Below are 262,448 nucleotides of genomic sequence, written 5' to 3'. Positions count from 1 at the left end.
AGTAAAGTCAGATATAGTTCTTAAAATGGTAAATTCGAAAGTCCGACAGATTTATACGTTCAATTGGGAGAGACTTCTCTGGAGAAGGATTTCTTCATAGACGCAACTTTCCTGCTGGTTCTATCCAAAGGATTCACGATGCAGGAAATAAACAGTTTAAAACAACTGACCTTAAAATCCAGAGAGCAAACCTTGCATGAACTCTTTGCTCTTTTGGCAAGAGTTATCTTCGATGCAGGTCACTACTCCTTCAACGAAGACTCAGTTAGGTTGATCCTTTGTTAAACTGCCAAACGAAACCGACTCCTCTCAATCCTTCGGGTCCTATACTTCGATAAAGTCTTCAATCTCCCGTACTACTGCTGGAATAAGGTACATCAACACATCTAGCAAAAATTGCCAATTCAGCATGATTGTACCTTGCAACAGAATGCAACACCTTGTTTTTAAGAAAATGAAACTGCGTCATAAAATAAATATGCAACAGAAATGGAGACACAGATGCACGTTCTAGCTGGAAAACTAAAAACTAACTGCGTCATCTGGGGTCTGCCCTTATATACCCGTGGTGCACATGTCATCACGTGACCTCACATCGGTGGGAAAATTACATCGGGTGACTTCCAAAAGACCATTACATCATTCTCACAAAAAAATCACAGATCTCCTTGAGGTATGTAACAGTAATATTTTATGAAATGAAGTGTTTGTCTAGATTTAGCTTGGCGATAGCACTCTGCTCTTCATTAAGTTAGGATTTCATAGTCAAAAGCAAAGACAAGGCTAAAGTTTCAGTACAGGATTGAAGGAGGACTTTTCAATCAGGAATACTATTTTTAATTAAAGGTATTAATAGGAAATCATGTCAATAACCCAAGTGCAGGTTAAAGATGGCCTAGCACTATTGAGCAAGAAAATCTCCCAGGTATTTTGGCCAATATTTTTCTCTGAATCATCTTCACCAAAAGAAAATGCAAAGAACATCTTTGTCTTTGGTCACCAGAGGCTCTGAGAGGATTGATTGCAGGATGTACCAGTCTCCTGTAATTCTATTGATAATCTAATTATTTTGTTCATTGATACTAGTTCTTTGATACCTTTGCAACACATTTTCTTCATTCATTCATGTGATGATGGAGTTGTCCTTGGCAAATTATTGCCCATCTGATTGCCTATGCCATCTGCTTGTCATCTTTGCCATGGAAAAGTGCTGATGAGCCATCTTCACAGGTACCTGTGTGGTAAAGCTTATTATGTTACCTAACCATGGTTCCAGGTTTGGGAGATGCTGTCAAAAAAGCATTGGAGAGTTGCTGCTTTTCATCTTGTAGATGATTTTTATATACTAGACTGTGTTTCAAACAGTGGGCTGTGCTCAACTGAATGATTTCTTCTTAAGTGTTATGGAGTTGCAGTCATCCAGGAAAAGGTAAATACTCTAGAAGATTTTTGATTAGTGCATTGTTGATGGTGAAATTACTTTTGGGAATTCGTGTATCTTACTCACTATATAATACTTCAGTTCAAACTCTTTCTTGCATTTAGTTGCTGACCCCCGCTCCCCCCACACATAGTGGCTGACCCACAAATTTCTTATGAGCTGTCACTTGCAGATGGCTGAAGATGGGGAACTCAATAACAGTGTGAAGATGAAATGATAAGGTTGTATGTACTCGGAAACACTGATTGCCTGACACAAATTTTAATTGTTAGTTATCAGCCAAAGTTTGAGTGTTGCCAAGTTTTACTGCATCAGTAGATGTGACTGAAACTAAAACTTATGCAATCATCAGTGATTGTTCCCAACTTGTGTCTTATAAGGGATGAAGGTCAAAGGTGGAGCAACTAAACATGGTTGGGCATGGAGTATTATCATAACAGATTCTGGCATGTGACGTTCTGGAAATGAAATTATTTACCCAGAAACCTCATCCTTAATAATAGATCCCAACACTTTCCCAACCACTGAGGTTGGCCTATAATTTCCTCTCTTTTGTTTTCCTCCCTTCTTAGAGAGTGGAGTGATAATTGCAATTTTTCAGTCCTTCAGGGCCATGCCAGAATCAAGTGATTTCTGAAAGATCATGACCAATGCATCCATTATCTCTTCAGCAACCTCTTTCAGGACTCTGGGATGTAGTCCATCTGGCCCTGGTGACGTATCTACCTTAATACCTTTGGGTTTGTCTAGCACTTTTTTTCCTTTGTAATAACAATGGCACTCACTCCTGCTCCCTGACACTCATAGACCTCTGATACACTGCTAGTGTCTTCCATAGTAAAGACTGAAACAAAGTGCTTACTATGCTAATCTGTTGTTTCTTTATCCCCCATTACTACCTCAGCAGCATCATTTTCCAGTGGTCCAATTGTAACTCTCACCTCCCTTTCACTCCTTATATAACTTAAAAAACTTTTAGTATCCTGCTTCATACTATTGGCTAGTTTGTCCTCATATTTCATCTTTTCCCTTCTTATAGCTTTTTTAGTTGTCTTTTGTTGGATTTTAACAACTTCCCAGTAATCCAACTTCCCACTCACTTTTGCTACGTTACATGCCCTTTCCTTGGCTTTTATGCAGTCCTTAACTTCCCTTGTCAGCCATGGTTGCCTAGCTCTGCCATTTGAGAACTTCTTCCTCTGTGGGACAGATCTATCCTGCATCTTGTGAACTATTCTCAGAAACTTCAGCCACCTCTGTTCTGCCATCATCCCCACCAGTATCCTACTCCAATCCACCTGGGAAAACTCCTCACTCAAGCCTCTGTAATTCCCTTTATTCCATTGCAATACTGATACATGTGACTTATTCTTCTCCCTCTCAGATTGCAGTATGAATTTAATGATATTATGATCGCTGCTTCCTAAGGGTTCCTTTACGTTAAGCTGACTAATAAAATCTGGGTTATTACATAACACCCAATCTAAGATAGCCTTTCCCTCAGTAGGCTCAAGCACAGCTGCTCTAAAAAGCCATGTCATAGGCATTCAACAACTTCCCTCTCTTGAAATTCAACACCAACCTGATTTTCCCAAGCCCCTTGTATATTGAAGACCCCCATTACAATTGTGACATTACCCTTATTACATGCCCTTTCCAGCTCCCTTTGTAATCTCAACCCCATATCTTAACTACTATTTGGAGGCCTATATATGATTCCCATAATGTTTTTTTACCCTTGCACTTTCTTAACTCCACCCACAAATATTGAATGTTTTCTAACACTATGTCACCTCTTTCTAAAGATGTAATTCCATCTCTTACCAATAGAGCCACACCACAGCCTATGCCATCCTGCCTGAACTTTCAATATAAAGTATATCCTTTAATGTTAAACTCCCAACTTGTCACAATGGGTGCTGGGAATGGACCCAAATGCAAGACGCTGACACTGAAATACAAGGAACAGGACTTGACTAGAGTAAAGACATGACAGGATTCAGGCAAGGGGCAGGGACAAGAACGCAGACTTGGGCTAGGGAAAGCGGGACCAGGACTAGGAATCATGGACTAGGAGACAAGTCTTGGACTCCGAGCCCAAGACTGCACAAGGACCCAGAACCTGGGTCTTGCCTCGGGCTCGGACCCCAGAACCAGGCAAGGACATGACATGGCTTGAGGCTGGGGTCTTGGGTCTTGAGGCTGGGGTCTCGGGTCTTGAGGCTTGGCTTGAGGCTGGGGTCTCGAGTCTTGAGGCTTGGCTTGAGGCTGGGGTCTCGGGTCTTGAGGCTTGGCTTGAGGCTGGGGTCTCGGGTCTTGAGGCTTGGCTTGAGGCTGGGGTCTCGGGTCTTGAGGCTTGGCTTGAGGCTGGGGTCTCGGGTCTTGAGGCTTGGCTTGAGGCAGGGGTCTCGGGTCTTGAGGCTTGGCTTGAGGCTGGGGTCTCGGGTCTTGAGGCTTGGCTTGGCCGCGGGGTCCTCGAGGCTTGGGTTCTAGGAGCTTGGCCGCAGGGTCCTCGAGGCTTGGGTCCTTGGAGCTCAGAGACAGACTGGGAAGTAAACATCAACATAGAGCCGGGACTTATTCATCGACAAGGCAGGACTCATCTTTAACACGACACTAACATGAGACGGGACAGAAATGTAGACATAGAGTGGGGACTTATCCTTCGACAAGCTGGGACTCATCTTCATCTCCACAGCATGGTGGGACAGGTCCACCTGTTGGGTAATGGCAGGACGGCCAGACTTACCCAACAGAGGTAAAGACAAGACATGTCCCCCCGCAGGGCAACGGCAAGACAGCCTGACTTACCCTACAGAGGCGAGGACAAGACAAGACAAGACATGACCCCCCCCCCCATGAGGCAATGACAAAATGGCATGACTTACCCCACAGAGGCGAGGACAAGGCAAGACAAGACATGACCCCCCATGGGGCAACAGCAGAACAGCCTGACTTACCCCCACAGAGGCGAGGACAAGAAGAGACAAACACCAAAGAACAACAGACAGTTCCATCTCTGCTCCAGGGAAGCTCCAAGTCTCAGTTCAGCCAGCACCCTCAGCTGGCTACAGAAACAGCCAGATCCCTACCTAGCTTGGAGTGGCTGGCAGCCACTCAGCTGGCCCTGGAAATAGCCAAATCCATACCGCAAAGACCACTCCAACAAGTGGCAACAAGGGTCCATGAAGCAGTGGTCCTCCAACCAGGCCTAGAGATCACAAATGGTTTCACTAGCCTTCCATCAGCAGGTTACTCCAAGGGGGACTGACAAGCCAAACCAGCAGCCCACACTGTCTGTCTGTATCTTGTTTTACGGCGGTTGGCATCCAGCTTAATGGTGCATTACCGCCACCCTCTGCTCCAGAATGTGCACTAGACATACATTCTAAATCCCTTCACCCAATCACACACACACACACACACACACACACAAACCTACACTTCACCCTCCGATCTCTGACCATCCTAGTATCCTATTCCTGTTTATTCGTCATATTCTATAAAAAAAACCCTGTACCCCTTAAAAACGCTAAAAATACCCAGACGTGCTCTCTCACCCATGCCCAGCAACCCTTTTAATGTGAATTCCTGCATCCCCAACTCCCTTAGTTTAATTCTCATCATCTCTCTCTGTATCCCATACTTCCTGCAACACAAAACTACATGTTCTACTGACTCCTCTTCCTGACATTCCTCACACAATCCTGTCTGGTGTTTCCCTATCATTTTCAATGTTTTGTTTAATGCACAGTGTCCCAGCCTTAACCTAGTCCACACAGTCTCCTCTCTTCTGTTTCCATTACTTACCCTAGTAACTGCAACACTCTTTTGTATTTGATATAGATGCCTCCCTTTCCCCTCCCTGTCCCATCTTTCTTGCCACATTCGGTTGACTTTTTCCCAAATTACACACTTAACCTCTGCTTTACTGATACTAATGTGCATTTCCACATTTTCTTTCTTTAACGCCCTCTTTGCCAACTCATCCACCCTCTCATTCCCCTTCACCCCTACATGTGCTGGAACCCATAGAAATTTTACCTGACCTCCCTGATTTGCAATTCTTGTAACTAACTGAAGGACTTCATAAAGTACATCTTGCCGACTGTTTGTGTGAAAAGACCTTAAACTTGCTAGAACTGAGGATGAATCTGAACATATCAATGCTTTGGATGGTCTGGCTTTCTGCACCCATTGCAACGCAACCAACACTGCCGGCATCTCCACTGTAAACACCCCTAACTTATTAGATGTTCTTCTGCTGATTCCAATTTCTTTTGCTGGTATTACCACCCCAAACCCTGTCACTCCTGTTTCAGGTTCCTTCGCACCGTCTGTATAAATGTGAGTATAATCACTATACTTTTCCATCACATGACAGTTAAATGCATTTACCAAATCTGTTTTACATCTTTCTTTCCTTTTTACCTCTAACAAATGCCAGTCTATGTCAGGCCATACAAGCTTCCATGGAGCTACAACCGGATAAACTACTGAAGGACTTATCCTCAGATCAAACACTCCACATTCTTTCGTGATATCATTCCCTACCCGACTAAAGGTATCCCTCTGAAACCTCCCATTTTCCCAGCACTCCTGCAACACTCCTTTAGTAGGGTGAGAATCATTGTGCCCCTGCAAGTTAGCCCAGTAGTTTGCCATCAGTTGCATCCTTCTTAGTTCCAAAGGCATTATTCCCATTTCTACCTGTAGGGCTGACACTGGTGACGTTTTAAAAGCCCCACTGCACACTCTCAAGGCCTGAGCCTGAATCACATCCAGTTTCCTTATAAGAGACCTAGCTGCTGATCCATATACTATATTTCCATAATCCAATACAGATCTTACTAAAGCCACATACATTCTCTTCAAAGCTGAACAACTTGCTCCCCATTCCCTACCAGTCAAACATCTCATCACATTTATTATTTTTTTACATTTCTCCTCAACTTTCCTGATATGGTCTGCCCATGTTAATCGTGAATCAAATATAACTCCCAGAAATTTAAATGATGCAACCCTTTCTAATTCAACCCCATACATCCTTAACTTCTTCCCTACCTCAACCCTTTTCCTGGTAAAAAATACAGTTTGAGTTTTATCTACTGAAAATCTATATCCCCAATCATAACCCCACTCCACCACTTCATCAATTGCTTCTTGTAGTTTCCTGATTATGTAGTCCATGTTCCTGCCTCTTTTCCACAAGGCCCCATCATCCGCAAACAGTGACCTACCTATATCCACTGGTACCTTTGCGAAGACATCATTGATCATAATCATGAAAAGTAATGGGCTAATCACACTACCTTGAGGTGTGCCATTTTCCACTATGTACTGTTTTGATAATTCTGATCCAATCCGAACTTGAATTTTTCTACCAAACAAAAAATCTTTAATCCAATTAAAAACTCTCCCACCAACCCCCATCTTGGGCAGTTTAATTAATAATCCTTCCTTCCACATCATATCATAGGCTTTTTCAATGTCAAAGAACACTGCCACTACTGACTCTCTATTTGCCTGGGCCTTTCTTATTTCAGTCTCTAACATAATCACTGAGTCCATGGAATTCCTTCCCTTTCTAAAACCACTCTGATAACTTGCCACCATTCCTCTTTTCTCAAGCTCATATGATAACCAGCAGCCCACACTCAAACCCAAGGCTACTTATATTGCAAGCCCAAAGATGGGAATCAGGTGCCTATGATTAATTCAAACAAGGGACAGCTGGAAGACCCGGAGTCCTGAGTCCATGTACCGGACCATGAACCTGAATGCAGACTTCACGGACTGGACCATGACACAACTATGACCTTCTTTCAGCCATGACTCAGTGATACCCATAACATCATACTGACCAATCTCTAATTGTGCCATGAGTTTGTCCACCTTATTCAGAATGCTAGGTGCATTTAAATACAGCACCTTTAGTCCTGAATTCTTTGCCCTTGTGAATTTTGCCTTTATGGTACAACTTAACTCTTTGCCCTGTCCGCAGTTGTACCCCATCATTGTTGGTCCTTCCTTATATTCATATTAATAACAGGCATCCGTTAGTCTCGTGAGACCATGGATTTGCACCTTGGAAGGTTTATGTATGGAAGACCGACAGTTGCCCATGCTGCAAGCCTCCCCCTCTATGCCACCGATGTTGTCCAAGGGAAGGGCACTAGGCCCCATACAGCTTGGCACCAGTGTCGTCGCAGAGCAATGTGTGGTTAAGTGCCTTGCTCAAGGTCACACATGCTGCTTCAGCTGAGGCTCGAACTAGTGACCTTCAGATCACTAGACCGACGCCTTAACCACTTGGCCACGCGTCAACATTCATATTACATATTACATATTCATCTACTTGTATAGCTGCCTCCTCATCCTCATCTCCATCATACTGGTTCCCATCCTCCTGCCATATTAGTTGTTGTTCCATACTCTGAGCACATGATATTCTAACCTTCTTTGCACTGTCTTGAAGTTTTGGGAGTGATGTCATCCAGGTAACACTAAGTGCCTGGGCAGCATTGCAGTACTTGGTCCACAGCTTTCTCCCAGAGTGCAGATGCTACTCTAAAAATAAGCCTATTATGGCGATAAAGCCCTTTGTGAGGGTTTATGGTGAGAAACACTTTGAACTCGTCTTCCATATCAATCTATAGGTAGCCCTCAGCTAAACCCACTTTTCTGAAGTGTTTCCCTCCAGAAAGGTTTGCAAAGGTATCCTCTATTCCGGGCAAAGGCTATTGATCTACTTTTGTACTGGGTTGATGGTGACTTTAAAGTCACCGCCATTCCTGCTAGGCCCATACTTCCTGGCATTTCCCACAGACTCCACTCAACTTTGGAAATAATCCCTTCTGCCTCCACACATTCTAGTTCACTGGCTACTTTATCACAGATGGTATAAGGAACCAGACAGGTCTTGTAAAACTTCGGTGTGGCATTTTCATTTGACACTATTTTACTCTTGATATTTTGAATATTTAATTCCATCCTTGAATACTGCTGTAATCCAGTACCTTTCTTAATTCACTGTCAGTTGACTTTATTCCAGGAGATGTGGTGTGCAAATAGTGGATGGATATTCAATCAAGTTGGAGTTGTTTCAGCAATCTCATCCCGACTAGCACTCCATTTCAGCTGCCCCTCCTGTCTTTACCTCATATCAGCCTAATTTAACTTGTTGATTGCTGTATCTCACTGTTATGAATGTCATTCCCACAGGAGTAACCTGTTCTCCAGTATGAGTTCTTAGTTGATTATCCACAGGCTTCAATCTACTACCTTTGAAATGTCATTCAAACTCATTTTGTGGGATGACTGAAACAGCCAAACCAATTACATTTTAATTAATTTGCCATTTACTTCTGAAGTAAGCTTGTCTATTGTTAGTTTTCACATTGTAAATCCCAAGGTTAACCAGTCCCGCACCATTCTCATTGTTATCAGACCTTTGTCTCTTCCCTGTGCAGCCCATTCTTTTCTGTCTGCCTGGCATGCTCTTTGTATGTGTTCTACTTTGTTGCATTTTCTGCAGGTTTTGCCTTTAAATCTACATTGGTCTGGTTTATGTGAGCCCCTGCCACAATGGTAACACAATTTGTTCAGCCAGACCAGTTTTTGTTTAGATGTCTGCAATTTTGTTCACGCTCTCCTTCATTCCTGACTTCAACTCAATTTAGATTATGAGGATACTCAGTCCTCATTTATTGTCATTTAGAAATGCATGCATGCATTAAGAAATGATACAATGTTCCTCTGGAGTGATATTACAAAAAGAACAGGACAAACTAAAGACTAACACTGACAAGACCACATAATTATATCATATAGTTACAGCAGTCCAAAACAATACCGTAATTTGATAAAGAGCAGACCATGGGAACGGTAAAAAGAAGTCTCAAAGTCCCCGATAGCAGGCGGCAGAAGGGAGAAACTCTCTCTGCCATAAACGTCCAGGCACCGACAACTGTCGATGCATTGGAAGCACCCGACCCCAGCCGACTCAGAGTCCATCCAAAAACTTCGAGCCTCTGACCAGCCCTTTGACACCGAACACCGAGCACCATCTCTGCCGAGCGCCTCGACCCCGTCCTGGTCGCTCAGCAACAAGCAAAGCCAAGGATTCGGGGCCTTCCCCACCGGAGATTCAGGATCACACAATAACAGCAGCAGCGAAAAAGGCATCTCAGAAGTTTTTCCAGATGTTCCTCCGTTCTCTCATGTCTGTCTCCATCCAATCAGAATTGTGCACTGCACCCTACTTGACAGATTACAGATATCATTTTGCACAAGCTGCGTTGCATCGCCATCTTCTCCTCCTCCAATTGCATCTTTGCCTGCTGTTTCCTTTGATACAATGATTTCAACTGCTTTAAATGTGAACTGTACTTCAGTTATGAGTTGTTTTGAAGGCTTTCTTGCAAGATTTCACAATCTAAACAATCTCCCTGTGCCTCATTAAGCCCATTACTGAACTGGCCATCCGCGGACTATCTCTTCAATTCAGTTATATAAACTGAAATGGACTCCCCTTCCTTTTGATTCCACTTATGAAACTTAAAGCATTTTGCAATCAACAATGGTTCCTAAATGTTCCTACATTACTTTCACAATACCGTATCAGCAATGATCAATTTGGCTGGTTTGGTTGGAGCAGTCAAACTTCTAAGCAAACTGTATGCTCTTCCACCTATTACACTCGGCTAAACTGGCAGTCGTTTCTCCTTGGCTATTCCATTTGCTTTAAAAAACTGCTCAATTTGCTCAGTATAAGATATCCAGTTATCACTTCTAAAACTAGGTTGCCCTGTTTATGAACCCATGAATTCACTGTTTTCTGTCCCTTTTTAACTTGACCATCTCTGTCCCTTCTTGAGCTGCACTATTGTTTATACTGGATTGTTTCTTGCTGCACTTTTTTAAACCTGAACATCCTGCTGTGCTTCAACATATAGGTAGTCATCTCGAGTTTGTTTAAAACTTTCTCATCACCGCTGTCATGTTTTGTAACCCTGAAACATAAAAGTAATTGAAAGAAAAAAATTGACGGAGCTGAGTGATGCGTGTGCTTGGTTGCATAGTAACTTTATGAAGTGCACACATATGACGTGGTAGCATGATGACATCTGCCGTTCACGTACTTTTACATAGAACCCATAATTAACTATTAAAACAACCAAATAAATGTTTAATCAAATAATATATTTCCAATATTACTCAGATATTACAGAAATATTAAATACACAGTAATATTCTCTCAGCTTTTAATTTCCTTCATTGTCTGATTTATTCTTCAGAGCCCAACTTTCAGTACATTCAGCTGAAATTTCAAAATACAAAGACTGCTGGAAATGGACCCTGGAGCCTTATTTAGGGCTTATGCTCTTTATGTTCTTGTGGCTCCGCAAGTAGCTCAGTCTGGGATGTCTGCCATGCCAGCAGTTACACTCAAGTTAATTCTGGAAGCTGTATGGTGCATTCAGTTAGCTGCTAGTTGTTTTGGGGTTAACCTTGAGAATCCTAAACTTGGTCAGCAACCCATCTCCTGTTGCTTGCACAATTATTTATCTTACTTGAATGAGGTGGAGGTGGTCCCAAGATACTTCCTCAAAAAATATATTTGCAGGTCAACATATTGCTAAATAGTTCTGCTTTGCATCTGTTGTCAACTAGTTAATGAAGCAAGCCCAAAGTTTTATATGGACAATGCTTGATACAATACATACTGCCAAATTACTCACACAGGAATAACCACCCTGTTACATCTTAAATTGCAATGGAAATCTGCTTCCAAATATTAGATCCCCTGGGGCTGCAAAGCAAACAAGGAACTATTTCATTTACAAACTAAGCTTTCAATATAGAATTCCAATATCCAGAACTAAAATTGCTTTAAACGTTTACAGAAACTACTGACAAGTTAGGATCGTGAGAGAAACCTGAGTCTTCATTCTACACTTATCTCATTAAATAATGTTGAATGGGGGCATTTTACTGGGAACTGAAAGTAGGCAGGTTGCTCTGAAAGAAGACAGACCAGCCAACTCTAAATTTGGCTTCATGGCTGCAGCTTTTGAACATAATATAAATTGAACCCATCATTTTCACTTGATCAAATCTCCTACTTTAATAAGTTTGTTTTGCTGATACATATGGATTATAATCAGTCTGATCTAGGGTAAGATAATGCTGATAGGTTCCTCTTTCTTAATGTTGTACTGAAATGATGATAGCAAAATATATGTTCCTGTACTATGCCTCCTTCTGTGAGAGATTGCCTGTTTCCACAAACACTGAAGATATGATCAGTCAGAATGCCACATCGATTATTCACTAGGATCCATTGTAATTTGTCTTCCATTTAATTTTACACAAAATAAAAGCAGATTTCTAATCTACACACATATGTTATAGCTTTCATTTCTGATGATGTGATGTTTTCAGTATCAGAATACATCCAGCTGTAAAATGTGATTGAAAACAGCAACATGAGTTGCAAACACAGAACAGGAAACTGAGCTTGACTAGTTGATTTCAGACTAAAAGAGATAGATCTGTGAAATTTGTGAAACATCTGTTAAAAGTAATAAATATTTGATGGAAATGTGCTTTGTTTAAGTCACAGCTACAATTATAGAGAAAGTCAATTGCCTAAAGTGTATGGGAAAGGACAGAGCACATCACCCATCAATCATACAAACCGTCCAAGTTTTGCACCACTGAAATCATTTGTTAAGGTAACAGGAAGAGAGAGCATTTTCTGCAGAAGGTTTCTGCCTAGGCAGTGAGTCTGTAAAATGTTCTACTCTTTACCTTTATTTTTAAGGTAAATGATTGCTCTATTCTATTTAGTAGGTCATGGTGGCAAAATTATTTTATGCTATTATCATTTCTCTATTATCAGAAATGACATGGTTTTCCAAGTCTAATGTGATCATTAGAAAATCAGTTTGAATCCCTAGCAAGTTTCGGATGAGGAGAAGGTTAGGGAAGCACAGTTTTCAACTCTTTACTTCAGTCCAAAAGTAGTTCAGTTCTTTAACTTCACACGCAATATCTGTTATCTACCTGAAATGTGTGTAAAGTGGTAGGCAGAATATCCGATCTTTGAGGGTGATCCCATGCTCCTCTTCTACAATTATGGTGTAAACATTTACACCTTCTGGACCAGACTTTTCTTTATACACCTCTACTAGATATTAGTTCTGCACTGTAACCTAATCATCACTGTGCACCGTGGTATGCCTTCCCCTTTTGTAGAATACCAATGTCACTTTGTATCTGCCCATTTGTTCAACAACCAGTCCCTACACTCCCACCTGCAACTCTCTGGGCTCTCTGCAAGCTTGATGCTCTACTTCTATTAAAATCTTCCAGTTCCCTTGAAGTTCAAGTCACATTAACACAAAATACTATCTCTGTTCTTCTCTCCATTGATGCTGACTGACCTACCGAGTATTTGCAGGGTGTTCTGTTTTTATTTTGTCATCTGCAGTAATTTGTTCTTGAGCTAATGCTGCTCTCTTGTGCAAAGGACACTGAAGCCATTTGTCATTTCTGTACTATTTGTTCAGTAGGGATCACTTAATTGAAAATAGGACAGTTAGCGTGCCTTCCCAACATTTGTATCTGTACAGTTTCACCTTTAATCTCATATATATTATATAAAAACAACAAAGTATTTTTATTCACCCACATCTTTGTAAAAGTGTTAAGTTTTTGACTGTTAATAATTGCAATAGTAATTTCCAGTCATAATTCAATATACAGCAACCTTATTTAAAACGTTCTTTGGCATTGTCTCTAACCTAAAATGTATTTTAATTCCCTGAGTTTTAATTTTACAAGATGAAATTAACTTTTCTCCACTAAAAGATCAGGAAATGATGGTATTCTTATACCAGTACCCTATAGGGCCATTTCCCATGAGGGGTACGTTGACTCAGACCATGAGAGGCCTGCGTCGAGCATTTTCATGCCTTACAAGGCGCAGATTGGAAGTCTGTGTGGGGCGCCACTCCTCGCACAGACTAGAGCAATGTGTGATTAAGTGCCTTGCTCAAGGACACAAACACGCTGCCACAGCTGAGGCTCGAACCAGCGACCTTGGGATCACTAGACGAACGCCTTAACCACTTGGCCACATGCCCAACATTTCCCATGAAGAACACCTTATTGCCAAAAGTTGTCTATGATAGACCAGACAAATAATCATGAATGTTCTGCTCCTTGACGGTTGGTGAGAACCTACGGGCATTAACTGTCAAGTAGGACTTGTGGTTCCATAAGAGACAATCTCACCTAGTCTCTCAACACCACCTCTTTGGTCAAGAAAGCACAATAGCGTATCCACTTGCTGAGGAGATTGAGGTGAGTGAGGCTCCCCCTCCCCACTATTTTAACCAATTGCTTACAGGAGCACCATCGACTCTGACCTGACCAGCTGCATCACAGAGTTGCTAGGCATCTGACAGTCAGTCCCCACAAAGGATTGCAAGGACTGTTGAGAGGATCATCAGAATCCTCTTCCGCTCGCTAGAGGTATTTATCAGGAGTGCGGCACACACAAGACCCTTAGCATTGTCAATGATTCCTCCCATCCGTCCAACAATCTCTTTGACCCCTACCATTAGGACAAGAACTGATAAGATGGGAAACATCTTATTTCCCTAGGCCTTAAGACTCCTGAACTCCTTGCGACCACCAAGGTCTCATCGCATCTGAATTGCCAGTAGTGTTATATTATTTACTTTTTAACATGTACATATTAACCCTATGAGTTGTTAATTTAATAATTACATTAGCTGTTATGTGTGTGAGTTAAGTGTACTGTGTTGTTGCCTTGGTCCAGAGGAACTTTGCTTCATATAGGTGTTTAGTTGAGTGACAATAAACTGAAATTCAAGTTGAACTTGAACTTCACAGCTATGTTGCAGAATCCTGTGATAGGTCAAAGGTGTTCCTGGTAAAAAGTTATCTCATAATGCAGGGCAACAGACACAAAATGCTGTAGGAACTCAGCAAGTCAGGCAGCATCTATAGAGGGGAATAACCCATTGTGTTTTGAATCAAGATCCTTCATTGGGGGGGGCCAGCTGGTGGCGCAATGACATCAGCGCCGGACTCCGAAACAGAGGATCCTGGGTTCGAATCCAGTCGGGGCTGCCCCAAGTACGCTTTCCATCCATGCTGGGTTGAGTGTTGAGATCGCAACTCGACCTCGTAAAAGAAAAGAGAAAAATGTGCGAAAATGTCTGTGTGAGGAGTGGTGTGTCACACAGTCTCTCTCTCTCTCTTGCTCCAGGCCTTGTAAAGGCATGAAAAAGACATGGTTCTGCCAACATCGCGAACACGCACGCACGCATGCACACGCCAGAAAAAAGACCCTTCATTGGGATGGGAAAGGAATGGGGCAGGTCAGAATAAGAAGGTGGGTTGAGGGGAAGGAGTACAAGCTAGCAGTAAGTAGGTGGGAGGGGGTGAAGGGGAAGGTGGGTAGGTGGGCAAGGTGGAATGAAGTAAGAAGCTGGGAGGGGGTAAATTGAATAGGTAAGGGGCAGAAGAAGAAGCAATCTAATAGGCGTGGACAATGGACCATGAAACAAGGGCAAGGAGAAGGGGAACCAGAGGGAGGTGTTGGACAAAGAAGTTGAGAAAAGAAGAGGTGAGAGGGTAACCAGAATGGGGAATGAGAAAAAGAAGGAAGGAGTGAGGAGGGAATAATTCTTGGAAGTTAGAGAAATCAATGTTCATGCCATCAGATTGGGGGGTATACAGGTGGAATATGAGGTGTTGCTCCTCCAACCTGAGAGTGGCCTCATCATGGCAGCAGAGGAGGTCATGGACTGACCTGTCAGAATGGGACTGGGAATGGGAAGTTGAATTGAAACAAGTAGCCACGGGGTGATCCTGCCTTTTGCAGTGGCTATCCATTTATCCATTTCCCTAAAGTATATTGAGTCTCACCAATGTAGAGATAGCTGCACTGAGAGAACCAGATACAATAATGACCCCCAAACTGCAATGTAAGCATCCCTGAAAAGATCAGCTGTATCTATCCAAATTTTCCCTTTCCCAGTGAAGGGATTAGTAATATAAATAATGAATCAAAATAGTTAATTTCAAGAAAAAAATTCAGAATTTTGCTTCAATTTGTTTGTAACACAGCGTTGAAACTACAATGTCGAAATCTGCTGGCGATTTTCACTACAATGCTTTACTGCCACCTCAAAAATTGTAGCTCATACAAAAAGCATGATGTTTTCTAGAGAATCTCTAGTAAATTCTTGGTCCCTTTTCCCTTCTCCTCTCTCACACAGAATAAATCACAGCTTTCATGTTGTGAAATCAATTGAGCAATTTTGCCATTGTTTTTACACTTTAAATCAGGGAAAGACATAATTTATCTGTAGTCAGTTCAAAACATTTTTCTTTGATATCTTATTTAATTCCAGCTGTGTAGCTTATATACTTGCTGTTTTATTTTGTCTTTTAAATACTATTACTGATGCATTATTTTTAGAACTTTCAGGGTTTTTTTTTTAAGCATTTGCATAGAGTCATAAAGTCATGCAGCAACACAGCATGGATGCAGGCCCCTGGGTACCCACCCAGTTTTTCAAATTTCCTGCATTCGACCCATGTCCTTCCAAGCCCCACTCCTCTAAGTGTTTCTGCTTCAACCCTTTCCCTTGTTTGCTCCACATACTCTCCATCTTCTATATGAAAAGAAGCTCATCAGATCCCTTTTGAATCTTTCTCCCTCACCTTAAATCTGTGCTTCCTAGTTTTGGACTCCCCTACATGGGGCGGGGGGTGGGAAACGACCACCATCCACCCTATCAATGCCTCTCAGAATTTTCTATATTTCTAACAGGTCTCCCGCTCATCTTCCTACATTCCAAGGAAAGAGGACATAGCCTGGCCAACCTCTCCCAATAACTTAGACCCCCTAGTCCTGGCAACAACCTTGCAAATCTTTTCTGTACTCTTTCCGGTTTAACCAGTATGACAGGATGGCAAAAACTGTCTGCAGTACTCCAGGTGCGACGTATACAACTGCTACATACCGTCCCAGCTCCTTGCCCTGACTGGTGACGGCCTGTGTGTGGGGCACCTTCTTCTCCACCATGTCTACCTGTGATGCTACTTTCACTGAACTAAGCACTTGTACTCCTAGGTCCCTCTGGTCCATTACACTCTCTTTTGCCCTAGCATTCGTAATACAATTCCTCCACCGGTGTGACTTTCCAAAAATGCATCAGCTCACACTGGTCTACACTGAAATCCATTTAGCACTTCTCGGCCCACTTCCCTAACTGCTCAAGACCTACGGTAAGTTTTGCCATCTAAAAACATCCAAATACAAAGCTTTTTAAAAAAATCTCCTTTTAACAATGATTTCTATAAAATTGTCATTTTTGTACACAGGGTGGTGGGGGCATGGAATGGTAAAGGTAGATACATTAGGGACATATAAAAAACTCTTAGATAAGCACATGAATGATGGCGAAACGGAGGGTCATGTAGGAAGGAAGAATTAGATTGATCTTAGAATAGATTAAAGGTTGGCACATCATGGACTGAAGAGCCTGTACTGTGCTGTAGTGTTCTATGATGGAATATATTTAAATATATAATAAGGAATATACAGTGATTTAAAAACATGTTGAGGGGATAAGCGGTTTGCACCAAAACTAGCATAGAGTGATTATGAAGAACAATCACTGAAGCCTTAGATGCATCTACTATTGAGCCGCCATATGATCAGACAGCTTACAGGCATTTGGCGAGAGAATCAGGATGTGGAGGTGTAACTATGAGGTAGAGTTTTGAAGTATTTTCCACATCTGTACTTCATTAGCTGTAAGGAGCTTCCAAAAGATGCTGCATTAATGCAAATTATTTTGCCATCGTCTGTTCAAAAAGTGGAAATGCATCAAATTCAGAAACAAAACAGTATTTGGAAACTTAATGTAATTGTTCCACTTTTTAAAGATGACATGCAAGCAGAATATTTACAACTTTTCTTCTTTTTTAAAATTCATAACACAAAAATATTCATTTTTCATATGTTTTAGAAAGTCCAAGCACCTTCACCATTGGTATAACTGCAACCACTTTGCAAACCAATTGCATAAATAACCACATTAATGATCTCTTAACGTTTCTGGCAATGGCATTGATTCAGAGATGAATTCTGGTCAAACGTAGCGCCATTGTAGCATCACGATTAATGTGATGCTATTGCAGCTCAGGGCGTTGCAGGTTGAAGTTCAATTCCGAAGTAAAGAGTCCATATGTCCTCCCCGTGGAATGCGTGGGTTTTCTTCAGGTGCTCTGCTTTCACCCCAATCTAAAGACATACCAGTTAGTAGGTTAATTGGTCACTGTAAATTTTCCCATGATTAAGCTAGTGATAAACGGGGGGGAGTGGAGGGGGGGTTACTGGGTGGTGCAGCTCGAAGGGCTGGCAGGGCCTGTTCTGCACTGTATCTCAGTCAATAAATAGACAACAAACAAACAAACCACATCAAACATTGTATGTATTGCACAAACAAACATCCTTGATTATTATCTTACGTCTGTAAAATAGTTTAATTCAGCAGGAGCTTTGAATGAACCACCAAAAATAATAGTTTCAGATCCAGTTAACTTCTTTGTGATGTTAAGTATTTTATAATAAGCGCAAAGAGTGAGTATGAGTTTGCAGTGAGTTTGTAGAGCAGGGGATGCAGAGGACTTGGGGGCTTTAAAATATCTTGGCTTCTAAGATAAGTCAAAAAGTTTTAAAATCTTTTGATCAATGTATAAAACTCTGAAGCAACTAAGTGGTACTTAAGTAGATCTTCTACTACTACTACTACGTCGATTCAGGCCTAGGGGGCCGGCGTCGGGCACGATGATGGACTCTCCACTTCTCCCTCTCCCTCATCAGTGTGCTCAGTTCAGCTACATTAGCCTTGCCGCTGTCTTCTAGGAGCGTGTTGACCATAGTCTTGGGAGGGCGCCCAGGGTTCATCCTCCCGTGCTTGGGCTCCCATATGATGACGAGGCTGACAGGTAGCTTGGGGTGGCGTAGACAGTGCCCCACTAGTTGCAGTCTTCTCGCCTCGATTTTAGTGGTGAGCATCAGTAGGTTGTTATAGAGCTCGACGTTCGTCATGTGCTGTTGCCAACTCACATCCAGAGCACTGAGTAGATCTTCTGCTCAATCAAAATATCAGTAACATTAGTCAGGATCATATGACTTAATTTCCAGAATTAACTTCAGTCACCTGAGGTGTTCAGATAAGCCATTTGCAGAGGCTTTTCTTTAATTATCTGGTCTTCTTATATGTTTTTCATTATTATTAAATTCTCCCATGTATTTACAAATGGGGGATGTGTTTTTATATAGTGACTTTCCCAGCCTTAGATCATCCCAGAGTTTTATGGTGTCACTCATGGTTTGTAATACCTGCTGTGATGTAGGTTACTAAACGTTTCTGCTTCAAAAGGAAATTTCAGTGTCATGAAGCCGAGGGCAACAGAACCGTGTGAAGATAGTTCAATGGACAACATGATCTTCACCTGCTTTACAGTCTTTTGTGTTGACCAGATTTCATTTTGATCAATAATATTTAGGATCTGGGTACCCCTGACAAGGACCAGCTGCAAATGTTCTTGAAAAGGATGATAGTGAGTTACCTTCTGAAACCGCTTTCATTCCCCTAGTGAAATTTTCCTCGGTGCTTTTGGGTGATTCTCCTGAAAATCAATGACGTCTGATAAATTTTCAATTGGGAATGGTGTGAAACTTTGTGGAACTTGCATTTGCTGATCGTCCCATGGATCCACTGCTGTAAACCTTGGTAGTGGTAGAGGACACAGGTTTGAGAGCTGTTGACAGCGGTAACTGAATGCAGTGTATTTTGCAGATGGAGAATTCTGTAGCCACTGTGCACCAGTGAAGTAAATAATGTACCTTTAGTATGGTGAATGCAGTGTCAATCAAGTGGTCTGGTTTGTCCTAGATGGCATCAAGCTTCTTGTGAGATGGTGGGCTGCTTATCCAGGCAAGTAACGATTATTTCATTGCACTTCTGATCTGTGCCTTTAGGATGGCGGAAAGGCTGTGAGGATTGGGTCCCGGAAGCAAGTCTGGTGCTGCAAGATTCCTGGCTTCCTGCTGGCTCTTGCATTCACATTACCTACAGAGCTGGTCCAGTTGAATTTTTGGGCCCAGACTGGCCCGTGGCACTTTTGTAGAGCAAATGTTACTTCTGACTTTACAACCAGCTGCTGAATGTTGTCTAGATCTTGTTTCACACAGGGATAAACTGTTTCATTTATTTATTTAGAGCTCAGCACAGAACAGCACCTTCTGGCCCAACACTGCCCAGAAACCCAACTATTTAATCCTAGTCTAAATTTATAATAGCCAATAAACCTACTAACCATTACGTCATTGTATTGTTGGAGGAAACCGGAGCACCTGGAGGAAACCCACGTAGTCACAGAGAGAATGTACAAACTCCTTACAGACGATGTCAGAATTGAACTCCAAACTCCAACACTGTAATGGGGTCGCACGAACAGCTATGTTACCATAGCACCCTGAGGAATGTGAACAGAATTGAATATTGTGCGAAAATCAGCAACCCCGCCCCCCACTTCTGACCTAACCAATTTTATATTTGGATTTATTGATGCAAATACAATGCGGGCATTTTTGAAATATTTTAGATTTAGCATCATCTTGATTTACATTATGTGTTTCTTTGTAGTGTGGAGCAGTGGTGATGTAGCATTGAAAGAACCTGAGTTGTTAATATCATTTACATAAGCAATTACACAGCAGCCAAAAAAATTATGTTCCTAAAAACTTAGATTGCACTATGTTTATTTTTACATTATGTAATTCCATTTAATAAAAACAAAAACATGAAGGAAAATCAGAGACTTACTCAAAGTTTCATGAAATCTGTGATCTTCCGTTGACTGCTCAGTGGATCTGACATGGGTGAATACAGACATGCATTAGCCATGGTGCTAGTCACGCATGTAGAAACAGACCTTCACGGTACTTGTGAGATGACATCAAGGTGGAGTTTTTTTACCAGCATCCAACCTGCAAATTTAGGAATGGTAAACCACTTTAAGTGTTTTCCCTTCACGTAAAGCCCAGCTCTCCCTCAGCTCCTTCCCAATCGGAACTCTCACTTACCCACCATCTTACAACTAGCGCGCATTGAAGTTGAGAGGGGGTGGGTTCAAGGGGGATGCAAGGGGTAAGTTTTTTACTTAGAGAGTTGTGGATGCCCAGAATGTGCTGCCTGGTATGGTGGAAGAGGCAAATCCATTAGAGGCTTTTAAGAGATGTTTGGATAGGTACATGGATGTAAGGGGTTGGAGAGATATGGACCTGGTGTAGGTGGGAGGGTGTTTCTGATTTGTTTTTGTAGCTGGTTCAGCACAATATTGCGAGCCAAATGGTCTGTCCCTGTGCTTTACTCTTCTATGTTCCATGTTTATATCCCAATAACCCCACTCCACTAGCAAATATATCTAACAAACCCATTCACTACTACCAGTCCCTGGCTGTCAATATCCTTGCCTTGAAACAGTCTGAGCAATCTGCCAGGCAGACCCAAATTATCTTCTACCTTTTCCATTAACTTCCTAACCTTATCCTTCTATCAAACGCAGAGTTCTGTCTGCAAGGAAAGGACTTTTCTGCTACAGGTTTTACAGGATTTGCAGCTTTCTAAATCTTTCAACACTAGGCCCCCAATTGTTTAAGCATGGCCCAGTCAATATCTAGAACGTATCCTGTGACCTTGTTGTAACGATCTTTGCATGTAAAGGTAAAATACGTAATGCACGTTGATTGTTTTGTGGAAACACAATGATTTCAATACTGTAATCAGAATCAGAATCAGGTTTATTACCACTGGCACATGTCATAAAATTCGTTAACTTAGCAGCAGCAGTTCAATGCAATACATAATAATATAGAAGAAGAAAAAAAAAATGATAATAAATAAATAAATCAATTACAGTATACTTACGTTGAATGGATTTAAAAATCGTGCAAAAAGCAGAAATTATATATAATTAGGGGGTTAGACTCTATAATTAGAGGGTCATATGGGTGATTCTGTGGACACAGGAAAGAAACACGGATGGTAGTTTACCTCCCTGGTGCCAGGGTCCAGGATGTTTCTGATCGCATCCACGATATCCTGAAGTGGGAAGGAGAACGGCCAGAGATTGTGGTACATATTGATACCAACAACATAGGTAGGAAAAGGGAGAAGGTCCTGAAAAAAGACTATAGGGAGTTAGGAAGGAAGTTGAGAAGCAGGACCTCAAAGGTAGTAATCTCAGGATTACTGCCTGTGCCACGTGACAGTGAGTATAGGAATAGAATGAGGTGGAGGATAAATGGGAGGCTGAAGGATTGGAGCAGGGGGCAGGGATTCAGATTTCTGTATCATTAGGACCTCTTCCGGAGCAGGTGTGACCTGTACAAAAAGGACGGGTTGCACTTGAATCCAAGGGGGACCAATACCCTGGCGGGAAGGTTCGTTAAGGCTGTTGGAGAGAGTTTAAACTAGAATTGCTGGGGGGTGGGAACTGAACTGAAGTGACGGAGGAAAGGGAAGTTGGCTCACAAATAGAGAAAGTTTGGAGACAGTGCGAAACGGAGGATAAGCAGGTGATACAAAAGGGACGCGCTCAGTCTGATGGCTTGAGCTGTGTCTATTTTAATGCGAGGAGTATCATGAATAAAGCAGATGAGCTTAGAGCGTGGATCAGCACTTGGACCTATGATGTTGTGGCCATTACAGAGACATGGATGGTGCAGGGGCAGGAATGGCTATTTCAAGTGCCAGGCTTTAGATGTTTCAGAAAGGACCAGGACGGAGGCAAAAGAGGTGGGGGCATGGCACTGTTGATCAGAGATAGTGTCACAGCTTCAGAAAAGGAGGAAGTCATGGAGGGGTTGTCTATGGAGTCTCTGTGGGCGGAAGTTAGGAATAGGAAGGGGTCAATAACTCTACTGGGTGTTTTTTATAGACCACCCAATAGTAACGGGGACATCGAACAGCAGATAGGGACACAGATTCTGGAAAGGAGTAATAATAACAGAATTGTTGTGGTGGGGGATTTTAATTTCCCAAATATTGATGGCATCTCCCTGGAGTGAAGGATTTAGATGGGTGGAGTTTGTTAGATGTGTTCAGGAAGGTTTCTTGACACAAAATGTAGATAAACCGACAAAAGGAGAGGCTGTACTTGATCTGGTATTGGGAAATGAACCTGGTCAGGTGTCAGGTGTCTCAGTGGGAGAGCATTTTGGAGATAGTGATCACAGTTCTATCTCCTTTACCATAGCATTGGAGAGGAATAGGAACAGACAAGTTAGGGAAAAGTTTAATTGGAGTAAGGGGAACTATGAGGCTATCAGGCAGGAACTTGGAAGCATAAATTGGAAACAGATGTTTACAGGGAAACATATGGAAGTAATGTGGCAAATGTTCAGGGGATATTTGCATGGGGTTCTGAGTAGGTACATTCCAATGAGACATGGAAAGGATGGTAGGGTACAAGATCCGTGGGGCACAAAGGCTGTTGTAAATCTAGTCTAGAAGAAAAGAGCTTACAAAAGGTTCAAAAAACTTGGTAATGATATGAATCTATAAGATTATAAGGCTAGCAGGAAAGAGCTTAAGAATGAAATTAGGAGAGCCAGAAAGGGCCATGAGAAGGCCTTGGCGGACAGGATTAAGGAAATCCCCAAGGCATTCTATAAGAAGGTGAAGAGCAAGAGGATAAGATGTGAGAGAATAGGACCAATCAAGTGTGACAATGGGAAAGTGTGTATGAAACTGGAGGAAATAGCGAAAGTACTTAATGAATACTTTTCTTCAGTATTCACTATGGAAAAGGATCTTGGTGATTGTAGGGATGACTTGCAGTGGACTGAAAAGCTTGAGAATGTAGATATTAAGGAAGAGGATGTGCTGGAGATTTTGGAAAGCTTCAAGTTGGATAAGTCACTGGAACTAGATGAGATGTACCCTGGGCTACTGTGGGAAGCGAGGGAGGAGATTGCTGAGCCTCTGGCAATGATCCTTGCATCTTCAATGAGGATGGGAGAGGTTCCGGAGGATTGGACGGATGAGGATGTTGTTCCTTTATTCAAGAAAGGGAGTAGGGATAGCCCAGGAAACTATAGGCCAGTGAGTCTTATTTCAGTGGCTGGTAAGTTGATGGAGAAGATCCTGAGAGGCAGGATTTATGAACATTTGGAGAGGCATAATATGATTAGGAATAGTCAGCATGGCTTTGTCAAAGGCAGGTCGTACCTTACAAGCCTGACTGAATTTTTTGAGGATGTGACTAAGCACATTGATGAAGAGCTGTAGATGTAGATGTATATGGATTTTAGCAAGGCATTTGGTAAGGTACCGCATTAAAGGCTTATTGAGAAAGTAAGGAGGCATGGGACCCAAGGGGATATTGCTTTGTGGATCCAGAACTGGCTTGCCCACAGAAGGCAAAGAGTGGTTGTAAAGGTTCATATTCTGCCTGGAGGCCGGTGACCAGTGGTGTGCCTCGGGGATCTGTTCTGGGACCCTTACGCTTTTTATTAAATGACCTGGATGAGGACGCGGAGGGATGGGTGAGTAAATCTGCTGATGACACAAAGGTTGGGGGTGTTGTAGATAGTGCGGAGGGCTGTCAGAGTTTATAACGGGACATTGATAAGATGCAAAACTGGGCTGAGAAGTGGCAGATGGAGTTCAACCCAGATTAGTGTGAGTTGGTTCATTTTGGTAGGTCAAATATGATGGGAGACTATAGTATTAATGGTAAGACTCTTGGCCGTGTGGAGGATCAGAGGGATCTTGGGGTCTGAGTCCATAGGACACTCAAAGCTGCTATGCAGGTTGACTCTGTGATTCAGAAGGCATACAGTGCATTGGCCTTCATCAATAATGGGATTGAGTTTAAGAGCCGAGAGGTAATGTTGCAGCTATATAGGAACCTAGTCAGATCTCACTTGGAGTACTGTGCTCAATTCCGGTCACCTCACTATAGGAAGGATGTGGAAACCATAGAAAGGGTGCAGAGGAGATTTACAAGGATGTTGCCTGGATTGGGGAGTATGCCTTATGAGAATAGGTTGAGTAAACTCGGCCTTTTCTCCTTGGAGTGACGGAAGATGAGAGGTGACTTGATAGAGGTGTACAAGATAATGAGATGCATTGATCATGTGGATAGTCAGAGGCTTTTCCCCAGGGCTGAAATGGCTAGCACGAGAGGGCATAGTTTTAAGGTGCTTGGAAGAAGGTACAGAGGAGATGTCAGGAGTAAGTTTTTTATGCAGAGAGTGGTGAGTGTGTGGAATGGGCTGCCGGTGGCGGTGGTGGAGGCGGAAACGATAGGGTCTTTTAAGAGACTCTTGGATGGAGATGTAACCTCCTGGATGGTTGCATGGAGCTTAGAAAAATAGAAGGCTATGGGTAAAGCCTATGTAGTTCTAAGTTAAGGACATGTTCGGCACAGCTTTGTGGGCTGAAGGGCCTGTATTGTGCTGAATGTTTTCTATGTTTCTATGTAAAAAGAGAGGTAGTGTTCATGGGTTCAATTTCCATTTAGGAATTGGATGGCAGAGGGGAAGAAGCTGTTCCTGAATCACTGAATGTTTGACTTCAGGATTTTGTACCTCCTACCTGATGGTAACAGTGAGAAAAAGGCATGTCCTGGGTGCTGGAGGTCCTTAATAATGGACGCTGCCTTTCTGAGACACCGTTCCTGGGTACTTTGTAGGCTGGTACCCAAGATGGAGCCAGCTAAACTTTCAACCCTCTGAAGCTTCCTCCAGTCCCATGCAGTAGCCCCCCAAACCAGACAGTGATGCAGCCTGTCAGAATGCTCTCCACAGTACATCTATAGAAGTTTTTGAGTGTATTTGTTGACATACCAAATCTCTTCAAACTCCTACTGAAATATAGTCGCTGTCTTGCCTTCTTTATAGCTGCATCAATATGTTGGGACCACATTAGGTCCTCAGAGATTTTGACACCCAGGAACTTGAAGCTGCTCACTCTCTCCACTTCTGATCTCTCTATGAGGTTTGGTATGTGTTCCTTCATCTTACCCTTCCTGAAATCCACAATCAGCTCTTTCATCTTACTGACGTTGAGTGCCAGGTCGTTGCTGAAACACCAGTTGGCATATCTCGCTCCTGTATGCCCTCTCCTCTCCATCTGAAATTCTACCAACAATGGTTGTATCATCAGCAAATTTATAGATGGCACTTGAACTATACCTAGTCACACAGTCATGGATATAGAGAAGGTAGATGAGTGAACTAAGCACACACCTGAGGTGCATCAGCGAGGAAGAGATATTATCACCGATCTGCACAGATGCCTAATGAAAAGGTGAATGACAATATTGTAAAGTTGTGATCATTGATGCATCTAGATCAGGGGTTCCCAATCTTTTTTATGCCATGGACCAGTGCCATTAAGCCAGGAGCCTGCGGACCACGGGTTTGGAACCCCTCAAATTGTTACACAGAGCAGATGGTGTAGCTTATTTACTCATCACAGCTTAAAGAATTTGTTGTAGTTACCAACACTGTAACTTGCAAGTTATTCTCTAATTCCTTTATATGTAATATGAAAAATAAACATTTTGATGCAGGACCAGTATCAGATAGTTACATAGATATGAGCAATGTGCAGAAAGCACAAAATTACAGTGATGCATTAAGTATGGTTTGTGAAAAGCAGATGGCTTTTGCATCCTGACAGAATACTAGAAATGAGGATTGATAACATTCTACATCCTCACAATAAGAAACTGATCAATAGCAATATTCTACATTAGAATAATTACTAATGTAAACAATTGATAAGATAAAATATACTTTAGCACATTGCTAATGAAACTGACTATATGTGTAAATAATATTTGAATTAAAGGAAAAATTGGAATCATGTAACAGCTTTTTTTGGTATTTAATATTAATTCAGAATAACTGTGCAATTTCCAGGATTTGAAAATTAATCCCCAGCTGAAAAATAATAAGGATATGAAATGGTGCACAGTTAAAAAAATTCCTTGAATTAATACATTTTATGATGGAAATTATAAGACTCTTTCACAAACACTCAAAATTAGTCCAATTGGTTAAGAAAGAGGCTCCTCCCTTCCAAAGTGGATTGGAAGTGGAGTCTGTCTAGAATATGGACTAATGACTGGAACAAGAATGCTTTGTGCCAAGAAATTATATAACCCAAGATAGCAGCCTATTTTGCATGCTCATTGTTGAAAAAAGTGTGTCAAAAATTAAATTTAAAGTATTGCATGAGCTTTCAGTTTCCTGAACTGTAACTGGGCAAGTAATTTATATTTGCACAATTCTGAAACATTGCAAAGTAAAAAAAAGAATCTCTTACCTTTCTCTGAGATACAGATGCACAGAAAATTTACAAACTTTGCATGCTAAAAGTTTGCTTAATTATGAATCTAACTACAGGATTTAGTATCGGGTCAGAACTAGGAGAAGATGGCTGACAAATGTCACCCCCCCCCCTTCCTTTCCGCCAGTGACAAAATGCCCCAGGAATTTGGTGCATAAAAATCATATCTGTGGTTTCAAATAAATCAAACTGTAGACTTTCAATTTGGCTTTAAATTCTTTGGACGATTAAACTTGGCAGTGGTAAAAAACCCAGTGAAATTATGAGGTTAGATAACAAGTAGACATTCCAGAAATAAGACATCAGGTTTATTTGGTATCCAGAAGAGAAGAAGTTGTTTCCATTCAAAGATACTTAGTAACCTGATAGAAACATTATTTATGCACAGCCTGAACAAGAAATGAACTAGCTTTTGATTTTTTTCATTGAATCTTACTTCAACTAAGATCAAAAAGACTTAAAAATAGGAGTCAGAAGAGATTGCTTGACTCTCTGTGCATGCTCTACCATTCATAAGGATAATGGCTTATCTTGGTCCCATCCTTCCAATTCTGATATTCCTTGCTATCCAAATATCTATCAAACTTTAGTTTAAATGAACTCGGGTGACAGAGTGTCAATAGCCTTCAAGAAGTGGAGAGAGACAGAGAGAGAGAATTCAAATTGAGTGAAGAAATTTATCTTTATCTCAGTCCTAAATGACCTACTCCTTGTTTTGAGGTTGCAACCCATGGTTTAGACACCATAGCCAATGAAATCATTCTTTCTGCTGGGCCCTGCAGGAACTCTGTAAATTTCAATCAAACCTCTTCTCATCCTTGTAAATTCTAGAGAATACAATCTATTCCATCTCTCCTCTGATGGCAAACGTCTCAAGCCTTGAAGTTGCCATGAAACATTTCTGCATCCATCCATGGTAAACCCAACCTTTTTGGGGCAAACTGTGCACAATTCGTCATGCTTTTATACAACTGCAGTAAGATTTTTACTTTAATATTTAATTCTTGCAGAACAAAAGCTAACATACTTATTAACTTCCTAATTTCTTGTTGCATTGGCACATTGGCTGTCAGTACGTCATGTAAAAGGACACCATATGTTCATCTGAATTTTAAGAGTTCCAGATCTTTTAGCACATGAAAAAATGTTCTGCTTCTCTGTTCTGTCCACAGTGGATGACTACACAGTTTTTTATATTATGTTCCATCTTCTGAGTTCTTATCCAGTCAGCTTGCCTAAATTCACTTGAATCATCTGTACTCTGAGTCTTGCCTAGGTCAATATCAACAGTGAATGACAGATATTATATCCAGTCCCTCAGCCAAACTGCTGTTATAAATTATGAATAGATGGGGCCCAAGCATTGCTCCATTTGCCTTTCAACCTGCGAAGGACGTATTTATTTTCTGTCCGTTAACTAATTCTCAGTTCATGTCAGTATATTGTCCCCATTTAATGTCTCTAACTTTATTGACCAACCTCTTGTGTAATTATTGAAAGTCTTTTGAAAATCCAAATGAACTAGATCAATTGGTCCTCCTACTGGTCACTTCCTTACTAATCAAACATGAGTTTTCTTTCATAAATCCATCCTGAATCTACTTGACCAATTCTTTTCAAGATGCTTTGTTTTATATCATCTGTTATAATACCTTACTACTAACATTAGCATTGAAGGTTCAAAATGCAAAGTTCAAAGTAAACTTTATTATCAGAGTACATACATGCCACCATATACAACCCTGAGATTCTTTTTTTCTATGGGCATACTCAGCAAATCTATAGAATAGTAACTGTAAACAGGATCAATGAACAAGCAGGAGCATAAAAGACTACTGTGCAAATGCAAATGTAAGTAAATAGCAATAAATCATGAACATGAAATGACAGGATAAAGAGTCCTTAAAGTGAGATCATTGGTTGTGGGAACATCTCAATAGGTGAGTGTGCTCTGATAATAAATTTTACTTTGAACTTTGCTCTTTGCATCTTTTTCTGTCCAGTCCTGCCGAAGGGTTTTGGCTTGAAAAATTGACTGTACCTTTTTCCATAAATGCTGCCTGGCCTGCTGAGTTCCTCCAGCATTTTGTTTGTGTTGCTCAGATGAGCTCAGTTATCCTCTTTTGTTCAAGAGCCCAATGGTTGAGGGGTAGGAACTGTTCTTGAACCTGGTGGCGTGAGTCCTGAGGCTCTTGTACCTTCTATCTGATGGCAGCAATGAGAAAAGAGCATGTCCCGGGTGGTGAAGATCTTCTATGATCGATGCTGCTTTTCTACAGCAACGTTACATGTAGATGTGCTCAATGGTTGGGAGGGCTTTACCTGTGATGTACTGGTCTGAATCCATTACCTTTTGTCGGATTTTCTGCTCAAAGTCTTCGGTGTTCCCAACCCAGGTTATAATGCAGCCAGTCACATCTATAGAGGTTTGCCAAGGTTTTTGATGACATGCTGAATCTCCACAGACCCCTGAGGAAGTAAGGGTGCTGTCATGTTTTCTTTGCAATTATCTTTATATGATGGGTCCAGGACAGGTCCTCTAGATAATGACACCCAGGAATTTAAAGTTACTGACCTCTCCAACTCTGTCCTCTGATGAGCACTGGGTCATTGCCCTCTGGTTTCCCTCTCCTGGAGCCTACAATCAGTTCCTTGGTCTTGTTGACACTGAGTGAGAGGTTGTTGTTATTACACCACTCAGCCAAATATTCAATCTCCCGGCTGTATGCTGAATCACCACTTTTGATTCGGCCCACATCAGTGAACTTGAATATGGTATTGGAGCTGTACTTAGCCACACAGTCATAGGTGTAAAGTGAGTAGAGCGGGGGGGCTAAGCACACAGCCCTGTGGTGCACTTGTGCTGATGGAGATTGTGGAGGAGATGTTTTTGCCAATCCAAACTTTCTGCAGTCTTCAAGTGAGGACATTCAGGATCCAATTGACAAGAAGGTATTGAGGTCCAGGTCTTGGAGTTTACTGATTAGTTTTGAGGGGATGATGATATTAAATGCTGAGAAGTTATCGATAAAGAGCATCCTGACGTATGCACCTTTGCTCTCCAGATGTTCTAGGGTTGTGTGAAGAGCCAACGAGATGGCATCTGCTGTGGATCTGTTGCTCCGGTAAGCAAATTGGAGTGGATCCAGACCAGAGCTGATATGCTTCAACACCAGCCTCTCAAAACACTACATCACACTGGATGTAAGCACCACTGGGGCAGCAGTCATTGAGGCAGGCTGCCAAACTCTTCTTGGGCACCGGTATGATTGAAGCCTGCTTTAAGCAGGTGGGTACCACAAACTGCTGAGGTGAGAGGTTGAAGATATTTGTCAACACACCAGCCGGTTGATAGTTTCCCATATGCTGTCTCATTCTTTTATTAAATGGTGAGGTCTTATTTGCTAACTTCAGTCCACAGGCATAGTTCAAGATTCTATGGACATTTGAAAGGTGATAATCAGACCATTCAGCATATCTACAGCAACCCCATTCAAAGCTCTGCTTCTCCATCATTGTGTTCTTCAGATTTGTCAACTTTCAAGCTCACCATCTTCTCTTATAATTTTTTCATTGATCAGTATATTTTAATAGTTCTGCTTTCTTACTTGACCCTCGGATTGCTAGTATATGTGGCAGTTTGTTTGTTTCACCTTCTGTAAAGTCTGACTCAAAGTAATTGTTTACTTCTTCTGCCACTTCTTTATTCCCCATCATTAATCCTCCCCTCTATCAATTACAGATCCTCATTTAATCTCACTAATCTTTTCCTTTCCAATCATAACTATAGAATCTCTTATCATCCATTTTTTTATGTTTGTGACCAGTCTACTTCTATAGTCTAACTTTCCATCAATTTCTTGGTCTTCCTTTGCTGAGTTCTAAAATGCCTCTGATTCTCACATCTGCTTTTACTTCTGGCCACATTATAAGCCTCTCCCTCTGAATTAAAGTCATCTTCAGCTTCCTTTATCAGACCAAGGAATCACTTCCCTTTTCCAGGTTTAATGCCCTAAAGGAATTTTTTTTGGAACTTATGCATCAATTTAATTTCATTTCAAATATATTAAATACTTGATAGTGAACCAGTTGATAACAAGATAAAGCACTTTAATGTATTGTTCCACCTCAGCAACTCAAACATACTTATTGTAACACAGGAGCTTATTTGTCTCCTTTAATCCAGTTTAGCTGTCAGCACAGCAATTCTATGTCCCATTTTCTCTCTCCTTATTGGATTGCAAATCTATTCTTTCTCATCAACCCATTGACTCCCCTTTGATATTCTGTCTGGGTAGCCTCTAACATGATGGCTTGAATATCAATTTCACTGACTTCCAGTAATCACTCCACCTACCTTTTCTCTTTTAACTTTGCATATCCTGGTTAATCTCTTACCCCTTCCATCCTCACCTGCACATCACCTCCCTCTGGTTCCTTCCTCATTCCTTTTCTTCCATGATCCACTGCCCTCTCGACAAGATTCCTTCTTCTTCACCCCTTTACCTGTTCCACCTATTCCCCCCCCCAACAGCTTCTAAATTCAATCCCCTCTCCCAACCACCCACCTTTTCCCCTCACCTGGACACACATATCATCTGCTAGCTTGTACTCCTTCTCCTCCCCAACTTCTTATCCGGTCCTGAAGCAGGGTCTTGGCCTGAAATGTCAATTGTTTATTGCCCTCCATAGATGCTGCTTGACTTGCAGAATTCTTCCAGCACTTTGTGTGTATGAGACTCGCTTTGATTGTTTATCAGTAAGCTACACTAAGGAATAATTTACAGAAACCATTTAATGTGTCAGGTATCTTTGTAATAGAATACCTTCAGAGTTTCCTTTGTTAAGATTTAAGATTCAAATTGACCTGTACATCAAGATTATCCAATCAACCTTTACTCATTGCACAAAACAAGATCAAAAGAGCCTGTTTACTAGTCGATTCCTCAACCATCTGATAGTTTAAAAAAACCTTGTGTCCATTTCATGAATTCAAACTCCATCATTCACTGTAATTTGACTTGGTCCAGTTTGATATGTAGCTCAAAATCCCCTTGGCTGAACAGAGGAGCACTTTTAGTAAAAGACTAAGACAACTGCACTGCTCCATAGAGCGATATATGAGGTCATTCTTACCCTCGGCCATTAGGCTCTATAATGAGTCAACCTATAGCCAGGGAAGTGATGACCCCCTCCTGTTAAACTGCTTGAGATAACTTATTTTTTATTCTTTCTACTTCCCTTCTAATATTTGGATCTTTGTACTTGTAATGCTACTGTGACACTTGGGATCAATAAAGTATCTATTTTTCTATCTACCTACCTATTGCCCTATGTCACTCACACCTCCAGTTTCCTGATTTACGATCAACCCAATATTATATCTATTATTTAGCGGCTTATAACCAACTATTTTTTTTTACTTTTTGCTCTTTCTTAGCTTGACCCAAATTAATCTAATTCTACATCACAATTTACTGAAGCAACACATATCTTACCACTATAATAATCACCATCTTTACTAATAATTCTATGTTGTTTCTGTTCCTCAGTTTAGAAAACCTGTCATTGGCAAATTTTAACAGGGAGATATCTGGTCAGTGTCTTAAAAAAAGGCAATTGCTCTGTAGATACAGTGTAGGTTTAATTATCCATGTCTAAGCTTAAACCTGTATCTTCAGTCCGAACCTTTGTGCACACATCAGTGTTCAGGTTATATCAGATAACAAGAGGCAACAGGATAGGAGGAAACCCAGAATGCACCTACTTTGAATTATTGAAATTACCCAAAGAATGGGGAAATGAAATTACGCAAGTTAAATTGAATCAATGTAATGTATGGTGGAAGGTGAAATAGGTAGTATATGTGTGTGTATACACACACACATACATTAAAACATTGAAACATTCATAGAATCTCTTAGTAAATTCAAAGTTCAGTTAGTCACTATTGTAAATATACATGAACCATACAGCAAAATGAGTTAAATTTAACTCAAAAGGAATTAATTGAACTTCAGATCATCCTAATCAGACCACATTGAGTATGACACAAAAGCTTGAACACAGGCTCAGGGACAGTTTCTGCCCTGCTGTTATATGACTTATGAATGGACCTCTTGTAAAAATGAACTCTTGATCTCTCAATCTTATGATTTAATTTAATTTTTATGAATACAGTGTTTTGTGGTTGTAACTGTATTTTTAATACAATGTATTTAGTACTTTTTTTTCTTTTGATTTATAATATATATCTTCTTGTACTCTGTATTCTTCTATGCAGAAACTAATAAAAATACTGAAAGAGATCTCTCAATCTACCCTGTTGTGGCACAGCATCTCATTTGTCTCCCTGCAATGCATTTTCTCTGCAACCATAACTGTAACATTGCAATCTGCATTCTGTTATTGTTTCCCTTTTGTACTACCTAGATGTACTTGTCTTCGGAATGATCTGCATAGCTGGCATGCAAAACAAATTTTTACACTGTATCTTGGTATAGTGCATGTTACCAATACATTGAACATTAGGATTTAGTTACTAAACAATAGGAAATATATTTAAACACAGGTACATTGATGCAGCTACCTCAGTTATGAACAAGAGTAAAGATTCGGGGATAAATATGCCTTTAATCACTAGATAAAAACACCTGCTAGAGAACAAGCAGCGCAATCTGATCCAGTCCGAAGATTTACTACCATTGACTTCAATCGAACTAAATGTCACGTGAAGAGTACAGTGGACAGTAGTTTTCCGACATCCCCTTAGCACTTGTCACCAAAGATAAGTAGCTACTTTTTAACCCTTTCACTCTCTAATGGATGTGCCCGACACGCGATTGATTGTACTGTACAACATTGTACAACGTATGGAAAAGGTTCGCCATGAAGTACTAATTTAAAACAAATATTCTTCAAACAACCAAAAGGTTACTCTAGGATCAATACTATAAGAAATTTAAAAAAAAACCGAAAATGCCGGATAGGTTAGGCAACATCTGCGGAACGGGAATACACCCTTTGCCAAAACCGGATGCACACAGGATGGAGAAATAGAAATGTTAATCCAGTTACTTTCCATCAAATTACCAGGCACACCATTGGTAATCAGGCACAAAAGGTAATGATTCCATTTCACACGTGTAGCGGTTGGAAGCTTTGTGAGAGAAACATAAATAGGCTGGTGCAGGTATACTGACGGGCAATTTTAGCCAGAAACTGACTACCCGCCGTTTCAAGCAAATTATGATTTCGTTTCTGGAATGCTTCAGTTTTTGCACAATTGCCAGCCTGCGCTCTATCGACCAGCAAAATTCCATTCTAGAGTAAAATGCGGCATTAAAAACGTCAAAACAACACAATGTTGATCGATTCAAGAATTGCTCTGTACCTTCCTTTTTCAGCATGGATTTGTCAAACAGGGAATTTTGTTTTGGAATTGCAATGTACTGTATTTCTCCTCCTCTCAGGCCACCGTAGTGAGGAGTGTGGAATGAGGATTAGCAGATGATTGATGGGGGCATGCTCCAACAGGCTCCCTCCCTCTCCCGCTTCCCTCGGCGCCCGGCCCGGGGTTGCTTGCAGGGCGGTTACTAGGCAAGCGGTTTCCTGGACACGGAGGCGTCTGTGCGAAGGCACGGGCATGGCTGTTCGGCATATACACTGGCTGCAGAGTAAGTGCGTTCACTCAAATCCAGTGCCCGACTCTTCTCCAGTCCGGGCTGGCTTTTAGGATTCTTTAAACCGTGCGGGTATCAATCCAGCTTCCTTTACCCACTAAACGTGCAATCAGCTTTGTTTCCCCAAGGACAATCCCAAATCGCCAGTAGGAGTGGTATTTCGTTATGAAAACATTGCCTATGTCTTGTGGTTCTTGATCTTTTGTCCTCTGTTTCTTTTTATATTGCGATTGAAGTGCGTTCAGATTTATCCACATCTTTTCCGGTTACCTGCCGTTTGGAGCACCGTGTGAAGCAGATCGCAGATTTACCGGCGTTATCCTGGTTTTGAAAACTCGCAAGTTTTCCTCTTTGTTTTGCAAGTCTACACAGTCTGTTCATTCAAACATACCCACCTATGACGTTTCGAATCACATTGGCTATTGCAAAGTTTAACTGGAAGGAATATTTCAAAAGTGTAACAATTGCAATAGTGATAATGTGTGTGTTGTACGTTTAAAATGACGAAACTTTGCTGAAAAAGATTAAACAACTATGGTGTGGCGCGGGGATCAGTACTGAGTCCGTTGTCGTTTGTCATCTATATCAATGATCTGGATGATAATGTGGTAAATCGGATCAGCAAATTTGCGGATGACGCCAACATTGGAGGCGTAGCGAACAGCGAGGAAGGTATCAAAGCTCGCTGCAGGATCTGGACCAGCTGGGGAAAATGGACTGAAGATGGCAGATGGAATTTGGCAGGTGTTGCACTTTTGGAGGGCTAACCTAGACAGGACTTGCTCAGTGACCGGTGGGACACTGATAAGTATGGTGGAACAAAGGCATCTGGGAATACAGATACAGAGTTCCCCGAAACTGGGGTCACAAGTAGATAGGGTTGCAAAGAAAACTTTTGGTACATTGTCTTTCATAAATCAGAGTACAGGAGTTGGGATGTTATGTTGAATTTTTTTTTAGATTATGAAGACACGCAGTCCTTTTATTGTCATTTAGTAACTCATGCATTAAGAAATGATACAGTATTTCCTCCAGTGTGATATCACAAAACACAGGACAGACCAAGACTGAAAAAAACTGACAAAACCACATAATTACAACATATAGTTACAACAGTGCAACAATACCATAACCTGACGAAGAAGTCCATGAGCACAGTAAAAAGTTCAAAGTCTGTCCAATGTCCCACATCTCACGCAGATGGGAGAAGGAAGAAAAACTCTCCCTGTCATACCCAAGCACAATCCATCTCTGAGTCATCCGAAAACTTCAAGCCTCCGAATCAGCTCTCCGACACCGAGTACTGAGCACCATCTCTGTCCAAATGATTTGACCTCAATCTCAGTTGCCAACAGCAGGCAAAGCCGGGGATTTTGAGGCCTTCCCTCGGAAGATTCCTGACCGCGCAGTAACGACAGCAGCGAACAGGCGTTTCAGAAATTTCTCCAGATGTTCCTCTGTGCTTTCACGTCCATCTCCATCAAATCAGAATTGTCCACGGCCCCTATTTAATGGATACTATCATTTTTCACTGGAGGGCTACTCTCTCCTCACTCCGTTTGTATAAGACATTGGTGAGGCCACATTTGGAGGACTGTGTGTAGTTCTGGTCACCTACCTATAGGAAAAGTATGAATCAGATTGAAAGAATATGGAGAAAATGTCATGCATGTTGCCAGAACTTGAGGACTTGAGTTACAGGGAAAGCTTGAAAAGGTTAGGACTTTATTTCCTGGAGTTTCGGAGAATTTGGGGATATTTGATAGAGTTATACAAAATTATGAGGCATACAGTTAAATGCAAGGAGGCTTTTTCCATTGAGGTTTGGTGAGCCTAGAACTAGAGGTGAATGTAAAACATTTAAGGGGAACCGGAGGGGGGGGACATGTCTTCACTAAAGAGGGTGGTAAGAGTGTGGAACGAGCTGGTGGTGGAAGTGGTGGATGGGGATTTGAGTTCAACATTTAAGAGACATCTGGATAAGTACATGGATTGGAGTGGCATGGAGGGCTACGGACCATGTGTAGGTGGATGAGACTAGGCGGGGTAGCAGTTTGGCATGGACTAGATGGAGCAAAGGGCCTTTATGTGCTCTCGTACTCTGACTGAAACACGGGGTAGGCACCTGGAGAACTAGAGGAGATGACAGAGGTAAGAAAAGGTGATGGAATTGAAAACAAGAATGAAAAGATATGAAATGAAGGTGGTGCTCGAGCTGGAGATAATATAGGTCTGCCTGCTCAATGTTATGTGGATGGCCAGGAGTAGTCGTGTCTGGAAATGACAGAGAGAGCAAGGGGGTTGAGGGTTGCACTAATAGGTGGGTGATAAAGTACATAAGAATTAGGAGGAGGAGCAGACTGCCTGTCCCTGGAAGCTTTCTCTTCTATTTATCAGTTTCATTATTGTTGTTCTCCCTTGGTTCTATTTTCTTCTGCTATCCCCATAATCACTGATACCCCTAATATCCAGAAAACAGTTGATTTTGGTTTTGAATGGATTCGATGACTGAGCTTCTTTAATTTGTTGGAGCACACCCTGTGATTAAAAGAATTACTCCTCATCTTGGTCATAATGCCATACCCTCTGAGACTATTACTCCCTGCTGCTAGACTCTTCAATCAGGGCAGGTATCTGACCCCATGGTGCCCTGTAAGAATTTTGTAAGTTTCAGCCCCTGTTCTAAATTTTGGGCAACAGGCCTAATGCACTCAATCTTCTCCCATCTAGCAAACCCACCTGTAACCATTAAAATTCCCTAGCTATCCTTTGACCTGCTATTTGCAGATCATTGTACTCAGAAGGTCAGTTATGTATCATTATGGATAGATGTTGGTAAGCATCATATGTTCCTCTGGAGCCCTGTTGACGGATGTCCACTGGATCCTGTCTGCCGTGAAATGGCTATGTTACTTGCAGTGCAGCTGGAGCCAGGGTTGGGATTGGGAACATCTGGAGTGAGGAATGTGAACTATCTAAATGGCCAGAACTGAGGTCTATCGTGTGTGCCAAGTGTGCAACCAGAGCCCAGAGCAAGGAGTGAGGGGAGCTTTGCAGCTGAGTTGGGTTCAGGAGAACCTGTATGTCTCAGCTTCTCTTGACAAGCAGAGACTAGTAGCTGATCTTGCACAGAAGTTGTGTCCATGGAAGGGCTGAAGACCACATGTCATTACAGGCTTAGTGTCGTTGCCAAGGACTTTACAGAAATTCACATTTTTATGTTATCTGTAGGAAGTCAGTGCTCTATTTCATGTGAATAACAAGTACTTACTGTCTAAGTAAAGAGACCAAAACTAAAGCAGTGGCAGAACTATGTAATGTTCTGGAAATAGAAATACAGTATTAGTAAGTGGGAGATCAATCCTGACATCAAGTTACAAACTATCTAGTTTAGTTGCAAATTGTTGCCAGTGAGATGGATTGAACAGATTCCTTAGAATGGATTGCATAGTGGTGGCTGTCTGTCCTCAGATTTTTCTATACAACTCATCCTGGCATCCTTGCACTTATAGACATATTAGAAGCTTTGGAAGCGGAGAGCATGGAAACCCCTTGCAGCTATGCTGAAACTAATGTTGTATTTTTAGGTGATGTGAAAGAACAGCATGTAGATGTTAGGAGGATAGTTTATTAGTGATAGATCATGTAGACATTTTGTTAATTTATCAATAATTTATAATCTGTCATGTACAGACTCCAGACATCCCACCTCTCCTGGAAGCTCTGGGAGTCTCCCGCATATTAATAGTGGCTCCCTGATGCCTGCAAATCATATACAATATCCCGGAAATCAATTTTTTGAGAGCGAGAGAGAGAAAGCAAGAGAAAGCACGAGAGAGTGACCACGAGAGAGAGAGAGCGACCACGAGAGAGAGAGCGAGAGAGCGCCATGGCAGAGTGTTCCAAGAAAAGAAAATATAAAATGTACGTCACCCCAGACTACCCTAAAGTTTACCCCTGCCTAATAAGGGTCAAAAATAATGACAGTGTTGCTGGCTGCACTGTTTGCAATAGTGACTTTTCTATTGCCCAGATGACCGTAAAAGACATGTTGAGGTGAGTTCACAGGTGTCATTCGTTCATTAGCATAGCTAAAGTTATTTAAACTAGCTGGCTAGCTGCTAAGGAGCTACTCTATTGCAGACATCCCACCTCTCCCAGAAGTTCCAGAGTCTCCCGCAAATTGATGGTGCTACCTTCCCTGAAATGAGTTTTTGCAGGGTGGGATGTCTGAGACTCATTCTTGTAGAGAGATTTTAAGATATTTCCATCTTAGCACCAATTATTCATCAATTTGATGATTAATCTTTGAGAAAGTTGGAAAATTAGCTTGATAAGCCCTTTGTCAAATAAAAATATTTCTACAGTGCATTAATTATAATGCCTATTGCTTTTTTTCCTGCTTCTTTTCAATCCTTTTGTCATACTACATTATTTTCTTTCAGGTACATTGCAATATTTATTTCATTAATAAAATTATTGGAATTATTTAGTGTGTAGAAAAAATACTTAAGAATGTTATTTGTTCTTCTGTTTTGAAGCATTTTCTTTTGGAATTCTTTGAAACAATGAATATCAGACTTTTAAACTCATTCTTATGCACATTTAAATTCATCCAATTTTTTTTCAACACAAGCAAACTCACACCAACAAACACTTATTTTGCAATAACTATTCCACTAACTACAATTTTTTCTATAGAAAAAATAGGATGTCCCATACCAAGGGATTCATTTAGTTGTTTATGTTAATACTTAACATTACGATTCCAGTTATACAGTGTTTTTTTTCTTGTAGTTGCTGGAGGCTTCATTATGGATTGAGCTACCTTCACCACAAAATGCAAGTGGAGCATAAATGATGGCTTTACATTCAAATTTAATTTATATGACCTGGGAAATTTGTGGGAAAAGCAAAGTTCTGAATAATTGAATTACCTTAAGAAAATGGCCTCCACAGAGTAAGTAAAACAATTACAATGCAGTGTTTTTTTTAGTGAAGCATTACTCTTATTTACATAATGTCAGATTGTGCTTTAGATCATATTTGTTCATGTTTATCAGTCAGTAGCTTGTCTAGATAGTTCAGGTTTACTGGGGATATAATTGTCATAGATACTAATTTATCATTTTTAGATACATAACTAGCAACTATGTTGCTGCTACTTGTAACATTGTGAATGACCCAGTGTAACTGCCACTAAGTCCTTACTAGAACACAGGTGGATAAAAAATATGGCACAGCATAATAACTATCACATCTGGAAAGTTGGTAATCCAGGTTCCATTTCGTATCATTGCTCTTGTCTGTGGAAATCTGATCTACTGTATTCTGCCTTTTGAATTTATTGCTTGTGCTTATTATCATACTAATTATGCCTGGTTAACAAAAGACAAAATTCATCCAGGGTTTCTTTCAAAACAAAAATTAAAATGAAAGAAAGATGTTTTAAATATTTGAAGTAGGAATAGGTATTAAAGCAGATGGAATGATATGGAAGATGTAAGGAGGGAGATACATAGTTTAAAACCAAGAGTTGTAAGAATATTTTGTGACCAAATTATTTACACGTTGGATTCTGGTTGGGTTAAATGGGAAAATCGGCTGTAGTTTACATTGCTTTACCTTTACATATTAGGAAGTTTGTATTTGAAGTCAGCAAAGCCTGTAAACAGCAATTTAGACATTCATAGTTCCCCTATTCCATCCTTCATTATTGTACAATGACTTCATTATGTAAAACACACTACATAAAATTGCCAAGGCTACTTTACCAGTGTCTTTCTGACAACACAGTTATCAAGAATGAGGAAATGTAACTACCTGCAAGCTCCCCTTCAAGTAATCTGACTTGGAATTACATCAGTGATCCATTATTGGTGGGTCAACATTCTAGAAATACTTCCCTAACAGTATTGGTATGCTAGTGGAGTGGTTAGCACAACACCTTACAGTAGGAATGACCCGGGTTCAATTCCCTCTGTTGCCTGTATGGAGTTTGTACATTCTCCCTATGACTGCATGAGTTTCCTCCAGGTGCTCCTGTTTCCTCCCACAGTCCAAGGACAGGCCAGATTATAAGTTAATTGGTCATAAATTGGCCTGTGATTAAATCAGGGAATTACTGGGTGGTGCAGCTGAAGGGACCAGATGGCCTGTTCTGTGCTATATCTCAAATAAATAAATAATCTACAAAGGGGGAGAAAACTGTTACCTAGTTGGAAGAGAAAGTACTGGAAATGCTCAGTAGGTCAGAGAGGATCTGCAGAGAGGGAAAGTGGAGATGGCATTTCAAGTCAGTGACCTTTCATCAGAACTAGTGTTAGGTTCAGAGTTGGGTATCTCTGTGATTTTCATGTCAAATGATTTCAGTGTAACAGCAATTTGCAACAATACTTAGTCACAAAAATGAAATCCATACCTTTTTCTGAATATTCTTCAACTTAATCCCTTGAGTCTGAATTGATGTAATTACAGTCACCTTTCTTGTCTTTAGCCCATTCATTTTTAGAATAAGAGGAATTTTTCTTTCATAGCCCTGCATCTAAGGTGTGAAGGAAATTAAACATTTTATAAACTGTTTGAAGTGAAAGACATCACAGCAAATCCTGCCAAGGAGAATACAGAGGAAACAAAAAAAAACACTTGATTAGTTTTTAATCAATACAGTAAGAAAGAACCTTGGCCTGGAATTGGAAGGTAAAGTTAAAAAGACCTTCATTCTGAAGACAAAAGTTGACTGGAAGAAAAGATCAAAAGTAAGGTTAAAAAGGAAGACTTCAAAAGACCTGGGACATGTGACTGATTATTTTTCTATTTATTGAGGAGTTAAACTGATCAGCTGGTAAGTTTGTTGGAGCAGGTGCAGACAGAATTCAATCCTGATAAGCGTAAGATGACATATTTTGGAATCTTTAATAAAGTTAAGACCTACAGCATGAATGGTGGCCCAATCACAGTATTGATGAAAGTAAGTTAAAGCAGTGGAATTTGTTTTGATTGTCATAGCTACTGTGCTAATGAATCAACTAAACATGGTAAGGATTCCTTATTTTATTTACAATACAGTTTTTTATTCCTTTCAGAAATCTTCGTGAGAAGATTAAAAATAAGCGAAAGGCATTGCAAGCATCTCTAAATGTGAGCAGAGATGTCAGTGATACTCAGGTGAGTTTATAACCGTTTTGAATTTTCAAGAAGCAGAGGGATGATGTAGTGAGTTTCCAGAAATGCAAATGTCATTGAAAGATTGACAATAGTCAGTATATAATCACCACTAAAGGCTGTTTCTCACCTGCAAGTGAGACATATGCATTAGTGATAACTGGTGTTTCACAATTTGTATCGCGCACATGCTCTTTTTAATGTACATTCTGTTGACAGAAGAAATGAGGTATGTTGGATGGGTTGGAAGCAAAGTTCTGCTTGAGAATTATCCCCCTGTGCCTTCAAGCCCAGCCAGGCAAAATTGGTTCTCAATGCTATATTTTTTCAAATTTAAAAAATAAAAATCATTGTAGAGTTCGCCATTCTGTAGGGAATGTTCTCTAATGTAAACTATGGGTAGAAGTCAGCCAGAGGCAAAGCTCCCTTACAAATGCGGTCAACAGAATGTAGAATTACAGTTCCAAAACCAAAAAAAATCTTAATCCAAATAACAAGCAAAGCAATTCCAGCTCTGCCTGCCTCACCCATAGCCACCCAAAAGTGGAATTCCTAAGGACAACAACAGCTTCCTGCATCTGGAGAGGATGCATGGGGAAATTGTGGTCATGTTGTAAGCAGTGTCTGTTTACTCCAAGGATATCAGAATCAGGTTTAATAGCTTGGTCGACTTTATACCAGTTCAACATGCTAGGATTTGGATTATGATTTATTGAAATCCTGAATTGGCTCCAGACTAATGTTAAGAGGGATTTACTGAATGTTGAATTCGAGAAATTTAACAGAAAATTACAACACAATGCAAATCTTAGTTAGAAAACTAACTTTTTGTAGCATAAGCGTGTAAGCACTTGCATGTCATTTCCTCTGTATTGAGTAATGTCGTTTAAAAAGAATGACACTAACCATCAGAAGTATTAAGGTACAGATGAATTTAGTTTTGTTTCATAGGTTTCACATTTTTCAGCCTGCAGTTCTCCTGTAACCAAGCAGAGACAGTCTAGGAAACGCTGTTATCAAAGCACAATTTGACAAAATACATAGGTGTGTAAGCATCAACTGACAGAATCCTGAAACCAGTTTGCGACCCTACAGTATAATTCTTTAGGCCAATTAAAATAATGGTTATAAAGGACCAGACAAGTAACTGACATTTTGTTTTTGTGCAACAAGTTTTTGTTATCTTGAATGCATTGCTTTAAAGTGGAAAACATCATTAATAATAATGTTGTGAAAAGAACAGATTGCATTAATGTAGTCATAGATTAACAATAACTTCTCCATCTAGAACATCACAATGGTGTTCAGGGTGGAAAAAGTACTTATAGATTCCACACAGCATACAATTGAGAACACTCTTACAAAGGCACACAGGGAAGTGTATATTAACTGGTGCATCAAAACTTGGTTTACTGATGTATTTGGAATTTTCTTTAGTATCCAGCGTATTGGATGCTCTTAATTAGGGCAATTGACATAAGCTTTATTAACATAAGCAGGGGCAGCCTAGTATTGTAGCAGTTAGCACGATCACTTTACAGTGTCAGCTGTAAGACTGCGGCTCAGTTCCTGCCGTTGACTGCAAGGAGTTTGTATGTTCTCCCTGTGATCGTGTGTTCTCCCTCCGGGTGCTCCGGTTTCCTTCCACTTTCCTCGCATGGTTTGGGTTAGTGAATTATGGTGATGCTCTGTTGGCGCCAGAGGCATGACAACACTTGCAGGCTGCCCAGCACAATCCTCGATGATTTGATTTGATGCAAACAGTGCGTTTCACTGTATGTTTCGATGTACATGTGGCAAATAATGCTAATCTAATCTTCAATTTAGAGAGCTCTTGCCAGAAGTACTGAGTTCAAGTGTCTCATTGTTGATATATGTGTTTCAGCATGCACTATCTGGAGATCTTCATGAAGGGAATTTGTCAAGAGCTCGAGTAATTCATATTATTATACATACTTGTAGGTTTCCACTGTGAGTTCTTAAATGTTCTGGAGCATTAAAGTGAAATACTTAATTTTGTTGGTGGAAGAATATCTCCAGTCAATAACGCAAATAATTGTTAAATTATAGGTAAATAATAATTTATAAAGATTACTTTATCCATATATATTTTTAATTGCTAGGGATTGGTTTCTGCAGAAGTGGAAAATGGTACAAGAAATGAAAATGGTACATTTGTGGAGGTTTGTTTCGCTCTCACCCTATTTTGTTTGTTAAAACTTTAAAGCTATCAAAAAAAAACTTCCCCTGCTTCTATCAGTTGTCAATTTCTTTGTTATCTCCAAACATGTCTTGCACCTTTACTTCCTAAATGGTATCTGATAATCTGTGAGTCTATTACAGTGTATTCGTTAATATTACAGAATTTCAGCTTTGTAGTTTTGTAACAGATTTAAAATTCTGCTCTGTTACCTTCTGTCTAAAAAAAGTATTATGTTGTATGAATTCTGTTTATTGGGCTTATTAAATAAGAGATGGTTGCCCAAGATAAATTCCCAAATGATATATTTGAATATAAGAATAAACAGTGTTTACTAATAGGGAATATATTTTGTTTTATCTGATGTCCTGTGCACATAACATCAGCAATGAGATTCAGAAATGTTTGGGTAAAAGAACTGCAATTGCTGAAGGTATTGAGTCATACAGCACAGTAAAAGCGTTTTGACCCAGCTAGTTCATGCTGATAAAGTTGTCTATCTCAGCTAGTCCTATTTGCCATATTTGGCCCCTGTCCATTTAAACATTTTCTATCAATGTAAAGAGCATGTAATGGCTCTGGGCCTGTATTCACTAGAATTAGGAAGAATGAAGGGTGACCTCATTGGAACCTATTGAAAATTGAAAGGCCTTGATAGAGAGGATGTGGAGAGAATATTTCCTATGGTAGGAGAGTGTGAGATCAGAGGATGCAGCCTTGGAATAGAGGGTTGTCCTTTTAGAATGGAGGTTTTGTTAGCCAGAGAATGGTGAATCTGTGGAATTCTTTGCCATGGACAGCTGTGGAGGCCAAGTGTTTATGTGTATTTAAGGTGCAGAGATTGATAGATTCTTGATTGGTCAGAACATGAAGGGATACAAGGAGAAGGCAGGAGCTTGGGGCTGAGAGAAATATTGAATCAGCCATGATCAGACTCATTGGGCCAAATCATCTAATTCTGCTCCTATATCTTATGGTCTTATGTACTTTTCCAAGTATCTTTTTAATGTTGTGAGTATACCTGTCTTAACTATTTCCTCAGGCAACCACTGCTATATACAGTCTAACCCAGGTTAACACTGAGGATGCATTCCTCAGAGGTAGAGCGCCATGCAATCAGCGCCATGCGGGGTCATTATAACATTACGTAAATGGACATGTGTGCCAGATTTTTTAAAAAAGTCAAAACAGATATATATTTTATGTATACACAGTAGTTTGTGGAGTAACAAACTCACAAATAGGCCTAACCTGTACATCAGTGGAGCAGCCACGCATCACAGCAGCAGCAGAGGGAAGCGGGTGGGTAGTGGTTATATCTTAGACGAGGGACCAGCCTGTGGGTCCTCCTCTAACTTTGTCTTCTTCTTCAAGTAGGCGTCAAGATTTGCCTGCTTTTTCTTAAGTTTCCTCTCATGAAGCAGTTCTCAGTAGCAGGAAATCATGTTGAGAACACCTCTCTTTGTCTTGTTGCTTTACTCTCAGTCAGGGTAATTATCGATGAACTGGTCAATGATTTGTGTGATAGTGGTGATGCTAGTGTGAGGAATTGTGGTGAAGTTTCTTTCTGGTGTCTCCTCTTCTCCATCCATGTCGTCAGATTCACCCAGGATGCATTGCTGTGCCAATTCTCGAAGCTCTTTGTTGTTAAGGCTCTTTCTGTCTGCACCAGTGGCTTCACCAGAGATGCATATGCTATGGAGGTTACTGCACTGTTTAAAATCTATCAAACCAACCTCTGCTGGCTGTGAATGTTACTGACATATCTTCGTCTTCTTGGATATGACTGAAGATGCTTCTTGCCTTTTCGATTATTATCAGCTGGGGTAGGGGCATGTTTCATTGTGTTTGGTCATCCACTCATATATTTAGTCTATTTTCCATTCTTTCAAGCAAATATCTCCTTGAACGAGTCACCGCCGTTGATGATAACTCTTAGGTCGTTTCCTTTTATCTTGTCTGCATTTCTTTTATAATTGCTCTGATCGTCAACGTAGCCAATTTCAAAGAGGTGCCAACATCAACCTGACGCTCGCCAGTTTCCAAGCGCCGTTTCACTTGCAGTTTCACATCCATGCTAATGCTTTTCCTAGACATCTAGATGTACTACCCTCACTGGAAGTTGCAGGCCGTTTTCTGGACACTATCGGTGGGGAAAAAATGGAATAAATTGGTGAGGGAGCACAAACGTTCACACACATGGGGGAGGCAGTGCGTGAACTAACAACGTGATTGGCTGCAAGTGGCTCAGAGCCTATGTAAAGCACTCTCATTGGCTGATTGAATGTTTACTGTAATGGCAGCCACTTTTAAGTGTTGTTTAGAAGGAATTTTTGTCATTTAAAAAATTTCAATAATGAATTGAATAACGGCATTGTAACAAATCAGTGCTATGTGAGGTACTGTTATGTGGGGTTGGTCTGAGTGTACAACCACCCTCTGTTCCTATTAAATCTCTCTCCTCTCACAATAAACCTATGTTCTCTTGTTCCTGATTCCCCAACCCTGGGTAAAATGGGAAAAAAATATCACCCTATCTATGTCCCTCATGAGTTTATACACCTTTATAAGGTGGCTTCCCATTCTAGTACACCTAGATCCACGGACTGCAAGGGACAAAGCTACTTCAGTTATTGACACTGAACTGCATCCTACCATATTTAGCACCAACACATCAAATCCATATGGCTGAATTATTGTGGAAAGTACCACTGGTTTGCTGAAAATCATATGTTTGAGTCACTCCTGGGCCACCCCAGACTGAACGTCTAGGTGGTGCAGAAATTAAGCAGAATGTAGTTACCTACAGGTGGAAGTGATGCCAAGGAAAAAGTGTAATGCAGACCCAGAACCTGAGGAGCATGAGATACTGGGTGAAGAATATAGGACCAGGTGGCTGAAGAAGGTAACCAGCAGAATTTTAACTGCTTATCCCAGCAGAATGAAGCTGGGGTATATTGATGGCGTGGACAATTTGAGGTTCTCTGACTGCGACACTGATCATGACACAAATAAGTGATTCCCTGATCCCTTTACTGAATTGGCAACCTTGTGTTGTTTTCGGAAGTGGCAAATCAGTCTGCCTGGCCTTGTGAGGACATGATCTAGGACCTTACTGAAGCCAACTTCTGCCAAGCTAATTGGGAATGATGTCCATTCATTTTCAATCATCCTGACTCCAAGTGAAAGTAACGGTACAATTAATTTTTGTTTCTTGTCTTGCTCTACTGCCAAGATAGTCTTCGACCTGAAACACCAAGGACTCATCCTGTAAAAGAGATTATTAAGGACAGTGAAACTGGTGGGAACACTACAAAGATCTCCTCAGTAGAGATACTGTCTTTGACATAAATGAACTTAATTCCATTCCAGATCTGCTCTTTACTGTAGTCTTGGCACTACCCTCGCCAACAAGACATTGAAAAGCCTATGAAGTAGCTGAGATGCAGTAGAACATCTAGAGATGACAAAACCCCTGCTAAAACATGGTGAAGAAGTACTTTTGATGAGAATTTATAATAACAGCTCCCTCCTCTGTAAAGAAGACTGTATGCTGCGGGATCTAGGGAATTTTAACTGTAGGTGTATTCAAACGGGGATTTAGCACAATGGTGTGAAATTCAGACCTGTTTGCACCAGGGAAGAAACAAGGTAGATAGTGAGGTCAAGAACCCATTTTACCTACAAGGGAACCCTTTAATAGTTTTATAACAGTGGGATAGGAGCTCCATCACAGTATATTGGCAGAAAAACACCCAGGAAGATTCTGAGGTCTTGAATTATCTTGGAATCAATGAAAGAATGTTCAGGAATCCAAGTAATCCACCCTGTTGTCATATTAAGTGCCACGTGCCTTACCGTGAGAGAGTCGCCAGATCCTTCAGAGAGCTACTAAGTCATCTCAGAACCCAGAGAACTCTAGTTGTAAGCACGGTATTCTCAACAGCATGGAATTTCAGCGTATGGCAGAATTGATTGATTGGAAATGATGCCCGTTTTTCCATTTGGATCAGCACAGCTCAAAGTGGTGATCAGCATGTAATTAATGTGAGGGTCATCTCCCTCCATTCATATCTTGTACAAAGTAACTGGACTATGGAAAACAACGATACTACATTGCCAAGAACCTTCGGTCTCTCATGTTTACTGTGAATTCATTGGTTCACAGCTTTGTATTTTCTCTTTATCCCCTCAACAATCTGGTCAATTCAGTACAGTAGATTCTGGTTAATTGGGACCAATACATTTTGGCCCAATTAAGCGGCAGCCCCAGTTAGCTGAAGTTTCATTGAAATAGTTAAAAAGGTATAAAATTGACAAACTACCATTTACCTGAGCAAAATGCGTTTACATGAAGTATGGAATAAATTAGAACACTACCAAAACTACTCCAGTACTATAAAACTGTGTATTAGGTCATAACAGTTATTGACGGAAGAATTCATCCAATAGACCCTACTGTGTTCTTTTGATTGACTGTAAACAAATAAAATCATCACAGGCACCTAGTGCAGACAGTGGACCACCGTCAAACAGTGCTTTTCACGATTGCATCAAAACCATTTGGCCCAATAAGTCTGCTCCACCATTTCATCGTGGCTTATCCATTTCCCTCTCAGTCCTAATCAAATCAAGTCAAGCAAAGTTTATTGTCATTTAACTCAGTTCAGTTCATGGCTTGGCTTCGCAAACGAGATTTAGGAAGGGGGCTGCCCACATCTGCTGCAAGCTCGCTGGTGGCTGACGAGGCCAATACGGGACAGGCAGGTCCGACCACAGCGGCTGCAAGGAAAGTTCTGTTCTGGATTTGGTGCTGCTGTGTCACGGTTTTTCCTCCTCCTCCTTCTCCTTCTCCTTTTGTCCTCAATGCCAGCCCTGCATACATTCTCGAAGGAGGAGACAGACTGGTGAATGGTGTGTCACCAGGCCTCGCGATCGGAGGCTAGATTAGACCACTGGCGATGATCAATGTGACAAGCACCAACGGATTTCTTCAGAGAGTCCTTGTACCTCTTCTTCAGTGCCTCTCTGTCACGGTGGCCAGTGGAGAGTGTGCAATACAGCACAATCTTGGGCAGGTGATGATCCTCCATCCTGGAGACGTGCCCTGCCCAGTGCTGATGCGTCTTCAACAACATGGCCTCGATGCTGGTGACCTCCGCCTGTTCGAGGACTTCGATGTTGGTGACGAAGTCACTCCAGTGGATGTTGAGGATGGTGTGGAGGCAATGTTGGTGGAAACGCTCAAGATGTCATAGGTGCTGAAGGTAGGTGACCCACGACTCGGAGCTGTACAGGAGGGTGGTCAGTACAATGGCTCTGTACACGCTGATCTTTGTGCCTTTCTTCAAATGCTTGTTGTTCCAGACTGTTTTGTACAGCGTGCGGAATGCGCTGTTTGCCTTTGCCAGTCTGTTGTCGATCTCTTTGTCGATCTTGGCATCTGACGAGATGGTGCACCCCAGGTAGCTGAACTGGTGGGCGGACTGTCTTCAGCTCTACCTCACCGATGGTGATGCGGGGAGGGTGGTAATCTTCCTGAGGTGTGGGCTGATAGAGAACTTCTGTCTTCTTCAAGCTGACTTCCAGTCCAAAGAGCTCAGCAGCCTCTGCAAAGCAGGATGTTATACACTGCAAGGCTGTCTCTGTGTGGGCAACAAGGGCAGCATCGTCTGCGAAGAGTAGCTCTCAGATGAGTTGCTCCAATGTCCTGGTGTAGGACTGTAATCACCTCAGGTTGAACAGACTGCCATTGGGGCAGTATGGGATATAGACAACTACATACACATATATAATGTATATAACCATATAATGTATATAGAAACCAGGGTGTAAAGAACATAACACATGATAACAAAGATAAAATCTACAGATGAATCACACATAAATAACAAACTGATGTGCATTAATATTAAATATTGTAAGGAATGTAACAGATTAATCAGTGACACTTCAAATACGATGCGGCCGTGAGTTCAGAAGCCTAATGGCCTGGAGGAAGAAACTGCTTCTCATCCAGACTGTTCTTGTTTTTGTGCATCGGAGTCTCCTGCCTGATGGTAGGAAGTCAAAGAGGATGCTGGATGTATGGGTGGGACCCTTGATAATACTAAAGGTCCTGCGTATGCGGCACTCCTGATAAATGTCCCGAAGGATGGTAGGAAGACCACTATGATCCTCTCAGCTGTTCTCGCAGTCCTTTGTAGGGACTTCTGGTACAATGCTCGACTGCTCCCTATCTTCTGCCTTTGCTTTGGAATCCTTCATGCCCTTCCTAATCAAGAATCTATCAAACTCTGCCTTAAGTATACTCAATAACTTGGCCTCCATATCCACCTGTGGCAATGAATTCCACAGATCCACCACTCTCTGGCTGAAGAAATTCTTCCTCATCTCTGTTGGAAATGGACATCCCTCTGTTCTCAGGCTGTGTCCTCTGTCCTAGACTAACCCACCATTGGAAACATTCTCGCCACGTCCACTCTATCGAGGCTTTTCAACGTTTGATAGGTTTCAATGAAATCCCCCCCCCCATACTTCTGAATTCCAGTGAGTACAGGCCCAGAGCTGTCATACGCTCCTCATATGATAATTTGTTCAATCCTGGAATAATTTTCATGAACCTCCTTTGAACCCTCTCCAATGTCAGCACATCTTTTCTTAGATAAGGGGCTTAAAATTGCTCACAATCCTCCAAGTGAGGCCTCACCAGTGCCTTATAATACCTTAACATTACATCTTTGCTTTTATATTCTAATCCTCTCGAAACAAATGTTAAACATCACATTTGCCTTCCTTACCACCGACTGGACTTGAAAATGAACCATTAGGGAATCCTACCGAGGACACCTAAATCTCTTTGCACGACTGATTTTTCAACTTTCTCTCCGTTTAGAAATAGTTTACGTTTTTTATATTAGTCTAGGCAAATAGTGTACGTTAATATTTCTGACTCTGTTAATCCAAATCCCAATAGAACATTGCTCAGGGTTTCGTTTTTGGTAAATAGTTTATGATCAAGTGATCAAATAATAAATGCTTTGTAAAGTTAAAAGAAACTTCAATTCTGCTTTCCAGTCATGTTAATTGAATGTAGATCAATGGTGTATATAAAGTGGTTTTAACAAAGAATTTTATTTCTGAATTCCATCATTATACATAAATTTAAAGTGATTAAATCTGTCTCTTGGTTGAGTCTTCTGGATAAACCCAGTTAATTTTTGCTTGCTTTAGTTGCAAAGAGATAGAAATTTGAAGCTTGTTCCTTTGTTTTAGGCAACAATTCCAAAAGAATTATTCCAGAAACATTTTTAAATCACCATAACCCTGGCCTTGTTGCTTCTAGTTTTCAGAAATAAATTATAAATACAAATAAACAGGTGGTATGTTGCTAATCACATTAGTGCTATATTTTGAGATTGTTCTAAGTGTTTATGGAAGATTTTGTGGAAATTTGTGATCATTTGGACATTTCTTCTGAGATCTATGCTAGATCACTAGTGCATACTATGATTTTAAAACGTATCAAAACGGAGCCCCATGAGCCGCCAGTGCCAACTTTCAAATATTCCAAACTAGTTTTAGGTGATAATTTTAATAGATGAATGTATGTGTGAGGTTGGGGTGTGAAGAGCTGCAGTGAAATGCAAGGAAATGTGGATGCATCAGGAAGCTGCCAGCATCTTACTGACTGGCAAGTTTAACTACAATACACAGGCTATGCTTGAAGACAAATACAATCCGGAGTGTCTTCCACAAAACTAACAGTGGAGGGCAGCGCCTGTGTGATAGATTTTGGAGATGTTATCTGGGCTTAGCGCATCCAGAGGCCTGACCTATCATTCAGAGTGCTACTTACATTCACTTAGACCTCTGATGAGGACAAAGATGGCAACATGACACCCGCAGAAAAATCTGTAGCACGAGCAGCACCAGCAAAAGTGTGCTGCTAACAGTTGCACAGCTCTATAGAGAGCCCAGAGCGGCATAGAGGTATCATTGGTCTACAGTGAGAGGATAAGCTTTCTTTATGAGGAAAGATCTCAGCCCAGAACGTTGACTCTTTACTCTCTCCATCGATTCTGCCTGACTTGCTGAGTTCCTCCAGCATTTTGTGTGTGTTGCTCATAATTTCTAGCATCTGCAGAATCTTTGTTTTTAATTTTTCTTTAATAGTTGGAATGCCAGCTAGTGACAGGTGTTTGCCAGCCTCCTGAGACAAGATTGGCTCACATGTTTTACCAATCATTCTCAAAGTCACTAATGCTGTCAAATAGATATTGTCCTTGGAAATCAGTAAGATGTGTATCTGAAATCTGCAGAGGCTTGAAATCTGAAACAAAGACATAAAATGCTGGAAGCACTCAGCATGTCTGGCAACATCTGTGGAGGAAGAAACAGAAAACGTTTAAATTACTGACTTTTCATTCTAACTGAGAAATGCTTAAAATTATGCATGTTTTAAGTCAGAGAAGAAGGGCTAGAGTGAAAGAAGTGGATGTCGGTGATTGAAGAGAGACCAAGAAAGACTGATTGGCACAGCTGGTGGTGCCAGTTGAGAGTGAATGGTGAAATTTTGTTAAGGTGACTGATTTTTGTTTTGTCAGGCTCAGCGATTATTGAATGAGCCAGAAAGTGAAATAAAAACTGAGCTGGAGATGATCGCCAGGACAGGATGCGTCTATGGAGAGAGAAACAGAGTTCTTTTTCAAGTTATCAGACCTTTCATTTGTTTGGGTCATTGACCTTAGATATATATAAAATGAGCAGCTCTTGGGTTTGGAATTGGCGCTGACTTCCCACAGATGCATTATTTCATTGGCCATGCATTTGTCACATAGAGCCACCCAGGATGAGTTGTCAATTATAATAACTCCCACTCTCCCCACTAATTGCTGATGTGCAATATCAGAAGATATTTATGCACATGTGTAATGATTCCTAGATGGCTGGTATGATACTCTAATCCTGTGGTAATAACCGCCCCCCCACCAGCGTCATCGCACCTCCAGTTGCAGATTACCGGCTGACTGCTACCTTTCCCTTAATTCCATATTTCTGTGTTCTCAAAACATCCATGCCCTACTGTATACTAACCTCTTGTCCATTACATTCATCACCGCAAGCTCCAGTTGCTGTGAGAGTCGCATGTAGATTTCCACATTTTGGGAAGTTTTACCACAGCCCCACCTTTGCCACGGGTCTCAATAACTTCTCTTCCAATTTATTATAATATGTGTTTTGTCTTTTTCCAATTACTTGCTTCTTTCACAAAGTCACTTTCTTCATTTAAATGCTGATGGAAATAACCCATTAACTATTCCAGCAAACAACAGGAATTCTGCAGATGCTGGAAATTCAAGCAACACAATTCAAAGTTGCTGGTGAACGCAGCAGGCCAGGCAGCATCTCTAGGAAGAGGTGCAGTCGACGTTTCAGGCCGAGACCCTCGTCAGGACTATTCCAGCAATCTTTTTTGGCATCTTGTTGTTCTGCCCTTTTCTCAGGCCCTAAAACTCACATTAAACGATGTTCTTTGTATGTGGAATACTTTACATGCTTTATGATAATAATGAGATTTTGCTTCTCTCTTTTTTATTTGTGTCATAATCTTATTTCCCTGCATCATCACTCTTTCTTCATAACCACAGGGTGCTATTCCCTTTCTGATATTGGGTAGTTTCTAATCTTTTTATTATTATCTTGCCTAAACTCAAAAATACCATTTTTTAATCTTAATAGTTTAAACATTTTTTAAGTGACATTCCATACAACAATATTTGTTCTGAATCATTCCCCATCTTTCTAACATCTGCCCTTTCTAGTTTGGTGGCCTCTTTGTACTAATTTGGGATGAAAACTTTCTGAACTCTTCAAAGAACAGCTTTTGCCAAATTACTGTCCATGAGCTGAAGACCAACACTTTCCACCATGTGTTTTCCTTAAGGTCACTCCAAATGTTTTATTACTGCTATTAAATTTGGCTAACTTGGCTTTCTTCAGACACTATAGAATAACTTTGTTTACATTATTGTTTGTACAGGATATTCAGAATGAGGATGAACAGGTAGAAAACCTCAAGCAAACCATGAAAGCCCAAAGAAGACGAAGAAAAAAGCCTGTAGGTTTTTGATATGGGACTTGTTATGTCAGTTTTATGTCTACCCTAGTTTCCTTCTCTTAAGAGATTGCCAGCTATTTTATTGAGTCTGTTGCTTCTCTGGATTTGAAACAAACGTAAACCTTCCAGAATTACTGACAACTGCCTGCCAAAAATTATTAGGATTATGCAGAAATATCTACAGGTCGTGCCTGAGTAACAAATGGATTTTCTTTTTGTAGATGTCTGTAAATCAGTTTGGTCCATAAGTTAGAAAATACTCTGAAGTCACTTTATGTGGTAATCATAAAGGTCCTTTAACATCTGCCGGACGATGCTGAGGATGTTCTACGAGTCTGTGGTGGCCAGTGCTATCATGTTTGCTGTTGTGTGCTGGGGCAGCAGGCTGTGGGTAGCAGACACCAACAGAATCAACAAACTCATTCGTAAGGCCACTGATGTTGTGGAGATGGAACTGGACTCTCTCACGGTGGTGTCTGAAAAGAGGATGCTGTCCAAATTGCATGCCATCTTGGACAAGGTCTCCCATCCACTACATAATGTACTGGGTGGGCACAGGAGTACATTCAGCCAGAGACTCATTCCACCGAGATGCAGCACTGAGCGTCATAGGAAGTCATTCCCGCATGTGGCCATCAAACTTTACAACTCCTCCCTTAGAGGGTCAGACATCCTGAGCCAATAGGCTGGTCCTGGACTTATTTCATAATTTACTGGCATAATTTACATATTACTATTTAACTATTTATGGTTCTATTGCTATTTATTATTTATGGTGCAACTGTAACGAAAACCAGTTCCCCCAGGATCAATAAAGTATGACTATGACTATGACTATATCTCCCTGGTGTTGCAATGAATGTCATGAAAAGCACATGAGATTGATAAGGAAATCAAGAACTGAAAGTGGGGGAAGAAAGAGACAGAGACGATGTTTAGTAATTTCCCCCTTTGCTCTCCATTTCACCTTGCCCTTCAGAGTCCTGTAAAATATCTTTATAGCAAAGTGACAAGGATTCAGTAAATTAGGTGCTAAAATACCTTTACTCACTAAAGATGCTGTTTTTCTTATGCTGGTACAAAATTGTATCAGCTCTTTTACAGTTTTGAGACCCTTCAAGCAGCTAATATAAATTACTCCCTTTAAACTCTCATATTTCCTGTGGTATTCATATTTTGTTCCTACTGATGTATTTTTTAAAAATAGCTTTTTTTTCCAAACTGGAAAATATTTGTGGAAATCATTGGCACTAACTCCTATTCTAATTCACAGCTTATGGATGTTGCTGATTTAAATCCTGAAGAATCTAAACAGGACATCATCAAGATCACTCGTCGTCAGAGATGTGAGTTGTCATTAACAGCATTTAATTATTGCTGTATACTATTGTTTTGATGTACGATTTCCAAAACTGTAAACAGTATGAATTAATTTGCCTCCCAGCTTCAAAAATCACTAGTGTGATTGAGGCCCTAATAAAACAGTCAGTTGCCACAATCTGGTTCTTGACCTCAGAATGCTAGGGAAGATTGTGCTTGATCCAGCATTTGGCTATGTTTTCCTCCTACAGGACGTCTGCAGTCACCCTTTCTTTTTATTGTAGAGGCTAGTCTGTCACACTATTCAGTTATCTGTGACTAGGAACAGTATTCAGTTATCTGTGACTAGGAACTATTGATTAGGTCGTAAAAACAGAGGTCTCATCCTGATGGACTACTGACAGTTCATTTAGTGAAAAAAGTATCAAAGGTAACCCATTTACTCAAATGCACATTGAGATAATTAATATTAATGCTTTTATTAATTTGATGAAAAGAACAAAACACCTGCTTCACTTAAATTTTTAACTGCAGGTCAGTGGCACCTTACAATGTCACGCCAAACAGTGCCACAGGAGGTCAAGTGTGCTTTAACCACCAGTGCATCCTATACTTTTAAATGTAGTGTCCAAGTATGGAAATCCAGAAAATACTGATGCATGTTCTGCATATAGCTGATACTCTCCTAAGGAAATACAGACTAGTTATCAGGAGAGTTTGGCCCAATATACAGCATTTCACAGCTATGATTCTAGATTATGCATGCAAGTCTGTTTGTGTGTGTGTGTGTGTGTGTGTGTGTGTGTGTGTGTGTGTGTGTAGCTTAAAATATTAAACTTTTTTTTTGTTCTGTGTAGGTACTCAAAATGTGAAGTGTTTCAAGTGTTTTTGCTTTGCAGAGAGAGTGCATAGATGGATGGAGCTGATGTATGGGAGAGTAAGGAAAATGGGTGGGGTTCTGAGCAAAATGGAATGTACTTCACTCAATTCCCAAAGTAGCATTTTTTCATTTGTCAACCATAGCTTAAGATTGGGACAATATTGTTTTAGCCTCACATAAGAGGTTTGTTTACGTAAAATGCTCAGATAGTCGGAGAAATCTGGAGGGAAAATAAGGAGGTAGGTAATTGGAGGAGGAGGAGGTCCTTCAAGCGTGTCCTCTATTCCACGCTTCATCTCTTTCTCTGTATCAGCTCCACACAGCCTCAGTTCCACAATTGTTCAAATAAAAACCCATTTCTTTAAAATATCTTAAAGGATGCAGCCTCTGCAATCCTGTGTGGTGGAGAATTCCAGATATTTGCCACACACTGCAAGAAGCTGTTCATATGGACCTCAGGATCTCCCAGTGGCCACACATTTTAATTCCACATCCCATTCCCATTCTGACATGTCTATCCACGGCCTCCTCTACTGTAAAGATGAAGCCACACTCAGGTTGGAGGAACAACACCTTATATTCCGTCTGGGTAGCCTCCAACCTGATGGCATGAACATTGACTTCTCTAACTTCCGCTAGGCCCCACCTCCCCCTCGTACCCCAGCTGTTACTCCTTTTTATGCACACATTCTTTCTCTCACTCTCCTTTTTCTCCCTCTGTCCCTCTGAATATACCTCTTGCCCATCCTCTGGGTCACCCCCCCCCATCTTTCTCCCTAGGCCTCCTGTCCCATGATCCTCTCGTATCCCCTTTTGCCTATCACCTGTACAGCTCTCGGCTCTATCCCTCCCCCTCCTGTCTTCTCCTATCATTTTGCATCTCCCCCTCCCCCTCCAGCTTTCAAATCCCTTACTCACTCTTCCTTCAGTTAGTCCTGACGAAGGGTCTCGGCCTGAAACGTCGACTGTGCCTCTTCCTATAGATGCTGCTTGGCCTGCTGCGTTCACCAGCAACTTTGATGTATGTTGCTCAGTTTTAAATGATTGCTATTTACAGTGCACCAACAGATATCGGTTATGGATGCTTCTCATGCACAGATATAAATAACTTCAAAAATGAGTTATTTATTTCTCCCTTGCGTCCTGGCTAAAAGTATTTTTTTCCCTTTTTGCTGTCTCTTGGGGGTTTTTATTGTAGTATGTATAAATCAGCTATTAAACTGTTAGAGGCATGCTAAGATTGCGAAAGGCGTTGTGTAAGAATGGTTGGCTTTTATTACTATAAACAGAACAAATGGAATTAGAGTTGTGTCATAAACTCAGGCTTGTCTGAAATAATTTTTGATGCAACCACCTTGTTATGCTCTGGGAAAATATTAAATTGATTGAAGGAAAGGTCACGCATAGAAACCATTGGAATGTCAACAGCATTTTTAAGTCGTGTTACTGAATATGTTGAAGTAATGGTAATAAATTCTGATCTCCTCAATTCAAAGGGAGTCCTCGAGGTGTTATCAGTTTATCCCAAACCAACTGTTCTTACATTAGGAGGCACATGACTCTTAGTTTTCTCACCAAGAAAGACAACAACTTTTTAGGTCAATTATAACTTTTAGAACTATATTTTGCTCCTGGTTCCTTATCTCAGTTTGCTCAATCCTCTTTTTCTGTTTTGACTTAAATACATTCACACGAGAAAGGTATTATTTTGAATATTAGTATTTAGAGGATTCATATTTGGTACTAGATTTTTATAAGTTCTAACTAGATCCATCAGCCACCCTTCTCTGTGGGGTGATTAATGTGTGGCTCTCTCATGAAGAGGGAAGTAATACACACAAAATGCTGGAGGAACTTGGGAGGTCAGGCAGCTTCCATGGAAATGAACAGTTGATGTTTCAGGCTGAGACCCTTCCTCAGGACTGGGGGAAAGGTGGCTCAGTCACAAAGAGGGAGGAATTCAAAGTGTTCTTTCAATGCATGAATTTGTGATTGTCTTCCCCCTTACTGTCCCATCAGCTCTTCCTGCTTTTGCTGTGTCCACCCCAACTACTAGTTTTGCTGAATACTCCATGAGAGAGAAAATGAGGGAGAAACTGAAAGCAGCCAGGGTATGTGTGGCTTACATGATTAAACTTTAAATTTATATCAGTATAGACTCATGCTTCTTGCTAAAATGTGTTATTTTGATTGGTGGTTTGTCTTAACCCTTTCCATGTAATTTTTTGAAGTAGGAAAACAGAAAGTGTAATTTATTTGTCATTCTGTGCATGACAAGACTCAAGCTACAATCTTGCTTTCTTTGGATATTTTGGCTCGGATTTTGTTTGGTCTCTGCAAGACTTCCAGAATTCTCAATATACTGGCAAGTTTTGGGTTTCCTGTGTAAAATGGGTTGGATCCTGCATCCAAAGGTTCTTCTGAAGTTGGGAATGAATCAAGCATACAGGTTGCTGCTTATGGTCATCTTATTAAGTGTTGTGAGAGCAAAAGAGAAGAAGCATGGCAAGAGACAAAGAAAAGAGAGGCTGAGGATCGTATGACCTTCTTCTTCCAGACAACTGATAACAGGACGTTTCAATGAGATAGTCAGATTGTGACAACTGCCACTGAAACCAAGAAGTTTCCAGAAAAAATACAAAGGCAACTGTAACCACTGGAAAACTCACAGAACAATCACGTACATACAGTCAGTGGCCACTTTATTAGGTATACCTATTTGTGAAGAGTTGCAGACAGTTCCTGTGGAGTTTATGCACCAGTTTTAGAAAGTGAGCCGGGCCTTTCTGGCCTTGTGTGCCAAGTGGGAGAATGCTTTGTTTATTAGTAACTTAACAAGGGCCAACAAAAAGAAATGAGGTGCAAACAGAGCTGCCATTGTGGGAGCGGCCATTTTTCGAGTGGGCTAAGGTTGGGGTGGGAGGTTCCGGTTCAGCAGGCTTCAGAGAAAATAGGCAAAGGCTCAAAATAAGTTTCAAGTAAGCTTTTTTTCCCTCTTTTTTGTTTATTAGTACATAGTGCATTGAGAATGGGTCCAGGGTTAGTGGTATGTTCTTTTCTGTGAGATGTGGAAGCACTGGGAGACCTCCTGTCTCCCAAACTGCTATATCTGCTCAGAAAACATGTTCAGGATCTGCAGCTACAAGCTTGATGGCCTTCAGCTCATACAGGAGAACGAGGAGATGATAGATAAGAGCTACAGGGACGTAGTCACCCATAAGTTTCAGGGGACAGGTAGCTGGGTGACTGTCAGGAGAGGGAAAGAAAATAGGCAGCTAGTGCAGAGTAACCTCTGTGGCTGTTCCCCTCAATAAAAAGTATACTGCTTTGGAGACTGTTGGGAGAATAACCTACCAGCAACAGGGTTTCTGGCACGAAGTCTGGCTCTGTGGCTCAGAGGGAAGGAGGGAGAGGAGGAGTGCAGTAGTTATGGGGGATTCCATAGTTAGGGGAGCATACTTGAGATTCTGTGAATGTGAAAGAGACACGGGGATGGTGTGTTGCCTCTCAGGTGCCAGGTTCAGGGATGTCTCAGGTTGGGTCCACAGCATTCTAAAGGGCAGAATGGGTGAGCAGCCTGAAGTGCTGGTGCATATTGATGCCAATGATACAGGTAGGAAAAGGGATGAGGTCCTGCAGAGAGAATACAGGGAGTTGGGTAGAAAGCTGAAAAACAGGACCTCAAGGGTAGAAATCTCTGGATTGCTGCCTGTGCCATGCATCAGTGAGGGTAAGAATAGAATGATTTGGCAGATGAATCTGTGGCTGAGGAAATGGGGCAGGGGGCAGGGGTTTGGATGTCTGGGTTCTCTTCTGGGGAAGGTATGACCTGCACAAAAAGACATGTTACACCTGAACTCAAAAAGGACCAAAATCCTTGTGGGCAAGTTTGCTAGAGCTGTTGGGGAGATTTTAAACTAATTTGGCAGGGGAACAGAAACCAGAGTGATAGGACTGAGGTTGTTGCAGTGGTATAGTAAGTTTGTGATGAAGTACAGGCAGATAATAGGGTAAAATTGCAGTCATTGGGATGAGTTGAAGTGTAACATGGGGGCAAAATCGAAAAGGATGATGAAAACAGGACTGAAAATGTTACATTTGAATACAGACAGTGTTCAGAATAAGGTAGACGATCTGGTAGCCCAGTTAGAAATTGGCAGGTATGACGTGAGCATCACTGGGTTGTGGCTGAAAGATCACAGTTGGAGCTTAACGTCCAAGGATACATGTTGTATCAAAAGAGGAGAGGGATGGGGTGGTACTGTTGGTAAAATATGAAATCAAATCCTTGGAAATAATTGACATAGGATCAGAAGATTTGGAATCCTTAAGACCACAATGGGAGTTTTATACAGACCTCCCAACAGTAGCCAGGATGTGTGACATAAATTACAATAGGAGATTGCAAAGGCATGCAAGAAGGGCAATGTTACATTTCAATATGCAGGTAGATTAGGAAAATCAGGTTGCTGCTGGATCCCAAGAGGGGGAATTTGTATGATGCCTATGAAATGGTATTTTAGAGCAGCTTGTGGTTGAGCCTACTAGGGAAAAGACAATTTTGGATTGGGTATTGTGTAATTAACCAGATTTGATTAGGGAACTTAAGGTAAAGAAACCATTCGAAGGTAGTGATCATAATGTGATAGAATTCTCCCTGCAGTTTAAGAGGGAGAAGCTAAAGTGAGATACATCAATATTGTAGTGGAGTGAAGGGAATTACAGAGGCAAGAGAGAGGAGCTGATCAAAGTTGATTGGAAGGGGTCACTAGCAGGGATGACAGCAGAACAGCAATAGCTGGAATTTCTAGCGGCAATTAGGAAAGTGCAGAATACATATATCCTGAAGAAGAAATGTTCTAAGGGGGAGCATGAGGTGACTAGGACTGACAAGGGAAGTCAAAGATAGCATAAAAGCACAAGAGAAGGCTTATAATATAGCAAAGATTAGCAGGAAGGTAAAGGATTGGGAATGTTTTAAAAACCAACAGAAGCCAACTAAGGAGAGATAAAATGAAATATGAAGGTAAGCTAGCAAATAATATAAATGAGGGTACCAAAGTTTTTTCAGATTTTAAAGAGTTATATAAAAAAAGAGACGAGAGTGGATATTGGATTGCTGGAAAATGATGCTGGAGAGTAGCAATGGGAGACAAAGGAGTGGTGAGTGAACTCTAAGTATTTAGCATCAGTCTTCATTGTGTAGGACAGAATAGGTCTATGGTGGGTGCAATCTTCTTGGCTCTCCACTCGCCCTTGGATCACCTGGCCAGTAGCAATGCCTACATTAAGTTTTTGCAAAAAATAATTGTCTCTAACGATTCACATCATTTTGTATTTTTTTTAAGAATAGCTGTTCCCTTTGTAGATTTTGCATGGCAGACTTGCATATCTCTGCCTCACTGCAACATTTTTCACTTATTTTTACTCCAAGATCTTTGCTTTCTCATTAATATATTAATAAGAGATACACACAACGCAGCTGGAGGAACTCAGCAGGCAGGCAGCAAGCACTATGCTGGGAACTGGACAGTGGACATTTCAGGTCAAGACCCTTCATTGGAAACTTAACATCATTGAGGGCTTCATTGTCTCCATTTAATAGGAAATTAAACAGGAAATCCATTTAAAAGGAAATCATATCAGTTGTTAGACTGATGTTATAGACTTGCCATTGAGAGAAGCATTCAGCCACATTAGCTCTCTGAATTTATCTTTAGTGTATCAGTAACATACAGATTGAACAAAAGATATAACTGGCATGACATACAATCGTGTCAAGACATGGTTACCAATTGAATTTCGAATCATGATCCTTGTTTTTGTTAATTGCAGTGAAAGGACTAGGAATTATAAACCAATTTATAAATGTTGCCTTTCTTATATCTTTGTCCCGTGAGGTGTGATCATACCGATGATTGTTTGTGGTTGGTTCAAAATTTGTTGGGCTGACTGAATTGCACACATGGTTTGATGAAGTTTGTTGGTTGCTTATCTCGAGAGGAAGATGGTAGTTCTTAGTAGCAATGAAATCAGACACTTTCTCCTGCAACCATGAGCTGTGATGCCTGTCACTGCATCTCCTCCCTCGCCACCAGCCAGAAACCCAAACATTCCTCCCAGGTGAGGCAGAATTTCACATGAATATCCTGTAGTCATGTTTATTTCAGCCAGTGCTTTTCTATATGGTCTCCTGTATATCAGTAAGACCAAGTGCAGACTAGGTAACCGGCTTGCTGAGCACCTACACTCCACCCACCATGGCTTTCTGCAGCTTCCTCCCCATTCCCTCAGCCTTATCCTCTACTGGGATAAGATCAGGTGTAAACTAGAAGAGCACCTGGATAGTCTACAGTCCTATCCCATTGGATTCCATCATCCGTCACCGTTTGCTGCTCTATCTAGCATCTCCCAGCCTCTGTCTATGATTCCATCCTTCTTTCCTCCATCTGCCAGTCATCTCACTTCACCTGGGCACACCAACTTGACAGTTCTATTTCCCACTACAGATGCTGCCTGACCTGCTGAGTTCCTCCAGTAGTTTTTGTTTTGCCTCAGATTCTGGTATTTGCAACCTCTTATATCTCCAAATCAAAATTCATCTTTTACCAAATGCCTTTGTGTGACAGACGGTGTCTGTTAAAATCCATATTTCTCGGCTTATCTTAAGTCAATCCAATATTTTTCAGATGTCATTAAGGTAATATAATGTAAGTTTTTTTATTGAATTAAAGTCTGTCCGCTGCTTTGTATTTTTTCCTATTTATTAACTGGTTAAACATGCTTGCAATTTTCAAAAACATTTTCCAGTTTTGACGTAATATCTTGCGTATAAACCAAATAACGTTTGTTGTACTCGCACTGAAGAAGATTGATGTTTGCTGCTGGCATTGTATTAGAGGATAGCTTGTTTAATTCACCTGAGAGCCGAGCAAACCCTTTTAGCACTCTAAGTTAATTGAAATGTATTTGGATTGATGGTCATTCTGGTGTGAAGCAAAAAATGTCTGAGATGAAGGAAAGATCAGCAACAGGTCTTGAGGGCAAAGGGAGATGGTTTATATGATCGAGGGATGTGTTTATGTGAATGTGCATTTTCTGCATAGTTGAATTAAAACTTACATTTTAATATGTACTGTTTAGTCTAAAGCTGAGAGTGTCATCCAGCAAGAGGAAGAGGATACATCTGGATGTCCAACCCATCTCAAAGATCAAGCATTGGTCACTCAATTTGACACTGAGGTGAGTAAATGTATGGTATTTTGAACTATTATTTGTTTTAATATAACCTTTATGGTAATTTATTACTTCATTCTTTTCATAAATTTCTATTCACTTCCTTGTTGATGAAGCCACTTATTGCATTTCCTTCTGTTACAGTTTCTTTTCATTGGGCCTTTGTATAATTTTCTGAATTAAATTCAAATTGGATTAAAATTCATGTTCTAAGGAAGATCCAGATATAGATTTATGTTGTTACATTCTTTGCAGAAAAATAATACTTTATTCATTTCTTCTTTTGCATCAGACCTGCCAAGCAGTTTGTGCATGGGTCTGTCTTTCTATGACCTTTATCCATCATATGAGTCAGGCTGCTGAATTTCAGATGATCTAAGTGTTCTGAGTTCAACAATGAAAGTAAAGGCAGTGTGACGATGCACTAGATGTATTTGATGGGTCCATCTTTGCCATCTGACAGGGTACTATATTATCTTCTCTTTGGAATCCTATAATGAAAACCCTAAAGAAACAGTTGAACTTAATAATAAAAAAAAATCTTATTCTTAGATAATTCTCTGGATCAAGGGTAACCGATTTCCGCTGTAGTTTTGTGGGTTCTGAGATGGTTGATGAGGCCAATGTAATACCCATCAACTCTTCCACAATAGGGCAGGAGGCATTTGATCATTTGTGAGGTGCTTTACTGCTTCCCTTGTTCAAACAGGGCTTTGTATGCTCCTGGCACATAGACTCATGATTTTCAGTACCACCCCAAATGTTTCTTCTTCACTATGAGAGTTTGTGGGCCAGAGGTTCCCAAGAGTCACTGGGGATGGTGCAATTATTAAGAAAGCCTTGAATCTTTCCTTCTGTCTACTGGTAAGTTGCCCCATGCTGGAACTCTGAATAGAGTGCCTGTTTTGGGCTTTTGGTGTTGAACTTGCAATTACTGTGGCCTGCCCAATATAGGTGATTGAGAATAACCAGGGCCTCTATAGGAGGAGTTGGCCTGAGAGAGGGCACTCACCCCAATTTAATTATCTTCTACAAAAATAGGAGAATACTTTGGAAACAACATTGGTGGCATTTTCTTTTTTTTTTATTTTTATTTGGATAAGGAGTTCACAATTATCATGTACTTTTTTCACACATATAACCTTTTCCATTTTTTTATATGTATAAAACTACAATTATTTATACATTCTTAAGTACACATTGAGATGATATAAAAGCAAAATAAACATTTAAATAGATAATTATGTACTGTGGTAAATCTAACCTATTAGGCTAAGTAATGAAATTAGTTGTTAAGAAAAATGGTAATAATAGTTTCCATACAACCCTTCTGGACCATTTCCACTGGTCCAAAATGAGATGTCTGTTATTGTAATCTAGGTCTCTGAGGCAGCTAGGAAGACAAGAAACAATGTTTAAGTATGTCTGTTTCCCTCCAGAGCTAGTCTATCCATAAATAATTCTGATTAGTGTCATATGAACATCAGTAAACACCCATAAATGTCATAAATGGAATGCTTCATTCCTGTCTGGCAATCCGAGGTTTCAATGCTTTTGTCCACCTGTTTCACTGGTTGGTGAATTAACTTTGTTTAATCTGTTATTGATCATTTGAATTTAAGTTTATAATGCCCTGGATACCCTCGGTTAACTCAATTCAGTGGAGATATACACTTGTGATGAAGGAAATGACTAATTACATATCCACATATCAAGCATTTGTACTGAAGTTTATTTACATAGTACATATAAATAATCTAAATCCTAAATAAGGCAGAAAAGAACTGAATGTGACAGGCACTTTCTTTTCTTCACTATTAACACTTTTAACTTGAGATTTTTATCACCTGTTTAGGCAGACGAAGAGAATGTGAAGACACCAAGGGGTGTTGAGTCAGCTCTTCCTCCACGGGTTAGGTTTCGTGAGGTAGCGAGTAGATTGAAGCAGAAACCTAAGGCAAGTCTTTGTAAACCATTGTCACACTTATTTTTTTGTTCATGTGTTAAATTCTACTTGTGCACTGTGTTTAAGTTAAACCAACCTTAAGGTAAAAAGTCTTTGCTCCTCAATAGTTATAATTTGGAATTGTGAAGATAGGTAATGGATCAATGTGGCAGATTGTAAGATAAAGAAGAGGCACCAGATGTGGTACGTCTGGATATTCACACTTAATTCAATAAAGGGCTCCTCAAAAGATTGTTGCACAAAGTAACATACTCAGAGGTTGGCAGTGGAGAGGGCTCATATGTCAGCTCAATGTTGTTTGAAGATCAGAAAGTAAATCACATTGAAAGAGATCGATTTTCATTCTTCTAAACTGCAGTGAGTAAAGGTTTCTTTCTACTCAGTGCCTCATGCAGTATAGTTCCTAATCCAGTCTGTGCCATAAGAGTTAGTGCTGGGGTATCAAGTATCTAAAATCTATATTGGTGTTTCAGGTGAAAATACTTGGTGTTGTTTCTCTGCAAATTTGCCTGCAACACAAACCAAGTAGAAAGTAAGCTATGAAGTTTCAAACAGTTTCCAAACTTCATTGGAAGGTGAGGGGGAAGAAGTGCTGGATGGAGCAGAGTTCGGGAAAATGTGAAGGTGTTCATTTTAGTAGAAAAATAAACACTACATTTTACACGCTAATTCAGAGGGATTTGAATATTCTTATAAGTGGAATAAAGAGAATTACCAGGTAGAATAGTAAGCAATTAGGAAGGCTTGAGTGGCAACTTGGATCTTTTCCAATTTGCCCATTGGAACAACAGGTGCCATCTCATTGGCTCTTCACTCAACCCTGGAACATCTGGACAGCAAAGATGCATACATCAGGATACTCTTTATGGATTACAGCTTAGCATCTAAAACCATCATCCCATCAAAACTGATCAGTAAGCTCCAAGACCTGGGTCTCAGCACCTCCTTGTGCAATTAGATCTTGGATTTCCTCACTTGCAGACTCCAGTCAGTTCAAATTGGCAAAAACATCTCCTCCACAATCTCCGTCAACAGGGGAGCACCACAGGGCCGTGTTCTTAGCCCTCTGATCTACTCACTTTTCACTTATGGTTGTGCGGCTAAGTACAGCTCCAACACCACTGTTGTGGGTCGTATCAATGGTGGTGATGAATCAGCATACAGGAAGGAGATTGAAAATTTGGCTGAGTGGTGGCAGGACAACATCTCATTCAATGTCAGCAAAGTCAAGGAATTGATTTCAGGAGAGGGAAACCAGAAGTCCATTAGCCAATACTGATCAGAGGTGGAGAGGGTCAGTAACTTTAAATTCCTGGGAGTCACTATCTCAGAGGACCTATCCTGGACCCATTATCTAAATATAATTGCAAAGAAGCACAACAGTGCTTATCTGTCCTTAAGAGTCTCTGCAGATTTGACATGACATCAAAAATCTTGACAAATCTTGATTTCAGCAAGGCATTTGATAAGGTACCCCGTGCAAGGCTTATTGAGAAAGTAAAGAGGCATGGGATCCAAGGGGACATTGCTTTGTGGATCCAGAACTGGCTTGCCCACAGAAGGCAAAGAGTGGTTGTAGACGGGTCTCATATTCTGCATGGAGGTCGGTCACCAGTGGGGTGCCTCAAGGATCTGTTCTTCGTAATTTTTATAAATGACTTGGATGAGGAAGTGGAGGGAAGGGTTAGTAAGTTTGCTGATGACACAAAGGTTGGAGGTGTTGTGGATAGTGTGGACGACTGTCAGAGGGTACGGCAGGACATTGATAGGATGCAAAACTGGGCTGAGAAGTGGCAGATGGAGTTCAACCCTGATAAGTGTGAAGTGGTTCATTTTGGTAGACATAATTCTCCGATACTTCTACCACCTCCAACAGGATCCCACCACTAAGCACATCTTTCCCTCCCCCCTCTCTCTGCTTTCCGCAGGGATTGCTCCCTACGCGACTCCCTTGTCCATTCGTCCCCCCCCATCCCTCCCCACCGATCTCCCTCCTCGTACTTATCCTTGTAAGTGGAACAAGTGCTACACATGCCCTTATACTTCCTCCCTCACTACCATTCAGGGCCCCAGACAGTCCTTCCAGGTGAGGCGACACTTCACCTGTGAGTCGGCTGGGGTGATATACTGCGTCTGGGGCTCCCAATGCGGCCTTCTATATATTGGCGAGACCCGACGCAGACTGAGAGACTGTTTCGCTGAACACCTACGCTCTGTCCGCCAGAGAAAGCAGGATCTCCCAGTGGCCACACATTTTAATTCCACGTCTCATTCCCATTCTGATATGTTTATCCATGGCCTCCTCTACTGTAAAGATGATGCCACACTCAGGTTGGAGGAACAACACCTTATATTCCGTCTGGGTAGCCTCCAACCTGATGGCATGAACATTGACTTCTCTAACTTCCACTAATGCCCCACCTCCCCCTCATACTCCATCCATTATTGCCCATCCTCTGGGCTTCCCCCCTCCCCCTTTTCTTTCTCCCTAGGCCTCCAGTCCCATGATCCTCTCGTATCCCTTTTGCCAATCAACTGTCCAGGTCTTGGCTCCATCCCTCCCCCTCCTGTCTTCTCCTATCATTTTGGATCTCCCCCTCCCCCTCCCACTTTCAAATCTCTTACTAGCGCTTCTTTCAGTTAGTCCTGACGAAGGATCTCGGCCCGAAACGTCAACTGTACCTCTTCCTATAGATTTCCTATAGATGCTGCCTGGCCTGCTGCGTTCACCAGCAACTTTTATGTGTGTTGCTTGAAATTCCAGCATCTGCAGATTTCCTCGTGTTTGTAATTTTTAGTGCTTTGAAATGCAATTGAGGCAGTCTCAATGTATTGTACAGGGCTTTGATGTATAACTTCTATAAAATTTCTCTTTCCGCTTTTGAGGATACACCTGACTTGAAGCCAATGCAGTGAGATTCTAGATAACCTACAGACTATCCTCGTGGATGTCCAAGTATCTATCTCTATCTTCATTCCAAATTTCACCCCTGAAATGTTTGGGTCCAATTTTTCTTTCTTTCTTTTTTAATCTTTTTATTAATTTCAACATCATAAACATTACAAAAAGTAAGTACAGAGCAATTGGGATTATATTGATAATAATTAGTTTATACAAGCATAAAGTCAAATGGCACATACTTAATAAGCCTCCCAAAATCTCGCAAAATTACCAATAAAATATAGAAAAAATATACATGAAAATACAAAAATATCATTAAAAAAAACAAAAAAAGAAAAAAATATATATCCGATTAGAAAAAAATCTAATCTAACGAAACTAGAAGAAAACTAAAGAGAAAATAAAAGAAAAAGAAAGGGCTATTTTGATATCTCAGATAAAACCATTAGTGTCGCTACTTCCTCTCCTCTCCCCACATACTGAAGTAACAAAATAGAATTGGAAAGGGTCAAATTACATCATGTGAAAATATTGAATAAATCGTCTCCAAATCTCATCAAATTTAATAGATGGGTCATAAATGACACTTCTAATCCAATTTTTAAACAATATCCTCTAGTCCTGTTTCACAACCAGTAGAAGTAGATTTACTCCATTAATCTATCAATTTCCCTTAATCTCTTGATCCAACAATTCAATCCCAAACCTTCTGATTGATACTGAATGCAATGAAAGCCTTAGATAATTTCATTTTCCATTAATTTGGCATGTTCATCTTCAGTTTACAGTTTTGCATGATCAACAATCAAGCATATTCTTGAATTTCGTACTGACCATTCTGTGCAAAAGTCTTAGGCATGCTAGATTTTGGTTTAGATGTTTTATTTGTTAACTTCTGCATTAGTGTGTCTGTCAGTACAAAAGAGCAAATTTTAGATTTCCAAGCATTCAGTTTCCAAAAAAAATAAATGTTAGAAAATGTTTTGTATTTCATTAATGAAAGTAATATATTAAGTAATAGACCACTTTTCAAATAGAAACTTGATTACTTTCTAGGTATATAGCCCAGTGCATGATTAAACAAAGATAAGAAAGAGATGCTAATGATCAATGACATAATGAATTGACTGAACTAAACTGATTAACTGAAACAGAAACAGGTGTAGAAGGAATCAAACTGGGTGAAGGGCAACCAAACTAAAAGGTGAGGGTGTGGCAGATATGACAGTTTAACCTTCAAATCATCAATTCTTACACCATGGCAAGAGTGAGCATAGCAATAAAACACAAGGTGGTCATTCTGCATCAGCAAGACCTCTCCCGAGCTGAAATTTTGCAGCAGACAGGAGTTTCAAGATGTGCTGACCAAGCTCTTCAGAAGAAGCACAAAGAAATTAGTATGTTTGAGGACCAGAATCGCAGTGGTTGGCCACAGAAACTGAGTGCAGCAAGGTCCTGAAACTTGCTTAGCAGTCGATTTCCTAAGTCCTTGGAGTCCCACTTCTTGCTTACTCCCTTTCCAGGCAATAGTACCTTCTTGTAACCAAATGATCAATCAGCTTGAAGTGTTTTAATTTCTTTTGAATCTGGATACATTAATCTTATTGTTTTATTTTCAAAATTAGTAGCTTTACTGAACTTAAGGGTTTAGTTTGGTTCCCTTATCCTTGTCACTAATCTCCTCTTAACTTGATCCTGAAATGGAGGCGTGCCTTGCACAAATGTAGTTAGCCGCATCCTCAAACAAAGAGATGTTGATTGCATTCCAACTTATAATTATGACAGTTATTTCCATGGTCATGCCAACTGAATCATTCAACAGAAAAAGTTTAGTAATCAGGATAGCCAAGGGCACAACAAAGTACAAGGAAAGACTAGCAACATACATCAAAGTTGCTGGTGAACACAGCAGGCCAAGCAGCATCTATAGGAAGAGGCGCAGTCGACTTTTCAGGCCGAGACAAGGAAAGACTGTTGCTCAACTGTCTTATTTTATTCATTTTAATGCAAAAGGCTCAACTTATAAGGCAGATGAACTCAGGGCATGGATTGCCTCTGGGGACTGGGATATTACTGCCATAACAGAAATATGGCTGGGAGAAGGGCAGATCTCAGAGCTTAATATTCCATGATACAGATGCTGCTGCTGTGATACAGTTACACATTATAGAGGAGAGGGGTCTTGTCTTTCTGATGAGGGTAGACAGAACAGCGCTGAGTGAACATATTTGTGGTGGATTATCCAGTGAGACCTTATGGATACGACTTAGAAAGGAGATGATCATTTTGATGGGACTATGTTTTAGCCTCCTCCCCTCCCCACCTCTCCCTTACAATAGTCAGGCAGGAATTGGATGAACAGATCTAATGGGTACCACTGTAGCATAGCGGTTAGCACTCGGAGTGTTGGAGTTTGGAGTTCAATTGTAATGTCATCTGTAAGGAGTCTGCATGTCTTCCCCGGTAGAACGTGTGGGATTTCATCTGGTGCTCCGGTTTCCCCCCACAGTCCAAAGTCGTTGCAGTTAGTAGGTTAATTGGTCATTGTAAATTGTCCCGAGAGATAAATCAGGGTTTGCTAGGCGGCGCTGTAGCTCAACAAGTAAATAAATAAATCTGTAGCGAGGGTACAAGTAGTTGTAAGAATAATAGGCTAGTATTAGTGGGAGATGTTAAATCCGTGAGTTGACTGGACCATCCATGGAGCAAAGGGCTTGGATGGGGTAGAATGTAAGTGTCCAAAATAGTTACCTTAATCAATCTATAAAGGGCCCTACCAGAGAAGGTGCAGTATTGGAACAAATTACTGAAGAGTTATTTGGGGAGCACTTTGGGTCCAGTGACTATATTTGTATTAGTTTTAAAATAGTTCTGGAGAAAGATAGAATGATCTGTGGATTAAGATCCTAAACTGGGTATTTTGAAGGCATGAGGCAGGATTTTCCAGGGGGTCATTTGGGTGAGACTGTTTGGTGGTAAAGGAAGGCTTACCTGCAAGTAGTCTTATGTTTGTGGAACACAATGTGTGGTATGAAGAGTCCAGGGTGAAGCATATTCCAATTGGGGTGAAGAGCAAGGCTGGCAAGTTTAATGACCCTTGTTGTTGAGAGATATTGAGGCTCCAGTCAGGTAGGGTGAAGAGAAGATATGAAATTGATCTGCCAGACAGGATTAAACAAAATCCCAAAAGGTTCTATTGGTACATTAAGAGTTAACGTGTGGTTTGGGAGAGAATAGCAATCTCCCCCCACCCCAGCTTAAAGATCAGCATGGCTGTCAATGTGTGGAGCCACAGGAGGAGGGAGAGACATTTAATGAATATTTCCCATCAGTTTGTACTGTGGAGAAAATGATAGATACTAAAGAAATAAGGGATATTATTAAGAAATAATAATGAGTGATGATGTGTTGAACCACATATGAATTAGCAGTGAGGAGATACTGGTGACCTTAAAGCGTAACAGAGATAACAGGGCCCAATTGAATATATCCAGAGACCTTGTGGGAAGTGAGGGAAGAAACTTGAGGAGAAATTTGCTTCATTTTTAGCCACAGGTGAAGTTCCAGATGAATGGAAGGTGGGTAATATTTTACTCTTATTTGAAAAGGGCAATAAAGGTAAGTCCAGTGAATTTGACATCAGTTTGTGCTAAGTTACTAGAGGGGATTCTAAACAACAGGGTCAGTTAACATTTGGAGGGGCAAGGATTAATTGGGTATAGTCAGCACTGCTTGGTACTTAGAAAATTGTGTCTGAAAAATCTCTTAGAATTTCTGGAGCAGTAACCAGGGGGGTAAGGCAGTAGATGCTGTCTGTTTGGACTATAACAAGGCCTTTGACAGGATCGCACGTGGCAGGCTAGTCTGGAAGGTTAGATTACATTGGAGTCAGAGAAATATAATAAATTGGATTCATAATTGGCTCAATGGTAGGGAATGCTCAAAGTGATGGTCAGAGTTGTTTCTCAAACAGAAAGCCTGTGACTAGTGACGTGCTGCAGAGGTTGATGCTGGGGCCTTTGTTGTTCATTGTTTTATGTAAATGATAGTAAACTGGGTAGATTTTCAAGGATGATAAACTCAAGAAATTCTGCAGATACTGGAAATCTTGAGCAACACGCTCAAAATGCTGGAAGAACTCAACAAGTGTGGCCGCCTGCATAGAGGGAAATAAATAGTTGATATTTAGGGTTGAGACCCTTCATCGGGACTGCAAAGGACGAGAGTAGAAGCCAGAATAAGAAGGTGGGGGTGGGGAGGAGAAGGAGTACAAGCTGACAGACCAGGTGAGCAGGTGAGGGAGGGGAATGAAGCAAGAAGTTGGGAGGGGATAAAGAAGAGGGAATCTGATAGAAGGCAGTGGACCATCTGATAGGCCTGTCAGGAGTCAGGAATGGTAGTGGGGGAGGAAATGTAGGGGCAAGTGTAGCACTTGTCATGCTTACTGTGGTAAACACAAGGAGGGGGATCACTGGGGAAGGATGAACAGACAAAGACCGTGGAGACAGATCCGTACAGAGAGGAATATGTGCGTGGTAAAAGGATCCCACTGGTGATGGCGGTAGTTACAGAGAATAACGTGCTGGATATAGAGGCCCATGGGGTGGTAGGTAAGGACACTCGGAACCCTATCGCTCTAATGGGGTCCAGGTGACGGGGTGAGGGCAGCTGTGTGGCAAATGGAGGAGATGCGCTTGAGAGCCGCATGGTAGTAGTGTGGTGAGAGGATTTACCAGGATAATGCCCAGACTCATGGACCTGAGTTACAGGGAGGTGTTAGGCCAACTAGGACTTTATTCCTTAGACCATAGGATATTGAGGAGTGACTTACAGAGGTGTGTGAAATCAGTTGGGGGTAGGAGAACTATTAATAAGGTGAAAGCACGTGGTCATTTTTTACAAGGAGAGAGATCTACAAACTAGAGGGCATGAAGGTGAAAGATTATAAAAGAGCCCTGAGGAACAGCAACCTCTACACAGAGAGGATGGCACATATATGGAATAAGCTGCCAGAGAAAGTGGTTGAGGCATGTGCAGTTACAGCTTTTTAATGACGTTTGGACAAGTACATGGATAGGAAGGGTTCAATATTGGCCGAGTATGGGAAGGTGGGACTAGCTTGGTGGGCACCCAGGTTGGCATGGATGGGTTGAGCTGGGTGGTGTGATTCCATGCTGTGTTACACCATGTTAAGTGTTCATGCAGCCAGGCGACTTCTGGCAGAGTTTTTCAAATTCTGAAATGCTGAAGCAAGCTAATCAAAAGCGGCTTGATTTCAGTCATCAAGGGGTAAAATCTCTAAAAGAGATTTTAGACACAGAATTTAGAATATTGAGCAACAATACTTAAAGCTATGAGGCTGCGTACTGTGCTTCCAAGGTAATGTTTGAAAAAGAAACTCTTAAGTATTCAAGTTCAACCCAGTAGATGACATATCAGGCTAATGAATTAGGTTTATTTGCTTAACATTATACTTATATGGATTTGTTAGGTTGAATGTTCTATTTTTGTATTGTAACCTCAACATCATGTCAAAGTTTTGTAACCTCTTGTAATTCTCCAACTTTCATGTTGGGGCTGTCATTACTTCTCCGTTCATGTTCCCTAAATAAGACAGAAAAAGACCCTGAGAATTCAATGCCTACAGTACACAGCAGGATATGAACATTGAAACATATGAATATTGGAATTATGTAGGACTCAATTAGGTGGAATGGTGGGTAGATTACACTGTGAAATAAAGGTGAAAAATGCTGAAAAAGCTCACCATATCTATGTTTCCAACATTTCAAAGAGAAGTTACAGTTTCTGGTATACTTAATTATATTTGGCCACTTTTTGAAAAGGTTATCACTTAAAACTTAGATTATTTACAAAAGTAGTTTTATTTACTAATTTCTCAGACTGATTTACATTTTGCATTTTCATTTATGATTTTAGCATGTGCTCTTTCCTTTCTATATGAAAACTTTCTCCTCAGTATACAGTAGAAAAAAGGAGAGTTGTCTAATTCTTAAGGTGTGTTTTGGTAAGTGATTCCAGGTGGGAAGAGTTCAGTTGCTGTATATTGATTTTTCAGTTAACAGTGAAATTGGATTTCCTCTACTGCCACCATGAGGCCAAACTCGGGTTGGAGGAACAACACCTTTTATTCCATATGGGTAGCCTCCAATCTGATGGCATGAACATCAATTTCTCTAACTTCCGATAATTGCCCTCCCTCAGCTCTCACCATTACCCATTCCAGTTTCCCTCTCTCACCTTATCTCCTCACCTGCCCATCACCTCCCTCTGAAACTCCTACCCCTTCCCTTTCCTCCATGGTCTTCGATCCTCGCATATCTGATTCCCCCTTCTCCAGTCCTTTATCTGTTTCACCAGTGAGATTCTCAGCTCTTTACTTCACCCTCCCCCTTTCCTGGTTTCACACATCATCTACAGCCTTGTACTTCTTCCTCTCTACCCCCACTCTTACTGTGACTTTTCCTCTTTCTCAGCCCAAAATGTCGACTGTTAACTCTTTTCTATAGATGCTGCCTAGCTTGCTGAGTTTGCCAAGTATTTTGCGTGTGTTGCTATGGATTTCCAGTGTCTGTGGATTTTCTCATGTTAGTGAAGTTGAATATTTACTTGTAACCAGATTTAGTAGGAGTGATGTAATCTTAACCTACCTATAACGATATTTATTAGTACTTAATTGTCCATGAGCATTTGTTACAAGTTTTGTAAAGTGTTACTTAGAAAAGTTTGCTTAACTTGTTCTGTAATGGAAAGTATCAAGACATGTATAAATTCACTGTGCAGTGGAGAAGTTTAGTGCATACAATTAGATCATAGCTATTATCCTTCTTGATGTATATTCATAGTGCAGCTTATCCACAAATCTGTACGTAGTTGGTGTTATCCAGTCCATGTTTGCTGAATTAGGATATTTAGTTTAATCCTAGCCTCTGATATTGTCTGTTTGGTGTTCACAAGTTTTCAGTGATCTTGTGAGTTTCCTCTGGGTACTCCAGTTTCCTCTCATGTCCCTAAATTGTGTAGGTTGGTAGATTAATTGTTCATTGTAAATTGCCTCTGGTGTATTGACGGTAAAAAGAATTTGTAGGGGGAATTGGTAAGAGTGTGAGGGAGTAAAATGGGATTGGACCTCGGCCTCTGTACCGCCCTCTGCAACTGGATCCTTGACTTCGTCATCGGGATTGAAAATAACAATTAGCGCAGGCGCACCTCAAGTATGCATGCTTAACCCACTGCCTCACTCTCTTTACCTTCATGAATGTGTGACCAGGCACAGCTCAAGCACCATCTATAAACTTGCCAGTGACACAGCTGTTGTTGGCAGAATCTCGGATAACGATTGGGTGGCACAGAGAAGTGGTTGAGTAGCATTGCAACAACTGCCTCACACTCCTCATTAGTAAGACCAAGGAATTGATTGTGGACTCAGGAAGGGAAAAATCACACAGTAGTCCCTATCAAGGGGTCAGCAGTGGAAAGCGTTAACAAATTCAAGTCCCTGGATGTCAACATCTCTGAAAGTCGGCCATGGGCCCTACATAATTGTTGCAATTATGAAGAATGCATGTGAGCGCCTATTTCATTAGGAGTTTGAGGAGATTTAGTATGTCACCAAAGACTGGCAAATACCTTCTGCTATGGGGGTGACACTGCACTGGATTGGAAAAGGCTGCAGAGGCTTGTAAACTCAGTCAGTTCCATCGTCAGCGCTGGCCTCGCCAGCATCGAGAGTCTCTTCAAAAGGTGATGCCTCAGGAAGGTGGAATCCATCATGAAGGACCTTCGCTATTCAGGACCTGCCCTCTTCCCATTACTACCATCAGTGAGTTGGTACAGGAGCCTGTAGACACATGCTCGACACTTTTCAAACAGGTTGTTCCCCTTCACATCCAATTTCTGAAGGTCCACGAACTCACTATTTGCTCTCTTTTTGCACTATGTATTTATATTTTTATATATTTTTGTAATTTATAGTAAGTTTTCTGAATTGTACTATCCTACTGCCACAAAGCAACAAATTCCGTAGTTCAAAGGTGAAATTTATTGTCAGAGTCCATACATGTCACCACAACACTGAGATTCATGACATATGTAAGTGATAATAAACCTGTTTCTGATTCTGACTAAGTGAGTGCTTGACTGTCATCACAGATTCCTTGAAGTCGGAGCCTGTTTCTGTGCGATTTGACACTATGAATCTATGAGCAATGAATGTACACTTCCAATTTTAATAAGGTAGAAAAATTGAATTTTAGTGAAGGCATGACAATGTATTTCCGGAATTTATAGTTCTATCAACTTTCCTCTGTGAAAGGATTTTTGTTGCCCAACAGTCTTTTCATCCTGATGGTACTTTTGCCAATTTTTCAAAGTTGATTTTATAGCTGAAAAGTGACAGGTATGGTCATGCACTTCCTTTCATTAGTACAGTGGGTTCCAGTTAATTGGGCCATCAGTCAATCCAGGCAGCCACTTATTTGTGACAACTCTTCAAGAACAAAAATGAATGGAGCTAATAGCCAGGATTCCCTTCACTTAACTGAATATATATACGGTGGCATGCAAAAGTTTGGGCACCCCGGTCAAAATTTCTGTTACTGTGAATAGCTAAGCGAGTAAAAAACGACCTGATTTCCAAAAGGCATAAAGTTAAAGAAGACACATTTCTTTAATATTTTATGCAAAATTGCTTTTTTATTTCCATCTTTTACAGTTTTAAAATAACAAAAAAGGAAAAGGGCCCGAAGCAAAAGCTTGGGCACCCTGCATGGTCAGTACTTACTAACACCCCCTTTAGCAAGCATCACAGCTTGTAAACACTTTTTGCAGCCAGCTAAGAGACTTTCAATTCTTGTTTGGTGGATTTTTGCCCATTCTTCCTTGCAAAAGGCTTCTAGTTCTGTGAGATTCTTGGGCCGTCTTGCATGCACTGCTCTTTTGAGGTCTATCCACAGATTTTCTATGATGTTTAGGTCGGGGGACTGTGAGGGCCATGGCAAAACCTTCAGCTTGCGCCTCTTGAGATAGTCCATTGTGAATTTTGAGGTGTGTTTATGATCATTATCCTGTTGTAGAAGCCATCCTCTTTTCATCTTCGGCTTTTTTACAGATGGTGTGATGTCTGCTTCCAGAATTTGCTGGTATTTAATTGAATTCATTCTTCCCTCTACCAGTGAAATGTTCCCCGTGCCACTGGCTGCAACACAAGCCCAAAGCATGATCGATCCACCCCTGTGCTTAAGAGTTGAAGAGGTGTACGTTTCATGAAATCCTGCACCGTTTTTTTTCTCCAAACATACCTTTGCTCATTGCGGCCAAAAAGTTCTACTTTAACTTCATCAGTCCACAGGACTTGTTTCCAAATTGTATCAGGCTTGTTTGGATGTACCTCTGCAAACTTCTGACGCTGAATTTTGTGGTGAGGACGCAGGAAAGGTTTTCTTCTGATGACTCTTCCATGCAGGTTATATTTGTGCGGGTGTCGCTGCACAGTAGAACAGTGCACCACTACTCCAAAGTCTGCTAAATCTTCCTGAAGGTCTTTTGCGGTCAAATGGAGGTTTTGATTTGTCTTTCTAGCAATCCTACGAGCAGTTCTCTCGGAAGGTTTTCTTGGTCTTCCAGACCTCAGCTTGACCTCCACTGTTCCTGTTAACTGCCATTTCCTAATTACATTACGAACTCAGGAAACAGCTACCTGAAAACACTTTGCCTTCTTCTTATAGCTTTCTCCTGCTTTGTGGGCATCATTTATTTTAATTTTCAGAGTGCTAGGCAGCTGCTTAGAGGAGCCCATGGCTGCTGATCGTTGGGACAAGGTTTGAGGAGCCAGGGTATTTATAAAGCTTTGAAATTTGCATCACCTGGCCTTTCCTAACGATGACTGTGAACAAGCCATAACCATAACAAGCTAATTAAGGTCTGAGACCTTGGTAAAAGTTACCTGAGAGCCCAAATCTCTTGGGGTGCCTAAACTTTTGCATGGTGCTCCTTTCCTTTTTTTTTCACTCTAAAATTGTACAAAACAAAAATAATACACGAATCTTGCTTAAAATGTTGAAAAGAATGTTTCATCTTTAACTTTATGACTTTTGGAGATCAGTTCATCTTCTACTCACTTAACTATTCATAGTAACAGAAATTTTGACCGGGGTGCCCAAACTTTTGTATGCCACTGTATATAGTTCATATATTTATAATATTTACTGAATATGTTTATATGTCATTCTGTATATATTTTACTGACATATTGTCTGTACATTCATAGTCTGACATATACTTAGAATGTATTTGAAAAAGGGAGTAGAAGCATTTAATTCATTGGTTTGTATGTGTTTCCTTCAAGAGGACCACAATCTTGTCATGGGGTTTGGAGGCTTGTATACCTCAATGACCTGGAGCGCTATGCTGGCTGGGTTTTATGCTTTGGCTCTTGGTAGGGTCACCCATGTCAAACAGGTCAAAAGGTAGAGGCTAGACTAAGAGAACTCCACCAGTCCTCATGAATCAGGGGTTCAGCTCAGGGCCAACAGCCCTGATTGGTCAAAATAAATATTGTTACAGAAACAGCAATGAAGAATTCTGCGACAGTATTCCTGAGTCTCCACCCAGGGCTTGCATGACTGACAGTAGTGAAAACCAAGAGCAAGCTACTGACATGATGAAGGAAGCCCTGAACATAGCCAGAGGTGGAGGACCTTCATTGCTGCCCTAAAACACCAGCAGCGTAATGGGCAGTAGCTAGGTATGTAAGTTTGTATTAATTTGCTGGTGTTGGAATGAATAGCATTTGCTAAGATAATTAATCTATTTTCCTGACAGTAATAATACATTTTTAGTTATGAGCGAGTTTATAACTTGCTGATCTTTATTTTTCTAGGTACTATGTTTTTTTTTAAGGTGATGTTCTGGTTAATTTGTCTTTAATGCTGTTTACGATTCAAGATTGTTTAATGTCACTTCCGGTACAGAAGTGTAAAGAAGAACAAAATAATTGTTACTCCAGATCCGATGCAGCACAAGAAATAAGACAAAGAACACAATAATAAAAGAAAACACAATTAATATAAATACAAAAGAAAATGATGAAGTGATGGTGGTGAAAGGTTTGGAAAGGTGGGTTGGTGGGTGGAGGTGTTGATCAATGTTAATGCTTGGGGAAGTAATTGTTTTTTTAATCTGGTAGTCCTGGTGTGGATGCTACATAGCCTCCTCACTGATGAAAGTGAGACAAACAGTCCATGAGCAGAGTGGGTAGGATCCTTCATGTTATTAAAGTGGATCTGAATTTGTAGACTTTCCATTGATGGTATAGAGTAAGAATAATTTTGTATTGGTAATAGAAATCATACCATAATCCAAATCATAATAGAAATCATGATTTGGAGAAAGAGAGAGAAGTACAGCTGCTAGTTATGATTGATGCTTATACTTCTGCATGTTTTTTGTGGAACAGTAACCTATCCACACTTGGCAAAGGTGATAATCCTTTGTGGTGTATTTCCACAATATATAAGGTGTCACTTGACCAGTGAGAATAATCTCATTCCCCGCCCCCCCCCACTTATGTTCCCATAACATATTCTTTCACAAGTGCCATTAACCCCTCCAGCCCTCCCAACCACCAATTAATCAAAAAACTACAGGTTTTTGATGCATGCAAGGAAACTGGAACTGAGAATCTGGCAATATCTCAATCAGTTATCTAGTTTTCTTTCCAAAAAGCAAAGAGACCAGTCAGCATAGAACTTTGAAACTAGTACTTATATTTACAGGATGGGTTTCCATCTGCCGAGGAGGCATATAACTTCTTCACCTTCAATTTTGATCCTGACCCTGAAGAGTTAGAGGAAGAGACAAAAGTGGAGAATCGACCAGAAACACCACATAAAGAAAACCAGGGTGAAGAGGAAGAGTTAGAAGATGGTGGTGAAGAGTCTGCAGTCAGCAAAGGTGGAGAAAAGGAGGAAGAAGAAGAGGTATGGCAGGACTTCCAAGGAAATAGAAATTGTCTTTTTTTTCAACAATCTACCAAAACAATTATTTTTCAAATTAATAAGAGTACTTATTTGCTGTCTATTTTTCTACTGGTTTACTAAATAGGAAATGAAACATAGAAAGCCTACAGCACAATACAGGCCCTTCGGCCCACAAAGCTGTGCCGAACATGTACTTACCTTAGAAATGACCTACGGGTACTCATAGCCCTCTCTAGCGCCATGTACCTATCAAGGAGTCTCTTAAAAGACCCTATTGTATCCACCTCCACCACCGTCGCCAGCAGCCCACTCCACGCACTCACCACTCTTGGCGTTAAAAAAAAACTTACCCCTGACATCTCCTCTGTACCTACTTCTAAGCACCTTAAAACTGTGCCTTCTTGTGCTAGCCATAAACATGGCTGCATTTTAATTAGGTGTAGTTTAGTTTCTCTATTTGAAAGAAAGGAAAGAAATTAGAAAATAGAAATGAGAAAAGTCCCCAGCTGTCTTTTGTTGGTTGCCTTCATTGCCTTATTGAGTCCAGATGAGTCTTGCTATAAAACAAAGATTTACCTAGTACTTTCCCATATACTTATGACCATTTATCACTAAATCAACCCTGAAGGATTATAATGGGAAAAATATACATCAAAGATGCAACTGTCAACATTTTGAGTGAGGGTCTGTACAACTGATTAAATGATTGAAGTAAAACAAAGTACTGCAAATACTCAGCATGTCAGGCAGCATTCAGAGAAAGAGAATCAGTATTAATCTTTCAGGTAGATAACCTTATTTCTGAACAGTAGTGAATGATCACCCATCTACTGCAATGAACTGCTGGCCAGCAAATGGCTCCTTTGAATACTAAACAACTTGCCTCTTGGCAGTCTAGTTTGAGGAAAAATGTATTACAGGAGCCTTGTTTCTCTTGAGAAGCCTTTTGTTTTGTTTCAGATTAACGCTTTTTTAACCAAGTTTTTGTTTTCTTATCTGACACAGAGCCTATTACCACCATATTAACCCAGCAGGTGAACAATTCAATAGATAGAAAATGTATATTACTAAGAAATTAAGCTTTATAAAAATGTTACTTGTTTTTATTGAGTATCTGATGGGAACATTTTGCTTATCTAACATGAAAATGAAGAACTTCCCCGAAGCTGGATGTGTGTTTTATCAACACTTCAGAGGTGACCCAAGTCCTGTGAACCATGATTTATTTCCCCATTAGCAAGTTTTTTTTATCTGAAGGTAGTGGAATACAAACTCACTCACTGATTTCAAAGGATCAAAGGTCCAATTTAATGTCAGAGAAATGTATACAATAAACATCCTGAAATTCTTTTTCTTCGCAACCATCCACGAAAACAGAGGTGTGCCCCAAAGAATGAACGACAGTTAAATGTTAGAACCCCAAAGTCACACCCCCAGCTCCCCCTTCCCGTGCATAAGCGGCAGCAAGCAACAACCCCCCTCCCCCCACCAGCATAAAAGAGGAAACAGCACCTGCCACCAAGCTCAAGTGGGAGCAAGGCAATAGCAAAGACACAGACTTGCAGTTACCCCAAAGACTTTGCGTTTCACCCGGTATACAATGTACCACAGGCTCTTTCTCTCTCCGTAATAAAGGAGAAGGAGGTGTCTCTGTTTTCCCAGCAAGCGGGGAGACGTAACAAACAACTCACTGGCTTACAATGTTAAAAGTCCGTTACATCGCTGTTTTCAAGCTCTGTGCCTGACGATCTCAAAGATCTCTTGCCATGACAGCGACCCTTGATCTGCCCGTCTCCAGAGCCACGAGATCCTAGGCTTCCAAATCCGAGCCGGTCTCTTAGGCTGAGAGCCTTTGGTGTGTCAAACAACGGCTGGTTGTGAAACCCAGCGAGCGGGTCCCATTCCCCCAAAGAACTGTAGTCAGTGTGTAACTCCAGGTCAGGGACTTCAAAAGAACCCTGAAAGGGAAAAATAGAGATATTTAAGATGGAAATAGAGCTGTTTTGGTATTATTTAAAAATTTTGATATTATTTAAAAATTAATGCTTTTCATGTGAACTGAGACATGATTTACATATTGGAAAAGCTGGGTTTACATGTGGACTTCCACTCTGTTACTGGGTGGAATTGAATGCTGAATTTTGACAATTCTGGAATTCTGGAACTCTACTTGAATCACTTGCTAAGTCTTGGATCTTACAGTGTACTTATTTATGATTCACTATGAATACCACAAAATTCTCTGCAAGCCAATAGCCACTTTGCATTCCTCACAACATGATCTCAGTTAACTGAAAGCCAACTCTATTACAATGAAAGCATCCATATCCATGAGAGTACCACATTAGGTTGTTCTCCAGTTAGCGACTTCCTGACTGTAGGAATCAGAAGAGTGCAATTGTATCACCTGCAGCTCTATTCTGCTGCAAGTGTGGTACAGGAGGATCTGAGGAGTGAAGACATTCGGAAACAGAAATATAACCTTTTAGAGAAAAATAATTTACATTATTTAATTCAAGGTTATATGGCATGATTGTGTATTTGGACATGATAAAAATGTTTAGGAGTTGTAATTCAATGTATTTCCAGCATTTGTCTTGGCCAAACATACCCAGATTTGATTTAGAAGAATTATTTCTTAAGTGTAGATCGGATTATTATATTCAATTGCCTATATAATTTTAAGAGGTGGAACCAATATAATACGAATGGTTAAGGGAGCTTGGTATTCCAAACAATAAAAGATAAGTGTACTGCCTGTAGCAGCTAGAAGGCAAAGAGGAATTAGATTTAACCATTCACATACAGAGTTTGCCATGTGTTTGTTTAACATGTACTAAAAAATTAAATCAATATTCTTTAATTATTGCAGGAAGAGGATCAACCCCTTGTAAAAGATAATGATGAGGATGACTATCTTTTTATAATCGATCAGACAGTTCGTGATTTTCTTGTAGTGAAAGCTCCTGATTATGAAGGCTACCACAATCAACTGCAGAAAGACCGAAAAGTCCTTTTCACCCCCAGTATCCTGGCAGGTAATTTGTTTTGTACATTGGTCTAGCATCCATATCTGTAGGGAAAAAAATGGTAGATTACATTCCAGGATTTTTTTTCATGAATAAAAATAATAATTTTAAGCTGAATATACATACTGTGATACAAGTTAGTTTGTCTGAAATACGACTGTCCAGTTATTTAATGAGTTGGTAACTCACCTAAAATAAATATTAAATCATGTATTTCACTAAAATTCCAGGCAGTTAACAGGTTCATTATAATAATGTGCAGAACCAGTCACTTGTGAATACTTGAAGAGAAACAGGAGCTTTAATATTTACATGAACATTCCCTGTTATTAATAAGGTAATAGACAATTGAAATATTTAATACATAATGTAGGATAAATACAAGAAAACAAGAAGCCGAATGGACATGTGCATGGGCATTTAATTTTGACTCCAAGATGTTCTCGGAGCAATGCTCTAAGATGAAGTCATCAGCTGCTCTATCTTTTAATAATGTGACAATATTAATAGTAACTAGTATTTATGATGCAATGTCATTTAAAGAAAACAACTTTGATACAACTTGATTGGGGTGGCACTGGGGTAGTGGTTAGCACAACGCTTTACAGTGCCAGTGACACGGGTTCAATTCTAGCTGCTGCCTGTAAGGAGTTTGTATGTTCTCCCCGTGACAACGTGGGTTTCCTACAAGCACTCCGGTTTCCTCCCACAGTCCAATGACCTACCAGTTGGCAGGTTAACTGGTATTCGTAAATTGTCCCGTGATTAGGCGAGGATTAAATCGGGGGTTTGTTGGATGACGCAGCTCTAAGGGCCAGAAGGGTCTATTCCACTCTGTATTTCAATAAATAAATAAATACCGATCTTTTCTCATGTTACATTTGGGACATTTCAAATTACTAAGACTTCGCAAATTTTTTTGTAAATTGAGCAGCAAGTTAAAGCTACTAATTTCTGACTTGTGTGCTCAGTCAGGTAAGGTCTGTGGGCACCTTGGAAATTGTCTGATTGTTATTATCGAACTAATATGCAAAAGCCTCTTAGATTTGAATGTGTTTAGCATACCCTATCCAACAAAGTTGGGATCTTTTGCTTTTAATGTCTTAACTTTAAATTGATTACCAATAAATAGATAATCTTATGATAAGTTTTATTCTAATGTTCAGTGTCTACGTCAGAGAAAGTGCCTGAAAACATGCAACCAAGATATCCCGAAGATGAAGGTATATATGTTGGAGAAAAACCAAAAGTTTCCAAACCAAACCAATATATTTTTGAGAATCGGCTACTTAAAAATGAGGATGTAAGTGAAGCCAAAGTGGGGTATGTTTTTGCATATTTCCCATATGTAAAAAAAATGCATTTATTTTAACCTATGAACTTCTGAGCTTCATAAAGACGTTTTATCATCATAGGGGAAGAAATGGTTTGGAAGTGACGGCAGAATTATAGCCTTACCTAACCCAGTCAAGCAGACCAAAACCAGACCTCCCATATTCTCTCCCCACGATGAAGTGGATCCTGCAATAGAAACTTTATATAGAAAGGTAAGCCGCCCCATTGTGTTCATTCTAGCCCGAAACTGGTTTATTTAACTAATTCTAAGGCAGATATCATATTCTGATTAAAGAGTTATGCCTTTGAGTTATTATTGAGATGCCAATAGATTATTGAGATTTAAAAAAAACATTCCAGTCTATAGGTAAAATGTGTTTAATACACATAGATCAGGTTATGATTGTAGATTTAAGGGAATACAGGTCGACCTTCACTAATCTGGCACCATTGGGACCTCAGGAGTGCTGGATTAGTGAAAATGCTGAATTACGGAAGGATCACATTAAGCATAATCAATGCCGGATTATCGAAGGAACTGGATTACAGGTAGTCGGATTAGTGAAGGTCGACTGTATTTTCAAGATTTCACTGGGAGACCGCTTTGCTGAACACCTACGCTCTGTCTGCCAGAGAAAGCAGGATCTCCCAGTGGCCACACATTTCAATTCCACATCCCATTCCCATTCTGACATGTCTATCCACGGCCTCCTCTATTGTAAAGATGAAGCCACACTCAGGTTGGAGGAACAACACCTTATATTCCGTCTGGGTAGCCTCCAACCTGATGGCATGAACATCGCTCTAACTTCCGCTAATGCCCCACCTCCCCCTCGTACCCCATCCGTTACTTATTTTTATACACACATTCTTTCTCTCACTCTCCTTTTTCTCCCTCTGTCCCTCTGACTATACCCCTTGCCCATCCTCTGGTTCCCCCCCCTCTGTCTTTCTCCCCGGACCTCCTGTCCCATGATCCTCTCATATCCCCTTTGCCAATCACCTGTCCAGCTCTTGGCTCCATCCTTCCCCCTCCTGTCTTCTCCTATCATTTTGGATCTCCCCCTCCCCCTCCCACTTTCAAATCTCTTACTAACTCTTCCTTCAGTTAGTCTTGACGAAGGGTCTCGGCCCGAAATGTCGACTGTACCTCTTCCTAGAGATGCTGCCTGGCCTGCTGCGTTCACCACCAACTTTGATGTGTGTTGCTTTCAAGGTGTAGTTTGTTTTCTTCATCTCTTGTGTACTCACTGCGAAGCCAAGTTTAATCTCCACTTACTGATAAATAAAATAGAAAATACTGGAAATACTCAACAAGTTGGTGGAGAGAGGGACAAAAAGAAGAGAAAGTGGAGCAAGGGAGAGGGAAAAAGAGTTAACATTTCAGATCAATGACTTTTTATCCCATTAGAATGAAATGTCATCGACTTGAAATATTAACCTCATTCCCCTCTCTGCCTGACTTCCTGGGGATTTCCAGCATTTTCTCTCTAGTTTGTAATCCACACTTTGTTTTTCATCCCCTATATCTAGATCAAGAGTTCCCAGCCTAGGGTCCACAGACCCCTCAGTTAATGGTAGGGGTGCATGGTATAAAAAAAGGTTGGGAACCCCTGATCTAGATAGATATTTTCCTAATACATCTCCAATAATGTTACAGTATCAAGTTACTAAATGGTGAATATCTCGTAATGACCAATAATTTGTACTTGTAATAAGTCACTGAGTCTAATTCTTCAGGACCTCAACCTGAAATGTCGGTTATTTATTAACTTAGATGTCGCCTAACCTGCTGAGTTCCTCCAGCATTTTGTGTATGATATCAGCAAGGTCAACCCGCAGAAAATAATTTTGTTAAATTACTTCTGTGCATTTGAGTTCCCTAGCAGTTTTAATACTAAAACACATTTAATACGTATAACTACATGGGCAAAAGTAGAATAGAGAAGCCGGTAATTTCTGACACCCACACTATTTAAAATAGCATTTAACTCAACAAAGTATGTTCTTTATGTGTAGAATAGAGAAGCCGGTAATTTCTGACACCCACTATTTAAAATAGCATTTAACTCAACAAAGTATGTTCTTTATGTTTGCAATATGATTGACAACTTGCAGTGAATATGCAGATCTTAAGTTAGGACATGGTGCGCAACAGGGAAAATATGACCAGTATATTCAGGACAAAATATCAATACCTCATAGTGAGGCTGTTCTTGCCCTAATCCCTCTGGTCTTTGGCATGCACACCCACACCAATTCTGTAAATCAGCAAAAGTGGGTCAATCGAGTGGAATTAACTGGGACATGGTTGTTTTGAAAATGTGTCCTGTCATTCATGTAGTTGAAAAAATGAGCTACCTTTTATTTCACTGGTTTAATTATATCAATACCGGATCAATGATTACCTTGAACTCATTTAAACTGAATTTAAAACAATTAAAATTAGTTACAGCATCAGTGTAAGAAACAGGTCTGAGAGAGTCGCTGGTCAGGATCAATGCTGGGTTGCTAAAGCAATAGGATAGCAGCATCACAGTCCTTGATGAAGCTTAGGTCCATTAAAATTATTATTCAAAGGCCTCTTTTGCTGGTTATTAACAGTGAATTTATGCCATCATGAGAGCCTCTACTTCTGGAATTCTATGTATTTTTTAGCATGAGCAGCTAGAGGGCTAGGAGAAACATATACTGACCAGCGGATATTCTCCATTTTTGTCCATAGGATATGTTTTAAAGCATTTTGTTAAACATCATAGTACCTTGGCATGGGCATTTGTGGGCACGTCTCCTCCTATTCATCTGTCTTTTCATCCTCACGCATTCACCAGGGCATAAAGTTAAGATACCATTAACACAATAGCTTAAGCTGCATAACAGCATCGTACAGGAACAAAGGTGTAACCCTGAGACTTTACAAGGCTCTGGTGAGGCCTCACTTAGAGTGTTGTGAGCAGTTTTGGGCCCCTTATCTAGGAAAGGATGTGTTGACATTGGAGAGGTTTCAGAGAAGTTTCACAAGAATGATTCGTGGGTTGAAGGACTTGTCATATAATGAGCGTTGGATGGCTGTGGGCCTGTACTCACTGGAATTGAGAAGAGTGAGGAGGGATCTCATTGAAACCTATTGAATGTTGAAAGGCCTCAAATAGAGTAGATATGGAGAGGATATTTCTTATGGTGAGGGAGTCTAAGACCAGAGGATACAGCATCAGAATAGCGGGATGTTCATTTAGAACAGAGATGAGGAGGAATTTCTTTAGCCAGAGGGTGGTGAATCTGTGGAATTCTTTGCCACAGGCAGCTGTGGAGGCCAGATCCTTATGTATATTTAAGGCAGAGGTTGATAGATTCTTTATAAGTCAGGGCGTGAAAGGATATGGGGAGAAGGCAGGAGGTTAGGGCTGAGAAGAAAATGGATCAGCAATGATGAAATGGCAGAGCAGACTCGAAGGACAGAATGGCCTAATTCTGCTTCAATGTCTTATGGTCTTGACTGCGTTTAATTCTGAAAATGTTTTTCATAACTGCTGATAACTCTACTATTGTTTTGGTGGCATAGAAACCATAGAAAAACTACAGCACTGAAACAGGCCTTTTGGCCCTTCTTGGCTGTGCCGAACCATTTTCTGCCTAGTCCCACCGACCTGCACACGGACCACGTCTCTCCATACACCTCCCATCAATGTATCTGTCCAATTTATTCTTAAATGTTAAAAAAGAACCTGCATTTACCACCTCGTCTGGCAGCTCATTCCACACTCCCACCACTCTCTGTGTGAAGAAGCCCCCACTAATGTTCCCTTTAAACTTTTCCCCCCTCACTCTTAACCCATGTCCTCTGGTTTTTTTCTCCCCTTGCCTCAGTGGAAAAAGCCTGCTTGCATTCGCTCTATCTGTACCCATCATAATTTTATATACTTCTATCAAATCTCCCCTCATTCTTCTACGCTCCAGGGAATAAAGTCCTAACCTATTCAACCTTCCTCTGTAACTGAGTTTATCAAGTCCCAGCAACATCCTTGTAAATGTTCTCTGCACTCCTTCAACCATATTAATATCCTTCCTGTAATTTGGTGACCAAAACTGAACATAATACTCGAGATTCGGCCTCACCAATGCCTTATACAACCTCATCATAACATTCCAGCTTTTATACTCAATACTTTGATTAATAAAGGCCAATGTACCAAAAGCTCTCTTTACGACCCTATCTACCTGTGACGCCACTTTTAGGGAATTTTGTATCTGTATTCCTAGATTCCTCTGTTCTACTGCACTCCTCAGTGCCTTATCATTTACCCTGTATGTTCTACCTTGGTTTGTCCTTCCAAAGTGCAATACCTCACACTTGTCTGTATTAAACTCCATCTGCAATTTTTCAGCCCATTTTTCCAGCTGGTCCCTCTGCAAGCTTTGAAAACCTTCCTCACTGTCCACTACACCTCCAATCTTTGTATCATCAGCAAATTTGCTGATCCAATTTACCACATTATCATCCAGATCATTGATATAGATGACAAATAACAATGGACCCAGCACTGATCCCTGTGACACACCACTAGTCACAGGTCTCCACTCAGAGAAGCAATTCTCTACAACCACTCTTTGGCTTCTTCCATTGAGCCAATATCTAATCCAATTTACCACCTCTCCATGTATACCTAGCAACTGAATTTTCCTAACTAACCTCCCATGCGGGACCTTGTCAAAAGCCTTACTGAAGTCCACGTAGACAATATCCACTGCCTTCCCTTCATCCACTTTCCTGGTAACCTCCTCGAAAAACTCCAATAGATTGGTCAAACATGACCTACCACGCACAAAGCCATGTTGACTCTCCCTAATAAGTCCCTGTCTATCCAAATGCTTGTAGATTCTGTCCCTTAGTACTTCAATAACTTGAGGACTTCCGGTAGTGCTCATGGAGTGAAGTCGCGTTCTTGACTCGCTCCATTACCTCTGAGTTTTTTTTCTTCTGATCAGCTATATTTTAATTAACCATTAAGGCATCAACTTTTACAATACTTTGAATTAAATTGGGCTCTTCGATAACTGGATGAGTTTAAGATCTGCTATGTCTAAGAATGGGAAAAACGGGAAGGATGGCAAACCTCCAGTTAAACCGAAAGGTACCGATTTCCCTCCGACTGAACCACCGGTGACTTTGAAAGCTATATCGGAGTTAATTCAAAGGGAAATTTCAACCTCTGTTACGGAGCTGATTCGTGCGGAAATTTCAATTCAGTTCCAGAAAATTGCCGATTCAATCGATAAGATACAAACATCTATTACGGAATATCAGTCGGCTATATCTGATCTTCAAAAATCCACACAACAAAGTGAGCTTAAGATGGGGAAAATCGAAGAAACAATTAATGTAATGAAGAAGAAACTTGATTTCTGACCTTTAAAAACTCTGACTTAGAATCTAGAATGCGACGGCAGAATCTACGAATGATCGGGGTGCGTGAAGCTGTTGAATCTGATAACCCTATGAAGTATTTTTCTCAACTTTTAAAAGATGCATTTCCTACTGTATTTCCTGACCAACCACCGTTATTGGATCGTGTTCACAGAGTTCCATCATACTCACCTAGGTCAGATAGACCTCGACATGTTATTTTACGGTTTCATTACTTTCAAGACAAGGAGAAACTGTTTCGATTCGTTCAATCTAAGGGTTTCATTGATTTTCTGGATCTTAAATTCTGATTCGTGGAAGATTTCAGTAAACCAATCCGGGATCAACGGGTTCGTTACAGATCTGTGATGTCGGAACTCTACAAGATGGATTTAAGACCAGCGCTGCTTTACCCTGCACGTCTAAGGATTCGTACGTTGGATGGAGCCCTCCGTTTTTTTGACTCTCCATCGGATGCCCAGAGTTATTTGGATCAATTTTCACCTTCAACATCTTAATTGTAATTTTTTAACTATCTCCGCTGATCGGAGGCTGTGAATTTGTCGGTCTTAATTTTTTTTTGCCTTATATGGGCAGAAAAGTTTATTTTTGATTACTTAATATGGTTGCTAAACTTTCTTTTTAACTGCGTCATTTCTTTCTTTTTCCCAGCGGATTCTGGGTGGTTACTTCCTTATTGTCATTTTACGTATTTCCTTTGTGGCCTTAAATTTTGTAGTTTTTTTAAAATCTATTTTGTTTTGTAGGTTGTCATAACTAGTTTATGTTAATAATCTTATTTCTTTTTTGTTGTTCTGTTTATTCATGGGTCTGGGGTTTATTGCGGTTTTTTTTCATATATTTTCTGGCTTTTATTCTGTTACGTGTTTATTTTAATTGAGTTATCTTTTTTTATTCTTTTACTGTTTTATAATCAGCTGATCTTTTTTATATTTACACTTTTTTTTTAGGGAGCGTATACCGGAAGTCATGGGGGTAGTTTTAGTGCTTGCTTCTTTCGGGCTGGTCTGCGTTAGACTTAGCTTTCGGGACATGGGGTGGGGGGGTGGTGGGAGGGGCTTCACTTTTTAGTTTCCTTCTTCTTGGGCTATATACATTATTGAAGTATGGGTTGCGTTCTTCTTCCCGGTATCTCTTGTATGTTCTGTTCCCACTCCGGGTTCGTGGGTCGAGCCTATCGTCAATCCTCCTTGTTGTGGGTTGACTTTAGGGTTTATGGAGTCTATTATTAATTTTGTCTCCTGGAATACTAATGGTCTTAATCATCCTATTAAAAGGAAAAAAGTTTTTAAAGTGTTCCAGAGACCTAAAGCACAAATTTTATTCTTACAAGAGACCCATGTGGGGAGGGGGGACAGACTACGTTTTTTTAAATTCTGGAAGGAACAACAGTTTCATTCGAACTCCAATGCTAAGATTCAAGGCGTCTCTATTTTTATAGACTCCTCAGTTACTTTTATACAGCATGATATTATTTCTGATCCGAATGGTAGATTTCTATTGGTTAGTGGTTTACTATTTAATAAAAAAGTAGTTTTGGTTAATGTTTATGCTCCTAATATGGATTGTCCAGAATTTTATAAATCATTATTTAATCAGTTTCCGAATTTGAATGAGTTTTCATTGATCTGGGGCGGAGATCTTAATACCTGTTTGTCTCCAGCTTTGGACCGTTCAGCTCCTTTACGGACCTTACCTAATAAATCTGCAACTTTGATTAATTCATTTCTTTCTGATTCTGGGTCGACGGACATTTGGCGCTTTTTGCATCCTCAGGAAAAAGATTTTTCTTTTTTTTCACATGTTCATCATTCCTATTCAAGAATTGATTATTTCTTTATTGATTCTCGTCTTATTCCCTCAGTGATTAAATGTGATTATGATTCTATAACCATTTCAGATCATGCTCCACTTAAGCTTTCTATTAAAATTCTGGCCAATATACAAAATAATAGACAATGGCGTTTTAATTCGCTGTTGCTTCAGGACTCGGACTTTGTTAACTTTATGAATGAACAGATTGATCTTTTTTTTACAATTAACCATACAGAGGATATTTCTGTTAACACTCTTTGGGATACTTTTAAAGCTTATATTCGTGGTCAGATTATCTCGTATTCTGCTGCTTTGAGGAAGAAGCAGAAGCAGGAGGAGTTGGTAATTGTGGACAAGATTAAGGAAATTGATAAGAAATATGTTATAGCTCTTTCTGAGGAGTTATATAAACAAAGAACTGAACTTCAAATGGAACACAGTTTATTACTCTCGTCCTCGATTGTAAACCAATTAAAGAAAACAAGAAGTGAATTTTATGTACACAGTGACAAAATTGGTAAACTGTTGGCTAATCAATTGAAGTCTAATTATGCTAAATCTCAAATTAATCAGATTTATAACCAAAATGATCGACTAATATTTGATCATGTGGGGATTAATCAAACCTTCTGTGATTTTTACTCTTCCTTATATCAATCAGAGTCTCCTCGAGATTCTAAATATATGAATGATTTTTTAGATAATTTAGATTTCCCTGAGATTTCACAGGATATGGCTTCTATGTTAGATACTCCTATTACCATGGATGAGATTAAGAATGTTATTTTCTCTATGAATTTGGGGAAAGCTCCTGGCCCTGATGGGTTTACCGTAGAATTTTATACATGTTTTGCTCCTTCATTAATCCCTTGGCTCTGTAGGGTTTTTGAGGCTTCATCGAAACTTGGTAAACTTCCTGAATCTTTTAATAGAGCGTCAATCTCTTTAATATTAAAGAAGGATAAAGATCCTGCTCAATGTGCATCTTATAGACCAATATCTTTATTAAATGTTGATTCTAAAGTTTTTTCTAAGTTATTAGCAAATAGATTAGAAAAAGTACTTCCCTCTATTATTTCGGAAGACCAAACTGGTTTTATTAAAGGTCGTTACTCTTTTTATAATATTCGTACACTGTTAAATATCGTTTATACTCCCTCACAAAATGTTCCTGAGTGTGTTATCTCTTTAGATGCCGAGAAAGCTTTTGATAGAGTAGAATGGCCTTATTTATTTAAGGTGCTTGAAAGGTTTAATTTCAGCTTGAAATTTATATCCTGGATTAAACTCTTATATTATTCTCCTGTGGCCTCGGTCCGTACTAACTCTTTAAGTTCACCTTTTTTCCCTCTTTTTCGAGGTACTCGACAAGGCTGTCCTCTTAGTCCCTTATTATTTGATATTGCATTAGAACCTCTTGCAATTGCCATTCGAGAATCTCCAAATATTACTGGGATAACTCGGGGCTTAAAGTCCCATAAATTATCACTCTATGCTGATGATTTACTTTTATATATTTCTAATCCTCAAAAATCCATCCCGGCTGTTTTAGAGTTATTAGCACAATTTGGTCTTTTTTCAGGTTATAAATTAAATTTTAGTAAGAGTGAACTCTTTCCGATTAATAAACAACTTCCCTTATATTATAAATTTCCATTTAAATTGATTAATAATTATTTTTCATATCTTGGGATTAAAATTACTTGTAAATACAAAGATTTATTTAAGACTAACTTTTTACCATTAATAGACCATATTACTCAACTTTCATCTAAACGGCTTCCTTTATATTTAAGCAACATACATCAAAGTTGCTGGTGAACGCAGCAGGCCAAGCAGCATCTATAGGAAGAGGCGCAGTCGACGTTTCAGGCCGAGACCCTTCGTCAGGACTAACTGAAGGAAGAGTGAGTAAGGGATTTGAAAGCTGGAGGGGGAGGGGGAGATGCAAAATGATAGGAGAAGACAGGAGGGGGAGGGATAGAGCCGAGAGCTGGACAGGTGATAGGCAAAAGGGGATACGAGAGGATCATGGGACAGGAGGCCTAGGGAGAAAGACTGGGGGGGGGGGTGACCCAGAGGATGGGCAAGAGGTATATTCAGAGGGACAGAGGGAGAAAAAGGAGAGTGAGAGAAAGAATGTGTGCATAAAAATGAGTAACAGTTGGGGTACGAGGGGGAGGTGGGGCCTAGCGGAAGTTAGAGAAGTCAATGTTCATGCCATCAGGTTGGAGGCTACCCAGACGGAATATAAGGTGTTGTTCCTCCAACCTGAGTGTGGCTTCATCTTTACAGTAGAGGAGGCCGTGGATAGACATGTCAGAATGGGAATGGGATGTGGAATTAAAATGTGTGGCCACTGGGAGATCCTGCTTTCTCTGGCGGACAGAACGTAGATGTTCAGCAAAGCGGTCTCCCAGTCCAGTGAGTCGACTGGGGTGATATACTGCGTCCGGTGCTCCCGATGTGGCCTTTTATATATTGGTGAGACCCGACGCAGACTGGGAGACCGCTTTGCTGAACATCTACGCTCTGTCCGCCAGAGAAAGCAGGATCTCCCAGTGGCCACACATTTTAATTCCACATCCCATTCCCATTCTGACATGTCTATCCACGGCCTCCTCTACTGTAAAGATGAAGCCACACTCAGGTTGGAGGAACAACACCTTATATTCCGTCTGGGTAGCCTCCAACCTGATGGCATGAACATTGACTTCTCTAACTTCCGCTAGGCCCCACCTCCCCCTCGTACCCCAGCTGTTACTCATTTTTATGCACACATTCTTTCTCTCACTCTCCTTTTTCTCCCTCTGTCCCTCTGAATATACCTCTTGCCCATCCTCTGGGTCACCCCCCCCCCGTCTTTCTCCCTAGGCCTCCTGTCCCATGATCCTCTCGTATCCCCTTTTGCCTATCACCTGTCCAGCTCTCGGCTCTATCCCTCCCCCTCCTGTCTTCTCCTATCATTTTGCATCTCCCCCTCCCCCTCCAGCTTTCAAATCCCTTACTCACTCTTCCTTCAGTTAGTCCTGACGAAGGGTCTCGGCCTGAAACATCGACTGCGCCTCTTCCTATAGATGCTGCTTGGCCTGCTGCGTTCACCAGCAACTTTGATGTATGTTCCTTTATATTTAACTTTGATTGGTCGTATTAACGCAGTTAAGATTTTTTTTTGCCAAAATTTTTATATATATTTCAGGCATTACCAATCTTTGTTCCAAAATCTTTTTTTGACAAAGTTGACTCTAAAATTTCTTCATTTATTTGGCAGAATAAAAACCCGAGACTGGGTAAAATACATTTACAGAAAGCTAAGAGAGATGGAGGCTTAGCATTACCTAACCTTAGATTTTATTATTGGGCAATTAATATTCGACATATGAAATTCTGGTTACTGGACCAGGATATACTACCCATTCCTAAATGGGTAGTATTGGAATTACAATCTGTTCAGGGTCTTACACTTGGCTCTATTTTAGGTTCCTCTCTTCCTTTTGATTGGAAACGCCTTAAACAGGTGTCTAACCCGATAGTTAAATATACCTTGCGTATTTGGTTTCAATTCAGAAAATTTTTTGATCTTAATCAATTTGGGTTAGCGATTTCTATTTTAGGTAACATATTTTTTCCTCCCTCTTTTACGGATCGTGCTTTTCAAATTTGGAAGACTAAGGGTATTTCACGGTTTTTGGATTTATTTTTAGATGGTTCCCTTATGTCTTTTGAACAATTATCTAATAAATATAACTTATCAAGAATACATTTTTTTAGATATTTACAAGTTAGAAATTTTCTAAATACTATACTTTCTTCCTTTCCAATGCTTCCTCCTACATACATTTTAGATACTATAATCAACCTTAATCCATGTCAGAAAGGTGCATCGGCTATGATTTATAATATTATTATGAAACTTAGGAAAGCTCCATTTGATAAGATTAGGGTAGATTGGGAACAGGAATTGGGGTTTACCATTTCTGTGGATGACTGGGGGCAGATTTTACAATTAGTCAATACTTCCTCTATCTGTGCTAAACATTCCCTAATTCAATTTAAAGTTGTTCATAGAGCACATATGTCCAAAGATAAGTTAGCGCGCTTCTATTCTCATATTAATCCTTTTTGTGATAGATGTCCGGGGCAGATAGCCTCTTTAACTCATATGTTTTGGTCTTGCCCTACTTTGGAAACTTTTTGGAGAGACATTTTTAATATTATCTCCAAGGTATTGAATATAGATATCTCTCCTCACCCTATTACTGCTATCTTTGGACTACCTAAAATTTCCAGTAATCTCTCCCCTTCAGCCCGTAGAATGATTGCATTTCTTACTTTAATGGCGAAAAGATGTATCTTACAACATTGGAAAGAGCTTAATGCTCCAACTACCTTTTTTTGGTTTTCTCAGACGATATTATGCTTGAATTTGGAGAAAATTAGAAGCAATCTTTATGACTCCTCATTTAAATTTGAACAGACTTGGAGATCTTTTATTGAATATTTTCATTTAATGTAATATATACCCTTCTTGTTTTTTCACTGTTTTTAATGGAGGTCGGGATTGAGGACGTGATTTTAAGTTTAACTCTGTTTGGTTTCAAGTTAGCCCATTGCTTTGCGTTGCTTTTAGTTAGTTGCACGGTGGGTTTTTTTTGGGGGGTTTTTTTCTTTTTCTCCATTGATATATATATAAAATTAGTATACTATTATGTTACCTTGGTATGTTATGTTTAAATTACATTGTTTGTAGTTTTTTTTTGTATTAATATCTTCTGTAATTTTATTATATTCTAACAATGTATTAGTGTCTATATGGTTTACCTTTTTGTATACTTATTTAATAAAAAGATTTTTAAAAAAAGTACTCCAATAACTTACCCACTACCGACGTCAAATTTACCGGCCTATAATTTCCCGGATTACTTTTCGATCCTTTTTTTAAACAATGGAACAACATGAGCCATTCTCCAATCCTCCGGCACCTCACCCGTAGACACCAACATTTTAAATATATCTGCCAGAGCCCCTGCAATTTCAACACTAGTCTCCTTCAAGTACCGAGTGAATACCCTGTCAAGTCCTAGGGATTTCTCCACTTTAATTTGCCTCAAGATAGCAAGCACCTCCTCCTTTTCAATCTGTACAGTTTCCATGATCTCACGACTTGTTTCCCTTAACTCCATAGACTCCATGCCAGTTTCCTTAGTAAACACAGATGCAAAAAACCCATTTAAGATCTCCCCCATTTCTTTTGGTTTCGCACATAGCCAACCACTCTGATCTTCAAGAGGATCAATTTTATCCCTTACAATCCTTTTGCTCTTAATATACCTGTAAAAGCTCTTTGGATTATCCTTCACTTTGACTGCCAAGACAACCTCGTGTGGAAAATCCAGGTTCCTTGCCTTCAAGTCAGTTGATTTTCAAGGATTAATGTAATAGAATTTCATTCTATTAGGGAAGTTAAACTTAGTAAATTCCTTCTTAAAATAAGCCAGCTTCATATTTCCAGGAAGGGTAGTTTGGCCCATTGGCCCTTAGAGCATTCTTGTCAGACCCATTACTCCTCTTACCTCCCCGTAAAATTTTCTCTCTCACATAGCCACCAACTCTCCCCTGATTCATCTGCTACTCACTGACACTAGAGGCAAATTACAGTGGCTCATTAACCCATTAAAACATCATGATATCTGGGATAAAACTAGAACACCTGCAGGAAACTCATCCAGTCATTGGGAGATCATGCAAACACTGTAACCAAAGATAGTATTGAACCCAGGTCACCGCAACTTTGCGGCAGCAATGCCAACTGTAGTTCTTGGTGAGATTTGAATCCATTATAGTTATTACTCAGAGACTTTTGTGAAGCCAGCATTTTATCCAAATTCAATATGCATGAGGCAACTGAGCACAGATCCGTTTCAGGAACGCAAGATTTTTAATGTTATTCAGATTATATATGAAAACATTTTAGATCTGTTTTAAAACCTATAGAAATTAATATTATCTGTGGAATGATTAGTGTAGCATTAATATTGCACCCTTCATTATTCTCAAGGAATGCTTGTTGAAGGAATTATATTTCATTTTGCTCTGAGGATAATTTCACTGGATATTATCTATTGTTTAGTTATTGTAATGGTTCAAATTTGCATTAAAGTTTGATTCTGAGATCCCTAAATAGATTCTGGGAAAATCTAATCTAAATATCAACTAAAAATCAGTGTAACAGTTTTGCAGCTATGATTGCAAGGAAAATGGTTCTATCATCGTGTCAGTGACGAGCTCCCAGAAATAACTTTAAAAAATGTTTTGTAATGAAAAGCTAAATTTTATAATTGAGTAATGATGTTTCAAGTGCACTATTTTTTAAAATATAACTTATAGCTGTTTGCTATTTATGGACTTATTGAACCATTGGATCGGGTGGGAGGGTGTGGTTCACCACCACTTTAGCTTTGGCATCCATACCTAGTGTGCCTCCCTGAAGCACTTTTTGATATAGTTTCCAAATAAATGCTGCTATTTCTGGTTATACGTATAATAATACAAGCTTTTTTTAGATATATAATATTTTTGCATCCATAAAAATAGGTTTGCATTTGTAAACCATTTACACAGTGCCAAAACATCCTGAAGTATTTAAATGTTTACATAGTTGTAAACTGGGAAAGGGAGCAACTAATTTGAGCACAACAAACTTGTACATGAGTAGGCTGATAAGGCCAGTTTTTCTTAATACAATACTGTCCGAGAGATAAATGTTGGGCGGGCCTTTGGGACAAATTCCCTGCCCCTCAAATTAGTCATTTTTCGTATCCTTGCCATTTATCACTTTGAACCTAAAGGTTGTCTAGGTTTTGCTACATGCAGACATGGACTGCTTCTTTTGCTGAGGGGGTCTCCACTCTATTACAATCATTTTCACCCCATCCATTCCCCCTTCTCTACAATTTATAATGTTTGATTTTTATCTTTTCCTAGTCTGGTGAAATGTTATTCAACTTGAAATGCTACCTCTATTTCTCTCTCCATAGATACTGTCTGGTCTGCTGGGCATTTTAACAAATTTTCAAATTTTCTCCACATTTATATTACAGCATCTGGAGTTTTATTCCCCTCGTTACAAAGCTGGGATTAAGTGGAGAAGGTACAGGTAGTTCTATCTCTGTAGATAATTCAGTCTCACCAGTGTAAACAATTATATATAGTTTTGTTACATATATAAAATATACAAAAGACAAACAGCTATCATCATTCCTCAGTTTAATAAGGAAACAGATGAATTTCAGGAATCTATTGATCGATCAGCTTAATGTGAAGGTTAGGAAAGGTACTGGATTTCCTACTCAAAAGTACAATTGAAAAGCATCTAGGATTTTAAAATATAATATGAACTAAACAGGAAGATTGTGCTTTTTCAATCTTTGTGATTTATTTTAATATGCCCAAATCGTAGGTGAGAGTAATTTAAAAAATAATGAAATTTTCAAAAAGCCTTGGATAGGGCACTGCTTTACAGATTCATGACTAAATTCAAAGAGTGTAGAATTAGTGGCATAAAAGATAATGAAATGTCCCCAAGGCAGAAAGTGGCATGTAAGAAACCAAGATGGGTACTCAGGTTGCTGAGGAGAAATGATGCATGGGAATTTGTGCTAAAGCTGCTGTTGTTCAGTATTTGTATAAAGGATTTTGATGGCACCAATAGTAACAGGAAGGCTGGAGAAATGAGTGGCAATTTTTTTGAGTATGTGGACAAAGGTCAAATACGTTTTGGAAAATAGGAACAGGAGAGAGGTACACAAAGGTTTGAGCAGATACATTTCACAAAGCATTTAAACAACAGTTAGAAATCAAAAATAGTATATTGAGAAATCTTCATCTACAAGAAAAGAATTCAAATTTAATTAAAACCTTTGGATAAATGTACGACAAAGTAGCTACAGAGGGAAAGAGTGGGACTATTTTGATTGATTTGACATTTAACATGTATGGACTCAGTGGGTCATATGTAACCATCCATGCTTTAACAATTCTATGAAAATGTATATAAATACCTAGGGAAATTGCAAAAATGGCAATACCTGTACTGAGAATGCTTAACGCTCATGAAAGATTAAACGGACTGTGCATGTTCTTTTGCTATAAAGGGGGAGACCTGATAGATGATTAGAAAGAATTTTCGGCTCTGGATAGTGTAATTTAAATATGTTTGCTATATGTTTCCAATAAAATGAGAAGGTAGCAGTGCTGGAATTATTTCTAAGGAATATGCGTCAGTAACTGAACATTTTGAGAGCAATGAACGTGATGCTATTAGGTTTGAAACATTGGTGGAAAAGGACAAGGACAATAAAAATTCAAGTGTGTAAATTTTCAATAGGAGGAGGACTTAATTTATCAGGAGCTGTTGGATTAGTTTCAAGGACAGCCGGTGAAACTAAATGAGCAGCGAACGGAGAGGTTGAGGTATAAATGAGGCATATTCATTCATTCAAGAAAGGAAGGTTGTCAGATCCTAGATATTCTTGTATTAGTAAAGGTACAATGCTTAAAATGAAACATAGAAGTAGAATTATATTTACAATTCATCAAAGGAACGTGTATACAGAGAATGCCAAATGGGCCGGGTAGGTATGTAAAAGTAAAAATGGTAAAGAGGACATGATTAATGCTTAAATAAGATGCCTTTATGTTCCATTATAGAAATATTTGAACAGAGTGCAGAAAAAAAATTCCGAGAATGTTGCCGGGACTTGAGGACCTGATTTATAGGGAAAGGTTGAATAAGTTAAGATATTTTTCTCTGGCACGTAGGAAAATGAGGAGAGATTTTACACAGTTACGAGGGGTATAGATTGCATAAATACTTACAGGCTTTTCCCCATCAGGTTTGGTGAGAGTAGAACTAGGGGTCATAGGTTTAGAAAGGTGAAATATTTAAGGGGAATCTGAGGGGAAACTTCTTTACTCAGATGTTGCCATGAATGTGGAATTGTAATATTTAAGAGAAGTTTTGATAGCTACATGGATGATAGAGGCTTGGAGGCTTGGTTTGGGTGCAGGTAGATGGGACTAGGCAGAAAACGGGGCTGGCATGGAGTAGAAGGGCCAAATGAACTGCTTCTGTAATGTAGTAGTACTCTATGAATCTAAGTCTTTTATCCATACTGCCAGCCTCATATCTCAATTCAAATTCGTGACTTCTGTCATACATCTCCAATTCTGAGCCATTTCATTTTTATTAGTAATCTTTTGTGGTATACCTTGAAAATCACACTCTCAAACAAGTTATAGGTATGTTATTTTCTGTACAATTGTTTCCTGGCTGCACATCTTGAGCTGATTAGGGCAATTCATTGCAAAATGGGCATTTTTCCTCCCCCTCCCCATCTTCCTATACAGCGCGAAATAGGTCCATACAGCTGTTCAAGCCACGCCATCCAGCAATCCCCCAATTTAACTCTAGCCTAATCATGGGACAATTTCAACAACCAATTAACCTACCAACCAGTACGTCTCTGGGCGGTGGGAGGAAACCGGAGCACCCAGAGGAAACGCACGTGGTCACGGAGAGAACGTACAAGCTCCTTACAGGCAGTGGCGGGAATTGAACCTGGGCCGCTGGTACCGTGAAACGTTGTGCTAGCCACTACACTACCATTTCTCTTCTGAATGTAGAGTAGAAACTACAGAGGACTCAGCAATCTTCATGTTGTAATTTCAGGCTGAGAAGTCCAAGTACAATAATCAATATATCACTGGATCAGCAGAACTACAGGGACATTTTCAACTCGACATTGATGTTGCCAGTATTGTATTCACCCACCACCCTATGTTCAGTCGTGAGCATGTATTGGCAGCTAAGCTGATTCAGCTGTATGACCAGTATCAACTTCGACAGCAGAAGAACCTTGCCACCCTTTACACTGACAAGGTATGAAGATTTTACTGCAGAAGAGACTAGGGAGTGATGAAATTTCAGTCTTAACTTGCAGGGTGACATGAACTGAGAGTCCAGTTTTGCAGCTGAATATCACGACATGCAACAGCCCATCAAGAGGGCTAATTGTAATTTATTTTGATGTAATGTGTATGTTTGAATACATCATTGCTGCATATGCACACCTGCTGTAAACCAGGTTTAAAACTGGCTTTCAAGTTGTGATTGCAAAGTTATTGATGAAAGAAAAATAGGTTTGCAATTATTTTGCTAATTTAAAATGACAATCTTTGAACAAGATTGAATATACTAATTCATTGAAATATACAGTATGGGATGAAGTCTAAAACTATTGAATTGATGACATTTATTCAATTCACTATGTGTTCTATGACGGATTTTGATGCAAAGTAACCAAGCTTAGAACATATTGTTTAAATGTTTTTTTGAAGTATGTTTTGCAAGTTGATTATTATTTAATATAGGACTCTTTACACTAGTTTACTGTTAAGCATGAACAGTATATTGGGTTAACTAGCATTAAATCACTACTAAGCATATACAATGGATTACGGTAAATTGGGCCATTGTTTAATCGGGGCAGCCGCTTATTTGGGACAATTCTTAAAAAGCAAACACTAATCGAGAAAATAGCCGGGATTCCCTTCATTTATTTGCAGCACCATGACACTTAATAGGGGCAGGAGACTGTTACCAAACAGGTTCCAACTTGCGTCAGACGCGTGCACTTGTGTGGCAGTTAGATACAACACTGTATTTAGAGCAAACAGTTTTTAAATGCTGTCAGTTGTGTGTGTGTTCAAAAATTAGTGATAATTGTCATTGATTGTCAGTGAGAAATAAGCAGTAAGACAATTCAGAGTTGTTTTCTCACTGTGATTTCATAAATTCAGGCTTTGAGATGCCAGAAATGGCCATGAGAGAAAATTAAACCATTTCACTCCTTCAACAAGTTAGGAACTATGAAGAATTAGAAAGTATTGACAATCATCTTGAATGTTACAACAAAGATGAAGATTTGAAGGATGCAGTCATCTATAGCATTGTATGAAGGCAGTCCATTATCTACATTTAGTGTCTGCAATGATTTTGTTCACTTGCAGTCAATCAAACGAACATAGCAGCAAACATGGCATTCATCCATTGATAAACTGTTAGGAACTATTACAGTACCATAAAACTGTAATAATATTGGTAATGTTCTAATTTGTTCTGTATTTCATTTAATTAGTTAAATGGTAGTTTGTCTTTGTTATACCTTTAACTATTCCATGAAACTTTGGCTAATTGGGGCAGCCACTTAATTGGGCCAAAATGTACTATTTTCAATGTGCCCCAATTAACTGGAATCCATTGTATTAGAGTATTATAATTAGTTGACAGTAATTATTTTGTCATTGTTTATGTTTATAGTTACGTGCTCTAAGGAATGCGGTGAACAACATTACCGATGGCCGAAGTGTGCAGAATTCACTGGCACAGCACAGACTTGTGGATTATAAGTCAGAGATCCGGTAAGGAAGACATACTTATCAAATGGTGCCAAGCTGTGGGATCTGTTGGTTTGTGGCAAAGGTTCGTGGGGAAGTTTGTTTGGGGCTGGAACAGGAAGTTAGGGGTAGGGACAGGGATGAGAAGAGTGAGAGGTCAGTAGCAGTAAAGATAAAATAAGGGGATGGAGCTGGAAGTCGAAGTTCAATACTCCAAAGTCCGAGGCAGCAATCTTGGAGGGCGGAGTCTGAGGTCTACATACTCTAAATAGTATATACAACAGGACAGTCAATATAACATAGAAATACAATCGTATCAGCGTAAATTCATCATTCTAATGGTTTGGTGGAAGAAGCTGTCCCAGAGACTGTTGGTTCTGGCTTTTATGCTACGGTACCGTTTCCTGGATGGTAGAAGCTGGAACAGTTTGTGGTTGGAGTGACTCGGGTCTCCAATGATCCCTTGGGCCCTTTTTACGCACCTGTCTCTGTAAATGTCCTGAATAGTAGGAAGTTCACATCGACAGATGCGATGGACTGTCTACACCACTCTTTGCAGAGTCCTGCCATTGAGGGAAGTACAGTTTCCATACCAGACAGTGATGCAGCCAGTCAGGATGCTCTCAATTGTGTCCCTGTAGGAAGTCCTTTAGACTTGGGGACTCATGCCAAACTTCTCCAACCTTCTGAGGTGAAAGAGGCACCGTTGTGCTTTTTTCACCACACAGCCGGTATGTACAGACCACATGAGATCCTCAGTGATGTGTATGCTGAGGAACTTAAAGCTGTTCACCCTCAACCCCAGATCCATTGATGCCAGTAGAGGCTAGCCTGTCTCCATTCCTCCTGTAGTCCACAACCAGCTCCTGTGTTATTGCGACGTTGAGGAAGAGGTTGTAACGGAGGGGGCTTAGGACACAGCCCTGAGGGGCACCTATGTTGAGGATCGGAGGTGAGGGAGCCCACTCTTACCACCTGCCAGCAATCTGACAGGAATTCCAGGATCCAGCTACACAAGGCAGAGACAAGGCCAAGGTCTCTGAGCTTTTTGTTGAGCCTGGAGGGAATTATAGTGTTGAATGCTGAACTGTAGACCAAGAACAGCATTCTCACATAAGCATCCCTCTCCTCCAGGTGTGTAAGGACGGTGTGTAGAGCTGTGGCTATTGCGTCATCTGTTGATTGGTTGTGTCAATAGGCAAATTGTAGGGGGTCCAGTGTGGGTGGCAGCAAGCTGCAGATGTGGTCCTTGACCAGCCTCTCAAAGCATTTGCTTATTATTGAGGTGAGTGTGACAGAAATCCAATTGTTCAGACATGTTACCTTGGTCTTTTTAGGTACAGGGACAATGGTGCATGTTTTGAAGCAGGAGGGCACTCAACACAGGGAGAGGGAGAGATTAAAAATGTCTGTAAACACACCTGCCATTTGTGCCACACACATCCTGAGATGCCGTCTGGTCCCGCAGCCTTGCTAATGTCCACTCATTGGAAACACCTGCGTCCTTCAGCCTCAGAGATGACCAAGGTGTAGGTCGTGTCAGTAACTCTCCTCAGGGGCTCAGGGTTGGCGACATCAAACTCAGCTTAAAAAAATTTAGCTCATCTGGAAGAGAGGCTGCAATGTTGGCAGCACCACTGTGCTTAGTTTTGAAGTCTGCGATGATGAGCAGACCATGTCATAAGCTGTGTGTGTTGCTGGTGGACAGTTGTGTCTGGATCTTGTCCCTGTATTGTTGTTTCACTGCCTTGATGACTATTTAGATCGTAGCTGCATTTCTTGAGTTTCTGTTGGTTACCGGCGGCGAAAACTCCTGTCTCGCACAGCACGCACAGAACTGTTATTATTATGATTATGAGGACACACAGTCCTCTTTTATTGTCATTTAGTAATGCATGCATTAAGAAATGATACAATGTTCCTCCAGTGTGATATCACAGAAACACAAGACAGATAAAGACTGAAAAACTGACAAAAACCACATAATTATAACATATAGTTACAACAGTTCAAGCAATACCGTAATTTGATAGAAGAACAGACCATGGGCATGGTAAAAAAAAAAAGTCTCAAAAAAAGTCCCATCATCTCATGCAGACGGTAGAAGGAAGAAAACTCTCCCTGCCATGAGCTTCCAGCGCCGCAAACTTGCCGATGCAGCATCCTGGAAGCACCCGACCACAGTCCGACTCTCAGTCCATCCGAAAACTTCGAGCCTCCGACCAGCCCTCCAACACCAAGCACCGAGCACCATCTCTGCTGAGCGCTTCGACCCCAGCCCTGGCCGCCAGCAACAGGCAAAGTCGAGGATTTGGAGCCTTCCCTCCGGAGATTCTCGATCGCATAGTAGCAGCGGCAGCGAACCAGGCATTTCAGAAATTTCACCAGATGCTCCTCCGTGCTTCTCACATCCATCTTCATCGAATCAGGATTGTGCATGGCCCCTATTTAACAAATATGATATCATTTCACTGAAGAGGCCGCGCGCGCTGCGTCGTGCTGCCATCTTCTCCTCCCTTGATCCAGGGTTTCTGGTTTGGATAGACCCTAACCGATTTCCCGGGGAGAACATTACTGGGGAAGGCTGGGAACATGGACAGTTCTATGTAGCTGGTGAAAAGGCAGACATAGCTGGGGCCCATGGCTACCCCTTGAGTGTGGAGAAAGTTGGAGGAGCTGAAGGAAAAAATTATTGAGGGTGAGGATAGTTGTGGTGAGGAGAATGGGTGTAGTTAGAGAGGAGGATTATAATTTTCCTCCCTTTCCTTACATTCCTCCCAAATGGAGACTGTTGGTGGAGGGTATCACAAGTTACTGGAAGAGGAATCTCTGTAGTATGGGGTAGCAGGACCAGGGTAACAGAACTTACACTGCAGCGCATTCAAGTGATTAGATCACTGTTTACCATCCATGATAAAGGATGATTTAGAGCACCTATTATCCACAATATATGGTCAGAGTTTGAAGCTTATTCTTTTAGAGTATATATTGTGTTGATTTTATATTTGATATTTCTTTAGTATACACACTGCAGTTCTCTGTGTTCGGTGTTTTTGTTGGTGGTGTTTGGTATCAGCCACTTGGTGGCAGCCTCAGGACTGCGGTGTTTCACTTCTGCAAAGTAGATACATCTGACTGTATTTAAAATGTACTGGATGTCTGTTTATGTATCTGTAACCTGTAAGGTTATTGAAGAGTTGAGAGTAAGCTAAATCATTCCGATTTTGGGTGGTTTGGGCATAATATGTGGAATAGCTCCCTTCTGTTCAATCAAATGCTACCACTCCCTTCTCTACCTGTGCAGTTGGCAGCAGATATGGCCCCACAAATGTTAGCAGGTCCTGCTGCACCTCATCCAGTTATAAATCTGCATGTGTCGTATCAATCTGCATTTGACAATGGATTATCATACCTGTGATTTATATGTGAGTGTAATCTCTACAGATACATTCATTGCAGGAGTGGGCATTGATCAGGAGCTGCAGCAAATTTTTCCTTTTGTCTCCCAGCAACACCGTGATTAATTATATTGCACCAACTGCTAAACAATTCAAGAAGCTGATACAGCACAAATCAGAATTAAATCTGATGCCATCTGGTAGGGTGTTTACTTGTAAGGCCGAAGGGGGAATAAAGTTAATATCATTCTTGAAGCAACAATATTATCCAGCACCATGGAAACCAACTAATGCATGAAACAGGACATTTGATTTAACAACTATGTGGAAAAATTAATATTACTGCCAAGTGCAACTAATAAATAAATCTAGTGCAACAAATAGGCATACAAATGATTGAATTATGTAGTTACTTTTTTCGTACTATTTGCCAGAATAAATTGATTCACAAGCAATATTGGAAATTGCGTTGATCAGTACCATAGTCTTAAACAGAACAAGATATATTTTAATTATTGTGTTCAACGAACCCTGAGGTGTTTTTATTCAAACATGAAAAGAATTGTGTCTACTTTTTTTGCTGAGAAGACAACTTTTTCCGCTGAGAAGACAACTTTTTCCTTCAGGCATTATTGTTTTTTGGAAAGGAGGCTAAATTAATAAGCAGTGAGAATGTTTTTTGAGAAGAGTCTGCCAAGAATGCAGAGTGATTTAATAAAAAAGCTGGGTTAAAGCCTTCACAAAACTAAAACCAACTGATCTACAAACATGATCTAAAGAGGGAGGCTTTTCATTAGGTTTAAGATTGGTGTAATCAAAATACAAAAATAAATGTGAATATTTCTTCACAGAGCAACCCGAAGGATGTGTCACATGGAACAAGAAAGAGATCGAACCCTGCTAAAGAATATTGTTAAAGTATGGAAAGACATAAAGTCACTTAGAGAGTTCCAGAAATTTACCAACACACCAGTGAAGCTACATCTTAGAAGGTGAAGTGATTTTTGTTTTCAGTTTTCAATCATTATAATACTTAATGGAGTTGGTACACAAAGAGCTCTAGTCATATTACAATGCTTCTTCTACCACTTCTCCTTCCCGTTCCATCCCATAACCCCTTCTCTGTTCTCCCCATTCATTTCTGAGTCTCCATTCCCCCAGCCTGTGCCTCTTTCACACCCTATTCCCTCCCATATGTTTGTTAGTAAGAACAAAAATAATTAATTTAAAAATTCATATAATAAGAGACTACAGTGGAATTTGTTTTATTCATTAAAAATATGTGGAATATCACTGGCAAAGCCAGCACATCCCTAAATGCCCTCCAAAATGCAGTGGTGAGCCATTGAAATCCTTCTGCTGTTGGTGATCCTACTGTTCCAGTGTATAAGGACTTCCACAATTTAAAATTGGAAACAATAAAAATGAAGAAATCCAATTAACTTGGAAATAGATCCATTGCAGAAGAATGCAAGAGGGGATTATGTTTCACTGATCACTTTGTGGCATTGTTTTCAGCTGGATGAATTAAATGTTTAGGATTGTGGCTGGAGTATGCTGTTAAACACACCGGGGATTATTGGAACTGCAATAATCTAAGCAAATGGAGGATATTGCATCACAGTCCTGATTTGTACTTCTTGTAAACACCAGAGTAGTTCACCAAAGGATTTGGTGAATGCAGCAGGCCAGGCAGCATCTCTAGGAAGAGGTGCAGTCGACGTTTCAGGCCGAGACCCTTCGTCAGGGTCTCGGCCTGAAACGTCGACTGCACCTCTTCCTAGAGATGCTGCCTGGCCTGCTGCACTCACCAGCAACTTGTATGTGTGGACAGTGAGTATAGAGAGCTTGGTAGGAAGTTGAAAAGCAGGACCTCGAGGGTGGTAATCTCAGGATTGCTACCTGTGCTAGGTGCCAGTGAGCGTAGGAATAGGATGCTCTGGAGGAGGAACAGGTGGCTGAGGAACTGGTGTAGGGGGCAGGGTTTCAGATTTCAGGATCATTGGGACCTCTTCTGAGGCAGGTGGGACCTGTACAAGAGAGACGGGTTACACTTGAACCACAGGGGGACCAATATCCTTTCAGGGAGGTTTGTTAGTGCTATTGGGGAGGCTTTAAACTAGATTTGCAGGGGGATGGGAACCAGAGTGCCAGAGCTGACTGTGTGGCTGGGGTGAAAATAAATGATGTTGAAAGTTTAAGCAAATCCACTGATAGAAAGGTTGTGAGTGGTGGTAAAAGTCTTCTGAGGTGTATATATTTCAATGCTAGGAGTATTGCGGGGAAGGCGGATGAGTTGAGGGCGTGGATTGACACGTGGAATTATGATGTTGTGGCAATTAGTGAAACTTGGCTACAGGAGGGGCAGGACTGGCAGCTTAATATTCCAGGGTTCCGATGTTTCAGATGTGATCGAGGCAGAGGAATGAAAGGTGGGGGAGTAGCATTGCTTGTTAGGGAAAATATTACAGCAGTGCTCAGGCAGGACAGATTAGAGGGCTTGTCTACTGAGTCCTTATGGGGGGAGCTGAGAAACAGGAAAGGTATGGCCACATTAGTGGGATTGTATTACAGACCACCCAATAGTCAATGAGACTTGGAAGAGCAAATCTGCAGAGAGATAACAGGCAACTGCAGGAAACATAAAGTTGTGGTGGTAGGGGATTTTAATTTTCCATACATTGATTGGGACTCCCATACTGTTAGGGGTCTAGATGGTTTAGAGTTTGTAAAATGTGTTCAGTAAAGTTTTCTAAATCAATATATAGAGGGACCAACTAGAGGGGATGCAATATTGGATCTCCTGTTAGGAAACGAATTAGGGCAAGTGACGGAAGTCTGTGTAGGGGAGCACTTTGGTTCCAGTGATCATAACACCATTAGTTTCAATTTGATCATGGACAAGGATAGATCTGGTCCTAGGGTTGAGATTCTGAACTGGAAGAAGGCCAAATTTGAAGAAATGAGAAAGGATCTAAAAAGCGTGGATTGGGACAGGTTGTTCTCTGGCAAAGATGTGATTGGTAGGTGGGAAGCCTTCAAAGGGGAAATTTTGAGAGTGCAGAGTTTGTATGTTCCTGTCAGGATTAAAGGCAAATTGAATAGGAATAAGGAACCTTGGTTCTCAAGGGATATTGCAACTCTGATAAAGAAGAAGAGTGAATTGTATGAAATGTATAGGAAATGTTGTAAATCAGGTGCTTGAGGAGCATAAGAAGTGCAAGAAAATACTTAAGAAAGAAATCAGGAGGGCTAAAAGAAGACATGAGGTTGCCTTGGCAGTCAAAGTGAAGGAGAATCCAAAGAGCTTTTACAAGTATATTAAGAGCAAAAGGATTGTAAGGGATAAAATTGGTCCTCTTGAAGATCAGACTGGTGAGCTTTGTGCGTAACCAAAGGAAATGGGGGAGATCTTAAATAGGTTTTTTGCGTCTGTATTTACTAAGGAAGCTGGCATGAAATCTATGGAATTGAGGGAATCAAGTAGTGAGACCATGGAAACTGTACAGATTGAAAAGGAGGAGGTGCTTGCTGTCTTGAGGAAAATTAAAGTGGATAAATCCCCGGGACCTGACAGAGTGTTCCCTCGGACCTTGAAGGAGACTAGTGTTGAAATTGTGGGGGCTCTGGCAGAAATATTTAAAATGTTGCTGTCTACGGGTGAAGTGCCGGAGGATTGGAGAGTGGCTCATGTTGTTCCGTTGTTTAAAAAAAGATCGAAAAGTAATCCGGGAAATTATAGGCCGGTGAGTTTAACGTCAGTAGTAGGTAAGTTATTGGAGGGAGTACTAAGAGACAGAATCTACAAGCATTTGGATAGACAGGGGCTTATTAGGGAGAATCAACATGGCTTTGTGCGTGGTAGGTCATGTTTGACCAATCTGTTGGAATTTTTCGAGGAGGTTACCAGGAAAGTGGATGAAGGGAAGGCAGTGGATATTGTCTACGTGGACTTCAGTAAGGCTTTTGACAAGGTCCCGCATGGGAGGTTAGTTAGGAAAATTCAGTCGCTAGGTATACATGGAGAGGTGGTAAATTGGATTAGACATTGGCTCGATGGAAGAAGCCAGAGAGTGGTGGTAGAGAATTGCTTCTCTGAGTGGAGGCCTGTGACTAGTGGTGTGCCACAGGGATCAGTGCTGGGTCCATTGTTATTTGTCATCTATATCAATGATTTGGATGATAATGTGGTAAATTGGATCAGCAAGTTTGCTGATGATACAAAGATTGGAGGTGTAGTAGACAGTGAGGAAGGTTTTCAGAGCCTGCAGAGGGACTTGGACCAGCTGGAAAAATGGGCTGAAAAATGGCAGATGGAGTCTAATACTGACAAGTGTGAGGTATTGCACGTTGGAAGGACAAACCAAGGTAGAACATACAGGGTTAATGGTAAGGCACTGAGGAGTGCAGTGGAACAGAGGGATCTGGGAATACAGATACAAAATTCCCTAAAAGTGTCGTCATAGGTAGATAGGGTCGTAAAGAGAGCTTTTGGTACATTGGCCTTTATTAATCGAAGTATTGAGTATAAGAGCTGGAATGTTATGATGAGGTTGTATAAGGCATTGGTGAGGCCAAATCTGGAGTATTGTGTTCAGTTTTGGTCACCAAATTACAGGAAGGATATAAATAAGTTTGAAAGAGTGCGGAGAAGGTTTACAAGGATGTTGCCGGGACTTGATAAACTCAGTTACAGAGAAAGGTTGAATAGGTTAGGACTTTATTCCCTGGAGTGTAGAAGAATGAGGGGAGATTTGGTAGAGGTATATAAAATTATGATGGGTATAGATAGAGTGAATGCAAGCAGGCTTTTTCCACTGAGGCAAGGGAAGAAAAAAACCAGAGCACATGGGTTAAGGGTGAGGGGGGAAAAGTTTAAAGGGAACATTAGGAGGGGCTTCTTCATACAGAGAGTGGTGGGAGTATGGAATGAGCTGCCAGACGAGGTGGTAAATGCGGGGTTTTTTTTAACATTTAAGAATAAATTGGACAGATACATGGATGGGAGGTGTATGGAGGGATATGGTCCGTGTGCAGGTCAGTGGGACTAGGCAGAAAATGGTTCGGCACAGCCAAGAAGGGCCAAAGGGCCTGTTTCTGTGCTGTAGTTTCTGTGGTTCTATGGTGTTGCTTGAATTTCCAGCATCTGCAGAATTCCTGTTGTTTGCGCACCAAAGGATTTGCACAGTTCTCTTAGAACCACATTAACTACGATGTAGGACCAGTTAAGTTTCAAATATATGGTGATACCCAGCAAGTTGATAATGGTTGATTCATTGGTAGTAAAGCCACTGAAATTTAAAAATTGTTAGACTTTCTTTCATTGGAGGTAGTGAGATTGGCACTTCTGTGTTGTTTTTGATCTGAGGATATGTAAATATCAATAAAACGTCAATCTATGTCTTGACCATGTGATTTCAAGGTCATACTGCATGAAGGGGGCTGGGTGTAAACTAATCTGAAAGACTAACCACAGTGATGTCCTAGGGCGCAGATGAAGTGTGAACAACCATGGGTGTCCTTTTTTTATGCAAAATACGACTGCAACCCTTAAAGAATTTTCTCTTTGATTCCCATTGCCTTCTGTTTTTACCAAAGCTCCTTGACACCAAAATCTTTCAAATGTTGCCTTGGTGTCAATGGAGAGATTTGCATCCTACTGTGGAATTGGACACATTTTGACCATGGTTGGCTCCCTGTGGTGATACAGATACCTGTTGTTGAAAACTCGCAGAATAGTAGGGAGGCACTTTAAGAGTTATTTTGCCCCTTGAGGAAAAATGCATCAGAGGCAAATACACAGTTGAGAAAAGCAAACCAACTGTGGAAAAAAAAGAACCTGTAATCAGGATCAGATGACTGTATTACAAATAAAGTGTAAAAATACTTTTCAAAGAAGAAGAAGCTTGATGTATTAGAATATTATTATGTAAGAAAGTCCTGGTCAGAGAAGGTTATAACATCAAGAAGATCAGTTATCATTAGGCTTCTTATTAGTTAAAATAAATATCTTTGTTTCTGTAATTGTTAATGTAGGCAGAACTGAACTCCACTCCAGCAATATTAAATAGTTACCTTACCAAAGGTTACTATTTAATATGGTAAGGTTTAATTAGATCTGATTTTTTTTTATTCAACATGAGGACTAACTGGTGATTTTGAAAGGATCACAAGAGATCACTTGTGTGGTAACTTCTACCTTGAAAAAGGCACACTCGACAACTTCATGCCCAAGAAACAACTTCATCTCGAACTTTAAAACCGTTATGTATATACAGAGGCTTTCACAACCCGTACAGCATGGCAGGAACACTATGTAGAAAGCCCACCGGAAGTAAAAAGAACGGAAGTAAAAACCCCCATTATCCTAATTAATATTAACTTACTTTTAATAATGCTCACATTACAACTCTTCTCCCCCTTTAAAATCCAACAACCCCAAATGTAAAAAACTAGGAAATAAAAACAGTGATGTTATTAACTTGCATACACCTGAAAACTTATACTAGTATCTCAGCAACAGTTTATCAGTACAAGACGTGGAAAATGTGACAGGTTCAACATTCAATCTAACAACAACAAAAAAAGAACTGTACCGTCAAAGATTCAGTCTGTCAGGAAGTTTACAAGTGTGCTGTGATCCGCGCACTACCCCCGGTGACCCAGCAGGCACCACTGGTGATGGTGTTTTGAGTGTGTCTGGTGTTGGGGGCATGAGAGGGGTCTGTGTGTCTGCGTGAGAATGTCCATCCTCCTCAGGGGACCCCGACCCCTCTTCCAGCGTCTTGCCCTCTGGCAAAGTCACTGGTGGACATGCTCCCACCATAGTCTGTCTCACAAATGGAAAGTCCATGGAACTGTCTGCCTCTGAGCCGGTAATATTACGCAGGCGCACATGGTCCTGATGTCTGTGGAAAACACGCCCATCAGTCAGCCTAACAACATAGGAGATGGGACCACTCTGTTTAAGAATAACCCCAGGCAGCCATTGCTGATTGTTTCTCACATAGACATTGTCATCCGGTTTTAACTGTCTCTCTCGTGCACGTTGATCATGTTCCTCCTTCTGCTTTTCCTGCTTTCTCTCCACTTTTGCCTTCATGTCCGGGCGCAGCAGGTCCAATCTTGACTTGGGCCTATGCCCCATCAACATTTCTGCTGGAGTGTGGGCAGTCATAGTCTGTGGCGTGAGGTGGTATTTAAACAGGAAACGTGAAAGCCGCATGCTAAGAAAGTCCCCTGTCATCCGTTTCAAGCCTTCCTTCACTGTCTGAACAGCCCGCTCAGCCAAACCATTGGAGGCTGGGTGGAAAGGGGCCATACGAATGTGATGAATGCCATTCTGCTGCATGAACTCACTGAACAGTTCACTGGTGAACGTCGGGCCATTATCAGTGACCAGAGTGTCAGGCAGCCTGTGGACTGCAAACACTTGCCTGAGTTTGTCTATGGTTGAGGGGGCTGTGATGTTGCTCATGATGTGAGCTTCGATCCATTTAGAATGCGCATCTACCATTACAAGAAATATCTGCCCCATAAAAGGGCTAGCAAAGTTGAAACGTAGCCTAGACCAGGAGTTGTCTGGCCACTCCCATGGATGCAAAGGAGCTGGTGGTGGCATATTCTGATTAGTCTGACATTGCGTGCATGATTTTACCTTGTTCTCCAGATCCTGATCCATTCCTGGCCACCAAACATAGGATCTTGCAAGGCTTTTCATTTGAGACACTCCTGGGTGAACCTCATGAATTTCCTCCACAATCTGTGAACAGCCAGGGGGAGGCACGATGACCCTCACCCCCCAGAAAATGCAGCCATCCTGCAGACTGAGTTCTGTCTTGCATTTGGCATAAGGCCTCAGTTCCTCTCCTTCCACGATTGGGCCAACCTTGTAAAAGAAAAGTCTTGACTTGGGACTGGACTGGGTCCCTCCCTGTCCACTGCCTGATCTGGGTTGCCTTTACAGGTGTCTCTGACAGCCGCTCCAATGAAAACACAGTCTCTGGAGGCACATATGTAGTAACAGGTGTCTCAGATAAAGGTAGTCGACTCAGTGCATCGGCGTTTGCATTATTCCCACCCGCTCTGTACACTATAGTTTACCAGTAGGCTGACAATGTAAGAGCCCAACGCTGTATCCTGGCTGTGGCTAGAAGTGGGATGCATCTAGTCTCACTAAACAAGCTTATCAGTGGTTTATGGTCCGTATAAATTGTAAATACGCGTCCATTCAGGTACTGGTGAAAGCGTTTGACTGCAGAAACAATGGCCAGACCTTCTTTGTCTAACTGTGAATATCCCTTCTCAGCAGCTGTCAGGGTACGTGAAGCAAAACCAATAGGCTTCTCTGAATGGTCCCCCATTACATGTGAGAGAATTGCCCGGACTCCGTAGGGCGAGGCATCGCATGCAAGGGTGATCTCCTTGTCTGGGTCATAGTGAACAAGCAGCTTCGCTGAGTGGAGGAGTTCTTTCACTTCCTTGAAAGCTTCCTCCTGCTCTTCACCCCACTGCCACTTAGTGTCATTGTGAAGCAACTTATACAGTGGGTTTTGAGAGGTCAGGGAGAAACTTGCCATAATAATTCACCATGCCCAAAAATGATCTGAGTTCCGTGACAGTCTTAGGGCTTGGGGCTTCCTTAATAGCTCTCACTTTGTCCTGCACAGGGCAAAGCCCCTCAGCTGTGATCTTGTGTCTCAGGTAAGTCACACTCGATGCCAGAAACACACATTTTCCATGCATCAACCGCAGCCCTGCATCTGAGAGCCTCTTCAGCGCCCATTCTAAGTTAGCCAGATGCTCCACATCCGTAGCCCCCATGATCAAGATATCATCAAGGTACACTGCTACCTGCGGAATCCCCTGCAGCAAAGTGTCCATTGTCCTTTGGAAAATGGCAGGGCTGGACGCCACTCCAAACACCAGGCGATTGTACTTGAATAATCCTTTGTGCGTATTAATTGTGACGTACTCCTTTGAATCCTCGTCGAGCAGCAGCTGTTGGGGCGTGGCTCATGTCCAGCTTTGTGAATAGTTTACCCCCTGACAGGGTCACAAACAGGTCATCCACCCATAGCAATGGGTACTCCTCCAGCCTAGAAACCTGATTCACCGTAAGCTTATAATCCCCCATATCCTCACCGTTTTGTCTGCCTTCAAAACTGGAACAATAGGAGCCACCCTCCTTAAAAGCTGGACGGACTCAATAATGCCCAGCCTCTGTAAACGTTCCAGCTCCTCTTCGACTTTGCCTTTTATGGCATAGGGCACGACCTGGGCTTATAAAAACGAAGTGTAGCCTCAGGGTTGACATGGAGTTTCACTGTCACACCTTTCAGTGTTCCTAGCTCCTCCCTGAAAACGTCACTGTACCGCTGCGGAATGTCCTCCATCGTGTGCGCATACTTAATTTCATGCCAGTTTAGCCAGATTTTGCGAAGCCAATCTCGACCCAAAAGACTGGGCTCCCTGCCCTTAGCTATCACTAGCCTGGCTTCAGTCTTCTGACCCCCAGCTGAAATGTCCACATATAACACCCCTAAATGAGGTATGGGCTGCCCCGTATAGGTCCTAAGTTTGAGCTTTGACGGTTTAATGGGAGGCAGGTTGGACCCCCATGTCCTCCTGTAGGTCTCCTCACTAATGACCGATGCAGTAGCCCCTGAATCAATCTCAAACATAATGTCCTTTCCCCTGACAGTGACTGTGGCATAATATGGTTCAGGTGGTTCCTCATCTGTTTCCACTGCAAACATGTCGTAGGCACACGCTGCCTCTTCATCTGCTTCTCCTAGATGGTGTGTGGCTGCCTGAGCCTATTGAGCTTTCCCCTGCCCAGGCTGAATCTTACCCTTTGAATTTAGATTAGATTAGATTATGAGGACACGCAGTCCTCTTTTATTGTCATTTAGTAATGCATGCATTAAGAAATGATACAATATTCCTCCGGTGTGATATCACAGAAACACAGGACAGACCAAGACTGAAAAACTAACAAAGATCACATAATTATAACATATAGTTACAACAGTGCAACAATACTATAACTTGATGAAGAACAGGCCATGGCACAGTAAAAAAGTTCAAAGTCTGTCAAATGTCCCACATCTCACGCAGACGGGAGAAGGAAGAAAACTCTCCCTGCCATGCCCGACCACAGTCTGACTCTGAGTCATCCGAAAACTTTGAGCCTCCGATCAGCCCTCCGACACCGAGTACCGAGCACCATCTCTATCTGAACGCTTCAACCTCAGCCTCGGTCACCAGTAGCAGGCAAAGCCGGGGATTTTGGGGTCTTCCCTCCGGAAGATTCTCGATCGCCCAGTAACAGCAGCAGCGAACCGGCATTTCAGAAATTTCTCCAGATGTTCCTCTGTGCTTTCACGTCTGTCTCCATCAAATCAGAATTGTCCACGGCCCCTATTTAACAGATACAATATCATTTCACCGGAGTGCTGCGTGGCGCTGCCATCTTCTCCTCCCGTCTCTTTTGCACTTTTTAGCTAATGTCCCTTTTTGCTACAAGCATGGCAGACAGTGTCTTTGAATTTGCAATCATTTGCATAGTGCATCCCTCCACACCGGAAACATTCCACCCACTTTACCTGTTTACCAGTCTCCCTCCTGACTTGGTGCACTGCCGCCGACTGCGACCCCCCATGTCCTTTCTGGATATCCTTGACATTATTAGCAGCCATCTCCATGCCTTGGGCAATCGCTAAGGCTTTCTTGAAAGTCAACGGTGGGGTTTCCCCTAACAGGCAGCATTGTATGTTGTCATTATTAATGCTGCATACCAATCTATCACAGAGCATGTCATCCAACACCGCTCTGAAATCACAATGCTCCGACAGCTGCCAAAGCTCGGCCACAAAATTGGCCACAGACTGACCTGGCTTCCTGAAACGGCTGTGAAACTTACACCGCTGGACTATCACAGAAGGTTTCAGATTGTAGCGGTTCCCCACGAGCTTGACCAGTTCGTTATATGGAATGTCCCCCGGTTTCCGCGGTGTGGCTAAATTCCTTATTAGCTTGTAAGTCTTTGCCCCACACATACTCAGGAGAATAGAGCACTTCTTAGCCTCCTCCGTAATTCCATTAGCACAGAAAAAGTGTCCCAATCTTTCCTCATACTCCGGCCAGTCCTCATTTCCTTCCAGAAGTTCCCCAATAGTTCCAAACTTAGCCATCTGAAACACGAAGCTCCCGTTTGAAAATCATACCGATACGTTCACAAAACCAGTTCACCTCATCGCCAAAAATATGTGGTAACATCTACCTTGAAAAAGGTACACTCGACAACTTCATGCCCAAGAAACAACTTTATCTCGAATTTCAAAACCGTTATGTATATACAGAGGCTTTCACAACCCATACAGCATGGCAGGCACCCTATATACAAAGCATACCAGAAGTAAAAAGAACGGAAGTAAAACCCTCCATTATCCTAATTAGTATTAACTTACTTTTAATAATGCTCACATTACAACAACTTGTAAAGGCTACTGCCAGTTATCACCTGTTTGAGCTGGTTCACCAGTGTGTCTGAAAATGAGAATTCAGATTTGGGTTTTCCATCACTGCTCTGTAGCTATGGGCCTATTTATGTATTTAATGAACACGCAACATGTATGATTTATTATTTGTGTTACAGACAAGAGGTTAACAGGAAAGCTGATGAAGTAAGCTATGAATGTGAAATCCAGGCTGAGATTGCAGAACTTCTAGAAGACTATCAAGAAGACTATGAGAATAAGATGGAAGAATATAAAATAAAGTATGAGGAATGGAAAACCTGGAGAAAAGCAAAAGTGGGTGTTATGTTAAATTATGATTATTTTATATACAGTATGCTTTGGTCAAACACCTGGTTAAAGTACCTTATTGACAATAATAAATTATGTTTGATCAAAGCAAGAATTTAATTTTACAGTGGTACTATACCAAACTAATATGCCCAGTTTCTTTTACATTCTCTGTGTTTGCACTTCTATTCTTTTGATGGATGTTTTTATGTGGATAAAATATTTACTAACAAGGCAAAGAGAAGGAATGGATACAGCTATCTGGATATTCCTCTTCTCACCCTGTCTCTTGCAAAAATGCCATCCCCTTCTCGCAATTCCTCCATTTCCGCCACATCTGCTCTTAGGATGAGGCTTTTCATTCCAGGACGAGGGAGATGTCCTCCTTATTTAAAGAAAGGGGCTTCTCTTCCTCCACCATCAACTCTGCTCTCAAACTCATCTCTCCCATTTCACGCACATCTGCTCTCACTCCATTCTCCCGCCACCCCACTAGGAATAGGGTTCCTCTTGTCCTCACCTACCACCCCACCAGCCTCCGGGTCCAACATATAATTCTCTGTAACTTCCGCCACCTCCAACAGGATCTCACCACTAAGCACATCTTTTCCTCCCCCACCCCCACGGCTTTCCGCAGGGGTCGCTCCCTACGCAACTCCCTTGTCCATTCGTCCCCCCCACATCCCTCCCCACCGATCTCCCTCCTGGCACTTATCCTTGTAAGTGGAACAAGTGCTACACATGCCCTTACACTTCCTCCCTCACTACCATCCAGGGCCCCAGACAGTCCTTCCAGGTGAGACGACATTTCACATGTGAGTCGGCTGGGGTGATATACTGCATCCGGTGCTCCCGGTGTGGCCTTCTATATATTGGCAAGAGCCAGCGTAGACTGGGAGACCATTTCGCTGAACATCTACGCTCTGTCCACAGGATCTCCGAATGGCCACACATTTTAATTCCACGTCCCATTCCCATTCTGATATGTCTATCCACGGCCTCCTCTACTGTAAAGATGAAGCCACACTCAGGTTGGAGGTTGGAGGAACAACACCTTATATCCCGTCTGGGTAGCCTCCAACCTAATGGCATGAACATTGACTTCTCTAACTTCCATTAATGCCCCACCTCCCCCTCGTACCCCATCCGATATTTATTTATTTATTATTTTATATATATTTGTGTATTCTTTTTCTCTCTCTCCTTTTTCTTCCTCTGTCTCTCTCACTATACTCCTTGCCCATCCTCTGGGCTTCCCCCCTCCCCCTTTCTTTCTCCGTAGGCCTCCTGTTCCATGATCCTCTCATATCCCTTTTGCCAGAGAACTGTCCAGCTCTTGGCTCCATCCCTCCCCCTCCTGTCTTCTCCTATCATTTTGGATCTCCCCCTCCCTCTCCCACTTTCAAGTCTCTTACTAGCTCTTCTTTCAGTTAGTCCTGACGAAGGGTCTCGGCCCGAAACGTCGACTGTGCTTCTTCCTAGAGATGCTGCCTGGCCTGCTGCGTTCACCACCAACTTTTATGTGTGTTGCAAAGAATTGATTTTCCTTTTCTCAGAGCAATTAATTTCATATTGAAACTAAACTGCAGTTGCAGGGAATGTGAAATAAAATCATTGATTGCTGGAAGTGCTCAGCAGATCAGACAGCATCTTTTCAAAGAGAAACTGAGGTAAAGTTTCAAGTCAAGAACCATTTATTCGATAATTATCTGTCTTGGCACCTATGTAAAACTATAATAATAAATTTAGAAACATAGAAAACCTACAGCATAATACAGGCCCTTCGGTCCACAAAGCTGTGCTGAACATTTCCTTACCTTAGAAATTACCTCGGGTTAACCATAGCCCTCTATTTTTCTAAGCTCCATGTACCTATCCAGGAGTCTCTTAAAAGACTCTATTGTATCCGCCTTCACCACTGTTGCTGGCAGCCCATTCCATGCACTTGCTGCTCTCTGCGTAAAAAAACTTACCCCTGACATCTCCTGTGTACCTACTTCCAAGCACCTTAAAACTGTGCCCTCTCGTGCTAGCAATTTCAGCCCTGGGAAAAAGCCTCTGACTGTCCACATAATCAATGTCTCTCATCATCTTATACACCTCTATCAGGTCACCTCTCATCCTCCGTTGCGCCAACATTACCTCTCAGCTCCTAAATTCAATTCCACGATTGATGAAGGCCAATACACTGTATGCCTTCTTAACCACAGAGTCAACCTGCACAGCTGCTTTGAGTGTCTTATGAACTCGGACCCCAAGATCCTTCTGATCCTCCACACTGCCAAGAGTCTTACCACTAATACTACATTCTACCATCATATTTGACCTACCAAAATGAACCACCTCACACTTATCTGGGTTAAACTCCATCTGCCACTTCTCAGCCCAGTTTTGCATCCTGTCGATGTCCCGCTGTAACCTCTGACAGCCCTCCACACGATCCACAACACCCCGAACCTTTGTGTCATCAACAAATTTACTAACCCATCCCTCCACTTCCTCATCCAGGTCTTTTATAAAAATCACAAAGAGTAGGGGTACCAGAACAGATCCCTGAGGCACACCACTGGTCACCGACCACCATGCAGTGTATGACCTGTCCACAACCACACTTTGCCTTCCGTGGGCAAGCCAGTTCTGGATCCACAAAGCAATGTTCCCTTGGATCCCATGCCTCCTTACTTTCTCAATAAGGCTTGCATGGGGTACCTTGTCAAATGCCTAGCTGAAATCCATATACACTACATCTACTGCTCTACCTTCATCAATGTGTTTAGTCACATCCTCAAAAAATTCAGTCAGGATCGTAAAGCATGACCTGCCTTTGACAAAGCCATGCTGACTATTTCTAATCATATTATGTCTCTCCAAATGTTCATAAGTCCTTCCTCTCAGTATCTTCTCCATCAAGTTACCAACCACTGAGGTCAGACTCACTGCACTATAATTTCCTCGGCTATCTCTACTCCCTTTCTTGAATAAGGGAACAACATCTGCAACCCTCTAATCCTCCAGTCCTCTGGAACTTCTCCTGTCCCATTGATGATGCAAAGATCATCACCAGAGGCTCAGCAATCTCCTCCCTCATCTCCCAATGTAGCCTGGGTGCATCTCATCCAGTCTGGTGTCTTATCCAACTTGATGATGCTTTCCAAAAGTTCCAGCACATCCTCTTCCTTAATATCTACATTCTGAAGCTTTTCAGTCCACTGCAAGTCATCCCTACAATTGCCAAGATCCTTTCTGTAGTGAAAACTGAAGCAAAGTATTTATTAGTTACCTCTGCTATCTCTTCCTGTTTCATACTCACTTTTCCACTGTCACACTTGATTGGTCCTATTCTCTCATGTCTTATCCTCTTGCTCTTCACATAATTGTAGAATGCCTTGGGGTTTTGTTAATCCTGTCTGCCAAGGCCTTCTCAAGGCCCTTTCTGGCTCTCCTAATTTCATTCTTAAACTCCTTCCTGCTAGCCTTATAATCTTCTGGATCTCTATCATTACCTGGTTTTTTGAACCTTTCATAAGCTTTTCTTTCTTTCTTGACTAGATTTACAACAGCCTTTGTGCATCATGGTTCCTGTACCCTACCATTCTTTCCCTGTCTCATTGGAACATACCTATGCAAAACTCCATGCAAAGATCCCCTGAACATTTGCCACATTTCTTCCGTACATTTCCCTGAGAACATCTGTCCCCAATTTATGCTTCCAAGTTCCTGCCTGATAGCCTCATATTTCCCCTTACTCCAATTAAACGCTTTCATGACTTGTCTGTTCCTATCCCTCTCCAATGCTATGGTAAGGGAGATAGAATTGTAATGATTATCTCCAAGATACTCTCCCAGGTTCATTTCCCAATACCAAATCAAGTACAGCCTCTCCTCTTGTAGACTTACCTACATATTGTGTCAGGAAACCTTCCTGAACACACCTGACAAACTCCACCCCAACTAATCCCCTCGCTGTAGGGAGATGCCAATATATATGTGGGAAATCAAAATCTCCCACCATGACAACCCTGTTATTATTACACCTTTCCAGAATCTGTCTCCCTCTCTGCTTCTCAGTGTCCCTGTTACTATTGGATGGTCTATAAAAAACACCCAGTAGAGTTATTGACCCCTTCCTGTTCCTAACTTCCACCCACAGAGACTCAGTAGACAATCCCTCCATGATCTCTTCCTTTTCTGCAGCCGTGACACTATCTCTGATCAGCAGTGCCACGTCCCACCTCTTTTGCCTCCCTCCCTGTCCTTTCTGAAACATCTAAAGCCTGGCACACAAAGTCACCATTTCTGCCCCTGAGCCATCCAAGTCTCAGTAATGGCCACAACATCATAGCTCCAAGTACTGATGCACGCTGTAAGCTTTGTTCATGATACTCCTCGCATTAAAATAGACACATCTCAAACCATCCGTCTGAGTGCGTCCCTTCTCTATCACCCGTCTATCCTCCCTCTCACACTGTCTCCAAGCTTTCTCTATTTGTGAGCCAACTGCCCCTTCCTCCATCACTTCAGTTCGGTTCCCGCCCCCCTGCAATTCTAGTTTAAACTCTCCCCGGCAGCCGTAGCAAACCTCCCTGTCAGGATATTGGTCCCCCTGGGATTCAAGTGCAACCCGTCCTTTTTGTTCAGGTCACCCCTGCCCCAAAAGAGGTCCCAATGATCCAGAAATCTGAATCCCTGCCCCCTGCTCCAATCCCTCAGCCACGCATTTATCTCCACCTCATTCTATTCCTATACTCACTGTCGCATGGCACAGGCAGTAATCCCGAGATGACTACCTTTGTGGTCCTGCTTCTCAACTTCCTTCCTAACCCCCTGCAGTCTGCTTTCAGGACCTCCTCCCTTTTCCTACCTATGTTGTTGGTACCAATATGTACCACGACCTCTGGCTGTTCTTCCCACTTCAGGATATCATGGACGCGATCAGAAACATTCTGGACCCTGGCACCTGGGAGGCAAACTACCATCCATGCTTCTTTCTTGCATCCACAGGATCGCCTACCTGACCCCCTAAATATAGAGTCCCCTGTCACTGCTGCCATCCTCTTCCTTTCCCTACCCTTCTGAGCTACAGGGCCAGACTCTGCCAGAGGCACGGCCACTGTTGCTTCCCCCAGGTAGGCCATTCCCCCCCCCCCAACTGTACTCAAACAGGAATACTTATTGTTAAGGGGTACAACCACAGTATTACTCTCTAGCATCTGACTCCTGCCCTTCGCTGTCCTGACTGTTACCCACTTATCTGTCTCTCGAGGCCCCGGTGTGACTACTTGCCGAAAGCTCCTACCTATCACCTCCTCACTCTCTCTGACCAGATGAAGGTCATCGAGCTGCATCTCCAGTTCCCTAACGTGGTCCCTGAGGAGCTGCAGCTCAACGCACCTGGCACAGATGTGGCTGTCCAGGAGGCTGGGAGTCTCCTGGACTTCCCTCATCTGACACCGAGCGCAGAACATCGGCTTCACACACATACTTCCTATCTGTATTCTACACAGATAACCTACCTCACCTCAACCTATTATCGCCGTAGCCCCGTTGAACCAAAGCCCTCCTACTCTGTTGCCCACTCTATAAAGCTATCTCCTTTTAAACTCTTTTCGCCGTTCTACCTGGTTGACGTCCACGCGCTTGTGCAGTTGTACCCCGATCAAACCACTGAAGAAATAACCGCTGAAATAAATTTGATGGACAGCACAGGATGAGGAAATGAAATACAATCAGAAAATGTTGGAAATATGAACTATCGTTTTCTCTCCACAGATGTTGTTTGGCTTGCTGAGTATTTCCAGCCTTCTGTTGTTTAGAACATAGAATTGTACAGCACAGGAACAAGCCTTTCAGCCCATGATATTGTGTCAAACAGGCTCAGCTAATGGCACCTAATCCCTTCTGTTGGTATAGAATCCATATTCATATGCCTATCTCTAAGAGGCTCTCAAATGCCCCTATTTTTCTCCACTACCGCTCCTGGGGGCACATTCCAGGCACCCTCCATGCTCTGTTAAAAATAAAGCTGCCTAGATCACCATCAAAACATTGAGTTCAGTCACTTCGGTTTTCTCTGGAGCCTGGACCGCACCCCACCCCCCTCTCCTTGATGCATGCCATGAACTATGTATTTTTCCTTTACATTTGATATATGAAAGGACAACACCTCACACTTGCCTGGGTTAAACATCATCTGCCATTTCTCCATTCACATCTGCAACTGGTCTATAGCTCACAGAATCCTTTGGCAACCTTCAGCATTATCCACAAGGTCACCAATCTTTGTGTCATCTGCAGACTTACCAACCCACCCATCCACATGTTCATCAAAGTCATTTATATACCTCACAAACAGCAGAGGTCCTGGTATGAATCCACACAGAGCACCACTTCCAAGTAAAATGAGGCTCGTCAACCACGACCCTCTATCTTCCACGGACAAGCCAATTATGCATTCAAATGGCCAATTTTCTGCCGATCCCATGCATCTTAGTGTTTTGTGTAAGCTTTCCATGAAGGACCTTGTCAAATATCGTACTAAAATCCTTGTAAGCTACCTGTATTGTTCACCTTCATCACCACCTCAAAAGATATTCAGTCAGCTAAGTAAGACATGACCTGCCCCACACAAAGCTATACTAACTGTCCCTCATTAGTTATGCTTTTCAAAGTTATAAGTACATTTATTATCGAACTGTGTATACATTATACAACCTTGAGATTTGTTTCCTAACAGGCAAGTACAAAACAAAGAAACCCAAAAGAACCCATTTTTAAAGGAGAAGACCGTCAACCATCCAATGTGTAGAGAAACAAAAACCATGCAGACAATAAACGCAAGCAAATAGTGTTCTGAGATGAAGTTCACGGAGAGTCCGTCCTCAGACCCTTAGTTCAGAGCAGTGATCTGAACCGGCCCATCCCTTGCCCCAGGTCCCGACAGCCTGACCTTTTCAATCTGGCCCAGCGCCTAGATCACCATCAAAACATTGAGTTCAGTCACTTCGGTTTTCTCTGGAGCCTGGACCGCACTGCCTCGATTCAGTCTGGACTCGACCTTTCCAATTCGGCCCCATAAATCCAAATGCTCATAAATCCTGTCCCAAGAATAGCTTCCCCAGCACTTTTTCTTTCACTTTTTTTTACTCCCATTTCAACAATCCCAGTTAATACAAGAACTGGAAATAATAACATTTTCCAGTTTTGTGTTCTATTCTTGTTGATTGAAAATCAAATACAGCTGGTATAAACATCACGGCCTGATATTCTCCCTCTATCGGACTTCTACAACTGCCTCTTTGGTCTGTTCACAACAATCATTTTAGAAACTCTAAGCAGATATTTGTATTTAATTTAGAAAAAGGGAGTTTGAAATAGTAATCCTTGATAACATGTTACAAAACAAACCCGGTTGATATAGGTATCGATCGATTATAACTGAGAATTAAGCTTGGCTTTGTTTATTGACAGAAAGCAAAGAAAAGGAAGAAGAGGAATGCAGATGAGCAGCAGACTGACACAGAGGAGAGTTTGATGGTTGAAGAACTTTCAAAGCCTGATCCTCCAGAGCCAGTTGATTCTTCAGTCATAGAGCAGCAAGTCCGAGAAAGAGCCACCAGAATTTATCGGAAACCAGGAGAACCCATCCTGTCCCCTGAACTGAGCATGGCAGCTACTGTAACACCCACCAGCCAGTGCCCAAGGTAGGCCGTATTGTAATATTAAGTGAGTGGTATGTCTGACACAACCAAGAGCGGATAAGCTGAAGGATTATGCTACAGTGCTAAGAATTTGAACTGAAATATCTCTGTCACCTATTTAAAACTATTAATGTCTGAGCACACTGGCCTAGAAATCTGTTTGTACAGCTTCCAAACAATGGTGCTGTGCAGTCACAAATTAGCTTCCTCGAGAGTATGGCAATTCTGTACATTTGCCTTGGAGCCAGAATGCATCAATTTTTGTTAATGTGTGATGTGGTTCACTCTATCAGCAAATTGGGAATTGCCAAGAATGCAAAACCTCCTCCCTGTCCCCCCTCCACTCCCCGTCCCCCCCTCCTCCCCTCCTCCCCGTCATCCCCCTCCCCATCCCCCACACTCCCTATCCCGCCCCCCCTCCATCCCTCCTGCTCACTGTTCTCCCCGTCCTGCCCCCCCCAACTCGTCATCCTGCCCCCCCAATCCGTGTCCCCACATCGGGCCTCAGAAGGAATGCAGACTTCCCAAAATTCAACATGTATAAAGTGCATTCATGGTGTAAGAACAACACCCTGGCAGCCTTCTGCTAGAAGCACATGCTGTAACCTTGATCTGTTTTTCCTTTGCACCAAGAATATTCCTACTATGGCATTGTTCTTCAGCCTGTCAAAATTTTGTACATTGCAATGTGATCACCTTTCATTCTTCTAAGCTCAGTAGGCACATTCTGATTAATTTCTCCTTATAAAATAACTTGCCAACCAGTAATTTGTAAATCTGATAAAAGCAAAAGAGAAAAATCTGCAAATCTATTTGATAGTTGGCATTTTCTAATTTTGCTACTATATTTGGCAAGCATTTCAAATTATAATTTGATTTTCCTGTAGTTAGTTCCTTGTGTATTCTGCCTTATTTGTAAATTTTTGGTGAACTCTTGTGAAAATAAATAAATAGATAGATAGATAGATAGAGAAGTATTTGAAAAAGACCTTTTTGCTTTTCCACCCAGTGTAGAATGCTGAATTTAGTTGAGGCCATGACATTGTTCCACTTTATTTCAAGTATATGTGTATCAAGAAATCATTCCCCTCCTCTGTGTTACTAAGTATTCCAAGTGTGCTTCCAGTAAAGTTGACTGAACATGCAGGAATGGAAGTTTAAAATGCAGTTTGAAAGCAAATTATTTATTTTCTTCTCCAGAGGGGAGCAACTGCGAAGACTGGATGTGCAAAGATGCACACTGTTTGCTAAAGTTCTCTTTAACAACAAAGAGGTATCCAGGACAAGTAGCCGAACATTGGACGCTGATTTTAGAATTCATTTTGGACAGATCTTCAACATGCAAATAGTCAACTGGCCAGAAAGTATAAAGATTCAGGTATTTTTACAAGAATGCCTCCTTTGACCCAACTAATGCTCTTAAAGTTGATAATTATTTAAATATTGATCAGGCTTCTTTAATTTTCCTCTTTTGTTCATATGTGGTTTATATTGCTGCTGAGGCATTCCTTTTGTAATTCGTTCCAACCAGGAACTTCATCAAACAGGTAAAACAGTTTCTCCATATGTACTCTATAAATCTACTGAGCCATTTGAGTTGAAGACCTCACAGCAACATCTCTCTGATGAGGTGTAATGCTCCACCATTGGCGACAAGGTCTCAGGTAGTGGATCCTGAGATGTGGCATAGATTAGGAGTAATCTAGCCCATTGAGATCAAGTAAAGTAGGAAACTGGTAACAAACCACTTACCTGTACTTTTTATCAAGATGATGATTCCAGTCAATTGAACAGGAAAGTGCTAGATGTGCTGTTCTGTGGAAGACTAAGAGACTGGACCTGATTTACAGCAGACTCCTCAGTTCGTGATGTTTGTGCTTCGCCCCTGATTCAGTACTGAGTCCAGCAGCGGAGTGGGGTTGGGTGGGTGTCAGGTGCACTAGCATCTGACCTCCTGCACATTCCTGAGTTACACATTGCAGTGCAGAGGCAACCAAACCCATGTAAGTGCAGCTGGCAGGTGCTCCTATATGGAGTCGGCAGCTGATGGACAGTATGAGCTGGCCAAGTTTATTACATGAGTTACATGACTTAGTCAAGTTTATTATATTCCCGTGTTGTGCACTGAATGTCTGTAACCCCACTGTTCCCATTTTTTTTTAAAGTATAGGATGCTGACTTTCAATGAAGTTTTAAAATGATGTAACTTAATTAAGTTTCTTAAATTATTATATTGCTTGTTTCAATGTTTGTGCGTTTCTTCTAACTCCCCTACAGATATTTGAATCTGTTGGAACAAATACCACGAAGGTAGAAATCTTTGTTCCCATCCCAGAAACCAGCATCCTCACAGGGAGTGCCCCAGTTGAGGAAATTGAATTTAGCAGTGATCATCGTGTAATGTTTGACCATGAAGGCGTTGGCAGTGGTAAGTTTCAAATGCAAAAATTTAAATCCTTAAGAATTTTATTCAATGAGGAAAAATGTTCACATTGGTGTCTTTTCACTCTTGCCCATTGCCTCAATCCCACCTCCCCTCATTCTGGCTAAGAATTTTCATTGAAGTAGGCCTACAGGGTAGGAAAAGTACTGCACTTTGCCAAATATATCAAAATCTGGAAACTGGGTTCATTTTTCCCCAATAACAATATTCGGGTTGTTTTATGAGCCTTCAGAAACGTGTGTAACTCTGACTAATGGAATAACACAACACCGCTGTAAAGTCCATGACTTTTCCCCACTCTAGTGCACAGCCTCCCATTTCCATCCTCTCAGGCCCTGCTGATCATTTCGTCTCCCATCAGAGCAAAAAAAAAACAATTTGCCAGAGGAACTCGCGTGGTCGAGCAGCATCTGTGGGAAGAAAGGAATTTTTGCTGTTGCGGGTGAAAACATTGCATCATGAACCTTAAGGGTTATAATTCTCTGTAAGAGCCCTGATCGCCATCTATTCCCCCTCTATTTGGCACTTACTAAAGCACAGTTCTTGACCATTGGACTCAATTCTTCCGGACAATTTCTCCCCTCCTCCACACCATCCCCTTTGCTCAAAGAAAGGTCACAATCTTGCTCATCTGCCCACTATCCCTCCTCCTCCACCTCGTCACTCTTCTGGGAAAAAAATGCTTATCAAGTGGCTGGAGCTCTCTGGGAAAGTTTAATTTAACTTAAAAAAAAATCAAGAATGTTTGCCCACCGGAAGAATGTTTTGATCCAGATGATTGTAACTTTTCTGAAAGAGGTAGCAGTAGAGATTATGGAGGTATTAGTAAATATCTTTCAAGAATCATTGGACTCAGACATGATTCCGGAGGACAAGAGTATTGCAAATGTCACTCCACTCTTTAAGAAAGGAAGGAGGCAGCAGAAAGGAAATTATAGACCAATTAGCCTGACCTCAGCAGTTGGGAAGATGTTGGAGTCAATTGTTAAGGATGAGGTTATGCAGTACTTGGTGACACAGGACAAGATAGGACAAAGTCAGTATGGTTTCCTTCAGGGAAAATCTCACCTGACAAACCTGTTGGAATTCTGTGAGGAGATTACAAGTAGATAGATAAAGGGGATGTAGTGGATGTTGTTTATTTGGATTTTTGAAAGGCCTTTGACATGGTGCCTTACATGAGGCTGCTACCAAGTTAAGAGCCCGTGGTATTACAGAAAAGTTAGTGGCATTGTTAGAGTATTGGTTGATTGGTAGAAAGCAGCAAGTGCGAATAAAAGTATTCTTTTCTGGTTGGTTGCCAGTGACTAGTGGGTGCTCTGCAAGGGTTGGTGTTGGGACTGCTTTTTTTATGCTGTATGTTAATGATTTAGGTAATGGAATAGATGGCCTCGTTGCCAAGTTTGCAGATATACAAAGACTGGTGGAGGGTCATAGTCATAGACATACTTTATTGATCCCGGGGGAAATTGGTTTTCGTTACAGTTGCACCATAAATAATAAATAGTAATAAAACCATAAATAGGTAAATAGTAATATGAAAATTATGCTAGTAAATTATGAAATAAGTCTAGGACCAGCCTATTGGCTCAGGGTGTCTGACACTCCAAGGGAGGAGTTGTAATGTTTGATGGCCACAGGCAGGAATGACTTCCTATGACGCTCAGTGTTGCATCTCGGTGGAATGAGTCTCTGGCTGAATGTACTCCTGTGCCCAACCAGTACATTATGTGGTGGATGGGAGACATTGTCCAAGATGGCATGCAACTTGGAGAGCATCCTCTTTTCAGACACCACCGTGAGAGAGTCCAGTTCCATCCCCACAACATCACTGGCCTTACGAATGACTTTGTTGACTCTGTTGGTGTTTGCTACCCTCAACCTGCTGCCCCAGCACACCACAGCAAACATGATCACACTGGCCACCACAGACTCGTAGAATATCCTTAGCATTGTCTGGCAGATGTTGAAGGACCTCAGTCTCCTCAGGAAATAAAGACGGCTCTGACCCTTCTTGTAGACAGCCTCAGTGTTCTTTGACCAGTCCAGTTTATTGTCAATTCGTATCCCCGGGTATTTGTAATCCTCCACCATGTCCACGCTGACCCCCTGGATGGAAACAGGGGTCACCGGTACCTTAGCTCTCCTCAGGTTTACCAACAGCTCCTTAGTCTTTTTCACATTAAGCTGCAGATAATTCTGCTCACACCATGTGACATGTAATGCTGAGGAAATGGGTAGGCTGCAGAAGGACTTCGACAGATTAGGAGAATGGGAAAGAAAGTGGCAAATGAAATATAATGCTGGAAAATGCATGGTCATGCACTCTGGTAGAAGAAATATATGTGCAGACTATTTTCTAAATGAGGAGAAAATCCAAAAATCTGACATGCAAAGGGACTTGCGAGTCCTTGTGCGGAACACTCTAAGGTTTATCTTGCAGGTTGAGTTGGTGGTGAAGAATGGAAATGCAATGTTAGCATTCGTTTCAAGAGGTCCAGAACAGAAGAGCAGGGATGTGATGCTGAGGCTTCATAAGTAACTGGTGAGGCCTCACCTTGACATTGTAAACAGTTTTGGACTCCTCACCTAAGAAAAAATACGCTGACATTGGGGAGGGTTCAGAGGAGGCTCACTAGGATGATTCTGGGAATGAAAGGGTTATCATATGAGAAACATTAGATGGCTTTGGACCTGTACTTGCTGGAATTTAGAAGGATGAGGGGAGATCTCATTGAAACTTTTCAAATGTGGAAAGACCGAGATAGAGGAGATGTGGAAAGGATGTTTCTCATGGTGGGGGAGTCGAGGACAAAAGAGCACAGCCTCAGGATAAAAGGGCATCCAGTTAAGAATGCAGAGAAATTTCTTTAGCGAGAGGATGGTGAATTTTTGGAATTTTTTAGCACAGGCAGCAGTGGAGGCCAGGTTGTTGGGTGTATTTATGGCGGAGATTGATAGGTTCTTGATCGGCCATGGCATCAAAGGTTATGGGGAGAAGGCTGGGGAGTGGGGCTAGGGAGGGGAAAATAAAAGGATCAGCCATGAATAAATGGCGGAGCAAACTCGATGGGTCATATGGCCTAATTCTGCTCCTATGTCTTATGGTCTTTTGCTGCCTGAAATATTATCCTAGTATTTTTCTTCTAAGTAGAGAATCTTCATAACTCTATAATGGTTTTTGTTGTTCCGTGGGAAAATATTGATTGATTCTTTTTCTCAGTCTTTGTTGTCTTCTCCTGCAATTTCATTGAATTTTTAATAACTACTTTATCTCATTGGAGTTTCGGAAGTTTCTCAATACACAGGATGGGCCAGACTGCCGATTTGGAGAAGGCAAAAGGTTGGGGTCTGTGTTCCATGATAAATTTTTTTGTGGTGTTCAGATACAGTAAACTTGTCACACTCTCGTTCCCCTGACCTGGAACGTCTAACGATTAAGTGCAACTGTTCTACTTACCCAGAGAGTTCTCCTCCGTGACCCTGACCGCAGTTTACATACCAACAAATGCCGAAGTTCATCTGACACTCGAGATATTGAATGCTGGCATCACCAGACAAGAAACAGCCCACTTCAGCACATGTCAAATCATAGTTGGGGACTTCAATCAGGCGCGTTTGAAGAAATAACTGCCCAATCTTCATCAACAAATAACCTGTTGCACCACAGGACCCAGCACACTCAACCACTGCTATACTACGATTAGGAGTGCCTATCATTCCATGCCTAGGCCGCTTTCGAGAAATCTGATCACTTGGCTGTCCTCTTCCTACCCACATACAGGCAAAATCTAAACAGCAAGGCTCCAGAGATAGGGACATCAAAGAGGTGGTCAATGGACTGGGCCATGGTCAAGGACTTATCAGACAATCTGAATGAATGCATCACAGTTGTCATGGACTTTATAAAAACAGTCATAGATGAGTGCATCCACACAAGATGAGTGTGTCTCCTGTTTCCATCCAGGGGGTCAGTGTGGACATGATGGAGAATTACACATACCTGGGGATACGAATTGACAATAAACTGGACTGATCAAAGAACACTGAGGCTGTCTACAAGAAGAGTCAGAGCCGTCTCTATGTCCTGAGGAGACGGAGGTCCTCTAACATCTGTCGGACAATGCTGAGGATGTTCTACAAGCCTGTGGTGGCCAGTGCTATCATGTTTACTGTTGTGTGCTGGGGCAGCAGGCTGAGGGTAGCAAACACCAACAGAATCAACAAACTCATTTGTAAGGCCAGTGATGTTGTGGGGATGGAACTGGACTCTCTCACGGTGGTGTCTGAAAAGAGGATGCTATCCAAGTTGCATGCCATCTTGGTCAATGTCTCCCATCCACTACATAATGTACTGGGTGGGCACAGGAGTACATTCAGCCAGAGACTCATTCCACCGAGATGCAACACTGAGTGTCATAGGAAGTCATTCCTGCCTGTGGCCATCAAACTTTGCAACTCCTCCCTTGGCTCACCCTGAGCCAATAGGCTGGTCCTGGACTTATTTCCTGGCATAATTTACATATTATTATTTAATTATTTGTGGTTTTATATTGCTATATCTATACTCTATTCTTGGTTGGTGCAACTGTAACAAAATCCAATTTCCCTCGGGATCAATAAAGTATGACTATGACTAAATCATTCAGACTTCCCCCAACCAGAAGCCCTAGATGAACAGCAATCTGCTGAGTGCCATTCAGGTCTGGCAACCACGTAAGTTACAAGAGGTCAAGGAGTGATCTCCAGAAATCCATCTTGTGTGTGAATTGCCAATTACAGACTAAACTTGACTTGCTGAAAGATGCTCAACCGCAGTGGCAGGGCTTGAATGCTATTATCTCGTACAAAGTGAAACCAGTCAACAGGGTGACAACACGGCTTTGCTCCCAGATGAGCTCAATGCTTCGATGGTCATTTTGACCATCAAAACATGGAAGAACCTTCAGGAAATCCCACAGCTCCCAATGACCCCATGATTTCAGTCTCTGAGGCCAGCGTGAAAGCATCCTTCGTGAGGGTGAACCCACAGAAGATATCCGGCACATTGCGATATCTAGCTGAGTACTCAAGTCTTGTGCCGATTGACTGGTGTTCACCGATATCTTTAACCTCTTGGTTCAGAAGTTGAGGTATCCACCTGTTTCAAGCAGGCTTTTTGTATACCGGTGCCTAAGAAGAACATGGTAACCTGCTGTAATGACTATAGTCATGGTGAAGTGCTTTGCAAGGTGGGTGATGAACATATCAACTCCTGCCTGAGAAGTGACTTGGATCCGCTCCCATTTGCCTACTGTCACAAAAGGTCCACAGCAAATGCCATTCCATTTTTCCCTTCACTCAACCCTGGAACATCTGGATTGTAAGATGCGTACATCAGGATGCTCATTACAGCTCAGCACTTAATACCATCATCCGTTCAGAACTAATCAGTAAGTTTCCAGACCTGGGCCTCTCCACCTCCTTGTGCAGTTGGATCCTCAATTTCCTCACTTGCAGACTCCAGTCTATTCAGATCAGCAACAACATCTCCTCCACGATCTCCATCAGTGCAGATCACCAAAGGTTGTGTGCTTAGCCTCCTGCTCTACCTGCTTTGTACTTACAACTGTGAGGCTAAGAAGAGCTGTAATGCCATATTCAAGCTTGCTGATGACATCACTGTCGTTGGCCAAAGAAAAGGTTATGAAGAATCAGCATATAGGAGGGAGATTGAAAATCTGGCTGAGTCGTGCCACAACAACAACCTCTTATTCAATATCAGAAAGACCAAGGAGCTGATTATTGACTAAAGAACTGTTATGTTTTGTAACTCCAAAGCATAAATAGGAAAAGATAGAGAGTCTGAAAGATGCAAGTCTAACTTTGCTCTCTTCTCACTGCTACTATCAGGAAGAAGGTACAGGAGCCCCCAGACCCACACCACCAGGTTTGGGAATGGTTATTACCCCTCAGTTTCTTGAACCCATCGTTGAACTGTTCCCACAACCTGCGGACTTACTTTCAAGGACACCATCTCATGTTCTTGATATTTATTTCTCATTTGTTATTATTTTTTTTATTTTGTATTTGCTCCATTTGTTGTGTTTTGCACACGAGTTGCTTGTCTGTCCCGTTGGGTGCGGTGTTTCATTGATTCTATTGTGTTTATTGTATTTACTGTGTATGCCCAGAAGACAACAAATCTCAGGGTTGAATATGGTGACATATATGTACATTGATTAAAAAATTCACTTTAAAGTTTAAGTATGAGAAATTATTATTCGCAACCAAATGGATAGAAGAACCAAATACCTATTGCACTTGCAAGGCTGCTTCATGCTACGTTAACTTAATCCACTAGTTTCTAGAGAAGTAATCAATCTTATTCTTATTGGTTTCAGGTGTGCCATTTTCCTTTGAAGCTGATGGAAGCAATCAGTTGATCCTGTTGACCTCTGGCAAACTAGCTTGCAGTGTCTCCTGGGCAGTGGGTGAAGATGGTGTGCCATTGGTGCCTCCAATGCTTCAGCAAAATTATGGTATTCAAAGGTAAAAGATTCAGCTTAGTCTGAAATATTGTCTAATTTAGAGGCAAAATTAGCTCCTGATTTGGGTTATCCTCTGCTATTGAGCAACTCGCTGAGGGGGGAGACCTGCAATACTTGAAGTTCTTAATGTCAAGCAGTGTCTTGTGATCATAAAAATAATGTTTAAAAAAGACAAAAGCAACTTTGGTTGGCCCTGGAGAGGCTGATATTTCTGAGTGTCCGCCATCTTACTAGAATTTAATGCTTTCTTTGAATTATTGTTCAAAGTTCAAGAGTTCAAAGTAAATTTATTGTCAAAGTACATATATGTCACCATATACTACCCTGAGATTGAGTTTCTTGTGGACATTCATGGTAAATACAAGGAAACACAATAGAATCGATGAAAAACCACACACAAGATGGACAAACAGCCAGTGTGTAAAAGATAACAAGCTGTGCAAATATGAAAGGGAAAAAAACCACGAATAAATAAATAAATAGATAGATAACTAAGCAATGAGTATTGAGAACATGAGATGAAGAGTCCTTGAAAGTGAGTCCATCAGTTGTGAGAACAATTCAGAGATGGGGCAAGAGAAGCTGGGTGAAGTTATCCTCTCTGGTTTAAGAGCCTGATGGTTGAAGGATAATAACTGTTCCTGAATTTAGTGGGGTGGGTTCTGGGGCTCCTGTACTTTCTTCCTGATGGCAGCAGTGAGTAGAGAGCATGGCCTGGATGGTGGGAGTTAATTAATGTTGATCCTCTCCACCTCTGATGCCCTGATGAGGACTGGTTCATGGACCTCTGGTTTCCTCCTCCTGTAGTCAATAATCAGCTGTTTAGTTTTGCTAACTTTGAGTGAGTGGTTGTTTTTTCTGGCACCATTCAGCCAGATTTTCAGTCTCCCTCCTGTATGTTGATTTGTCATTACCTTTGATTTGGCCAACAACAGCGGTGTCATCAACAAACTAAAATGGCACTGTACGCAGAAAGCTCAGCCCAAAAAAAATATGTTAGCCTAGAACATCTTGTTATTGGCAAGCTTTCAGCCCTCATCAGCAACACACAACTCAACTGTAAATCTCATAAATCCTGTTATATTGACTTGCTATTAAGTATTGATGCACTCCCAAATAGGAAGGCATTATGTAATGGCAGGGTCTTTTGCACAGTATAAAATTGCTATGTGAGCAAGCCTTGAATGAACTGAAAGTAAACTGGCAGTCAGCAAACCCTGGCTCTCAGAAGCTATTACAACTTCAGTTATACAATTGAAATAATATTACAAAAGATTTTTTAAATAATAAAAACAGATATAGATGTATTTAAATAATTAAAAGCAAACTCAATTAATTTAAACAGTTCAAAATGTATAAATGCCATTGTCCATTCCTCTTCATTTAATGAGCTTGCTCCCCCTCTACTAGGTCTAACCAAGGACAGGTTCATCAGGTGAATCCTTTGGTTTTGCTACATAGGAATTGCTCTAAATTCTTGCCTCACTACCAGATTCTATGTAGACTCAGGTGTTGGAAAGCAACTGGAAATCGCCAGCCGGTCTCGGCAGTCAAGTTCAGGACTTCATGCAGGGAGCCATCTGACATGGCCAGTAAATAGCAGCCCATCATGCTAAATTTCACAGGTGATTTTTCCAGCTACCTTCTGATGTTGGACTCTAAATGGAGAACTTGAGTGGTATTCAAGTAGTCACTCCTAGGAAGCTGGCTTGTGGACTGTGCCAGGTTAGATGTGGTGCAAAAATAGTAAGGCTATTCATTTGAATCAAAATGCGTGGCTGTGGAGATGAGGGATAATAATATGGTAATGTACATTTCTTTAAAAATTAAAAACATGAAAGCAAACACAATTACTAAAGTGTCTTGAAAATTTATTCCCAATAAGTTCTGGCCTGTTAAGACAACATGGCTTTCATTAACTACCTGCTGTTTGAAAATCGTACTTGCAAGTAAGATGAACTTGTGTTAACATTTTTCGTACATATATACCAGTGCCTTAAAACACTTGGATGCCATTTCATCTATTGGAGCAACTGGGTTAACAGATACAAAGAAACTGGCTAAATGGGCAGCAGAGTCAAGGCTTGACCCCAATGATCCCAGCAATGCAGCTCTGATGCAACTGATAATGGTAAGATGACTTAACTTATCGTGGTCTAGTCCCTCCAACATGCAACAGAAGTGAAGTGTTGACCATGATAAATTTATGCTCTTTCTAACACTTTGCATTTCCACATAACAGTTTCCACATTGCACTCTTGCATGAAAGTTTCCTTTCTGCATGGTATTCTGCAGGCATTGCTCCAGTTGTCAGAGCTTGCAGTTCTGCAACATGAGCATCCATTGCAAAACTCAAGGTGGCTGCTGCTTGCATTCCAAAGGGTGGCCTTATGACTTCATTTGAAATCCATGCCAGAACAACACTGAAGTAGCTCTGCAGCTGAACTAGAGCAGAGCAAAACTGAGCTTCTTAGATCCTATACACTCAGAGTACAGACAAACTAGTTTCCTGCATTGAAACCTCTGCTCTGCCTGCAACTGGTAAACCTGAAAACCACTGAACTGAAAAGGAGTGGACCATGGCAAGTGGACTTAGAATGGTGAAATCAATTTGTCTGTATTATTGACCATGGCCTTTTCAGTGGTCTGCCCAAAATTCTGACTTCTCTATGAAGGTCAGAAATACAGGCACACCTTCAAAGTTCTTGCTAGCTTTCACTGTGTCCAGATGTGCATCAACTTGTCAGCAAAGGTCATGCAGATCATTTGAGATTCTAACTTGGAGAAAGGCCAACTTTGTTGGAATCAGAAAGGATTGGGCAGGCTGTTTTCTGGGAAAGATGTACTTGGCAAATGATATTTTGGGAGTACAAATTTTGTATGTGCCTCTCAGAATAAAAGGTAAAGATAACAGGTTTAGGAAACCTTGGTTTTCAAGAGATATTGAGGCCCTAGTTAAGGAAAAAAGGAGGTGCTTGGCAGGTAGGAACAAATTAGATATAGAGTATAAGAAATTCAAGAGAACACTTAAGAAGGAAATCAAGAGCTCTAAAGGAAGTCATGAGGCTGTGGTAGTAGACAAGGTGAAGGAGAATCCTGTGGGAATCTACAGATATTTTAAGAGCAAAAGGATTGCAAGGGACAAAATTAGTTCTCTGGAAGATCAGAATGGTAATCCATGCATGGAGCCAATAGAGATGGGCAAGATCTAAAATGGATTTTTTTGCATTTGTATTACTCAGGAAATGGACACAGCATCTATAGAAGTGAGGCAATGCAGCATCAACTTCATGGACCCTATACAGATTACAGAGGAGGAGATGTTTGCTGTCTTTAGGGTGGATAAATCCCCAGGGCCTGACAAGGTGTTCCCTTGGATCCTGTGGGAGGCAAGTGCAGAAATTGCTGGGGCCTTGGCAGAGATACGTAAATTATTCTCAGTGAGAGGGGAGGTACCAGAGGATTGGAGGATAGCTAATGTTGTTCTGCTGTCTAAGAAAGGCTGTAAACATAAACCAGAAGATTATAGACCAGTGAGTCTGACATCAGTGGTGGGAAAGTTATTGGAAGGTATTCTAAGGGACCAGATATATAAACATTTGGATAGACATGGACTGATTAGGGATAATCATCATGGCTTCCTGCATGGTGGGTCATGTTTAACCAAATTTAGAACTTTTCGAGGAAGGTATCTGGAAAATAGATTAGATTAGATTATGAAGACACGCAGTCCTCTTTTATTGTCATTTAGTAATGCATGCATTAAGAAATGATACAATATTTCCTCCGGTGTGATATTACAAAACACAGGACAGACCAAGACTGAAAAAAACACATAATTATAACATATAGTTACAACAGTGCAACAATGTCATAACTTGATGAAGAAGTCCATGAGCATAGTAAAAAGTTCAAAGTGTCTCAAATGTCCCACATCTCACGCAGACGGGAGAAGGAAGAAAAACTCTCCCTGCCATGCCCGACCACAGTCCGACTCTGAGTCATCCGAAAACTTCGAGCCTCCGATCAGCTCTCCGACACTGAGTACTGAGCGCCATCTCTGTCCGAACAATTCGACCTCAATCTTGGTCGCCAACAGCAGGCAAAGCCAGGGATTTTGAGGCCTTCCCTCCGGAAGATTCCGGACCGCGCAGTAACAACAGCAGCGAACTGGCGTTTCAGAAATTTCTCCAGATGTTCCTCTGTGCTTTCACGTCTGTCTCAATCAAATCAAAATTGTCCACGGCCCCTATTTAACAGATGCGATATCATTTTTCACCAGAGGGCTGCGCACACTCTCTCTCCTCCCACCAAAGCAGTGGATGTTGTCTTCATGCATGTTAGCAAGGCATTTGACAAGGTCCAGCACAAGAGGTTGGTCAAGAAGGTTCAGTCGCTCAGCATTCAAGATGAGGTAGTAAATTGGATTAGATTTTGAGGCCTTCCCTCCGGAAGATTCCGGACCGCGCAGTAACAACAGCAGCGAACTGGCGTTTCAGAAATTTCTCCAGATGTTCCTCTGTGCTTTCACGTCTGTCTCAATCAAATCAAAATTGTCCACGGCCCCTATTTAACAGATGCGATATCATTTTTCACCAGAGGGCTGCGCACACTCTCTCTCCTCCCACCAAAGCAGTGGATGTTGTCTTCATGCATGTTAGCAAGGCATTTGACAAGGTCCAGCACAAGAGGTTGGTCAAGAAGGTTCAGTCGCTCAGCATTCAAGATGAGGTAGTAAATTGGATTAGACATTGGCTTCACAGGAGAAGCCAGAGACTGGTAGTTAATGGTTACCTCTCTGACTGGCGGTCTATGACTAGTGGAGTGCCACAGAAATTGGTACTGAGTCCATTGTTGTTTGTCATCTATATCAATGATCTGGATGATAGTGTGATTAACTGGGTCAGCATATTTGCAAATGTCACCAAGATTGGGGGTGTAGTGGACAGCAAGAAAGACTATCAGAGCTTGCAGCAGGATCTAGACCAGCTGGAAAATGGGCTGAAAAATGGCTGATGGAATTTAATGCAGACAAGTGCGACGTGTTGCACTTCGGTAGGACCAACCAGGGTAGGTCTTAAACAGTGAATGGTAGGGCACTGAGGAATGCTGTAGATCAAAGGGATCTGGAAAAACAGGTCCAAAATCAAATCAAGTTTATTTGTCATTCAAACCATACATGGATACAGCTGAATGAGACAGTGTTTCTCTGGTGCCAAGGTACAAAATAGTAAGAAAGGGAAAAAAAGAACATAATCACATAAGAAAATACATTTTAGTCTAAGTGACAAGTCCTACAAATTGATGGCCTGTAATTCCACAGATCCAACACCGGAGGGTGGCTCATTTCGGCTTGTTTGGTTAGAGCTGTCAGACTTGTAAGAAAACTATGCCTTTTAAACCCAGTGCACTCAGCAAAACTGGTACTCATTTCTCATTCCATTTACTTCAAACTACTGCTCAATTCCTTCTGTATACAGCAGCCAGTTACCTTTTGTGCAATCAAATGCATCTATCTGATATAGCCAGCCATACCTGCCTTTTTACTAAATGTGATTATTATCACCCGGTACTGTTTATAAACCCAAGAATTTGTCCGTTTTCTTTCTTTTTTTTAAACATGACCATTTCTCACAATGCTTTTTTTTTACTCAAATGTCTTGCTGGTACGTAGTTGTGTCAAATTTGTTTAAGACTTCCCCTATCACTACTGTTATGTTCTGTAAATCCAGCATATGTCATTGACGTACTTCTGCATATAACCCGACATGCATTGTGTAAACACCAAAGAAAGCTTGATCAAACTATCCAGTATATTTACAATATTATTTATGTATTACTGAAATATTAAATACAGAAGAGCCTCAGTCCATCCTGCTGTGGGGCAGAGCTATAAAGTGATTGTATGTGCACGGTGAAGATAAGCCTGCTAGAATCAGGAAATTGTAAACAGTCGAAGTGACATGAAGCATCAGAAGTGTCATCACTATGATGGCCTGACCGGCTGAATAGTTCCAACAGCTCCTGTTTTTATTTTACATTTCCAGCTTCACAGTGTCTTTTGATTTTGAGGATTTCAAACTTCTCTACTTTGGTAAATGGAATTCACAAATCTAATCAAGATGTTTATTCATCCTCTGATTCAAGATTGTTTAATGTCTTTTCTAGTCCGAAAGTGTAAAGAAGAACAAAATAATTGTTACTCCAGATCTGCTTCAGCACAAACCACTGTAAGATGAGCAACACAATAATAAAAATGTATATACTGTGCTATGTGAAAGTATTCAGCCCACAAATGCTTTGTTCACTTGAATTAGTATTACAACCAAGGTTTTCATCAGTTTAGCTGAGAATTTTTATTTATGAATCACATGCTCCTTATTTCACTGTACATCCCAAAAAAAGGAAAATTGTAAAGTATGAAAAACTTTTAAAAAATCAAAAAACTGAAAAGTCAGTGGTTCAAAATTATTCATTGCCCTTTGCTCAGTACTTAGTTGAACCATCTGTCACAGCTACTACAGTTAGTAGTCATTTTTGGATAAGTCTGTATTAGCTTTGCACACAATGTGATGGAGCAAAGTTTGTCCATTCCACCTTGCGATGTTGCTCAAGGCGTGCCAGGTTATTTGGGAGCAGCAGTGGACAGCAATCTTGAGGTATTGCCAGAGATGTTCAATTGGGCTAAGGTCGGGACTCTGACTGGGCCACTCAAGGACATCAATTTTCTTCATTGGAAGCTATTCCGTGGTTGCTCTGGCAATGTACTTTTTCATGGTTGACTTGAGCTCCGAGCTATGTTCAGTGCCTTTGAGATGCTCTTGTACCCTTCTCCAGTTTGTGCTTCTCTGTTATCATTTCCCTGACTTGCCTTGAATGCTCTTTTGTCTTCAGTTTGGTTTGGTCAGTTGAAAATCAACCATACTGTTGGACCTTACAGAGAGAGGTGGTATTTATTCTTAACAAATCGTTGAAAACAGGTGGTCCTTAGATTTTCTCCATCAGCAGATTGGGTGAGTTGGTAAAGTAATATATTGCACCTGACAAAAGTTAGCGTAGTAATTACAAAGGGGATGAATACTTTTTCATCCTCACAATTTTGGTGTTTAATTTTTAGTAAATTGTTGACAGGTTTTGGAATTTTTCATTTGATTTGACATGATGCACTATGTTCTGTAGATTAGCTCAAAAATCCTGCTTCAATTTATTTAAACTGTTTAAAAATGAGACAGTAAAATGGAAAAAATAGTTTACAGTACTTTTTCAAGGCACTGTTCATAAGGTGACTGACAGGAAATGATGAAGCAGTGGGACACCTGTCATGTTTTCTGCTTTTAGCTATTTTTTATTTTGTAAATCTGTAAATTGCTTTATTCTCCTTCATTCAGTATTGACTTGCGAAAATGAAAATTGAACATTCCTTTTGTATTTAGTTCCTCAGAACTATCTTTCATATTCAACTTTATGGCCTTTGATGTTCCTGTATAAAGCTAATTACTACCTTCCACACAGTCACTTCTTTGTTTTCCTTCTTTGCACCTAGAGTCAAACTAATCCAAATTCAAAATTTGTCAAGGGCATTTTCATTACCGGTCACTAGATCTAGTTTGAGCAAGTTAAACACACATTAAACACTGGGATGCTATTCGTTTCTTTCTCCTGGCTTTTCTGCCACACTAGCCTATATCAAGAATGGCTCACCAGAACCCACTGTTGACATCAATGTTGCGGCAGGTTAACCTGATTTTTGCCCTAGGTGTTACAATCTCAAATGCTTTGCTCCATAAAGTACAGTCTTTATTACAAGCTTTCCCTTTTTAGTGATTGAGAATTAGTAGCTGTGCTATCCTCCCATTTGGAATTCTATCTATAGATGTATATACTGTGTGTAACTTCTTTTCCTCTACATCTCTGGGCACATCTCAACATCTATTCCTCCATGATGCATGCCTTGAAATCTTTATAAGCACTGTAATGTACACCTTTGCACTGAAATGAATATTTAAACAGAAGTAATTGCTTTTGTAGTCTGCAACAAATGGTGAAGAACGGGATAAAGATTACTTCAGACTTGAGCACCTGCAAGAAGAATTTAACTTTGTTTCAGAAGAAGATTTGAACAAATCCAAGAGATTTCGACTGCTGCAGCTCCGAAATGAAGGGGTGACAGAATTCCTTAATTATAAACAAATTCCCATTCAGGATTCTCAAATTTCTGAGAAGATTTTCCAGGTAAGATTAATAGCATTTCATAAGTTTACTGGTGCCCTAAGCTGTGACCTTGCAAAGCGCTACCTCCAGAGAATATGATAATGTATGCCAGGTTGACTTCAGTTATTCAGATCAGCCATAATTATAAAGTAATGTCTCCAGCCCAACAGATAGTGGAAGTATGCTACCTGGATTATACCAAAAATACAATGAATGAATATAAGATTCTATGTATGAATATCTCCTCATTGGATTGAGTATATTTTATTCAGTGCTTTGGCATACCAGTGTTCAGTTTTGATTCTTGACACGCATAGCTTCTATGCTCATTCAGACTGCAAGACACTGAACAGAGGAGTAAATCAAAATCAGAAACACATTTGTTAATTTCGGAAACTATTGGAACCTGTTGGAATTCTTTGAGGAGATTACAAGTAGGATAGATACAGGGGATGCGGTGGATGTTGTATATTTGGATTTTCAGAAGGCCTTTGACAAGGTGCCACACATGAGGCTGCTTACCAAGTTAAGAGCCCATGGTATTACAGGAAAGTTACTAACATGGTTAGAGCATTGGCAGGAGGCAGCGAGTGGGAATAAAAGGATATTTTTCTGGTTGGCTGTTAGTGACTGGTGGTGTTCTGCAAGGGTCAGTATTGGGACCACTTCTTTTTATGCTGTACATAAATGATCTAGGTGATGGAATAGATGGCTTTGTTGCCAAGTTTGCAGATGATACAAAGATTGGTGGAGGAGCAGGTAGTGTTGAAGAAACAGGTAGCATGCAGAAGGACTTAGGCAGATTAGGAGAATGGGCAAGAAAGCGGCAAATGAAATATGATGTTGGAAAATACCTGGTCATGCACTTTGGTAGTAGAAATAAATGTGCAGACTGTTTTCTAAATGGGGAGAAAATCCAGGAATCTGAGATGCAGAGGGACTTGTGCAGAACACCCTGAAGGTTAACTTGCAGGTTGAGTCGAAAGTGAGGAAGGCAAATGCTATGTTAGCATTCATTTCAAGGGGTCTAGATTACAAGAGCAAGGAGGTGATGTTGAGGCTTTATAAGGCATTGGTGAGGCCTCACCTTGAGTGTTGTGAACAGTTTTGGGCTCCTCATCTTAGAAAAGATGTGCTGGCATTGGAGAGAGGCAAGAGGAGGTTCACAAGGATGATTCCAGGAATGAAAGGGTTATCATGCGAGGAGCGTTTGATGGTTCTGGGTCTGTACTTGCTAGAATTCAGAAGGTTGGGTGGGGGGTGGGGTCTCATTGAAACCTTTCGAATGTTTAAAGGTCTAGACAGAGTAGATGTGGAAAGGATGTTTCCCGTGGTGAGAGAGTCTAAGACAAGAGGGCACTGCCTCAGGATAGATGGGCGCCCTTTCGAAAGAGAGATGTGGAGAAATTTCTTTGGCCAAAGGGTGGTGAATTTGTTACCACATGCAGCTGTGGAGACCAGGTCATTGGGTGTATTTAAGACAAAGATTGATAGGTTCTTGATTGGATATGGCATCAAAGGTTATGGCAGAAGGCCAGGAACTGGGGTTGAGGAGGAGATTTTAAAAAACAGGATCAGTCATCAGAATCAGAATCAGAATCCTTTATTATCGCCAAGTATGTGGACACATACAGGGAATTTGATGCCAGTTTCCCTGAGCTCTCGCTGTACAGAATAAAAAGCAAACAAAACAATAATGCAAATAATCGTGAACTATATACAATGAGGTATACCTGTGTATGTACAGGTGAACTTGATTTATAATAAACTAAAATTCAAGTGTTCATAAGACTGATAGCATACAGAAAGAAACTGTTCTTGTACCTATTTGTCCTGGCATACAGTGATCTAAAACGCCTACCAGAAAGAAGGAGTTGGAACAAGTGATGTCCAGGGTGTGATGGGTCGCCTGTTCCAACTCCGTCCTTCATGATTGAATGGCGGAGCAGACTCGATGGGCCAGATGGCCTAATTCTGCTGCTATGTCTTATGGTCTTGTGTCTTATTTACAAATCAATCAACTTCATGGATGGTGCTGTGTTTTGTTTGTATCCCTTCTTTCAGGAATACAAGAAGAAACAATGTGAAAGAGAGACGATTGATATGACAAGCCACCTTGATGTCCATAGAGCAAAGGTATCGAAATACTTGCAAAAGGTAATATAACAGCACTGAATACAGCTAAGTATTTTTAAGATTATAAAAGGCTTTTGACAGTTTTCAGTTTTAATACCCAACGACATGCACTTCATTCATTGTATGAATATTGACCATCAAATTCCACACTAGGTAAAGGGTTCAATTTCTAATTTCTTTTTCATCTTTTACATCCAGTTATTGAATTTGATGTTTATACTGGTAGTTACTTCAGAAGTCTTGTTTATCTATTATGAAGTTTGGTAACTGTTCAGTACGACAACTGCCACAAGTAATTGAATATAGCTTTCTGTGAGGCTTGGCAAATTACAGCTGAGGATATGAGGCTTTTCAGTATGTTGCTGTAGAATATTTGGTGACGGTTCATTGCAGACAAAATAGAAAAAAAACACACTTCTGGGCACATAATCATCTCAAGGATATGGGAGCCTAGACAGTCTACACCAAAGTTTAACTAGATTAACAGCAATAATGAGAACTTATAATCATAAAGATTAGGAAAGAAGTTAAAATTATGTATTTTATACAGGAGTGTAAGTCAGCTTCTTTTCTGAGATCAATTGTCATCTTCTTGCTCCTCTTTGGCTGCAGGTAACCAAACAACCTTCACTACGTACTTCACAATATCATAGTGAGAAACCTGCTCTTTGCTGTGCATAAGCCACCTGTGTATGGACTGTGAAAGCAAAAACTAAGATCACCTCCTATTCTGCTGGTGATTTATCTCCAGTGTAATTGTCTCAATTTTCAGTCTTTTCATTCCTATTGAGTTAAGAGTTACAATTGAATTGCATCACACACACCCTAACCCCAGGCAGAATTTCCACTTCTTTCAGCAGTTCTATTCAGTCAACTCTTTAATTGAAGAGAAGTGCATTTCAATTTTCACCTTCCTTGTTTCAAAACAACACAACCATCCTCCACACAACACCGCAGTTCAGAAAAAGAAAATTACTTCTCTGCTTCACTGTGAATAAAGTTATTGGTGTAGACATTTCTATTCATTGGGTTCCTGAATCAAAAACAGATTACACGTGGAGACATGGACGTATATATTTACCCTTTCCAGCCCATGCCAGGTTTAGAACATGGAACATAAAGCAGTACAGATCCTTCAGCCCACAATATTGTGCCGAAATTTTAACCTTTTCCAAGATCAACCTCCTCTTCCCTCACGCTTATCCATTTTTCTTTCATTCAGGTGTCTAACTGTTTCTTAAATATCCTTCAAGTATCTGCCATCCCTGGCGACATGTTCTGTGCACCCACCATTCTCTGTGTGTGTAAAAAATAACAACTGGCTCTGACGGGCTCACCTAAACCTTCCCCCAATCAACTAAAGTTATGCCAAATTAGGTATATATGCCCTGGGGAAAAGGCACGGCCTGTGTACTCTAAATAGTGCCTCCTATCATCTTGCACACCTCTGTCCTCCTTCGCACCAAAGAGAAAAGCCCTAGCTCACTCAACCTATCCTCAAGAGACATGCTCTCTAGACCAGGCAGAATCCTGGTAAATTTCCTCTACCTCTCTCTAAAGTTTCCACATCTTTCCTATAATGAGGTAACCAGAACTGGGCACAACTGTGCAAGTGCGGTCTAACCAGAGTTTTATAGAATTGCAACACTACTTCATGGTTCTTGAACTCAAACCCCTCCCCCGTGACTAATGAGGACCAACGCACAATATGCCTTCTTAACCACCCTCTCAACTGGCTTAGCAACTTTGAGAAATCTATAGATGTGAACCCCCAAGATCTCTGTTTGTCCACACTGCTAAGAATCCTGCCATTAACCTTGTATTCTGCCTTAAAGTTCAACCTTTCAAAGTGAACCACTTCACACTTTTCTGGAGTGAGCCCCATTCTACATGCACTTAAGAGCACAGATTAGTGCATGGAACTATGACATTGTAGCCATTACAGGAAGGGCAGGAATAGCCATTTCCACTGCATCCTTCCTCTCACTCTCTCTACATGCTGCATCTTCTTTTAGATCAACTGCCCCTTCCTCTGCCCTATCAGTCTGGTTCCCAACACCCTGCCAAACTAGTTTAAATCCTCCCCAACAGCTCTAGCAAACCTGCCTTCATGGATATTGATCCCCTTGTGTTCCGTCCCCTTTGCACAGGTCATACCTTCCCCATAAGAAATTCCAATGAATCGCAAATTCAAACACTGCCCCCTGCACCAATTCTTCAACCACACATTCATCTGCCATATAATCCTGTTCTTACCCTCACTGGCATGGGACACAGGCAGCAATCCAGAGATTAGTACCTTGAGAGATTGCTTTTCTTTTTCTTACCTAGCTCCCTATATCCATTTTTCAGGAGTTCATTCCTTTGTGTGTTTATGTAAGAGCAATCTAGCTGCTCAGAACTCTCTTCCAATGACCAGTAATTCTTTTCCTTTCAATTACTTAACTAATTTCCTTTTGCATTCCAAGATAGAATCTGCCTTCACTACACCCCCTCGTAGTTATTCCTTCTTCACATTCAAACTGTTGGCTATGCAAGGAATTTTTTCTTCTTGTCTCTTTTTATTCTTTTGCCAATCACATTCATACTCTGCCCCCTGGTTTTTAATCCCCTCTCCATTTCCACTAAGCATATCGCCTTGATTGTAAGGAACACAAAACAAGTTCCCCAGGTGACTAAAAGTCCTTCAAACCTGAAGACATTCTATTAAATTTCTTCTCTAGCCTCTCTAGAAATTTCATATCTGTTCTAAAACGGGCTGTGAGAACAATTGCAGCAGAGAAAATATCTGATGAAGATGTATGACTTGCTTTTGTACTCTGTACCTTTGTTTATAAAGCCCAAGACACTGTTGCTTTTCATAGCACTTCCTTAGCTTGCACTGTTATTTTCATCGACATGAATTGTGCTGTCTGATTTGTATTGTCTCTGCTCATTCTTCCTACCATATTTTTGTATGTTAAATTGTGTATATGAATGGCACGATAGTGTCGTGGCTAGCACAACGCCTTCCTGTGCCAGCAACTCAAGTTCAGTTCCCGCTGCTGCCTGTAAAGGGTTTGTATGTTCTGTCCATGAAATGCATGGGTTTCCTCCCACAGTCCAAAAACGTACTAGTTGGTAGGTTAATTAGTCTTTGTAAATTGTCGCAACACACATCAAAGTTGCTGGTGAACGCAGCAGGCCAGGCAGCATCTCTACGAAGAAGTGCAGTCGACGTTTCAGCCGAGACCCTTCGTCAGGACCAACTGAAGGAAGAGCTAGTAAGAGATTTGAAAGTGGGAGGGGGAAGGGGAGATCCAAAATGATAGAAGACAGGAGGGGGAGGGAAGGAGCCAAGAGCTGGACAGGTGATTGGCAAAAGGGATATGAGTGGATCATGGGACAGGAGGCCCAGGGAGAAGGAAAAGGCGGTGGGGGGGAACCCAGAGGATGGGCAAGGGGTATAGTCAGAGGGACAGAGGGAAAAAAAGGAGAGAGAGAGAAAGAATGTGTGTATATAAATAAATAACGGATGGGGTATGAGGGGGAGGTTGGGGCATTACTAACTTTTCCTTCAGTTAGTCCTGACGAAGGGTCTCGGCCTGAAATGTCGACTGTACCTCTTCCTAGAGATGCTGCCTGGCCTGCTGCGTTCACCAGCAACTTCGATGTGTGTTGCTTGAATTTCCAGCATCTGCAGAATTCCTCATGTTTGTGTTTGTAAATTGTCCCTTGTTTAGGCTAGGATTAAAATTAGGGGAATCATAATTCATTAAACTTCCAAATTTGTGTCATCTGCAGGTTTGGAAACTCCCAAATCTGTCCTGAATATTATGTAAAGCAAAGCAGTAATTTTTTACCAAACCCCTTTGATTCAGTAAACAATGATCCACTGCTACTCTCTGTTTGCTGTGCTTTAGCCATTTTCTGGCCATGCTACTAATAACATCTTTATTAAGTGGGTTTCAGTCATACTCACAAGCCTTCATGCAACACTTTATACATCCTGGCAAATGCACTTGCCTCATTAGCTCTCTTTGCTATATCATTAAAAAACTCTTATCAAGTTAAATAAGATTTGCCTTTAACAATCCCTCGCTGGATTTTCCTGATTAATCCGCATTGCTGGAGTGGCTGCTAAGGCTGATCCTGATTACATTTTCAAGTAGTTTCTCTACAATAAAGGTTAAACTAAAGTGACTGATTTATTGTTGTTCTGCACATATTTATATACAGAATGTGGAAAAGCTGTAAAACTCTTCAAAATTATGTTCAAAAGCACGCATCTGTTCTGGAAGTGCATTGAGTAAAAAAGGGGTTGGAATTTTGTGGAAATCTTAAATCAAAAACACTTGATAAATGTTTGTCTCTTAGGTGCGGAATTCTGTAGCAAGTAGATTTCTGCTGGCAAAGCATCGTTATACCTTGTCACATATGGTTATTGAGGAAGCGGTACCAAGCATAAGGTAAATAATAAGGTTGTATTCTTGATTATAACCTGCATCTTACTTTAGATTTTGAATGGGATTAAATTTTGTTTTGACATTGAATATCCAGAGGCCATTATTCACCACCTCATCATTTCCTCGTCGCATAGTTAAGAAAATAACTGTTGCATATTGAAAGACATAGAATTAATCAATGCAATATATGTCTAAGACCATGAAATTTGTCATCAATTCATAATCATATTAAACTCTTTTGTAGTACTTTATGACCATTTGAGTTTAAAAGTAAGTAGTAAACCTTGCCTCTGGAAATGCTTTGATAACTGCTTAAGCAACTCCCTCAAGTTTACAGGTCAGGATTTGTAAAGTCTTCTGATATTCACAGACATTAAAACATATATAAAATCTATTTTAAATGTAAATGTATTGTTCTAGTGGTTTAAATTATTAAAAAATATAAAAACGCAATGCACTAGAAATCATTTATTAGTTATCGATAAAGCTAAATTATCTTCAATTAGATAGAGTGAGTTTAAACTTGTTTCTCTTGCCCACTTTCATTGAACCTAGAACAGTACAGCCCACAATGTCTATGCCAAGCATGAGGCCAAATTAAACAAATCCCTCTGCCTGAAAATTGTTATCTTCATTTAAAAATAATTTTTTTGCTGGATTTGATGCAGGCTCAAAGGGTCAAATTATTGGCATAATTGCTGGGAGGTCTCTTGAAATCCATGTTCTTCCAAGCAGCTGATTGGCACTGAGAGTGTGCAAGGTTCAGGATGGCTGTATGCTTGGGTAATTCAGAACTTGCACGCAGTTACACAGATTAAGGAGGCATTTTCATGCAGAACTGTTGGCTCTTTGAAGAAAAAAATAAGACAATGTTTTTGGCCAGTTTTACAAATGTGTTTAATCAGGTGGACAATAATTCTCTGTAATAAAAATGAGTGAAGTTGCAGCATAAGCAAGCACTTCATGGCTCTTTGTTTCAAGATGCACTTCATGAATAAATTAACCTCTCATATTCTACTTACCAGCATTTGAATGCTATATATTGCAAGGGTGCAGTGAACTTTCTGAAAAATTTAGTGTATTCTCTATTATTTCATTATATTTTTTGTCCATTTATTTTCAGGATTATCAGTTCTAGTGAAATATGCATCTGATTATCTGTTTACTGCTTTATATAAATAGAAAGTTTTACATTTCAAATTATAAAAACGTTTTAATATCTTTCTTAATTTTCACTGAGTATAGTTTCATCCTTTTTCGAAAAACTTACATTCCAAACACCACTCTGACTCAGAAAAATTACTCTTGTAGACTCAAAGATCAATTGTTTGGCTTCTGTGTTGTGAACTGTTATTGTAATATTTGTTTTGCTATGTGGGGCATTTGGCTTACTAATTCTAAATTAATGTGGTTTGCAATGGTAACTTCAGGAAGTATTTCTATCAGCGGTGTATACTATTATTATAGTTTGATAACTCCATTAAATATGTTCAGATGAGTTATCTCCTTGGAACAGATTGTGGGAGGTGTAACCCCTTTGCCAAAATATCTCCTGTGAATAATGATGAGAGAATATGGAAGTCCTACTGAAGTCCTGTGTCATAGATTCGGCTGCCATAGTTAGAGTGTAGCTCTCTAAGACCATTGCAATAGGAGTAGAATGAAATCCTGCATCAAAGTTATGCATCATATGCCTAGCCACGAGCCAATAATTTTGAGAGAGATAGTGATGGGCCTTACTTTTATTCTTGGCTTGATCACCTGGATGGATGCATATTGGAGAAAATATTGTATTGTCTCCTGTGTGTCTATTTCCTAAATATTCCCAATGACTGTACTCAATTGCAAAGTGATATTTCTGGGTGGTAGAAATGAAGTCCAGAATATTGTAAGGGGAAAGATCCACCATCTCCAAATATTCCAGTAACCACAACTCAAATTATCTATTTTGTTTGGATCTAAGGACTCAGTACATTGCCAAGTACTCTATATATTACATTCCTGGGCCAAAGGTATTAAGGATTTATTTTTTTGGGATTAGTTTTATTTTTATTTAGAGAGACAGCACGACTTTTTGAGTCACACCACCCAGTGACCCCCGAAACCCCAATTTAACCCTAACCTAATCACTGGACTGGACAATTTACAATGACCAATTAACTTGCCCAGTAAGTCTTTGCACTGTGGGGGTGGGGGGAAGCAGAGGCCCTGGAGAAAACCACTCACATTCCATGGGGCTACGTACAGAGGACGCCAGGATTGAACTGCGACCTCTTGATGCCCCAAGCTGTCATAGCATCGCACTAAGCACCACGCTTCCATGCTGATTATCTTACAACTTCATACTGAGAAAAAATGTTTAAGTAAATTCTCCAAACAAAAAAATCATTCTCTTTCTTAATTCTTATTTTATTAAATTTAAACCTAATTTAAACTTTTGATACTTGCCTCTGTTTATAACAACTATCTTTTGCACTAATTATTGTGTCTTTCTCTGCTTTAGTGTTGGTTTCTTTTCATATATCTTGCTGTCTCTTTATTTCCTGCATATTCTGTACAGTTCTGGTGAATCACGGTATGTTACGCTATTCTCATCATTTCCTTTCCATATTATTTTAGATGATTTATATTAACTATTTGTGATTATTTTAACATTAAAATCATGTTTTCTATTATTATTATTAATATTGGAATAAATTTTATTTGTTTGATCTTGCATGACGTTTTTAGTCTAGGGAAAGTAAAGCCTACCCAGAGGTTTTTTTAAAAAAAAGTTGGTGAGAACATGTGAATATTTTTTAACATATGTTTTCTTTCCTTTGTAGTGTGTTGGGTGTCAGTCTGATCAAACTGGCTGAACCAAGGAGGCCACTTAGACCGCGAAGAAAAGAAAGGAAGAAGGTCACTGCGCAGAACCTTTCTGACGGAGATATTAAGCTTCTGGTGAACATTATCAGAGCCTATGACATACCATTACGTAAATCCATGGGAAGGTAGGAGATTCCAAAGAGACATTTTTCCAGACATCTTTGTAATTTTATGTTTTGTTTTGAGAATCCTTCATGCCAGTAACTAGTGGTGGATAAATTATCATTATTTCACACAGTAAAAAGAATTAAGTGAAATATATCACAGGAAATTTGAACTTTAAATAAATGATATATAACTAACAAAATACTCAGATTTCTGTTCTTTTTAAATCAATCTTATAAAATTTCTTTATATTAGTCCTCCAATAGAATTGTCACTTTTCATTTCATCAATTTGAATTGATGTTCCTTAGGGGGAAAAAAACATCAAATATGTTTGAAATCTGTTAAAAAGAAGGTAATCAAATAAGTAAGAGTAGTGTAGTATAGAAATGGGCCCATCAATCCACCACCTCAGTATTATCTATAGTAAACCCACTTGACTGGATTAATTCCCTATCCCTCTGTGCCTTCCTCATTCAAGTACCTGTGCAGATGCCTCTTAAATATGTTTTTTTAATTATTATTTTTCCTTCAGTAAACCAGCACTAACTTCCAGATCGGCTAGATCTATTAATGAAACGTTTTCCGGCTCTCAGCCACCCCAGACATCCTCTCAAAGCCCTGAGTGGTTTACTGACCAGGTATGAAACGATCAAGAAATACAAGGCATATAGTTACCTGTTTGTGACCAAAGAATAAATGAAGGTACATAAATAGAGGTAGGTGGGAGACTGGCAGAACTGGGAGATTTAACAGGTGCTGGTGAGCTGCCATTTATCCTCTGCCGTTTGGGAACTCACTTCATGGTTGCATTTCCAACTTGGGAACTGTGTGGGTTGTAAATATGTTACAGGAACTGAACCCTGCCATAACCTGTAAGCCATTTTCTTAGTCATTTCATCCTTTAAATGACAAGTCAGACTAAGGATGCTTCTGATCTCTCTGATCAACTTAAAAAGTTGAGGTTATTTTAAAGAAGAGCAGAGAAATTATCCCTGGCATCTTTGCCAATATTTATCCAACAATCTACATCACTATCACTGTAGAAACTAAATTTAACATCATGTTTTACTGGCTATGTCTCCAGATCATTATGCGTTACATTAAGAGAAAGTGAAAGTTATCTATTCCCTTAGCCAAACTGTTCCATTAATTTGGCAATATTTGAATCAACAGCCGGCTGGTGGCGTAGTGGCATCAGTGCCGGACTTCGGAGCGAAGGCTCCCGAGTTTGAATCCAGCTGGCTCCCGTGGTACACTTTCCATCCGTGCTGGTTTGAGCGTTGAGCTAGCAACTCGACCTGGTAAAAAAGAAATTGCCTGCTACAGAAACATCAACAGCAAAAAGTTGATGGCCTATGCTCTCTTTCTTCCTTCCTTCCTTCCATTTGAACCAAACTGACAATATGGAATAATTTAGAATAATAATGGAATATAGGAACAGGATAAATAAGTCTTGAAATAAGTCTTCAGAAAATACTGTCCACTGTCAAGGTTTGATGTGCATAACACTCGACAAACTCTGCTCTAAGAAAGGTAAGTTTGGGCACAGCAAGCAATTAGGAAGAGTAATCATGAGGAGTAGAGAACCTGGGTAAAGAATTCTTATTTGCAATTATATTAGGGTTTAGTGAGAGCACCTGGAATATTGTGTACAGGTCCTGCCTTCTAAATCCTAAGTAATGACACCGGGAAACCACTTTGGAGTTGAGTCATTTGGTTTCTCCTGCAGGTCCTGGCAGTAATGTTCCTAATGTTTTGTGTCTCTATACATTTTATTTTGATGAAGGTACTTCAGAAATGCAACTTGATAGCGCTTGACAGATGAATTTAGGCATTTCTGGGATCTAGTCCACTTAACTCGCATCATTAATCAAAGTTGAATTATTTTGAAGTGACACTCCCTCTAATTTTCCCTGCTGTGAATGGTGGTTGCTTTTATGAGTGTGGAGTGTGAACATTAAATGAAAACTCAGGAAGATGTTATGAAAGTAAAATTAAAATAATTGGGATACACATTTTGTCAAAGGTCACAGTGCATCCTTTTGTGGAGGTTTCATTCCAACGTACAGTTCGTCGAACTGCTACTCTAGATGGCCCAAACCCTAACTGGAATGAAGAACTGGAACTTCCATTCAGGTAATTCATAAAAAAAAGATTGATTTGGATGAAGAAGTTCATTTCAGTCCATTTGATTTTTCTTTCTTGTAGAATGAAAATATTGCATCCTTCTAACACTTACCTAATAAAAATGAATGGTCTGTTGTCATAAGGTCAGATGGTAGTAATGACAGGACTTACAATCCAAATGATTGAACATGTCCTGAGACACAATTTCACTTCACATCATGGCAGCTGAATAATTTAAACTTAATTAATTAGCTATATTCTGGAATTAAAAGCTGATGATCATGAATGAGGGGATTATTGTAAACCTTAACAGATGCTTTTCAGGAAAGGGAGTCCATCATTTCTCTCCTTTCTGGCCTTTAAGTGATCTCTGTGCCATAATAATATGATTGCCTCTTAACTGCCTTCACTAACTTGTTAATTCATTTGCGGGTGCGTGCAATTCTGAGAAGAAGGTATTTAATGCTGATTTGATGTCTATGGTGTGCAGGCAATTTTTTTAAAAATCACTTTTGAAGGATTGCTTGCAGATAGGGCAGTAGCTCCATGTAGTGTCAGCCTAGACTCTAGTGTGTCAGTCTCAAACTTAGAAAATGAAATTGTCCCCAGTGGTGCATCAGCAATCACTTCAACCCCACATGCTGCAGATCTTCCAAATGCCCGAAAAAAGCCTCAGATTGACATAAACTAAAGGCGTTTCATAAGTGTGAACAAAATAGCATTGTGAAAATAAAGCACACTAATTGTTAACTATCTGCTATTGAAGAATCTATGAACAGTTTACCAGGTTGAAAATCATCTAATTATTACATTGATTAAATTTTTTATTGTCTACATTATCAATATTTCCAATATTAGATATTGATATTTTGATATGAGGGCCTTTCTTAAAGTAATATCTAAAAAGATTGATTTGGATGAAGAAGTTCATTTCAGTCCATTTGATTTTTCTTACTTGCAGAATATTGTATTTATCTGCAATAAATATAGGCAGCTTGGAGTTATTGAGGTGCTCGAGGAATATAAAGAATGTAAAAAGGATCTTAAGAAAGAAATTAGAAAAGCTAAAAGAAGATAACGAAGCTGCTTTGGCAAGTAAGGTGAAAATAAGTCCAAAGGGTTTCTACAGTTATATTAATAGCAAAAGGATAGTGAGGGATAAAATTGGTCCCTTAGAGAATCAGAGTGGACGGCTATGTACGGAGCCAAAAGAGATGGGGGAGATTTTGAACAATTTCTTTTCTTCGGTATTCACTAAGGAGAAGGATATTGAATTGTGTAAGGTAAAGGAAACAAGAAGGGTAGTTATGGAAAGTATGACGATTAAAGAAGAGGAAGTACTGGCGCTTTTAAGGAATATAAAAGTGGATAAGTCTTCCGGTCCGGACAAGATATTCCCTAGGACCTTGAGGGAAGTTAGTGTGGAAATAGCAGGAGCTCTGACAGAGATATTTCAAATGTCATTAGAAACGGGGATGGCGCCGGAGGATTAGCATATTACTCATGTGTTTCCATTGTTTAAAAAGGGTTCTAAGAGTAAACCTGGCAATTATCGGCCTGTGAGTTTGACGTCAGTGGTGGGTAAATTGATGGAAGGTATTCTTAGAGATGGTATATATAATTATCTGGATAGACAGGGTCTGATTAGGAACAGTCAACATGGATTTGTGCGTGGAAGGTCATGTTTGACAAATCTTATTGAATTTTTTGATGAGGTTACTAGGAAAGTTGACGAGGGTAAAACGGTGGATATTGTCATAATGGACTTCAGTAAGGCCTTTGACAAAGTTCCACACGGAAGGTTAGTTAGGAAGGTTCAATCGTTGGGCATTAATATCGAAGTAGTAAAATGGATTCAGCAGTGGCTGGATGGGAGACGCCAGAGAGTAGTGGTGGATAACTGTGTGTCAGATTGGAGGACGGTGTCTAGCGGTGTGCCTCAGGGATCTGTACTGGGTCCAGTGTTGTTTGTCATATATATTAATGATCTGGATGATGGGGTGGTAAATTGAATTAGTAAATATGCAGATGATACTGTGGCGACCCACTTTCTGGCACTCACGAACCAGCTCACAACAGAGCGCGCAGGCAGAGGGCTGGCCCCAAAAAGGGCGCCAGGCCATCTTCACCAGCAGGGGGAAAATCCCGCGCGCAGAAAGGGTCTGGGAATATGCATTCCCCACAGCAGTCCCGCCCCAGGGAGGGCGGGAACGGGAAGGCTTTAAAGCAGGCCGCGAAGTCTGAATAAATCTCTTTCATCGCAACTCTAACTCACCGACTCTGTGTGGTTATTCTAGCGCTGTGTGTAGCACACCGCTACAATTGGTGACCCCGACGGCCCAAACAATATTTGGACCAGAGATGACCGACGCTGCACCTGTTCACGCAGTTTCGTTAAAACTGCCAAGTTTCTGGACGCTGCGACCCCAATTATGGTTCGAACAAGCAGAAGCACAATTCCACATTCGGCAGATAACCTCGGAGTCCGCTCGCTACTACTACGTGCTGAGCTCACTCGACCAGGAGACAGCTGCACAAGTTGAGGAGTTTATACAGTCACCCCCGGAGGACGGCAAGTACACAGCATTCAAAGCCCTGCTCATGAGGACTTTTGGATTCTCACGGCTCGAACGAGCACGCCGCTTAATGCACCTGGATGGTTTGGGAGACAGGCCGCCGTCAGCATTAATGAACGAGATGCTGGCCCTGGCTGAAGGGCACAAACCCTGCCTCATGTTTGAGCAGGCGTTCCTAGAGCAACTGCCCGAGGACATATGCCTGCTGCTGTCCAACGCAGATTTCAGCAACCCCCGGGAGGTGACGGCCCGAGCAGATGTGCTGTGGAATGCCAGGAAAGAGAGAGGGGCATCCGTCGCACAGATCACCAAGCCGCGTGCCCAACGACAGACCAGACCAGGCCCGGCAGCAGATCCTACGAAACCCGGCGACGGGAGTGAGGAGCCCAACGAAGAATGATGTTTCTACCACCAGCAGTGGGGCACAGAGGCCAGCCGCTGCAGACCACCCTGCAAGTTCCCGGGAAACGCCAGGGCCAGCCTCCGCTGATGGCTACGGCGGCTGGCCATCAGGACAGCCTCCTGTATGTCTGGGACAAGCAGTTGGGACGCCGCTTTTTGGTCGACACTGGAGTGGAGATCAGCATCTTACCTCCAACGAGTTACGACACCCGCAACAGAGAACCGGGACCCACCCTGAGGGCCGCTAATGGCAGCACAATACGAACCTACGGCACCCGCATGGTGCGGCTACAGTTCAGCTCCAGCCGGTTCACATGGGACTTCACACTGGCCGCCGTGGCCCAACCACTCCTGGGGGCGGATTTTCTGCGAGCCCACAGCCTGCTGGTCGACCTGCAAGGGAAACGATTAGTCCACGCCAAGACTTTTCAAACGTTCTCCCTGGGTGAAGCACAGTTGCCAGCCCCACACCTGGACTCCATCACGCTGTCCGACGACGAATTCACCAGGGTCCTGGCGGATTTCCCATCAGTACTGACACATCAGTTCATGGCAGCCATGCCCAGACACGGAGTACAGCACCACATCCCGACTCAGGGACCACCCCTCCACGCCCATGCTCGAAGGCTTCCCCCAGACAAGCTCCGACTGGCGAAGGAGGAGTTCAAGAAGATGGAGGAATTGGGGATCATACGACGGTCCGACAGCCCATGGGCCTCCCCCCTTCACATGGTGCCCAAGGCAACGGGGGGGCTGGAGACCATGCGGTGACTACCGCAGACTGAACGAGGCTACAACGCCAGACCGCTACCCTGTGCCGCACATTCAAGACTTCGCAGCAAACCTACACAGCGCAAGGATCTTTTCCAAGGTAGACCTCGTCCGGGGATACCATCAAATCCCTGTACATCCGGACAACATCCCCAAAACAGCACTTATCACCCTGTTCGGACTTTTCGAATTCCTCCGAATGCCGTTTGGTCTAAAGAATGCCACACAGACTTTCCAGCGGCTAATGGACGCGGTGGGACGCGACCTGGACTTTGCATTCATCTATTTGGACGACATCCTGATAGCCAGCAGTAGTTGGCAGGAGCATCTGTCCCACCTCTGCCAGCTCTACTCCCGCCTGAGCGAATTCGGCCTTACAATCAACCCAGCCAAATGCCAGTTCGGACTCGACACCGTTGACTTCCTGGGCCACAGGATTACTAAAGACGGGGCAACCCCGCTACCCCCCAAGGTAGACGCGGTCCGCCACTTCCCCCGACCCAACACAATCAAAGGCCTGCAGGAATTCGTGGGTATGGTGAATTTCTACCACCATTTCCTCCCCTCAGCAGCCCAAACCATGCGACCCCTGTTCACTCTAATGTCGGGTAAGGGCAAGGACATTACCTGGGACGAAGAGGCCGCAACCGCTTTCGTTAAAACCAAACAAGCCTTGGCAAACGCCGCGATGCTAGTGCACCCCAGAACGGATGTTCCTACTGCCCTCACGGTGGACGCATCCAACACAGCGGTCGGTGGAGTGCTGGAACAACTCATCGAGGGTCGCTGGCAACCCCTGGCATTCTTCAGCAAACACCTACGACCACCCGAACTCAAATACAGTGCTTTCGACCGGGAGCTATTGACACTATACCTGGCAATCCAGCATTTCAGGTACCTCTTAGAAGGTAGGCCCTTCACCGCGTTCACAGACCACAAACCGCTTACCTTTGCGTTCATGAAGGTGTCCGACCCCTGGTCGTCCCGCCATCAGCGACATCTGTCCTACGTCTCCGAATATACGACGGACATCCGGCATGTCTCGGGAAAGGACAACGTCGTGGCAGACGCACTTTCCAGACCGACCATACAGGCCCTGTCCCAGGGGGTGGACTATGCAGCGCTGGCAGAGGCACAGCAGGCAGACGCTGAGATCCCCAGTTACAGGACTGCAGTCTCCGGTTTGCAGCTCCAAGACCTCCCCGTAGGCACAGGTGAGAGGACCCTACTATGTGACGTAGCTACTGGCCAACCTCCCCACCGTCGTCCCAGCAGCCTGGTGCCGGCGGGTTTTCGACTCCATTCACAACTTAGCGCACCCCTCCATCAGGACAACCGTCCGGCTGGTCGCCAACAGGTTCGTGTGGCATGGACTGCGTAAACAGGTCAGTGAATGGGCCAAAACGTGCATGCAGTGCCAAACAGCCAAGGTGCAGCGGCACACCAAGGCTCCACCGCAGCGGTTCGAACCCACCCGCCGGAGGTTCGACCACATCCATGTGGATATCGTGGGGCCCCTGCCAGTGTCACGAGGAGCGCGGTACCTCCTAACTATAATAGACCGGTTCACCAGATGGCCAGAGGCCGTCCCACTCACCGACACCACCTCCGAATCCTGCGCCCGAGCACTGATCGCAACCTGGGTAGCCCGCTTCGGGGTACCGGCCCACATTACCTCCGACAGGGGCGCCCAGTTCACCTCCAGTCTGTGGTCAGGTATGGCCAACCTTTTAGGATCTCAGCTACAACACACAACTGCCTACCACCCACAGTCGAACGGACCAGTGGAGCGTTTCCACCGTCACCTGAAGTCGGCTCTCATGGCCCGCTTAGAAGGGCCTAACTGGGTGGACGAGCTTCCCTGGGTCCTGCTCGGAATCCTCACGGTACCCAAGAAAGATCTGCACACCTCGTCGGCCGAGTTGGTGTACGGCACACCCCGGTCGTCCCAGGAGAGTTCATACCAGCCCCAAGGGGGCAAGAGGAAGAACCCACAGCAGTCCTGGACAGACTACGGGAGAGGCTCGGTAATCTGGCCCCAGACCCACTTCACAGCATGGACAGAGCCCGACCTGCGTACCCAAAGACCTGCAGAACTGTAAGTTTCTTTTTGTACGACGGGGCAGACACCGGGCACCGCTACAGCGGCCCTACGAGGGGCCTTTTAAGGTGATCAGGAACAACGGGTCCACGTTCGTGCTGGACATTGGGGGGAGAGAGGAGGTTTTCACGGTGGACCGACTCAAACCGGCCCATGTGGACTTGGCGCAGCCGGTCCAGGCTCAGGCACTGCGGCGCAGGGGCAGACCTCCCAAACAGAGGCTGATCCAGACTGTGGACATTGGGGGAGGTATCGCCAGTTCTGGGGGAGGATTATGTGGCGACCCACTTTCTGGCACCCACGAACCGGCTCACAACAGCGCGCGCAGGCAGAGGGCCGGCCCCAAAAAGGGCGCCAGGCCATCTTCACCAGCAGAGGGAAAATCCCACGCGCGGAAAGGGTCTGGGAATATGCATTCCCCACAGCAGTCCCTCCCCAGGGAGGGCGGGAACGGGAAGGCTTTAAAGCAGGCCGCGAAGTCTGAATAAATCTCTTTCATCGCAACTCTAACTCACCGACTCCGTGTGGTTATTCTAGCGCTGTGTGTAGCACACCGCTACAATACTAAGATAGGTGGCGTTGTGGATAATGAAGTAGGTTTTCAAAGCTTGCAGAGAGATTTAGGCCAGTTAGAAGAGTAGGCTGAAAGATGGCAGATGGAGTTTAATGCTGAAAAATGTGAGGTGCTACATTTTGGTAGGACTAAACAACATAGGACATACATGGTAAATGGTAGGGCATTGAAGAATGCAGTAGAACAGAGGGATCTAGGAATAATGGTGCATAGTTCCCTGAAGGTGGAATCTCATGTGGATAGGGTGGTGAAGAAATCTTTTGGTATGCTGGCCTTTATTAATCAGAGCATTGAGTATAGGAGTTGGGATGTAATGTTGAAATTGTATAAGGCATTGATAAGGCCAAATTTGGAGTATTGTGTACAGTTTTGGTCACTGAATTATTGGGAAAATGTCAATAAAACTGAGAGAGTACAGAGGAGATTTACTAAAATGTTGCCTGGGTTTCATCTCCTGAGTTACAGAGAAAGGTTGACAAGTTAGGTCTTTATTCTTTGGAGCGTAGAAGGTTGAGGGAGGATTTGATAGAGGTATTTAAAATTATGAGGGGGATAGATAGAGTTGACGTGGATAGGCTTTTACCATTGAGAGTAGGGGAGATTCAAACAAGAGGACATGAGTTGAGAGTTAAAGGGCAAAAGTTTAGGGGTAATATGAGGGGGAACTTCTTTACTCAGAGAGTGGTGGCTATGTGGAACGAGCTTCCAGCAGAAGTGGTTGAGGCAGGTTCGATGTTGTCGTTTAAAGTTAAATTGGATAGCTATATGGACAGGAAAGGAATAGAGGGTTATGGGCTGAGTGCAGGTCAGTGGGACTAGGTGAGAGTAAGAGTTTGGCACGGACTGTAAGGGCCTAGTTGGCCTGTTTCCGTGCTGTAATTGCTATATGGTTATAAGAAGTGTATTTGTGTATTGTTGGATGGAAGCTAAAAGGACAATGAGCAAAAGAGCAAAATGGTAGGACTAAATGGGTGGCTCTTTCAGACAAGCACAATAACTCGCCAGAATAGATTTCTTTTAATAACTGAAAGTACCTTTTTCAAGAATTGTTCTTTCTCAGCTTCTTAGAAAATTGCCATTAAATAATAATAATTACAGAGCTGTAAATCCACATTCGAAGCTAATGGGTGCCTGACTTAATTATTTTTTAATTCTAGAGCACCAAATGGGGATTATAGTACTCCCAGTCTACAGTCTGTTACAGATGAAGTTTTTATCAATGTTTTTGATGAAGTTGTTTATGATGTACTTGAGGTAATCAAAGTTCTTTTTATTATATAACCAAATTATCCCAATCAGTATAATCATCACTGTGTAAACATTTTCAAAAATCTATTCTGTGCCTTTAGGATGAAAGGGAACGTGGAAGTGGAGTTCACACCCGTATTGAGAGACACTGGTTGGGTACTGTCCATATTCCATTTGCTACCATCTACTCCCAGTCCCGGGTAAGGATTTGTTTTATTTTCTACATGAATGATAGTTTTTAAATGCTGAGATGCAAATCTTTGGCAGAAATATGTGTTGTTACTTGATGTAGTTGAAAGCTATTGTATGCAGATTGCATAGTACAGTTTCAGATAATAGGTGGGGTGACCACATATTGCAAATACAGACTGCTTTTGTGGCAGCCACAGCCCTACAGCATGTGACATTTACAAATTATAGATGACAACAGTACAAATCATAGAGCGACAGCCAACTCTCAAATGAGTCACATTCAATTTATATCACCAATTGTTTGTAATACTTTATTTACTCATAACTCATGATCGTCTTTTTGCATTGAATAGGGCCTCCCACATCTACAAACCCTTTTGTTCTCACAGTTGCTTCATTGACATTGTCTCACATCAACCATAGCAGATATTTTACCTTGCGGCAAAACAGATCATGGACAAACATTCATTTTGTCAGACTTAGTTGGTGTTTTGGAATTAACAATGAGTTAATTTGGAAATATCCCCCGGAGCAACTTTGCAGAGATCCAGATTGAAATCCTTTAAGTCACTGACTCTTGACCTCCCTGGTTTTCCTTCTTGTCCTCTTTGCCTATGTCCTGAAGTATTTGATAATTGGATATAGTACACTGAAATCAGTTACTCTCCCAGCATAGGCTGATCTCAGTGACCCTGAATTTAAGGTGCATTAGTTCAGATTCCTGTTGTTGTTACCTCAGAAGAAAAAGCAACTATTGTCAGGAATGGGATTTTTTTTTCTCTCTGATTACATAATATGGAGTTTTTCCTGCTCCTGGAGAATTAAGTATACAAGTCCTTTTGATCAGAGGTCCCCAACCACCAAAGCATGTGCTACCGGGCCGCGAGGAAATGATGTGAGTCAGCTGCTCCTTTCCTCATTCCCTGTCACGCACTGGTGAACTTGAACATAGGGTTGCCAACTGTCCCATATTTGCCGGGACGTCCCGTATATTGGGCTAAATTGGTTTGTCCCATACGGGGCCGCCTTTGTCCTGTATTTCCCCCGCTAAGGTACAGCGTTCCTATGAAAACTTTCGTGCCAAAATGGCGTAAAGCGAAGAAGCAATTACCATTAATTTATATGCGAAAAATTTTTGAGCCAAAAAATAACCTACCAAATCATACCAAATAACACATAAAACCTAAAATAACACTAACATATAGTAAAAGCAGGAATGATATGATAAATATGCAGCCTATATAAAGTAGAAATAATATATGTACTGTGTAGTCGGGAAGACTAAGCCAAAACTGATTTGTGGGAAAATAATCGGCACGTACGCGCATGCACACGTCACGCATGCACACAAGGTGCCCGCGCAAGTCTTCATGGTCATGGTAGTCTTTATGGAGTAAACACAAATGTCCCGGGATTTGACTGCTACATTTGTCCCTTATTTGGGAGTGAGAAAATTGGCAACCCTAACTGTAAAAGACATGTTGAGGTGAGTTTAACCCTACTTGAACACTCGGGTCGGCTGGTCCGCAAGAATATTATCAATATTAAACCGGTCCGCGGTGCAAAAAGGGTTGGGGATCCCTGCTTTTGATGGTACACCTGGTTTTCTGGGTTTGCCAGCGGCTCTCAGTGCAAACACATAGGTTTGAGCCCTTTGCTGAAGTGTGACCAATAAATACCCAGCTGTGCTCTTCTACTGAACCTCGCATCCAGTCTATCTGCAGAAGAGGAATTTGCTGCAACCTTTAGCCTTCTGCATCAGATTCAGAAATTCATCAGGCCTGTTCTTACTCCAGGACTGATCATGTGCACATATAATATTGTTTTTATGAATGTTAAGTACCATTCTTATATCAAATGTTAATCCAAGATCCCAGGGCGCAATAGAATTTTTTAAATTAAAATGTAAACCTTTCAAAGAAGTAGATTTTTCCCCAGGTCTTAGCTAACTTACCTCCCTCAAATTACGCCAACAATCAACCTTGGATAAACAGTTAACTTTTCGGACCGAGACCCTTCTTCAGGATTGGAAAGTAAGGGGGAAGATGCCAGAACGAAAAAGGTATGGTGGGTGGGTGGGGCGGGGGGGAGGGCGAGGTGGATAGCTAGAAATTGATAGGTGAAGCGAGGTGGGTGAGAAAAGTAAAGGGCTGAAGAGGAAGAAATCCGAGAGGAGAGAAGATGGAAGGAGGAGGAAGAGGTAAGAGGTCAGGGTGGGGAATAGAAAAAGTGGGAAGGAGGAGGGAATGAATAATCCTGATGGTACGAATATCGATTTCTCCTTCCAGTGGAAAAACTTTTCCTTCCCTCTCCCCTCTTCTATTCCCCACTCTGGCCTCTGGCCTCTTTCCTGATCTCACCTGCCTATCATCTCCCCTTGTGTCCCCTGCTCCTTCCCTTTCTCCTGTGGTCCACTCTTCTTTCCTATCAGAATCCTTTCCCTCCAGCCTTATACATAGAAACATAGTAAATAGGTGCAGGAGTAGGCCATTCGGCCCTTCGAGCCTGCACCGCCATTCAGTATGATCATGGCTGATCATCCAACTCAGAACCCTGTACCTGCCTTCTCTCCATACCTCCTGATCCCTTTAGCCACAAGGGCCATATCTAACTCCCTCTTAAATATAGCCAATGAACTGGCCTCAACTGTTCCAACTGGCAGAGAATTCCACAGATTCACCACTCTCTGTGTGAAGAAGTTTTTCCTAATCTTGGTCCTAAAAGGCTTCCCCTTTATCCTCAAACCGTGCCCCCCCCCCCCGTTCTGGACTTCCCCAACATCAGGAACAATCTTCCTGCATCTAGCCTGTCCCATCCCTTTAGGATTTTATATGTTTCAATAAGATCCCCCCTCAATCTTCTAAATTCCAGAGAGTATAACCCTAGCCAATCCAGTCTTTCATCATATGAAAGTCCTCCCATCCCAGGAATCAATCTGGTGAACCTTCTTTGTACTCCCTCTATGGCAAGGATGTCTTTCCTCAGATTCGGGGACCAAAACTGCACACAATACTCCAGGTGTGGTCTCACCAAGGCCTTGTACAACTGCACTAGTACCTCCCTGCTCCTGTACTCGAATCCTCTTGCTGTAAATGCCAGCATACCATTCGCCTTTTTCACCGCCTGCTGTACCTGCATGCCCACTTTCAATGACTGGTGTACAATGACACACAGGTCTCGTTGTACCTCCCCTTTTCCTAATCGGCCGCCATTCAGATAGTAATCTGTTTTCCTGTTTTTGCCACCAAAGTGGATAACCTCACATTTATCCACATTAAATTGCATCTGCCATGAATTTGCCCACTCACCTAACCTATCCAAGTCACCCTGCATCCTCTTAGCATCCTCCTCACAGCTAACTCTGCTGCCCAGCTTTGTCATCCGCAAACTTGGAGATGCTGCATTTAATTCCCTCGTCTAAGTCATTAATATATTTAAGTTATTAATACATATTGTAAACAACTGGGGTCCCAGCACTGAGCCTTGCGGTACCCCACTAGTCACTGCCTGCCATTCTGAAAAGGTCCCGTTTATTCCCACTCTTTGCTTCCTGTCTGCCAACCAATTCTCTATCCACATCAATACCATACCCCCAGTACCGTGTGCTTTAAGTTTGCACACTAATCTTCTGTGGGACCTTGTCAAAAGCCTTTTGAAAATCCAAATATACCACATCCACTGGTTCTCCCCTATCCACTCTACAAGTTACATCCTCAAAAAATTCTATGAGATTCGTCAGACATGATTTTCCTTTCACAAATCCATGCTGACTTTGTCCGATGATTTCACCGCTTTCCAAATGTGCTGTTATCACATCTTTGATAACTGACTCTAGCATTTTCCCCAGCACCGATGTTAGGCTATCCGGTCTATAATTCCCCGGTTTCTCTCTCCCTCCTTTTTTTAAAAAGCGGGGTTACATTAGCCACCCTCCAATCCTCAGGAACTAGTCCAGAATCTAAAGAGATTTGAAAAATTATCACTAATGCATCCACTATTTTTTGGGCTACTTCCTTAAGCACTCTGGGATACAGACCATCTGGCCCTGGGGATTTATCTGCCTTTAATCCCTTCAATTTACCTAACACCACTTCCCTACTAACATGTATTTCCCTCAGTTCCTCCATCTCACTAGACCCTCTGTCCCCTACTATTTCTGGAAGATTATTTATGTCCTCCTTAGTGAAGACAGAACCAAAGTAGTTATTCAATTGGTCTGCCATGTCCTTGTTCCCCATAATCAATTCACCTGATTCTGTCTGTAAGGGACCTACATTTGTCTTAACCAATCTTTTGCTTTTCACGTATCTATAGAAGCTTTTACAGTCAGTTTTTATGTTCCCTGCCAGTTTTCTCTCATAATCTCTTTTCCCTTTCCTAATTAAACCCTTTGTCCTCCTCTGCTGGACTCTGAATTTCCCCCAGTCCTCAGGTGAGCCGCTTTTTCTGGCTAATTTGTATGTTTCTTCTTTGGAATTGATACTATCCCTAATTTCCCTTGTCAGCCACAGGTGCACTACCTTCCCTGATTTATGCTTTTGCTAAACTGGGATGAACAATTGTTGTAGTTCATCCATGCGATCTTTAAATGCTTGCCATTGCATATCCACTGTCAACCCTTTAAGTATCATTTGCTAGTGTATCTTAGCTAATTCACATCTCATGCCTTCAAAGTTACCCTTCTTTAAGTTCAGAACCTTTGTTTCTGAATTAACTATGTCATTCTCCACTTAATGAAGAATTCCACCATATTATGGTCACTCTTACCCAAGGGGCCTCTCGTGATAAGATTGCTAATTAACCCTTCCTCATTGCGCAATACCCAATCTAGAATGGCCTGCTCCCTAGTTGGTTCCTCGACATGTTGGTTCAAAAAATCATCCTGTATGCATTCCAAGAAATCCTCTTCCTCAGCACCCTTACCAATTGGTTCACCCAATCTATATGTAGATTGAAGTCACCCATTATAACTGGTGTTCCTTTATTGCACGCATTTCTAATTTCCTGTTTAATGCCATCCCCAACCTCACTACTACTTTTAGGTGACCTGTATACAACTCCCACCTGCATTTTCTGCCCCTTAGTGTTATGCAGCTCCACCCATATCGATTCCATATCCTCCCGGCAAATGTCCTTCCTTTCTATTGCGTTAATCTCCTCTCTAACCAGCAATGCTACCCCACCTCCTTTTCTTTCATGTCTATCCCTCCTGAATATTGAATATCCCTGAATGCTGAGCTCCCATCCTTGGTCACCCTGGAGCCATGTCTCTGTGATCCCAACTATATCATATTCATTAATAACAATCTGCACTTTTAATTCATCCACCTTATTACAAATGCTCCTTGCATTGACAGAAAAAGCCTTCAGGCTTGCTTTACAACATTCTTAGCCCTTATACCTCTGTCTCTCTGCACTTGTTCCCATCCCCCTGTTGTGAACTAACCTCCTCTCTCCTAGTCTTTTTAATTTGATTCCCACCCCCCCCAACCATTCTAGTTTAAAGTCACCTCAGTAGCCCTCGCAAATCTCCCTGCCAGGATGTTGGTCCCCCTAGGATTCAAGTGTAACCTGTCCTTTTTGTACAGGTCATGCCTGCGCCAAAAGAGGTCCCAATGATCCAAAAACTTGAATCCCTGCCCCCTGCTCCAATCCCTCAGCCACGCATTTATCCTCCACCTCATTGTATTCCTACTCTCACTGTCGCGTAGCACAGGCAGTAATCCCGAGATTACTACCTTCGCAGTCCTTTTTCTCAACTCTATTCCTAACTCCCTATATTCTCCTTTCAGGACCTCTTCCCTTTTCCTACCTATGTCACTGGTACCTATCTGTACCACGACCTCTGGCTCCTCACCCTCCTACTTCAGGATATCTTGGACATGATCAGAAATATCCCGGACCCTGGCACCAGGGAGGCAAACTACCATCCGGGTTTCTGTACTGCGTCCACAGAATCGCCTATCTGACCCCCTTACTATCGAGTCCCCTATTACTACTGTCCTCCTCTTCCTTTCCGTAACCTTCTGAGCTACAGGGTCGGACTCTCGCTTCCCCGGGGTAAGCTGTCCCTCCCCCCAACAGTACTCAAACAGGAGTACCTATTGTCAATGGGCACAGCCACTGGGGTACTCTATTACCTGCCTCTTCCCCTTACTAACCGTGACCCACTTGTCTGCCTCCCATGGCCCCGGTGTGACCACCTGCCTGTAACTCCTCTCTATAACTCCTCTCTATACTTCTCCTACCCACCTAGCTTCACGTATAAATGTCTAGCTATCCTCCTTCCCCGTTTTCTCCACACACCCCTTTTTATACTGGCATGTTCCCACTTCCTTTCCAGCCCTGAAGAAAGGTCTTGGCCCGAAACGTCAACTGGTTAATTATTTCCATAGATGCTGCCTGACCTGCTGAGTTCCTCCAGCATTTTGTGTGTGTTGCTGTAGATTTCCAGCATCTGCAAAATTTCTTGTGTTTTAAAAATCAACCTTGTTCTTTCATCTCATTGCTATTTGTTGAGAGTTTGTGCACAATTTGCTCAGAGATTAACAACGTTTTCTCTTCAAACCCCACTTTATAACTGGGCAATTTAGCAGTAGATTTTATTGGGCAAGTAATAAAATGATTTGCTTTACAGATTGATGGAACCTTCAGAATTAATACACCCCCGGTACTTCTAGGGTACAGCAAAGAGCGTAATCTAGCCAGTGAAAGAGGATGGGAGGCAGTTCGGAGATTAAGTGAAGGGTCATATTTGTCTCTCTTCATTACTGTTGAGCCTCATCTTGTACCTGGAGAAGCTGTAATTGAAAAGGTAGTGTACATTCTAAATTTAAAATTGCTTCCATCGAGATTGTCTTCAGCGTCCTTGCCAGACTTTGTTAGGTCTTCCATTTGCAATGTCAAGTTGAAGTCAAATGAAAGTGTTTAAATGCAGATGTTTTCCAGAGGTGTCAAAATAGTTCAAGAGTTGAGCTGTTTTCAAATTATAATTAGTGCACTCTGCAGGCACTCAAGTTAAGAAGAAAAAAGAGCAATGTGCAAGTTTGATGTTAGGTATAATTGGGACTTCCATGCAATATCTTTTCATGGCACGTACAGTTTATTTTTCCTTAGAGTTCCTCAAGCTCTGTAACCTTATCCAGGCTGGAAAGAATATGAGCTCGTAGAGAGATAATTTACAATACTTTACCAAACCAATGCTTGCCATTTTGTCTCATGTCTTGAGGCGGCCTCTCACAGAGATCTGTGTTTGTCTATGACAAACTTCAATAGGTCGCTCCTCTGCCCTCTCTACAGGATTTCTTTACATTGCAGGACCGGACGATAGAACATTTGTCTCAACACACATTAAAGGAAAATTGTTCCTTGAAGCACATCATTCTGATTCATTAGGGTCACGTCACCATTAAATAAGATGTGATAGGATAATGCACAACTTCTTTTAGAAACCAGAAGTAAACTGAAATGAATAAAAGTTCTTCTAAATCCCTTTTTTTTTTGCAACAACACTAGTTTTCCTTCTGTTTTGTAAATTAATTATTGAAGTATAGAGCTTAGTCAGCTTAATTGTGAGAAACCATTTAGCTTGTTGTTTATAATTAGATCAGGTTTAATCATTTCTGATTCAAAGCTCATCACACCATCCAAATCCAGAACTGGTAAAACCAGATCAAGCAATGTAGAAACTATTGAAATTGTTCACAAACCCAGTGTCCTCTGTGGAGCGAAAAAACTCTGCATTGCTCCCAACAGCATACCATGTACCTAAACAGAGCACACTCCCATCCGCAAACTGCCCCAATATTCAATAATTCCATGATTTCTCTTCCTCAGTCAGTATCTTTCTCTCCCTCTCTATCTCCCCCCCAATCACCTCTCCTCCTCCTCTCTCCCCTTCACTCTCTGTCATTTCCTTCACCATCTGTCCCTTTTGTTCTCACCCGCACCTCCCACTCTCCAATGCAAGAATAAGCCTTTATTATAAGGAAAGTACACAACACTCCAAGCCCTGTCTCAACACAATGTGTCAGGTATTAACAGTCATAAACATAAATCCTGAGGAACGGCTTCACATTAGTCCCTACAACATGAATGTTGAATTTATCCTCACATGGATACTTAACCAGGCCAATTAAAGAGCAGTTGTATTGAGTGGAGGTGTTTTTAAAAAAAAGAACAAAGGTAGATGGATAACAAATTGCTCGAATGAGATAAAAAGATTTAGAAGCAGAGTGAGGAGGAGAGCACGATGCAAAAATCCTCATCACATATGTGAAACCAAAAGTTACAATCAACTTGAATGCCAAACTAAATAATAATGGCACAAAATAAAACTCTTTAATTCTACAAACTTTATACTAGGTAAAACATAAACCAGCTCCAAATCTGCACTGTATTTTGAATAATTATTTACTTACTTTTCAGAATCCAAAATACCCTCTGTTATTGTTTTTGGTTTGGCATTCAAGGTCAAATAACTACTTTGGAAAGGAAAACTGAAATATCAGTCTGAGATTTATTTCAGATTCTTTTGAGTGAGGGTCTAAATGAATTAACTTCTTGCCAGATTTCAGGAATAGTTAAGGTGCAAGTTCAAGTTTAATTGTCATTCAACCATACATGAATATCCATGAATACAGCCAAACGAAATAGTACTACTCCGGGGCCAAGGTGCAAAACACAATACCAACAGTCACACACAGCACAAGGCACGTATACTGTAAGATAGCAAGCATATTTAAGACATCAGTAAAATTCAGTCACACAGAAGCGACTTCGTTTATGATTGAACTGAGGAACATAGAGCTAAGAGAACGTCAGAGCAGGGGAACAGAAAACTTGAGAGTCTGACTGCACAGCTAATTTTGTGGATCAGTTACTGTATTGCAGAGTAGGCTTCATGTATGGATATTAGCATGAAATAAGAAAAGAAAGGCATTTATTAAAGTTGATTTATCAAAATATGAATTTCTTTTTTGATTCCAGTGTAACAATAATTTGTACAATTAATATATACCTCGTGCCATAAATTTTCTGTGCCAGAACTGGTGAGCTCTTCATGTCGCACAGTTCCCCCAGTAGGAGCTTACTGAATGGGAACAGCTGCAAAAGTCAGGGTGAGGTCCTGTGTTATGGGAGGGTCTCCCAACTGTGTAATTGGGTAAGGAAAATGGTGGGAGGCAGAACAATCCAGATCACCCTATTCTTTTTTCAGCATTGTACATCACAATTCACCAATATGTTGGAGGTAGACTTGGGGTTCTCATTTAATACACTCATTGAAGACATGTCTGCAATGAATATACATTATGCTATATGCAATAATTTGAAGGTTTTTTGCAATTGTTGGTGAATTTATTTCACTGGTCATCGATGTTTCCAACAGACAGATTCAGGCTTGGACCTTTAAATTTAATAATATATGAGTCTGCCATTGTAGTGAAGAACTGAAGGAGAGGTTCATTGTCAGAGGTGTTGTCCTTTACAGGAGGTGATAAGCCAAGTTCCAGTCTTCCATATCAGGTAGTTAAAGGCTCCTATTGTAGCATTCAACTAAATAAACAGGGATTTCTTCCATTGTCCTGACAAGAATGTAATTTAAATTAGTACCATGTTGCCATAATGTTACAACATTGATTCATTTCATTGACTCTACAATGTTGGAAAAGAGCATTAATAAAAATCAGATTTAAAAAATTATTGTGGGTATAATTTAAGTGAAGTAGGATTTTCTAGTGTTACACTGCCTTGAGGTGTTTTATGCAGTAGTACATGTTTGGAGAAGTGTGGCCATATGCTGCACATGATTCTTCAACTATTGAAAATGATTAGCAAATCACTATTACCCATATGTTCCAGAGTTATGAAGTGTCCAAAGTGTGTTTTTATTTCTCTGTGTATTTGCCTTTCGTATGGAATTTTGTTCCCATCGTTGTAAATTCTGAACTTGTATTTTAATTTGTAAAGAATTCATAATTGTACTCTGGACCCCTGTGATCTTTCTTCTCCTTGCATCTCATGTCTGTCTTTATTTTTTATCTCTTACTTTTTCTGCTTCGTTGCAGATGACTGAGATGCTGAAAAAGGTAAAGTAATTCTCACCATGCAGGCCTGTTTGATCATCTAATGTAAACATTTTCAATACTGCAGCAAAGAATCAAATATCTCAATTGATTATCATCAAATGTTTGTCTAAACCTGTATTTTGTCCAAGGGTAGTGAACAGTACATATGTTGAAAAAGTCTGTATAAGAAATTAGTTTAATGATAAAAACAAATCTGCTACGGTGGAAGATTGATTTTTCTTTTATCATTCCTATATGACTGGTTCTTCTGACATTTTACTAGTTCAGATGCGCATTCAACAGCTGACGTAAAAAAGTAACTCGTGCTAACTGAAACATTCTGACTTTTCTGAAATTTTCAGTTTGAGACACAGGAAGATGATAAACTTCTGGAAAGGGCAGACAAGTTCCAGAAGGAAGTCACAAAGAAGTTCCCAAATCGTCGATGTATTACGACTGTTACTGATCTCACTGGCAAGATGGTTTTTGTTACAAGGTTCATTAAACCATTATTTCCACCCCAGGAGCTGCTGGATGTGTCTGCTCATAATCCTGAGGCCACAGTGGTGAGTTTTTTTATTTTATGAAGCACCTAATATTAAAGCAGATGGGAGTTGACAGGCATCATTTAAAAATATTCCTCATAGAAAGAGTTAACATATTTTGCCATATGAGTGAATGTGTCAAAGGAATGTCAAAACAAAAGAGATGATACAGACAAACTACAGTAGATTTCAACAAAAACATCTCTACATTTTGATCCTGAGACGATTTAACGATGCTTTCTGTACCATATTGGGGTCTTTTTGCTATGTTGTGGGCATATAGAAATGAAAGTTATTATATAATTCAGCTATGATTATCACCTCTCAAGTCATATAGCTATAGGAACTCTCAGCACAAATGGAGGCAATTTGGCTCACATTTCCGTGCTGTCTTTTTGCTGGAGCAAACTGTCCCCTTCACTCCATATTCTCCTGAATCAGTTTCTATTTGAAATGATTGTCCAAATTTCCTTTTTACAGAAAAAGTTATTCTTCTACCCCAACCCCTCCATTCAAAAGATTTCTATAACCTACCAGCCATATTTTCCTTTAATCTTTTCAGTTGATGACTGCTCTTCATTGATTCTCTATGCAAGTTGAATGATATTTTCTTACTAACGATATTGAAAATTTTCAAGCTATCAATGTTCCTCTTGAATTTTATGCTTAGTCTTTCTGATCTGATGAAGTAATGTCAGTGTTTCAAGTCCTTCATGATAAGAATTAGTTCTCATTCCTGGGTTGAGGGGTGACAACGTCAGAGGAGAGGAGGAATGGGGAATTTATAAGCATGACTTTAATGTAGGAATTTGGATGAGCAATGACCACTCTGTTATTGGCTGTGGTGTTTGTCCAACAACATTTATAGCATTTATAAATGCAGCAAAAATTTTACCAGAGTTTGTTTCCTTCTCTTTCTTTTCTTGCCCACTATTTTATAAATCCTTTATTTACCACTAAATAAGATTCTCTTAATAACAGTAAGAAAATTCTGAGACCACACTTGACATTACTGAGATAAACTGCTTAATTAAAAAATGTAAGCATTTGGATTACTGTGAGGCAGCTTGACATAGCTTCGACAATTAACTTTAAATGACATCAGCACTTTGCACTGAGTCCTTCTTTTGTTATATCCTTCAGTAATGCACATTTTAATGTTAATTTCTAATTGAAGCTCAAGCATCAAGTTCATGAGGCATGACCTGCCCCTTACAAAGCTATGTTGACTATCCCTACAACACACATAAAAGTTGCTGGTGAACGCAGCAGGCCAGGCAGCATCTCTAGGAAGAGGTGCAGTCGACGTTTCAGGCCGAGACCCTTTCTCTTCCTAGAGATGCTGCCTGGCCCGCTGCGTTCACCAGCAACTTTTATGTGTGTTGCTTGAATTTCCAGCATCTGCAGAATTCCTGTTGTTTGACTATCCCTAATTGGACTATATTTAAGAGGCTGTTAGGTGGGCACCTGGATGTGCAAGGGATGGAGGGCTATGAATTATGAGCAGGCAGAAGGGATTTGGTTTAATTTGACAGTCTGTTCCTCAGCTGTCCTGTTCATTTTCAAAGTATTGGGAAGTGGGATTAGTGCAAATAGTCAACATGAACATGCTGGGCTGAGGGGTTTGTTTCTGTGCTTTATTGTGCTACGTTCTATGATCATACAGTGGATTCCCGTTAACTGGGGCACATCGGGACCAGTACACTTTGACCAGTTAAGTGACTGCTCTAGTTAGCCGAAGTTTCAATGAAATAGTTAGAAAGGTATAAGAAAGACAAACTACTGTTTAACTGAGTAACAAATTATGTATCTAAATGAAATACGGAACAAATTAGAACACTACTAGTATAACTACAGTACGAGAAATCTGTGTATTAATTCCTAACAGTTATCGACAGAGAAGTTCAATCCAGTGTTTGCTGCTGTTCTTTTGACTGACTGTAAATGAACAAAATCAGTGCAGACACCCAGTTCAGAAAATGGACTGCCTTCATGCAATACTTTCAAAGGTTGCATCCTCCATATCTTCATTTTCATTGTATTATTCAAGGTGATTATCGATACCTTACAATTCTTTATAGTTCCCAACTTGCCGAAACTTGTTTCATTTTCACTCCCGACCATTTCTGGAATCTCCAGGCAGGAATGCTTGAAACTGCAGTGAGCAAACCAACTCTGAATTGTTTTAGCAATAGTCCTGACAAAAGGTCTCGGCCCGAAACATCGACTGTACCTCTTCCTAGAGATGCTGCCTGACCTGCTGCGTTTACCAGCAACTTTGATGTGTGTTGCTCTGAATTGTTTTACTGCTTATTTCTCGCCAACCATCAGTGACAAAAATTACTGCTTTTTAAACACAAACACATGCAACTGACACTAGTTATAAACAAGTGCACATAATTGATATTAGTTAGAACTGTTCGGCAACAGTCTCCTATTCCAATTACGCGTCAGAGAGTCCCAAATGAGCAGCTGTCCTGTTTTAACGGATGGTTCAATGAACTGGAATCTATTGTATTTTCATTATTTCATAACACAAATGGTTCGCATCCTGATCTGTGTCAGGAAATTAATGCTACTTGATCTTATCTGCCCATGTGTTTTAGGAGCTGGTGGCTCGTTATGTTTCTCTGATTCCATTCTTACCAGACAGTATATCCTTTGCTGGTGTCTGTGACCTCTGGTGCACTTCAGATGTAAGCAGTTTTATATCTTCATTGTTCTGCTTATAGATTTTTATGCTCTTGATTTTACCATTTTATATATTTATAAGAGCAGTGTTGTTGGAGAAACTAAACAAACTGTGGGTCACATTGGATATGAATTCCAACTAGTGACAGACTGTATTGCACACCCCCATTTTAGCACACTTGGTTGTCTCTTAAATAATTCTGGCACGTTTCTATTGTCATTCTGTATAAGTACAAGATGACATTATTGCATTGAATGTTCATTTTAAAAGCAAAGGCCCTTGCGAGATGTGGTGTAAGGTGAAGTTGGGTAGGATGGACTGTGACATGTAATTTTGCATGAAGTAGAATCCCCAGTGAAAAGCCTGAAAGATGGCTGATGTAGAGAGAGAAAGAAAGAGTTAGAGAGGAGAAGAAGGAGCAGAGGAAAATACATGCTTGATGTTGATTACCAGTGTGACACCACTGTAAGTAAGTTTTCCATTGCACCTGTGCATACATACACTTGACTATACATTCAGCTTTGACCTTTTAGTACTGAAAATAGAGAAATGACTGCATTCATCTGCATCACCTTTACCTTGGCTGCTAGAAAAAGAAATTTTCCGTTACTTAGCTTCAAAATTATGATGGAGACAAATTTCGCAAAATAGATCTACAACCCACACATTGCACTTTTCAAAGATTGACATATCAAACACCCCTGGGCAAATTTTATAAGAGATTTGATTTTGTGCATGGGTTTATGGAAGTACTGGTCAAGCCTTGGTGAAATGCAGTGCACACAATGTTACACAACAAATTCTGTTTTTTTTTCATTTGTTTTTCAGTTATTTTGAAGCATTGGCCAATCATCAGAAAATCATGTGTATTTACTCAGTACCTATGGCAGCAGTTGGCCTTAAAGATGTTGATTGCTGTTTAATAGGCTGAATTCTGGCCCATTGTAGATTTTGTATATTCTTTAAGGCTCGAGTGTTGTATATAAATACAATCCAATTGCAATATAGAATACCATTACTAGTGACACAGGTTAGTCAATACCGTGCAGCTGTACAGTCAGTTGTGATGCATTTTGTAATCATAGTGATTAAATAGCCTCTTTCAAATTCTAACATCTATCTTTTTTCAATTAAAACAGCAGTTCCTGAGCTTGCTTGCTGGTGATGAGGAGGAACATGCAGTTCTTCTCTGTAACTATTTCCTTGCACTGGGAAAGAAAGCTTGTTTGTTGATAGGGACAGCCATTCCTGAGGTAAAATGCAGTTCATTCTTCTTCACCATGTTTTGTAGACTTTCCACAGAGAGATGAGTCGTTTAATCAGGGTATCTAATGATTGCCTAAAGTAATGATTGCTATAGTTTAAATTGTAATATCAAATTAATTAAACCATGAACAGAGGCTTACGTTGGTTAAATAGATTAATTCTTTTGTATGTTGACGGAGAGGACTGGTTTCAATGATGAAACAGACCAACAATAAGGATGGTTTGATGTGTGTGACAAATAAAGCTAATCTTTAGAGACTGGCCTTTAATAACTATCAGAAACACTTAGTCCAAGGGTTCCCAAACTTTTTTATGCCACGGACCATTAAACAACAGGTCTGTGGACCCCAGGTGCGAACACCTGACTTAGTCTCACAACTAGAACTCCTGAAGGTTACTTGAATTGAAAATTTCAGATAGGAAATTGCATTTTTTAAAATTTTTGTAAGAGTACTAAAACTCTATGATGTATAGGTGGAATAAGATACAAGTCAATCATGATTATTGTGACTGTTAACTGACAGAAGCTGAAAAATATAAAGTTTTGTTCACTGGCATAGTCTTGTTGCCCCTCTCAGTAGAGACTCACTTAACTAAAACCGCATCAAACTTTTATACTCTTAAGAAAAATGCTATTATCTAGTGATTCAGTACAAATTCGATAACTACAATGACATTTGATATTTTGAGTCTGATAAAACGTTCCATTGAATTCAAGATTTACAGTTGGAGCACACTGTAACTGAGAACACCCCTCTGAGTGTTCAGGCATCTCTGTTGTGATGAAGTAATTCACAAGGATAGTGTAAAATCTCCTGAGGGCAGAGAGCCCAGATGCCCAAACCTAGTATTGGGTACACAAATATCCCAGTTATTAACAGATGGAACAAATATGCAAATAACCGTGCTTAATGTGTAAAGTTACAAAATGTCGATAAAGTGTCTGGTGCCTAGTGTGAAGTAGGCCAGTTGTCCCAGTCCCATTGATTTATGTTTGGCTGATTCATTCAAGAACATCACATGGCCATATCAACTTGCAACCCTTATCTCCTGAGCAACCTCCTGCTGTTGACCCACAGAGCTCTGTAGACTGTAATATTTGATTACTAAGCTGTCTTTAATTTCATACTTACTACTGCTTGTAGATTATTTATTGAGATGCAGCGCAGAGTAGGCTTTTCCAGCCCTTCGAGCCACGCCACCCAGCAATCCCTGACTCAATCCTAGCCTAATCATGGAATAATTTACAATAGGCAGTTACCCTACCAACCGGTATGTCTTTGGACCGTGGGAGTAAACCAGAGCACCCGGAGGAAACCCGGGGGAGAACATACAAGCTCGTACAGCGTGGTTTGATCCCGGGTCGCCTGTACTGTAAAGCATTGTGCTAACCACTACACTACTGTGCTGCCCGTTGGAACTTGTTTTGCTGAAGATGGGAGCTTGTTTGAAATAATCCTTTTTATATCCACATATTTCCATAAATCCTGAATCCCTAACAATGACCAAACTCAAAGGGGACCAACATCACAGTACTGCATAGTCTGCATAATTTATTTGCCTCTACTTGTATCTTGTCATTTGGTTAAATTTGTTCTTTCTCGTGGTGTCAAGCAGAAACACATAATCCAGGAAAGTCCTTTTGATTTCCAGCTCAAATTGTTGGCTGATCTCTGCTGAAGAAGCAGAACATTTCCTAAAGGTGACTCCTATGAGAATTTATGCCTATTCCTTCACTCCTCCCCGTCCAAAATCATTCTTCCTATGTCAGCATTTGTGTAAGATAAATAGGTTGAACCTCAGTGTTAAAATGCTCACTGGCAGTTTCAGTATCAGATTTTATATCACTGGCATATGTCATGAAGTTTGTTGTTTTGTGGCAGCAGTACATTGTAATACATAATAAAAATACTATAAATTACAAAAAAGTACATATAAAAAAGTGAGATTAAATAAGTACTACAAAAAGAGATGAAAACAACAGTGAGGTAGTGTTCAATGTCCATTCAGAAATCCGATGGTGGAAGGGAAGAAGCTGTTCCTGAAAAGTTGAGTGTGTGTCTTCAGGCTCCTGTATCTCCTCCTTCAAGGTAGCAATGCGAAGAGGGCACGTCCTGGGCGATGGAGGTCCTTAGTAATGGATGCTACCTTTTTGAGGCATCACCGTTTGAAGGTATCCTCGATGCTGGGGAAGTTGGAGCCCATGATGGAGCTGGCTGAGTTTATAACTTTTTGCAGATTTTTTTTGATCCTGTCTAATTGCCCCTCCATACCAGATGATGATGCAACCCATTGGAATGCTGTCCATGGTACCTGCAAGTGTTTTTGGTGACCTACCAAGTCTCCTCAAACTCCTCATGAAATATAGCCACTGTTATGCCTTCTTTGTAATTGCAGCAGTATGTTGGACCCAGGATAGATCTTCAGGGATGTTGACACCCAGGAACTTAAAGCTGCTCACTCTTTTCTCTGCTGACCTCTCGATGAGGACTGGTGTGCGTTCCCATGACTTCCCTTTCCTGAGGTCCGCAAATAATTCCTTTCTTACTGATGCTGAGGAGTTGATTGTAGCCAGGACCAACCTCTCGAAGCACTTCATCATAGTAGTTGTGAGTGCCACTGGGCAATAGTCATTGAGGCAGCTTGCCCTGATCTTCTTGAACACTGGTATGATTGTCGCCCTTTCGAAATGGTTGGGAACCTCCGACTGCAGTAGTGAGAGATTGAAGACGTCCTTGAACATGCCCACATAGATTGGCAAAGCCCTATCAGTTCCAGCATCAGCCTGACACCTTGCAAGGGTTCACCCTCCTGAAAGATGTTCTGACATCAGCCTCCGAGACAGAGACCACAGGGTTAGCAGATACTGCAGGGATTTGCACAGGTGTAATTTTATTCTTTCTTTCAAAGCAAGCATAAAAGGTGTAAAGCTCACAGCCATTTTTGATGTTAGGTTTTGTTTTGTAGGAAGTAATGGCCTGCAACTCCTGCCAGAGTTGAAGTGCATCCAATTCCATCACTAACCTCAACTGGAATTGTTTTTTTTTGCTCTTAAAATAGTCCTCTGTAGGTCATACCTGGACTTCTAGCATAGTTCTAGATCACCAGTCTTGAATGCCACAGATCTCGCCCGCAGGAGACTATGAATCTCCTGGTTCATCCACGGAATTTGGTTTGGGTATGTCCAGTATGTTCTCAAAGGCACAGCTACACAGGTCTTGATGTCAGTGACAGCTGTGCTGTGTTCGAAGATGGATCCCTGAATATTATTCGGTCCTCTGACTCAAAGTAGTCCTGTAGGTGCTTCTCCTCCCTTGACCATACCTTCTGGGTCCTCACCACTGGTGCTGCAGTCTTTGGTTTCCGCCTTGCCGACATGCTGGGAATAGAAATACAGCCAGGTGATTGGACTTTCCAAAGTGTGGGTACGGAATGGCATGGTTCACATTCTTGATGGTCATATAACAGTGGTCAAATGTGTTGGCTGCTGGTTCCACACATACTAGTGGTAACACACATCAAAGTTGCTGGTGAACCCAGCAGGCCAGGCAGCATCTCTAGGAAGAGGTACAGTCGACGTTTCGGGCCGAGACCCTTCGTCAGGACTAACTGAAGGAAGAGCTAGGGTGGCAGTTGTTCAGATACTCCTTCAAGCTGGCCTGGTTGAAATGCCCCACAATGATAGGGAAGACATTCGGGTGCATTGTTTCGTGCTTGCTGATTACAGTGATCAGCTCCTCCGGTGCCTGCCTGATGTGGAATATAGACCACTACCAGGATGATGGCAGAAAATTCACTGAGCAGGTAAAGATGACAATACATTTTCCACACATTTAACAAATGGTGGGATGGTGGGCAAATTAATAGGAGAAATCATAAAAAAGGAACAAGTGACAATCTAATTCAAACATGTGCAATTCATTCAGCACTTTGACAGGGTAGATAGAGATTTAATTCCCCTTCCTACATAAATTCAAAATAAGGGATCAGGTGAGGAAATTCCTTTGAACAGATGATAGAGAATTATTGAAATTATCTCTCCAAGAAAAAAAGAGTTGAGATGGCTAGGTCACTGAGTATAGTCAAGAGATATATCAATAAATTTTGAAATGTTAATGGAATATGAGATGTGTGCAGGAAAGCATAGCTGAGATAAAAGATCATCCTTGATATTGATTGGCAGAGATAAGGGTGGTGGGGGGAGATGAATGGTTTCTTGTTGTTTTCTTTATTTAAGCACTCCCTAGTTGCTATCTCATGATCACTTTTCTCACTTAATTACCTTTTGCTAATAAATTTTGCTCAAATTTATTTTCAGGGTCCAACAGCATATGTGCTGACCTTTGACCAGAACCAATATGTAATCTGGAACTCCACTACTGGACATTATTACGGACAATTTGATGCATTCTGTCCTTTGCAGAGTGTCACGTGCTTGATTAGTACTGATAATGTAAGTTTCACTGTAGCACATTGCTGAAAATGAGAGTGAAATTGTTACTCGTATCGGAATCCAATTACTTGACCAGGTTAGAATGGTCTTTATTGATTTAGCTCACTGATCAAATTTGCTTACTTTAGAATCTTGTTTCTTAATTAAACTGTAGCTTCTTTTTAAAAAAAACTGATTACCATCAACTACGTAGTCATGGGGCACTAATGCACAGAAGCAAAACCAATGGTACATCTAGTCCGCACCGACCTGTTTTCCTGTCTGGTCCCTTCTACCTGCACCCAGCCCATAGCTCTTGATACCCCACTAACTGGGTACCTATTCAAACTTCTCTTAAATGCTGCAATTGAATCCATGTCAACCATTTCTACTGACACTTTGTTCCACATTCACATCACCCTCTAGTTCTGGTCTCCCCCAACTTCAGGGGAAAAAGCTTGCATGGATTTACCCTGTCAATGCCCCTCATAATTTTGCTTACCTGCGTAAGATCTCCCATCATATTCAACCTTTCCCTATCACTCTGGTCCTCAAATCATGCAACATCCTTATAAATTTTTTCTGCACTCTTTCAAGTAAATTGATATCTTTCCTGTAGGTCAGTGACCAGAACCGCATGCAATACTCCAAGTTCAGCCTCACTGACATACACCTTCAACATAGCATTCCAACTCCTGTACTTAATACTTGGTTTTATAAAGGCTAATGTGCCAGAAGCTTTCTTTATGACCCTATCTATTCACTACCTATTCGTGACGCCACTTTCAAGGAATTATGGATTTGTATTCCCAGATCCCTGTTCTATCACACTCCTCATTGCCCGACCGCTCACTGTGTAAGCCCTGATTTCTCCCCTCCAAAGTGCAACACCTCACAATTGTCTGCATTAATTCCACCTGGTATTTTTCAGCCCATTTTTCCAGCTGTCCAGATTGTGTTGCAAGTTTTGATAGCCTTCCTTGCTGTTCACTATGCCTCTAATCTTTGTGTTATCTGCAAATTTGCTGATTCAATCTACTACATTACCACCTAAAATCATTACTGTAGATGATAAATAACAACAGATCCAACACCAATCTCTGCGGCACATCACCAGGCACAGGCCTCCAGTTAGAAAGACAACCATCTATACCACTCTGTCTTTTCCCACTGAGCCAATGCTAAATCCCATTTATTGCTTCATCCTGAATGCCAAGCAACTCAACTCTCTGGACCAGCCTCTCAAAGAAGACCCTGTCAAACATCTTGCTAAATTCCATGTAGACAACATACACGATCTTTCAATAGACAATAGACAATAGGTGCAGGAGTAGGCCATTCGGCCCTTTGAGCCAGCACCACCGTTCACTGTGATCATGGCTGATCATCCACAATCAGTACCCCATTCCTGCCTTCTCCCCATATCCCTTGACTCCACTATCTTTCAGAGCTCTATCTAACTCTTTCTTGAAAGCATCCAGAGAATTGGCCTCCACTGCCTTCTGAGGCAGAGCATTCCACAGATCCACAACTCTCTGGGTGAAAAAGTTTTTCCTCAACTCCGTTCTAAATGGCCTACCCCTTATTCTTAAATTGTGGCCTCTGGTTCTGGACTCCCCCGACATCGGGAACATGTTTCCTGCCTCTAGCGTGTCCAATCCCTTAATAATCTTGTATGTTTCAATCAGATCCCCTCTCATCCTTCTAAATGCCAGTGTATACGACCCCAGTCGCTCCAATCTTTCAACATATGACAGTCCCACCATCCCGGGAATTAATCTCGTGAACCTCCACTGCACGCCCTCAATAGCAAGAATGTCCTTCCTCAAATTTGGAGACCAAAACTGTACACATCCTTCATCAACCTATGCAGATGACATCAGAAGAGTACAGAGAAAATTTATGAACATGTTGCCAGGACTTGAAGACCTGAATTCTTGGCAAAGGATGAATAAGTTAGAACTTTATTGAGGTTTGACAGAGGTAGACAAAGTTATGAGGAGTATAGGTAGGGTAAATGCAAGCTGCCTTTTTCCTCTGGAGTTGGATGAAACTAAAACTAACTAAAATTCATAGGTTAAGGCTGAATGGTGAAATATTTCAGGGGAACTGAGGGGGAGCTTCTTCACTCAGAGAGTGGTGAGAGTGTGGAACGAGCTGCCGGATGAAGTACGCGAGCAATTTAGATAAGTACATGGATGTGAGGTTGAGGTGAAGGTCAATGGGACCAGGCAAAGTAACATTTCCACATGGACTTAATGGGCCAAAAGGTCTGTTTCTAATCTGTGGTTCCATGTGACTCTATAACCTTCCTCATAACTTTCTTAAAAACTGTATAAGATTGGTTAGCTACACCCCATCACGCACAAAGCCATATCAGGCTCTGTCCCTTAGAATACATATCAATAATTTATGCATGACTAACATCAGGCTCAATAGTCTGTAATTTCCTGTTTTATTCTTGGAGCCTTTCTTGAACAAAATTTGCTACCTTCCAGACCTCCAACAGCTCATCCATGCCAAATATTTTAAATATCTCTGCCAGGTCCTCTGCAATTTCTGCCCCTATCATCCCTCAATATCCAAGGGGGCACCTCAGCAGGCTCTTGGGATTTATCCACCCTATTTTGCTTCAGATAGCAAGCACCTCCTCTTCTGTAATCCATATACCTGTATGAGGTCCATGACCTCATTGCTCATTTGCCTCAGTTTTATGGATCCTGTGTCTGTCTCCTGAGTAAATACAGATGCAAAAAAAATCACTTCAGATTTTCCTCATTTCTTTTGGCACCATAAATAGATGACCATTCTGATGTTTGGTCATTAAGAGGATTACTTTTGTTCTTTGCCATCCTTTTGCCCATTATATATCCTTCTTCTTAACCAGGGCCTCAATATCCCTCGAAAACCAATGTTCCTAAACCTGTTAGCCTTGCCTTTTATTCTAACAAGAACATACAGATTCTGTACTCTCTGTTTCACCATTGAAGCCCTCTCACTTACCAAGCATCCCTTTGCTGGAAAACAACCTGCCAGATCTATTTTGATGCTACCAAAATTGGCCTTTTTCCAATTTAGAATCTCAACCAGAGTACTAGGCCTATCCTTTTCCATAATAATCTTGAAACTAATGGAATTATGATCACTACATTCAATTATCCCTTAAGAGGAGATATAGTATCACAACCACTCTAGCTGGGGTCTTTACAAATTGATTAAGGAAACTTTCCTGAACATATTTGACAAATTCTATCCCATCCAGTCCTTCTACAGCTTGGGAGTCCCAGTCAGTATGCGGAAAGCTAAAATCACAATCTTATTTTTCTTGCAACTGTCTGCTAGCTCCCCAAAAATTTGCTCCTTTAAATCTCGCTAACTTTTGGGAGGTTGAATATATACACCTATTAACATGGTCATCCCTTTCATATTGCTCAGTTCCACCCATACTACTTCAATAGACACGTCCTCCAATATGTCCTCTCCAAGCACTGCTCTGACAACTCTGATAAATAATGCCACACCCCCCCCCCCACTTTTAAAAGCACTCCCCTCTATCATGTCTAGGACAACAAAACCCCAGAATATTCAGCTGCCAGTCTTGCCCCTCCCACAACCATGTCTCACTAATGGCTAAAACATCATAGTTCCTCATGCTTATCCATGCTCTAAGTTCTGTCTTACTTGGAATACTCCTTGCATTGAAATATACTCAACTCAGGACATTCGTTCAGTTTCGCTCTTTGCATGTAGTAAACATCTAATTTCCCCACAGCCATTCCACTTACTGACCTGGCTCTCTGGCTTTCACCCCACATCAACTCTAAACCCGCTGGAGCAACACTAGCAAGAATATTGCTCCCCCTTCGGATCAGGTACAAGCCGTCCCATTTGCACGGGTCCCACCTTCCCTCAAACACAGCCCAATGATTAAAAAATGAAGCCTCCCCTTCTGCACCATCTTCTTAGCCACATGTTAAACTGTATTTACTCTTGCTGTTTCTAGCCTCAATGGAATGTGGCACTAGTAGCAGTCCTGAGATCACCACCCTAGAGGTCCTGTTCTTTCACTCACTGAACTCACTTTGTAGAACCTCATCAACTTTCCTGCCTATGTTATTGCAGACTGTATGTGGACCGCAACCTTTAGTTGCCTACGTTATTGCGGACTGTATGTGGACCACAACCTTTAGTTGCCTACGTTATTGCAGACTGTATGTGGACCACAACCTTTAGTTTCTCACCAGCCTCCCACCCTCAACAACACCGTGGACTTGATCGGAGACCTTTCTGACCCTGGCAGCTGGGTGGCAACATTGCCATCTGGGAGTCTCATTCTCATCCACAGAATTTCCCGTCGGTTCTCCTAACCAGTGAATTCTCTATTACTGCTGTTCATCCTTCCCTTCTGAGCTACAGAATCAGACTCAATGCTAGAGAACTGACTGCTGTGGCTTTCCTTTTCCAGGTTGTCCACCCCAGTGGTATCTAACACAACTTATGATTGAGGAGAACAGTCTCAGGGATGTTCTTCACTGACCATTCTCTCTCTCCCGACAGTCACCAGGTTACTTGCATCCTACAATTTGGGAGTGGCAAACTTCCCTGTAACTCTTGTCAATCAACCCCTCTGACTTCCAAATGACCATTAGGTCATCCAGCTCCATTTCCTTAACACAGTCTTCTTTCAGGTCCCTGCTACCTGCAACTGAATAGAAAGTTCCAACAGGCACCACTTTTTGAATCTCCTGCTCCAAGTAACATCTTCTGCCACTTGAAACCTGAATGTTGTATTCCTGCCTTTGGCTTTCTTCAGAGTCGGTTAATCAGATTGTGCTTTATATCATTTCTGTTTACCAACATTTTTAAAAAATGCACAGAACTTTTAAATAGATGTTGTTTTTCTTTGTTAATTCGTGTATGATTGATTTTCTAGATCTGGTTCAACATGCAGAAATATGAAACGGTTACGAGAATAAATTTTGATACCAGCAAGTCAAACATGTGGAAGCCATTTTTTTCACGAAGCTTTCCCTTCCCAGGCTTATCAAGTGTTCAGGTGCGGTGGTGCAATGAATATATATTTTTATTTCTTTTTAATGAGGTTCAGAGTTTGATTTTTCCAGTTGCAACAACCAGTGCATCAGAGGGGAGGAGCCAGCATGCTTTTTTTTTTAAAGCTGTTTTTTTTCCTGATTGGTTAAGTGTTTGCACCTCAACTGATAAAAGGATGGTAGGATAAAACAGAGTAGCTGGTGTGAAAGTGGGGAGCTGATCAAGAGTGGGAAGTAACATCTTTCAACTACATTGCTATTTATGTATACTTGTGAATAGAAAGTTAGATATATAGACAAAGATACTCTGAAGTACTGATGGTATGGCCTGAGTTCAGTGATTTACCCTCCGTAATTGCAGGTGGATAAAAGATGCCAACAAAAATAACATTCATGGCTTTCATAAATTAGAGCATATAGGAATTATAGAATAAAGATGAAATAATACTGTATACTGGTTAGATTGTCGTTGGATACCATGTGCAGTTTTGAAAGTAGAAGGAATAATTCTGCCATATGTTGAAAATTGATGGAAGGAAGCACAGATACCAGGATAAACTGCATTGGATTAAGGAAGGAGATTTAATAGAGATTTGCAAAATTGTGAAGCATTTTGATGACAGGAATAAAAAAAAATCAGTTCCTGCAAATGGAGAGCCAATAACAGGTGGTGGTGAAGGACCACGACAGGAAGTTTTAAATATAGGAATTCAGAAGCATGGAAATTCTACTCAATCATGTTTGGTAAACATTATTTGCCTGGAAATTTGAACATGCTGTGCTATTTTCCAGCATTGTGTGAATAAATAACTGATGTTTTTTCCATAATATATCTTTATAATGATGGTTTCTAGATCACCTCAAATCATTTTGAAAATTAGACTCGGCACATCCCATCTGGAATCGTGCATGGACAGGTGTCATCAGTGTCACATGCATCTTATGATGCTGTTCCTCAAGCAACAACTTTCGCAAGTAATCTCAGTTTCAGAGCCTCAAAGCTCTCTGTTTCTTTCTGGACACCAGACTCAACCAGTTCCCCTCCATCTTGTGCCACTCTCTTGTGCCTAGCGGAAACTTCTCGCACTTTAAATAATTTCTCCTTTGGCTCCTCCCACTTCCTTCAAACAAAAGGTGTAACCATGGGCCCCAGCTGTGCCTGCCTATTTGTCAGCAACATGGAACGGTCTATCCCAAGCCTACACTGGTGACCATCCCGCACTTATCCTACACTACATCAACGACTGCATTGGTGCTGCTTTCTGTACCCACGATGAACTCGTCGACTTTATCCACATTGCCTCCAACTTCCACCCTGCCCTCAAATTCACCTGGTCCATCTCAACACCTCCCTCCTCTTTTTCGATCTCGCTCTGTCTCTGGAGACAGCTTCTCTACTGGTGTCTGTGACAAACCCATGGACTCTCACAGCTACCTGAACTACACTTCCTCCCACCCTGTTACTTGTAAATACGTCATCACCTTCTCTCAATTCCTCTGCCTCTGTCATATCTGCTCTCAGGATGAGGCTTCTCATTCTAGAACAAAAGAGATATGTTCCTTTTTGAAAGAAAGGGGTTTCCCTTCCTCCATAATCAATGCTGTCCTCAACTGCATCTCTTCCATTTCACGCTTGTCTGATCTCACCCCATCCTCCCAGGAATAGGGTTCCTTTTGTCCTCACCTACCACCCTGCCAGCCTCCACGTCTGGCACATAATTCTCCAAAACTTCTGCTATCTTCGACGACCAAACACATCTTTCCCTCTCCCTCCACACCTTCTGCTTTCCACAGGGATCGTTACCTATGCAACTCCCTTGTCCATTCGTCCCTCTCCACTGATCTCCCTCCTGGCACATCCTTGCAAGCGGAACATGTGCTACACCTGCCCCTACACCTCCTCCCTCACTACCATTCAGGGCCCTAAACAGTCCTTCCAGGTGAGACAACACTTCACCCGTGAGTCTGTTAGGGCCACATACTGTGTCCAATGCTCCCAGTGTGGCCTCATTTACATTGATGAGACCCGATGTAGAATGGGAGACCACTTCACTGAGCACCTACGCTCCATCTGCCAGAAAAAGCGGGAGCTCCCAGTGGCCACCCATTTTAATTCTACTTCCCATTCCCATTCTGATATGTCAATCCATGGCCTTCCCCACTGGCGTGATAAGGCCACACTTAGCTTGGAGGAACAACACCTTGCATTCCATCTGGGTAGCTTCCAACCTGATAGCATGAACATCCTCTTTTCCCTCTCTCACCTTATCTCCTTGCCCACCCTTCGGTTCCCTCTGGTGCTCCTACCCTGTTTTCTTGCTTCCATGTCCTCCGTCCTCTTCTATCAGACTCCACCTGTATCCCTTTCACCAATCAATTTCCCAGCTCTTTACTTCATCCCTCCCCCTTCAGGTTTCACCTATTATCTTGTGTTTTTCTCTCTCCCCTTCCTTTTAAATCTACTCCTCAGCTTTTTTTCTCCCCTCCTGCCAAAGGGTCTCGGCCCCAAACGAGACCCTTCGGCAGGACTCTCTTCCATAGGTGTTGCCTGGCCTGCTGAGTTCCTCCAGCATTTTGTGTGTGTTGCTGCATCTGCAGATTTTCTTGTTTTCAGTTTGAAATTTGGTCATTTATTTCCCAAAAGCATCAGGCCATGATCACTCTCAACAAACCATACTTACATTGTAGACATGAGGCATAGACTTGAAGTATTTGATTTTAATCTTCAGTTGTATGATTTCCTTGTACTGCATTTGGCAAAGTCATTAAGTACAGGAATGTCATGGTCAGTGGTATAAAGTGGACTGCATTCATTAGGTGTTTGATATCTAACCTGTACAAATCAGCTATTGAGCAGCTTTGTGATTCTCTGTTCACTTGTTCTGTCTTTTAGCCAGAAGAGTTGGTATATCACCATACTGACAAGGCTGCTGCAGTAGAACTTCAGGACAAGTAATGCTTATTTGTTAATTGAAATTGTGTTTTTATTGATTTTTCTGCATTATATGTAGAGGTCTTTTGCATTTTCTTAACAAACTGCATAATTTCAAACTATGACTGTTGTCTAAATGTTTTTAATACGTCAATGAAAATTACTGAATTTTCAATATTTTCATAATATTGATCTCTAAGTACTTACAGTGCCTATAAGAAGTATTCACCCCTCCTCAGAAATTTTCATATTGTATTGTTTTACAACTTTGAATCACAGTGTTTTAACTTGGCTTTTTTTACACTAATCAACAGAAAAAGACTCTTTCATCTTAAAGTGAAACCAGGTTTCTACAAGGTGATCTAAATTAATTATAAATATAAAATACAAAATAATTGATTGCAGTACATTCACCCCCTTTACTATGACACACCAAATCATCACTGGTGCAGTCAATTAGTTTTGTAAGTCAGTAATTAGTTAAATAGAGATCACCAGTATGCAGTCAGGGTGTTTCAAATGATTGTAGTAAAAATACACCTGTATCTGGAAGGTCCAACTGCTGATGGGTCAGTATCCTGGCAAAAACTACACCAGGAGGACAAAAAAACATTCCAAGTAACTCCACAAAAAGGTTATTGAAAAGCACAAGTCAGGAGATGGATACAAGAAAATTTCCAAGTCACTGAATTTCCCTTAGGGTATAGTTAATTCAATCATCAAGAAATGGAAAGAATGTGGCACAGCTGTAAATCTGCCTAGAGCAGGTCGTCCTCAAAAACTGAGTGACCATGCAAGAAGGGGACTCATGAGGGAGGCTACCAAGAGACTTATGATAACTCTGGAGGAGTTATAAGCTTCAGTGTCTGAGATGGGAGAGACTGATCATACAACAACTGTTGCCTGGGTGTTTCACCAGTGTCAGCTTTATGGGAGAGTGGCAAAGAGAAAGCCACTGTTGAAATATACTCACATGATATCTTGGCTGGAGCTTGCCAGAAGGCATGTGGGAGATTCTAAGTCAGCTGGAAGAAGGTTCTATGGTCTGATGAACCAAAATTGAGCTTTTTGGCCATCAGACTAAATGCTATGTTTAGCATAAGCCAAACACTGCACATCATCAAAAACACCCCATTCCTACCATGAAGCGTGGTGGCTGCATCATGCTGTGGGGATGGTTCACTGCAGCAGGCTCTGGAAGGCTTGTGAAAGTAGAGGGTAAAATGAATGCAGCAAAATACGGAGAAATCCTGATGAAAACCTAATGCACTGTGCAAGAGAACTCCGACTTGGGAGAAGATTTGTTTTCCAGCAAGACAGTGACCCCAAGCATAAAGACAAAACTACACAAAAATGGCTTAAAAACAACAAAGTTAATGTCCTGGGGTAGCCAAATCAGAGTCCAGACCTCAAACCAACTGAGAACTTGTGGCTGGACTTGGAAAGGACTTTCACTCACGATCCCCATGCAATCTAACAGAGCTTGAACAGTTTTGTAAAGAAGAATATGGAAAAATTCCAGTGTCCAGATGTACAAAGCTGATAGAGACCTATCCACACGGACTCAAGGTTGTAATTGCTACCAAAGGTGCATCTACTAAATGCTAACTTGAACGGGTGAGTACTTTGTGTTTAATAATTTTAATAACTTTAGACCAATTTGTAGAAATTTGCTTTCACTTTGACATGAGAGTCTTTTCTGTTGATCAGTATCAAAAAAGCCAAATTAAATCCACTGTGTTCCAATGTTATAAAATAATAAAACATGAACATTTCCAAGGAGGTGAATACGTCTTATAGGCACTGTATCACATGCCAAACCTAATCACTGTGCTTAAGAACTTCCACCCAAATCTGTTAAAGAATGCTCTCCAATGTTACATCTTCATCTTGGTATGTTTTCTAATGAGTCTTGTAATTATCTTAGGATTGAAAAGATCCTGAAAGAGAAGATCATGGAGTGGAGACCAAGACATCCAACACGCTGGAACAGATACTGTACTTCTACTCTACGGCATTTCCTGCCTAAACTTGAGCTCAGTCAAGGGGGAGAGGTTGGAGATGACCATTGTGCAGAACTGCAGAATCTATTGGGAGATTACAGGGTACTGCCCTTTTTTTTAACCACATGGACAGCAAAAACCAGAACAAGAAAATGTCTGCCTTTGGCATAAGTTTAAGATGTGTGGCACCTTGTCAAAGGTCTTCTGAAAATTCAGATACGCAACATCAATTGATGTTCCTTTGTCTAACCTGCTTGTTATTTCTTCAAAGAACTCCAACTGATTTGTCAGGCAAGATTTTCCCTTGAGGAAGCCATGGCCTATTTAATTATGTATCTCCAAGTATCCCAAAACCACATACTTGGCAACCAGCTCCATCATTTTCCCAGCCTCTCTCCATTCTTGAAGAGTGGAGTGACATTTGCAATCTTGCAGTCTTCTGGAACCATTCAAGAATCTACTGATTCTTGAAAGATCATTACCAATGCTTCCACAATCTCTTCAGCCACCTCTTTCAGAACCCTGGGGTGTACACCATCTGGTCCAGGTGACTTACCTACCTTCAGAGCTTTCAGTTTCTCAGGAACCTTCTCACTAGTAATGACCCCTGACACCTGGAACTTCCACCATACTGTTAGTGTCTTCCACAGTGAAGATTGATGCAAAATACTTATTCAATTCATCAACCATTTTCTTGTCCCCCATTACTATCTCTCCAGCATCGTTTTACAATAGTCCGATATCCACTCTCACCTCTCTTTTACACTTTATGTATCTGAAGAAATTTCTGGTGTCCTCTTTAATATTATTGGCTAGCCTACTTTCATATTCCATCTTTACCTTCTTAATGACTACTTAATTGTCTTCTGTTGGTATTTGAAAGCTTCCCAATCCTCTAACTTCCCACTAATTTTTACTCTATTATATAACCTGTCTTTGGCTTTTATGTTGGCTTTGACTTCTCTTGTTTGGCATGGTTGTGTCATCCTGCCTTTAAAATACTACTACTTTTGGGATGCATCTATCCTGTGCCTTCCAAATTGCTCCTAGAAACTCCAGCCATTGCAGCTCTGCCATCATCCCTGCAAGTGTTCTCTCCCAATCAGTTTTGGCCAGCTCCTCTCTCATACCTCTGTAATACTCTTTACTCCACTGTATTACTGATACATCTGAATTTAGCTTCTTCACAAACTTCAGGGTGAATCATGTTATGATCTTTTCCCCAAAGAGTTCTTTTACCTTAAGTTCTCTAATCAATTATGGATCATTGCACAGTGCTCAATCCAGAATAGCTGGTCCTGTAGTGGGCTCATTCAAGAGCTTCTTTTTAAAAAGCTATCTCGTAGGCATTCTAGAAATTCCCCCTCTTGTAATCCAGCACCAATGTGATTTTCCCAATCTACCTGCATATTGAAAACCTTCATGGCTATTGTAACATTGCCCTTTTGGCATGCATTTTCTATCTCCTGTTGTAATTTGTAGACCACACTCTTACTACCGTTTGGTGAGGCGGGGGGGGGGGTCCGTATACAACTCCCATCAGGGTCTTTTTACCCTTGCAGTTCCTTAGCTCTGTCCACAATGATTCAGCACCTTCCAACCCTATGTTACCTCTTTCTAATGATTGATTTCACTTTTAATAACAGAACAACACCTTGATATTAAGCTCCCAGCTATAATGTTCTTTATGCCATGATTCAGTGATGCCTACATCACACAAGCCAATCTGCAATTGTGCTACAATTTCATCTACCTTATTCCGCACACTGTGTGCATTCAAATACAACACCTTCAGTTCTGTATTCACCCTTTTTGATTTTATCCACCTTTTACAATGCAACTCATCCTGTTGACTTTTTAGTTATTAATTTAGTTTATTAGCAAGTTGTCTTTAGCCAAGTTATTCAAGGTACTTACAGAAACCATTGAGAATGGGTGCACAGTATAGAATCATGTAAGCACTTATAATGATGAAGAAAATCTAAACAAAATGCCATAACTCCAGACATATGCAGCATGGAAATTATATGTGTATTCTTGGAAATTAGCACCAAACACAGGATTTTTGTATTTGGGTATGAATTTCTGTGTTTACAAACGGCTATTGAATCAACTTTTGCTGTGTTCTAGAAATTGCCTATCACACCTCAGTTTGAAAACAACTCTCTGAATTTATTGTTCCTACCAATTTATTATATCGAGATTAAGATTTCACCATGCAGTAAAACAAGGCCAAGAATTGCATCATTATTCTTCAATCACTTATTTTTAAAAGTGTTCTGCAGAAAAGCATTGATTTGGGAATTATTTTTATTACTTGACAATGGAGCATTTTGTCAGACACAACCTGCTGATTATGCCTTCAAAATACAAAAAATTAATCTAAAGTAACCTTTAGCCATTTCTTCTCCCTGCAGATTTCTGGGTTCCCTATTAACATGTCTTTCTCTGAACTGAAGCCGATTATTGAAGCAGTACACAGCACTGGCGTCCATAATACGGAGATCCCTCTAGCAGAGTTTGCTTTGGCTGTGTATATTCACCCATATCCCAACAATGTTCTGTCGGTCTGGATTTATGTGGCATCCCTGGTTCGCAACAGATGACATACACAATGAGTTGTAATCTTTGTCATCCTGACCTTCACGGGAAAGTATACTTCTATCATTGTGCCTTGCCTCACTGAATATTACAGAGACCAACAGTATTTCTTCATTTGGTTTCAGCATAATGCAAATTAGATGTAATACCATATGGAAAACAATACTTATGTTTTATCATAACTTTATATCAAGACTCTATCTTAAATTTGTACATGCATATTTCTTGCACTTCTGTAAAAAATGTGGCCTTGCACATGAAAACTGACATGTCTTTCCACATAATGCAAACAACCCTGATTCCTTCCCCTATCTTGCTTTATGGTGAACTTGTCATGTGAGACAAATATAATTTTAGATCTAATTGAGAACATCAATATTGCAACAATATTGATGTGGTTTACAGCAGAGTACTTCTACTCGGAGAAAAAACAGAATCGTGCAAGTATTCTGCAGGTTAAGCAGTATCCTGAGGAGAAAGAAATACAGTTAATGTTTCAGGCCAATGAATTGTCATCTGAAGTCATTGAAGATTATAATATGCCTAGTCAGAAGATGAGATCCTGTTTCTACAGGCTTCCATTATGTTTCCTTTGTAAATGTAAGAGGCTAGAGACAGAGATCGGAGTATTAATCTGTTTGTTGCTGCCCACTGCTTGCATTGAACTATGGTGTTGCATTAATCACAGTATATATTTTGTACACAAGTCAGTTTATTTTATAAGATAATTTATTTGTACAGTTGTAGTTGAAATTGTAATCTTAGTCATCAGTTTGGAATTTTTTACTTTCATTATAGTATATTGCACACATTTAAAGCTTAAACTCGGTCATAACTTTCTCATTGCTTTCTACTTTCTCTCGTATTTCTCTTACCTTATGCTCACTGTCTAATTTTTTTAAATGATTTTGATTTTGATTCCTAAATGCATCTGAGGACCACTGTTTGATAAAAAAAATCTTAAAACATGGTGAAAGTCTTTGCATAGTAGACAGTCAAGGCAAGAGCAGAAAACTACTAACCTGGCCTGTGTATTACTAGGAACGGATGTTTCTGAAATAGATCTCAAATATGAACATTACACAACTTCAAGTTTCAATTACATGTGCAATCCACAATCTGTGTTTAACGCTACACATGCTTTGGCAAAATTGAGTTAACATCCAAATTTGCACTACATTTCATGAACATAAATTCAACCCCAAAATCGGCAGTGAATCAACATGCTTAGGCAGCAAGATCAGTTGCAATCAATCGCAGTCTGGAATGAGACTTCTGCTATTGGGCTTAAAAAATATGAAAATTTCTTCCAGTGTTTGCTGCAGCTGAATAAATAAGTTAATCTATAGTAATCCACTTTCCAAGGACAACTCTATTAGCACAGTCCAAAATCACTTGTAACTGTGTTTAAAATATTACAGAGACTAATATGGGAAAGAGATCTAATGTGGTTTCAGTGGAACTGCTCGCAATTATGAGTTCATGTCACAGCAGGATAAGCTTAGCAACTTCCAAAATGGGTGCAGTGATGAGAACCTTTAATTTCCTTCAAGCGTGTGAATATGATCATGGACAGAAATTATCTTGGCCAATGTAAAAATAAGTGGAAATCAATTTAGGGCTACAATTGCCGATATTTAAGAGTGGTTTAGTTTAATGATATCCAGATTCTGTTTTTATTGTTTGTACGGATACCTTGTGGAAAATCTGGGCCACTATATTACGTCTTGTTATTTGTCTCAGTTAATAGTAGTTACTTTAGCACACAGGATGTGACTTAGATTGTAGAATTTGGTAACTGTAAAATAATTTTGTTTATATATAGTTTAAGTATTACAAAATTGATACCTTGCGTTCAGATAATATTTTATAAAGATGTACAATTAACAGTTCAATATCCAAGTGATAATAAGAATGATGGTATTGATGAGGATTCATTCTCAGGTCAGATCTTTCTACTAGAAGAAACAAATCTAATGATACATACACATATTGTAGATGTTCATTTACTTTAAGTTCTGCAGTAAAACACAAGATGCAAATGAAGATAAGAACTGCAACTCAAAAAAAAAGACATTTACACCAAATGGACCATGTTTGATAATTATCTTCAGTTTGAGCATAGGCTGTAATCCCATGTTTAATTTTTTCCCCATTCCTTTCATCCTCCTTTTAACCAAACAATTATAGGTTCCCATATATTAACATGGCTTTTTCTTGATTAATTGCACTGACAGCATAGCCAAGAGGCTGAGGCATGGAAAATGTTGTTTGTTTTCTAACTCGATTCTCTTGTTAAATTTTATATCAGCCTATTCTACACTCTACTATAGGAATTCTTCTATCCACTCTTGCCATCCACCTCCAAATGTTAAACATCTCGATGAAACATGTTGATCTAATGAAAACAGCCTCAGTTCATATTTCCGTATACCTGACCGTCTGTGATTTACTGTACGTTGTTCTTCAATATCATTCCTAACATGTGGTGACCAGATACTCCCAGCAGCCGAATAATGAAGGTTTTACATGAAGTCACAGCTTTTGCATTCCATACATTCACCTTGTTACATTTCCATTGACTATTTCAGATTCTAAAATTAATGAATTTTTGTATAATGACTTTATAGCTGTATATGATTTTATCCAAATTTGTACTTTTCTACAAAAAAAAATCTCATTCGGGTCTTGTAAAGGAAACTATTTATCACTTTTTATATTATCTATTGCCAAATTTATTTACAAATATACTGTATGAATTATTTTTGAGTGTGAATCCATTTGTATGTTATATTTACACCTTCATATTTTGGGTTTTAGCACTGTGACTGTATTTTGCTAATGGGGAAAATTTTGGAAAGTGCCATTTTGCAGTTGATTTTTTACTGTTAAAATTGTATGTTCAGAAATATTAAATATTAATAACTGCAAATACATGGGTGACACATTCACAAGTCATAGAGAGAGATAGAACATAGAAACTGGCTGGCCTTTCAGCCCATAATCTTCTTGCCAGCCATCAACCACCCAATTGGTAGAATCCTACATTAATTTTGTTTTATTATCCCTACATTCTCAATTCTCCCCAGATTTGACCACTTACTTATGTACATGGGCCAATGACCACATCAATCTGCACCCCTTTAGGATAAGGGAGAAAACGAGTGTACCCAAAGGAAGCAGCCACTATCATGGCAAGAACATGGAAACTTCACACATCCAATAACTTTGCAGCCATTTTGATTAAGGCTCTAGTTTTCAACCCATCAAACTGGTGCCACTTTCTGGCCTTCTGCTGAGGTTGGGATTGAAATCGGGTGTTTTGCACTGCGAAGCCGTGCGCTACAAGTGCCACACATCAAAGTTGCTGGTGAACGCAGCAGGTCAGGCAGCATCTCTAGGGAGAGGGACAGTCGACGTTTCAGGCCGAGACCCTTCGTCAGGACTAACTGAAGGAAGAGTTAGTAAGAGATTTGAAAGTGGGAGGGGGAGGGGGAGATCCAAAATGATAGGAGAAGACAGGAGGGGGAGGGATGGAGCCAAGAGCTGGACAGGTGATTAGCAAAAGGGATATGAGAAGATCATGGGACAGGAGGCCCAGGGAGAAAGAAAAGAGGGAGGGGGGAGAAACCAGAGGATGGGCAAGGAGTATAGTCAGAGGGACAGAGGGAAAAAAAGGAGAGAGAGAGAAAAAGAATGTGTGTATATGAATAAATAACGGATGGGGTACGAGGGGGAGGTGGGGCATCAGCAGAAGTTAGAGAAGTCAATGTTCATGCCTTCAGGTTGGAGGCTACCCAGACGGAATATAAGGTGTTGTTCCTCCAACCTGAGTGTGGCTTCATCTTGACAGTAGAGGAGGCAGTGGATAGACATATCAGAATTGGAATGGGACGTGGAATTACAATGTGTGGCCAGTGGGAGATCCTGTTTTCTCTGGTGGACAGAGCGTAGGTGTTCAGCGACACGATCTCCCAGTCTGCGTCGGGTCTTGCCAATATATAGAAGGCCACATCGGGAGCACCGGACGCAGTATGTCACCCCAGCCGACTCACAGGTGAAGTGTTGCCTCACCTGGAAGGGCTGTTTGGGGCCCTGAATGGTGGTAAGGGAGGAAGTGTAAGGGCATGTATAGCACTTGTTCGGCTTACACGGATAAGTGCCAGAAGGGAGATCAGTGGGGAGGGATGGGGGGGAACGAATGGACAAGGGAGTCGTGTAGGGAGCGATCCCTGCGGAAAGCAGAGAGAGGGGGAGGGAAAGATGTGCTTAGTAGTCGGATCCCATTGGAGGTGGCGGAAGTTACGGAGAATTATATGTTGGACCTGGAGGCTGGTGGGGTGGTAGGTGAGGACAAGGGGAACCCTATTCCTAGTGGGGTGGCGGGAGGATGGAGTGAGAGCAGATGTGCATGAAATGGGAGAAGATGCGTTTGAGAGCAGAGTTGATGGTGGAGGAAGGGAAGCCCCTTTCTTTAAAGAAGGAGGACATCTCCTTCGTCCTGGAATGAAAACCCTCATCCTGAGAGCAGATGCGGCGGAGATGGAGGAATTGCGAGAAGGGGATGGCGTTTTTGCAAGAGACAGGGTTGGAAGAGGAATAGTCCAGATAGCTGTGAGAATCAGTAGGCTTATAGTAGACATCAGTAGATAAGCTGTCTCTAGAGATAGAGACAGAAAGATCTAGAAAGGGGAGGGAGGGGTCAGAAATGGACCAGGTAAACTTGAGGACAGGGTGAAAGTTGGAGGCAAAGTTAATGAAATCAATGAGCTCAGCATGCGTGCAGGAAGCAGCTTGTAAGTGGAACAGGTGCTACACATGCCCTTACACTTCCTCCCTCACTACCATTCAGGGCCCCAGACGGTCCTTCCAGGTGAGGCGACACTTCACCTGTGAGTCAGCTGAGGTGATATACTGTGTGCGGTGCTCCCGATGTGGCCTTCTATGTATTGGTGAGACCCGACGCAGACTGGGAGATCATTTCACTGAACACCTACGCTCTGTCCGCCAGAGAAAGCAGGATCTCCCAGTGGCCACACATTTTAATTCCACGTCCCATTCCCATTCTGATATGTCTATCCACGGCCTCCTCTACTGTAAAGATGAAGCCACACTCAGGATGGAGGAACAACACCTTATATTCCGTCTGGGTAGCCTCCAACCTGATGGCATGAACACTGACTTCTCAGACTTCTGCTAATGCCCCACCTCCCCCTCGTACCCCATCTGTTATTTATTTATATACACACATTCTTTCTCTCTCTCTTTTTCTCCCTCTGTCCCTCTCACTATACCCCTTGCCCATCCTCCGGGCTTTCCCCCGCCCACACTTTTCTTTCTCCCTGGGCCTCCTGTCCCATGATCCTCTCATATCCTTTTTGCTATTCAACTGTCCAGCTCTTGGCTCCATCCCTCCCCCTCCTGTCTTCTCCTATCATTTTGGATCTCCCCCTCCCCCTCTCAAACCTCTTACTAGCTCTTCTTTCAGTTAGTCCTGACGAAGGGTCTCAGCCCGAAACATCGACTGTACCTCTTCCTAGAGATGCTGCCTGGCCTGCTGTGTTCACCAGCAACTTTTATGTGTGTTGCTTGAAATTCCAGCATCTGCAGATTTCCTCGTGTTTGCGCTCTACAAGTGCACTATGTCATCCTAGTCTATTTCAATAAAGTTCCATTTGAAACAGTAGAGGACAACGGGCACGCTAGATGAATGAGGAATGCCTAGAAGTGAGAAAATATCAATTAGTATAAGTGCAATGCGGGGCTGAGAAGTAAACTGAATCCTCTGTGCAACATGACCTGATTTGCACTTCATCCATTACATGGGACAGCAAATTTTTTTCAAAGGTGTTGCTTCTTAAGGTTTTTTTTGGTTGTAATAGACCACTTGAAGCTGAACACAAATATAATTTCAGACTACTATCAAATTGGTATTTGGAGAAACAAGAAAATAACTTTTATTAAATATCTGTTTAATTGTATAACGCTGCTGATACTTTGTAATAGTTCAACTAAGTTAAACATGTTTTGCTGATGATTTTCATTTGTACTCACTGTCTGAGGCTTCTCATGTAAGTGTCCAACAATAATCAGGCAGCATTGCTGGATTCCAGTTGCCCTGATACAGTTTCTCCATGACCGCAATGTCCTGGTGAAACCTTTCACCATGCTCGTCACTGACAGCACCAAGATTTGCAGGGAAGAAGTCTAAATGGGAATGCAGAAAAGGAATCTTTAATGACATGTTGTACTTCATGGTTTTGTATGCTTGATGCATGTTAATATCAAGTGAAAGTACATTTATTATCAAAGCATGTATAAATTATACAACCTTGAGATTTATTTGCTTACAGGCTGTCATCAAGCAAAGAAGCTGAAAAAAATGAAATTTTTAAAAAATAAAGACCAACCCCAAATTTGCACAGATAAAGAGATTTAAAAAAAACAAATCATGCAAACAATATAATAGCATTCTGAACCAAATTTAGTCATTAGATCCAGATCCCTGGTGTAGGCCCAAAGACTCAGGATTTAGTTCATCATATTAGCAAGGCAAATTGCCACAAAGTTTGCAGCCAAGAAGCAGAGCAGCCAGGGCAGTCTCACAACCTTAGCATCGCCAAGAGAGTAGCCCCCAGTCTATCTGGGCTGGCGTTTAAATTGTCTGAACACTAGATCATACCTCGCCTTGTAACCTGGGTGAACCACTCCGGACCTAGATTTTGCTACTAAAGAAGCTGTTCTCGACCTCTCCAAATCAGCTTGGCACCTGTAGCAATCCAACCTCACCTAACTCTCAACACCTTGTCTTTCCAATCTATCTGAGCTGGCATTTAGATTGTCCAAACAGGAGATTGTAACTTGCATTAGGATCCAGGCTTCGCTGTGGCCAATTACTCTGGGCCTAGAACACGCTCCCCCACCTCCCCATAGCGAAACACTTCAGGCCTAGATTTTGCAGCCAAAATGCCGTTCTCATCCTCTCCAAATCAGCTCAAGTGATCATCCTTGCACCTGGGTTAGTTGGACAGGCACCAGAACTCCTCTGTCGCGTCTTCTCCTCTCCAAGTCATTCACTCAACCAGCATGCTTCCAGCTCCAGTGCACCAGTAGGATACATCTCAAGTATTCACTTTTCCTTCGCTCACCTTTTCATTGTTTACAGTGATAGTTTACCACAATTTACTTTAGAAAAGGTGTTATTAGTGATATTTTTAATTGAATTCCTTTGATTTTGAACTACCAGTAAGCTGCTGCACGCCTATACCAGCTGCACATAATTGCCAAGAAAATTTTCAACAACATCCTTGAGTGCCTTTCATGAGATTTTCTCCGGTCCCATTAGAAGTTCTTCAAATTGCCTATCATTGATATGTTTGATTTGTGGACCAACAAAAATGCCTTCCTTTGTGTTGGCATCAGTTATTCTGGGAAATATTGGACCCAAATATCGAAATCCTTCATGGAAATTTATAGCTTTTCTAAAACTTGCCCTGTCATGCAGCATCTGATCCACCAAAGCATATCCACATATGCCTGGACAAGACCAGCTTACATTGTGAGCAGCATTTTAATTGACTTGAATTATGAATTGAAATAACAAATATAGGCAATTTATTTTAAATGATGCATGGTAGGAAAATGTCATGGTAATTCTCATGATTAGCAGCCCAAATTCCATAAGATACACCCAAAAGTATTCAGGAAGCCAAATCTTGGTTGTCCAGTGATATTAAATTGAAAGCAAAGTCCTGCGAAGTTGGTATTGGTAAGGATCTCGACTCAGTCCATAAATGCTGCCTAGCCTGCTGAGTTCCTCTAGCATTTTGTGTGTATTACTTTGATTTCCATCTTCTGCAGATTTTCTCATATTGGTATTGGTATTAGTTTATTGTTGTGAAGAGCGTGTCTTTTCATACTGTTTATACAGATCAAATCAGTACACAGTGCATTGAGTTAGAATAAGGTAAAATAACAATGGAGATTAAAGTGTGAAAGCTACTGAAAGAGTGCAGTCCAGGTAAAGGATAAAGTGCAAGATCACAACCCTCCGGGTCACTTCCTTCTTCCCTTTCTTTTCTGGTCCACTCTCCTCTCCTATCAGATTCCTTGTCCTTTCCCACAGTAATGTGTAGTTATTTCAGTTACAGTTGTCTTCTTGTCAAGTTGAACAAGTATGGCCATTTAACCTCTCTCATTAATGCCCACTGAACTTCTCACTGGATTTATTTTATTTACAGTATTTTTTGCACCATTCTCTGTAAACTCTAAAGACTATTATGCTTGCAAATCCCAGCAGATCAGCAGTTTCTGAGATACTCAAAGCAATTATCAGGTCCCAGCAATTATTCCACAGTCAGAGTCATTTAGATCACATTTCTTCCCCATTTTGATGTTTGGTATGAACAACAAATAAACCTCTTGACCATGCCTGCATGCTTTTAAACATTGAGCTGCTGCTATGTAATTGGGGTGATTAGGTAGTTGTATTAATGAGCAGGTGTACCTAATAAACTGGCCACTGAGTGTCGGCGTGCAGCTTGGGTCATAATGCAACAACATGAGCAACACCAAGGCATTGATTGTGGAATTCAGGAAGAGAAAGTCAAGAGAACACACTCCAGTCCTCATTGAGGGGTCCGTGGTTGAAAAAGGGAACAGATTCAGGTTTCAAGGGATTAACAAGGATTAAGGGAAGAACAGCATTTATCAGGAAAGGATTAAGAAAAGATCAGCACTTGGATAACAGAAATGTTTGGTAGTGGAAGGATTAGCTCTTGTTAGATATGGTTTAGAAGGAAGTGACACCTAGAATTTTATTCTCAAGTCTCTGAAAGAGAAAGACAATATATTAATAAGAAAAAGGAGAAGGTGATGGACTTTAGGAGGATGAAGCCTGCATTACTCCCTGTTACTATTGGTGGTGAGGGCGTGGATGTGGTGAGGACCCACAAGTACCTGGGAGTGCAGCTGGATGACAGGTGGAGCACCAACACAGAGGCTGTGTACAAGAAGGGCCTGAGTTTCTTCTACTTCCTGAGGAGACTGAGGTCCTTTGGAGTATGCAGGCCTCTCCTTCACATGTTCTACCAGTCTTCTATGCGGTGATGTGCTGGGGCAATAGCATCAACACAGCTGATGCCAAAAGGCTCAATAAACTGTTCAGAAAGGCTGGCTCTGTTATAGGAGTCAAACTAGACACACTGGAGGCTGTGGTAGAACAAAGGACCCTACGGAAAATCCTGGCAATTCTGGGCAATGTTTCTCACCCTCTGCCTGCCTCCTTGGCTGAACAGAGGAGCACTTTTAGTAGTAGACTAAGACAACTGCACTGCTCCAAAGAATGCTATATGACATTCTTACCCTTGGCCATTAGGTTCTATAATGAGTCAACCTAGAGACGGGGAGGAGACTGTTCGTGATAACTAACTTTTTTATCTGTTCTGTTTATCTTCTAATATTTATATCTGTGCACTTGTGGTGCTACTGTGGCACTGTAATTTCCATTGGGATCAATAAAGTATCTATCTACCTATTATCTATATAATTGAAAACAAGTCAAATGAAGTTCTGTGACAATGAAGATTTGAAGATATTAAGACAAGTAATTGGGGATAACATTGGACCAAACCAGTGATGCATATGGTGGTGTAGCAGTTAGTGCATTACTTTATAGCACTAGCAGTCACTGATCAGGGTTCAATTTCCACCATAGCCTGCAAACAGTTTGTACATTCTCCCCATGACTGTATGGGTTTCCTCTAGGTCCTCCCACATTCCAAAGATGGATGGTTAGAGTTAATAAGTTGTGGCCATTCTATGTTGGCTCTGGAATCATGGCAGCACTTGCAGGCTACAGAGCATAATCTTTGCTGATTTGATGCAAACAATGCATTTCACTGGATGTTTTGCTGTTTCAAAGCACATGTGACAAAGAATGTTAATCAATCTTTTGTCTTTTGTTAATAATCCTCCTCTGAAGAGTTTGTATATTGTCCACAGGAAAGAAAAAATAATTCAACGATTTTCTATCCAAATTTCATCTTATCCCTATTGTCCTTATATTAAAAATAAGCTATTTTTTCATGTTTACTCCAAACTGTTTTGTTCTTGTGACTTACTGTCGAGCAGCTTTTGGAAAATCTTATGAAACTTCTGAAATGATTCAATTTACATGTCACTATAATTTCAGTATGCAAGGGGGGCAGAGGGAATTGTGAGCGTGATGCTGAATGGCTCGATTTCTGATGGAACTTTTCCAAAAGATGGGTAAGAGAATGGATATCATAACTTGTAGAGTCAACTTGTGAAAGTTTATCTTATGAATTGTCTATGGAATATCCTAACTGAATCAACAATCACCTTCCAAAGCAGAATTTGTATAATTCAGCACCTGACAGGCCAGAAATTAGGACAGAATTTGTCTCTTCTATGGCTTAGTTGCTAAACATATGGCATTTGTAATGGACGTGGCTGTGAACAGCTTCTCCAACTTTGGATTTGTGTATGTGTGCGGGTGAAATGATAGGGGTAGTGAGATGGGAGGTTCATAAGCCTCCTCAGAAGCCCATCTAAGCTGATGAATTGCATGGACAGGTATACCTTCAAGGCACCATTAATTTGCCCTAATGAGCAGCTCATGTGTCACACAGGCAGAGTTCAATCAGCAGTCAATCCATGGCATTGATTGATATTAGAGTCTGAGACCTAATGGTTAAGGAGCAGGTAAAGACTAACCTGGAATGCATTAGCAGTTCCACATTGGTTGGTCTTCCAGCAGGACTGCAAGATGCAGATCCAGCTTCCAACCAACCATATATGTTTGTTAGCCCCAATCTCACCTTCCTCCTGCACTTCCCAGTCCTCCTGGCTATCAATCACATCACCAATTTTCACAGTTTCAACTCACACTGGAACCATCAATTTCTCACACTAAATTGCTCCAAGCTTCAACTGCTGCTCCCTTATTAGAGTACCTTTTTTTTGTTTCGAAGCATTCTAGGAAATTTGATTAAATGATGTTCTGAACATATGCTATTAACAAGAATACAGTAAATGGTGTTTGGCTTTGAAAAGTTGAGTGTCCTACAGCTGAGTACTTAACAGCTAGGAGCTCAGAGGTTCAGTACCAATATCTTGGGCTCTCTGTGGTTGTCTAATGATTGAGTTCTCTGGTAACTGAACATCTAAATTCTGAGGCCCAAGCAGCTGAATAGATAAATCATAGGGACTTCTGAATAAGCCACTAACAGTGTAGTTACAAGTCTAAAAACTAAGAACTCTAGTTAAGTACCTAAAGCTCGAAGACCCTATTGCTTCTGCACCTGCTGTGATAGAAGATCAAGGAATTGGGCAGCTACCTAACAAAGCAGAGTAACCAAGGGCAAAGGAGAAGGAATGTCAATGATGTAATTGAAATGTCAAGGCAAGAAACCATGGAGACAAAGAACTTTGATTCTACTTAGATAAAATGGCAACCCTCTGAACTTGCAATGATATGAAGAATAGTAATGCCTGTAAAATTCAGATTCCCTACATAACCATTTATAATGCATTAACTTAATGATGGTCTATATTAATAAGTGCAGTTCATTGATACTTTATCCATAACTAGCCATTATTCTGTAACTCATGGATTCCACCCTAAAATTCAGAGGTTGCAGTCATTCTTCAGTCATTATTGCTTTTAAAAGGACACATCTGTCCTTTTCACCATGACTTGGATTTAAATTCCAAGCAAAAAAAAGACAACTCCAAACATTAGGCCCCCAATCAGAATCAATTGTAATTGAACCTCACATCTCAGAACCACAGGCCTCATAGTGCCCTGAAAGGAACCAAAATATTGGACATAGAAAGCCAGGCAGCCTTGGCTCATCAGCCATATCTCAAAACCAAATACCAGGATCAGTTTTATTAAAGAGAGTGGAAAATAATGGAAATTAGCAGGATACTTTTAAATATCTGAAGCTTGAACCCTTACATTTTAGAAGCAAACTTTTGAGTCCCAAGAGGGGTTTCTTTTGTATTTGGAAGTCTGACATCAGTAGTGTACTACAGTGATAGGTGCTGGTATCATCAGTTTGGTATATGCAATCCATGGTTTTGATATGAAGATGGGCGATATGAATAGCAAGATTACATATGACGTGAAATTTGGTGATGGTATTGATAGTGAAGATGGTACTCAAGGACTCCAGAATGATATTGATTGTTTAACAAAATGGCAGGTGAATTTAATCCTGATACGTAACATGATTTTTTTTTTACTTTGGGAGAGTAGGGCAGGATATGCATAGTGAATGGTAAGGCCCTAAAGAAAATTGAGGAACAGAGGGCCATTGGTTAACAAATCTTAAGATCCCTGAAAGCTGCAGACAGTTAGACAGGGAGGTGTCGGAGGAGCAGGATATACTTGCATATACTTGCATTCATTTCAAATATTGTGTCGCAATAGCCTACATTCAAAAGACTTCTCCCCTTTCCGTAAGACCATAAGACATAGGAGCAGAATTAGGCCATCTGGCCAATCAAGTCTGCTCTGCCATTCAAACATAACTGAGCCTTTTTTCTTCTCCTCCTCAACCCCAGTTCCTGGCCTTCTCCCTGTAACCTATAAGACCAAATTGACTCTTCCACGGAGCAAACTGAAGTAATATCATAACCACAAACACTAATATGCTGAAGATAATACATCCATGCCCCATCTGCATACCATGTTTTCTTTCCGAGTGTCAGTAATAAGTTGGCCAAGACAATGGTCTGGCCATTCTTGATGTTTTGTGTACAGATGTGGTTTCACCCTCCAGGAAGTAACATTTGAAAGAGTGCAGAAGAGATTCACTAGGAATTTGCCTGCAATGGAGGGCTTATAGGAGTTTGGATAGGGTGGTTTATTCTCACTGTAGGATGAGGAGTGACATTATGGGGTCTTATATAATTATGAAGGGCATAGGTAGAGTAGATCATCAGAGGCTTTTTCCTGAAGTTGGGGGGTGGTGTAATGAGAGAATTCATAGGTTTAGGGTGAGAGGAGATCATTTTAAGGAGGTCTGAGGGGCAAGATTTTCCACACACAGGGTGATGGTTATATGAAAAAGTAGGTGGCAGAGTCAATATAATTGCAATGTTTAAAATGTAATTGAACAGATACTTGAATTGTTACAACCTTCAGATAAGCAGATCCAGGTGCAGATGAACTCAAGACTCGATAGTAGAAATTAATGATGTAGATTTAAAGAAAAATCAAACTAAGAGCTTACTCGGGACTTGAGCACATGCAACTTGAATCCAGGACTCAGTGATGAGTGCTGGTCCAGAATAACCTTAAATAGAACATAAAACACAAGAATGTCAGTGTGATGGAGAATCAAATAACATCAGGGACCAGATAATGTAAAATAGGTCATATTCTCTTATGACACAAAAGACTTAATACTTTTCTTTTTGCAGATTTTTTGCAAAATTTGAGCTACCCAATTGGAATAAAAGCAGTATTTCTCAAGTACATGTCTGGGTCATGGACAGCATTGAAGGTCCTGATAGGTAAAGTAAATTTTTGAGTATTTTACGTCAAAATGAAACCTCTCTTTCAAATGAAACAACATTTAATTCGTAAGTTATCCCCAGGAAAAGAAATTTGAATTTAGTAAGTAACAAATAATTGCATATATAATCAAGAAAGTCTGCATTAATTTGTGGTTACGCTTTTTAACATAGGTATTAACATTTATGTAATATACAATTCTGATTTCTGTTAAGGTAATGCAAATAGGTATTTGATATAAGCAATCACATTTGAAGACCTGTGATTAGAAAACATAACAAACACACATTCCTTTATAATCATAATTTTAGAAAAAACATTTGTTATTAAAACGTAGAAATGACGGGAAGACAACTTTTATTGGCATTTCTTTTGTAAGTAAAGCACTCAATGTATACATAAGGTACTATAAAATTTAATTGCTAATTGGTTTATTATTTCCCATGTAACGAGATACAGTTGAAAGTTTTGTTCTGCATGATATGTAAACAGACCATTCCGTACATAAATATATCAAATGATAGCCAGTACTAAAAGAAAAGGCAGTAGCATTATGCAGAGTGTATTGTTACAGTTACAGAGAAGTATTGCCAGTGCTGGGTACAAGGTTGGTTGTGAGATCGAGAGTTCATCTTCATTGTACAGGAGGTATATTCAAGGGTCTTATAACGGTTGTACAGAATCTGTTTTTGAGCTTGTTATGAGCTTTCAAACTTTTGTACCTGCCTGAAGAGAGTGAGAAGGTTCTTTGATTATGTTGACGGCTTTCCTCAGGGAGCGGTAAGTGTGGACAGAGTCAAAGGAGGAGAGGGTGGATTTAATGATAGACTGGGTTGAGCTCATAATTAACAATTTGTGCAGAGCAGTTGTGATAGTAAGCTGTGGTGCATCTGGATCAGATGCTTTCTATGAAAGATATGCCAAAATTGGTGAGGGTCTTTATGGATACGGCAAATTTCTTTAGTCTTCTGAGGAAGTAGAGATGACAGTGTGCTATTTTGGGCATAATATGTACATGATTGGGGATGTTACACCTTGGAATTAGAAGTTCTCAACCAGTTCCGCCTCAGTGCCATTAGTACAGGCAAGTGTATGTACTTTGCCCCATTTCCTGAAGTCAATCACCAGCTCATTTGCTTTGCTGACATCGAGGGAAAGATTGTTGTCTTGGCACTATGCCACTTGGTTCTCTAACTAGTTTTACTTCATTTTTTGTGATGTCATCTGCAAACTTCTAGATCAGAGATTACAAACCTTTTCTGTGCCATGCACCAACACCATTGAGCAAGAGGCCTGCCCCATTAAGCTAGGATCTGTCCACGCAGCTATGAGTGTTTAAGAAGTAAAATGAAGGGCTGAGGATACATCCTTGTGGGGTACCATTGTTGAGAATAATTGTGGTGGAGATGTTGCTGCATACCTTTTCTGATTGAAATCTGTTGGTCAGAAAGTCAAGGGTCCAATTACAGAGGGAGATGCCAAGTCTTTGGCCTAGGAGCTTGGAGATGAGATTGTTTGGAATTATGATATTGAACGCAGAGCTATAGTTAATAAATGGAAGATTAATAGAGGTGTTTTTGTTATCTGGATGTTGCTGAGGTGACTGTAGAGCCAGGAAGATATAAACATGGCTTGTGATAATGATTGACAATAAAATAGTTTTCTAATATCTAGCACTGAATGAACAGAAACATCATCTGAATTTATTTTGGGAAGATTGAACTCATTATCTTCAATGTCTAATGCAAACTTCAGGCCCCTGCTAACTTCAATCCATAAGACATAGGAGCAGAATTAGGCCATTCAGTCCATTGAGTCTGTACTGCCATTCGATTGCTGCTGATTTATTGTCACTCTCAACTCCATTATCTGTAACCTTTGATGCTCTGACTAATCAAGAACCTATCAAACTCCACTTTAAATATACCAGATGTCTTGGCCTCCTCTGTGTGAATGAATTCCACAGATTCACAATCCTATGGCTAAAGAAATTCCTCCGCATTTCTGTTCTAAATGGATTTCCTTTATTCTGAGGCTTTGCCCTCTGGTCCTAGACTCCCCCACAATAGGAAACATCCTCTCCACATCCACTGAACCTAGGGCTTTCAGTGGAAATATTCTCAATGGTAACTCTCTGAAGTTAAACCAGACAGCCTGCAGCCTTCATCCCAAACTGAGCTTCTGTCCTTCACCAAAGCTACCTATTCCCACTTTCAGTAACCTCAGATGATCATCTCTGGATTAGTATATCTGATAGTGACAGCCGCAACCCCTAGCAGCCACCACTCAAAAGCTTTTGTTGGATCTTGTTTTGGCTGTTCCTAACAAGCTACTCATTTTCCTTTGTACCATTTTGTATTATATACTGTACTCCTGAGATAGGTGTACTCCTCCAAATCTAGCCTCTTAAGTATCTGTTATCTATCTTTTCTCTGAAGACATTCTGCAAGTCCCAGCATGTTGACTAAGGTTTTTGTCACCTGCTATAATGGTTCTGAGATGTTTTATTTCATCAAATGCATAACAAAATCAGAATTAGGTTGATTATCATTGACAAACATCATGAAATTTGTTTTGTGGCAACAATAAAAAATCCATTAAAAATTGCTATAAATTACAATACAAAACATTTTTTAAAAAATTGAACACAACATAGTGAGGTGGCATTCATAAGCTTGTTGTCTGTTCAGAAATCTGATGGTGGGGGGGAAGAAGCTGTTCCTAAAACATTGAGTGTGTCTTCCCTGATGGTAGTAATGGGAAGCGGGTGATGAGGGTCCTTAATAATGATGCTGCCTTCTTGAGGTATTGCCTTCTGAAGATGCCTTTGATGACAGGAAGGTAGGGAAGGGGGATAGTGCCCATGATAGTGACGGCTGAGTTTACGACCTTCTGTAGATTTCTCCAATCCTATATATTGGCACCTTCATGCCAGATGGTGATGCAGTAGTCAAAATACTTTCCACAATACAATAGTAGAAATTTGCTAGAGTCTATGATGTTATACCAAATCTCCACAAATTCCTAATGAAATATAGCCACTGTTGTGCCTTCTTCTTGATTGCGTAAATATGTCAGGCCCAGGTTAGATCCTCTGAGATGTTGATGCCCTGGAACTTGAAGCTGCTCACTCTTTCCTCTTCTGACTCCTCAATAAGGTTTGGAGTGTGTTCTCCCGACCCTCCCCTTCCCGAACTATATGAATGGAATGGGTTTGAAAAATTCAAAGAAGGTTGGAAGGGAATTATTATGAAAAAAGGATGTGGTTTTTATGAAGAAGTAGACATGGTTTTGTACGTTTGGCTCAAACTCGTATGGAAAACAGGAATTGCAGATGCACTCAGAGGCCACACTATCAAGTACGTCCTGTAGCTAATAAAGTGCTCACTGAGTGTATATTCACAGGCATCTACTGTTGTAGCTCATCCACTTCAATATTCAATGTGTTGTGCATTCTTCTGCACACTACTGTTGTAACATGTGATTATATTTATTGTCGCCTTCCTGACAGCTTGAATCTGTCTGGTCATTGATCTCTCTTATTAACAAGGCATTTTCACCCACAGAACTGCTACTCACTGGATTTTTTTTTTTTTGCTTTTTGCACCATTTTCTGAAAACTCTAGAGACTGCTGTGTATGAAAGTTCCAGGAGATTAGCAGCAGATTCTGAAATACCCAAATTACCCTGCCGGATACAAATAGTCATTTCACAATCAAGTCACATTTCTTTCCCATTCTGATATTTGGTCTGAACAGCAGCTGAGCCTCTTGATGACATCTGCATGCTTTAATACATTGGGTTGCTGTTTGGCTGTTTAGATATATGCATTAATGAGCAGGTGTACTGGTGTACATAATAAAGTAGCCCCTGAGTATATTTATGCAGGACCTTTGGGAAGAGAAACAGCATTAACTTCTGAAGGTCAAAGATCCTTCATCAGCATTTAATTTCATTTAATTTTGGACTGCCTGTTCAATTCACAATATTATTCTTCATGCACTTAAATCTTGCCCTTTCACTTGTTTTAGTTTGTGGCAGAAGAGTAGATTCATGAGGTGAACTATCTCACCCAAAGGGAGATCAAAGATACTTCTTGCTACAAAGCTTGCTAGGTGTCTCAACAGAGATAAGAACTCAAAAAAAAAATCACCCCTTCATTTGCAATAATACCATTCTATTTCAAGCATGTTAAAATGCATGTTTTTTTCTATTATTCTGATATTCTGCAATGATTTCCTCTTTCTGATAGAGAATCATGTGGGACAGGCACTGTGGAACAGCTTGAGGAGATAGTGAAAAGTCAAAATTTCAACTACTCTTGCACCGACAATTTTAGGTACACTAATATTACAGCCAGCAGTGGTCCTGACAGCTGCTCTGTACTTCAAGAAAAAAGCATCAGTTTTAATCAACTAGTTATTCAAAAGTGTCACATGAATAAATGTGATAATCCATTTAATTTCCAAGTTATAGTTTGCTTCTTAAGAATTGTCAGAGCCAGATTGTTTGGGAAGTGGAATGGGGGTCAGAGAACTACATGCTCCTTAAATTTTACCATCTTCCATTTCCCTCCATCTGTTCTGGATCCCCCTCTCACCAGACTGACAGAAATAAAACAACAACCAATCTGCTGGGAGAATTCAGCTGGCTGAGTACCATCTGTAGGAGAAAAGGAATTTTTGAAGTTTTGGTTCAGAATCCTGTATCAAGTTCTAATGCAGGGTTTTGACCTGAAACACTGGTAATGTTGTCCTCCCACAGATGCCGTTCAATCTGCAGAGTTCTCTAGTGTTGTTCCTATCCCAGCATCTGCTGTTACTTGTGACTGCAGAACAGAGATAGAGTGCCTTGGTCCATACCTTTCCCTCCACCAGCCTTCACATCCAATACATGTCCTGCTATTTCTGCCAACTCCAACGTGATCGCACCACCAGCCACATCTTCCCCTCCCCGCCTCCTTTATGCATTCCACAGGGATCACACTCTCTCTCTCTGACTCCCTAATTCATTCACCTCTTCCCACCCACTTTTCCCTGTATCCTGGCATGTTCCCGCTACAACTATCGGAGTCACAACACCTGTCCCTGCATGACATCCCACCACCATCCAGGAATTTAAATATCCCTTCAAGTGATGCAGAGGTACAATGGAACCTTCTCCAACCTGGTCTACGTGCTCATCTACAGCTGATTTAATAAAGTCCACAACAAGCATGGTGTATTCATTCTGATCCACTGATGAGTCCTTGAACACAGCCCAGTCCACCGACCCAAAGCAAACCCATAGCTGCTCCTGCCTCCTGCAACCACCTCTTTGTTGTCCTAATCCCTGGAGCTTTGCTGTTTAGCTTCCGCCCACATGCAGGTAGGAGAAAGGCAGCTGAATGATCTGATTTACCGAAATGCCATCCGGGCATGGAACAGTGGGCATTCCTTATCTTAGTATAACAGTGGTCTAGTTTGGTGGGGCCTCTGGTGCTACAGGTTATATGCTGACGATAATTGGACAGGACAATACTACTCCCTCTTCCCAGTTCTTACTCCCAAACTGCCCTCCCCTGCACTGCTCCATAGCGGTCCCCCCCAACAGTTCTTCCACTGTTCTGCTCTACGTTGTCTCTCCCTGCTTCCATTCTGTCCTTTCTGCCAAAGATCTTTTTTTCCCACAATATTCTCCTTGTCAGTGTTACTGTAAATGTCATGATGCACTCGATCTGTGTTTTCACTGAAAGCTGCAGACCATGTGGTCTGCTTGTCCTTTTACTTGCTGCACTCTGTAAATACTCACCTTTCTGTTACACCACCTCCTCAACCACAGTTTCATTCACCATAATCTCCAGTAGCTGCATATAAAAGAAATACCTCTGAATATGTTTGAGCATGCAGGACGTGTAGGCACTATACTGAATAGAATATCTCTGCCTACACATCAGCAAATCTACCCTGTATCGCTCGGCCACGTGACAATTTCCAGCCCAATGTGTTTAATTTTTCAATACGTTTGCTCAATGTGGTTTTTTTGTGTCTGCTCAGAATATTCCAAAGCACTTAATAAATTAACTTTTGAAATGTTATCAACTTGAGTATGTTTGATACTGCAAAGGTTATCGGTCCTAACGACATTTAGTGATAGTGCTTGTACAACTGAAATAATTATCCCCACACAAACTATTCTAAAAGAGTTACAACAATTAATATCTTAATGACAAAATACTGAAACAATTTATCCGGTAACATTCAATCTTTTGGGTTCTTATCAGTTTGCTACAGTAACTTTCAGTGGTACACCCTTACAATATCTGTTCAATAGTTTGAATATACCTGTATCCTTAAAACAGTATCCTTAAATTCTTGAATTCTTTAACTGGATGTAGGAGAAAAATTCAGTGCAGAGATTTGTATCTCCTCTCAACGACAGGCATGAGCTGATCAACTCTGATGTCAATGGCAGAAATGGAAAAATAAGCATCTAGTAGCTGGAATTCTACTCAGTAGAGGGAACGTTGGCTGTGGTTGTTAGAGGCCTGCTATTCAATGTCTACTGGAATAAGAACAGAGGAACAGGTTTACCTCCTGTTCCCAGTGAAGTGGTCCCTTGAGTTTGGCACCACTCCTCCCTGATGGCACTATATTTGGTCACCACGTTGCAGTCTGTTTGCAGGAAAACAGGAGACTATTGCAAAGCAACCTGAATGGTTGAAATGGGCATACTTTCTAATGAGAACCCACTGTCTACTGATGGTGTGGAATTCTGGAGAACATTGTCTCATGATTTGCCTACATATGAGGTGTAGTACACAGATCAAGCAGCACCAGAATGAGGAAGTGAGACTGAGGGAAAATTATCAACCTTTAACAGGTTATAAAACCTTATAATCCTACACACTGTCCATATTGCCACGTGTTTTTATTCCTTCAAGGTTCAGTAGTGATATTTTCATTGCAACAAATGCAGTGCCTTTGAGATATTGCAAGTTTTTTAAAACCATTCTTTAACATATAATAAATGGAGGAACTGTCTCCTGCTTTGGGTTTATGGTCTGACTTAGTAAAAATTATGAGGGGTCTGGATAGCAGCACACAGAAAATGCTGGAGGAACTCAGCAGGCCAGGCAGCATCTATGGAAAAGAATCCAGTCGAACTTTCGAGCCGAGACCCTTCGTCAGGACTAGTCCTGATGAAGGATCTCGACCCAAAACACCAGCATTTTGTGTGTGTTGCTTGGATTTCCAGCATTTGCAAGTTTTCCCTTGTTTGTGAGGGGCCTGGATGGATTGGTTTTCACTTTGTGCTAATACTAAAAGATTGTGGATACGCCTCTAAATATGTCCCAAGCCCAGATGTAAAATTCCTTTCCTTGTTGGTTGAATTTAGTTTTAGCCATGTTTCTTGAAGCATGAACTCAAATCACTCCTAGTTCAACCACTCCTAATCTGTTGTTTATATTCAGAAATAGTGTGGATGCAATCAAAGGATACAGTGGGTTCATGGAGGTCAGAGGCTAAAATACTTTGTTAAGGGAGTTTTGCTTTCATCTGGTTGTACTTTATTATATCAAGGAACTCTTAACATTGGCAATACATGAAAGATTTTGATCAAGATCATTCAGCTGAATGGCAACAATGACACTCAGTTGTGGTATTTACTTTCATCAGAACATAAGCCTCCAGCAGATATTTATGACCACCAGCTCTGTGTTCAACATGTTGGCACAGAACCAACCACAAATGACATTGCTGGTCAATATCTGTTCCTTTTGCAAAACTGGCTTAACAATTTACAATGGGATTTGAACTTTGCATAATGGTTTGAAAGAGAACTTGGAAGTATTTTTGATGACAAAGTATTCAATTGTTTTTCTCAATATTCATGTTAAACAAACATTTATGGAGCACTACCTGTAATTTGAAATTTGAGACATCCTATGCAAAAAGTAATTGTACTTATGACCTTTATTTTGGTTAGACTAGAAAATTCAGCCGAAAATATGAGGCAACAGTCTGCATACGTTTCAGCAAAGTAATTGGTGCTTGTATTTCACCCAGTCTGTTATGACTCTTTCTATTAAGTGAGATTAAAAAGAGAATAAGGCAAGTATAGATTGATTGTATAGCTCGAAGTTCCATTTCATAAACTGCACATGAAGACAGTCCACTGCAGAAAATTTTGGTCCCACAACCTGTGACTGGGTATGTGTACATTGCAGGGGCATAAAATCAAGACTACTGCCTAAAAGTTTTCAGTGAATTTTTTCTGCAAACACTATTCTTCACTGAGATATTCATTGCAAGAACATAAGTTTTTTTTCAGTTTTATGTTACAGACATCCCACCCTGCAAAAACTGATTTCAGCGAGATAGCACTATCAATTTGCGGGAGACTTCCGGGAGAGGTGGGATGTCTGCAATAGAGTAGCTCCTTAGCAGCTGGCCAGCTGGTTTAAATGACGTTAGCTATGCTAATGAACGAATGACACCTGTTAAACTCACCTCAACATGTCTTTTACAGTCTTAACCCACCATGGGCAATAGAAAAGTCACTGTTGCAAACAGTGCAGCGACCAACTCTGTGATTATTTTGACCCCTATTCGGCAGGGGTACACTTTAGTGTAGTCTGGGGTGACATACGTTTTATATATTTTTTGGAACACTCTGCCATGGTGCTCTCTCGCTCGCGCTTTCTCTCTCGCGGTCGCTCGCGCGCTCTCAAGCGCTCTCGCTTGCCTTCTCTCGTTCGCTTTCTCTCTCGCTCTCTCGCTTGCTTTCTCTCTCGCTCGCTTTCTTTCTCGCTCTCTCGCTTGCTTTCTCTCGATCGCTTGCTCGCTCTCACTCTCTCTCGCTCTCAAAAAAGTTGATTTCTGTGATATTGTATATAATTTGTGGGCATCAGGGAGCCACTATTAATATACGGGAGACTCCCGGAACTTCCAGGAGAGATGGGATGTCTGATGTTACTTTTTTTTTGTTTTACAGGACTATTCGCATCCTACAATGTGTAGACTTCCCAAATGACCCAGCCTGCAGTTGTATATTGCAACAAGATGATTCTATTTAATGTGAAGTACATCTGTCTTCATTTGAAGCCATTTCTCAGAACCTCTCATGATCAACTGTGTTGTGTGCTTTACACGCATATTAATGCCTGTAATTGCAATGAAATTTCCTTTTGATGTATTGTGCTTGTTTCTTTGGCATTGCTAAAATTGTTTAAAAAAATAAAAATGCATTATGAGATTTCTTTCAGATTAAATGATTCTTGTTTAAAAGAAAATTCAGCAACCACAGCTTCCCTGTAAGAAGCCATGTGCAAAAGATGGAGATTCGTTTTGGTATCCATGTTTTTTCTGAGATCTGTTTTCTTTTAAGCATCACTACCTGTTTTTCTGACCTTAACAACGAGTGAGTCTTAAAAATAGAATATAGACCACTCCTAATTGTTGTCCAAACCTTCCATTTGTGTGTTCTTAACAAAAGTGAGCCTGACAATGAACCTCGGGTCCTGCGGTAGTGCAAGACATTGCAGGACAATTCAAATCAATCCCATTAATAGGTGCTTGGACTACCTCCTGCAATAATTAAAATCACTACATTGAGAATTCAAAATATGCAATACAGCTGGTTCATCATAACTTTCTCATCACCGTCACTGAAAACGTAAGAACAAACTTAAATATATAATATTTTACAGTAGGTGTGTGAATAAATATGCTGAAATTGTCTAACCAAATATGCATCAAGTGGGAATGATGTGTAGTCTTTCCCACAATACTTCAGAAATGAATGCTAGGGCATCTCGATGTGGAACATCTGATCACAGTGCAAGTGAAAGTGATAGCATACAGTTTTGTTGTTGGTCCTTCTGGGGCAAGACATGGACAATATGCTCACCATCCATTCAATTACAGGCACAGCCTCTGGTAACACCAGTTGTGATATGAAAGTGGCTTGCCAGGGAATTTCAAAGCCTCCCAATTGAGAATTGTAGAAGGTCAGAGGTGCAGAACAACAGATTTTGTATGTCCACCAATAGAATGAATGTGAATTTTAGTCAATATTTGTAACATGTACTGGATGACACGCTTTCTGATATTAGGACACCTTTTCAAAACAAGAGGCAATCACACTGTTGGGAATGTATTACTGATTTCTAAACAGGTTAAGAGAGATAGAAAGGTAAAATTCGGTATGCAAACTGCTGACAAGTGCAAAGTAATTCTGGGCAATAATACTGAAGGGTTTCAATTATTTGACCAGTCAATGTATTTGCAAAGGAGAATATAAATTCCCTAAATTTCATTCAAGGGAACTAATTTGTCCAATGTTTAGCAAGTCCAACAAGAGCAACTGCCTGTAGCTATATTAGTCTTGGGACAAAAGGAAACCACAAACAACAGAGAATCTGCAGATGCTGGAAATCCAAGCAACACACACAAAATGCTGCAGGAACTCAGCAGGCCAGGCATCATCACAACAGTAGAGACCATACTTAGTTTGGAGGAACAACATCTTGCATTCCACCTGGGTAGCCTCCAACCTGATGGCATGAACATCAATTTCTCAAACTTCCAGTAATGCCCCCTCCCCCCGCTCTCTCCTTCACCAGTCCCCATCCCCTTTTCCTTCTCTCACTTTATCTCCTTGCCTTCCCATCATCTCCCTCTGGTGCTCCTCCCTCCACACTTTTCTTTCTTCCATGGCTTCTATCCCTACCTATCAGACTCCCCCTTCTCCAGCTCTGTATCTCTTTCACCAATCAACTTCCCAGCTATTTACTTCATCCTTCCCCCACCCAGTTTCACCTATCACCTTGTGTTCCTCTCTCCCCTCCCCACCTTTTAAATCTACTCTTCATCTTTTTTTCTCCAGTCCTACCGAAGGGTCTCAGCCAAAACGTCGACTGTACTTTTTTTCCACAGATGCTGCCTGGCCTGCTGAGTTCCTCCAGCATGTTGTGTGTGTTGCTTGGGGGAAAGGATTATCCCTTCCCACTCCCAGTAATGAATCTGGTGAATATTCAATGCATTATTTTGGAAGTACATCCTTCTTTATGGTGATAGACCTGACTTACTGTATATATAGTGGATTCTGATTAATCAGTTAATCAGGGCAGCAGCTTATTTGGAACAATTCTTAAAGAACAAAAAGAAATTGAGAAAATAATAACCAGGATTTCTTTCATTTATTTGGAACAATATGCTGCTTAATTGCCAAAGAGTTTCTAACTGGTGTCAGTCACATTCACATTGTGTGGCTGTTAGACACTACATGGTGCTTAGAGCAAATAGTTGTGTGCATTTGTGTTCAAAACACAGTGATTTCTTTCACTGATAGGTGGTGAAAACGAAGCAGTTAGACAATTAAAAGCTATTTTGCTCACAGCGGATTCAAGCATTCAGGCTTGGAAATGCCAGAAATGGCTGGGGGTGAAAATTAAACAATTTCACTATTTCAACATGTTAGGGACTATGAAGAATTCGAAGGTATCGATAATCATCTTGAATGTTACCTTTGGTCCCCACCAGACACACAACTCTCACCTGTGGCTCCAAGCAGCCTTTCACATGTGACAGCAGCCACTCCCTGGTACATCACTTTGGTAGACGGGCTAAACCAGGTGAAGATAGTCGGTGGATCTATGTACCCCTGTGAGATAGGGACAAAACTGTCAAGCATGTGAAGTCAATTCTGGCGCCTGGGCGAATGAGTGATACAGTGAGGTCCAATGGCTTTGGAGACAGTTTTGCAATGTTCTGTGGAGAGCAGCAGGCATGATGAGGCACTGAAGACATCATGGTCACCACTGCAACCAGGGAAGACCCCAGTTGTGAAGTCTACTCATCCAACTGAACCCTAACTTCCAAAGTTGAGATAGTGAAACTACCCCGTGCAATGGCTTTTCCACCTTAAAAACTCTACAGGTTTCTTGTCGTTGACAGATATGATGGATAACCACCAGTGGTATTGGTAGAGTTCTAATTTGTTCTGTATTTCATTTAAACACATAATTTGTTACTCAATTAAATGGTAGTTTGTCCTTTTTAATACCTTTTTAACCATTTCCATGAAACTTCAGCCACTTAATCGGGCCAAAATGTACTGATTCTGATGTGTCTCAATTAACTGGAATCCACCGTACAATATTCCACATACTGTTCCACCATCATTCAAAATCACTGAAGCAAGATATCTCTACTCTTGTATTGAAATTCTCATGTAATATACTACTTCCCAGTGTTCATTTTCAGTGACTTTAGTAGAAGGATACCAAGGTTTCTCAGAACACCAGCACCTATAAAACTTTTTCCATTTAAAAATGTACCTCATCTTGCTACTTCTTCTACTAATGTAAATTGCCTCAAATTTAATAATAGTTGGAAGAACCATTTCATGCAATGTGTTTATTTTCTAACATGGTACGGTATTTACATTATTCTATAAATTTATAAAATCGATAGCGTGGTTTGACTTTGTCTAATACTAACAGGTTGTGAAAGCACCATTTAATATGTCCTCAGTCCAGACATAGAAAATCCCATCTCAGCTGTTCGTTTTAGCCATGCTCCTCACAACTACTTTCAGTTCAGCTCCTACTAAACAGTTGTTTGTGGTCAGAAATGGTGTGGTGGGAATCAAAAGATAATTACAATGGGCTCACGAGGTTAGAGACTAAAATACTTTGTTAGGAGAGCTGGGTTTAATCTGGTTGTGCTCAAGGAACATTTAACATTGGCAGTACACCAAAGATTTTGATCAAGGTCACTCATATGAATGGCAACAATGAAAACAACAATATTTGCATTTTCTTTCATCTGTACAAAAACCTCCAAAAAATATTTATGTTCTTTGTTGGCACAGAATAAACCACAAATTGCATTGCCGAAGCCAAGGTTTTTTGCAGTATGGGCCTACCAGTTCACAAAGGGATTTGATGCTTTGCATAATGTTTTGAAAGGGAATTTAGAAGTATTTTTTGATGATAAGGCATTCTATCTTTTCACAATGTTCATGTTGTGCAAACATGAATGGAGTATTAACTGCGACTTGAAATCTATAACATCCTAATGCAAAACATAATTGCTTTCATAATCTTTATTTTGGAATAAAACCCAGAAGAAGCAACATGACAGCAGGTTGAGTATATTTCAGCAAAGTGAATGGGGCATTGGTATTGGTTTATTATTGTTACATGTACTAAGACACATTGAAAAATTGTCTTGTATACAGATTATACAGAAATCAATAATTGCACAGTGCATTGAGCTAGAATAAGGTAAAACAATGCAGAATAAAGTGTAAAAGCCACCATTAAAGTGCAAGTTCATAATGAGGTAGATCATGAGGCCAAAAGTCCATCTTATAAGAAGTCTGTTCAAGAGTCTGACAACACTTGCATGAAATCTATTCTTGTTCCCAGTGGTACGTGTTTTCAGGTTTTTGTACCTTCTGCCCAATGACAGAGGGGAGAAGACAGAATGTCCGAAGTGGATGAGGTCTTTGATTGTGCTGACTGCTTTACTGAAGCAGGAAGAAGTATAGACAGAGCCCATAGAGGGGAGACTGGTTCCTGGGATGTACTGAGGTGTGTCTACAACTCTCTTCAGTTTCTTGAGGTCTTGTGCAGAGCATTCGACCCACGGAGCCACTATGCATTCAGACAGAATGCTTTCTATGATGCATTGATAAAAATTGGTAAGAACCCAACAGAGACATGCCAAACGTCTTCAGCCTCCTGAAGAAGCCAGTGAGCTACCTTGGCCACAATATCAGTGTGGTTGGACATGATAGGCTATTGATGATATTCACATCTACCTCTTGATCCTCTCAAGCTCAACATTGTTGATTAGACAGGAAAATGCATATTGCTAACTTTTTCTGCAGTCACTGACCAGTTCTTTCATTGACATTGAGAGAAACGTTGGTGCCATGACACCATGTCAGTCAGCTCTTCATCTCCTTCCTGTTCTCTGACTCGCCATTTTTGGAGGTGTGGCTCACTACGGTGGTATCATTTGCAAACTTGTACGTGGAGTTAGAACAGAATCTGGCCACACAGTCACACTCCAGTGCTCCGGCCACGTAGTCATGCAAGTACAGCGAGTAGAGAAGGGTATTGAAGACACAATCTTGGGGAATTGGAGGGGAGGGAAAGACGTGTTTGGTGATGGGATCCCGTTGAAGATGGCAGAAGTTACAGAAAATTATATGCTGGACATCCACCCCAGTAGCCTCCGCATCTTTCCCTCTCCTCCACTGTCTGCTTTCTGCAGGGATCGCTCCCTATTTGATTCCCTTGTCCATTCATCCCTCCCCACTGATCTCCCTCATGGCACTTATCCTTGCAAGCGGGACAAGTGCTATGCCTACCCCTACACCTCCTCCCTCACTACCATTCAGGGCACCAACAGTCCTTCCAAGAGAGCTGACACTTCACCTATGAGTCTGTTGGGGTCATGTACTGTGTCCGGTGCTCCCGGTGTGGCCTCCTGTATATCGGTGACACCCGACGTAGATTGGGAGACTGCTTCAACGAGCATCTACGCTCCAGAACAAGCGGGATCTCCTGGTGGCCACTCACTTCAAATCTACTTCCCATTCCCATTCTGACATGTCAGTCCATGGCCTCCTCTACTGCCACACTCAAGTTGGAGGAGCAACATCTAATATTCTGTTTGGGTAGCCTCCAACCTGATGACATGAACATCAATTTCTTGATCTTCCTGTAATTAGCCCCACCTTCACCATTCCCCCAACCTTCACCATTTCCCCATTCCCATCTCCCTCTCTCACCTCATTTCCTTACCTGCCCATCACTGCCCCCTGATGCTCCTCCCCATTCTCTTTCTTCCATGGTCTTCTAGCCTCTCCTGTCAGATTCCCCCTTCTCCAATCCTTTATCTCTTTCACCTATCAGCTTCCCAGCTCTTTACTTCACCCCCTTCCCCCTCCCAGTTTCACCTATCTCCTACCACCTTGTACTTCTTCCTCCCCTCCCCCCACCTTCTTCCTCTAACTTCTCATCTTTTTTTCCCAGTCCTGATGAAGGGGCTCGGCCCGAAACGTCAACTGTTTACTCTTTTCCATAGATGCAGCCTGGCCCGTTGAGTTCCTCCAGCACTTGTGTGTGTTGCAGGGATTTCCAGCATCTGAAGATTTTCTCATTTCTATGGCTATATGTTTGCCTCTTTCTTAGAGGTCACCTTCCTACCCAGCTTTGAATTGTAAGCAAACTTCCATCTCAAGATTCAAGATTCTAGTTTATTTGTCGCGTGTACACTGAAACATACACTGGAACGACAAACAAGGAGAGAATCTGCAGATGCCGGAAATCCTAGCAGCACACACACAAGAAAGTCCTGCTGAAGGGTCTCGACCCAGGACGCCGACTGTACTTTTTTTTTCCATAGATGCTGCCTGGCCTGCTGAGTTCCTCCAGCATTTTGTGTGTGATCCACTGAAATGCATCGTTCGCTGTTGTAGGGAAAAGAACAGTGAGGGCTAGTAACTAGTCAATAGAGAGCTGGATTGTACTAATATAACAGGGAACCACACACAAAATCTAAAGCACAGACATGAAATGCAGCCGTGATGACGTCCAAGTTTGGATGTACTGTTAGGCCCGTGGACAGTGACTTTACTCTGTAATCAGGTTACTTAATTAGTCTTCCAGTAGCCACCATTCTGTTATCGAAACGTAGTTTTACTGGTGCTACTGAGAACATAAAAGCTCCACCAAATTCATGCTCAGGTCTCTCAGCTTTGACTAGTCTTCTGGAGCGCCCTTGTACTCAATCCCCTGTTATTTCGAACACCAACTCCATGTCATCCTTCAGTTTGCTCCTTCTTACAAGTGGTGGGGTGAGCAGAGTACCCCGCTGGGTCGCAACCGTCTATGAAGCTCTTTGTTGGGTGAGTGCGTTACACTGTTTTGCCACCCTGTGAGGTTACAGGATAACCCCATAGTCGACCGTGACCTTGTCTGTGGTATTTTGGAGTGTGAGGAGTTTGGTATCGGAGAACAGGGGTCTGGGGTGCCTGGGTAACTGGCGGACAGGATCTGGGTGGCTATGGGTTGTAGTTGATTGGGGAAATTGATTGATTAATCAATTCTGGGTATCTGGGTAACTGGCAGATGGGATCCGGGTGGCTAAGGATTGCAGTTGATTGGAGAAATCAATTGACTGATCAATTCTGGGTGTCTGGGTAACTGGTGGATATTCTGAAGTATGCTTTGGTGAACATTATCTACTGCATCGCAAAATCAGCAAGGGTATATTACAAGTGATGGTCGCAATGCAATCTGACTGGCTGTAATGTGGCAATTAGTGATGTCTCAACCAAATTAATAGTTGTGGGGCAGAACTTGACTAACCGAGTTGCAGAAGTTTCGCTGGAGCTAGAGTTTACCGTTTATGGTAGTGACACAGACAAAGGAATGCACACGTATGTAGCTACAGAACTATTCCACACTTTACTGCTGATTGGGAAAACATCTTCCAAGGGGATAAGGAAGTCTTTAAGAAATGGGGCAGCACAGTAGCATAGTAGTTAGCACGACTCTTTACAGCAGCGACCAGGGTTCATTTCCCGCTGTCTGTAAGGGGTTTGTACCTTCTTCCCGTAACCATGTGTGTTTCCCCTCATAGTCCAAAGAGCTACCAGTTACTAGGTTAATTAGGTGATTAGGCTATGGTTAAATCAGGGGTTGCTGGGCGGTGTGACTTGAAGGGCTAGAAAGGCCTATTCCGCACTGTATCTCAATAGTAAACAAATGAAGGACAATGGGTCATGAGAGTGGAGCCGAGGTGGTTCTAGAGAACCTCTTCTTTTGGGACAGCATTTGCAATTGGGGTGTGAATGCACAAATACGCCCCTGGATTTGACTTATCTCTCATATTATCATTTTTAAACAGTTGATTTTTTTAATGGCCATCATTATTTTGGTGTGTGTGCTGCAATGGCATTAGCAAGCTGGCCAAACACGGGGTACTGTTAGGGATCTAATCCTTAGGCCCTGTTGGCTATTTTCAGCTCAAGTCTTAGAGGTGGGACTGTTGTAGGGGAAAGAATAGACAGGGCCAGTAACTAGTAAATAGGGAGGTGGATTGTGCTAATGTGGTAACAGGGAACTGCAGACAAAGCCTAGAAATAGAGACATGGAATGCAGCAGAAATGACATCCAAGGTTCAGGAGTTTCATTAATTGCGTTATAGTATGATTCCATTGTTGTGACAGAAAATTGGATTAACTGTTAGACCTGTGGACAAGCATTTTACTCTATAATCAGGACCCAATCTATTACTTAATTAAGTCTTCCTGCAGCCACCATTCTATTATCAAAACATAGTTTTACTGGTAATCTCATCCTCTCCTTTACTTTTGTAAAAGAATTGATGAGGTCTTAGAGCTCAACCTCTGAATATATGCAAGCATAACATTGCATGTGTACTGCAACTCAACCAGTGGGGATAGACTAACCTATAGTCATAGGAAAGTACAGTCCAAAACAGGCCCTTCTGCCCATCTAGTCTGTGCCGAACCATTTAAACTGCTTACTCCTATCAACCTTCACTGGGACCATAGCCCTCTATACCCTTACTATCCATGTCCTTATCCAAACTTCTCTTACACATTGGAATTGAGCTCATATGCACCACTTGTGCTGGCAGTTTGTCCCACACTCTCACAACCTTTTGAGTGAATAAAATTTCTGTCATGTTCCCTTCAAATGTTTCACCTTTTACCCTTAACCCATGATCTCTAGTTGTAGTTTCGTCCAACCTCAGTGGAAAATGCCAGCTTGCATCTACCCTAACAATACCCCACAATTTTGTATACCTCTCTCAAGTCTCCCCTCAATCTTCTGTGTTCCAAGGAATAAAGTTCTAACCTATTCAATGTTTCCTGATAATTCTGGTCCACCAGTCCTGGCATCATCCTTGTAAATTTTCTCTGTACTCTTTCAACCATATTCACATATTTCCCATAGGTAGGTGTCCTTCCTCCAATTAAGAATCTGAACCCACTGACCATATTTCCTTTGAAACTAATGGCATTATGATCTCTAGATACAAAGTGTTTCCCCACACAAACTTCTGTTACCTGCCCTGTCTCATTCCCTAAGAGCACTTCAAGCATTGCACACTTTCTCATTGGGATTTTTATATACTGATTAAGGAAACTTTCCTAAACACATTTGACAAACTCTGTTCCATCTAGACCTTTTACAGCCTGGGAGTCACATTCAAATATGGAAAGATAAAATCACCTACTATAACAACATTATGTTTCTAGCAACAGTCTGAGATCTTTCTACAAATATGTTCCTCCAAATCCTGTGGAATATTGGATGGTCTATAATATAGCCCCATTAAGGTGGTCATACCTTTCTTATTCCTCAGTTCCACCTATAAAGCCTCACTAGACGAATTCTCCAGTCTGTCCTGACTGAAAACTGCGTGACATCTTCCCTGACTAGTAACTTCACCTCTCCCACTTTAATCCCTCCCGCTCTATCACGTCCAAATCAGAACCCTGGAATATTGAGCTGCCTGTCCCACTCCTCCTGCAACCAAGTCTCACTATTGGCTACAATATCATAATTCCACGTGTTGATCTATGCCCTGAGCTCACCTGCCTTTTCTACAACACTTCCTGCATTGAAATTATGCAGCTGAGAACATCAAGTTGCACTGTGCTTTAACCTTTTTATTCCTCACTTTCTATGAGGTCTTAACATCTGTCTCCACAACCTTTCAGCTATCTATCCTTGTACTCTGGTTTCTATCCCCCTGCAACTCCAGCTTAAACGTCCCCTCCCTCCCAAGTAGCACTAGTAAACCTTCCCACTGGGATATTAGTCCTCCTACAGTTTAGGTGAAAACCATCTTTTCTGTACAGGTCCCACCTTCCCCAGAAGGCAGCCCAACAATTCAAAACTCTGACACACTCCCTCCTATACCCATTCCTTAGCCATGTGTCAAGTTCTATAATCTTCCTATATCTGACCTCACTGGCATGTAACACAGGTAGCAATCTTGAGATCACAACCCTGGAGTTCCTTTAATTTAGCACAGAGCCTCGTCACTCTTCCTACCTCTGTCGTTGGTACCTACAGGGACCACAACCTCTGGTTGCTCACCCTCCCATTTAAGAATGCTGAGGACTTGATCATAATTGTCCCAGACCCTGGCACCCAGGAGACACCATACTAACATCCTTTCTGTTCCTTGGAATAATATAGAAACATAGAAAATAGGTACAGGAGTAGGCCATTCGGCCCTTCGAGCCTGCACCGCTATTTATTATGATCATGGCTGATCATCCAACTCAGAACCCCGCCCCAGCCTTCCCTCCATACCACCTGACCCCCGTAGCCACAAGGGCCATATCTAACTCCCTCTTAAATATAGCCAATGAACTGGCCTCAACTGTTTCCTGTGGCAGAGAATTCCACAGATTCACCACTCTCTGTGTGAAGAAGTTTTTCCTAATCTCGGTCCTAAAAGGCTTCCCCTCTATCCTCAAACTGTGACCCCTCGTTCTGGACTTCCCCAACATCGGGAACAATCTTCCTGCATCTAGCCTGTCCAATCCCTTTAGGATCTTATACGTTTCAATCAGATCCCCCCTCAATCTTCTAAATTCCAACGAGTACAAGCCCAGTTCATCCAGTCTTTCTTCATATGAAAGCCCTGCTATCCCAGGAATCAATCTGGTGAACCTTCTTTGTACTCCCTCTATGGCAAGGATGTCTTTCCTCAGATTAGGGGACCAAAACTGCACACAATACTCCAGGTGTGGTCTCACCAAGGCCTTGTACAACTGCAGTGGTACCTCCCTGCTCCTGTACTCGAATCCTCTTGCTATGAATGCCAGCATACCATTCGCCTTTTTCACCGCCTGCTGTACCTGCATGCCCACTTTCGATGACTGGTGTATAATGACACCCAGGTCTCGCTGCACCTCCCCTTTTCCTAATCGGCCACCATTCAGATAATAATCTGTTTTCCTGTTTTTGCCACCAAAGTGGATAACCTCACATTTATCCACATTAAATTGCATCTGCCATGAATTTGCCCATTCACCTAGCCTATCCAAGTCGCCCTGCATCCTTTTAGCATCCTCCTCACAGCTAACACTGCCGCCCAGATTCGTGTCATCTGCAAACTTGGAGATGCTGCATTTAATTCCCTCATCCAAGTCATTAATATATATTTTAAACAACTGGGGTCCCAGCACTGAGCCTTGCGGTACCCCACTAGTCACTGCCTGCCATTCTGAAAAGGTCCCGTTTATTCCCACTCTTTGCTTCCTGTCTGCCAACCAATTCTCTGTCCACATCAATACCTTACCCCCAATACCGTGTGCTTTAAGTTTGCACACTAATCTCCTGTGTGGGACCTTGTCAAAAGCCTTTTGAAAATCCAAATATACCACATCCACTGGTTCTCCCCTATCCACTCTGCAAGTTACATCCTCAAAAAATTCTGTGAGATTCGTCAGACATGATTTTCCTTTCACAAATCCATGCTGACTTTGTCTGATAATTTCACCGCTTTCCAAATGTGCTGTTATCACATCTTTGATGACTGACTCTAGCAGTTTCCCCACCACCGATGTTTGGCTAACCGGTCTATAATTCCCTGGTTTCTCTCTCCCTCCTTTTTTAAAAAGTGGGGTTACATTAGCCACCCTCCAGTCCTCAGGAACTAGTCCAGAATCTAAAGAGTTTTGAAAAATTATCACTAATGCATCAACTATTCCTTGGGCTACTTCCTTAAGCACTCTAGGATGCAGACCATCTGGCCCTGGGGATTTATCTGCCTTCAATCCCTTCAATTTACCTAACACCACTTCCCTACTAACATGTATTTCGCTCAGTTCCTCCATCTCACTGGACCCTCTGTCCCTTACTATTTCTGGAAGATTATTTATGTCCTCCTTAGTGAAGACAGAGCCAAAGTAATTATTCAATTGGTCTGCCATGTAGGTACAAGGGGGATGTCAGAGGTAAGTTTTTCACACAGAGAGTGGTGGGTGTGTGGAATGCACTGCCAGCGAAGGTGGAGGAGGCAGATACAATAGGGTCTTTTAAGAGACTCTTAGACAGGTACATGGAGCTTAGAAAAATAAAGGGCTATGTGGTAGGGAAATTCTAGGCAGTTTCTAGAGTAGGTTACACGGTGGGTCGAAGGGCTGATAGTGTGCTGTAGATTTCTATGTCCCTATTTTACACCTAAGGTGTAGGACACTGGAGACTGGGTGACGGTAATGAAGGAGAAAGGGGTTAAAGTGCCAGTGCAGAGTACCCCTGTGGCCATCCCGCTCAACACCTTGGATCCTGTTGGGGATGGGGGTGACCAAGTCTCAGCGGTTACGTGTCTGGCACTGAGTCTGACTTTGTGATGGAGAAGGAAACGGGGGAGAGGAGGCAAGCAGTGGTGATAGGGGACTCATTATAGCGAGAGGATTCGAGCACAGGAGCAGGGAGGGTGAGTGCCCAAGAAATAGTTGATGCATTAGTGATAATTTTTCAAAACTCTTTAGATTCTGGACTAGTTCCTGAGGACTGGAGGGTGGCTAATGTAACTCCACTTTTTAAAAAAGGAGGGAGAGAGAAACCAGGGAATTATAGACCGGTTAGCCTAACGTCGGTGGTGGGGAAACTGCTGGAGTCAGTTATCAAGGATGTGATAACAGCACACTTGGAAAGCAGTGAAATGATCGGACAAAGTCAGCATGGATTTGTGAAAGGAAAATCATGTCTGACGAATCTCACAGAATTTTTTGAGGATGTAACTTGCAGAGTGGATAGGGGAGAACCAGTGGATGTGGTATATTTGGATTTTCAAAAGGCTTTTGACAAGGTCCCACACAGGAGATTAGTGTGCAAACTTAAAGCACACGGTATTGGGGGTAAGGTATTGATGTGGATAGAGAATTAGTTGGCAGACAGGAAGCAAAGAGTGGGAATAAACGGGACCTTTTCAGAATGGCAGGCAGTGACTAGTGGGGTACTGCAAGGCTCAGTGCTGGGACCCCAGTTGTTTACAATATATATTAATGATTTGGATGAGGGAATTAAATGCAGCATCTCCAAGTTTGCGGATGACACAAAGCTGGGCGGCAGTGTTAGCTGTGAGGAGGATGCTAAGAGGATGCAGGGTGACTTGCATAGGTTATGTGAGTGGGCAAGTTCATGGCAGATGAAATTTAATGTGGATAAATGTGAGGTTATCCACTTTGGTGGCAAAAACAAGAAAACAGATTATTATCTGAATGGTGGCCGATTAGGAAAAGGGGAGGTGCAATGAGACCTGGGTGTCATTATACACCAGTCATTGAAAGTGGGCATGCAGGTACAGCAGGTGGTGAAAAAGGCGAATGGTATGCTGGCATTTATAGCGAGAGGTTTTGAGTACAGGAGCAGGAAGGTACTACTGCAGTTGTACAAGGCCTTAGTGAGACCACACCTGGAGTATTGTGTGCATTTGGTCCCCTAACCTGAAGAAAAACATCCTTGCCATAGAGGGAGTACAAAGAAGGTTCAGCAGATTGATTCCTGGGATGGCAGGACTTTCATATGAAGAAAGACTGGATGAACTGGGCTTGTACTCGTTGGAATTTAGAAGATTGAGGGGGGATCTGATTGAAACGTATAAAATCCTAAAGGGATTGGACAGGCTAGATGCAGGAAGATTGTTCCCGATGTTGGGGAAGTCCAGAACGAGGGGTCACAGTTTGAGGATAAAGGGAAAGCTTTTTAGGACCGAGATTAGAAAAAACTTCTTCACACAGAGAGTGGTGAATCTGTGGAATTCACAGGAAACAGTTGAGGCCAGTTCATTGGCTATATTTAAGAGGGAGTTAGATATGGCCCTTGTGGCTAAAGGGATCAGGGGGTATGGAGGGAAGGCTGGTACAGGGTTCTGAGTTGGATGATCAGCCGTGATCATACTGAATGGCGGTGCAGGCTCGAAGGGCCGAATGGCCTACTCCTGCACCTATTTTCTATGTTTCTATGTTTACTTCCAAGCACCTTAAACTATGCCCCCTCGTGTTAGCCATTTCAGCCCTGGGAAAAAGCCTCTGGCTATTCACACGATCAATGCCTCTCATCATTTTATACACCTCTATCAGGTCACCTCTCATCCTCTGTTGCTCTAAGGAGAAAAGGCCAAGTTCACTCAACCTATTATTATAAGGCATGCTTTCCAATCCAGGCAACATCCTTGTAAATCTCCTCTGCACTTTTTCTAAAGTAACCTCTCTAAATATCCTATCACCCCCTCAGTCTCCCAAATGATCCAGGATTCATCCAGTTCCAGCTCCTTAGAAGCTGCAGCTGGGTGCACTTCCTGCAGGTGATGTTATCCAGGCTAAAGCTTCACATAGCTACTTTGCTTGCCCCTGCCTTATTTTTATTCGTTCTTGCCATTCACTTCTGATTGCTGATTGGCCGCTGCTCAAAACACCAAACTGCTGCAAATCAATGCCTTATGTACTCAATCGGCCAACCTGAGTGCGCTACATTTTCTCACGCTTGCGATCACTGATTGGCCGCAGCTAGCCCAATTGTGCCTGAAGATTAGTTCCACTTCTGCAGGAAGATTGTGGAGGTCACCTGCAACGTTGCAGCAAGAAAGTTCTAAAAAAATTGTTGATGCAATGACATGGCGTTGTTTGCTATTGAGAATGGTCTTGTAGACTTACTGTCTTTTATTACAGCTTGAAAGCTGGCATGGCGCAACTTAAGGCTGAGACAAATCTGTGGGGGCACCTAAATTTTAGAAGAGCATTCACAGTTCCTTGCAAAAGATTTAGAGACAAATGATTTGATGAGGTCTGTTCTGATGGCCTCTGGAATGAACCTCTAACCTAGAATGAAGAACTTTGTAATTTCTTTGTGAGACTTCATCTGGAGTATTAGGAAGAGGTTAACACTTAAGAAATATTTCTGCAAAGTTTTACCAGAGCTATACCGTGAATGAGTAGTTTGTTATATGTGGGAAGTTTATACAGGCTGGGCTTTATTATGCTAGGTTTTGGATGAGTGAGGGGGAAATTGATTTGAAAGATATAAGATTCTGAGAGTTCTTGAAAAATTAATGTGGAGAAGATCATCTTTCTTGTGGGAGAATTATGGTCACTGTTTAAACATAAGAGCTTGCACATTTATGATGGAGAGGAGGTGATTTTTTGTTTCTCTCAGTGGGTCCAGTGCCTTAGGTATTCTTTTGCTCAGAGGGCAATGAAGGCTGTAAGGCAAAGGTTAATAGATACCTGATAATAGAGAGGGTTAAAGGTTACTACTAGTAAATGAGAATGAGAGCTTACTATCAGATCAGCCATCATCTCATTGAATGGTAGAGCACAACTGTGGGTGATTGGCCCATACTTGCTCTGCATTCTAATGAAGTTTGTGCGTAGCTAATGATTGGAAGTGATAGAGGAGCAAGGTTCTATTTCCAACAGCAGATTGTGTCACAATTAAATATGTCAACAGTCTGCTCTTTGTTGTAATATACTCTTAAATCAATGGCCTTTGTTAAAAAGCAAGACAACGGTTAGTTAACAGGTTCTGACCTTTCGTGACAGCTGTGCCCACTCAATTATGTTCAACTCTGGGAATTCAATTATGTTCATTGCTTAAATTAAGAATTGTTTATCACAAGCTACAAAGTGTGTGAATCAAGCACATGTACTTGAAAAGGTCAATTACCCATAAACTGATTGCTGATATATGTGATAAGAGATCCAGCCTTTCACTGGGGTGTGGTTTGGTGAAAGATTCCTGTCTGTATGCTGGCTGCAGTATCTCTGATCTTACCAAAGTCAAATAGGGAAAAAAAGGTAAATAGATTTGCAGTCTGCATTTTTAAAACAGGATTTCTCAGGAGAGAAAAGAAAATAAGTCACAGGTTCCTCTGTTTTGGAGAGGCATAGTCAGAAGCGAAAGAAGTTCTAAAAAACTGAGAGAATTAACAAATATCATTTGAGCTACTATAAATTTGTGACAACTAATTATATCAAGACTGATTTATCCCAGGGAGTGGTAAAATGTTTACGTCATTAATTATAATAATAAAACAGCTTAAGAGCCTGTTTGATTGGCCCATCCTTTGCTCAGTGATTGGCCTACCCTAAATTATGTTTACACATAGTTATAGGTGGAGATTGAGAAGTGTATATCATGCAAAATAATTGGAAAGGAGTTCTGCTTTCAGCATTAATCACAAAGTAAAAGTAGAGATCGCAGTTGAAAATGTTTTTTCTGGGAGGCCTGCATCTTAGCCATAAGGGTCACTTAAGACATGATTCAACAATGCACGGTAAATGGGTTTTCACCCAAATTACATTCAATTAGTTTGTTAATGCTGTTCATTCACAAGTTTCTTCTTTGGCTAATGATCTGAGAGCCTATTGTATAATTCTGGAGTAGGGCAGGGTGGAATAACTTTGCAATGATATGTGCATATGCTGTTGATCTTAGGTTTTGCGTCAGGCAGACGGTACAAGATTCTGAAAACCCACACCTCCAAGTTTAACAACAGCTTCTTCCCCACTACTATCAGGTTTTAGAAACAACTTGAAAAGCCGTAATGCTATTTCCCTCAATTTACACTGATGTTGTTATGGTTATTTTGTTGTATAGTTGTATATACTTTAAGTTAATTTAGGTAATGTACTTTAATTGTGTTTGTGATGTATTGTGGTGCTGTTGCACAAAGCTAATTTTCATGGTATTTATACCCTGGGTATGTATGCTCAAAACACTAAACTGTAGCTTCAAATTTAAAACCCTTTGCTTATACAATTTCCTGCTGGATTTATCCTTCTGCTTGTTTATTAGCTTCTTGATGGATGAGCGTTTCTTTAAAAACTATTTTTTTTCATGGCCTGGCTGTGTAGCCTGTGTCAAACAGCAATTCAGCTCAATACTTTGGTGCCTTTACTTGTGTATGCCAGTAGGGTGTTCCTGTATTGAGTGGGGTAAACTGTCTGTCTGTATCTTGTTTTATGGCGGTTGGCATCCAGCTTAATGGTGCATTACCGCCACCCTCTGCTCCAGAATGTGCACTAGACATACATTCTAAATCCCTTCACTATATATATATATATATATATCTCACTCTCTCACTCTCTCTCATCTTTGACCATCCTAGTGTCCTATTCCTGTTTATTCATCATATTCTATATAAAAAAAAAACCCTTGTACCCCTTAAAAACGCTAAAAATACCTGGACTTGTGCTCTCTCACCCATGCCCAGCAACCCTTTTAATGTGAATTCCTGCATCCCCAACTCCCTTAATTTATTTCTCATCATCTCTCTCTGTATCCCATACTTCCTGCAACACAAAACTACATGTTCTACTGACTCCGCTTCCTGACATTCCTCACACAATCCTGTCTGGTGTTTCCCTATCATTTTCAATGTTTTGTTTAATGCACAGTGTCCCAGCCTTAACCTAGTCCACACAATTTCCTCTCTTCTGTTTCCACTACCTACCCTAGTAACTGCAACACTCTTTTGTATTTGATATAAATGCCTCCCTTTCCCCTCCCTGTCCCATCTTTCTTGCCACATTCGGTTGACTTTTTCCCAGATTACACACTTAACCTTTGCTTTACTGATACTAATGTGCATTTCCACATTTTCTTTCTTTAATGCCCTCTTTGCCAACTCATCCACCCTCTCATTCCCCTTCACCCCTACATGTGCTGGAACCCATAGAAATTTTACCTGACCTCCCTGATTTGCAATTCTTGTAACTAACTGAAGGACTTCATAAAGTACATCTTGCCGACTGTTTGCGTGAAAAGACCTTAAACTTGCTAGAACTGAGGATGAATCTGAACATATCAATGCTTTGGCTTGTCTGGCTTTCTGCACCCATTGCAACACAACCAACACTGCCAGCATCTCCACTGTAAACACTCCTAACTTATTAGATGTTCTTCTGCTGATTCCAATTTCTTTTGCTGGTGTTACCACCCCAAACCCTGTCACTCCTGTTTCAGGTTTCTTCGCACTATCCGTATAAATGTGAGTATAATCACTATACTTTTCCATCACATGACAGTTAAATGCATTTACCAAATCTGTTTTATATCTTTCTTTCCTTTTTACCTCTAACAAATGCCTGAATGAGCCCAATGGCTTAATTCTGCTCCTATGTCTTTTTGTCTTATGGTAACATTTTCGATGGCAGCTTGTAAGCCAACTGTGCTTATGCGTTTGAGTGAAAGGAAAGAACACTTAGCATACCAAAGGCGTCATACTATTGCAAGTCTATTTGGATATCGAATGCTACTTTTGGATCAATGGCAGCCGATTAACACAGAGTAAACAGCCACACCACACTAGACTTTCTCCCTGTTTTAAAAATATTTCATTGAGTTACATAATTTGATTTATAAACACAATAACCTCTGCAGATGCTGGAAATCCAAAGCAACACACAAAAAATGCTGGAAGGACTGAGCACATCAGGTAGCATCTATGGAAATGAATAAGCAGTTGACGTTTTGGGCTGAGACCCTTCTTCAGGATTGAGGAGAAAGGGGGAAGATGCCAGAATAAAAAGGTGGGGGGAGGGGAAGGAGGCTAGCTGGAAGGTGATAGGTGAAGCCAGATGAGTGAGAAAGGTCAAGGCTGGAGATGAAGGAATCTGATAGACCATCAGATATAGGAGCAGAATTGGGCCATTTGACTCATCAAATCTACTCCATCATTTCATCATGCCTGATCAAACTTTCAACCCCAATCTCCTTTCTTCCTTCTCTCTGTATTCCTTCAAACCCCGACCAATCAAGAATCTATCAAACTCTGCCTTAAACATACATAATGACTTGGCCTCCACAGCTGCCTGTGGCAAAGAATTCCACAGGTTCCCCACTCTCTGGCTAAAGAAATTCCTCCTGAAGGGTGCCACTCTATTCTGAGGCTGTGTTCTCTGGTCATAGATACGCTCACCATGGGAAACGTCCTCTCCACATCCACTGTATCAAGGCCTTTCACCATTCCATAGGTTTCAATGAGGTCACCCCTCATTCTTCTGAATGACAGTGAATACAGGCCCAGAGAATACACTCTTCATAAGACAAGCCATTTAATTCTGGAATCATTTTTGTAAACCTCCTTTGAACCCTCTCCAGTTTCAGCACATCCTTTCTAAGCTTTTTTTTGCATGCCATACTCTGCCAGAGCCTCAGCGACCATTTTTTTCAAGTGATTCTCTTGGAGGAAAGATCCTGTGAGTGGTCCCCCGCGTCCTTCTCACAGCGCAGTTTTTTTTTTACGAGGCTGAGTTCCGAGCTCAGTACTCAACCCGGCACAGATGGAAGGCGTGCCCGGGAGCAGCCTGACTGGATTTGAACTCGGGATCCTTCACTCCGGAGCCCGGCACTGATGTCACTGCACCACCAGCTGGACTCCGGAGCGAAGGATCCCGAGTTCTAAGATAAGGGGCCCAACCTGATCATAATACTCCAAGTGATGTCTCACTAGTGCTTCATAAAGTCCCAACATTACATCCTTCCTTTTATATTCCAGTCCTCTTGAAATGAATGCTAACACTGTATTTGCCTGTCTCACCTCACATTCAACCTGCAAGTTAACCTTTGGGGAATTCTGCATGAGGACTCCCAAGTCCTTTTGCAGCTCAGGATTTTATATTTTCTCTCCATTTAGAAAATAGTTAACCCTTTCATTTCTTCTACCAAAGTGCATGACCAAACACTTCCCGATACTGTATTCCATCTGTCACTTCTTCGCCTATTCTCCTAATCCAAGTCCTTCTGTAGCCTCTCTACTTCCTCAAAATTTTCTGTTTCTCTACCTATCTTCATATCATCTGCAAACTTTGCAATAAAGCCATCAATTCCTTCATCCAAATTGTTGACATATAACATAAAAATAATCGGTCCCAACATTGACCCCTGTGGAACACCACTAGTCACTGGCAGCCAGCTAGAAAAGGCTCCCTTTATGCTCACTCTTTGTCTCCTGCCAATCAGCCACAGCTTTATCCATGCAGAATCTTTATTGTAATACCATGGACTCGTACCTGGTTAAGCATCCTCATATGGCTCCTTGTCAAAGTCCTTCTGAAAATCCAAGTACACAACATCAACCGATTCTCCTTTGTCTATCCTGCTTGTTATTTCTTCAAAGAATTCCAACAGATTTGTCAGGCAAGATTTTCTCTTGAGGAAACCATGCTAAATACAGCCTATTTTATCATGTGCCTCCAAGTACCTTGAGACCTCATTCTTAAGGATTGACGCCAACGTCTTACCAGCCACTGAGGTCAGACTAACTGGCCTATCTTCCTTTCTTCTGCCTCTCCCTTCTTGAAGAGTGGAGTGACATTTGCAATTTTCCAGTCCTCCGGAACCATTCCAGAATCTAGTGATTCTTGCCTCCATGGTCTCTTCAGCCACCTCTGCATATTGAAGTCCCCCGTGACTGTTGTACCATTGCCCTTTTGGCATTGCATTTTCTATCTCCTGTTCTAATTTGTAGGCCACATGGTTACTACTGTTGGCGGGAGGTGGGTCTGTATACAATTCCACCAGGATCTCTTTACCCTTGTAGTTCCTTAGCTCTAGCCACAATGATTCAACACCTTCTGACACACCCTGTGTCACTTCTTTCTAATGATTTGATTTCATTTTTTACCAATGGAGCAATGCCACCCCCTCTGCGTCCTGCCTGTTCTTTCGATACAATGTGTATCCCACTCCCACAGAACAATGACTGAAACTGCGAGCACACAGATGCACATACAAGGGCTCAAATACTTGCATTAACGGCACGTCTGCCAGAAGTGCATGCGGCTGGGCGATCTGGAAGACTGTGTAAGGAATCTGGAGCAGCAGCTGGATAACCTTCAACTCATAAGGGAGAATGAGGCAGTCATAGATGAGAGCTACAGGGAAGTAGTCACACCTAGGCTACCGGAAGCAGGTCGTTGGGTGACAGTCAGAGGGGGGAAGGTGAAGGTGAGCAGACAGGTAGTGCAGAGCACCCCTGTAGCCATTCCCCTGAATAATAAGTTTACCGTCCTGGATACTGTTGGCGGGGACGACCAACCAGGTGTGAGCCACGGTGGCAGGCCCTCTGGCACTGAGTCTGACCCTGTGGTACAGAAGGGTGGGACAGAGAACAGGAGAGCTGTCGTCATTGGGGACACTATAGTCAGGGGAGCAGACAGGAGACTTTGTGGACGTGAGAAGGACACCCGCATGGTTTGTTGCCTCCCGGGTACCAGGGTCCAGGATGTCTCTGACCAGGTGCACGACATCCTGGTACGAGAGGGAAAGCAACCAGAAGTCGTGATACATGTTGGGACCAACGACATAGGCAGGAAGAGGGATGAAGTCCTGAAGTGTGAGTTTTGGGAACTAGGCAGAAGGCTGAAGAACAGGATCTCAAGGGTGACGTTCTCAGGATTGCTGCCAGTGCTACGTGACAGAGATGGTAAGAATTGGAGGAGATAGCAGTTGAATGTGTGGCTGAGGAGTTGGTGCAGGGGGCAGGGTTTTAGATTTTTGGATCATTGGGATCTCTACTGGGGAAGGTGGGACCTGTACAGATTGGATGGGTTGCACCTGAACTCGAGGGGGAGCAATATCCTTGCAGGTAGGTTTGCGAGCATGGTTTGGAGGGCTTAAACTAATTTGCAAAGGGGGATGGGACCCGGAGCGATAGAGCAGTGGAAGAAGTGCATGGAGTAAAGTCAGATCTAACATATGGAGAGGCTTTGAGGAAAGAGAAGTAGAATAAACGGTGTAAAGGTAGTAAGGTAGAAGGGCTAAAGTGTGTGTACTTCAATAAAAGAAGCATCAAGAACAAAGGTGATGAACTGAGAGCTTGGATACATACATGGAATTATGATGTAGTGGCCATTACAGAGACTTGGCTGGCACCAGGGCAGGAATGGATTCTCAATATTCCTGGATTTCAGTGCTTTAAAAGGGATAGAGAGGGGGGGAAAGGGGAGAAGGGGTGGCATTACTGGTCAGGGATACTATTACAGCTACAGAAAGGGTGGGTAATGTAGCAGGATCCTCTTTTGAGTCAATATGGGTGGAAGTCAGGAACAGGAAGGGAGCAGTTACTCTATTGGGAGTATTCTATAGGCCCCTGTGTCATAGTATGTTGACAAGCCGACTAGGGGGAATGCCATAATAGACTTAGTATTAGGTAACGAACCAGGTCAGGTCACAGATCTCTCAGTGGGTGAGCATCTGGGGGACAGTGACCACCGTAAACCTGGCCTTTAGCATTATCATGGAAAAGGATAGAATCAGAGAGGACAGGAAAATTTTTAATTGGGGAACGGCAAATTATGAGGCTATAAGGCTAGAACTTGCGGGTGTGAAATGGGATGATGTTTTTGCAGGGAAATGTACTATGGACATGTGGTCAATGTTTAGGGATCGCTTGCAGAATGTTAGGGATAAATTTGTCCCGGTGAGAAAGATAAAAAATGGTAGGGTGAAGGAACCATGGGTGACAAGTGAGGTGGAAAATTTAGTCAGGTGGAAGAAGGCATGAAGAAGGTATGAGGAATATAGGGTAGAAAGAAAAGAGCTTAAGAAGGGGCTGAGAAGAGCAAGAAGGGGGCATGAGAAGGCCTTGGCGAGTAGGGTACAGGAAAACCCCAAGGCATTCTTCAATTATGTGAAGAACAAAAGGATGACAGGAGTGAAGGTAGGACCGATTAGAGATAAAGGTGGGAAGATGTGCCTGGAGGCTGTGGAAGTGAGCAAGGTCCTCAATGAATACTTTTCTTCGGTATTCACCAATGAGAGGGAACTTGATGACGGTGAGAACAATATGAGTGAGGTTGATGTTCTAGAGCATGTAGATATTAAGGGAGAGAAGGTGTTGGAGTTGTTAAAATACATTAGGATGGATAGGTCCCCGGGGCCTGACAGAATATTCCCCAGGCTACTCCACGAGGTGAGGGAAGAGATTACTGATCCTCTGGCTAGGATCTTTATGTCCTCGTTGTCCACGGGAATGGTACCGAAGGATTGGAGGGAGGCGAATGTTGTCCCCTTGTTCAAAAAAGGTAGTAGGGATAGTCTGAGTAATTATAGACCAGTGACCCTTACATCTGCGGTGGGAAAACTATTGGAAAAGATTCTTAGAGATAGGATCTATAGGCATTTAGAGAATCATGGTCTGATCAGGGACAGTCAGCATAGCTTTGTGAAGGGCAAATCGTGTCTAACAAGGCTGATAGAGTTCTTTGAGGAGGTGACCAGGCATATAGATGAGAGTAGTGCAGTTGGTGTGATCTACATGGATTTTAGTAAGGCATTTGACAAGGTTCCACACGGTAGGCTTATTCAGAAAGTCAGAAGGCATGGGATCCAGGGAAGTTTGGCCAGGTGGATTCAGAATTGGCTTGCCTGCAGAAGGCAGAGGGTGGTGGTGGAGGGAGTATATTCAGACTGGAGGATTGTGACTAGTGGTGTCCCACAAGGATCTGTTCTGGGACCTCTACTTTTCGTGATTTTTATTAACGACCTGGATGTGGGGGTTGAAGGGTGGGTTGGCAAGTTTGCAGATGACACAAAGATTGGTGGTGTTGTAGATAGTGTAGAGGATTGTCGAAGATTGCAGAGAGACATTGATAGGATGCAGAAGTGGGCTGAGAAGTGGTAGATGGAGTTCAACCTGGAGAAGTGAGGTGGTACACTTTGGAAGGACAAACTCCAAGGCAGAGTACAAAGTAAATGACAGGATACTTGGTAGTGTGGAGGAGCAGAGGGATTTGGAGGTACATGTCCACTGATCACTGAAAGTTGCCTCACAGGTAGATAGGGTAGTTAAGAAAGCTTATGGGGTATTGGCTTTCATAAGTCGAGGGATAGAGTTTAAGAGTTGCGTGTAATGATGCAGCTCTATAAAACTCTGGTTAGGCCACACTTGGAGTACTGTGTCCAGTTCTGGTTGCCTCACTATAGGAAGGATGTGAAAGCATTGGAAAGGGTACAGAGGAGATTTACCAGGATGCATCCTGGTTTAGAGAGTATGCATTATGATTAGAGATTAAGGGAGCTAGGGCATTACTCTTTGGAGAGAAGGAGGATGAGAGGAGTCATGATAGAGGTTTACAAGATAATAAGAGGAATAGATAGAGTGGATAGCCAGCGCCTCTTCCCCAGGGCACCACTTCTCAATACAAGAGAACATGGCTTTAAGGTAAGGGGTGGGAAGTTCAAGGGGGATATTAGAGAATGGTTTTTTACTCAGAGTGGTTGGTGTGTGGAATGCACTGCCTGAGTCAGTGGTAGAGGCAGATACATTAGTGAAGTTTAAGAGACTACTAGACAGGTATATGGAGGAATTTAAGGTGGGGGATAATATGGGAGGCAGGGTTTGAGGTTCGGCACCACATTGTGGGTCAAAGGGCCTGTAATGGTCTGTACTATTCTATGTTCTATATTACTGTGATGTTCTGGTGCTGCTGCAACTTATTTTCTGCTACTTCTCTATTTAATACTGTTTTTCTATTATTGTCTTGTTTTTATCTACCACTTTATTTAATTGCCTGAGAGGAAGACAAACAGTTTCATTGTACCTATGTATAATGACAATAAAGATCATTCAATTCAAATTCAATTCAATTCAAATCCTTGGACATTAAGCTCCCAGCTATAGTCTTTCAGCCATGATTCAGTGATGCCTACAACATCAAACCTGTCAATCTCCAATTGTGCTGCAAGTTCATCTACCTTATTCCATATGCTGCGTACATTCAAATACAACACCCTAAGTCCTGTATTCACCCTTTTTGATTTCATCTGCCTTTTATCCTGTTGACTGCAGTTTTGCCCAATCAACAGCCTCTCTTCACTACAAGTTACCTCTGTTTGTAAACCAGCTCGCTCATCTTCAGCATTATTTCCACCTTTCCTATGATATTTCTTGCATTGAAATATATGCAGCTCAAGGCACTAGTCGCACCATGATCAAACTTTTGATTCCTCACTTTGTCTGAAGTCTTACCAACATCTGTCTCCATAAACTCTCCACTAACTGTTCTGACACTCTGGTTCCCACCCCCTGCAACTCTAGTTTCAACACCACTATGTAGCATTAACAGACCCTCCCACTAAGATATTTGTCCTCCTCCAGTTCAGGTGCAAACTGTGCCTTCTGTGCAGGTCCCACCTTCCTTGGAAGAATCCCAATAATCCAAAAATCTTATGCCCTCCCTCCTACACCATCTCCTTAGCCATGTATTAAACTGTATAATCTTCCTACTTCTACCCTCATTGCATGGGGCACGGGTAATGATCCTGAAATCACAACCCTGGAGGTCCTGCCCTTTAATTTTAGCACCTAACTCCCTGAACTCTCTCTGCAGAACCTCATAACTTGTCCTACCCATGTCATTGGTAGAGGAGAGTGGATCAATGGAGAAGGGGATGGAGGAGTGGACTCAGGGGGAAGTAGTAGGCATATGAGAAGAGGTAAATGTCAGAGTGGAGAATAGGGGAAGTTGGGGGAATTTATTTACCAGAAGGAGAAATTGATATTCATGCCATCAGGTTGGAGGCTAACCAGACGGAATATAGTGTGTCGCTCCTCCACCCTGAGGGTGCCCTCGTCTTGGCACAAGTGAGGACAGAGACCGACATGTTGGAATGGAAATGGGAATCGAAATTAAAATGTTTGAAGACTGGGAAGTCCTGCCTGTGGTGGATGGTGCAGAGGTGCTTGACGAATGGTCCCCCAATTTACGACAGCTTTCACCAACATCGGGGAGGTCACATTGGGAGCACCAGACACGATAGACAATAGAATGTTTATTTCTTGCACTAATGCCTGTATCTAATTCCTTGTAATAGATGTGTTTCTGTTTGGACTTGTTTTAAGTCTTATGACAATGGCAATGGCAATGGCAAGTGCTGACTCAGAAGAATGGAAAGGAAAAGGATCAACAAGAAATCTGAAAGAAATAATGATGGGAAGATGTTTTGACTACCTTCAGAATATAAATCCCAGTGTAGGGTATGTTAATATGTAATTCACTGGCACAGCATCAAAGCACGTTTCAAAGTACACTTTTTCTGAAGGAAAGTATGGGTTTTTATTCATCTTAAAATTTTAAATTCTTGTATAACAATAATACAAGTAAGGTGAACATTTGGTTTTCTAAAGAAATGTGTAAACCTGTTCCACAAAAATAGTTTAAGTTACTCCCTTAATTTACTTGCTGAACCATTGTGGAAAAAGTATAATTAAAGGTCACATTCAATTCCTGTAAGCAAACAAGATCCTGAAACCAGTTAATTATTGCTATCTAAATGTTGCCTTTCTCTGTTTCAGCTTGCACTAGGTAGAGTTTGTACACCATGGGGTTTATTTTCCTCTTGTTTCAGCTATTGCTTGAAAGTTTATCAAGATCTTTGCTTCTTCTGCATTTGTCCAGACAGTGTATTGCCCTCCCACATGCATTCCTTCTACTGGGTGCAGTTTGTATTCTACTCTGGTCTTTGATCTGTGTTTGATGACCTTCCCTAACTCCCTGTCGAGACTGCGCCTTGGTTCAAAAGATCACTTGTCTCCATGTCCAAGTTTATGACCTCAAGCTGAATTAAGAGATCTGTGCACAAAATCACAACAGCCACTTTAGTGCATTAGTGGCAGCATGCCCCATTGTTTAACTGGTAGGGTGTCTTTTAGATAAAATGTTCAATGTTGTTTCAGCTCTCGTCTTCATCATTGGATCTGTATACTGAAACTCTCATAATGGAATTACCTTTGACAGAAAGACTCCAGTAGTTCAATAAAGTAGCTCACCACCACATCCACAAAGGCAATTAGAGATGGGCAATAAATGTTCACCTTGCTGGCATCACCTAAATCCCAAAAATTACGTAAACTTAAGCAAAATAAATTTTCAATGATGTTGAGAAATAAAATGTGCTAGAATCTGTTGTCTCTTTTCTCGATTCTCACGAGGGCTTTCACAATCATCTGAGGGACAAGACAGGATCTTGTTTAACATTGTACCCAAAGGACAGCCTGATTACTTACCCTGATGCTGTTTCTGCAATCTGCTGCTTGCAAATTGGACGTCACATTTCCCTGCATTCATTTTCAAAAAGTATCTTATTGCTGTAAAGCACTATGGGCTATTCTGAAATAAATGTAAAATCTTGCAGATTTTCCAAATCAATCATAGATTCTCAGCATTAATGACCATGAATTCCTCAATCCTAACAGCATTTTTTCATTCTGTGTTTGAATGTTTATTTCTCTCTCAGGAAGAAAGACTGTCCAAAGATTTGGGAAAATTTTCTGAATGCATTTAGTGGCAAAGACCCATGTAATATCAAAATGGAAGATTATGAACCATTTTTGAAACTGGCAGATCATAACATCCCAGTCAATCAGGTAAGAAATGTGTCGATGCAGGAGTCCATGCTGATAACCCAGAGTCTAATATATGATTGGCAATCTATTCCTCTACTCCACTGTAAACTCTGACTTGCTCAAAGTGGGTGGACAAAAGTTCAGCAATCCAACATCAGGATCCAGCAGTAGTACTCTAAGACTAAGGGTTCAAATGACAATTTACTTCACTAAGTGTGTTAATATTTGGTAATGTGTATCATGGGACAGATACATAAAGGCTGACAGACTGTCAGAAAAGCTGTTTGATTAAATTCATTTGGGGAAGGAAGCCAGTAATGTGTTTAGACCTGCAGTGCAACTAGAAGGCTGAAGCCAATCAGTCATCAACGCAATTAGTTGACATGTGTTTTATGGTCAAGCTACACAAAGCATCCTAATCGTTCTTGGGAAGTTCTTATAGTTGCAACACTAAATTTGGCTGGAGAACAGTCACTAACAATATGTGAGACTGTTAATGTTATTCTTCAGCTACAGATTTTTAAACATACTTGCTGGAGGCTGAATTTAGCTATTGCCCTGTCTGGGGCAACCAAGAATGGACAATATTTGTAGTGCAGATGTGGCTGCCTCATCCAGAGATCAAATAATATGGACGTGAAGAATAATTTTACTAATCATAACCAAATGTTAGAAACTTTAAAATGTGTTCATTTTACTTGGGCTAGGTTCTATTTTTGTGTACTGCATGGTAGTGTAGCAGTTAGTGTAGCATTAACAATTGTAAGATCAGGGTTTGATTCCTACGGTTAATGTAGGGAGTTTGATGGTGCCAAAAACAAAAAAAATCCAGCGAGTGGTTTAGCAAGATGTTTTCGCTCACAGAACAACCACTGGCTGGATTTTTTTTTGTTGTTTTTAGCACCATTCTTTGTAAACTCCAGAGTCTGTTGTGCATAAAAATCCCAGGAGATCAGCAGTTTCTGAGATACTGAAATCACCTTGGGCGGCACCTAATTAATTAGCTTGTTTATTTTGGCTTTTTTTTTAGAGGTGCTGGACACGCTCCAGCTAGCACTGCACCCCTGCTGGTGACACTTGCCAGCTGCCCAGTACAAGCCTTGCTGATTTGATTTGATGCAAATGACACATTTCACTGTATGATTTAATGTACATGTGACAAATAATGCTTGTCTTTTTATCTTTACCTTAAATCTTTTAAAGCAATCATACTGGTAATACTCAACAGGCCAGGCAGTGTCTGTAGAGAGAAAGAGTTGTTGTTTCCATCGTGTTTTGTGTTATAGATGATGTGGAGGGTGGGGTGATAATAAAGACAATGCAGATCAGTCAATATCATCATCATCAGGTGCCGTGCCCAGTTTGAGCTTTGACTGCCATGACTTGACCTTTGACTGTTTCAGGTCAAGTGGATCAATTCATTGGTATTAATTTCCAGTTCTCTGGCTGCTGTCTCCATCATCATTTGTCTTTGTCTTCCTCTTGCTTTCTTCCCTTCAATCTTTCCCATAATTACCGTGCATTCTAACTCCTCTTTCCTAATCACATTTTCAATGAAGTTACATTGCCTTCTCATGATCACATACATTATTTCTCTTTTTGTGTTTGCTCTGTTCATGACATCCTCGTTAGATATTCATTTCGTCCATGATATTCTTTGCATCCTCCTCAAAAACTACATCTCTGCTGCTTCAATTCGTTTCCTCATGTTACTAGATATTGTCCAACATTCTGAGCCATATAACATAACTGGATAAACGTAACATTTCAGTACCCTGAGCCAGGTTGTCATGCCTAGTTTAGTATTGGTCAGTATACTCTTCATTCTTGTAAAGGTGTCTTTTGCCATCCCTATTCTTCTTTTGATGTCCATGTCGCACCTGCCATCTGATATCACCCAGTTTCCTAAGTAGCAAAAGTTCTGTACTTGTTTTATGTCTTCCCCATTTATTCTCAGCCTGCAGATAGGATCCTTCTTCTTTTTGAATATCACCATACATTCTGTCTTTTTGCGATTGACAGATAGACCCATTTTTGCACTTTCTTCAACAACTATATCAATTAAGTTTTGTAGTTCTTCCTCCGTACTTGCAATTAACACAGTGTCATCTGCATATCTGAAATTATTGATGTTTTCACCGCCAACTTTGATTCCCAAGATGTCTGTTATTTTTTGTAATATTGTTTCATTGTACACATTAAATCAGTCAGGGGAGAAAACACAGCCTTGTCTAACGCCTCTCTTGATTTTCGTAAACTGACTCACTTCTCCATCTATTCTTACAGTGGCAGTTTGTTCCCAGTACAGATTTCTAGATTCGAAAGACCTCCGCCTAATCAGATCTAGAGTTTTCTGTAATATTTCAATGAACTTATTGTGCTTCACTTTATCAAATGCTTTTGTGTAGTCAATAAAACAAACAAATCTTTTTGCACTTGAATAGCTCATTCTGATAGTATCCTTAACATCAACATTGTGTTTCTTGTACCTTTTGTCTTTCACAAAACCACATTGTTCTTTATCTATTTCAGCTTGTATCTTACTTTTAGCTCTTGTCATCAAAATTCTAAGAAGTATCTTGATGATCTGACTCATTAAACTTATGGTCCTATGTAATTCACATTTCTTAGGAAGAGAGATGAATCAGTTGGCATCAGTGGGGAGAAATAGAAAACTAAATTAATGTTACAGTCATAGCCTTTGGAATTCAAGGCTTGAATTATATCTTCTGAAAATCAGCCTTAACAATTTTCTCACATATCAAATCAGTTCTACTGTAAGATCATATTCTATAACGTTAACTCAGTTTCTCTATCCAGACACACTAACATACAGAGCACTTCCAGCACTTTGTGGGTGCTGGAAAAAAAACTCTGTTCTGCTGCTGTCCGTAAAGAGCTTGTCTGTTCTTCCTTTGATTGCATGGATTTCCTCCGGGTCCCCTGGTCTCCTCCCACATTCCAAAGGCATCTGGGTTAGTCGGCTAATTGGTCACCTAGGTGTAATTGGGTGGAGGGCCTGTTACAGGCTGTATCTCTAAATGAAAAATAAAAATTAATCCTATGAGAATGTGCCTATAGGACAGGTAAACAAGTCAAACCTCAGAGACAGTATCCTATCTGTAGCTTAATAGGTAATGGTATACCAGGCTATTAAATGCCAAAAGTAGTTTCTTTAAGCCTTGGTTTCAAGAAACAGGCAGGGAATTCTGGAAGACATTTTCTGGTTTGGAGAAACAGTAATGAACTGCTGCTCAGACTGAAGCTGATTGATTTCAATTTAAGACGACTGTACAGTTTAGTGGTACATCTCGGAGCGCCTGACCAAGATGCAACCTGCCATTGTCTCTGGAACCAAGTGAGTTTTGCTCAAGTGCTCTGGTTTCCTCCTACGTCCCAAACATGTGGAAGAAAAGTCTCAAACACAGAGCTATACTGTAAGTTGTCTCTAATGTCTGGGTGAGTGGTAGAATCTGGGGGGAGTTTTTCAAGGATGTTACACAAATAAATGGATTAAATCAAGGTTAATATAAGATTAGTGTAAATAGATGAATGATGGTCAGCGGAGAGTTGGCGACTATATACCCTAAATTCACCTATGACTCTATAACTGTAAAAAGTTATAGGACAGGCTCAAAAGTATCAGGTAGAATAAAGAACTTCATTTCATGTTCACTCATCAACTGCCTGGTTTGTGGCAGGAAACTGGAACCCCTCATTTCATTTCTTCAAACTGTGGGCATTTAGAAAGTAAAACTGGTGAGCACAAATCAACATTGTGACAAAGTCCACAACTGCTTTAAAATGTATTTACACAATGCCTGGCAAAGCAGAACACTAAGATTGTAGAAATAACTGGGGGAGAAGGGGGGAATTAATCTAATTGGTTCATCTAATCTAGCATTAATCTAATCTAATTTCCAGTGCAAATTTGATGGACTCTTTCAACAGTATGCATGCATTATGTATTTCAATGGAGTAGAATTTGACAATGTGGGATAGCGTAAAATATGCAATAAATCAATAACTCAGCTTTTAGCTCTCCAATTTATTTTATCACCATTTGGGTCAATGGGAAATAATAATGAACAAGTGTAAAAAGGTTTGCTAGTTTTAGTCATTGGAAGCTGCTGCACAAATCTAACACTTTATTTCTGATATGAACCTGGGGATTCGTTTCATCCTATGGTCCACTACCCTCTCCTAACAGATCACTTTCCCACCCAACTGGCTTCATCTATCACCTCCTAGCCATCTTCCATTCGTGCCCCCCCCCCCGCCCACAACCTTTTTTATTCTGGGATCTTCCCCTTCCTTTTCAGTCCTGAAGAAGGGTCTGAAACTGAAATGTCAACTATTTAATCATTTTCCTAGACACTGCCTGACATGCTGGGTTCCTCCAGCATTTTGTGTGTGTTGCTTTAAATAGCTATTAACGTCAAGAAGTAAAATGCTAGAATTGGGGAATGTGATCCAATGTAATTTAAAAGTTATTTTCCAATAAAATTCTAAAGCTGTAATTGTTCATATTTCTTAGTCAATCTTCTGGAGCCGGACAAAAGAACTTACTCTAAAATACACCAAAATCACAGAGAAGCTCATGCCTCTTGAGAGCAGCTTGACCGGTTATTTGGCAGATGGCTTGAACTGGTGTGGGAGAGATTCCAACCCAGGTGAGTGATGGCAGGATTTTATGATAGAAATCATTAGGTACAAATGGGTTCCTAAGCAATAGAGCTATTAAGAATTTTTTGTTGTTCCTCTCCCCGCCTTGTGGCGCATCGGGCTGCAACCTAGCCATTTCTTTAGCATGTATCTATATTTTTATGAGGCTGTGTTGCTAGCTTGACACTCAACCAGCACGGATGGAAAGCACGCAGGAAGCTGGCCAGATCCGAATACAGGACCACTCACCTCAAACTCTGGTGTGGATGCCACTATTCCACTGACTGATGATTAAGCATTTGGGTTCTTAATAAAGTGTGTTAAAATAGTATTCATAGAACAATCATTGATATATATGATCATCTCTGTAAACTCAGTTGTCTAATCCTGCCAGAATGGAGTCAAATTCTCATCAGCAGCTCTGAGTTCCTATCATAAACCAAACCTGACCCCAATCTGCATATTCGGATATCCCAAGAGCAGAGCTCTCAATCTTTTTAACAGCTCAGAGAATTTTTATTAAAACTCTTTTCAGACTGCAGGCCATGCTCAAATGTTCCACTGTTAGTTGTACTTCGCTTTCTATCTGAGATTATTTCACTACAGTGACTGTGGCACTGGTCAGCTGCTGCTGAGCCATTTGGTACCAGCATGCACCTCTTGCTTTATCTCAAATTTGCCTCCTGAGATGATTTATTATTTCCTTAGGAGTCACAACCCACAAACTCGTGTGCATTCATATACAGCTCCATAGGAGTGCCAGTACATGAGGTTAAGTTGCTCAGGTCACTGAGCCTGGCTGCTGCCACACTCTACACCAGGAGTTCCCAACCTGGGGTCCACAGACACCTCGGTTAATGGTAAGGCTCTATGGCATAAAACAAGTTGGGAACCTCTGATCCACACACAAAGAGCAAGGTTTCTGTAGGTAAGTTATGTCTTGGGCTCAGTGCTGAACTCAAATGAAATGACTGCACCTCTGACAGACTAACACTGATAGACCACAGCACTGATCAACACGCCAATCTATGTTCCAATAGGATCAAGGAGGATTTTTACTTCTCAGAAGATTATATTCAAAACCTGTGTTCCTTTCAGGTGGGTTTGTTTGTTTGAAGTCAAGAACTCGTCAATGAGCAATAAGCAGAATCCCTCATTTTAACTTACCTTCTTCAATCATTTAATTTGATTTTTTAAAGTGACTGATAATGTCCTTGTTTGGGAACTGTAGAAAAATAAAAGTTTTCTTTACAAAGTCAAATTCTATAATAAAGATTCTTAGAAGTACATGATTGCTACATTGTTTTTTTTAAGTCAACTGATTTACGGTTCTCAATCATTTTCTTAAAATGTTCCAGAGTTTTTAATGGAACAGTTTAAATACAGTGGAGGTGAAATTCCTCTTTACTAATGTTTTCATCATCTTCAAAATGTTGTTTGCAGCAGAGCAGCTGAACGTATGAGATCAGAATGAACTGATTCTCACATCCTTTCTAGATCTGTTTAAGTTAAACTAAAATCCAATCCAATCCATTCAACCCATGAAAATACTTCATTTAAGATGTAAACTCCTTCTTTGTCAAAAATAGTGAAGTGCAGTGCATATTACTTAGCAACCTTAAAATGTTGAGAGATTCATATAATGAAAATTGTTATATATTTACATGAATAAATAAGGCTTTCCAATTGTTAATATTGTAGAAATTAATTTTCCTGATGAAAAATCTGAATTGTAAATGGTTGATTAATTACAGGACCAGATTACGAATCGTGCCCTGAATATAATGATTGTGAAAATAATCCAATGCGTTCATTTTGGAGAGCCGCCTCTCAGAACGTGAGTGTTCCCTTCCCTGAAACCATTTATATGTGTTGGTGTATTGTCATACCGCTGGATCTGAAGCATTTAGTTGAAGATTCAGTAATCTGTTTCTCAGTGTTACATGCCGATTCGAATCCTCAAATTCCATTTTAATAAACCTAAAATCTTTCATGCCATGTATTATATTGTTGAGATTGGGACATCAGTAGGAGTCTGGAGCTCTGCTCAGTAGATTGGAAAGTGACATTTAAAGCCTATTACAAATAAATGCACACTTCATCCAAATTGAACTGATCAACTCTTGGATCTACTCTGGTATTTGAGCAGTGGAGAGAGATTGTCAGCAGACATGGCTAAGATGCTCAGAAGATTGATTTAAGGGAACACATATTGGCCAGCAAGGCCATTCTTAATCATGAACTGACTGTTGTTGCGTGAATGAAGTCACTGGAGAACATTACTGGTAGATAAAAAGCAACTTCTTTATTTAACAAAACAAGGTACAGCAGGCATCATATGGAAACGCTTTCGGTGGAAAGGTCTGCTGGCCCAATATGAGGCTCGATATTTTATGTGCCAAGCATCAAAGGACAACTCCATATTTACAATGTATGGACAATGCTTTCTTTGAAACTACATGCAACCTTCACCCTTCCTGATTCACATCCACGCCACAGACATCCAAATTAATTTTAATCAGCATTGTCTGGACTGGGATTCACTACCTTTAGGAACCCATTGTCCAGAGCTGCACTCCAAATTAAACGTACAACACATATTCAGAAGTAAAGACCAGTAGCCAAAGTCAATTGTTAAATGTATATGTCCTAAACACAAAAATCACTCTAACATGGACCACTGCTATAAAATGTGTGTCAGTGGATGAAACGAAGTTCAATGTTGTGCCCCTTCATTTTGCCAGATCTGACAATCTAAACAGCCATTTCTTCCGAAGTAGCTTGAACAAAGAACTGCAGGGCTTTTAGCTGTGGACCTTGCATCTGCTGGAATCAATACCTTTGGAGGCCTGGGAGAGAACAAGTGGGAATTAAAGTGAATTCAATAAAGGTATAAAGGCAAAGGATGGGTCAAAAGTGATGGATACAGAAGAACTCCAGAAAAGCAAACAATTTTAAAATAAGAAATCCCCAAACCTTCAGATGTTCTAGTTCCAGCTCAAAGGGTACTTTGTTATGGCAAAGCACAGCTAGGTGTGAAAGGCAAGTGAGGAGCCTTTAGAATTTCTGCTTTGACATGTTGACAGAGTGATCAGCAGCACTGGGGCTCCACAGGGGCCTGTCTTGTCTCCCTTTCTCTTCACCATTTACACCTCGGACTTCAACTACTGCACAGAGTCTTGTCATCTTCAGAAATTTTCGGATGACTCTGTCATAGTTGGATGCATCAGCAAGGGAGATGAGGCTGAGTACAGGGCTACAGTAGGAAACTTTATCACATGGTGTGAGCAGAATTATCTGCAGCTTAATGTGAAAAAGACTAAGGAGCTGGTGGTAGACCTGAGGAGAGCTAAGGTACCAGTGACCCTTGTTTCCATCCAGGGGGTCAGTGTGGACATGGTGGAGGATTACAGATACCTGGGGATATGAATTGACAATAAACTGGACTGGTCAATGAACTCTGAGGCTGTCTACAGGAAGGATCAGAGCCGTCTCTATTTCCTGAGGAGACGGAGGTCCTTTAACATCTGCTGGACGACGCTGAGGATGTTCTACGAGTCTGTGGGGGCCAGTGCTATCATGTTTGCTGTTGTGTGCTGGGGCAGCAGGCTGAGGGTAGCAGACATCAACAGAATCAACAAACTCATTCGTAAGGCCAGTGATGTTGTGGGGATGGAACTGGACTCTCTGACGGTGGTGTCTGAAAAGAGGATGCTGTCTAAGTTGCATGCCATCTTGGTCAATGTCTCCCATCCGCTACATAATGTACTGGGTGGGCACAGGAGTACATTCAACCAGAGACTCATCCTACCGAGATACAGCACAGAGCGTCATAGGAAGTCATTCCTGCCTGTGGCCATCAAACTTTACAACTCCTCCCTTGGAAGGTCAGACACCCTGAGCCAATAGGCTGGTCCTGGACTTATTTCATAATTTACTGGCATAATTTACATATAACTAATTAAGGTTCTATTACTATTTAGTGCAACTGTAATGAAAACCAATTTCCCCTGGGATTAATAAAGTATGACTATGACTATTTGACACCAGAATGTGTGTTGACACTGGCAGGCTGCTCCCAGTATGCCCTCGGGTGTGTTGGTTGTTAACACATTTCACTGTATGCTTTAATACACATGTGATGAATAAATTTGAATGTTGCCCATTCAGTTCACTTGTCTTTCCATTAACCAGCCTGTCTCCTGTTTGAAGCTGACATGCAGGATGCTCAACAGGTAACAGCAGGAATTGTGCCAGAAGGCACAAGCTGCCTGGAGGTATGGCATTTAAAAGAAGGTGCGGGGAGGGAGGGAGAAAGCTAGTACTGGCAACGTCAAAAGGCTCCTTCCAGACTCGGGGAGCAATCCAGAGGGAAACACATCAAATCTTGCCCTGTGCAAGGTTTTGGTGGGGAAGGACTCAGTTGAGGTTGGCACCATGTGGGCTTCCAAATGTGATCATGACATTTATATCATACCACGATATGGTCATTGGACTTGACCCCTGCAACCTAAGCAGCCCCCTGCCTTCTTGGCTACATATGTCTGCACAACACTGAGGTGGAAACTGGTGCCAACTTTGAATGAACAAGCCAACCACCATTTCGATTTGTCCTCTTAGTCCCAGCCTGTCGGACTGGGGAAACCAGGTCTTAATTGCTTACTGTAAAAGCAAAATGATTGTTTTGATTCCACTGGGCCTCAAGTACAGGAGGCAGTAATTGTGCATCTTCTCTCCAGTATGCAGCGAAGGCCCACGGAAGAGTGTCGGTGATGTTGAACGGATCCGCAAATGTTGACACTTTCAGGGAAAACAGGTACAGATGGAATCAAGTGGCAGAGACAATACAAGCTAGAATCACTGTCAGCCATGGGGAAGCTGGAGGAAGGAAGGTTTTTGGAGATTTCCTGCCCATGTTGTGGCAGGACATTGGAAGGTGCAATGTACGACTTACTACTGTTTAATTATGACAGACAAAGTGTAGAGGAGTACAGGAGAACGTTCAAGAAGAGGACAATATTTTAGATACAATTGGCCTTCATGATGGAGGATCACTCCTGAAGAAGGACATTATTCTTCCGAAAGTACTTATTCTGAAAATAATAAAGTGAGAACCATAGGAACTTAAGTGAGAGCGTAAGTAAGCAATGTTCCTCTGCTACCATTCTTTGGAATTGTATTTATCTCAAAAGGGAGATCAATATAACAGGAGTAATACTATTATAACAGAGAAGGCAGCTGTTTGCTCCATATGATCCAATCTAATCCAATCAGTGCCAGTTCCCTTTCCTCCTCTGGCACCCAACAATTCCCCTATAAATCTTTTTGTCACTTATCTACACTTGAGATAATTTACTGTATCTAATTAACATACGACCATGTCTCAAGGATGTGGAAGGATACTGGAGCACCCAATAGAAACCCACAGCTACTGGGAGACAGCACCCTAGCTCAGGATGGAACCTGATTTCCTTGCAACACTAAATGCTGAACTGTGATCATTCTGGTAGAACACTACGAGTGTGCTCTGTGTGGCAATCTATTTCTGGCTTATTATGTTTAATTCTCTCGCAAATGAACCACCATGTGTTCATTTGCGGATGATACTTTCTCATTGTTGGTGACGGTTGCAAAGCTGAACTGGACAAGCTGCACGAGATTATTTATTTATTTATTAAGATATGGCACAGAATTGGGATCAGAATCAAGTCTATTATCACTGGCATGTGTTGTGAAATTTGTTAACTGAGCAGCAGCAGCTCAATGCAGTACAAAATATAGAAGAAAAAAATAATAAATAAGTAAATCTTATTCAGTATACTTTATACAGTATACATATATTTAATAGATTAAAAATCGTGCAGAAAAACAAATACTATATATTTTTTTTAAAAAGTGAGGTAGTGTCCAAGGGTTAAGTCCATTTAGGAATTGGATGGTAGAAGGGAAGAAGCTGTTCCTAAATCGCTGAGTGTGTGCCTTCAGGCTTCTGTACCTCCTACCTGATGGTAACAGTGAGAAAAGGATGTTCCCTGGGTGCTGGAGGTCTTTAATAATGGATGCTGCCTTGAAGAAACATCACTCCTTGAAGATGTCCTGGGTACTTTGTAGGCTAGTACCCAAGATGGAGCTGACTAAATTTACAATCCTCTGCAGCTTCCTTTGGTCCTGTGCAGTAGCGCCCCCCCCCCATCCCATACCAGAGAGTGATGCAGCCTGTCAGAATGCTCTCCACCGTAGATGTTTTTGAAGGTATTTGTTGACATACCAAATCTCTTCAAACTCCTAATAAAGTATAGCCACTGCCTTGTCTTCTTTATAACTGCATTGAAATGTTGGGACCAGGTTAGATCCTCAGAGATCTTGACACCCAGGAACTTGAAACTGCTCACTCTCTCCATTTCTGATCCCTCTGAGGATTGGTATTTGTTCCTTCGTCTTGCCCTTCCTGAAGTCCACAATCAGCTCTTTCGTCTTACTGATGTTGAGTGCCAGGTTGTTGCTGTGGCACCACTCCACCAGTTGGCATAAGTCACTCCTGTACATCCTCTTGTCACCACCTGAGATTCTACGAACAATGGTTGTATCATAAGCAAATTTATAGATGGTATTTGAGCTATGCCTAGCCACACAGTTATGCCTTTCAGTCATGAGAACAGGCCCTTCCGGTCCTTCAAGCCACACTGCCTAGCAACCCTCCAGTTAACCCTAGCTGAATCATGGGACAATTTATAATAACCAATTGACCTACTGACCTGTACGTCTTTGGACTGTACGAGGAAACCGAAGCACCCGGAGGAAGCCCACGCATTCCATGGGGAGGACGTACAGACTCCTTCCAGATGATGTCAGAATTGAACTTTGAACTCCACTCCGAGCTGCGCTCACTGCTACACTACCGTGGCACCCACGGTATATTATGAATATGCTTATGATTTGAACAAGCAGCTGGCAGATTAAATTAATTGTAGAGAAGTGGAAAATGATTCCCATGGGAACAAGAATCTCAAGAAGAGTGATTACTCAAATGGAGATGAAGTGATATTCTGCAGGTCCAGATTGGCAATAAAATGAAGCTATTATAACCCAGGAGCAGTGAGTAAAGAAAATCAAATTAATTTCAAAATGACTTGGTTGTGGGATATGCAATATTGAGCCAAAACTCTGAGGCCTATCCTTATCACCTGATAAATCATCAGGCCCTCACAGCTAGAATAGTGTGCATTCCTCGTGCTATCAGTGTAGAAAAGGAAATGGTGAAGTCAGAGTGATTGAGACAAGGGAGGGATTGGATTATGTCCATAATAAGATGTGTCAACACTACAAAGAGAAGGCTGGGGTGAATCAATTTCTGATCTTCAGCTTCAAGAGGTTCTCCATTATAAAGATCACTATGAGCTTTCTTAGAAGAAGAAACCAGAGGGCGGGAGCTATAACTGGGGGGAAAAAAGCAAAATCCAGCAATTGAAAGCTTTTTAACATGTTGATTTGAGATCTAAAGAAACATGGATATGACCTGATATTGAATACAAATCAGTAATTTCCAGATAAACACATATAGATTGAGGTAGCAAAATGTACTGATTTATGATTTACAAACATAAACATTCCTTTATGTTTGTATTAATACTTGTGAATTAAATGTTTTACGTCAAGCTGTGTGAAAACGCAGCTATAATAATAAATTTTAAAAGAAATGTAATATACATACTGTTTTTCAAACTTTTACATTTGAACCTAATCAATAGTGGCTACTGTCTATGTAAATCACAGTGTCAAGTTGATTGCATTACGATTGCTGCCATTGATAATGTTTTCCTTTCCTATGCCTAGTATTTTTGGTGAAATAGAACTCGCACAGCTGGACAAGAAGAAGGTTACCTCTGTCCACCTCTGGATCATGGATAATATTGATGGGCCCGATAAGTGAGACTTTCACATCTTATTGTCTGAATTTCCTGTCTCTTTACATGCAGTACTTTTCCCAACCTCATCGTGCTGTATTAGAATGGCAGGTCCAGTTGATCTCCAGAAAATTAAACAGCTGAGAGGCAGCGGGTCTGCTCAGAGTGTAGAGATACAGGCAGAACTGTTCTAGCGAGGCCAGGTGAGGAAGGCAGATATTTACGAAGTGGGGGAGGGGTGAGGAGAAAAAATTGGAGGGAGAGTGGTCCTGGGTTGTTCTCACACAGTCCTGGAAGAAATGTAACACAACTGAGGCAACAAAGCCCTGGAGACAGATTCAGCATTCTTCAGCCAAATATGAAGTAAATTGTGTCAAGACAAACGTTGGAAACATTTTACAATTTCCTTTTCACAGTAGCCACATTTCTTGAACTAAATGGCATCCATTTAAAGACCCTGAGAATGGAGTGAGCCTTGGGCCTGCTCCAGGAGTAATACTCCCATTCATAAATCAGAAGGTGAAGATTTAAGCCCCACTTCAAACGGATCCAGTGAGTGGTGATCAGAATCTGGTCTCTAAATGCTGGGGTAACATCTAGTTGGATATTTGGATCCAGATTGGCAGTTGGTTTATGTGGTCATTTTTTTCTGCTTGCACCTTTGATCTGCCCACACTACAGCCATCTTAGGCAAGCAGAATCCAACATCTATTGCATTTAACACACAAAATGCTGGCGGAGCTCAGCAGGCCAGGCAGCATCTATGAAAAAGAGTACTTTCAACGTTTTGGGCCGAGACCCTTCAGTAGGACTGGAGGAAAAAAAGCTGAGGAGTAGATTTAGAAGGTGGGTGGAGGGGATAGAGAAGCACAAGGTGAAAGGTGAAACCAGGAAGGGAAGGGATGAAGTAATTGGCTGGGAAGTTGATTGGTGAAAGAGATACAAGCTGGAGAAGGGGAATCTGATGGAAGAGGTCAGAAGGCCATTGGAAGAAAGAAAAAGGGGGAGGAGCACCAGAGGGAGGTGACGGGTGGGCAAGGAGATAAAATGAGAGGGAAAAGGGGATGAAGAATGGTGAAGTGGGGGGCATTACCGGATATTTGAGAAATCAATGTTCATGCCATCAGGTTGGAAGCTATCCAGATGGAATGCAAGGTGGTATTCCTCCAACTAAGTGTGGCCTTATCACAACTGTGGAGGAGGCCATGGCTGGATATATCAGAATGGGAAGTGGAATTAAAATGGGTGGCCACTGGGAGATCCCACTTCTTCTGGCAGAGTAGTCCATGGCATAAAAAACCGGTGGGAACCCCTGTTTTACCAAGTCAAACATTTCCGCCAGAAGAAGTGGGATCTCCCAGTGGCCACCCATTTTAATTCCACTTCCCATTCCCATTCTGATATATTAATCCACGGCCTCCTCTACTGTCACAATGAGGGCACATTCAGGTTGGAGGAACAACACCCTTGTTTTCTGTCTAGATACCCTCCAATCTGATGGCATGAACATTGATTTCTCGAACTTCGGGTAATTTTCCCCCCTTCCTTCACCATTCCCCATCCCCTTTTTGCACTCTCACCGTATCTCCTTGCCCAACCATCACCTCCTTTGGGTGCTCCTCCCCCCCCTTTTTTCTTTCTTCCAATGGCCTTCTGTTCTCTTCTGTCAAACTCCCCCTTCTCCAGACCTGTATCTCTTTCACCAATCAACTTCCCAGCTCTTTACTTCACCCCTTCCCTTCCTGGTTTTACCTATCACCTTGTGCTTTTCTCTTCCTCCCGCACTGTTTATATCTACTCCTCACCTTTCTTTTCCTCCAGACCTGCTGAAGGGTCTCGGCCTGAAACATTGACTGTACTCTTTTTCCATCGATGCTGCCTGGCCTGCTAAGTTCCTCCAGCATATTGTGTGTGTTGCTTGGATTTTTCTTGTTTGTCATCTATTGCATTTGCTTGTCTCGCATCCTAAAGGCTAGTGTGACTCCATAGCCTTGATTTCAGCTGAGGCGCTCAGATGATCAATAATGTGATAAAGGTCGGAGACCACATCATCGATTCCTTCCTACCTTGTGACATCAGAACTCCTCAAGAGTCTTGAGTTGGAATCTGGCCTTGACAAAAATTTAGAACAAATATTTTAGTCCAGATAGTAGTTTGGACATTAAAACTTGAGTGAAAACTGAATCCATGATTTCATTTTGCTAAGTAGCTTAAAATAAATCATAAAGAGGACAGGGAAACAGCTGAGAAGTTGGACAAGCTGAATAGCATTTTTTTTGATAAATAAACAACGATGTTATGTTAGATAAGTGGATTTCGCTCTACAGCATAATCTTGTCATCTGTATTATACTGGTCCAAATCCTGCTAAACAGGGGTTCCCTAACTTTTTTTATGCCAAGGTCTAGAACCATGACGCAAGTGATCCATGGACCCCATTATGGGAATCCCTGCTTTAGAGTCATTCATAGTGACTGCAAAAACAAAATCCCTGCACTCACTGAAACTGCAATAACAAACTGGTTATAGAATGCCCTCACTCAATTCTGTATCATTTGTGATAGTTTCTAAAATTAAATACCTTCACCTCCCATCTTTTTGAGAGACCTTGCTGCATGACAATAGCCAGTCCGGTGGAACTGAATAGGAAGTAATAAATCATACGGCGCTAACCTTCAGCATTTTGACTTGCAGGGAGTCGTGTGGTATCGCCAGTGTTGCTGAATTAGAATCTATTCTCAAGAAGAAAAATCTAAAGTTCACTTGCTTGGATAATTATAGGTGTGTATCACATCAAATTCGTAATTCACACCTTAAACATCACAAGTGCTCATTAAGGTGTTCCTTCTTTACGGCACTCTCTGTGAATTAGGACTGAAGTATTCTCTCCTTTGATTCATTCCTATGTAGCTTTTGCGCGCGCGCGCGTGTGCGTACACATACGTATCCCGGAAGCCCAATGGAACTGTAGTTAGGCTACAAAGAGGGAAGAAGTGATACCTCAGCTTTATAAAGATGCTACACCCTATCCCTAAATTACAAGCGCCTGAATTATGGACACTTTCTGCATTGAGCAAGCTCCCATAATCTTAATAAATTCAAAATTCCACCTTGAATAGATACGTTCGTTCTGAGGAATGACAGAGCTTTACTCCCTCACCCTCACCTTTTAGTATTTCCCTTTTCTTAATCAGTCTTGTGTGCTTCCAGTGCCATTAAGTCACAATACTGTGGGGGAATGGTTACTATATAAGATGATATTTTCCCTCTTGTGGATGAATTGACCAATAATTATCTATAAAAATGGAACCCATTCATTAACTGAGATTGCCCTGCATTTGGCTACCAAGAGCTGTTCTGAGCATTAGTCCACAGGAAAGATATACTGGCCCTGGAAGGAGATAGTTTATCTTCATAAGAACAACCCAAGAGATTAAAATTTGAGGATCAGTGAAAAAAATTTACCTTGAGTTTCTTTGATTAGAGAATGAACTAATCGAGCTATTTTAAACAAGCCACATTTCTATGGTGTCGATATAGAGAAACTACTTCCTCTCGTCAGGGTATAAAAGAAACAGTATCATCTCCACAAAATTTATTATGCACAATGAAATAGAATTCACTGCCACAAAAGGCTGTGGGTAGAGCAAAACTCCCAGCCACTGATCTTTGCACACGATGCAATGACTTCACCTTCCCCATAAACATCGGTTGACCTCTCCATTTTGTGGGTTGTGCACTGGAAGCCTCGCAGTTCTGTAGGGGAAGTTCATGTAAATGCACTGACAATTGAGTGTGTTCAGCTCACCCAAAGTGAAGTCACTGTACTGAGCCTCTGGAGGTAAGGACAGCCAAACACAGGTTTACCCATTCACACCCCTGCCCCCTTACCCCCCCTGCCCCCCTCACCACTGCCAGGATTGGACTAATGGTTGCTTCAGCCATCTGGCTATGATCCAGCTTCCTTTCTTCATGAAGAGGGAATATTACCAAAAATGAATTTTTATACATACCAGCAGGAGATCTAATTTCACCTTTTTCCTCTGTGCTCAGCACGAAGAGGAGTGATTTAAGAACATTTGCTTGGCGACTTTTTTGTCTGTTTATGACAGAAGAGGAAAAAGCCCTAGCATTCACTTGGAAGTTTGTTGTGCCCAGGATCTTTTATAAATTGCTACAGACAATGGGTAAAATCTGGAGGGTTGTGGAACTGCGACCCATTATTGGGGTTAACTGAGTTCCTTGCTTAAAGATGAATCCATTACAGTGTTAGGTTGAATTTGAAAATGAATAAGAAAAGTACAATGAACATAGTAGACAAGGGCATGTAATTGAGTTGGAGTTTCACTTTGCCTTGAATGGGGTTTCACATAAAAATGGTTATCAAAACTGAGGGAACAGAAGTTGAAGCAACATGTTGGTGTGGTTGGAGAACTGGTTAGAGATGAAGATAGGAGCCTGGGATCTCACTGCGTACCTTGTAGCTTTGGTTTACAAATTCAAAAAATGTAAAAACTGTTGCTGATTTCTTGACAGGCCTATTCAAATGCTCCAGTGTGTTACCAACCCAGACAATCCATCCTGCAATTTAGAAGCACTCCAGAAGTGTAATGTGTGATTGAAAAAAGCTTCATGTGAAACTTCTAAAGCTACTCACGTCTACAGGACAAAACTATGATGAATATCTCTATGTAACTGTGAATTGTGATGATCCCATTTTAAGGTGATTTTAATTTGATGTGATTTTTGTTTTTGAAGAGATATGTGCGTTTAAAATAATGGGAAGAAACATCTAGCAGTTACTATAATAAACTGACATACCTCCAACTGTCTCCATTAAGCCATTTCAATTCACCTGTCCACAACGATTCCCTGTGTTCCACATATTCTCCCACTGCCTTACCTCCTGCTGAAAAACTATCTGCGTCTGTTTCCTAGTTTATGCAAGCAATCACAGAACAAAAGCATTGACTGTTTCTCTTAGCATAGATGATGCCTTACAAATATTGAATTCCCCCTCAGGAGGCTAAAGAAATTCAGCAAGTCCCCATCAACCCTTATCATTTTTTATTGATACACAGTAGAAAGCATGCTACCTGGATGCACAATAGCTTGGTATGGCTACTGTGCTGCATATGACCGCCTTAGTAAAGCAGCCAACATAATCTCACTCAGTGTCCAGGCTTCTCTCTGATAAGAGAACTGGAATTTGAAAATAGATGTATATCTTTTATCATA

At 41.3% G+C, this 262,448-nt stretch overlaps 2 protein-coding genes across 3 annotated transcripts; both read left to right on the top strand.

The window, feature by feature from the left end:
• Positions 1–34,489: 34,489 nt before the first annotated feature.
• cc2d2a (coiled-coil and C2 domain containing 2A) lies at positions 34,490–197,850 on the top strand. 2 transcript variants are annotated; one of them, XM_063043415.1, is made up of 40 exons: positions 34,490–34,607; positions 39,411–39,573; positions 41,699–41,780; positions 43,901–43,960; positions 54,020–54,097; positions 55,371–55,443; positions 58,317–58,408; positions 63,441–63,539; positions 65,389–65,490; positions 80,197–80,400; positions 83,273–83,438; positions 84,596–84,732; positions 84,845–84,976; positions 101,735–101,944; positions 103,385–103,485; positions 107,711–107,851; positions 118,519–118,675; positions 126,137–126,369; positions 127,567–127,744; positions 128,644–128,794; positions 135,193–135,340; positions 137,332–137,470; positions 143,368–143,571; positions 145,615–145,707; positions 150,043–150,134; positions 152,957–153,124; positions 153,639–153,744; positions 155,133–155,242; positions 162,815–162,911; positions 163,007–163,105; positions 169,735–169,911; positions 173,165–173,185; positions 173,527–173,730; positions 176,316–176,405; positions 177,541–177,654; positions 181,986–182,120; positions 187,033–187,155; positions 190,044–190,102; positions 192,010–192,187; positions 194,503–197,850. In XM_063043415.1, exons 2-40 carry the CDS (start codon positions 39,560–39,562, stop codon positions 194,689–194,691), a joined length of 4,956 nt encoding a protein of 1,651 aa, XP_062899485.1. In that variant the 5' UTR covers positions 34,490–34,607; positions 39,411–39,559; the 3' UTR covers positions 194,692–197,850. The 2 variants fall into 2 exon arrangements, with proteins under 2 accessions (XP_062899485.1, XP_062899486.1); XM_063043416.1 differs by lacking the exon at positions 173,165–173,185.
• A 35,561-nt stretch (positions 197,851–233,411) lies between these two features.
• LOC134344116 (ADP-ribosyl cyclase/cyclic ADP-ribose hydrolase 1) lies at positions 233,412–262,037 on the top strand. Its single transcript, XM_063043414.1, has 9 exons — positions 233,412–233,566; positions 243,112–243,274; positions 244,534–244,663; positions 249,180–249,315; positions 251,062–251,144; positions 254,047–254,123; positions 257,141–257,233; positions 259,905–259,991; positions 261,747–262,037. The coding sequence occupies exons 1-9, from the start codon at positions 233,500–233,502 to the stop codon at positions 261,826–261,828; spliced, it is 918 nt and encodes a 305-aa protein (XP_062899484.1). The 5' UTR covers positions 233,412–233,499; the 3' UTR covers positions 261,829–262,037.
• The last annotated feature ends 411 nt before the right edge of the window (positions 262,038–262,448 follow it).

This window comes from Mobula hypostoma, chromosome 3 (genome assembly GCF_963921235.1).
Source record: "Mobula hypostoma chromosome 3, sMobHyp1.1, whole genome shotgun sequence".
In the NCBI taxonomy this organism is placed as follows: Eukaryota; Metazoa; Chordata; class Chondrichthyes; order Myliobatiformes; family Myliobatidae; genus Mobula; species Mobula hypostoma.
Note: the sequence above shows the minus strand (reverse complement) of the source record. Positions and strands in the feature narration are given on the sequence as shown.

Bases quoted from the DNA above. Each gene is read 5' to 3' on its own strand.
- cc2d2a (XM_063043415.1), top strand. The intron at 127,745-128,643 runs GTATTTTTACAA...ACTCCCCTACAG, and splicing joins CAGAAAGTATAAAGATTCAG to ATATTTGAATCTGTTGGAAC. The intron at 153,125-153,638 runs GTAGGAGATTCC...TTTTTCCTTCAG, and splicing joins TTACGTAAATCCATGGGAAG to TAAACCAGCACTAACTTCCA.
- LOC134344116 (XM_063043414.1), top strand. From the start codon at position 233,500: ATGTTTTTTCTGGGAGGCCTGCATCTTAGCCATAAGGGTCACTTAAGA. The intron at 233,567-243,111 runs GTAAATGGGTTT...TCCTTGTAATAG, and splicing joins ACATGATTCAACAATGCACG to ATGTGTTTCTGTTTGGACTT. The intron at 249,316-251,061 runs GTGAGTGATGGC...GATTAATTACAG, and splicing joins TGGGAGAGATTCCAACCCAG to GACCAGATTACGAATCGTGC.